At 39.1% G+C, this 288,358-nt stretch overlaps 5 protein-coding genes across 16 annotated transcripts; 3 read left to right on the top strand and 2 right to left on the bottom strand.

The window, feature by feature from the left end:
- Window positions 1-81,272: 81,272 nt before the first annotated feature.
- RNF17 (ring finger protein 17) lies at window positions 81,273-133,935 on the top strand (the record flags this gene model as incomplete). The annotated part of the gene is made up of 35 exons (XM_082043359.1): window positions 81,273-81,346; window positions 81,960-82,036; window positions 82,731-82,789; window positions 83,609-83,664; window positions 85,056-85,155; window positions 86,690-86,770; window positions 88,226-88,326; window positions 89,145-89,316; window positions 90,687-90,763; window positions 93,640-93,959; window positions 97,768-97,929; window positions 98,825-99,014; window positions 99,451-99,616; window positions 100,907-101,097; window positions 102,819-102,957; window positions 104,610-104,763; window positions 105,441-105,556; window positions 107,883-108,003; window positions 108,731-108,851; window positions 116,268-116,489; window positions 117,460-117,610; window positions 118,736-118,854; window positions 119,639-119,729; window positions 120,558-120,673; window positions 120,996-121,303; window positions 122,535-122,698; window positions 123,501-123,620; window positions 124,653-124,733; window positions 125,417-125,551; window positions 126,299-126,409; window positions 128,591-128,747; window positions 129,779-129,914; window positions 131,829-132,018; window positions 132,375-132,476; window positions 132,851-133,935. The coding sequence occupies 34 exons, from the start codon at window positions 81,273-81,275 to the stop codon at window positions 132,471-132,473; spliced, it is 4,677 nt and encodes a 1,558-aa protein (XP_081899485.1). The 3' UTR covers window positions 132,474-132,476; window positions 132,851-133,935.
- A 642-nt stretch (window positions 133,936-134,577) lies between these two features.
- CPAP (centrosome assembly and centriole elongation protein) lies at window positions 134,578-153,420 on the bottom strand. Of its 3 annotated transcripts, none has more exons than XM_082045790.1 (16): window positions 153,321-153,420; window positions 151,023-151,527; window positions 148,780-148,903; window positions 146,431-146,575; window positions 144,806-144,911; window positions 142,883-144,482; window positions 141,318-141,450; window positions 140,398-140,563; window positions 139,112-139,348; window positions 138,430-138,529; window positions 137,385-137,482; window positions 136,580-136,678; window positions 136,332-136,472; window positions 136,131-136,215; window positions 135,919-136,039; window positions 134,578-135,293 (listed from the first exon to the last, which is right to left on the bottom strand). In XM_082045790.1, the coding sequence occupies exons 2-16, from the start codon at window positions 151,440-151,442 to the stop codon at window positions 135,101-135,103; spliced, it is 3,768 nt and encodes a 1,255-aa protein (XP_081901916.1). In that variant the 5' UTR covers window positions 151,443-151,527; window positions 153,321-153,420; the 3' UTR covers window positions 134,578-135,100. The 3 variants fall into 3 exon arrangements, with proteins under 3 accessions (XP_081901916.1, XP_081901918.1, XP_081901917.1); XM_082045792.1 differs by having other exon boundaries at window positions 153,384-153,417; XM_082045791.1 differs by having other exon boundaries at window positions 153,296-153,408.
- Window positions 153,421-156,540: 3,120 nt separating this feature from the next.
- On the top strand, window positions 156,541-170,792 carry PARP4 (poly(ADP-ribose) polymerase family member 4; the record flags this gene model as incomplete). Its single annotated transcript, XM_082043346.1, is given in 20 exon segments — window positions 156,541-156,586; window positions 156,589-156,662; window positions 159,196-159,329; window positions 159,331-159,389; window positions 160,413-160,467; window positions 160,670-160,813; window positions 160,815-160,851; window positions 161,575-161,708; window positions 161,710-161,756; window positions 161,963-161,985; window positions 162,229-162,417; window positions 164,131-164,262; window positions 164,471-164,557; window positions 164,953-165,186; window positions 167,317-167,346; window positions 167,348-167,420; window positions 168,288-168,298; window positions 168,300-168,418; window positions 170,305-170,386; window positions 170,390-170,792. Coding segments are annotated over 20 exon segments (1,776 nt in total). The 3' UTR covers window positions 170,456-170,792.
- Window positions 170,793-172,837: 2,045 nt separating this feature from the next.
- Window positions 172,838-196,804, top strand: MPHOSPH8 (M-phase phosphoprotein 8). 4 transcript variants are annotated; one of them, XM_082076380.1, is made up of 14 exons: window positions 172,838-173,333; window positions 177,461-177,616; window positions 178,507-179,349; window positions 182,576-182,672; window positions 183,786-183,992; window positions 184,444-184,569; window positions 184,656-184,744; window positions 186,576-186,716; window positions 187,498-187,584; window positions 188,947-189,101; window positions 191,113-191,267; window positions 192,593-192,720; window positions 193,466-193,549; window positions 194,405-196,804. In XM_082076380.1, the coding sequence occupies exons 1-14, from the start codon at window positions 173,094-173,096 to the stop codon at window positions 194,444-194,446; spliced, it is 2,550 nt and encodes an 849-aa protein (XP_081932506.1). In that variant the 5' UTR covers window positions 172,838-173,093; the 3' UTR covers window positions 194,447-196,804. The 4 variants fall into 4 exon arrangements, 3 of the variants coding, with proteins under 3 accessions (XP_081932506.1, XP_081932507.1, XP_081932505.1); XM_082076379.1 differs by having other exon boundaries at window positions 173,079-173,333; window positions 183,744-183,992; XR_014186692.1 differs by lacking the exons at window positions 193,466-193,549; window positions 194,405-196,804 and adding an exon at window positions 192,321-192,407 and having other exon boundaries at window positions 183,744-183,992; window positions 192,593-192,665.
- A 780-nt stretch (window positions 196,805-197,584) lies between these two features.
- PSPC1 (paraspeckle component 1) lies at window positions 197,585-261,356 on the bottom strand. Of its 7 annotated transcripts, none has more exons than XR_014186693.1 (11): window positions 260,849-261,356; window positions 258,467-258,768; window positions 255,769-255,864; window positions 254,628-254,824; window positions 249,821-249,905; window positions 248,266-248,374; window positions 208,342-208,419; window positions 206,687-206,933; window positions 203,540-203,639; window positions 199,262-199,376; window positions 197,585-198,981 (listed from the first exon to the last, which is right to left on the bottom strand). XR_014186693.1 is itself a non-coding variant. In XM_082076383.1 (9 exons), exons 1-9 carry the CDS (start codon window positions 261,224-261,226, stop codon window positions 222,835-222,837), a joined length of 1,581 nt encoding a protein of 526 aa, XP_081932509.1. In that variant the 5' UTR covers window positions 261,227-261,349; the 3' UTR covers window positions 222,554-222,834. The 7 variants fall into 7 exon arrangements, 2 of the variants coding, with proteins under 2 accessions (XP_081932510.1, XP_081932509.1); XR_014186697.1 differs by lacking the exons at window positions 206,687-206,933; window positions 208,342-208,419 and adding exons at window positions 226,319-226,488; window positions 230,580-230,637 and having other exon boundaries at window positions 260,849-261,352; XR_014186696.1 differs by lacking the exons at window positions 206,687-206,933; window positions 208,342-208,419 and having other exon boundaries at window positions 260,849-261,354.
- Window positions 261,357-288,358: the final 27,002 nt, after the last annotated feature.

Below are 288,358 nucleotides of genomic sequence, written 5' to 3'. Positions count from 1 at the left end.
GGCTCAGGCATCTGCTGAGACTGTGCTTCAGGACCATCCTAAGCTAGAAGGCCCCAAGCATTATCTGCATCCATGTGCAAACAATATGCACATGCACAGAGTGGTTCTGCATCACAAACAGAATAAAATCAGATTTTACGTTGTATGAGCACTCATACCAAACTCCAGGATGTCAGTAAATATCCTCTCCAGTAAAACCAATGAATTAGACTTGTTACACTTTTTAACAAAGTTTGGCCCCCCCACTTAAAGAAGGTTATTGCAAAACTGCAGAGAGTCCATTTGGGTGCTACCAAAACAGTCAAAAGAGCTAGAACTCCTGGCCTACAAATGAAGGTTGAGGACTCTGGGCTTGCTTTTCCTGGTAGAAAGGAGGCTAAGAGAGGGATTTCATAGCAGCTTACAACTTCTTGAAGGGGCAGTTGCAAAGATGATGGACAAACTCTTCTTGGTAGTGGCAGATGTCTAACCAGGGATAAGGCCACAGTTTGTAGCTTGGCAAGTTCAGGCTGAGCATTAGGAAAAACTCATCTACCTGGAGGGCAGTGCAAAACTGGAGCCAGATACCAGAGGTCTGGGAATCCCTGTCTTTGCAAGTTTACCAGGCTTTGTTAGACAAAGCCGCAGCTGGCTTGGTCTAGAGTTGTTGATAGCAGCACTGTGAGTAGGAGGCTATAGAGAAGACCTCCTGAGGTCCCTTCTCACCAGTATGATCCTATGTTTCTCAATGTTTTCTAGACAGCTCTGCTAGTTAGTAAGCACACTGTCATCTGGAAGCTTGCAGGATTTATGAATGTACATTATGTCCATTAGCATCAGTGAGAAGAGTGACCATAAATCCCTTCACACTATTAATATACCACAGTGTGCTAGCTTCAGTTCAGCATGCCAAACAGAACAGTGAAGGAAGATGGAGATTAAAGTGTTGCTTTCCAGTCATCACTGGCAAATTACCATAAATAATTACCATTACAGCAACAACAAAAAAGCAAATGATTAAGCATTTGCCTGGAGGCATATATACAGTTTGACTACTTAGCTTAATTATCTCAGAAATGTGATAAGTCAAAAGTATTGTCTCAGCTACAGCTGTTAGGAGATTTTCCTTTCTTACAGTAAAGATTTTTACAAGTCTGAATTATTTTATACACGTTAATAGTTTTGAATAAAATATTAGAAGTAAAAAGTCTCTAAGCATTTTAAGTTGATTGTACATTTTCTTTTTATGGAGATGGCTAGAATCCTGGCTACATTCTAGTTAAATATCTAGTTTCTGCCTACTTAAAATTTACTGTAAAGATAAAGTCGATGAATGTGTCCGTCTTCCTTTCCTGATCTGAGATGTTGCAGTGCCCAGTGCAATGACCGTCACACAGGCAGCTGCATTTCCCTCTGACCGCAAAACTGGTCCATGAACACCTCACACGTAACTCGTCAGAAACACAGGAGGGATGAAACAGCTCTTGTTTTGACAGGCAGCACAGATAGCAACAGATGCAGCTAAAAATATGCTCAGATTTGCTCTTTCAAGGCCTTATTTTCAGTTGCCACTCAAACACGGGGAAGGTGGAAGAGACCATTTCTACCACAGCTGGAATGTGACCCGGCTGCCCAGGTCCCCACACTGTGGCCCTGGTGTAAAACCCAGGGTGAAACCTGGGGCTCCTCTTTCCAGAGCCAGGTCTTCTCCTGCGAGGAGGTCCTCAGCAGATTCCTACCTCCTCCCTCCAACACAGGCAGCTTCACTCGGCTGGTAAACTGTGGACACTGTGCCACAGGAGCAAATTTCTTCTCCTCCTGGTTATGTAAAAATATACAAAAATATGCAGGAGTTAGAAGCACAGAATCACAGATTCTATTTTATTTAGCTTCTTTTTATTTAATGTAAGTCAACACTGTAACACTGTACAGGCAGATAAGACGGGTGCAGATTGCTCAAATAATTCTTATGCTGATGTTTCCTAATCTCCCAGTGTTTAACCTTGCAATCTTAATTCATTTTTAACATCGATCTTGGTACATGATTCTTTAAGGAACATGATCATGATAACTAAATAAGTGTCCATAGTTATGGGAGTGTTTAAATCCTGGATTATTTTTTTTTGCATGCATTGGAGCATGTAAAAATTGAGAGCACGTCTACTGTAAGACTCTTCTTCTGGCGCTCCCCATCTGTCACACAGTCACTGATAAAGAGAAACATTTGAGGCCCATCCACAGTGTAGAATATTTGAGAGGCAACATCTGAGAGCCCAGGGGAAAACTGGACATGCAACCAGCTGAGGACAAGACAGCAATATCCTGTTTGTCTCTCAGTCCCTCTAGCCTGCATGGACCCTGCAGCAGAAACTTCAATGTGCATCACAAAGTTAAGCACGCAGCCCACTGCCAGCTTAGTCCTGCGGCGTTACCCAATAACAGTGAAAGCGGTGCACTGGCAAAACCTGGAGCAAAAATACGGCTGTGTGAGCAACTGATGGAGTGATTTAGTAAATGTTTGGTTTGAACGAGGTGTTTTGTCTGATCTGAAACAAGTTGCCTCTTTCTTCATTTTGGTTTGGGTCATTTTTAACAAATGTAGAGATGCAGACCCCATAGGGTAATGAGGAGCAGGAGGGGGCTGGGTGCAGCATTAGCCTCAAATTCAAACCTCATCCCTAGTGCTGTGTTCAGAGCTGGGTATGGTTTACTGCCTGCCACCTTCCCCAGGGAATTTAAGAAATTCTGCAAGGGGGTTTTCCTCTTTCTCCTCTTTGAAGTCTTCCACTTTGTGTATAAAATACTCAAATATTTGTTGGATTTGCCAGGTGAGTACTCTGAACACGAGGCTATCTCTCACGCAGTAGAAATTTAATAGTCTGATACAATATTCAGTGAAGTCTCAGAACAGCATAGATTTCTACAGTAGCTGAGGGACTAAAATACTTTTTTTTTTTAAATGTTGTAGTAATCAGTTGAGACCCTAGCTCTAGAGGGGGCAGAAAAAGGACATTTTGGTCACATCTAGCTAAAGGCTAACAAGCAGTCTTTCCTGTGTGATTTGTACATGGAGGCTGGGTGTCCTTTCAAGATCTGCATTAGCTGAACCTGCTACAGAGCAGGGTAAGGCAGTCTAAAGGCCTTAAATCCCTCTTACTGACAGCAAAGGGCTGAATGGGCTTACATGCCCTAAAACTGAAATAACACCATAGTGAATCAGATACAAAGGCTATCTGTAAAGTCGAAATAAACGGAGTGTGGGATAGCTATCCCAAGAGGCAGGCCCTTGAGGGCAGCTCTCAGGTCCTCAAAGAGTCTATATACTGCAGTGAAGCTTTTTGTCCCCTGGCCATGGGTCCCAGCTGGCTGGAGGTGCAACACACTCCGTGGTCAGTGGGACGTTAGTGCTCACAGTAAGGAGGTAGGACACCGCTTATGTTTGCACCTGGGACACTGTTGTCCTCAGCTGGTGTGCTGGCATGGCAGGGGTTAGGCTGATGTGTGAGCTGTCATGCCAGAGGGGTGGACACAAGGAGCGGATGCCACTTCCAAAACAGGGGCTGTAAACGTCAGCAAAAGGGTGGAAAGCATGAGGCACTTAACTTCAGATACAAAGCTAAGTCCAACGGGGACTTAAAAACTTAGAGATATGAGAGAGTGATACTGACAGTAACAGACATTTTGGTCAAAGTACTTTAGCATCACAAGGTACCTGTCAGGCACAGTCCTTCAGCGGGACTGAGTCTAATGTGGCCAGGGGATTGCTTGCTGCAACTCCCTACTGCTAGAGAGCTCCATCATAGAACAACATAGCCATGCTTGTGTTGCTGCCTTGCTTTCAATAACCAAGCCATCTCAATCATCATTAGTTGAGGTGGCTCTGCACAGTATTTTGCTGCTCCCTGGAGATGTGCCTCAAATTCCACTTAAGTCCAACTGTAGATACCTGACTGCTATAATATTAACATTATATCTTTAGGCAGCCTTTAGACACTGAGGCAGCCAGGCAGTAATTATTTAATAAGCTTTTCAATATATTAATAAAAATGCCTCCAAAGACAGCATATGCTTGTTATTTTGCTGAAATGAAACTAAATTTTCAGTTCCAGAATAAGGGATTTGTTTAAACTAAAGAGCTTTGGTCTTTCCGGTTTGTGATTGTTTCCTTCTAAGATACAAGCCAAGTGAGTATTAAATGAGCCCAGTGTGGGGAGAAGAGGAAAAAGTGAAAATATAATTTGTTTACATAGTGAATGCTCCACACAAGGTTCATAAAAACAAAGCCTATTATAAAAAGTGAATTAAAACCAAATTGCTTCCAGGTTCAGGGAGTCTGATGAGCTAATTAAGTGATGTTTTTCCAAATCAAATCCCTGAAGTCTCCAGAGAAGGTGGGATAGCTGAGGGACACACTTTCAGGCCACCTGCTCAATATTTCGTTTCTGTTCACAGCACAGATCCACAGCCTGTGTGGCACAGGAGCAATCACAGCAACCTTCATCCAATCTCTTTGAGATCCTTCCAGGAAAGGTAAGTCACCTTGCAATGATCTGGTGTGTCTTGCAGTGACCCAGTGTGTGTCGTTGCTGTCCACAGGGTGAGGCCAGAGTTGCTCAGCTTTGTGTTGTAAGTTTTCTCTGTCTGGCAGGCAATGGCAGGTCCTCTTCACCTCCTTGTTCAGAGGCTCGTAGCAGAAGGAGAATCTATTTGGACATTCTCAGTGACTGGCATGTGCATCAGTATGCCAAGAGTGAAGCCAGATAAGCAGAGACTGTTCACAGCATTATGGCAATGCAAGCAGTTATCTGCAGCAGATTAAATGCTGTGTACAATCCTACATACATTCTGTAAGTTTCTGCTGAATAATATTTGGTGTCTCCTTACTAAAAATATTGTTAAAAAATCCTGCTGACTTCCAACAACGCCTGCCGCAGGGACAAGGTCTTCTGGCAGCACAAGCTAGGACAATTCCCAACTTGATTCCAGGATTTCAGAAGTGCCAAGTTTTGGACACTATGTTACTTTATCTGAGCATGTTTTATCTCTACCCAGTGCTGTAAATTTCTCAGTAATGTATGTATATCTAGACTCACGTTTTTCCTAATCCACATGTCAGATCCTGAGCTACATAGATTTGTTTACTTAAGTCTTGTATTCCATCAGTTCCAAGCACATGGTAGGAAAAGCCCAAGGCTTAAAAACCAGTACCTTCAGCTTAGTCTTCTTCCATTGTTTTTCCAAGTATTATAAACTTTCCTTTTTTGGTGGTTCAAACAACTGAAATCCCAACTTCATCATTTCTTTGAAATACTGATCTGATTTCATCCATTAGCCCTGCACATGAAGGGATGCACTGTATTTCATTATTTCAGCAAAACTCACACCTAATTTACAAACCCTGCTGCAAAAAAAAAAAGCCTTAAATTAACAGAAGTAGGTCCTGCTATGGGATGACTTCAGAAGGCGGAAAGATTTCAGGATTTGGTCCATTTTAAGCGAACTTTGGCAATTGTTCAGGAAACAAATTTAGATAAATTGCAGTAAAACCTGTGTTTCACAGAAATGTAATTCTGAGACTTTCAATGTACAAACCAGAGTTGTGATCATTATACAACATTATGCAGATCTGGCTTTAGCCTGAAAACACTGGAAGGCCATGGGTTCTTTGTAATGTAATGTATCCAGCAATCAGAGGGGAGTTTGTGAACTGAGAACATCCTATAGTCTTCTGAATTGAAAACAACTTCACTGGCTCTGTCACAATCAGAAATGTTTATAAAGGTCAAGAGACTCTGACTTTTGTCTCTGTGCCTTCCTTAGGCTACTGTCAAGACTAGTACAATTGTTGTTTCAAAGCTCTGTAATTCTTATTTGTACTTTAAAACCAAGAAACATTCCTTAAATGGTAGGGGTAATATAACAGTAATTTTCAAACTTCACATAACACACAGTAACACATTGATATTTTTATGAATCATGGGCCAAGTATGCTTCCAGAGAATTTTATATTCCAATGGGTGCACTATTCATTCCATAGTGTGTCAAAAGTAATTGCTCTCTAAGCTCCAAAGCACTCTAACACACTCAAACCACATGCAAAATGGAATCTCAGAAATGATTGTGAAATTAACTGTTTTGAGAAAAATTAGTCTCCAGCTACCCAGGCTCTTCAGATTGCAAATCCAGCCTCGTTCTGATACAATTAAATTGATTTCTTTTCATACAGACTTCTAGGGAAGGAGCTGGTGTGTCTGTGCTTGGATATACTCAATTCAATAAATGTAAATATGAAAAGAATTTTTATGCAAAGCTTTTGTTGGCTTGTTGCACTGGTAGATTACAAATTGGCAGTTGCACCAGTTTCCTCTTTCAGAAACTGAGCTATTTTCTCAATTTAGATGTGATTCTACAGTCCTGTAAGACACTAGAAAATAAAAGGAATCATTACATCCTTTTTTATCACAACATGGAACTCTCAGTGGAAAATAATGTCTCCCGCCTATACTTTGGTATGAGAAAAAAACAGGAGCATAACTTAGGCTGAGTTCAAATATGAACAAAAATTTTCTAAGGCTGCAAGTGTTCTCCTAGACACCTCTGGTTTTATTCATTCTCAATGTGGTCCCAGAAACTGACCAAATGGGTTTTTTAATGAGCTTTCTTGTAATTTCTGTTCTTGGACTGAAAATACAGGAGAAACAATTCTGTTCTCCTAATTCTCTACTAAAACTCCTTATACAAAATTGAACTTTAGCTCTGCCTTTGTAATATGCCAAAGGGAAGGGAAGGGAAGGGAAGGGAAGGGAAGGGAAGGGAAGGGAAGGGAAGGGAAGGGAAGGGAAGGGAAGGGAAGGGAAGGGAAGGGAAGGGAAGGGAAGGGAAGGGAAGGGAAGGGAAGGGAAGGGAAGGGAAGGGAAGGGAAGGGAAGGGGGAAGGGGAGGGAAGGGGAGGGAAGGGGGAAGGGAAGGGGGAAGGGAAGGGGGAAGGGAAGGGGGAAAGGAAGGGGGAAGGGAAGGGGGAAGGGAAGGGGGAAGGGAAGGGGGAAGGGAAGGGAGGAAGGGAGGGAGGAAGGGAAGGGAGGAAGGAAGGGAGGAAGGGAGGGAGGAAGGGAAGGGGGAAGGGAAGGGGGAAGGGAAGGGGGAAGGGAAGGGGGAAGGGGGGAAGGGAGGGAGGGAGGAAGGGAGGAAGGGAGGGAGGAAGGGAGGGAGGAAGGGAGGAAGGGAGGAAGGGAGGGAGGAAGGGAGGAAGGGAGGAAGGGAGGGAGGAAGGGAGGAAGGGAGGAAGGGAGGAAGGGAGGAAGGAAGGGAGGAAGGAAGGGAGGAAGGAAGGGAGGAAGGAAGGGAGGGAGGGAGGGAGGAAGGAAGGAAGGAAGGAAGGAAGGAAGGAAGGAAGGAAGGAAGGAAGGAAGGAAGGAAGGAAGGAAGGAAGGAAGGAAGGAAGGAAGGAAGGTGACAGGTGACTACTGGCAGTAACCGTATAAGTTACTAAGTGTTAAATAGAACCATAGAAGCATGGAATAATTTTTGTTGGACTAAACCCTCAGGGTCATTGAGTCCAACCATAACCAACTCTAGCACTAAACCATGTCCCTAAGAACCTTGTCTGAACACCTTTTAAACACCTTCAGGAATGGTGACTCCACCACTTCCCTGAGCAGCCTGTTCCAATGCCTGACAACCCTTTCTGTGAAGAAATTTTTCCTAATATCCAATCTAAACCTCCCCTGGTGCAACTCGAGGCCATTTCCTCTCATCTTATCACTTGCTGCTTGGGAGAAGAGACCAACACCCTCTATGTCTCAGTAGACATAAATTCTCTTTTCAACTCTTAAATAAATGTGATTTTTTCAGATGGCAGAAGAGCATCTTGGGCGTATCTGAGAGCTAATAGAATACTGAAAGAGAGCACTTGTCCTTGTTGAACTTCATGAGGTTCACATGGGCAAACTCCTCAAGCCTGTCAAGGCCCCTCTGGATGGCATTCCTTCCCTCTAGCTTGTCAACTGCACCACACATCTTGGTGTCATCTGCAGATTTGCTGAGGGTGCACTTAATCTCACTATGTTCTTGAATAAGTTATTAAATAGTAGTTGTCCCAATATGGACCCTTGAGGGACACCACTCATTACTAGTTTTCACTTGGACATTGAGTCATTGACTGTAACTCTTTGGATGTGGCCACCCAGCCAATTCCTTCTCCATCTAACAGTTTGCCCATATCTCTTCAATTTAGCAGCAAGAATTTGGGGGGAGACCATATCAAAGGCTTTACAGAACACCAGGAAGATGACATAGATAGGTCTTCCCTCGTCCACTGATGCAGCCACTCCTTTGTAGAAGGCCACTAGATTAGTCAGGAAACTAATCATTTACTAAGAGTGATTTTCCTAGTAGCAGACAAGCAGTACTGCTTTCTTCCAGAATACAGCAGATCTGTAATCTGGTATCTACATCTTATTTCTGGTCTGCAGAACTTCCTCAAACCCTCTTTTCATATATAAGTCATGCAGTAACTGACATGTAAGAGAATCAAGTATGCCCTGAACCACTCAAGAGATGCTCATCTAGAAAGCCTCCTTCTTAGGAAGGGCCTCACTGTGTTTAGGAGATAGACAAATGTACTCTGGTCATAAGGGTGAAGATATGAAGCTAATTTTTGATCCACAAAAAGACAACTCTAGTGTCATAGTGTGCTGAAATCTCCTTCAATTGAAACAATAACTGAAGCATATGGACTCTCCAAGCTTGCAAGTGTTAGATCCTAGAGAGTTAAATCCAACAAGAATGATAACAAGACCGCACTAAGACTGTAAAGACAACAAAACCATCAAAATCTGAAAAAGGCTGATAAAAAGGCAAAACTTTCCCAACTGTCATGATCTTTAAAATATCTCCATTCTCTTGCTGGGCTTTGCATTTTTGAGGAGAGTCAGCATGAAATCACATTTCATACTGAGACTCACAAGTGACAGTCCCTCCCATATTCCTGTCAGCAAGGAATAAATTGGATTAGTCTCAGCCAACGTATGGTGTTCTGAAGGTGTAAACTTATGCCAATAAGAAGTAATATAACTCTCCAATTTAAACAACATACTGCACAGAGGAAGCCAGCAAGAGCCATACCAAACTTGAGTTAGTCATAATAGGCAGCTGCAGAATGTGGGATGCCAGTAGATTTATCCAACCCCTGGTGACCATTAAATAAGAAGGGCAAACTTGTTTTGCTGAACCTATAAATGACACATAACATCATGTGCTAGATCTTGGAAGGAAGATATTGGAGGAGAAAACATGATTTCGAGTCATCACTTTGAATCTGATCTGTAGTGACTGCAGCTTGCAATGATGCAATGACCAGGCAGTAACGCATGAGAAATTGTGTCATGGCTTCACTTTATTTATCTGCTGCTACAGGCACGAAGCAGAGAAAGGGCCATCCTGGTTACTGGTAGCTGTTATTATGAACTTGGAATAGAAGTAGAACTGGAAAACTGACCCATGCTCTCACCTTTCACAGAGGTCAAAACCGGGTTACACTGGACAAGCAGGGGAGGAACAAGGTAATCTACTCCTGCTGCTCGCAGTGGACTATGGACCCTGTTTTTCAAGTCACAAACTAAGCACAAAACACACAATTCTTCCTGACATGCTTGGTCAAGAATAAGGTTAAAATAGATGCTACTGAGGTCAACAGAGTTTCTCCAGATTCACACCAGCGAGGGTAACAACGAGCAACTACTACTTGTGTGTTACATTACAGAGAGTTTTTTTTTCTTTTAATCTTGCTGCCTGCTGCTGTGCCCATTACAAGCAGTCAGTTTTTTCACTCCCTTTTGGGTGAGCTTTATGGGAGATATGCTAGGATTCTGAAGAGACTGAATAATCTGTGGGAGCAGTCCTGAAGGACACAACAGCTGGGGGGGTGTTATCTGCTGCTGGACCATATGCTGAGCAGAGTCTGTGTACACAAACACAATTCCCTCTTCACATTAGCAGCTGAGAAGAAATTGAATTACACAGAAAGAGAACAAGCCTTCATAAATCTGCAGGAAATCTGCAATATTCATGTGCCTAGATGACATTCAAGGGGAATTATTTTGTATAAATAAATTTTAAAAAGACAGAGCACAATTGCACAGAATGTGGTATTTTGATCCCATTCTCACTTGTTGCAACCAACTTTTTGATGGCAGAATGTTCTGTAATGATAACGCAGGGAAGTCTAACACATTTGAGTTTGGTCTGTATTACCCGTTTAAGAGGCTTTCAAGACTATTACAGGGATAGTGCTGTGCTTGTGTGAGCCAGCACGACAGCTATTACCATCTCTGGAATAGCTTGTGCCCAGCCTTTTACATTAGAGCAATTTCCTGCAAGGCAGAGAAAATGCTGCCCAGGACATCCTTAGGTCTTTGGAACAAAAAGCTCCACCATATGAGCTGCTAAATAAAAGAGCCTCTGTTTTTGTTTAACAAACACTAATCTGAAAAATACATTTAGTGCGACAGCAATATCACCAGGTAGGAGGCTGTGTCTACAGCACTACAGTAAATACCCAGAGCTTTTCTAGCCTTTCTTCTCCATCTGTCCTAATGTTCCTCTGAAGAGCGCATATTTTGAAATAAGAAGCTTATAATAAAATGGATTAATGGTCTCTGCAGATCTCTGTCAGATGTTGCACTGTTCTCTAGCAAACCTGCTCTTTGTCAGGCAGCATCTTCCCCTGACAGCCCAACGGTATTTTAAAATGTTGGATGCCACTGTACTAGGGGCAGTAAGCAATAGCCCCAACCAATATAGGCACCTCATAATTATTAACATACAATTGCCAAATTAAAACACAACCATCCATTTATGTGTATATGAGGGATAAGTGGGGAATAAAAGAGCCAAAGAAGAGAAGGATGTTTGGAAAGAGGGGTATGATGCAGTGGGGTGGAGGTGTGAAAGAAGAAAAACAGTTATCTGTGGACTCCCACAATAAAGAGCCAAACAGCAGCAGCCATATCCCAGATGAAAAAATGAGGAATCAAGAGCAGTTTAGTAAGACCCATGGTACATTTTTCTCCTGTTGTTCTTGATAAAATCATACACCAAAAAAAGACATTCCAGTGCTGGCTGGTGAAACCTGACAATGGAAATTTTGGTAAGCCAGTTCTGGCATAGCTGTGTTTTGAACTTTTCGGGTAGGATTCAGTTCACTGACTACCATGGCTAAATTTAGATCCCCACATGTGCACTAGGTATCTCTGATCGCTTTGCTGTCAGTGGAGATACAACCAAGTCAGCCAGGAAGCCCAAAGAGAGATTCAGCTCCACATAAAATGGGTAGGAACCTACATAGTTATCTGGATTCAACTGACTATATTGACCAGGAGCTTGACTCTTACCTAGAGAAAAGCATCTTGAGCTGTTCCTACCTATTACACTTGCAGCAACTATCTATCCCAGAAGACAATGGTCTTTCACAGGTCCTCTGTGGTACCTGCCAGCCCCATGCAGTTCTTTTGGACACCCCAGGGCACCTAAATCAGCAATAGGCACCTAAGTTTAATCAACTGAATCCCATGCTAGAGCTCCACTGTTGAGATTTAAAGGTCAGATCTAGAATCCTGCAGACGGAAATGTAAATAATGGGGTTTTTTAAATGTGAAAAATAAGTATCTTCTTATCTTGACTCTGCTGTTAGACATGCTCCAGCCCATGTTTCTACATACCTGCCTTCATGTTTTTCAAGCATTCTATAGAGCTTTAATCGTAAGAGTCCCATTAAAAGCAACTCCATATATATATATTAAAGCCTCTCATATCACATATGGAAGAGGTTACTAACCAGCAAGGCATTTTTATTTCTGCTTTGTATATAGTTATATTTGTTCTATAAATAGGAAAATGCAAATGTACTTTAATGCAAATGTAACCTTTCTACTTGTAAGAGCTGAATGAAAAAGGTGTCAGCATCAGTTGGTCTTATAATAAATTTCATGGCATCTAGAAGTTGTGTAGATGGAAAGCTCAAGAGTTTTGTTCCAAAATTACCAAGAAAACAGAAAAATACAAGATTTATTCCTTCCTTTCATCACACAAGTTCTCAATAAATGCTGCTAGGCTTCATAGTGGTGGTGTAGAAACATTTTCAGGGAGCACACTTGTAAGTAGCAGATCTGACAAAGATAGTGACATGTTTCTTCCGTTCTGCTCAGACAAGAAAAAGATTGACAATTAGCACCTTCTTAATGTCATTTGGAAAGCCAACGCTTAAACCATAATCTATATTCCATTAAAAATCTTCAGTTTTTTTCAAAGATCTCTGGAACTGGTCCTATTGATATAAATGTGCCAAAACTAATAGGTGGGATAGACTGCTGAGTTTAAATTCAGTGTGGTTAAATAATTACAATTTTTATTGCAACTTTATTGAACTTTATTGCACTTGCTATATAACGGATTCTACTCTGAAGATCTTCCTGTCAGTTAGCCACTAAGCAGAGCCCATGCATTGCCCACAGGTAAGCAGGAGAGCAGCTGTGGATAGCCTGGTCATAGCCTGGCTGTGGGTGGAAGGAGTAGGAGGAAGAGGATGCTAGGCTTTTGGTATCTGGTAAACTTGTATAGTTAAGGGAGGAAAACTAGGGGAAAAAAAAAAAAAAAGGAAAAAAGAAAAATGTATAAGTGGTATAAGTGGAACAAAATGAAAGGAAACCTGCATATGGGGAGATTAGCCAGTCATTTGAGTCTGTAAGTCCTAGCGGGTTTTCATGCTGTGCTTACCTTACGGAAAATGTCTAAGCAAATTCGCGTCAAAGCTTTGGCTGACTTGATGCCCCATTACAGGGTATAAGAAGTGAAGAAGATAGAGAGAGAGCCATAATAATTCAATTTTAAGTCTACATTTGAGTTGCAGGGGAAATCCAGAATAATTCAGCAGAGTAGCAACTAGAGAACCTGAACAGTGGACAGAAGGTCAGCAACAACTGATGAAATGCCAGCTACGTATGAGGTACTTCATTTATTTTAAGGCCAGAAATAAAATTTACAGTCCAATCTGATATCGGAATTTCACTGAACAACTTCTACTGTGAACAATTATTTACAAAGGTACAGAATTCATTTTATGTGGCCATTGAAAAGCTATTGTGGGTCACCAAAACAGAGATAATAACTGAAGTTCTGCATGGAAATTAGGTCATCTAGGATTAGCTTAGACATAGAAAAGAATGGGCTGAAGATGCAGACCAGAGGGGATTAACAGAAAGCATAAACACCAAAATAATTAGTAACCTCTTAATCAGAGATCTGTTATAGTAGGGGTAGTCACAAAGAGGGTTGTTAGCTTTTGTACATTTGTACTTCTGGAGAAAAGTACCCTTTCAATGAAATACAGAAGTACATAATGAAGAGCAAATTGTTTTATTTACTAGGGAGCTGTAATGAGGTAACACAGTTTTCCAGATTACATGCTTACATGGAAATTACCAAAAAAGACCAGGGGTTCATCTAGCTCAGCTGCCTACTTCTGGCATCAGGAGTAAAAACATGCCATGCAATGCACCTGGACTGCTGTGCAAAGCTGTAGCACAGGGAGAAAATCTCAGACCCAGCCGGAGCTGGCAAATGCATTTTGCCTTCAAGCAGGAGTCCAATTTGATTTCTCCAGCACTCCTTATTCCACTTGATGTCTTACATTTTATTTAAGTCTAGACTGGAATCTTTTAAAGTATCTCTGCTCATTTAATTTCTGTGCTGGTCCAAGGTGGGTTTGAGTTTGCCCCTAGGACAGAGCAGGACAAAGAAGGTGGGTTTTTAAATCAGAAACTACTGATCAGGACTATGAACCCATCGTTTGTCACTGTGCACAGCACTTTGTCAGCATTTTACTGCGTAACTTGGAAGACCATCTCCCATCACGGGATTAGACAAACCCATATTGGTTAGGACAGATATGTGGTCTCCTATTGCAATTCCGCATAAGGTTGCACCTTTTCAATGATGAGTAGCACCTCTCTTTAACTCAGGTTGCTACTGTACATGTCAGCCATGTTCTTTAATATTTCATAAGGAGTTGCAGAAAACATTTTTGATTGTTTTTAGATTGTTTTCTGCTAAAAGCTGCAGCTGGAAGTGGGGCACTTCAATGGAATACGTAAATTCCCACAAAGTCTTTCAACAGAAAATGGCTGCAGATTTTGTAGATAAAGGCAAATGCTCCACTTTGTCCACTGTGACTTTTTTCTTCTAAGTGAATTTTTTGGATGCATTTCAATTTGATTGTTTACTGCAGTAAAACAGTGGGTTATAATAATGGCTTATACAATACATGGCATTTAATGTTAAATAAGCTGCACTGTGTTTAATATTGAATGGCAATAGTAAAGTCAAATCAAAATGAATCAAAGTAATACTGTTGAAATAAAATATCTTAGTAGTTCCTGAAAGGAAATTTTGGCAAATTTTCATTTCAAGGGGACTCCTGATGCTGTGTTCCTTGAAAAAGCTCAGAAACGGTAGATCTTGTTGTGCAGATCTGCACAGAACATGGGTACAGATATGAGATGAAATTCCAAGTTACAGTAGCAAAAATAGTAATCACCAGTTCATCCTAGGGCCTTGGAACCCTGGTTAGGAGCTGGGCTGAGCACTGTAAAAAACAAAACAAAATAAAAAGGCAAAGATTTTAGAATCTATTAGTAGGACAAAACAGGTCACCAAAATTGACCAGTTGGGTGTTCCTGCCATCCACATCATACACCGTATAAAATTGGGAGATCACGAGGGTCTTGCTCTCTTCATCCATGGCTGGCATCCGAAAAGGACCCTGCTTGTTCTCCTAACTGCAATCCTGGGCCTGGTTCCAGTCTGTGCATCCCTGAATCCAGTTCCTGTGTACTGCCGAATCCAGTTCAGGTCTTCCAGTGTTTGTCCTGCAGCCTCAAGCTGCTGCTGCACTAGTTTGGGAAATTCAGTTATTGGTTTTGTATATTTGGCATTATTTTTCTCTCATTATTAGTATTATTAGTAAAGCATTTTTAAATTTTCAATTTGTAAGTCTCTCTCCCTTTTCCTCCTATTCCCTTTCCTTGGTGGGGAGGGCAGGGGTTTAATAAGGAGCATCTGCCACACTTTGCTGTTGCCCTTCAATAAATGATGACATTCAGTTTTGCTTCAAATATTTAATCATTTAAGTGGATCAACCAATGTCACCTTCCAGTTGGGAACCTGTCCTTCACAGGAAGACACCTACAGTGCACATGAACATCAATCCCCTGATGCCCCACACAAATGTCCTGATTCTCAGTCAAACACATGTCCATCCCTGGCAGTCTGCTTGCAGTGTGCTGGTGTCGAATAGGGCTAGACCACTCAGGGCCAGCAAGTCTGACAAAGTATGATCATAGGGTCACTCAGGTTGGGAGCAACCTCAGAAGGCCTCAGGTCCAACCTCTTGCTCACAGCAGATCAGCTCTCAGGTCAGCCCAGGTTGCTCAGGGCTTCATCCAGTTGGGTCCTGAAATCATTCAAGGACAGAGACTGGAAGGACTCTCCAGGTGACCTGTGCCTCTGCCTGAGTGTCCTCATGGGGAAAAATTGTTCCAGGCTGAGCCTTCCTTCTTTCAACTTATGCCTGTTGTCTCACATCCCTCCGTCCCACGTCATCTCAGTGATCTCCCCATGGGCCCTGGGGACTTCTGTCCCATCCACCCCAAGCCATCTCTGCTCCAGATTAAATAAGCCCAGATCCCCCAGCCTCTCCTTACAGGGCCAGTGCTCCAGCCCCACCATCTCAAGGGCTTTCCCTGAACTCCATCTGGTTTATTGGTGTCTGTCCAGTATTCCATGGTCAGATGTGGTCTAATCAGTACTGAGCGGAGTATAACAGAATCACAGAATCACAGAATCACAGAATCAACTGGGTTGGAAAAGACCTCAGAGATCATCGAGTCCAACCCTTGGTCCAACTCTAGTCCATTTACTAGATCATGGCACTAAGTGCCATGTCCAGTCTCAGTTTAAAAACCTCCAGGGACGGCGAGTCCACCATCTCCCTGGGCAGGCCATTCCAATGCCTGACCACTCTCTCTGTAAAGAATTTCTTTCTAATATCCAGCCTAAATTTCCCCTGGCAGAGTTTAAGCCCATGCCCCCTTGTCCTATTGCTAACTGCCTGGGAGAAGAGACCAATCCCCACCTGGCTATAACTTCCTTTCACGTAGTTATAGAGAGTGATGAGGTCACCATAATGACTACCCTTGATCTCTGTCTCTGCTCCTGTTCATGCAGCCCGGGTTGCTGCTGGTCACTGTTGCTGCCAGGACTCACTGCTGGCCCATGTCCCACTCACTGCCTACCAGCACCCTCAGGACCTTTCCTGCAGAGTTGCTCCTCAGGTGGTTGGTCCCAGCCTGTGCCGTAGCAAAGGGCTCTTAAATCCATGGGGCAGGATTTGGCACTGGCTCTTGCTGAATTTCAAGTTTCTTTCAGTCCATTCCTCACAACTGACTACCTTCCTCTGAATTACACCCCTTCCCCTACCACTGAATCAATAGGTCCCCCAACTTGTTGTCATTTGCCAATTTGAGAAAAGAGCACACCATAAGCCCCTGAATCCAAATGGATGGGCCATACATCACATTGCCTGTTCACAACACAACAATAAGGTCCACCTGGCTCTGGTGAGAGCCTTCTCCAGGCTCAACTCCTGCAGAGGTGGCTACCTGTGTCCTCAGGCCATGCATCCCCTGTGTTTTTGATTTGGGTACCTGTTCTGTGTTGCATCCAAAATCCTCTTTCATGCTAGAGTATGGCTGTACTCCCACATGTTTCTTTCATATCTGTTTTGTCCCCGACGTGTTTATTCTGATGTTCTCACCGCATGATATTTTCTGCCATATGTTGCAGTGGAGCAAGAACTGCGCTTCCTCCAGACGGGTGCCAGTGGGTGCCAGAGGCACACTTCCACTACGTGCCTGTGCTCGAGAAGAAGCTCACACACTAGGTGTGTCAGAGGCAGCTGACACAGGAGCCTCCAGAGATCCATACTGCTGGAAGCGCAATACAAATTGAACCCCTCTTCAGGACCTCCTGCTCCGGTCAGGCTGAGCATGGTAACACCATGCAGAGCATGTGTGGAGCCACTGAACAGTCTCAGTTTTACAAGTGACATGTGCTGGGACGTGGGATCTACTGGTCATTCCCAACAGGATCTCTTCCAGCCTCTGATTTGGAGTAGTGGAGTCATTTCAAGCACACATGGCAGCAACTGGACTGAGCAAGAGGTGTCCTTGCAGGGTGAGGTTTCAGGGTAGGACGTGTTTCTGCCAACTCCAGCTGTATGAAGGTTAGTCCTCTAGTCTAAGCTGGCTGCTAGGATCCCACTATGCTAGAAGACTAGAAAAGGAGCCTGAACTTATCCTTCCTCCCCTGTTTCAGGATAGGATGGGTCATCCTCTGGAAGTGCCTGTTTCTTTCCAGTGATTAAAGGAGACCAAATGTCGTTAGATTCTCCTTCAAGTGGCTAAATTTGGATGAGGATACTCCTGGCATTTTTCAGGCTCTGTAGGTGCAGTATATATTCAATGAATGAGGTTTTCTACTATCCCTGCAAAAATCAGAGATCTGATGGGATCGAGGGAAACTCTTCATCTCAACAGCTCTGCTGTCTTTCATTCACCTTGACCCCCTTAGTCCTCTAGCATGTTATTTAGTTTGCAAACTTTTTGGAGCCAGGACCTGGCCCCTGTCTGCAGGTAAAGCAGCTGGCACATAGTTAGTTCTGTACAAACAAGCAATAATAATGCTTTCTAGAAGCAGGTGTTTGGAACCTGTTCTCAGATGAAAATGGCTCAGTCTAATTTAATGGAATACAAATAATGTGTTACATGCAATTATCTCCATATGAATGTTGGACTCCTCATTAATTAAAAGGGGACTTAGGGAATTTATTACACATTATGTCAATCTGGCCTCACAGGTAAATGTTTTCCATACAAATGACTTTGGGCGTCGATCCTGGTTTCACTGACATTCATTGTGAAAATGTCACCAAATGCAGTAGGAGGCAGGAATGACTGTGAATATTCACTTCTCCCTTTAATATAACTACAATAATATTATAGGCTGGTGAGGTAGTCTCTAGATACTGATAATTTTCTTTGCATTTTTAAAAATCTTTAAAGATCATGTATCAGTACTTGAACACTGATGCTGTTTCTCTCACTTCATAGACAGATTATACAGCTCTTGAGCTGCTACACTGATTATCAGTGGGTGTCTCAGACAGTGGAAAGCAAAGACATGAGATAGGTGTCCGTCCCATATTTCATCATGGATTTTAAAACACTGAGTAATAAATATGTTAGCTGTTGAACTGGAAATGATTCTCCCTTTGGTCACCCATCTGGACCAAACAGGTTTTTATTGTAATCAGACACTCTACAGACAATGTTAGCAGATTGTTTAACCTACTGGAATTTAGTAAAAATGGATTCATTATGTGCTTTCAACATAACAAAAGATATTTGAGAAGAGTACATATATTTATATACACACTCTATAATATATAAATTATAGAAATTGAATGTAACAGAATTTTCATTTCAGCTGAAATTTCCTCTTACATCTCCATCATCCCCGGCAGCCCTTCACAGAGGTAGATAGCAGACCTGTGTGTCTTTCATCACCCCAGCCATGGTGCACCTTCTTTGCTAATTCATGGCTCAGGATGTTATTGCAACCTTCTAAGTTAACTTAGCTTTTGGCTTCAAGGACCCAAACATCACTTCACCAATCACTTCTGTTTATAACTGCATTGATTTCAGTGAAGCTAGTACTAACAGCAGTGTAAGTCAGACAAGAATCAGGGCTTACTTCAATTTTCTGCTATGATTACCTACAGATTCTGAACTCCAGACAGAAAAACATGGGCAAAAACAGTGCTTCTGAAGTGTCTTCAGATTTGTAATTTCTGGTGAAAAAATGTGGATGCTGTTTCTCTGACCCGACAGGTTAAACTTGCTTTTGCTTAGTGGAGAGATCTGCATCTTAATTCTGACTGTGACCTTAATTCTGAGGTTCTGGTCAAAATATCATGGGACAGGCTTCTCCTAGAAAAAAATGTTTTGAAGAAATGAAATTTGTTCATGAAATCTCAGAGAAGAGTGGCTGAAAAGCTGTCTGGCAGAAAAGGATCTGGGGATATTGAACATGAGCCAGCAGTGTGCCCAGGTGGCCAAGAAGGCCAACAGCATCCTGGCTTGCATCAGGAATAGTGTGGCCAGCAGGATCAGGGCAGCGATCGTCCCCCTGTACTCAGCACTGGTGGGGCTGCACCTCAAATCCTGTGTTCAGTTTTGGGCCCCTCATCATAAGAAGGACATTGAGGTGCTGGAGAGAGTTCAGAGAAGGGCAACGAAGCTGGTGAGGGGTCTGGAGCACAAGTCTGATGAGGAGCAGCTGAGGGAACTGGGGCTGTTCAGCCTGGAGAAAAGGAGGCTGAGGGGAGACCTTATCACTGTCTATTATTATTATTATTATTATTGTTGTTGTTAATATTATTTATTATTATTATTATACTATTATACTGCTATTGTTATTTATTTCTCATTCAGAGTATGGCACTGTTTCACTAAAACATGAAGAGGAAACCATGTGATTTACATATAGAAAATAAGGTGTTTCGAAACAATAAAAAATGAATTTTCTATTGTATTTCATGTTATGTATAATAAGGTGTGTTCAGAATTTCTGCAGTTCAAAGCTCAGAACAAACACAAATACCACAGTGACAAAAAGCCCCACAGAAGGGAATTCTGCACTTTGACCAGCTCTATTAATAGCCCTGAAATTCTCAGTAGGTCATAAAGCTAGGATTATCACCATATGGATTTGAAAAGAAAAATGAAGCCTGAATATGAGCAAGTATTAACTAATTAGAAGGCTCATTACACTGAAATAGCATGTCAGAGTAACTTATGGAAGATCTTGCTCTTGTAGCACTGAATATACAGTTGGACAAAAGCACTTAGAAAACTATGCTACAGACAAGAAGACAATCTGACTAAATCATTCCTACTATCTGTCCCTCTCAGTGAGTATTAGATGCTGAGTTCTATCAAGAAGACTGAATTTGGACCAACTGCTGCAGAGCCTTTCGGAGTTTCATAATTTCAGCTTTCAAAACTGCTTAAGCTAATTCAAGAAATTTCCCAAACCTGAACATTGCCTTTTGTCTTTCAGAGGAAACGATTCTGAGCACTGCATGAGCAGCATTTTCACCTCCGAGGTTTGAACGCACTGCAGTAATTGGAAATGCAAAGCTTTTAAAGTGAGCTGAAGTGTGCTGCTTGACACTTTGCTCTCTGCATCATGCTTCCACATATGCTCTTCTAGATACACAAAGTCTGTGCCAAATTTTCTAGTCCTACCATGCACTGACAAAGTAGCGCTTGTGCTGAGAAGAATGGCACAGCTGCTGTTCTGGATTTGTGGCTTCTACTAACAGTTCTTTTAATCAGTTTTTTACCTACATCCAAGTATCAAAGTTATTTGATACACAGAAAGTATTTTCATTATGAAATGTAAGGATGATTGTTCATTTTTTTGTTCCATCCAGTTCAAAATTTTCCAGTTTCTATGGTGAAAACCATGTGATATCAACAGTAAATTCCTTGCTAAAGTTAAAATATATTCCACTCTCTATTTTCCAGAGACAAAATATTATCATATTGTGCTGCAGGAAATGAAAATTTGATTTCATGAAAAAAAAGAAAGCATTAGAGGCCCCAAATCACTTAATTGTCTGTGGTTGCTTAAAAGATTTAATTCCCTGCAAGCTATGGTCTGGCCACTGGCTTCCACAGCTTTTTTACCTTCTTGTTGGATTGTGATATAATAGTAACAATATTAGCAATATTTTTAATGGGGTATGATAAAATAAACAATACATTGGATATGACTCTGTCAGGACTTGGAGGATTCCTGTTAGCCTGCAAGCTTCACGTCTGAGATATCCTCAGCCATGCTAGCTCTAAGAAACAAATCAAACTACCCACACTCACCCACAACACCTCCCCTGGGCTTCCCCTGAGTAATAAATCTGGAATCAAGATCCCAGGCAGGTCTCTAAGGTACCTACTTCTGCACCTACTTCTAGATGAAGTCTGCAGCTGACATTTCATGTCTGCAACACAATAAAACCTACTAAGGTAAGAATAAAAACTTCTCTGTGCGGGGCAGGGTGGGGGTGAAAGTTCCTCAGGAGACAGCACTAAATGTTGAGGTGCACTTGCACTGAAACTAAAGAGTCCCCAGCCTCTCTGCCTGCTACTCCCAAGGACAGAGCACATTTCTTTGACCCTGTCTCCTCCAAAAAGAGCCACACCTGTCCATTTTGATAAATCTTCTTTAGACATTCAAAAATAAATCACTACCTGGATTTTTTTTTTTTTTTCCAACTGAAAGGAACAGAAAAAGGCATATTACTTATTAGTCATGTCAAAGAAACCACTCCTAGAAGGTGACGCACTGTTGAGAAGTTAGCACAGCACAGCACAGCATCACACAGCAAAGAAAACAAGGCAAGGCAATGTTTGGCTGATTTCAAGATCAAATCAGTGTAATTATCCAGCTCAGATCCTCCCTACATATACCTGCAGTCCCCTTATTTTCACTTCTTATCTTAAACCATGATAACGCCATCCCAAAAGTGAATTCATTAAGGAAACATTTCTTACTATGCCTTGCCTATGTCAGCGGCAATGGCACGAGTGTTAATGTTATATTTATTAAATACCATCTAATTTTTAAAAACCAAATATTGGTAAAATACAAATACACCTGTATTAAAAACAGGTTCCTTTTTCAGTGAAGAAAGGTTATTAAACTATCTGTCCAGCTGCATCAGCCTTAAATTCTAGGAAAATGAGGGCTTTCAGCTCAAATATTACCACAGTTATAGCTGCAGCTATTACCTTTGTTAAATGTCATTTTGCAGAGGCCAGGTTAGTTTTATACCAGCTGAGATATTTGCTTAAACAGCTATACTCTTACAGAAATCACAGGACTGAAAATTTCTCCTTGTGTGGGCTGGTGTAACAAGACTGTTACCATAGACAGCTTAGTGGTGTTCCTGGCAATTTTCAATAGCTGCTAAGAATAGAACATCTAAAGCCATTTCCTTCAGTTCCCTGTTTGGGAAGGTAGGGACATGATGACAATGATCTAGAAAGCCACAAGAAGTCACTTTCAACTGTGTTTTATTTGGACTCCAAAGCAGCACAGGCAACAGTAAAGGTACAAAAAGGCCCAGTATTTATGGTAATGTACAAGAAAATGTAAAAAAGTTCTGCTAAGAATGTCAGGTAAATAAAGATGGGATGCTGGGCTGAGAACCTGGAGATGTGAGTTTCCTCTGGGGCAGCCTAGGGGTTCAACAACAGTCATTTCAACTCCCTTGTGTCTTGAAACTCTTTGCTGTCAATGGGTTTAAGTGATCATTTCTGTAAAGCACTTTCAACACAAGAAGAATTAAAATTGTGTAAGGACTAGAGATTAGTTAGACATTAGTGAGTTATTACTCATCCACAGCAAATTTGTGATTCAATCTTCATGGGTTTCTTGAGACAACAGTAGCAGCTGCTGCCACACTGACCATGAAAGCAGATAAAAAATAACTTATCTTTATCAGAAAAATGGCTGCATCGGATATGTAACTCTGTTCTCAGGAACACCCCAGTTACTAATTTCTGTACATCAAGTTTGATCATTCCACATCGGTACAACTTAGTAGATATAAGGAAGCAGAGACATGGAGGCTTTGCCCTCCTCAGCTATTCCTGCACTGCACAGTGCCACACTTTTCTTCAGGATGTACTGCTGGGCCCAAATTTATAAGTTACATGATCAGAGTTTGGATGCGTCATTTCCTTCAGTCGCTTCTTGTGCCCCCCTGACCCCATCTCTGCATCATCGTCACACAATGTGGCTCTCCCAGCTCTGTCATGGGTCAGGCTCACTGCACAAGGAGAGGCAGGTGGTGTCTGACCATTGCAGCAAAGCCTTCAGCAGGAAAATTCGAACTATGGGGCAAGAAGGAGATGGAGAAAAAGAAAAAGAAATAAAGCAGCAATTACAGGCATGAGGAACATAGTGCAAGGATCCAGATCAGGATGCACCAGCTGGAAATGGAGACTAGGAGCGTGGCAGGGGATAGAGAGAGATTTAGTCCAGAAGAGGCAAGCCTTCATCAATTCAAAGCCATCCTGGTCTGCCAAAAGAAGGAAACTTTCCCCCTGTTAGCAGCTCCGCTGATTTTAATGGGCTGTGGAAAGCTGGTATAGCTGTATGCCCTGAGCTCTCCTTGAATTATTTATTATGTCAAATAGTCTGTAAGGAACAGACTGTACCACTTCATAGTGCTGCTCCACAAAGATCAAAGTCTTTAGAAATAATCCACCTACAGGGCTGTAGATTTTGGAAGGCAAGTCTAACCCATTTACTGCTCTGGGTGCTACATGAAAGCCCGCTTTGTCGGAGCAGGTGAAAAGAACGAGCAGAATTTTATTGTCTGATAACAGCCAATACAGGAAGCTGAAATATTAAGACTAACCCTAACTTTGTTTTTAACAATTAACAGCAGGGCTTTTTTGCCAGATTTGCATGCTTTGAAGCACAAACACTACAGATAACCATGCAGTACATTGGAAAGCACCACACACAAAAGGACTGGGGAAAGAAAATGACCTTTGAGCAAAGGGAATGCTGGAGTGACTCTGGAAGTAAAATCACAACTTTGTATCTTTGGATGGCCAGTTCAGCAAAAGGAAAGTAATGGGTATGAAAACAAGCACAGATTTTAACCACACCAAATGGAGTATTGTGTAAAACTTACCACGTATTTCTGGGTAAATTCAGTCTATTTACTCAGATTCAGAGAAGAGAAACTTACTCAAAACCTCTTAATAACAGGAAGTCAAGATACGGATTTTGGGGCCCTTTCAAACTGTACACTTTATCAGCCATTGGCTATAATCCCATGGAAATGAGAGATTACCTATTGTTAATCTGCAAGGGTTTTGTATCAGTAATACAAATTACTGACACCTTATATTCACAGCATTGTTTTTCTTGATGACAGTAACATCTGCTTGTCCCTTTTTTCAGTGGAGAAAGCAGACATCCCACCCAACCCTCTGCCCTGCAAACCAGCTGCACACAGGGACCTTCTCCTAATAAAACAATTATCTTTGCCATGGAAGATAATTAGAAGAGACTAACTCTGTCTCAGCCTGATTAACCAATAAAAAATGCAAACTGACTTCTCACAGAAATTTGAGATAGAGTTAATTGATCAATTCTGGTTAAAAAAGGTCCTTTTCCCAGAAAGAAGGGTAGGGGCTAAGGATTCACCTGTATGGTGGTAGACTGTCCTTGTTCATTAACATCTTCTAAAGCAAAAGCTCCTCTTATTTAACAGTGAATGCATAGCCTAAAACTCTAGTAACTAAAACTCCTGTAAAGACCAGACCATGCTGATATAGTTAGTTACAACTGTTGGGAGAAGTCTGGAACTCATCATTTGCCAAAGCGCAACCTGCCAAATCTTCAATGCATGTACATATATTAGTGCTTCAGCTATCTTGGTAAAGTTAAAGCAACAAAAATCCCTCCTGGAATGGCTCCATTATACCAGCATAATTTCCACGGTAGGTACCTGCATTATAAACAAAAACCTGCCCTGATTTGATGGGATGGACCAAGCTCTCCAAACAGGGAATGATGCTCTAGGTGAAGTTGCTTTCGGCCAAATTCAGCTACTTCAGTGGCCATGAGCAGAGCCACAGCTGCTTTTAAGGTATGATTCCTCTCTTCCACCTCAGATATAGGATGAAAGAGCATGGTCTCAATGTGCCTGTTTGCTACCTACTAAGGAGGCAGGATGGCAATCACTAGAGCAGATGCAAACATCTACAGGGTCTATATTATTTTTGGTCACATAAGTTACACCCTTTGTGTCAAAAAATGGCACTACTACTTGTAGCCGTGGTGGATCAGAAATTAGAAATTCATATTCTGCTGCACAAATCACATATAAGGGAACAATAGCTGCTAACTGCTACATTTCAGCTCCTTAAAAAATATAGTTCTTACAGAGGTAATAAAAGTGTTCTGATAGTCCCTTTGATTTGAGTGACATGCACTCAATTTTTAATGCTGCCAGTACTAAGTGATGCCTAAGATTTCTAAAAATATGTATCTCACTTTCCTAACTCCCGGAAAATGTGGGAAAAAAATCTATATTAGGCTTCATCTTGACACAGAAAATAAAGCTGATTTTAGAAAAGGTTGCTCCAATTGGATTGGCTGCTACAGAAAAAAGTGCTTGTGCATTGATTACAGTTCTTACAGCAAATGTCTTGACCACTAAACTTGGCAGCTTGAAAGGGCGGGTTTCACAAAGATTGTTATGCACTAAATTGGTTAAGAGAATGAATTGAAGTAGAAAGACATGAGTTCCCTAATGAAAAATAAGGGTTGCCTGATTAGCAAAACAGCCTGGGGTAAAGAGAAAGTAAAGCAGGGATAATAGTAGCAATGCAAATAACAATATATGTTTTTTAATAATTACATATTAAAGATCAGAAATTTAATAAAATATAAAACAAAGCTGTATTGAGTTTGCATGGCAGGATTTTTGTAGAGGGGGGACTACAGGGGTGGCTTCAGTGAGAAGTTCTTAAAAGATTCCCCAGCTTTAAGACAGACCTACTGCTGGCCAAGGCCAAGCTCATCAGCAATGGTGATAGTGCCTCTGGGATAACATGTTTAAAAAGGAGAAAACAAACTGCTGCACAATAGCAGCTGGGGTAGAGGAGTGAGAATATGAGAGAAACAGCCCTGCAGACACCGGGGTCAATGAAGAAGGGGGGCAGGAGGTGCTCCAGGCACCAGAGCAGAGATTCCCCTGCAGCCCATGGTGCAGACCATGGTGAGGCCGCCTGTCCCCTGCAGCCCATGGAGGTCCCATGGTGGAACAGATCTCCACCTGCAGCCCATGGAGGTCCCATGGTGGAACAGATCTCCACCTGCAGCCCATGGAGGACCCCACACCAGAGCGGGTGGATGCCCAAAGGAGGTTGTGGCCCTGTGGGAAGCCCACGCTTGAGTAGGACATGTGGGTCCATGGGGGACCCAGGCTGGAGCAGTCTGTTCCTGTTTCCCCCCACCATGGAAAGGGCCCACACTAGAGCACTTCATGAAGAACTGCAGCCTGTGGGAAGGACCCACGTTGGAGAAGTTCATGGAGGACTGTCTCCCACAGGAGGGACCCCATGCTGGACCATGGGAAGAGTGTGAGGAGTCCTCCCCGCCGGGGAGGGAGGAGCAGCAGAAACAACCATAACCGCCATTCCCCATCCCCCTGTGCCACTGCTGGGGAGTAGGTTGAGAAATTGGGACCAAAATTGTACCCAGGAAGAAGAGAGAGGTGGGGGGAAGGTGTTTTAAGATTTGGTTTAATTTCTCATTACCCTACTCTGATTTGGTTAGCAATAAATTAATTTCCCTGAGTTGAGTCTGTTTTGCCCGTGACAGGAATTGGTGAGTGGTCTCTCCCTGTCCTTATCTTGACCCATGAGCCTTTCATTATATTTTTTCTTCCCATCCAGCTGAGGAGGGGAGTGACAGAGCAGATTTGGTGGGCACCTGGTGTCCAGCCAGGTCAATGCACCACAAAAGCAAAGCCACAAAGACAATTACATGAGCTTCTGAATAATATGCTGTGTTTTAATTATCTCAGGTATAGCAGAAACCTGAAAAATAATTAAATTCCTGTACTAGATTTAAATGTTAGTCTTGGGCAATTACAAAAAGCTGGTAAAAACATTCAATAAATGTTTCTATTCTTCACTAGGGAAAAAATGCATTGATACCAAATGATGACAAAATACTTTTATTTCAAGAGCAACAAGTGACAATGTCAAACAGCAGTTATTAAAGTTATGCATTTATTTAAGCATATTTGCCTAAATTGCACATGAAAGCTTGAAGAAGCCGGGCCAGGAGTTTTCTAGATCATTCTTTCTGAGGTTTCTGATTCTGTCCTCAAGAAGGCCTATGGTCTTTTCAAAGGTATTGACATTCAGAGAAATAGTGTTATGTGAGTGTGACCTCTGTATTTACCAGCTTTTCAGCTTGACATTGATCCCTAGAAAAATAAGAATGCAAGTGACATACACTCAGTTAATATAGAATGACAGAAGTCAATGTATAATCTTTGAATATCAATGTGGAATTATAGAAAACAGATTTGGTGAAACAGCTGAATTACATTTTTTCACAGGATTACATGTTTGGATGATAAAAAGACTAGTATTGATGTAATAACAGCACTCTTATGTAAGCAAGTTGAGGCTGCATGACATTTTAAACAAAATAGAACCACCCAGTATCAACATGGCATCTATTATGTGTACTAAAAGCTGCCAAACTGATAAAAGCACAATCTCTCCATTTATGAAGAAGAACATTTTAGATAGATTTGATCATAATTTTTAATATCTCCAGAAATGTCATAATGGGGTTCTTTGATGGTTCCTTCTACTTATTTCATTATGCTGAAAAAACACATATAATGAGGAACCAATAGGTGGAAGTTGAAGTTAAATGCATGAACCATAGGAATAGCTCCCTGGGGGTTACAGTGGAGTCCTCTATATGTGTTAGAAAATTAGGATTGATAGCTTTTCCAAAAATGGTGCTCTGGATCCAACATACATGAAGTCAGCAAAATCCCATGATTTATGGTATGAAAAGGTCAAACTAGAAGATGGCCCCTTCTGGCATTAATTTATACATTGCTCATGTCAGAGCGTTTGCCTGGGTAAATCCAAATAGCCCATACAGGTCCACAGGCAGAAACACAGAGATAAGGGAAGAATCACTGATACTGAAATGAATTTTGGTTCTGGCTTCAGTGGAGGCAAGAGTAAGGAACTATCTACCCAAACCTCCAGATTTGCTGCACTGCCATTCATTACAGCAATGGTGTGGACACATCAGACAGCTTCATGCATCTGCATGATGTCCCTGCTGTCCACAGGGCTTTCTGAGAGGGCAGAGACATTTTCACAGAGAAATTGGTTGGATCAGACCACAGAAATTTTAAGCAATAGTAGTTTCTTCCTTTACCTTGCAACAGAGCATGGGTCTGTCTTGCAGTTTTGAAGTTAAAAATATATATGCAGATACATACATGCTTTTTTACACAAGCAGAGCATTAAAGGAGTGTGAACAAAGTCAGTATCAAAAAGGCACATCCTCACCTATGGGCAGGTAGTGACATTAACAGGGAGAATTCTCATTAAGCTATGAAGAGAAATCACTTCCGCTTGTGCATAGGAATGATCCATGGACAAAATTGAGTTGGCGGACAGTCAGACTGCGTGAAATTTACCCTTTTGTACAAAGCTATGCAAAACCTACTCATTCTTTAAGTTTATCTGAGAACCTAAATGGTATATAAGGAATGCATAAGCCCAGTGCTGAACAGAATTCAAAATATATCCTTGCTTCATTCAGAAAAAAGTCTCAGAAGTATTTCATCTTGCAACAAGCTGCATGTTACTGTGAAAATGAAAAGACACATCATCTCCTGGTGGCAGAATACACCTTGGGCTAAATTTTATGTAACTGAAAGCCCCCTCACTGTAGTGAGAACTGCACATATGGAACAAAGCACAGGTTTTTGACTCCTGAAGTGGAATTAAATATCTCTCAGAGTTTAAGGAACTAACAGACTCATGAGTATTGCTCGATGTTTAGGAAGGGGACCTATCTTTCCTTTTGTGTATGCAGTACAAACAGTGAATCCATATTAGTATAGGAATTATTCCAGTGTGGAGTAGAAGGAGAAAGCAGTGAGACCCATGAGTGACAAGAGAGAATCAGTCTATTTCAGTGAAGTGAACATGTACAGCCCAAGTGAAATATAAGAAAAAGAATTCATAGTAAATATTGTCTACAAGGCACTGGCATCAGTACTTGCAGTTAGAGGTTATATTTAATGGCTTCTCCTATAGTAGGGGAACTTCATCTCTCATTGGGCTTTTATTTGTTTCACAGGTTTAATGGGAGCAGGCATTATTAACTACAAATAAATAATTAAGCTTAATTTCTTCTGCCTATCAATTTTAGTTTGTTATTGAGCCTTAGCCTGGAGAAAAACCTCCAGACAAAAGTTTAATTCCATTTCTGAAAAGTGTTCTCTTATGGCTGTCGCCAAACTAAAACCAAGGTGGGCAGATATTTTAGGATTCTTATGTGTAGGTTTAGGTAAAACTCCCAAAGGTGATCATAATAACCACATCATAATGCTTATATACAATTTTTTTGCTGTATTTATAGTGGATGAGATCCTAATAATTACAGAACCACAGAATAGCTAAGGTTGGAAGAGACCTCTGTAGGTCATCTAGTCCAAGTCCCTGCCCAAAGCAGAGTCACATAGGGCAGGTTGCTCAGGTGTGTGTGGAGTTGGCTTCTCTGCCAAGCTGCTTCCCAGCCCACTGGCCACCATGTTAACCCTGTGACTGCTGCTCACAGATAGGTACAGTTCCACTTGTCTCACTGGCACCCACTGTGCATTAGGGTTTGACTATATTTTCAATCTGTAGAGGATGTGTTATGATCACTAGGTCTTGTAATGTTTCTCATGCAAATGGGCACGTTACTGTAGGAAAAGCAAGTTCAGTCTAAGCACTCAGACAGCAAAAATGATGACAACATAAAAAGGATGACTACTATTTAGTGAAAACATAATGTATTGATTATACTGAAGTTTATTTTAAATGAATACTTGATTGAGTGTGAAATGGAGAATTATATATCAGCCTGCATAACAAATGATACAATGTAGGAGCAGACTGGCTTAATAAATGTGGATTATTACTGGTTTTACTGTTACAGTACGTTATGCAAGCACAGTGGAGATCACCAATGAGCCGACAACACAGATAAAGAAGAGAAAGATCAATAAAACACAGAGGTGATGTTACCCATCCAGTCTCACAGCCACAAAGATGGAAACTGAATCCAAATCTCCCAAATTCCAATCCATTCATGTCTTTAAAGCTACATATTAAAAAACTGCTGATGGAACAATTTTGTTCAGATTTTGTCAGTCTGTTGAAAGGAAACCATCCCCAAAGATGCTTGGATTTCAGTTCTGTCACAGTGGAAACCAGATAGAAATCTGTTTACATTCCCAGCAGTTCATCTGCTGTGCTCCAAAGGCAGACACTGATTTAGGATTGCAGGAAACTGGGGTCCATAATCCCCGCGCAGCCTCCTGTGTTTTGAAATAGGAGTTCTCCTGACTCAGCCAACCTGATAGATATGCTGAAGTGCCATCACCTTTTGTGGAAAACTAAAGAAAAAATGAGACCAGGTAAAATCAAAGACCTGTCTGACAATTAGACGATCCACTCTTTGGAGGTGCCCACCTACCTTCAGAAGAGACTGAGAAAGCCTGGATGACTATTGTAAACCATATCATACCTTTCAGATAGCGAGATGATAGCGGAGATGAAGGCAACAGTATGTGTGCAATACAGAGGTGTATTCTCCTCATGATGATTGCCAGCAATTAATATAATTGTGAACTTGATTTGCAGACTCATATCAGCTGAAAAAGTGTAAAAAATTCTTTAAATGACAGATCAATAGAAGAAGGAAGAGGAGAAACAGACTTCATTGTTTTCTAATGTCCATTTAAAGCAATTAAAAGGAATGCTTTGATCACTTCTTTTTCATATTAGCTATCCTGCTGGTTTGGAGACATCTTTTCCAAGATCAAGGAGGCAATAGGAAAATTACCTTGAATGAATGCAGTATAAAGTTAAATAAAGCATAATTTTTCATTGAAGATTAATAAGTTACTGTAATTAGAGATTACTCTCTCTTTTTTTTTTAATAATAGCACTTTGCTCATATATGGCACGGAAGTCTGATCTTGAAGAAACAAATTAGATATCAGTTCCTAGAAGCCCCACCTCTGTCTGCTACTCTCCATCTCTTCTGAAAGGCTTGTCTTGTCCTGGTCTCTGGATAACACCAGAAGGACCAAAACATGCCACCACACCTTCATGATCAATTCCTGTCTGTCATACTTTGGGCTTGGGAATTATTGCTGAATTTAGTTCATTTTAATGTGTGCTCCGAACAACACAGTACTGATGTTATCTTTGCAATATCTACCAATTAAAACCCTTTAACATTTTATTTAACCGACCAACATTATCGCCTTACATGATTACTTGACTGTGAGACTTCAGTGATCTTCCTCATGTGTTTTCAGAGGACTTGTTCTTCCCCAGACACTGCCATCTATCAGTTCTTAAAAGAAATATATGGTTAACCACAAACCAAAAAATATTGCTAATAGCAAGAGACCTGTCAGATCATGTTCCCTTATAGTCAAGACACATGCAGTTTTCAGAAGTATCAGTCAAATGTCAAAGTCCTAGACCAGGGGTGTCAAACTCATTTTCACAGACGGCCACATCAGCCTCACGGTTACCTTCAAAGAGCCAAATGTAATTTTAGGACTGTATAAATGTAACTACTCCTACATTTATACAGTCCTAAAATTACATTTGGCCCTTTGAAGGCAACCACAAGGTTGACATGGCCCCTTGTGAAAATGAGTTTGACACCCCTGTCATAGACCTTTAAAGGTCCTAGACCTTTATAGACCTTTCAGGAAGATTTAGATTATGTTTGTAAACCACCTTTGAAAACCTCAGCTTTTGGTGGTTTGTTGGGGTTTTTTAAACTCCTCTGTAACTCTCCCTTTCATGGAAAAAACACTGGTATGATCCCATGGATTGCATATAGTGAGGTTTTGACAGCAGAAGCAGAAAGAGTGCAGAGAAGAAGCTGTCAGCTTGCAATACCATGTTGTGACCAGTCAGAGGGTACAGGATTTATTAAATAAATGGTTTGTCAAACCAGGAGCAATTCTGGTTCTCTAAAACTGAACTAATACGATCAGATAATTAAACTGATGTCAGGCCTCTTGGAGAAGGTGCATTACCAGCTGGAGCGTTCCCTCTGGCAGAAGAGGATACATGGGCATAGATCTGCATTTCTGCTTGATTTAACTCAGCTTTCATCCCAAGGAATGTCTAAAGTAAAGAAAGAAACTAATTGTGAATATCCTCAAAAAAAGCCAATGTAGTCAAAGGCAGATTTGTTCACTGTTGTAAACGGAACAAAAATAATCACATCCCTGCCAAAAGGCATGCAAAAATATGTCAGCTGGGATTTGGTAGGATGAAAGTTAGGACAATTGTAGCAGTGTGGTGGGTAGATAGGAAAAGTGCACTGAGAAATACACAGGGCCAGACAGCACCACCTGAGCCCTGCTGCTGTGTGCCCTACCCACGGCCCTCTGAACATCCAAAGGCACCAGGAGGAACCAGAAACAAGCAGTCGTTCTGCCTTGCTAAGTCATAGCACAGAGAAAGGTTGGGATGACCAGAGCAGGAGCCAGGTTCACTGGTTTCCCACAGTGCGAGGTCTCCAGCCGCGCTCCTGTGATACTGCGCATCCCGCACTGACCTCATCCGAGGCACCAAAACGTGTCTTGGAAGGCTGGGTCAGGGAGAAAAACCTGGGAAGTGCTTGACATTGTTTAAGATGATATTCAGAGAGTCACAAGAGGGTAGAAGAAACTCAATCACAGAATCACAGAATGTTAGGTATTGGAAGGTACCTCAAGAGATCATCCAGTCCAATCCCCCTGCCGGAGCAGGAACACCCAGATGAGGTTACACAGGAAGGTGTCCAGGCGGGTTTTGAATGTCTTCAGAGTAGGAGACTCCACAACCTCCCTGGGCAGCCTGTTCCAGTGTTCTGTTACCGTCACCATGAAGAAGTTTATTCTCAAATTTGAATGGAACCTCCTGTGTTCCAGTTTGTACCTATTGCCCCTTGTCTCATCGTTGGTTGTCACCAAGAAGAGCCTGGCTCCATCCTTGTAACACTCATCCTTTACATATTTATAAACATTAATGGAGTCACCCCTCAGTCTCCTCCAAGCTAAAGAGAGCCAGCTCCTTCAGCCGAAAAAGGTGAAAATAATTTATTTTAAATGGTCAAGATTTTAAAATGTATGATTTACTATGCACAGTCTTTATCTGTCAAGTGAACATAGAGATTGACACAGTGGAACAAATCAGTCCAATTTAATTAATTACCTGATGCTTCACAGGAAACAGAATGATGAAATACTCAGTCTCCCTATACCCCGTGACTAGCCGGTACATTGAAGCATAAAGATTACTAACTTTTTTTTTTAACTTTGCCAATTTAATTTGCTTGTGGATAGCCCCATTTTCCATATTATTAATGCTTTCTTATACCCTTTTGGTTCCAAAAAAATAAACAAAATTTACTATATTTAAAAATCTAATCTATGCTTTGCCCTTCACTTCTGCTGAAAGCCACTGCTGTCCACTGTGTTTGTCCTCCTTGGTGACAAAGAAAACTCAGCAAAGGTATTTTAAAATACCACTGAGGGCTACTTGGGTCTTCTTCTTCTGCAAATTACAGATAATTACTTTATATTTCTAATGATTGCAATCCAGTCTCAGGAAAAAAAAATCCCTTTTAATCTTCCAATTATGTATAAAATACCTTCAAATTTTGTGGCATCCCCTAAGCATGTTTTTCTAGTTATTTTAAGTGACCGTGGATTTGAAGGCCTCGTTTTGAAGATACAAATTTTTCAGGCGTCTTAAAGATTCCTCACTTTTGGAAAGCAATGAAGCCTCTGTAAACTAGATGCTGCATGTGTTTACTGAACACAAAAGAGAATTGCTGATAACTTAAAAAAAAAAAATACAGCTGCAATTCTAATGTGCTGAAGCAAAATAATTCTCTCCAGTGAACTGTTTCCTGGGGATTGCTTACTAACAGTTCTGCTTGTAGCAGAACTGAAGAATATTCCTTAAAACAAACAGTGTTATACACTTCAGCACAAAGTAGCACCCAGGATCCTCTGGAAATGAGTCTTCCTGGGAAAGGCGCTGCTGAGCTGAACTCTTCTGGAACAGTTTATCTGTTTGCTAAGACCACCTAGGAATATGGACCAGGAATTGAAAATTTTATTCATAGCCTATTCAAATAAATAGTAATTCAAATTTATTCCTACAGGTTCTGCCTTGGGACATTTAGCAAACAGCTTTTAGCTATTAGCTTGGCTTGTAGCTAAATCATTCACTCAACAGAATTCCAGCATGCTGAACCTTCTGCAGCCTGCATCCCATCTTGCAAGCACCGGCCTTGTTGGGCATCATTTGCACATAACAGGAACAGAAACAATTTTCAGAGTACTTTGAATAAATTAACCTGCCACTAGAAATCTGGCATCCCCTGTGCTCTTGTCAGACTTCTTGATCCCATATTAAAAGACCAGTTGTTGATGCCACTGACAGCTTTGTTATTACTAAGTGACAGCATGTGTCAGAAAATCGAAAGAAAGCACAGCAAGAATCTGAGAAGGTTGAAAGCAATAGGCACAGCACTGCTGCTGCCACGGCACAGATCGGCACCCAGCGAGGCTGGCAGGACAGTGACAGCCAGTGCTCAGGTGGTTTCCTTGTCCCAGATAATTCTACTAAAGCACCTGGAAAGAGGCAGAGCTCACCCTGCAGAGCGCTGCCACTGTAGCTGGAGCGAGGCCTCAGCAAGGACCACACCAGCAGCTGCGTCTGAAAAGCCAAAGTTGATGAGGAAGAAACGCTGGAGTCGTCCCCGAGCAGCGCGGACAGCCACTCAGTTACTTGTCTCAAGGGTTGCCTTGCATTAGCAGTCACACATTTTGGCAGTGGCTCTGATAAGCCACTGAATAACATTTTATTTCTTGCCAATTCTTGACCAGTTCATGGAGCACACTAAAAGAATGTGCCATTAATCACATCAAAACCAAACACTCTTGGTGTTTGTAACACTGAAGTCCATAGGGGGAGGTGGTTTCTGCTCTTCTAAAGGCAAATCTTACTTTTTGTGTTTCTGCTTTTCACAAACTGTCTCTCTGCCTGTCCAGCTGCTGCTGCTTTCTAGGCAGCCATGTGGACACAGGAAAGCAAGTAAAAAGCAGCTTGTTTTCCAGTTTTTGAGCTTTCTGAGCTTCTTAATTTCAACTACTTATGAAAGTTTTGCCTGCTTCAAAAAATAGATGTGGCAGAAAGCAAAAGAAATTGCTGATTTAATGTTGGTGGGAAATTAAACCTTGATAAAAATTTCTATCACATGTTATTCCCTGCAATTACTTATATTTTCTATTATTCTCACCTTTTGTCTATTTTTGGTTACCCTGTCTCAGAAGTATTTCTTTCTGTCGAGGGCCATAGCACAGTCATCCATCTGCAATGACCTCAACAGCTAAACAAGGAAGAAGCATTATAGAAACAGATAAATCATTTTATGCTTGTGACAGAGCCTCCCTGTACCCAAGACCATGGCAGAACACCAACCTTCCTGCAAACAAAGCTGTACTCAGGGTGACTCTCTTTGAAGAACTGAGTATAGCAGTTCAATCAAAGTACTTGGCTCTAACACAATAACATTGCCTTTAAATTCATTCCTTTGCAATTAACATGTAACAGTGTTTTATGTATTCTAATTATATTAAATAAAAATAAAAATAATAATTAAAAAAAGCTTTTACCAGAAAAAATACATCAGCTCACTGGCAGAAACAGCATAAGTATCTTCCCGCTATTTCATGAAGGCACAGAGGGAAAACCCAGCCAACGTAATGGCAGGTTCACAGCAGTATGTTAGTTCACATCTATTGCAAGGAACCAGACAGACTGGTATGGAAAAGGATGCTTGTATTTCTTGCTCCTCATCTCTGACCTCACCCCCCTTTTCCTGCTATTAATGTCACACTAGTGTGTCATGAGGAGTCACGACATTACCCTTTTCCACCAGCAACTCCACATTGCACAGACTGACCCTGTGCCAGAGCTGGGGCGGGAGGCAGAGGCGCAGGCGCAGAAAGCTGCACAGAAAGTGCTGGATGTGCATGTCTCTGTAGGGATGCCCAACCTTGCCCTAGCCCTCCATTTGCTGACACCGACCCTTAACCATGGCATGGGTTCTAGCATTTGGTTTCACATAACACTTGATGAGATCATTTTATAATACAAAAAAGTAGTCAGATAAGTTGTTCTAACTAGACAGAATCAATATCCTGCATTATTCCAGCAGCCAAGGTACCTGTGATAACAGAATACGTATTTAGTCTATTTTAAGCACAGATGAGTATTCATTTACCCAAACCATACTCATCTGCCATTTTCTCTTCTGTTATGATTCCTGTTTCCATAAGCTGAGCCATATTAGGCAACGTGACGGGCATTTTGCAGACCGTTTTGCTTATGCTACAAAGGTGCAAAGCAGATGTGTCTGACAAAACCAATGAACTGAGCAGGAGGTGGTCTCCAGTTTCAGAAGTGCAGGACCTACAACAGCCCAGTCCCCACAGTCCCCTTCTGAAAAAAAAACACTGCTGAACCCCTCCGTGTAAAGACAGGCTGAGGGGACGGACACACCTGTGCTGAAGAGGAAAGGCCTTGGATGCTGTATTTTGGAGGAAGACAGTCTGGCTTCCTCCATAGGAGGCAATAACCAGTTCTGCAGGCACCATCAGCTTGCCATGCCTGGTGTCCTTAGCCAAAACAACGGTTGTACTCAACTCTTAAACCATTCAAGGCCACAGAAAAATTAACTCAACCAATTGGTAATGCCACAGATTTGCTGCATATCATGTAGGATTTTAAGAAAGAATAATCAACAAATTGTCCATTTAAAGGAAGTTTATTATTTTTTTACAGTTGAGCAAAACAAAATAAAACATGTTACTACAGAAAACATAAAAATCCAACTAGCATGTCTAAGTAAGGGGTGTATCTTGCAAGTCGCAAGAACCGTAACTTGCAATATATCAGGAGTTTTGGTGACTCTGATTGGAGCACTATGTCCAGGTTTGGGCACTGTACGTGAAGAAACAGTCTGCACTGGGAATCCAGAAAAAAAAACAGGCTGGAAGAAACTTCATTTTATGGGCATAGTGAGGCACTGGAAAAGGACAGATAAAAATATTATGGCGTCTCTACAATGAGAGCTTTTAAGAATATGTTGGATAATTACAAATCATTAATTATATACACACAAATTAATCCTGGCTGAGAGAGGGAAGATGAGCTAAACAGACTCTCAAGATCAGGGGTTTTTTGTTTGTCTAAAGTGCTAGGTTTTTATGACAGCCCCCATGCAGTTTAAGAGAAAGTCCTTCAGCATTTTAGTTGGTCAGGCTGCAAAGCGTGGGAAAGAAAAGCTATCTAAGCAGGCTTAATTTTTCTAAGTAAATAAACCAAGAAAATGGCAAAGAATCTACCCAACATTACCAGGGTCTCAGCCCAAAGCAGCTTGTAACCTGCGCCTCTGAAGGGTGAGTAAGAGAATTGTCTGGACTTCACAGGCACAGACAGCCTCAGTTAGCTCCCCTGCTAACCCAGGTATTTCTGCTGAGAAGGGAGGCTGAGAAGGGGGGGCATTTTCATCTTCAACCTTAACAATGTCTCTTTAAAGCTTTATACTATTTCAGCTGAAGTCGGACTAATTCAGACTGCTCAGCAATGGGTCATTTCTCGCTTCCAGCTTCCTGTATGTGTATGGACACAAATGCCACACATCATTCACAGTTTAATTTCCTTCTCCCTCAGCAAATAAAAGCTATCTTTCTTTTTACCCTTAACTCTTTAATTAATAGATAACTAGATATTTATATCTATGCCCTCTGTATTAGACATGCCATTTCTACAGCATCTGATTGCTCTCTCAGGGGATTGTGGGACTGCTGCAAGCAGGAGACAACGGGAGGCAATTGCCTGGTCAAGGAGCACACAGATTTCAAGACACTAAAGGAAGAGGATTGTCAGAAATGGCAGACATTCATCTACACTGGGACAGATCAAGGACTAGATTTCCCAGAAGCAGTTCTCCCAGAAACTCTCTCAAAATCTGACCCAGCAATCCATTAAGAGCAAGCAAGCCAGCAACATGCAGATGAGCCAGCTCTCAGATGCCGTAATGACTCAATTCAAAATCATTAATGCCAAATACATATAACATCAGCACATCCTCGGAAAAATTGAATCCCCATAAATCTGAGGAAACAAATTCCAGGCAGTTCTTGTAATGACATGTATTCATTGATACCAGAGGGGAGAAAAATACAGAAACCTTACTCAGGGTATAGTTTCTAGTGTGTAATAGAGATACTCCAAACTGGTGGATTCTCTTTGCAGTCTTCAGCCATTGATCTCACAGATTACAGGACTTAAACACCTACAGGCAAATGCATTTTTGCTGGCCAGAAATCCTTCCTTAGTGATCCTACTAATTTCAGCCAGCATGCTTTGTTTTGTTTGGTGCAGTGTGAGCAACAACTTCATCCCTCCTGGGGAGCTACATGGCACTAGTCTTTGAGTCCTCAGAACCTTCACAACTCTGGAGGAAGAGTCCACTTAGCAGAAGAGTCAACAGCAGAAAATTGTATCCAGTCTCTTATAAGTCTCTTGTGTGGCAAAATAGTAGTCAAGCAAATCCTTCTCCCAGTGATAAAAAGGCTCTAGAAAAACAAAAGAAAACAAAAAAACAACAAACAAAAAATAAACAAACAAACAAAACCAAACACATAACAATTCAAGCTTAATTCCTTGGTGTGAATACAAAATTTCTCTATAGGATTTCACCGACTATTGCCAACAATTAATTTGATTCATATAGTTTCCAGCAAACTGCTGCCCCTTCTCCGGGTAGTACTGGTCTGGGTCAGTGTCTCATTATGGGTGCAATCATTAGCACAGTTAGGCCATTATTTACAGTTGCAATATTTTCCCAGCACTTAATGTGGATGTGCATGTGGACCTGCCTTGCAGCAGGATGCATCACATAGTAAATATACTTCCAGGTACTAGAGAAGACATGGCTGAGGGGCTACTGAGGAAGCTGGCAGGAGGCTACAGGCTTCTGGCAATGGGGGTAATTCCTCCTGCAGGCTGGATCCAGCCTACAGACCAACTGGCGCCTCTCCTTCCTCTTGAACCCTTCAATGGGCACCTCTTGGGCATCAGTCCTTTTTCTGCAATGGTTTTCAGCATGACTTCCCAGGCAAAGTGCCTTTTCCCATACAGTCCAGGACTTACCCCTGAATGATCACTGAGAAACTGTTCTCCACAGCATCTACACACTGCTGGCTCACAGCATATATAATGGCATCACCTGTTGTCACACCAACAAAAGACTTGAGCCTAACAGTTTAACTAAACTATGACTTTAAAAGTGTCTCCATGTCTTGATGTTTTGTGCCTTTCCCTTCAGTTGATGTTAAAACTGGAGGAATAGTAAATTCAGAAATTAGAATAAAACTGAAAAAAACTAGTTGCAAATCTCAGAACCAGATAAACTGCCTCAAAAAAACCCAGCATTTTAATACAAAATTATTAAAATGAAGAACACTCTTAGGATACCTTCAGCAGAAGACCCTCTCCATATTTCTGTTCCAGGCATTTCCAACAGAACTGAACTGAGGGAAATCTGTGATAGAGTTAAGGCATGTTTGGGTAATAGGAGATATAATAAATAGCAGGCATGGTAGCAGAAGCAATAATGTTTTTATACTGCCGTCTGGAAAAGCTTATTAGTATTTTTTCCATTTTGCAATTTTCCCCATAGCAGCATTAAAGAATGACATACACACTACCTGTTGGGTTTATGAGAAAGGCACCACATGCTTTCTGCATGAGAAGATATTCACAGTTTTTGCACTATCAAATCTGCAGTTTTCTAACTCCATATAGCTTGTTTACCCAGCAAATATGTGTTCTGGACAGGGTACTTGCCAAATGCTGGTCACTGGGCTGTTAGTACCCATTGTTTCCTGCCAAACAAAACTGGAGCATGTGCTTTTTAAATGAAATTGCACAGAAAGACATATTAGAGCTTTCTATTAAAAAAAAAAAAAAAGAGTCTGTATGAAATCACAGCTCTTTATTCAATCAGTATCTCAATCAACTTGATAATGTTTCAGTTTTTCTATTACTACCAGCTGTGGATGCAGAGTAAGTCCAAACTTGATGCAATATGGCCTTATTTTGTCTAACATTTTATATACAGATTGTGTCCAAAAGGATTTACAGAAGTAAATACACAGCTCCAGGGGAAAACAGCAGTATTTGAAAGAAGTAAAAAAGACCAGCAAAGAACTGGAGACTAAAGAGGCAAAGAGGTGCAGGTGTTCTGCAGAGGATGCAGCCACTACAGAGAACCAGAGTCAGAAGGACAATGGCTGGGAAGAGCCTCTGCACACAAGCGAGGGAAAAGGTTCATGGAAGCTTGGCAGGATCCCTAAACTGATGGTCTGACTTTCTATCACACCAAACACTTCTTGAAAGGTATTTCACTGAGAATAAGAGCTGACCTGAAGCTCTCAGGAGATCAAACTGGCTGGACACACTTCAGAACAAAGTTTCAGATGGAGTAGAGCAAAATTCAAGGGAAACAACTTTTCAAATAATCCATTTAACATAAAGTTATAAAGTCAGATGAACCATACATGCTTTTTTGCAGCAATAAGTGAAATTAATTATGTAGCAGTGAACCCAGAACTGTGTTTTGAGTTTACTACTAAGTGTGGGTTCTGCTCTTTGCCGTATGCTTAAACTAATTAGATGAGATAGTAACAGAACCACACAGTCTAAATTTACTATAAATATCATTAGAAATGCATGACAAACTGCTAGTAAATAGGTATTTCAAAAACAGCAGGGCAACACTAAATTAGATTTGTTCAGCTGTTGTGCAATGCTACATATTATTTAAGCATAAAAGGAAAAATCCTTACCTAATCTTTATGATTTACATAGAAAATGGTACATTAGGAAAAATATTGATTATTAACTGTTGCACATTTATATATTAGTTGTTCCTGTCTTCCTTTTAACACAGAAGAAATCTGAGAAATTTACCGTAGACATTTAAATACACCTGTCTTTAATCTCAAAAGAAGAAATGAATGTGCTTCATTTAGAAGAAGGGATTGATTTAAGTTATTTATACATGGTAAAGAGACCTACTTCCACTGCAAAGCAAATGTTCTAGAAAAAGTCTTCCCATATCTAGCCCAGACAATGACATATGCATTGCAGTAACAACACAGATGCTACAGGGCTTTGGCCTTGCATAAATTTACATTTCTGGATCTTAAAATGAATACCTTCTGAGTAATCATAATGTAATTACTTAAAGCAGATTACTTGATTAGAATGGCATGTTAATATAAGAATCTTGTAATTTAGATTTTGCTCTTAACTATCTTTCCTTTTCCCTGGGTAATCATCATTACAGTAATGACAACGATAAAGGCCCATATGTTTCTTTGTCTTACGTGCCGCTGATTGAGGGAGTGTGGTGCAAGTTAATGTAAAATGAGTTTCATAGCAGCACACAGTGCCAGATAAAGATGCCTATGCAGAATTATGTGAGAGCAGCCATGGTCCCAGAAAGCAGGGCACCCAGTGCCTGGAAGTCTGCCAGCTGAGATGGGGGTACGGTTCATTGGGGACCGCAGAATCAGCGGGGAGCAGGACACGACACAGACTTTGCCACGTGATTGCTTCATCATGACCACAGATATCTACATTTGCTAGGACAAAAGATGCTAATGCTGTCTGATGGGGCATTAACATGCACTGTGCAGGAGCCACACGCTGCAGATGTCCCAGACAGCACAAAACCCAATTTTTGAAAGCTGGCACCAGGACAGCTGTCCCAGTGTCTGAACTTCAGGTGCAGATGAGTTCCCGGAGTGTGGATAACCAGTCCACAGTACAGGCCTGCAGCTCTGGCTCCTGTGGTGCTCCACACTGTTTTCTTATGATCACAGTGAAGAGCACAGATTGAAAGCAAGGTTTCTGAGAAGACAGGATCTCACATAATGGGATGTTCTTTGCAATAGTCCTTGCTGTCCAAAAAGGTAAAGGATGTTGTAATGGTTGTATTTTAGCACTTCTGCAGCCACTCAAACAAACAGGTATCTTTTTGCTCTTGCTGTCTACCCACAGATAACAGTGGAGCCTGTCATACAGCAGCACCAGCTGCTCTCCCAGGCTTGTTTACTTGTTCCCACTTAATCTAAACACTTTGGCATGACAGAGCAGCACCCACCTCCATCCTCTTGCGGTGCTCCTCACAACAGGAGATAACAGAAGGTGGTTGCTTTCTCTTTCAAAGGCTAATCTTCATACATAACTCCTGGATGCTGGATGCTGCTTGTGTTGTACATTGTAATTTTTCATTTGGTGATATAAATTTAATCTCTACTGTTTAGCAGAAAAATCCTGTGCAGGGCTGGCAGTTTTCACAGGAGTGTGTATATGTGTTGTGTTGACATGTAAGCTTAAATAACTATAGACCCTATATTTCCCGCTTAGTATGTCCCACAGTAACACATACAAAGATACCTTGAAACCAAAAATAACTTCATGGCATTGCTTTTGTGCATATATTTTGCTTATGGGGAATGATTAAAAATTGTGCCCATAAGAGAGTGAGAGAAAATAAAGAAGACAAGAAGAAAGAACCAGTTCCAATGCTAGACTGACTAAATTGCTTCTGGCATTTCTAATCCTTTATTAGGTTCAATGTGTACATGGGAAAGTCACTGGCATACACATTTTCAAACTAACCATTGTTTTTCATGGACTTCATTCATGTAGAGAGATTGTCAGTTTAAAATGAGTTGGCCTTGGTTTCTTCAGAGCTCTTGAGTATTTCTGTTTTCCATTGACCTGAATCTGTGCTGTGGATGCTCTACCCTCTTGCAAATTGGCCACACAACATCTCTATTTGCATCTGAATATATGTTATTTGATGCATGGCACATAATCGGATTGTTTTTTCCGGTGTTCAAAGAAAGAAAGGTAGAGAATGTCACTGGAGTTTAAAGTACTAATTTTGTGATTTTTGATTCACATCTCAGTTGTTGATCTGGGAGAGACTTTCTCTTCCAAAGAGAAGCTTGGCCTCGTTAATGCTGACATTAATCCTTGACAGCAGAAAGGCAGAACTGGTTCCTTAATTTAAAGCAGATCTATTGATTGCATTCATAAACAAGAAGGAAGAGCTGGGATTTCTGCGTGACCTTTATTCTCCCTTTTCATTTTAAAAAAGCAAAATAGAACTATTCTGTTGACCTTAGCTATGCAGGGTTTGTGGCTTGGGGTACTACATTGTAACCACCCAGCCCATCTTCCTGCGACAGAATCCACTATTGATTGCTCATGGTCTTGACGGATTGACCTTGATTTTCTCTTTCCAAGTGAAACCTTATCTGCTGCCTGGAAAGGAGTCCAACGGCTTGTTTAACTGTGCAAGGAATAGTGTTGGGGTGGAGGCTGCACTTCTTGCCAACACCAATTGCCTTGTGGAAAGCTTTCTGGCTTAGGAAGCACTGAATGCTTCAACACTCATTGTAGCTTTTGCTCTTCTTTCAAAACAGATGTTTAATCTACACTTGGGAAGGTACTTTAAATGGGGTGGGAGATCTTACTGGGAAGTGAGAGAAGGCCTGTTTATGAAAACAACCTGAAAGCCTCCTTCTAAAAGTCTTTTCTGAAAGTTGCAGGTGATAAACCTCTATTTTTGACATGACAGAGGGAAGGCAAGTCCAGCATTAGTGAAGTATGCTTTTTCACATCACAGCTGACCTCCCTCCACAATATATACTCAAAGCACATTTGTTGTTTCTGGAAGAATTATGTCTTACAGGAGAAAAGAGCTGTCTCTTGAAAATCTAGGGTAGCTTTTCACCAGAATAGATGTCAAAAGCTTTAATCATGACCACTCATCCAAAGCCTTCTTTCTGACAAAAAATATTTTCTTTAGTGATGCAGATAAAGATGACAGACGTGACTGACAGTTGTTGTTCAGTTTCATACTATTAGTATTTACCTTCATGGACAAAACCATCCTGCATTCTCAGAACTTTGCAGATTTTTTCTTTGTAATGAAAATTACAGAGAATGGGATTTAAAGGATTTTTTTTCAATATTTCTTTGTCTGAAAGAGAATCAAATCATAGTGATATTTTGGAGTGATTTGGTGAAAAGCAAAAGTGATTTGGTGAAGGCTGGCCCTTCAATCCTTTCCTACAGTATGAACAGAAAACCTAGCTCAAGCTAAAGTCACTGTATTCAGTCTGGTTCCTCTACTCCTGCTTAAACTTATAGAGAAGAGGTCCAGTACGCTATAAGTCAGATCTGTGGTAAAGCAAGACAGAAGAGAGGGACACAGAATAGGTCAAATATTCTCATAGAAGTGCTTTAATTTCCAGGGCACCCCTTTGGCTGCTCATGCTTTGTGATTTTTCTGTAGAAGCCACTGATGTGTAGAGACAGTAGCAGCGCTTTCATTGTCTTGTTTCTTTGAGCATAAAACATTTATTTAAGGCAATGGCAGACAAAACTTAAGAGTATTTTTTTCATACAAGTACAGGACTAGAAAGGATGTGCAAGGTCACTGGGTCTTGCCTTGCTCTGCAGTAAATGTTCCATAAATATCTTCATGAAGTGAATAAGTTTCACCTTTAAATTTGTTCAGTATTTTGTCTCCACTGGTCTTGTTCCAGAGCCTCCTTTCCGTGATGGTAAAAAACATTCTTCTCATTTCCCACTAAAATGTATTCTTGCAGCAGGATAGGGAGTAGGTAGGCAGCTGAAGAAGTAGGGAAGGGTCTGTAGAACCTTGGTAGTGAGGTGGGCTAAGGTTTTCCTTTCTCCTGAAGAGCACAGGAGGAAAACAGCTAAAAACTCCCCAACTACACCCAAAGTCTTCCATAGCACACAGAAATTGAAGTCTCTCATCACCTTAGCCACATCTACCACATCCAAAGTTCCCCATCAAGCAATGACTAGACCCCCCAGTCACCCAGCCTAACCTGTGTCCCTTAGAGAGTCACTGGCCTGTCATCTGACCAAAAGCTTCCCCTACTACTTTCTTCAGCCCTCTCTCCCAGAGCCCCACGAGAAGCAGCCAGCCTTCCTTCACCTTCCTGGCCTCCCCATGACCCAACACAGGACCCCAGCACCTTCCCTGAGGTCTCCTCGTGCCCACCTTTTCCTGCTCTTCCGTGGCATCTACTCTGCCATTAGTGCAAAGCGGAATTACTGCCAAAAGGACCGTATTTCCAGCAAAATAATAATTTGTGTGACTGACAATTTTCAAGGCAAGACTAGGTCTTGTGCCAAAATTGCCAATACTGTTTAAATAAACCTGTTTCTTCTCCAGCATTTATATTGCTCTTCCATTTCTTCCTCTCCCCTTCTTTCTGCCACTTCCACTCAAATTATAGAGAGCAATAGTGTCCACTTGCTAAATTCAGTTCACTAGAAGAAACCAAGCTCTTTTTGTTTTTCTCAGAGAAGATCCTCTCTATTCCCCCCGTGATGCAAACAACACTTCCCTGTGTCTGCTCCTCTGCAATTAACTCTTCCTTGAGCATTCACAGCCAAAGCAGAGCACAACACTGCAGGGGAGCACTTGTTGATGACATTATAACCAATGGAAACATCTTGACTTGTTCATCATGGGAACATATTTGTGTATTTCTCGGCTGTAACACATTTCTTGTTCACACTGGTCCCATGATTGCTCCTAATTACATCCAGCTCTTAATAACTCAGCTCTTTTTTTCTGGTTAGGTCTTTCTTAGTGCTGAATTCCTACATTACTGCAGAAGACACTTTTCTGTTACTTCCTAACTACACATTCCCGTGCTTTGTATTGTTGCCCTTTGGGGTTTTGTTTTCATTTCTATTACTGCACTTTTTAAGACTAACCTCTTCTTCCTATTTGACATATAAAGGTCTCTTCGAAGTCACTGCCTCCCAGCTGGCCTTTCCATAGCCACCAGCCCCTTCGGCAGCCACCCCTTGTCATCCTGCAGACCACAGGCCTCCACATCTTGCCCACAGAGGCTACTGCAGACTTGGAGATGATAGAAATGAACAGATCTTTCTCTAACACTTTCTACTTAGCACTTTCACATTTCTTATTTAACTTCTATCATCTGTTCTCTTCTGTTAAGCAAGAAAGGTGATTGCATTGACATGAGCCATCTGTGTACTTTAATGTGTAAGAATAAAAGATGTTCTTCTCCCGTCATAGCAAACAGTCCAAGGGAGTTGTGCTTTAGGTGTCAGCATCAAATTAGTCTTTGGACAGGAATGCATTTGGAGTTTCTGTTACTTCACAGAAGTTCCCCATAATTTTATCTTAATACTGTGCAACTATATTTTTTAAAAGCTTTGGGAATGTCTATTTATCTTAATCATAAAAATGAGCATAATAAAAATGTTTTTTCAGATTACAAATATCTCCTCTCTGAAATTACTGAAAGTCTCTTACTGACATCAGCTCTGAGGAATTCCTGATGCTAGTTAGATTCACATCATTCACTATATAAAGTAGGGGAATTTAGCTAGAATTGCACCAGTGTAATGCTTTAAAAACTTGCAGGATAATTATTTGCAAGCTCAGTACCACACATTTAATGTCAAGAACTAGCATTTACACAATCACTATTTATTTGCTTTCTGATTTATCTCTTTATACTTAGTTGGAAACTTTAGTTTTGTGAAGATCAACAAATCTAAAACTACAATGGTTATTAGCAGTGTTTTACTTAAACGATCTTGAGACTTTATTTTGAGAGGTGAAGTTGGGCAAGAGGACTGTAGACCTAGAATTACATCTAAAGTGACGCAGAGATGTGAAGCATTCAAAAGATGGGATAAGCGTCACCACAAACTAAATGGAGAACAGGAACCAAATGGGCTACAAAGAATATGAGACAGATAGAAATGGAAGAAACTGGAGAGAACAGAGCAGCTTCTGTACATCTCCTTCAGACACCTCACTTCAGTGCTCTTTGTAGCCCAAGGACTCTCACCCTCTGCAGCAGACATCTAGGCCAGTAGTAATGAAACACCAGCATCACTGGCACTGAGAGAGATTGGGGTGGGCACCAGTAATCACGTCTACAGCACTTCTTAGTGTAAAAGTGCTTATTTCATAACACAGCCATACAAAGTTTGCTTGCATGCAAACTTTTTTAAGGGAATTAATGAAGACTCTGGCATAACCCTGAGGCTACATCTTTGTGCCAGTTAGGGCTGAGCCTTACTTGCATCTCACTTCAGAAGCAAGCTGATTGACTGCCTTGATATAATTGATATTATTCTTTACATTCTGGAAAAGTAAATTCATCAATGCAGTTAAAAGTCCCTAAAAAAATTGTTAAAAATTCTGGAGTGTTATATACATACACCATGACCCTTAAGGTCTTTGGCTTCATAATGGTACAGCCTAGAATTGAAAAAGTAAAACAGAGTGCTGGTAGATGTTTTCAAAAATTATAGAAACTCAAGCACGTAATGACTGAATGAAAGAGCAAAACATTATTAAAAATAAAATATTTGGTAGACTGTTTACTGTTAAATGTCATTTTGAAAGGCATCACAAAAAATGGTTTTCAAAGTGGGAAAAAAGAAGAATTCTTATTTGAGTAGCATGCTTAGGAATGGACGTTTTTAACTGAAGTAATGTGACATTACAGCATTTTGAGAAAAAGAATGAGTTTATTTCTTTAATGGGATGCACATCAACAAGGACTAAAGCCAACTGCGCTGTTTAATAAATTATTCGGTGGCATGTTTTATTGTTCATAATGGAAAGCTCCTGTCTGACAAGGACTGCATAGAATAAACTATATTGTCTTCTGCCATGTCTTCTTTAAAATTTAGGTTAAAAAGTATTGAATGCCTCAAAATACACAGTGGGATACAGCTAAAAAAAAAGAATGAGCCCACTCAGATATAATATTACAAATCTAGCAAATAATTTGTGTAAAAATAAATACTTTTCACTTTGTTTAGATGGAAGTGTTCTGAGACAATACTGACGATTACAGTAAAATATCCTATATATTGTATTAAAAGAGTAACTAAGCTCCATGAACAACAAAATAAAGATGTTTGTGAAATTAATGCCTGAAATTTATTTTGTTAGACCTAATCTGAGATACTTGTGGACACTTTTACCCTTGTGAAAAAGTAGCTGGGCATTCATGTGGCATTTCATTGCCACACATGAAGCAGCTCAGATATAACACTTAAGATCAAAAATTTATTAAAAATAAGTGAAAATTGTAAAGAAAATATAAAGGCGAATGTTTTGCAAGCACTGAAAATCACTAGTTCATAGAATCATGAAATCATTTGGGTTAAAAAAGACCTTTAGGATCATTGAGTCCAACTGTTAACCTAACACTGCCAAGTCCACCACTAAACCATGTCCCTTAGCACCTCATCTACACGTTTATCAAACACCTCCAGGGATGGTGACTCCACCACTTCCCTGGGCAGCCTGTTCCAATGCCTGACAACCCTTTCCATGAAGAAATTTTTCCTAATATCCAATCTAAACCTATTCTAGCGTGACTTGAGGCCATTTCCTCTTGTCCTATCACTTGCTACTTGGGAGAAAACACCAACACCCTCCATGCTACAACCTCCCTTCAGGTAGTTGTCGACAGCGATAAGGTCTCCCCTCAGCCTCCTTTTCTCCAGGCTGAACAGCCCCAGTTCCCTCAGCTGCTCCTCAACACACTTGTGCTCCAGGCCCCTCACCAGCTTCATTCTGGAACAGGGAGTTCATAGAATTCAGTAAGGTTGATGAATAAAAGTATGGGATAACTTCGTCATATGTAAATGTTTCAGCACTTTATTCAGACTTTGGAAGAGGTAACATGGCTAGTCTCCATTGGCCAGAATTATCCATAACTGTGTTATCAACAGCAGCCCACGGGCTTCATGTGTTTTGCTAATTTTAATCTTGGTCTCAAAACACTAAACTATCTATTTCAAGATCATGAAAAAAAGTTCAGTGTGCTGTAGCTTCAAGAGAAAGGATTTTCAAGGATTACATTTGAAAAATTAAAATGTTTTCCATTACTGAAACTTCTTTGATAAGAAGAGAGAATTACACAACATTGCTAACAATGATTATGGAACATGTAGGTATTAATTATTTTTTAATTTAATTATTTAATTAAAAGTTTAATCATATTTTTAATTTGAAAAAAATCCACTAGAAAAAAAATTAATATTATCCAGTTCATCATGAAGCCTGATAAAACTAAATTTAAAGTATTATAAAATCAGAATTTTGTCCATTTGGCTATAAACAATGTACAGATAGAGAAGATAATTTTTTAGCTGAATTCAATTTGTAAAAATTATAAAGGATTGATATAGAACAATTAGAAACTCTTCAATGTGAAACACCAAGTGTCAATATCAAAAACTAAGTTCTAAGAGCCTAGAAATTCTTGCATATGAAATTTTTACCTCTGACAATGTGAAATTTTTTGAATCAATATATTTCTCCGAAAAGCTGTTCTCATTTAAGAATTACATAAAATGCAATACAAGTAAATGTCTTACAGAGTAAATGAGCATGACACATGTAACTCTTAAAGCAGTCGCATTCAGGTACGGGATTAAGGAGGACCACAGATCTGCAACAGCAGACATCTCATTAAGTCCCTATAGTACCAGCTACTCACACTAGTGTCTCTACTCATAGGAAAGTTGATTTTTTTTTTAATAAGTTGGTCTTCAGAGCCCCAAAAAAGTTGCCATACAGTAAATGGAGACATATTCTAAGAGGGATTATAGGCAGTTAAGTGAGGTATTTTGGTTTACCATTGATTTTATAAGAGTCTCAAGCATCACTCTGCATAACTTGGCCTGTCCAAACACAAAGAGTGCGGAAGTCAGTCACACAGAAGGCCAGGCACACCAGCAGACGTCTGCACGGGTGCCTTGCTCAGGCCTTCTCCATGGCTGCTAGCTGCCACTCACAATTTAGACTCCAACACCCTCATCTGGGGACAGACGCTGATGGGGAGAGAGAGGAGAGCAACAAAGGGAAGGAAAGACTGCAAATCAAGAAGTTATGAGGGGTTTTTTGAACAAATAGACAAATTAGAGCACTACTGAAGAATGAGAAGACTGACATGTAAGCTCCCTCAACCTGGAACTCACAGATCTCACATTGCAGGCAAATGCCTTTAATATCAGACCAGAGAAAAATCCATGGTGGAGACAATCTCCACCCCTCCTGAGCAGTGAGGTCATCCTATAAGATGTGGAAGTCTTAACCAACATGAAGGCACTTCTCTGCAGGAGAAGACCCCTTTGGTTCCTGTCTCACCCCTCTCTCAAAGCAAGTGGGAACTCTACTCAGGAAAGGTGTAGGCAAGAACTGCACTCTGAGCCTCTACCACCCTGTTCTCTGACATGAAGGTGCCTAAAACTGTGATCTAAATTATGACTGAAAGACAGAACATTTCAGAATTCAGAGTGCACGGTCAATCTTAATTCAATTCATTTTGCATCTAGTCTGTAAATTAAATGGAAGAGTTTAAAAAAAAAATAATAGTCAAGTACCCCATTTTTTTACAAAAAACAAGTGCTTGCTTTTCCAGCTTACATGTTTCTCCATTTTTTGTACCTATCTTATTCTTAAGAAGATACAAACTAATTCTGATCTATGAAGCCTCTATGAAGCCTCAAGGAAAACTTTAACTTGAATCTTCAGTATAGGCCCAATCATTCCAGGCAGGGATTCAGCACACCACAGATAGTGCTGGAGAAAGAACTTCTTCATGAAAAGAACTTCCTATGAAATAGAATTGATGTAGCAGAGTGGATTAACTGACCTTGACAATTCAACATGAAACCAAAAAAATGTCCTTCTGAAGCAAATGAAGCTATGTCATTACTACTGAAGAAAAGAATAGCACTATGGGTTATCACACTGTTTTTCAGTTGGTTTAAAACACATCATTTCTTCAAACTACATATTATATCCTACAAAGCAAGACTTCATTATTTCAAAACAGCCCAGAGAAACCTTAAAAGCAATTTAATTTTTCAATAGCTTCACAGATATAATTTTAATTGTAACTCTTTGAGCTTAAAGTAAGCACAGTGTGGATATAATCAACCCTCCTCAGAGTCTCTTAAAGTCACTGCATGGAGGAGATTCAATCTCAGCAGCCATAGCTAAGCAATATAAAATCTCTCCTATTGAGTGGCAGAATGTACATAGTGATTCACAGTGGTTTATAATTACAGAGATTAGCATCTCATAGTCATTGATACCACAGAGAGTGTTTCTTTAAGAGACATCTTCCTACCCATGAAAGAGACCAGAAAAACTGAGTGAAGCCTACAGTTGGCAAGCACTCAGTGAGAAAGCCCTTACCACTAGAAGGGTCAATCACCACAGCAACAGCAAATGTTTCCAAGCAGATCTATCCATTGGCTTTCACTCCATGGAGCTCTCTGTAAGGCCCCAGGAAATGGTGGCAGAAGACAACTTTCCTTTTTTCATTTGCAGGTGATAAAATCCATGACATGGAACTGCTCAGTGTCACATTTTAATCTATGGTTCCTTGGTTTTTATGGTATGAATTTCTTCTGATGATCAGAGTTTGCAGGTTCCTGTACTTTCTGGAAAGGTAATCTCTAAATTTAAACAAAATCTCAAATTAGATAAGAATAAGCTATTTCTGTTATACCTGGTCATGGATCACTCTACAGTCCCAATTTGGATTTTCAAACAACTCTTTCATTCAGTTGCTAAACAAAGGGGGTGAAGCAGATGGTAGCCTACAAGGGAAATACAAAAATAGCAAGATGCAGAAGTGTTCATACTGGGAGTATGGAGGAAGCTTATGTCTCCAAATCCAAGAACCAAGCCAGAAGGCTCTAGTCTATCCCTGCCAAAACTCCTCAGTTGGATGTGTGAGACCCACAAGTTCTCCTGGCACCCTGTGTTTTGGTGCATGCTCAGAGTAGCACAGTCCAAGAGTTCAGCATCTTCCTAAAACCCATTTCAAGCCACACATTAGGCCTCTCATGCTGCCATTTCTACTTCAGCTTAAATCCCAGTAGACAGAGTTGTAAAATAACTCTGCAAAGTTGCAGGTGTGCAACTTTCTCTGGCATGTCAGAGTCTGAAAGTGAAATAAGTCTTGCCCCAGTTTGTAAAGAAGACCCACAAAATAGGCAAAGTTTTTCATGTAGAGGTGAAAACAGTAAAGAATCTGGTTTAATCCAAAGCAAGAGAGTATCTATCAGAAAACCCCATAAAGCCCATGAAAAGCCATTTGCCAGTTTCAGTGAGATTTGGATCAGACTTTTATTACATTACTTACAGCTCTGGAATCCACAGGTGTAAAGAAGCCTGCACACAAATCCTTAAAAAACGAAATAGAAAGGGAACACCCTGTGATTTCTCATTCAAATCACAAATTTTGAAGCTAAAGCAAATAGTCAAAATAAATGTGTTTTCACAGCTGCTCATAATAGCTTGAAATATATAAAGCTTGAATTATAAGTTATTTTTCTACTTTAGAACTGCATCATAACTTCCGCCCCCATATGCATTTGCTCAGAGAGCCTGCTAAAATAATTTGCCAAGAATGGGAGTGCATTGCCATCTGCTAACAGTCAAATGAGACTGGAGCAAGCTTTACCCACTTCTTAAAAAAAATGTTATCCTCATATTGCTGTCAATTTCTCCTCATCCTCTGTCTTGAAGTGACCTGTTTTCAGTTTCTGAATTAATTCTGAGATCATGAATAACAAAAAGAGTCATAACTTAGGCAAGAGTCACTGAAGTCAGAGAGGAAGAACTCTAAGTGGGCAACAAAGTCTGCGTCCTTATAACTACATCATTGTATTTTTATTTTCTTGTACAGTTTCAGTACATTTTGTAACCTGCCAGCTGTCAATGATGCACATCTCAGTGTTCCTTCTGCTTCCTTTCAGAAGTGATTCGGTGGCCTAACAGTACTCATTCGCACAAAGCATTTCCTCATATCATATGAGCATTTAGGATGACCCTTGTTATATGTATCTCAGTTGTTGTTTACTTCAGAGAAGTTTTAACTGTTCTGTATTATATAACTGACTCTCCGAGAAAGGAAAGCTGTAGCCCTTCCCTCTTTGCCAATGTTAATAAGACACTGTGGCTCTGCAGTTACTTCTCCAGCATTTCTAAACAGGGTTCCAGTGTGGAGCCGCACTAGTAATGGGACCTTTCTTTTTCATAGTGGGAACCTATTCACCCACCATGAAGAGAATCCCAGCTGTTTGAGCACTTACAATTTAATGGTTCTTTTGGTTAGAGAGAAAATGTAATGGGACTTCTGCTGCATAAAGACTCCAACAAGCCACACAGTCGAAGGTCACAATCAAATGCCTTCAGGGAAGGAGATATTTCTGTACTTGTCAGCTAAATAAAGGAAACAGAAAAGGTCTCCATTGTATTTTGGTGAAAAAGAGTCGGAGAAGAAAGTGGGAACAAAGCCAGACTCCTAGGGATACAGCTGAGATTATGTATCCCCAAAACACCATTGCAAAGCAGCGAAGATGCATCTCCTTGTGGCTGAGATTAAATACATCACCTTCTGCGTCTTTCATAGGCTTATAATTCTGAAAAAGTTAATCAAAGGCAATACGTCTTATAAACAGATACCACATTAGTACAATTATGTATGACAATTATTTTTCTTACAATTTATATTATGATACATTTTAATGAAGCCATATGACAGATATCCTCTACTTATCTCTTACTTACACCCACTTACTTTCTATAGTGTGGAGACAGAAAATTTTTCCAAATTAGTTTAAACAGTTGAAGGGGGGAGATAATTTATTTTTATTTCCTTCACTGCAGTTCAAACATCAGAGCTCACTGTCACTCATTTGAGATTATCTGAGAAACCAGACTGCTCAAAAGCAATGTGCTTTTACTTTTGCGAAAGAGGTACAATTTTGCTTGGTTTGCCTCACCAATTGTAAATTTTGCAAGTGACAGAGTCTGAGAAGATTCATAAATTTTATTTCTGAGTTCTGTTTAGATCCACACAGTGTATATTATATTATATTATCACATTTTCCTCATTTAAATGATTTTATCCGTGATCCAGAACAGATTGAATAATGCCAGAGGTCTGAAAGGTGAGATAGGGAACAAAAAGGTTCCTCAAATCTTTCCATTTTAATATTTTTAATTTAACATACTCTGTTCAACTGCTTGAATTGCAGTAAAAGCTTCTAAGGAAAGAACAGGTGCCTCAGCCTTTCAAACCAGAATAGCCAGTTCAGTATCATGTTCATGGATAGGCCATACAAAGAGAAAGCCTGAAATGCCGGTATTGCCTGAAGAACAGGAAGACATTTCACTATGTACATTACATGATCAGCATATGTTCATGCTGTTTTCAGTAAAATTATTCTTTCCAGTATTCCTCTAGCTGAAGGCAAAAATTACAAGCCTAAAATTTCAAATGCTCCTGATAATTTTGTAGCCCATATTCTGGAAGTCATCAGGATGACCTCAGTGAAAAAGAAGACACTCAAAAATCTGAAGAGCAGATTTTGTAAAATTGTGTGTCTGGGAAAACAGAATTGATTGGACTCTGCTTGGTAGGAGTATTTGGATAGTAGTTCCTCTGCTGATGGGTGCATGGTCCCCTCACTTGGCTTCAGGAGCTGGGTGGTTAAGTAAGCATTTCAGTACAAAGTCTTAGAGATGCAAGTCTCATACTGTAGCCTTTGAACATGTCAGACCTTGTGCTCTGAATGGGGATCAAAATGAGCATTAGGCTGAAATTTTATGTATCATGATGTCTTTATTAGAAACTGAGGTACGACCACAACCTTGGGTTGGTAGACCAACAGATGTGGGATTCCTGGATCTAGAGGTCACAGAAATGCTTTGGCAAATTCAAGGTTTGTAACTCTTCTGTCCTTTAAAAAGACCACTGTTTACTGATTTTAGTGTTGTTCTTAGTTTGACCTGTTGTAAATGAGAGAATAATCAAATCCAGACATTTCCACAAACAACAGTTCTTGTGATGACAGCTGCATTATTTTGTCAGAGTTCAGGTAAGCAGAGAGAAAAAGCCAAATAACAGGAATTGAAACATGGTAAGGAACAAAAACATCATAAATTTTCAAACACAGTAAGAGCAAGAAATGTATCAGAGACCCTGCAGAGACAATAGGTGCTGAAGCTACAACAGAAAGGCTCAGAAAAAAATGAAGCCATAGCAGAAAAAACTGTGTTTCATATACTTCATTTGCGGTGGTTAAAAAAAATATATTAAAAAAGAGGCCATGCTGGTACCCATCAGAACATGGTTTTTCAGTAAGCACATGGAAGATCTGTCTCAACTCAAGGTGCCAACAGAAGCAGTTACAGAGTGAAGAAAAGAAAGAGTGGTAACAACAGACAGGATGGTAGCAACTCATGATTTCTAAAGGTACTCTCCAGGATAAAAAAGCCAAACCACTAAACCCCTTATATCTGCCTCATAACCAGAGAAGTGGCAACAGGTTTTACAAAGGCTTTCAAATGAGATTTGATGAACTGTAATCAAATAACCCCAACATCTACACTAGGGAAATCGGTGGAAACTCTTCTAAGGAATAGAATTAGTAGGTACAAAGCGAGGAAGATCGACATAGCCTTGACAGAGACCAGGCATCACAAATCTGCCAAAATTCTCTGATTATGCTTTTAATAAATGTGTGGACAAAGAAGATGCATTTGGTATAACCTACTCTCATTTCCAAAATGCATCTGGCAGGATTTACTGTGAGGTGTTTAAAGAAGCAAACTAAAATGGATAAGAGGAAAGGTTTTCACATGGCTACATGTCTAGAACACAAAGAATAAGAATATTTGATCAGTTTTCATGTTGTGGGAGGTCACTATGAAGCTCCGCTTGGGGTCACACTGTTCTATAATGAGATAAATAATATGCATAAGGGTCGTCAACATTTGTTATCAATACCAAGCTGTGCAAGATAATAGAGATGCCAGCTGACTGCAGAAATGCAGAAGGGTCTTATCACTAGGTGACTGAGAGAGAAAATGACAGGTAAATCTAAAATGATACAGAGGAGAAAATCGTAATTGCATGTTTATGACGCTGGGCTCTGAGCTGGCAGTTGTCACTCAGGAATGAGGCCATGGCATAATTACATGAAATAATTCAATAACATTATAAGAAATACAAAATGTTATTTTGAAAGCACTAGAAGACAAGTAAGTTTCACTGTTCACTGTACAGGCAACTCCATCTTCAATACTGCGGGAAATTCTTACTCCTCCATACCAAAATGATAGAAAAAGCAGCACTAAGTGCTGCTCATTTCTCACATCCTTACCTAAGTATCTGCTGTTGACCCCTCTTAGGGTTAGCAGGGCTTCATGGGCCTACTACGTATATGAAAATTTGTTCTTCCACCTGCTGAAACATAATACTTCAAATCCAGTGAGCAGTGTAATAGGAACACTTTCAGTCCTAGTGAGTGGTGAGATAGTGATTTCAGTCTTATTATAAATCCTTGTAACTTAGCAAAGCTTTTTGTGTATATACAAGCTTGAACAAACAAAATAATATAATTCAGAAAGGAAGATGAATGACACTATTTGTTTTTACGCCAGTTCACATTTGCTCCTGACAGAACAGTTTCTCACTGGTTTTTTTTTTTCCTACTAATTCCTAAGAGAAGTTTTTCTGTGGTTAATATAGCTCATGTCATTTCCCAGAGGTTGTGTCACTGTAATTTCCAGTCCCTGTGTGTGGTAAAGACATCTGTGAGAATTATAAACACCCACCCTGAAACTGCAACCCTAAATTAGGTAAAATTCCCTTTTGAATAAATGGGAGTCACCGTCCCTGAAAAATCACCATAGGCCTGTAGATGTAAGTGAAGAAGAACTCAAATTGCTTTAGAAAATAGTGAAGTAAGAGCAAGTGTTTTGCAGTGCACTATGTACCTGAGTTGCAATCTGACCATAATATCCACTCAGTCCTGTGGAACACTGTATATTCTATTATTTCACAAATAATCAGGTGGTCTCATTCTGAACAGCGTGATTTCTCCTAAATACAGTTGGAACGTTTCATAATGAACCGTATCATTTTCTCTTGTTTGTCTCTAATGCAAAGCACTACCTTAATTTGACATTTTGGAATGCCACAAGTAAAACTTAAGCAAAAGATCCAAGAATAGAGGGTGACCAAATACATCTCCCCTCTACCACCAAACAATCACACAAAAATCTTTTTTTGTATAGATATGTTGTGCAGGCTGCCAGAACCCTAACTAGACAAGATGCTCCCAATACTGCATCTTGATGTTTCAGAGAAGCGTAAGGACAGAGAGGACCGCAAGAGCACCAGAGAGGTGCTGCAGAGGCCAGTGTTTTCAGGTGAAGTTAATAGCCATTGACTTTCTCCAGGGAGATGGGAGTCCATTGGTAGGTTTATGAGAGCCTTCCAGCTCATATTTCCGTGAACACTTCAGGAAAGGCTTCATGCAAGACCTGCCGAAGAACCAGTGGGTGCTACACACTTGTTAGAGGATATCTGTGACAAATGCTGTTGCCTGGAAGTTGCATTGGAGGAGGGACTGGTTTATGACCTGACAGTCATACTAGGGAGAATGTAAAGATGTTTAATGACAGATGGAAAGTATGGGTGCCAGCACTAAGTATATAAAAAATTTAAATGGCCAGCTGGCTTTTCTGATTTCATTATCTTCTCTTTCAAATTTTAGAATACCGCATCATGGAGGGAACGCTGCCACCCTCCATCTCAGACCATTCAGAATCCTCTTCATAAAGCACAGATATGACCAAAAAGCTGCTTGCCAAAATCTGGCCATGGAGTGTCCATCCTGGAAAATCAGCCGAGACAGAAAAAAAAGGCAAGCACCCTATAAACTCAAATTCCAACATGAAACAGCACCCCCAAATCTTCCCCGAGGAGTCTGGGCCTGTTCCCAGCTGCCACCACTGCCCAAGCACCACCTGCAAGATGCAAGTCCCAAAGCCCTCTCAGGAATGTACCTATGGGTAGCTGGCTTTGCAGGTACAAAGTCTTTGGTTTGGAGGAGCTTAGTATTTTTTTTCTCAAGTATACATCTGACTGTGCACCCCAAAAAACTTTATTTGTTCCCTTTACCTAAAGAACACCATGTCAGGAGCAATGTGAGTTCCCATCTCTTCAAGGTGTTGACTTGAAGAAGACCCAGGCTGGGCATCATCTCTCCCTGCAACACAGAAACCCAAGTATGAATGTAAAAAGACCCAGGACAGGGTATTTAGGGTTTAGTATTGCTACCAGTGACAAGAGGAGGTGGGCTGACTCTGGCAGTCCTGACTCAGATGTTGTCCATCCCCAAGGATGACTCATGGCAGTCTAGGGCATGTTATACCGGATTCCTGCTGAGCACTTACACACTGCAATAGCTTGTGCCAGGCCAAACACTGGGACTTCCCACTGGGCTGGATTGGTGACATGGGGCCATGCATTATCCTTTCCTTACGCAACATCTGGAAATGGAGCTCAGGTAGCAGAAGATGAGGCAGGGCTGCAGCAACGGGGAAGCATGAGAATGCTTTCTGTCCAGAGGCAGACAGCTCTTCTGGCTTCTCTTCCTGCCGCTTTTGCTGTCTGATGAGAAAGTGGCAAAAGACCTAAGCTCACACTGGTTGCAACTATGCACTCCCAGAGCTAGGCACTCTGGATGCTTGGGCCATGGTACCATGGGAGCACATCATCAACGTGGTTAGTAGAGGACAGGTCTCCTGTTGGTCATTTTATTCTTTTTACTTGACAGTTTTATTTCCAAAACATACAGATTTTCAGCAATCTTACTTGTCTCTCTCTTTTAGGTAATCGAAACACGAAGCTGAAGTAATAGGTGTTACCCAGAGAAATTTAGAGCAGAATCTGTACCATCTGAAATCTCTTGTGTGGTTCTTTTTTCTTTACTTTGGACCTTTTTCCTCATTACAGATTGCATTTCAGTCTTCAGAGGGTTGACAGGTAATACATATTTTTAATATGTGTCCATGGCAACATTTATTTCATTAAAACATACTGTATATGCCACATTGGCAACAAATTGACAGTATCTAAACTAATTCCAAAAATAATAATTACACCTTTCCACATTGTCAACAAAGAGATCACTATCAACATTCCCAGCCTCAGACAATTACTGAATCTACTCCTGAACTTAATTTTGGTTTAAAACTAACCTCTTCCAGGAAATATCTGAGTGACTGCAAAGCCTTGCACCACTAAAGAGTCACATAAATAAGTCTGTAGTGAAGTAAGAAATGAAGTGACTATGAGACCACAGAACTCTCTACCAAGGATCTCAGATCTACATTTCAAAAATGGCATTAAATGTCTTTTAACGAAAGCAGTGTGATTGAGTTCAGCCTTCTTGCACGTTTGCTTAGTTGGAATAAATGGCCTCTTCAGTGCTGTACAGATTAATATTTACTTTCTTTGGCTATTTTTATGATAGCAGTGGGATTTACAATGCCTCTAGCGATGGTCTCATTCTCATCTATTATAAATGAAGGATACTTGTGTATGATGATTACAGAATGTGTTTTCTTCATTAACTGCCTTATTTTTTGGATCCTTCTCAAACCTTGCATGGCCCAATGCTTCCCTCCAGGTTAACTCAGCTAGGGAAGGATTCTGTTGTAGACAGTATATACAGTACTAGTATACTGCTAAAGCTTCTAAGTCCCACCTAAACATATGCTGCCTCCCACATTCCTGTAGGAGCATGTTTTACCTTTTTCCTGGTAAACATGCCAGTGCTGTTCCAGCAGCAGAGTGACTTCCTTACCAGGTGAACACAGACAATATTCTGCTTCTTGTTGGGAAGAACTGAGTACAAATTAGCATATCATTGGCAGAACAGTTCAAGAAAAATGAATTAATTCACGTTCTGCTCTAAGTAGACTTTGCTGCCAGTGACTTCTAGAACTGGACAGAACTCTAGAAAAACACTCTGTGGGGCATAACCCTTCATCCCTACAAGGAACTGGGTAACCTAGTAAGTATATCCTATCTGTATTAGACTTCAGCACCTGTGGCCTCTCAGACATCAGGACAGGTAGAAGGGTATCTAGCATCATCTTGAAAAGTATATTAATCTTTACTTGGATGTATGTCTGATGTATAATTCCAGCCTGTGCCTCCAAGATAACTGTGTGTGAAACAGTTCAGTCATCAAGTAGAGATGATTAAAGACATGGACTAACTCTATCTGCCTTATGCTCATCGTACCAGCCCCTTCCCTACACTTTATTAATGAGCACACCATTGGAAAATCCACTTCCAATGTTCCTATTATGCAAAGGTCACAGACTGCATTAGCATTTGCAACACAGCAGTTTTTCTAGAGGTTGTGCAAGTCAGTCACTCACCAGACAAGCTACCATATAAAGAATGCATAATCTTTCCCATATTCACTCCTGCCTGGACTCGGAGTAGAATCTACTGGAAGTCAATGATGTTACGAGGAGCATCAAGAAGTCAGTATTATCCATATTGCTCACACCTTTCCATAACACATATTTTCTAGCAAACACCTGCCCATAGAGATCTGAAAAGCAGCTCAATTGAAAGTATCTAGCAGTCAGCATGTCTCGACAAGTTTCTATATCTTTGTTTTCAGGATATAATTTTGTACCTGCTACTGACTTCTCAAGTAAATGTCAGTGCTGCTCCCAAATCAGCAGAATCTCTGCTCAGAAGACAAATGGGGAAGGAAACCACAACAGCTTTTTTTATAGCTACCAATCTTTACAGAACTCTGAGGTCAAAGGATGATGACATTCAGATCTTGATAATGAACATGACATTTTCACAGTTACATTATCTTCTCTAAATGTCAGAACAGAGGACTCCAGTCACAATACATCAGTGCACTCAGAGAGGATATGGTCTTCCATTCCCTCATATCAGTTTTATACCAGTTTGACTTCACTCACATTAACAGAATTGTAAAAAAAATTATTTAAAATTAAAAAAAAAAAAAAAGAAATACAGCACAGGAATGGAGGCAACAATGATTTCTGTATTTGTGGGGAACATTTTCCTAAGATATCTTGGCCAATGTAACAGTTTACAAAACATTTACAAACTGGTAATCAGAAAAATGAAAAGCACAAACCAAAAAGAAAGAACCCACCCCCTAAATATTGATGCATACCCTTCAGCACAATCAATCCAGAAACTTCAGTCTTTTTGCTCAAAATACTTGCTTGAAAATATCAGACAGATATGTACACATGGACAGTTAGAAGAGCTATACTGTTAAGACCATCTGTCATGTCACTTTGCAAAACCTCTTAGTGGAGCTAGCACAATCTCTGGCTTCTTATCTCTGTTTGCTTGTCTTTGGCACATCATATTATTAGATTCAGAACCTGTAGTACAATAAGAAGGAATAATAAAAGAGCACATAAATTTTAGATCTCTGCTTGATTCCCCCATACCCTTATAATTATGTCCATACCCCTATACATGATGTTCATACTCTTATAATTATATTTTTCCTTTAAGTACCTTTCCAAAGGTACAATCCTTTAAATGCATACATAAATAAATATATACATACAGACAGGCATAGCTTTGACAAACTCATGCATCTGCAAAGCTAAGTGAAAAAAACAAATTTGTGTTATTTGGCAGATGAGAAACTTCAGAAAGCAGAGAAAATAACAAGAGTGTGACAGGGTAACCAACTGAATATGAACTGAGAGTAATTTAATTTTAGGTGAGAGCAATTTAATTTTTGCTGAGAGCAAAAACAAAACCGTACAGTGAATTAACAGATGCAGCAAAAGTGGCAAAGTGGTAATCATTCAGTACATAGCATTTTGTCTGGTCCTCATGTCACACGGACAAAAGTACAGAAGACTGTTCAAATGACAGTGGCACATCCAGATACAGCTTTGTTATCGAAGAATTAAAAGCATGATCTATGCAGTTTCTCTAATGGAAGGCAAACACAGAGCTTGATCAGTTTTTAGATTCCTACACAGCAGAGACATTTCTGAAAGTAGATGGATCTTTAAGCTAGCGGAGGAAAGAAATTATGAGATTCAATATGTAGATATGGAAACTGGAGACTTGGGCCTAAAAATAGGTGGAAACAGTTAACAAGGAATTTAACAACTTATAAATGTGATGAGTTTTCTTTAATTTACAGTCTGTAAAGACAAAAGCAGTTCTAAAGGCTTTTAACACTCATGGCAGTTAATCGCTAGCACAAAAGACAGTGAAGAATACTAAGAGTGATTTTTTTCATTAATAACTAGCTTATTTAATTCAGTACGTGTTTAAATCATAGCCACCACAACTGGTAACAAAAGTTACAACACATAAAAATTATTGCAAGAAATTTCAAAACCATAGTATTATGGTTAAATGTGTTGACCTAGAACATATTTGGGACAGGTTGACTACCAGATGACCCCTTTCCCAAAGCCAGTGACTTTTCACCATTTCAAGAAAATCACACGTTGCAATAATATTTCCCGAATGCAACTGTTCAAGTGTGTTTTCTCTGTTGATGTTAACTAATGGCAATAAAATATATGTGGTCACGTTATGTACAGAGAACAAGTAAGAAAAAAAGGTCTATATTTAGATGAGGCAATGGAATAAATAAGAGGAAGAAACTCCAACCGAGTTAATCTTAGTCTGATCCAAAACCTCACATATCCAACGGCTGGACACAGCTCAGCAGGATACACAGATATCAGACTTCAGGCACATGGAGATCTCACCACCAGAAAAGCAAGAACTGTAGGCAGCAACTTCCCCTGGCTTCATTAAATAAAGTGCATTTCTCTTGTGCAGTGACACTGGTTTGTTCCAATTAGTTCTGCTTGGAACAAAAGCTAGTTCTGACAGATGATGCCTTATATTAGTATGATTTCAAGATGTGAGCATTACATATTCTTTATTTGTATATCATAATCTTTGACTTTAAAATTATTTTCTTTAAAAAGATTAAGTTACTGATATCTGCAATCCAATACACAGTGGTGAACACAGAAATAAAAATATGAAGAACTGGAAAGTACAGTATTTATTAAAATACTTTAATAAATAATTTCCTAACATATTAATCATTTAGATCTTAATGGTATTATTTTGAAATGTTTGGATCACTGGCAGGTAGGTATCCTCATATAGTTCTAGCATCCTCTTCAGAAATACAGAGACAGGAACATGCAATGCTTTCCAAGCACAGTTTTTTAAACAATTCAAATTATGAGGAGATTTTTTTTTTCTCGTGCATGTTCTATTTCCACACTGTTCACCCCTTACATCATTTTTAAGATATCAGTTCCAGCACCCCGGGAGGAACTGTCTCTCACACCAAATGGCAAAACTGCAGATCCAGTTTAGCCTTTGACCACTGCACAGCTAACAGTGAACTCCTGCTAACATGATTGCATATTGTACCTTAGCTTTGCACCGTTGTGTATGCATTCAGTTAAATTCACTGTTAAGACTGTCTTCCTCATGGGTGTCAACACTCAACCAGATCATTAGCAAATGCATCATTTTGATAAAAGATTTTGTTCTAAATTCTCAAGTGTGTGGAGAATGCTTTCAAAATGTTACATATTAAGATTGCAAGACTAATGAGATCACAGACAGTAGCCCACTGAGAAGGCTACTATAAGATATCTAATGACGTACACGAATCCAATGCTCTGCACAAATCTGCTGGGGACGGCTGCAGTTAAACTGCTGGAGGCAAATCCCCTGCTGGGTTATGGAACAGCAACTTTACATCAGTAGGACAAGAATATGCTCCCAGTGTCTTCTTTATAGCCTTGATCTAACAATATTTTTATATCTGGCAGACCCAGAGTTTCGGGAACTTTTACACCTTCATGTAGTAAAAAGCAGGCTACTCCATTTGGAATTAATTTCTTTATGGTTTTACAGTTACTACTTAATGTTTCCTGCCTGACATCACAAGGATTTATACTGAATCTTCTGTTTATTTACTTTTCTTCCTGAACCTTCTCTCTCTCTCTCAGCCCTGTGTTCATTTTTTACCATGAATAAAACAGCTTCACATGAGTTATGTAAGATGACAAAAGATATCGTAGAGAATAAAATATAGGAAATCTCTTAGTAGAAGAAGAAAAATTAATCCAAAACTTTTTTGGCAATAACAGTGGTCTTCTCCTTACCCAGTCCATCCTTGCATGCTTGATATTGTCACAGTAGAGGTAATTTTCTTCTTCCTGTTTTTTAAGTGAAAAATCCATATTAAAATTTAGATTAGATTAGATATTTCTAAGTGAGAGAATGCATTTATGAAAGTCCATCTCCTTGTGCATTCATTCTCCCTCCTGCAATGAGCTGAGTGCTATAAGCCCTATGCCACACCGGACAGCAACATAACAGTGTTTAAACCAGTTCCCAGGAGAAAGGCTATCAAAGGGTCAATCATTCAAAAGCTTCTAGCTTTTGTTTCCCCACAGAGATGTAGTGGAATGCCTTCCTTACAAAATTTTAAAAATAATGCTGTTAAAGAAAAAAAAAAGAAAAAAAAGGCAGGTTAATTCTCAGTGCTGGTCCCTCCTAACCTATTCTACCCCCAAGTTAGCCTAAAAAGTTTCCTCTTCAAAAGGGTCTTCTCCAGAATTCTCAGGGTATGCAGTACACCTTCCTGAAGTACAAGATCACAGAATCACAGCATGTCAGGGATTGGAAGGGACCTCAAAAGATCATCCAGTCCAATCCCCCTGCTGGAGCAGGAACACCCAGATGAGGTTACACAGGAAGGTGTCCAGGCGGGTTTTGAATGTCTCCAGAGTAGGAGACTCCACAACCCCCCTGGGCAGCCTGTTCCAGTGTTCTGTCACCCTCACTGTGAAGAAGTTTCTTCCCAAATTTAAGTGGAACCTCTTGTGTTCCAATTTGAATCCATTACCCCTTGTCCTACCATTGGTTGTCACCAAGATGAACCTGGCTCCATCCTCGTGACACTCACCCTTTATATATTTGTAAACATTAATAAGGTCACCCCTCAGTCTCTCCTTCTCCAAGCTAAAGAGACCCAGCTCCCTCAGCCTTTCCTCATAAGGAAGATGCTCTACTCCCTTAATCATCTTGATTGCCCTGCGCTGGACTCTCTCCAGCAGTTCCCTGTCCTTCTGGAACTGAGGGGCCCAGAACTGGACACAATATTCCAGATGTGAGCCTTGTCAGCTCTGACAGCAGATGCTAACATGTTGTTGGACCTGTAAGTGCTCTCCCTTTCTCTCCATCACAGCAGGTCCAGCCTTCATGCTCAGCCCAAGCAGCAGAGCTCCCATGGGGACAGCTGTCGCAGTAGAGATGCTGAGAGATGCTTTCTGACCTTCTCCACAGACACAGCATGGTAGCGACTCCAGCCCTGTCGTGCCCCTTGTGCTGGAAATATTCATCTGCTTAAGCTCCACCACACATGGGAAAGCTGTGCTCTCTGCACACTCTTCATCTTTCTAATTTCCAGCCCAGCAGACTGAGGAAGGGGCAGGGGGAGCAGCAAGGGTGTGGAGGGGATGCTCCTAATGCTCTGATCCTCAGCAGGACTCTGGGTCACCACCTCTGCCTCTGGTCTTGGCTGTTGTGTTTGTAACTCACCCCCTTGCCAATGCAATGTGGGGGAGGATTTTCCACAGGAAATAATCCTACTTCCAGTGTCTCTGATTTTGTAGTTTGTGCTGGTTAAACCTCTTCCTCCAAAGCTGCCTCTATGGACATTTTAATTTCATCGTTGTATTCATCAGTGTTAATGTTAAGTGCAGTCTTTCAAAAGGATGCTCCATCTCATTCTAGAGTAACTTTCTCACACACAGGCCCTTCTGCCTTTCTCTCCATTGGCCTCAAAGTGAGCAGAACTGGCAGATCTGGCTGTAAGAAGAAGGGAGGTGAAGCAGGTTGGGTATCAGACCTGCAGCCCAGCCTGTGGCATCATGGACAGCCAGCTGAGACAACCGTGTGGGGACAGGCAGAGGAACATAAAATTTCACAGGGAGCAAAATGGCCTGAACCACACAGGACCAGCTGAAGAACCGTGACCAAGCTAAAGGCCAAATGAATAGATTTAACTTTCTCAGCCAGCCATGGACCTCCCACATAATGAATTAAACTTATTGCGAACCCATCCTTTGTAGCATTGTCTTTCTCTGTTTCACACCTTTGTTTCTTATATTTCATTTTTTTTTCTAAACTTCAGATAATTTCAAAATCACACAAAAAGAGCTGGAGTACTTTCCAATTCATTAACCTAAAAGAAAACAAAACAAAACAGAACAGTACCTAGGAAATATTTGCCCCAACACATTCTTTGAGAAATGAGATAAGATTTGTATATTTTAAGTAGACTAACATTATAATGTTCTGAACTAATAAAGAAAAAAGCAAGAAATTAAGTTCATAATGATAACTCATTTAAAAAAAAAATATGGATTGCATCCAAAATAGCTCAAGTTCCTAACCAGGTTCTTTCACACAAAAACAATAGTTACTTCAACTGGATCAGGACCAGTTACAAAGTTCTGTCATTTTTGGTGGTGATAGTAACAATCATAGCAATTAAAAAAAAAAAAAACAGCTTTTGTAATTTAAATGGCATTTCAAGCATTTTTAAAAGGACAATTTCTTCTTAACATTATTGAAAATTCATTAGTCATTCATTTTGTATTGTTTGAGGAAAGCTTTAAGACTGGCTCTTTAAGATCGCAACTCAATATATGAATTAGATGGTGTTGTCAAAGTATAAACATATTCTAATATTAGTGTTTGCACTGTATTATTTTAAATCTGCATGGCCATGCAGTCACCATCCCTGGAGGTGTTCAAAAGGTGTTTAGATGAGGTTCTTAGGGACACAGTTTAGTGCTAGAGTTAGGTTATGGTTGGACTCTATGATCTGGAAGGTCTCTTCCAACCAAAAATATTCTATGATTCTATGAAATGTAAATAAAAGGTACTGCGTATATCATAAGGACTTAGCTGTTCAGTTACCACAGAAAATCATAGTCTCCCTCTGATCCCCATACAAGCTTCTTACCATTATCAATGGCTAAGAGCTTTGTCCTCTGGGGAATTCACTGGCCTGATTTTACAGTCCTGACTGCATGAACTGTGTTATACCAAATCAAATTGTGGGATTCATTATCACAACATGCCAGAGAAATTATATGCATAAATAGGTTTAAAATAATTAAACAGACTTATGCAGAAAATATCTATCAATGACAATTAAACATTATTAATATTTAACCCACTGACTCCAGAAGCTGGAAGGACAAACTAGGAGAAGGAGCAATGTGTACCTTTACTATTTCTCTGTGCATCCACTATTTACATCTCGTTGATAGAATCCCAGATTCACTGAGTTTGGAAGGGACCTCTGGAGTCCCATCTACTTCAACACCCCTGCTGAAAGTAGAATAGATTGTTCAGAGCTGGGTTTTGAATACCTTTGAGGAAGGAGACTCTATAGTCTCTCTGGGCAATGTTTTCCAGGGTTTGACCACCTTTATAGTAGGAAAGCTCTTTCCTGTGTTCAAACAGAATTCCCCATTTTTCCATTTGTGCACATTGCCTCTTGTCCTGTCACTGGATACCAGTAAGAAGCCTCTAGGTCCATCTTCTTTACTCACAGGTATTTACAAATGCTGGTAAGGACCCCTGAGTCTTCTCCAGGAGAAGTTCTAGCTCTCTAAGCCTCTCCTCATATGGAAGATGATTCAAGCCCTTAATCATCTCCATGGCCCTCTGTGGACTTGTTCCAGTATGACCATCCCATTCCCGTACTCCCCCTCCTTGTCTTCCCAGCTTGTGGTTCCAATCCACTGCAGCTGTCCTACCACGTTGCTGTCATTACAGTGAGATTGTAACCCCACAGCTACATGCAGACAGGTTGCTCCTTCTGTTTGCTCACCATGCATCATGCACTACCACACAGGCACTCCACAGAGGCACTTGGTCATGCTGATTTAGTGGCTTAGTTCAGCCTTTGGTCTGATCCTGTAAGGCTACTGTTGTGGTTTAATCCCAGCTGGCAACTAAGCACCACACAGCCACTTGCTCACTCACTGCACCCTGCCAAGTGTGGTGGGGGGGAGAATGGTAAAAGCGATATAATTCATAGGTTGAGATAAAGACAGTTTAATAATTTAAAATAAATGATTAAAAATAACAGCAACATTATAAGGAAAAGAGGAAAAAAATAACAAAGAGAGAAAAATATAAATCCCAAAAAAGACAAGTGATGCAAATGAAGACAATTCCTCACCACCAACCGATGTCCAGCCAGTCCCTGACCAGCAGTCCCTTCGCCAGCCTCCCCCTTAGTTTTACTGCTGAGCATGACATCATATAGACTGGGACATCCCTTTGGCCAGTTGGGGTCAGCTGTCCCAGCTGTGTCCCCTCCCAACTTTTTGTGCACCGCCAGCCCACTCACTGGTGGGTGGTATGAGGAGCTGAGAAGGCCTTGACTCTCTGTAAGCACAGCTCAGCAGGAACTAAAACATCCCTGTGTTATCAACACTGTTTTCAACAAAAACCCAAAACATAGCCCCGTACTGGCTACTATAAAGAAATTTAACTCTGTCCCTGCCAAAACCAGTACACCTACTCTTATAAACTGGTGCTCTCAGTTTTTATCTTTTCAAGGTCAATATTGTAGGTAGTTACCATAAAATCACAGCCAATAGATAGAGAAAGGACATTACAAGGTCATGGTCCAACAACTTACTCCAAGCCTGGGTCAAATATTGCTCCTGAGACATGGGGTTTTTTTAATAATTTCATAAGGTATGCAGTAGTTTCAAATATCAGTTATCTCATTAAGTGTTTATCACTCCTTAGCATTTGAATGCTTTTCCATAGTATTTAGTGTTTCACAGTCTTTGCTTCATCTGAAGTCCAAACTTTGCTCAGCTACAGCTCCCAGACGGAACTTCTGTTCCTTCTTCAGTGAACACAGAGGACAGTCTATTGACTTTTTCCTTTCTGATACCTTTATTCTATTCCAAGGCAACCCACCCCACTGTTGTTCACATTCCTTTAATTTTCTTTTCATTGGCCCTGCTTTCCTGTCCCCTGACAAGTCTGGCTGCTTTCCCTGGGACTCTATCCAACCAGTCCACCTTTCCCTTGATGTGCTTCCCCAAAACTGGCATAACACAGCAGTGAGGCCTGCCAAACAGAAAAAGTACACCAAGTATCCTTCCAGTTACACTTGCCTTGTTCACAATAACATACCATTATGGACTCACATTTACTTTGTGACCTCTAAACTACATAATTTCAAAGTCCTTTCACAGAACACATACAGGCCCAGTTTATATCTTATTTGAGGACATCCACAACGCAATGTCTGATGGAAGGAAGTGGCACAAATGGGCTTGGGACATGACTTTCCCTCTTAACAACATCTGAAAAAGGTTGGCACTCAGAGAACTGGTGGGTTAGCAGTCACAGAGGAGATACGGCAAAGTCAGGAGAGGATGTAGTACTCCTATACCACAGAGCATTTGTCTGTCCCAGAAATGTATAGCACCATTAAGCATCCAGACCCAAAGACTTCCCATCCTTCTTTGAAATTACTCTAACTGTATCACCCTGATACCTTGAACATAGTGTATAATATCTATCATCATCTCTGCTATTGTTGAAGATGAAGCCTGCAAGAGCAACCCCTGTAAATAAATCCTGTATGTCCCCACGTATTTGTCACAAATTCACGCCAACAACTTCTCATTACGAATAGCCTGCTTTTTGCATGACTCCTTACTGATGAGGCGGTTCCTCTGTTTCTTTCAAAGATAAATGTGTTCATTCAGTCACTATACCTTTCTCTGGCCTAAACTCTCACTAATTAGTGCTAAGAGTGATGTAAATCACAGACTCTGTATCACTCACTCAATAGTATGCACTGATCACACAGTTTCCCAGACTGGAGGTGCCAAGAGGACTCCTTTGACACAGATGCAGGTTCACACTAGAAGAAGATGCATGGAAGTAGCACTGCTTACTTCAAGGGTTGCAAGCACAAGAGCTGACAAAAATCAAGGATGTAACAACCTCTCTTGAACTTTGTTTAAAAAGGTCTTCAAGTTGCTTTGTTTATTAAGTAGGTCCAGTTTATGAGATGAGAGGGCAAGATAAACATTTAAAAGTATAGATACATATATAGCTACAAAGGAGCTGTCAAAAGCTTCTATTACCACATGCATATAGGCACAGGAATTGTTTTATGAAAGTGCTAATGCCACTACCTACTACTAGCCTTCCGGAAGTGTAGCGCTCCTGAAAACCAGACATGTCTAAGCTATTTTTAACATGGCAGATTAATTACATTAAATTAGTTCACCTTGTCTTTTAATGATCATTTTCAATTTCTCCTTTAAAGCCACATCTAACTCAAACTTTACTTCTGAGCAGAAACTCAGTTGTGTATTAGCATTATAGTCAGAGAAAGGATAAAGGAAATAAACAAAGGGGAATATCAGCTACATTTGGAATCTGAAGGGAATTACGACTATTACAAAGATCCTGTACTATTCAGGCCTGGAACACAGAACTGAATAGTTCTGTTCCTCCTAATGCTTAGGTAGGTGACCAAGGTAGAGATGTTTACAAATTCAGGTGACCTTCAAGGGAGACCCTTCTATGAAATTAGGTCCTCCATTCTCTCTAGTTTACTCTTTCCAATAAGAGCTATTAAAGGCTGCAAAACCTTATTACTTATTGTCAGCCACCTGCAGATTTCTCTGTTGTGGACAAAAAATAAAAAACCACCAATATAATTTTAAAGTATTACAGTTGATACTTTATCCTAGGGAGAGAACAGACAGCAATATCCATCAGCCTTTAAATCCCCTTGTTTACTGTACCACTAGACTTTATGTAATGTTGTTTTTCTTCCTGAAACGCGTCTGCCAGTGATATGAAATGATCGCAATGTAATATTCTAAATGTTTTCATTGTGTGTAATTATTTATTTTCATGCCATTCTGAAATCCTAGGCAGATTGCCGACTTGATGATCATGTTTTCCCCCACAAAATACTTAGTAGACAAGAGACAAAAGCCTTAGAAGGATCAGAAATAGAAATGTTTACATAACCTGCCACTTGAATCATCAGAGAGCAAATGCTATATCTTATTAGAAAAACACAAACAAGCTTTTCTTGTAAATGGATTTTTATTAATTGTTTGCTATAAAACTTTATCAATTAACTACAGTAATACTTACAAACAGAAATTTCAATAAAGCAAAGAAACAAATAAGATAAGTAAAAGCCAAGTTGACTGAAATAATTTGTACAAAACCTGGCAAAAAGCTAACATGTAATTTCAGTTAATGTTATTAATTTAATTGGATGCCTCTAGAACTGCAGCTGTATTAATTCAATTTACAGCAATTTGCAAATAAATTTGAAGTGTAGGCCCTAGTATTTAAACTGGATGGAGAGAAATCAGTAATAGCATCACAATCCCTTTTATTTTTTAAAAAAGTAAGATATTCTGTGAATCTTTCCAAAAAAAAAAAAAAATTCAGTAAATTCTCATACCAGATCGGCAATTCTGAAGCTTGCCATCGCAGTGGACAAAAACACAGGAGCACGGGCATGGCCTCTTTTGTACAGCAGCATGAAAAATGCATTTTTAGCTATTTTGCTAGAACAAAGATATCCTATAGGTGTGTTCCCCGTGGTCAGATTATTTTACTGTTTGGGTTGAATTAATTTGATTTTGAAAAGTCAGTTGCTGGATGAGCCTAAAATAAAACCTGTGCTTTTTCACTGGGGCCTGAGATTTCAAGCACCCTTGGCACTTCTGCACACTTCTTCGAAGTTTCACATGTAGTAAACAACTGCACTTTGGTCTTCTCAGTTGTGCTTGAAAGCATTAATAAATCCCAAACCCAGTACATGGCTAATGTGCATGAAGAGAATGCAAGAGAACCTGTAGAGTTTGGAGAGAAAACTCTTCTAGACACATTATTAGAAAGCAGAATCATCTGGGTGGAATTTATCTCAGCGAAAGGTTGCCATGTAGATGTCTCAATCTCAGCTAGTCTCTCTAAATTCTCTTTATGGTCAATGGAGAAAAACAAGCACTTCTAAATGTGATTTTTCTGTTTAGCTTTAGATATCTCCTTAAGAATGCAAAGACGGGTATTCTAAAAGTGACTTCCTCTTCACTAGTTACAAGAGGGTGGTCAGATGAATCATGTCCAGGTTCCAAAGATCTAAGAATCCATATGCTTATAAACTGACCCTTGAGGTGACATAGCAAAGGCCTGTTATGGTTGCAGACACGACAGTTCTTCTTCACAAGTAGCAGAGAGCTGGTATTCTCCACTTCTCTGGAACCCATGACAGTCTTGTCAGCTTATTCACAAGCAATGGTTACACAAGTCATCTTCCTCACAACGAGGGCTAAACAAGGGCTGAAACTGCACTCATGGAGTGTTTGCAGGGAACAAGCCCCATCTGGAAAATGTTATTCTGCATAGTCATTTCTGCTCAGAATTCTCCTGGCCCTGGCTTTCTTTAGAGGGTGTCATCTGGGTGACAGGAGGGAGAATAAGTTAGCCAGACACAACATGTTTTCAAACATTTTCTAGTGATGTCTTTGAGATTCTTCCAGGGAGAGTCCAATGAAATCATTCTGCTGTTTTGCCACCTTCATTTTTTCCCAGCCCTACTGAGATAACAGTTATAATGGAGAGCAGCACAGCTTAACAGTGTTCTGTATAAGCTTTGGAACTCCTTTTGAAGTTTCACCTTTTAATAATGCTATAGGAAAGCTGGAAAATACAATGCTCTTATCAATCTCAAGAATTACTGAAACTTCAAGGCTCCTATCAGTCCTAAGAAGAGCTTCTACTGCTACATCAGCAGAAAACAAACAATAAGATAAATGAAAGCAGGTAGAATTTTCAGCAGAGTATTTTGAGCAAGGATGATAAGCTTTCTATCTTTAAGTCCTTTCTTCCCACCTACACTTTCACAAACACCATAGCTCTTTTCTTCTACATTCTCAGGTAATCTCCCTTCAAGTACACATCCGGAAGCTGCTCAACCAACCTGTCTTACTCAGTGACTGCAAAATTCATGAAGAACCCCATCTAAGACAGGTTTTTAAAAGTGCTTGACGAAAACAACCAAACCAAACCCACACCACACCCTTTCAAAACAATCTGTAGGCTCTTTCCTGGACTCATTAGAAACTCCAGGGTAAGAACAATTTGATTTGGGTTTCTAAACATGTCTCCAGGTCTCTTGGACCTATGACCTGCTTGGAAAGACTGAAAACAACTGGCCCCGCATGAACTGATCAACTTTGTCTGGTATGTGACTGAGTTCCCCTTAATAAATACATGGAAATATGCTCTAAGAATTTCTAGCATTTCTGACTCTATCCTAGTATTTTCCACTATTTTAACTGAAATTCGTTTGAAAAGTTTGATTTGGTTTTCTCCTTGTTCCAGCCACTGCTCTACTGCTCCAATCTGGCTATGTATGTTGTTCAGTTTAGAAGAACAGGTTTCACATTTTCCATTCGGTACTCCAGTGATTCCTGGAATACATGTGATTTACAGGGAAGAACTTCCACACATTATTTCAGCCTCACAAGTTTGACCAAAGAAACGGAGAATGCAACATGGAGAGAAAATCCAGCAAATCCCTTCCCTCACAGAAGACAGACACTGGAAAATACTTGAGTTTCTTGTCCCTTGATTAATATATGTCATAAATTCTCATTACATATTCTCTGAAATGCTACGATCTTGAGACACATTATAAGTATTCACAAACAAGCTCTTGTCCAAATTAAATAAGGTGCCAGAATGCCTGTCATAGGAAATGTAAACCTGTGCTTTAACTGCTCTTCATGATTCCCCATTGCATTCTATCAGAAAGCCACAAGCCTGTACCGGAAGGATTAAATCTTCATGTGAAAGAATGCTTTTCCCATTCTCTACCCAGACAGTGGCATCTTTGCTAAAGTTAATATATCACCTGAAATGTTAATTGGGATGTTTTCCCCACCAGGGAATACACTAAAACTCAAACCATATTTTAGTGATGCTATGAAGGAGATATATGTAAGTACTTAGTCACTGGTATAATAAATGTATATAAACCACGTATAAAAAACTAATCACACACTGAAATAAGTACATGTGTGTAAAGATTTTATTGTGTATATCCTTAATCATCTTCTGCCATGGTTGAACTCAGTTCTCCAGAAAGAGAGGCATTACATCACAGTATTACTCTACAATATTAACGTTGTATTGGACCTTTTTTCAGATTTTGGGGGTCAGAATCTATCAGCATGGAAATTAAAACAAAAATATACCAGTCCACACCAGGAAACAATTTGAGAAAAGTGTCTTTATCTCTTATTGTGGTCATAAGTGTATGTTTAGAATAAACACATAGAACAGGCCAGTGTGTAATGGTGCTTCCCTTAGTAGACTCTCTTGTTGTGAGCACCAGGAGACTAGAAAACTCTGTCCTACATTGCGTTCTTCAGCAACATCCAGCCTAAGAGCTATAGCCCATGTAAGCCTTTTCCTACTGAAATTTCTGCATATTTCTAATCATTCACAGTGATTTTTATCTGCACCTTAAAATGCAAAGAACAAAAGTGCATACTTCTCTAAGTGATTTAGAGTCATTTTTCCTTATGTGTGATTATCAATCTCAACTTCATGCTCAGTATTATAGGAATGTACTAAAAAATAGCTTTTTCCCCAATAAAAGTTATTAACCACATATTTTAGTTATTATTCCAGCAACAAACAAACAAACAACTGAAAAAAAAAACCAAACCAGAAAGATTGATAAGTACATGAAAGATGGAACAGCCAGCTATACCAGCCAAGGTAAACAAAAACACTTTCTGTTAATGATATTTTATTGTCTTTTGAAAGGAAGTGAAACTTAAAATACAAAACTTCTTTTTTTGATTCAACAAAAGCTCTGTGTGTTAATTCTCATATGCTATACATGTAGCAGCAACACTTTCCACTTTCTCAAACAGCACATGTGCACCCAAAAGTGAACAATACCAAGATCATTTTTGGGAACGGTAGGTACAAGAGGCATACAATCATAGCTTTCTCTGGGACCACAAACACTGTGTTTCTTGGATTTTTAATATTTGTCGAGGGTTTTGATTGTGGGGTGACAATAAAACCGTGGCAGATGTATTGTTAACCTCCTCTCCCCCGCTTTTCCCCTTTTGCCCCTCCCTCTCCCCCCTTCCCACTAAGGACAGGCAATCGGGAGGGAAAGAAGGACAGAGAGCAAAGAGTTGGAAAAATTAAAAATGTTTTACTAATGCTACTAATAAGAATAGAGAAAATAATACAAAATATACAAAACCAATCTTGAAAGTCCCAGCAACTGCAGAGCCAGCACCCGAAGTCCTGGACTGGACTCTGCAGCCAACCGGAGCTGGATTCAGTCTGTCACTAGGCCTCAGTTCGCAGGCACAACTAGCAAGGTCCTCCTCTAATGTCGGCCATAAGGAAAAGGGAAAAAGGGACAAGATCCTTGTGATCTCCCACTTCTACATGAAGTATTCACGTGAATGGGATGTTATACTCAGTTGGTCAGTTTCTTGGTCACCTGTTTCTCGCTGGCCCTCTCCTGCGATGTCCATCCATGCTTATCAATAACTTCACATTCCGTTGCTATGTTTACCAAAACATGTATCTGGTTCTCCAGGAAAATGCAGCTAATATGAAGGCTTTAGCTGACAGGCAAATTCACTAAAAGAGAAACTTGTTTTTTAACAAAACCAGGACAGTATTATATATTGTGTAGAGGATGACAGATTTAAAATTAAAACACTCACAGTCCTGAGAATGTGCCCCACTTGCTTAGCAGTCTATTTCAATTCAGATTCTCCATTTGTCATTGATCCCATTCCTTTTTCTTTATGCGTGAATAACACAAAAACCTTAAAACATAGAGTACCTTCTAGTAAAATGCTTAATTATCTTCCATAGAATAGGCAGTCGATTTGATGGTAATTACGATGCCAGAGATTGGAGTGGGTGTGTCACAAGGTGGTATTCCTGTTTGTTTTAAACAAGACTACTTTTATTGGTAAAGGAACAGAATTCGGAACCAATGGTATGTGGTATTTCTCATGGGTATTACAACCCCTAATAGCTGTCCAACTCCTTTGTCTACAGTTTCAGACAAAAATTCACAAAACAATCAAAACAGACAAGGGGAACTGATGACCAAGTAACTAACTAGCTCAGGGTCATACAAGGAGTTAGTGGAGGATTACAGTACTAACCTGTCATTTCATCAGTTGCACTATCCAAGCTCGTAGCCATGAGGCAAAGCCTTATTAACCATAGGAATAAACCATACTCTCCCTTCATCGATACCCATTTTCAATCCATTATGAAGAATTCTAAATGGTAAATCCTCTGAATGCCTTAAGAAATCAACTATTTTCTACATATTGGTTATAAAAGACAAAGAAGCTAGCGTTTTTGTCTCACAGAGAGGTCCAGTAAGGGACACTAAAGCTGAGCAGCCCAGTGGGATGCTGAGAGACTTGTACAGACACAGATGGTAAATCGTATTTTCTACAATCTGCTGTGAGGGGAATCTTATTGTATATTCGCATCTTGAACTGCTGAAACTTCATTTACAGGCACTGAAAGAGTACTGATCTTTTCATCTCACATAGCTGATTCTGACAAATCTTCTAATAAATTTGGTTCTTGGCAAATGCAGATCTTTTATTGGTAGTACAGGATCACAGGATCAGATCATGGCACTTATCTCAGCATCCATTGTGGCATACAGTGCACAGCTGCTGACCTAGACAGACCCCAGAGGTGAACTGAGAGAATGAACTCTGTCCATTTCAGATGAGGCATTCTGGCTACCTATAGCCTTTGCATATGAAGTTCAGCATAGGTCACGAGCCAAATCTCCCTTGTATTCCATATGTAATCTCAATGAACAGAAGAGAGACCATGCCTGCTTTAGGGAGTGGTTATGCTTTTCCTAAGACTTTGCCTCCAGCACCTCTGTGTGTGGCTGTCTCTGAACAATAAACATACTACAGCAAGGGATGTGTTTGTGATATGTGTATAACCGCCTTGCATCCAGTTAGTTTGGCCAGAAATACATGAAAAGAGCACACTGCAAGCCTTGCTGTGCATGGCAGAGCTTACCAGGGTCCGGTTGCCCAGGTTACCATGTCTTCACTCTCTTGCAAACAAGCTCCATAAAACATAGCTGGACTTGTTCTTTCCATGCATGAGCAGAAATATGGCAGTCAAAACTACACGCAGCCTTTGCAGCACAGTGTATTATACTACTTTCTGCAACATTATATTCCATAGACTATGGAATCACTATTAATATAGTCTATAATCTCATTTGGTTTCTGAAAGCAGTGGCACAGAAAGCCACTCTGGTTTTTTTCCTGGAGACTTTATAGTAATTTCAGATTACACAAGCATGGATGCAATTGTCATATTTGCGTCCAAAAAAGCATTGCTTGGGGTTCTGTATGGGGTTCACATGTTATTCAGGTACTGCTATTCCTTAGGCTCTAATAAAGTCTCCTGAAGGCTCCATTTATTTTTAGTATTTTTGAAGCTGTGTTTTTAAATCACCTAGGCAATAAAGGATGAGCTTAATGTTACATTATATGATAGGGTAAAAACAAATAACAAGCCCACTCACCAGCACGTTCCCCTCAGCTATGTGCTTAGCCTCTAAAAACCTGTTGTAATAACTAAACAATAATTTATGCTCCAAAGATTTGGACTAGAAAGGATATTTCATGGAGAACTTCAGATGGAATTTTTGCTGCGAAATCAAGTTTCTTAAAGATTTAGAAACAAAAGAGAAAGCTTGGTTTGCCTAGAGATAGAATTTCATTTTCAATGAGCCTAACAGTGGCTGATCTATTATACAAAATGAATTTCAGAAAGATGTCAACATCTTTTATGTATCTCCATACACACAAATATAATTGAAAGACACCACAAACAAACTCCAGTGCCTGCACAGATCCTCCAGTCAGACCCCGCAGCACATCACAGTCTCTCTCTTGATACTCATTTCTGCATTAGGGCCCAAATCTCTGCCTTGCTATAGACATACTGAGTTTCAGAGGTTGAAAGCCAAAGTCACAAAAAGATCTTTTGCTTGTTTAACAAGTCTTTATTTTCCAGATATCCCTATTAATACCATGTGGTCATGGTGCATCGTAGCCTTTTCAATAGTGAATTAAAATTGGGAATGTGTGCTCAGCCACACTGCTGGCCAGACCTGGAGAGATGAAGCTGCCATAGCCTCACTTCTGTGGGGCTTCCAGATTCAGCAACTGAGCACAGTGGACAAGGCTAACTCACAATCTAACCTCTGGCTGCTATTTTCCTACATGCTAATAAAAGACAGAATTTAGACAAAAAGTACTGCGTTATGCTCACAGTGAAAAGCTTGTAAGAGCAATTTTGAAGGATAAAAGCTTGATTGAAGCATTTGGGATGTCTTATAAAAATAACAATAACACTTTAAATTAAACATTTTTATACCTATGAATTTTCATGCCATATTTTACTATTAATATACATGAAGACAGACTCAGCAAATTTGTTACACTGTGCTTCAAACAGAAAAAAGATTCTTTAGAAAAAAGAAAACAATGTGAACATGGTACTAGTGCGACCAAAGAACCTAGGGCCAAACTAACCATTTACAGATAGTTTGTTGGTTTGAACCAACAGGGTGGATGAGACAAAGGTATCTGGCATACTTTGCCATTAATTTCATTACTAGAAAATTAGATAAATAGTAGCTACTGAATATAAGCACCCAATAACTGCTACAATGAGGACATAAATATTAGGAGGCAGAAACTGTGGGTGAGGTGCTGAGATTAAGCACAATATTTCCTTCAGGTATCAGTGCCTCTCTGTTAGACCACTAGAATGTTTTGAGATAACTTGTCTAACTCCTGTAAACCTTAGGAAAAGGATAGTTCAGCTGTTAATGCTACACGATCACTAATGAAATTATACTTCCAATACAACTGCACTTCCCATATCTACAAACTTTCCTCAGTTGTTGCATTTGGCCCTCTCTGCAGTAACACAATGGGGTTTCCTTCCTTCTCTAAATACATGTGCAGCCCCTCACATAACATTTAAGGGAAAACTATTTTTCTGCTTACCATGTAATCACCTGGAAATTCTACAGAAAAAATCCAATAGCGATTACACATCAAATAACCAAGATATACATTTGCAGAATCTATCACTTAAATGCAAAACAAACAAACAAACCCCACAAACACTGGCCAGTTCTAGTGCATTTAGTGATTACATTTTGAAAGCATAAATTCTTGCTGAGAAAGAGCAAAATACAGACGATGAGAAAGGAGGGTTAATCCATGCTGCCATCTCCTGGTTGCCACATCAGAAACACCGACTTCGATCACATTGCCTGCATTTTGAATGATATTGTGGAAAATGAAGAAACATCAGTAATGTTTGCTGAATAGCTACTGGCACGGACAGGTATTCCTTCTTTTCTGGAAAATTACTGCTGTCTTTTCTGAAATAATAAGCCAAGTTGCCTTTTTCGTCTTCCGATTTTCAGAGTGGTGTGAATGCAAAACTGAAGGGGGGCAGTGTATGTTTACTTATTCTTTCATGTGTAGTCTGACAGAGCTACAAACAAACATAATACACACACTTTCAAGTGCAGGCAAATGAAACCAATGGTGATTTGGGTGTTTTACCAAAAAGTAGGCGAAGAACTAGCTCCACAGAATTGGCTCATTTTTGAAGTTTACTGCTCCTTTCTTCATGCTTCTTTCCCAATTATTCCTGAAATTCTTCTTCTGCCCTTTTGGCAGACAGGACTGCAGTCTTCTCCTTCCTCTCTTTTCTCAACAAAGTTATTGTTTGCCTTGGCTCTGCCACTGAAGTACTCCCTATTGTTGAGAAAACCTAGCATTTGTGTGACCTTTCAAACTCTGTCTTGTTACTCAAGTCAAAACCCCAGCCTAACAAAATTTACTTAGTCCATTTGAAATGCAAGGTTTGGGGCAGAATCTGGTTTTACTCTGTGAACAGAGCAAAAATACCAGCAAACTAGAATTTGTTACAAAACTTGCCCCCTGGAGGAGTGGCCTAGTTCATGATTTGGCAAGTGTAAAAAGTTGCATGGGAAAATCAGTTTAATGTTTTAATTTAACTGTATTAGAAATCTGGAGAGTATCACGGTGCACGTGTGACAGCCAAAACAGGAGAAACACATTTTTTCTGCAAATAATGAGAACGCAGAATACAGTTAATTCCAAAGCATGGACCTAGCGGTTTCCGGCCCAAGAAACACGCTGTTTCCAAAGATGTGTGGAGGGATCAGGCCGCACACCCCCCGCCCGCCTCAAAGCGCCACCATGGCGGCGAGGGCTGCCCGCGCGGGCCGCAGCAACCACCGCCCTCCCCCTCCCGCCTCGCCGTGATTGGCTGCAGTGGGAAGAAGTGCTGACGAAGCGCTCGGTGATTGGTGGTTGGGATAGGCGTTTTGGCGCGCAGGCGACACCGCGAGACTTTGGGGCTTCGTGCTGAGGGAGCTTTCTGCTGCGTGTTCTCGGTGTGTCCCCGCTTCAGCCTTTCAGCGGCGGCTGGACGGGACCTGCGGCGGCAGTGGCGCTCTGGGTGCCGGCTGGGAAGAAAGAGCAACTCTCCTGTCAGGAGTCGTGGTGAGTACACATGGTGGATTTCAAACAGGGTGTGAACCTACAGTATCGAGGTACTGCAGAAAACTGAGCCATATTGAGGATGTATGGTCAGGAGGGAGGTTTGAAGACCTGTGGTGGTGTCTTCTACTGTGTCTGGTGGCGCATCTAGAGGAGGAACTGGATAGAGCAAAACAGGCCAGTCTTGTGCTGCCTTGAAAAGATTCACTTTTCAAGGAAAAAACAGGTGTATTTTTTCTATGGATTTTGTGTCTTTTTCATTTTACTCTTTGCCAAGTGATGTAAGCAACCTGTAGTGTTTGCTCAAATTTTGACATGTATATTGTAGAGAACGTTTTTTTGTTTGTTTCTTTTGGGTTTTTTTTAGTAAAGTCAGACACCATCATGAGTAGAAAGAAAGACTTCTTGCTGGCTGACAGTAATGAAGAGCTTAATAGAAGGAAAATGAGAGCTATAAGGTATGTGAATTTTGAGATTAGTGCCTTTATTACTTCGAAGTTCTGACAGTATAATTGTCAGGAAGCAGTGTTGAGGGAATGTAGAAAATAATGTTTGTATTCTGCAGTGTTGTTAATGAGTCCATTTTTATATAATATGTATGTGTATAAAACAAACAGTTTGTGGAAAGTTTTAGCATTTGGAGTAAGTTCAGGAAAAAAGACATTTTAAATGCATTTTAGGATGTTGTCAAATACTGAGTTATCAGACTACCAATCTCTAGTATTGATTTCTATGTATATAAATAAATCACTGTTGATCTATTCAGTATATTTTTAGTTAAATAATTATGTAATGAATGTGGTTAAAATTTATTTTGTGGCAATCTGTTCATACTGGTTCTAGTTACCTTAATGCTGGTTTTGCTTACCTAGAAGCTCAGGTATCACTTCTGTTGATAATTCATGCAGTAAATTGTTTCTCCTGTGTGCATGGTGTGCGTTTCATTATCTTAATCTTCTTTTACATAACGTCATTTTGTAAAAAGTGGCCAAGCTTTGTTCTAAGGAAGGTACAAGTCAGAATTCGTGTTTGGTTGATATATCTAATGATCTTAAATTTTTACTTCTAAAGGCAGTGTCTTCAGATACTGGAAGAGGACTTTACAGAACCAAATCAGAGAAACAGTGATTTGTGTCCTATGTCAAAAGGTATGAGTGTGAAAGGTAACCCTTTGGATCTTCTATTTCCAGCGATTTTGTGTTATGTAGTATTCACTGTAAATGTATATTTTATGTGGTCTGTTAAAGACAAGTGATGGGCTGCCAGATTTTGATTAACACATTATTTACTGCATTTCCAGTACTCAGCAAGAACAACCAATACCTTTGTCTTCCCTTCTGTTTTTCTTGACAAAGCTACAGAAAAGTTTGTTTTAAAAGAAACCTCGGTTTTCTGGGATTTTCTGCTTGAGTTCCAAGAGTTCTAAAATTGTGTTGAGTACCTGGTATTTATGCGCACTTCATGAAACTATTTTTTTTGCCTGTACTATAGGTACACATTTGTGTGTTTTCTTTTGCCTGTTTGCCTTCCCTTTCATGCATTTATCCTGTCCTGAATGTAGCAGCAACCTAATGCAGGTAATCATGAGCTAATATCCTAATCATTAAATGCAAGGAAGTTTTTGTAATTCCCAGATGACTTCTCTATCTATTTATCCAGACTCCTATTCCTAGTTTTCAAATACTGTCATTACAAGTGTCGATGTCCAAATTCCTGTTGACTTGATGAATAGTATGCAGAAGACTATTCCAGTGATCGTGTGTTCTTGCTTGTCATCTTGAGTAAGATGCCCTACCGTTAACAACATTTGTGGCCAAGAGTTTCCTATGCTTACTTTTACAGTGTTGCATGATGATGTGGAGGATGAAGACACTGATGTTATTGGCTTTTCTTCTACAGAAGTAAGTTGATCTAAAGCTTTCTATTCAGTAGTCACTGTGGTGGTATGAAACAGTGATATTCCAGGATCTTTTGCATTTTCAATCTGAGTGGTTAAAGCAAGCTAAGGTCCCCTCTGAGGTGAGGGCCTGCATTTAATAACTACGTGTTTCCTAGCAAGGCTTTCCTCACATTTCATGTTACGTGGTGTAGCTATGTAGTACACATCTGATGTCTAAAGTCTGGTTTTAGGAAGGCTTGTTTTTACAGTTCTCATTGGTGCCCCGTGTTTCCAGCATCATTCTACCCTCTTGTCTGCACATAATGTGCAAGAAAGGAACCAGTGCGTGTGTATATTAACAAAACAAAACCAAACCTCTTTCCCTGTCAGCTCCCAAATAAAAGGACTTAAAAGCTTTCTGTAAAAAAACAACTTCACTTTGCATCAAGATGGTTCTATGATTCTAATATATTTCTGTTTGTGCATTTAAAAAAAATGCTCTGCTTGTGAATATTTTCTGTGTTATGACATTTTAATGCCATTTGTTTCACAGAAATTTATGTTTTTGACAAACACTAAGTGCGTGTTGAATTTTTTTTTTAAATCTATGCAAAAGATAAGATGTGGAAATTCTGTTTGGTTGGTTGGTTGGTTTGTTTTTTCCCTGTTATGAAATTCAGATTTAGCCTTTCTTGCAAAATACAAGTAAGTCAGATCTTTGGATTGAAATGGGGTGGGGGAGGCAGTCGTGTAGGTGAAACAGGCTTATAGAATGTTTTTTACTGGGACTTGGATTTAGGCCTGTATATGAACTTGCTTTACCTTTTCCCTCTGAATTTAGACCGAAACTGATTTTAAACTTGGGCTGCGCAGTGGCAATTCACGAAGGCTAGCAAGGTAAAGCTTTATTAACTCAACTGGGTTTTTATGTGTTTAGATGCCAGACTATGGCAGGACCTGACTGAGCAAGCATTTCCAGCCATTTTTCTTCAGCTGTTGGGGATTTTTTGAGTTGTTCGTTGTGTGGGTTTTTTAAAATTATGATTTATATATTTATGTATATAATGTGTTCTTTAAACTTTACTAATGTGTTCTCAGTATGGGTTTGTAGTACTGTTCGACCCTCGAGTACAAATGGCAATTCATTGAAAGGCTACAAGAAACAGATGGGTTTGGCTTGAAAGTGTTTGGAACGGAAAGTTGTAAGCACTGCCTGGTAAGGATTTGGAGGGAGAACAGCAAGCTGCTGAAATGGCAGGCTGTGGTGGGAAGGACTGTATCATTGAAGTGCCTCCTTCTCCCCACTCCCCTGCTGCTCCCGTTGCACCTTCTGCCTAGATTAGATGGCAGCAGTGTTCTGTGGTGGTGTCATATGTAAATTACATTTATTTGCTTTATTTGTCTAGCCGTGTGAAATTGAAGGCAGTCTTAAAGTGAGTGTCTTTCCCTCCTCCTTCATTGCTGTGGAGATTCATGTTGATACAAATGAGAATAGGCCCAGATAATTCTTTCAGATCTATTATATAAGTGATCTGTTATACACACATCTACTCTGTAAGGGACGCATAGGAAATTTATCTTCTGAGATTGGTGCACGGCTAACCTTGCCCAAAGGAAAACAGAAACTCAAGGTTTCATGTATGGCTGTCAGTCACTGCAGCAGTCTTCTCCAGGTCTTCTCACAGTCCATCAGAAACGACAAACTGGACAGAGGAAGAACCACACTGTGTGTCCTTCCTGTCATTACACTGGTTTATGCACCTTGCTTTTGAGAGAGTCTTGACAGCTGTTTAGATCTATATGTACTTGGAAGAAGAGCAGGTATGGGTGACCGTGCAACAGAATTTTAAGAGTTTTCCTAACAGGGTGTCAGTAGATGGTTTTAATAGAATTGGTCATGCATTCTAAAGATTTTAACGACCTAATCAATATCTCATGGAATATCTAAAGGAAAATATTTAGGCAACAAATGAAAAACTAATCCTGGGATGTTACTCTCACTGAGGTTAAAAATCACTACCTTCTACTAAGGATTTTTTTAGCCTTGCCAAAATTGTCAGGTGAAAAATAGTTACAAAAGATGAATTTTAAGATTATGCCAGTATAAAGGAAACTTTTTGAAAAATGAGGTATCTGTAGTATATTGCAGTGTGAATTCAACTGTTTCAGAAATTGGTGTGTGTAATTAATGAGAGATTTTGTAATACTCGTGTCTAAAGTATTTACGGGTAGCTTGATATTTTGTTTAAAATGTGTAGGTTTTTTTCTTTACAAGTTTTGTTTTGCAGTCCCTTCAGACCCAGTACTGAAGAGAAAAAAGTTCAGCCCCGAATTTCTTCAAATGGTGGACTGAGGGATAAACCAGCTCTAGCTCCATCAGGAGACATGGTGTGTTAATATGAAATTTCCTTATATTTTCATTTGTTATTTTTGTATATGCATAGTTAATACTGCACATAGAACACAAAAGCCTGCAGCCTTAAAAGTAACATGCTGTTATTCCATCTTATCATAGACTTGATGTGCAGCTATAGTGTTTGTAAAATAACTTGATAAAATGAATGCAACTCAAACCCAACCAAATCACAGCCAAGGAGGGCTAGTGTGTTCAGCTGCCTGTGAAACTCTTCATTTTGAATTTAACTTTTCTAAAAAAGACATCTGAGGCTTCACAATATTTGAGTTTGGGGGTTTTATATTTCTTTTTAAATTCAAGATAGCTGCAAGATTCATGCAACACATTTGTTATATCACTGAATTAGTATATTTTGAGTTTTAGATGTATTTTTATGACTGCATCATGGATCATAATGAGAACTACAAAGGAGAGAAGGAGCAATGTAATTCCATTTTTATCTGTTACATCTCCTTGCATCTGCTCAAAATAGAGTGGTAATAATTGTCATAGGGAAGTATTTCTAACACAGTTAACATCCAAGTCGTAATAGGAGCAGGGTTTTCTGCCCTTTTTCTACTCCTAGGAAGGAGACATAGTTGGTCGAAGATGTTCAGGTACATTAATTGGAAAGTTGTTCTACAGATGAAGGTGACAACAAGAGCCTTTAATAAACTCTGTGGTGATGTGTGTGACTGACAGATCTCTCCCAGATTGTGGGCAGCGCTTCCTTTTACTGAAACCAATGTCTGGTTGGAGGCAGATCTGTTTCAGGTTTTTGAACTCTTAAGTTTTAATTTATCTCTAGTTTGAGTTTGTTCTCCTTAATGCTAGTGAAGAACTCTTCAGAAACTGGAGGTGTTTACATGTTAGTTAAGTTGCCTTTTAGTAAGGTGAACTGGTTGTCAAATAGTGACAGACTTACACAGCACCATCCCTGACTTTTTGGGGAATCCCCAGCTGATGATATTCTCATTTTGCTTTTTACAAAATACCAGCACTCTAACCAGTACTCTTAACACTAGCTGTAGTAGTGCCAGTGGCAAAATAAGACACCTCTGTATATACCTTTGCTCCTTTGCCAATTCATATGCAAATATTTTATCGCCTTTCATCAGTATGCCACTGGGAGCTTCTTGCAGTTTTTAATTTTTCTTTGTTTTCCCAAAATATTTTCCTTTTTTTTCTGAGATGCAGTATTCTCTGTATCAGTAACTTTATTTTGCTTTTCCTTCACGTACTATCTCTTCATTTGTTTTTTGTGCGTATCCAAATAAATTGCATGTATTTAACAAACAAAAAAATTGGAATCCGTGTTTCAGAAATACTACAGTGTAAATGTTCTCAGTGTAATTCAGGTGAGCTAAGTATTTTGGGCCTGTTTGCAGTTACAGAGCTGCTCAGAGCCTTACACAGATGGTGAGTAGCCCACATCAAGTGCCTCTGTCAAAATGGCAAATTAGTGTAGCCCATCTTGTCTTGCAGTCATACAACCAACTTTATATTCATTGGTGAATCTTTCCCTAGGACAGCAAAACTGTGGAAGAAATTGATGGAGCTTTGTATGTAGCTGTTTGTAATCTCAGCCACTTACATGATGCAGATGAGGTGGGTGAAAATAAGTTAAATAAATCATCTAATCTTAAATCCATTGATTGAAGCTTTTTGTTACGAGTAGTGACATACTAACATGCTATTTAAACATGTTTTTACTGCCTTTGTTTTGACATCTCTTTTGTCCTCCATCTGTTTGCGCTATTTCTGTGAATATACAGCTTTAAACTTCAGACTGTAATCTGCAGTTTAAAGGCTACAGGAGTGGTCTGTAAAGGAGTACATGTGCCTGTGCATAATTGAAAGTTACTGGGTCAATTAATATATTTTGCAGAACCATACATAAGCCAGTCTTTAAGTACTAAGCTTGTGGTTCCTTGGATCAGGGTAAAATTTAGTGTTTGTTTTTGCTCTAGCCAGCTACGCTAACTTCCTAGTTTCCATGTCGCTTTCTGGATTTAAAGTTGGAAAAGAAATTATATGGGCAACGGAAATTTTGACAGACACAATATGTAAAACATGTAAAGCAAGTAATGCATTTTTATGCACAGTATAAAATATAGGAAGAATCCTAAGATAGTGGATAAAGCTGTTAATAGTTTTTACTGAGTAACCTATGAACCTCATAAATTATAATTATTTTGTTTTAACTCTTACTGAATGTGCTGTGGAAAAGCCTGCAGTTCTGTCTTTGCTGTTTATTCACATTTTACCTGTATTCTAAGATACCGAGGCATAGAAGTGTTTAACGATTCAAAAGCTCAAAGTAAATTTATTCTAGTAAGTGTGGCATTAAGTGTCCTTCAAAGCGGTTTTCCATTTGTTGCAGTGGGCAATTTGTCAGTTAAGCAAAGTTATGGTAAATACCTAATTCGTATACTAATAGCATCTTGTAAAAACCTACCATTTCAGCAGCTCGATATAATAACTCACGCATACAACTGTGGTCTTCCAGCCACCTTTCAGCGAAGACTGAGAATTGACAAAGCAGTGTTGCATTACTCGAGATATTTTTCTCCATAGGCTCTTCATTAACTGTAATTTTAGTGACAAAACTGATGCTTAGCCAGAGGAAGAATGTTTATTTTTTTCCTTTATGCTCACAATGAGTTTTAAAAAAACAGTAGAAATTTTATTGTGCTAGTTGTCTGTGTACAGTGCTGTAATAGAGCGTCAAGAAAGGAAAGTGAGGCAGTGGGCCCAAGATCTGTGTGGTTCTTGCCTCATAGAGCTAAAGACTTCAGCTGACATGAGGATCCAAATAACACGAGCTGACTAGATGTTAGAGAAAATAAAGGAATTAATGAGTTACAGGTTTTCCTCAATTACATTATATAGTCATCCTCTGGTTTGCCTTTTTTTGTGTCATTCTTACTGATGGAGTATTGTTTGCTGTCTTACTGTTCATTGCTTCTGTTCTGAATTTTTTAAAAAAAGTGCAAATAATGAAATAATAACAATGAATAATGAAATAATAAATGCATGTTTATTCAACACTGAATGAAATAGATCCTGAAATACTTGGAACTGAAAGTGAAGCGGGAAGGAGCCGAAGTTGCAGAAGCTGCCAATAGAACGTTTGATGAACTTATTATTTCTCTCTGTTCCAGGTAGTAATCTGGTTTGTAGTGTGGCAGGAGTGAGTTGTTTTTATCAAGAAGTTTCTAATTCAGATAAAGAACTCTAAAGAAACATTTCAATCTTCCTCGTAGCAGTGTTTCCTAATAACTGTCTTTAATTTTTGTGCAATATTTTTGCTCTTTCTTAGTGGCATCTTAGTGTTTTCCAACCATGCAAACCTATTCTAGCACATGCAGCCTCTGCTCGTCAAAGAAAAAAATTGGAATACACTTAATGATGTTAGTTGTCTGAAATAGCTCAATTTTGAGAGCTTTTTGATATTGCCATTAGTGGAGGATGAGTTTAACAGTAAGAATAACTTTAAAATTGACTTTCTGCAAATTTTCCAAGCTGATAGAAGTCCAAGGACACTTTATTTCTTAATTTTCAAAAATATTTGTCATCAGCTTTGAGGGGGGAGGTGTCAAAGCTTAGGATTCCAGAAGAGCCTGTGGGAGGGGAGCCTGCTGTCTTAATAGACTGAATTGCAAAATTCAACTGGTTGATTTTTCAGTTGGATTTGTATGGAAATATCAGGAGACTTGAATGGAAGAGTGCTTTAAACATTTAATAAAAAAATGTTTCTCCAAACAAAACGACTTTTCAGTATGAACTCTTAACTTTTTTGTTTCATCTGATTATTAAGTGGGTTTTCCATGCTTTACACTGTTTGAGGAAAATTATATTCCTTTATGAGATGTATCTTGTTTGTATTGTGGTATAACTGGCAATTGTGTGTTCTAGTTGAGGCTTGAATCTGTACAGCTGAATTCTTATTAAATTCTGAAAAGTAATATTTTTGATACAGAAAAAGGAAGTTGTGTGCAGAATTAGTGAAGAGTGTCAACAACTACAGTGCTAGTATTGCAAAAGCTAAGGAGGTCATTGAAGAGAAGAAAAAATGCTTGATTGGTGCTGTCAGGATTGCGAAGGAATTAAAAATGACACCTTCTGTAAGAACCTATTGTGATCTCACTCAGGTAGTTACATTCTTGCACTGTGAAATTATTTTTAATGAATTCAGTCAAATATGGATTGAAAGTTTTTGTGATCTTTCAGTTTGCTCACTTAAATATTGAGACTTTTTTGCAGTAATGTATCCTTACTCCACCTCTGCGCACACCCCTCCAGTTTATATTTGGTCTTGTTCACTAATTTGGGTCTGGTGACTGACATGAAACACAAAAGATGGTACTTGCCTCGACGAACTTGCTATCTGAAACAGCAAATGGAGGGGGAGGACTGGAAAACTCTGACATGGTACTGATCCGTGGAAGGGCAGTGTTCTCAGCACTTTAGAAGTCTCTCAAGGCTTTTCCATTCCAGAGCTCTCCAGCCTTCTCACTGAACTACTCCAGAATGAGTAGCCACACTCTCCTGATCCTCTTGGTCCCAGGCCTTTACTTCCATTCCTCCTCCCCATCATATCTGCCATTCATAGACACCCACGCTGCCTGCCATGCTGTATCAGACCAAAGGTCCAGCCTGTAAAATCTTCTGTCTCTGACAACAGAGAGGAAAAGGTGCTTAGAGAAGAATCTTAAGAACCTGGGCATTCAGAGAGTAAAAGAGGCTGAAAGTTAAGGGTTTTATAATCACTAGGATACTTCAGGATCATTACACTGAGTAAACATTACCTCATTGAGTCATAAGCTTGTGTAACACTTCCCTGAATGTCTTCATGGTGCCTGTGGCAGCGTGTGTGTATACATATGTATGTTGTATATATGCATGCATATGCAGTGGTTGTGGGTTCTACATTTTAATATTTAAAACCGGGTGCTTATTAAATAGCTCCCTGTTTTCTTTCTAAAAGTGCTACGCAGTTATTTCATTTAGAGCCCTTGTAGTCCTTGTGAGAAAAATAATAACTGGTCTTGTCATATGTTGAAGTAGTGTGATTTTTAGATTGGCATGATCCCTGCACCCAGTTGTTATTTTCCATATGAAGAAACTTAAGTCTTCATCTGACCCACAAAAGAAGCCTGATACCTCCTTTTTTTTCTGTTCTTTGCCTCTGTCTTCCCCAGTGTGACTTCAGGGAGCTGGCAGCCACTGCTGTCCACCTGTGGGCCTGCCTTCTTACTTGGAAGTCACCTTCTCAGTAGCTGTTTATACAAAAGGAAAATCCGACTCCTGCTTCTGTTTACATACTAACATTACAAAATCCCCAACCATTAGGTCTGAGCAATGTAAGATGACATAGTTGAGAACTGGCTGTTGGCTGTTAACCAGTAAACTCTTGGGTTTTTTTTTCTGTAAAACTAAAGATGTCATACTCTGGCTTTATCATGTTGTAGATAATACATTTTTGTATATTAGAAGCTGAGACTCTGCTTCTTAATTTCAGGTTATTTGTAATTTAAAGTTGTCAGTTGACACTGAGGTCTCAAGAGTCAACAGTTTGAAGGAAGAAATATCTCCAAGGTAAATGACTGGAACTGGAGGTATATTGAGGGGTAAATGGATGAACTGGTTTTCTTAACTATATAAACTGTTCCTATAGCAGTTAAATAGCAGAAATTGAGCTGCCTCACTTGCCTTTTACTGAAAAACTACTAGTTCAGATGTGTATAAACTCATCACTAGCAATGCACAGTGGCCTTCATTTGAGCCATCAGGGAGAAAGCATGTGCAATTTTCTGTGATGTAAACAAACATATGCATTTAAAGAATCCTTGGCAGACATCTGCCACTTCTAAACTTCCTCTTCTTTCCTTATCAGTAGAAATAATTTGAGTAAATAAGGGCTTAATTGTTTTTTTAAAAATTGAATCAGTCTCTGATCTTCAGGAGAGACTTAGATGTCTAAGAAGATATTTGGGCAATATCCCAGTTATCGTGTTGCCCCCACTGGAAGTGACAAATATAATTTCTATACCATAAGTAATTAAGTAAGTGTGTCACTGCTGTGGTACAGCTGACCCTGTGCAGCTTGGTCATAAGGCTGGTGCTAAAATGTGTGTCTCTGTCTATTCTTGGAGACCCCTGTAAATATTGAAAGGCTGCAATAAGGTCTCCCCAGAGCCTTCTCCAGGCTGAACAACCCCAATTCTCTATGGAGTCAAATTCTTCAAGGAATGGCAACTCAAATCACTTCCCTGGGCAGCCTGTTGCAGTGCTTGACAAACATAGTGACAACTGCTGTCATATGTTAGTTGAATCATTACAATATGGATAAAGGAATCTTTAAAATAATCTTTTAGTAAACTTATCGACTTGGTACATAGGCCCTATTTTGAAGAGAATGTCATTGGTGAATGAGTATTTCAGAGAAGGCTATTTAAATGCACAGTGGCAAACTCACCCAAACTAGAAAAAACTAGAACATGACCAAATGAAATTTGTTTGCATTGGAAGACCTTACAAGAACTTGAACAAAACAGGGGAAAGGAGATCTGATAAAAGATGAGTATGAAGGTCTTGCATGCTGATGCCACTCTAAAATAACATCAAAGGTGAAAAAATCACAGCTAGGCAGTGCATGGGAATTGAGGTATGTTCTGTGAACGTAAGATACTGTAGATTGAAGGGTGGATACGTTCCTGGAGAGGCGGGGGGGAGAAGAAATTATAGGCTACACTTCAGTTTTCACAAATTGTTTATTATAATTGGACAGCAAAGCTAAGGATTTGATTAAGTTGTATTTACAATTCTGTTGGCTTAACTGTAAAGTACTTTAAATATTTTGCTAGATTTCATCAGTAAAGGAAACAGCTGTTTATTAGTGTAACAATAAAGGGAACAAAAAGAATGTACACTTTGGACTTCAGTTACCATTTTATTCTTCAAGACTGTTGGAGAATTAATTTTCTCCATGCAGAATAATTTGTTGAACTAAACTGGGTATAGGTGTGAAAACTCAGTGAATGTTGGAGTACTCCATGCATGAGAGAGAAAGCAAAAGGCAAGAGTTTTATGAATGTGAAGATAATTGAGCAACCCAATTTGTTTTTAATAGGAATGAAAGAATGAAACTGGAGTAGGTAATTAATCTCCTATTTTGCCCCTCCATGAATAATATTGTGCTGAAAAATATCGTATATCCCAAAGTGTCAAAGTGATTTATGTATTCATGTCACCCTCTGTAATGTCTCTTCTCTCGAGATTCTCCCTAAACACTGATGAGATTATACCTTTGTTAAAAAATTTGGGCAAGATTGAATGGGGAACAACAGGGCAGTAAGTATTTCTTATTTAATAAAGAGGGTAGGTACAGTAACTTAGCGGTTCTTATAGTGGTTAAATATGTATTGGAGATTAAATTAAAAAAAGAAAATCTGTATATGCTTGTGCGTTTCTATAAGAGTATAACGAAACACAGCAAAACTTCAGATGCTGTTATTTCAATCAGCATTCCAGTTAATCCAGTTAGTGTTGCAGTTCTCACATATCAGTTTTACTTGTGTTTCACCCAACTATATTTCACTGTATCACTTAAGTTACCAAGATTCTTCTTATGCTATGTGCTTTTTAGCTTTGGCTGGTATTTAATGATACAATCATTGAATCATTTAGGTTGGAGTAGACCTTTAGGATCATCAGGTCCAACCATAAACCTAATACTGCCAAGTTCACCACTAAACAATGTCCCTAAGCACCAGGTTTACATATCCATAGTAGATGTTTATCATTTCAGCATATGAAAATTACTTCATAGAAGAGTAAATAAATCTCTAAAATCAGCAGCAAATATTGAAATTTATAGTATTTTCACTTCACAGTCTAAATACCGATTGTGCCAAATGCCAAAAGAAATTGCTTAAGATGAACTTGCAGTAGAAAAAAGACCCCTTATTTTTAAAATTACAATTGTTTTTATTTTATTAGTCCCCTTCATTTTTCCCCACAGTCTTTGAAAAAAAAACTTGACAAAATGGAATGGAGTTGCATTTAGAGCCGTAGTTAGCACTGGTTATGTTAAAAAAGGCTTATTGCATGCTATGATGTTTGAAAATCCTGCACATTACGGTGAAGACTAACGGGTAGTATGAAAACATCTGATATGCCTTTTGTTCTTGACATGAACTGTCTATCACATTATTAACATTTCTTTCCAATAGTTTGTATTTGTACCTGTGGTCTCTGATCATTTAAGTGAGTAGTTCTTGTACTGAGCTGTGCCCAAGAATATGTGCCATTTACATGCCAATCCTTATGAGGTTTCGGAAATTATGTTACTGTTTTTGTTGTCTGGGTATTCAAAAACAGGTTGTTTCAACCACCCCTTACGAGTTGTTTTCTTAATGTAGTGGTATGTTCTTAATAAAACCTCTGCTGTGACTCGTGATTTTCTGAAACAGACTGGATTATGCTAATTTGTCTCCAAATAAATATTTTCCCAAATATAGTGAAGATAACGGACAACGCACTCTTACCCTTGATGACGAAGAAGTGCTAAGCTGCGATACTCAGTCATCTGTAGAGAATATGTCTCTAGCACTTAGCAGAGAAAGTAAAATAAAGGCTCTTGCAAATAAACTCGGTGTTCACAAAGAAGTGAAAAATACTCAAGATCAAGAAACACTTCCTGTGCTGTGTCAGCAGAGTATTCCTGCTTTACCCAAGTCTCCATCCAGCCCTGATGTCATAATAGAAGAAATATTTGAAGATGACCTAGAAAGTAAGTTTCTTAGTACCCGATGCTTTAAATGTTCCATTGTTGAGTATGTTATTATGTGTTTTGTATTATGTTGTGTATTTTTAGTTAGTCTCCGCTCATATGAATTTTTTAATGATGTCCATATTTCACTTTGTCTTCCTTTGAGCTATCCTTTCTTTTCTGTCCTAGTTCAACTAAGCTTAGTGAAAACTTTCTCTCAGGCTGTCTCAAAGAGGTGTCCTAAGTTCCTGTGTCTGCCTGGATGACTCTTTTTGGCTCTTAGTTATTGCAGTCCCCCTTGAGGTTTCTGATACTGGCTTCTGGATGATGCTTTTCTGGCAGTTCCCTCAGCTTCCTGCATCTTCTTCCAGGGCATTGTCCTATGTTAACTGGCAATAAGATTTAGGTTATTTACCTTGCGAGGTTTTCCCTGGACTGTATTTGTAAGCGTGTAGCTAACAGGTCCAGGAAACGATTCTTCTCCACTGTTAGGCTCTTGTGAGACTGAATGTGGAGAAGAGTCTCCAGGTTTGATGCTGCAGAACTGAAAATCACTGTTGGGGATAGGACTGAAGGAATTGGGAATAAGGTGGAATGTGGAAATTCCAATTAGATAATGGGGGGTAGATGCGTCCCACAGTATTATATAATTAATATGCTTAACTTCAGAGTGCTTTACCTCTGCAACATACCTAGAAAATCCCTATGATTAATAATGTTTGGGGAGGATAAGGGGGGTGGGGGGGTAGGGATGGTTTGAGAGAGTAATTGTGGTAGCGTGTAACTGTGATAGAGGTGAAGTAAATTTCAGAGCTTCAGTATGACCGTCTAAACATATTTCAGAATCTCAGTGGACCTCACAAATCTCTTGTCAGAACAAAATTCCTTCAAACTGAAGTGTTATATGAATTTTGCATGTCTTGAATCTAAGAATTTTAATTATAGTTTTGGTATCTTGGAATTAGCATGTGGGCTGGCCATGTGTACATAGCCACTTTGTGTGCATCTGTTTCAGTCACAGGAGAATTTTTGCCTTCGTGGTACTCTAACAATACATGTAATGTTTCTTTACTTTGTGTGCTGCTTTACTGCATGTGTATAAATACTTAACTAACCTAATTCATTAAACTTTTCTCCTAAAGAACAAACAGAGTTTCCCACAGAATGTCACGCTGATGAACAGAGGAAGAAACTCTTCAACAAGGAAACACCTTTTCAACACAAAGCTGGTTGGTGGTTTTCCTATCTGGTAAATGGCTTTGTTTCCTGGCAGAGACCCATCCTCTAAATAGTGAGAGCAGACACTGGAATTTGTTGGAGAGTTGGACACATTAGCATTCTAGTTGAGATCAGGAATGATCTAGGAGATCTCCTGACCGTCCCTAGTTAGTGTGTATTTGCTCACATGTAAAAGCAGGCTTGGGTACATAAATTGATTTCCTTCCAGTTAAAACTAGTCTGGGAGGTTCATACAGTGCAGATGTAAGTCTTAGCACCAACTATTTTGCTTTGCAAAACACTCCCTGGTCTGCTCTCCTTGCTAATGTAAAGACTATACTGTCTTTTTAAGATATGCTGTAAAGGCACTTAGAAGTCGCAATACAGCAGTCCCAGGCAGCTTTCAGAAACTAAACATTGGCAGTGTTTCTCAGTACCTGGCAGATATTTGACATAATGTTAACTGTGAACAATGTGACCTGTTTCTTAGGTCAGTACTGGATTTTGAACTGTTGTCTTTTTCTCCCCCTATGTTTATTTTTTCTGAATTATGAGTGAATGGATAAATGTACAAAACTGAGAGTAATTTGAGGAAATAGGTTACTTAGCTCAAAAATTCTATAGGTACAGTTTGTGCGGTGCTTTGAGCTTCATTTGTTGCTGAGTGTAAATGGTAATAAAAGTTGAAGAGTCAAGATAGTATTGGAGAAGAAACAAACTGAGCTGAGAAGTTGACAGGAAGAAGCAGGAAAATACTGCTGCAAAAAGATGTGCTTTAATCTAGGACACAATGTAATACTAGCAAAGAAAACAGATTAAGGAATTTTTTTGTTTTGTTTGGAGCAGTTTTGGTATTTTAGTTGGGGTTTTCTGTGTTGTTTGGTTTCTTGGTTTTGGTTTTGTTGGTTTGGTTTTAACTCTACAGCCATATAAACATGCTCTTCTCAATAACTTGTGCATTTACTGGCTGCTCTCAGTGGGACTTGACAGAGTATTAAGCAATTTGAGCATTTTAAGTCCATAACAAATTCTGTGGAAATAAGTAATTAGCAGAGAAAATCTCCTAATACCCATACTGAAGTTCGTGTACTGTGTGCTCACCCTTTAGTAGACATAAAAGAATTTGCATGGAGAGAGAAACCTGTCACAACTATAACAGGTATGTGATGTTTGAGCCTTTTCAGACTCCTGAGTTTGATTATACACTGAGAGAACAAGATTTTAAGAGATTAATTTATAATAGAATTAACTTGATGTGATTGTTTTTATCGGGAATATGCTAAAAGGTGTATTTTGTGCAACACTGTGTATTTTTGGATTATGGGAAGCATAATTTGAAATTTGATATAATGAGTTTTTCATTCTTTCCTGCTAGTAGGGTTAGTTATCAGACAAATAATATTTTTTTCAAATCCTTCTCAGGCAGCTGTGGTTTGTTGGGATTTTTGGTTTGCATTTAGTTTAAGGAACGTTTTCAAATAGCTTAAAGACATCTCCTCTGAATCCATGTGGCCCTAGTGATCCAGAACTGGCCCAGCTCCTGTTATTGTTTTTTTGGCTGGAGGTATCGGCTTCTGCTGATCCAGTGAAGTGCTGTTAATACCTGCTTTTCCTGCTCTACTTCAGAGGAGCTAGCAGACTTACCTCATCGTCGGAAGTGGTGACCAGGGTGATCCAGAAGAGTTAGTGTACCTATAGCTGAACTCTTTCAAGTCATTCAGACTTTTTTACTCTGATAGCATCTTGTCTACTGGAAATATCCAAGAGTGCTCTTGCATCTGCTCTGGACACTGCATTTCCTAAACTTCCAAGTACAGTTCTGTGTGCATGCTCAGTATGTTTCAAATGCCAGAAGCTTGGTACCACTTTTTGCCCATGATCAATTGTAGTTCAGAGATGTGTACAGACAGGGCAGGGCTCTAGAATGCTGCAGATCTTGTCTGTTTCCTGTGCCCTGATCAGCCATCCCAGTGACAATTGCATCTAGATGATGCTGTCCACTCTTTGCAGGAAGTTTTGTGGTGTAAAATACTCATGTAGGAATTGAGTTACTGGGCTTCTAAAACCTGGCCCATCCAGTGCCTTTGGTGAGTAGCTTCAGAAAGTGAACGGAGTCAAGGGAGGTACCTGCAGTGCAAAGGATTTGGATGCTTAGAAGGCCTGTCTTATATAGGGGTCATCTCTTGACTGGCTTTAGGCTTTTTCTTTATTTTCATGCATTACCACTGAATAACTATACAAAAGTACTTGGCATACCTGTTCTTAGAGGTAGGAGTCTTAATCTGTCTCATTTGCTCTATAGAAATTCCCTATTTCTCTGTTAAATAGAGGGAATACAAACTCTGAGTTACCTACTTAAATTTAGGTGACCACTTTTTAAGCAGACAGCCTTTTCTTTTGCAGGGTAGCTTGAGGAAGGTAGTTCAAAAGAGTGGTTTTAATCAGACAGCAAACAAGATAACTAGTTTGAAACAAACATGAGCAGACTTGTCTGATTAAAAACCATTCGAGATAATGTTATGATTAATGCAGCATAAACTAATCACATGTCTAGTAATATCTGTTGGAGTCACTTGGAGAGTGTTTGATACCTGTTTTCTGTCTTACTCAGGTTCAGCAGAACTAGTGTTTGTAAGCCATGTTATAAATCCATGCCACTTCTATATTCGGAGATACTCGCAGATGAAAGAAGCAGGGGTTTTGGAGAAGAAACTGAAAAAACTTTGTTGTAGTAAGAGTTCGTCTCTCTTATCTTCAGATGTTTTGGAACTAGGTAAATTATTAATTTCTGAAGGTCATATTAGCTTAAAATGCTATCTTGCAGTATGTCTTCCTTAGTATAATTTTTTTTTTTTCCCCTCCTTCTCCCCCCCCTTTACATAGTAAACAGTCCTTATATGTTCTGAAATCTACAGTTAATGCTTTTTGGCAAACATATGTGGACTTTTATTAAGTCACATAAATGAAAACTCCAGAAATAAAAAAACTCTGCAGTTCTTCTCAGCCTCAACAAATTGAGTGCTTAGACTAACCAGCAGTTGAAACACCTGGCTGTAAATGTAATGTTTTCAAGCATTAGGCAGTGATTGTTAACTGATAGTTCTTTTTCAGTATAGTGATTTTAATGACTAGCCTAATTCTTTCATTACTTCAGTAAATCAGCTTTCTCTCATGCAAGCAACATTACCTGTGAGTGGATATGTGTGTGTTGTTTTTTTTGTTGTTGTTGTTTTAAATTAACTTTCTGGATAGAAACCATTCTGGAAGTAAAAAGGAAAGACAATAATGCATTGCTAAATCACTAAAATTATTTTCTAGCCCGCCTATTGACAGTGTTACTCACTTGTAGAAGGTGTTTATAAAACTCGTAAAAAGTCTGTAACAACCCTCAATGTCAATGTTTTTTTTGGTACTTCACTAAGATGTATAGAAAGTTTGCCAGAAATTACTTCTTAATGCAAGCCAAACACTTCCTAGCCTTACAGATGCTGTGAAAGTGAATGTGAGGAGAAGAGTTCTGGTAACTGTCAACACAAGGTTTTTATGTCTTTTACTATCTGTGGAAGATAGACGACAGTAGAACATCATGCAGAACTGTCATAATACTTCCAGTATGAAATCCTTACAAATATTGAATTTAATCTTTCTTTTTATTTGCTTCTGTGTAGGGGCTAGAGCTTTTATTAAGAGTGAGGAAACTGGAATGTGGTGCCGTGGAACTATCACTAAACTAATTCCGCTGAAAAGTAAAAATAAGAGGAAGCCTTGTGGTCCTGTAAGATACAAAGTTTGTGATATTGCACTGCTGGAAGTATTCCTGATTGATTTTGGGAGCTCTGTAGTTCTGACTTCCTCGAGGTATGTTTACAAAGAGAGGTTTTTGTCTGCAGTTGTTGTCCTTGACTGTTGTTACGCTCATCACTACTAAGAAACAAGTCCTCCATCAGCTTCACGCAAGCAGATAACCAGGTATCTAAATGACACTCATGTTCTGTATATATGTATTTCCCACAGGAAGAGTGGCAGCCTATGTAAGTACACAAGTGTATAAGCCTTCACACATTGAAATGTTTAAGTTAGGCTTGCATTGCAAAAGAAAACACATTTCCTCTGTGTTCAACAAAAATGCATTTCATTGAGACTTTCTAGTTTTGTTTCAATGACATGGCATTGTGCCAATTATTGCAGTCGTCGCCTTTAGCTTAAGTCTGGGGTTCAGTTTGGTGTGTTTTTGGCATTGGGGGTTTTTGCTTTTCTTTTAAGCTAGTACTGGCTTTATTCCCATTGACAATAGATACATTCCTGCTGAAAGGCCTGAACCTGCTACTCTGCAAACTATTGAAACAGATGACTTCTCTTTGTATGTACGGAAGCCCAGTCAGCATATTGAGGCAGAACTTGCAGCTCTTCCTCCATTAGCAGTACGGTGTTCATTGAAGGATGTTGTTCCCAAAAATGCGGTAAGTAAAAGTTGTTTGTACTATTTCAGGAGATTATTTTTTTTCTTCCCATGATTTATGTTAACTAAAATACATGATTTACAGTAATATTATTCCAGTATAAACAGAATGAAACTCGAGAGTACAGGGTATGTTTTATTCTTTAAAAAAATTGAATCATCTCTTGGAAAAAGGTGGGTTGCATTGCTTTCTTTGAAAAGGAAACAAAAGCGTATAGCAGTCTGTCTTAAAAAGCCTCTGGGTTTACAAATACATATTTGAGGTTCAAATCTCACTACTCTCACTCTAGACATGTTCTTTGTCAAATTTAAAAACAAATTGCAGAACTGATATTCTTATTTCATGACTGTTTAATTTTATGCAAGTAATAACTTCAAAAAATCATCCAAACGGAACAAACAGAATCTTTTCAGGGATTGTCCTTTATTATAATACTTAAATTTTTTTTGCCACATATTGAAAAGTGTTGTTTGTTGTCTTTCAGTATAACAGTAAATTAAGTACCATTATTTTATTCCCTTATAAAAAGGACATGTATTGCAGCATTCTTTTATTTGATAGTTATTTATTAGGCTTGCTTTATTTTTGCAGCATTCACATAAGAATAAACTACGTCCAATGCCGCTGTGCATTTCCGACAGTATAACTACTGTTTAGTTTGTTGTTTTTTTTTTTTTTTACCAGTCTGATGTTGTCTGAAAGAGCTTTAAATAGGAAAGATCTGGAACGATTTTCACAGGTGTGGCTAAAATGCCTTCCTTGTATCTGCTTTAGTTTTTATCACACCTAAAAAGCACAGATTTGCAGTATCAAATGAGAACTGCATTAACTTGATCCAAGAGAAATAAATTCAGACTGGCTTTTTCAAGGTAGATAAATTGTCAAGAAGGATGTAGTGTAAATGGACCAAGATATCAATAAACTTTCAAATGAATTGGGAGAGCAGAAATGTAAGTCAGGACATGAAACTGTATGACAATTCTGGTTTACCTAACAAAAGAATGAGAGGATGAAATATTGAATCTTTAAAAGAAATGTGGTGGAAAGTGCAGCACTTTGATCTGGCTCGGTTTTGTACAGATAAAAACACAAATCCATCACAGAAAAATACTGTTTAGTGCTGTCATGTCTGTGGACTACACGGCCTAACAGTGTATTCAGTGTTTCATCTGTTAAAATGTAACTACACTCCTTTCCTTGCTTCTGCTTTTATTTTATTTTAATTACTAATTGTATTTTTTGTTTTAACATTCTCTGACATGTTTAACTTTTTCTTTCTTCCTAACACAGAGTGAAGGTTGGGGAGAGGAAGCAAAGACAAAATTTTTAGGAATGGTAAATAATAAAGTTGTTTTAATGACAATATTTAGAGAAGAGGATGATGTTCTCATTGTGGATTTGAAAAAGCCTCCATTTAACAAAACAAATAATAACATGCCAGTGTCTCTCAAGGATGCATTAGTTTTTTTAGACTTGGCAAGGTATGTATTTTCCTTTAGTTTGTGCTCTTATGCTGTAAATAACAGCATAAGACTTCCAAAGTGAAGTTTACCAAATAGGTTGTTTTTGCAGTGTTTGGTATATAAATGTGTGATCTTCAGCAATATATGTTGATTCCTTTTTTTCACCTTCACTAATTAACACTGTGCCATACTCATTTGCATTAGTCAGGGCTTTATTTGGATAATGAACTTTATTGTCGAAAATGACAGAATTTAAATTTCTGTACAAGTGAATAACAAGGGGTTGAAAGGAGAAGCCCTTAGTGTCTGTAACGGACAGAAAAACATACAGAAATCAGCCTTGTGGCAGTTTGATGTGACGGGGATGTGACAGCCACGTGATGTGATGCATTTAGCAGAATGAATTGGAGAAACGACGGTAGGTCATAAGGAGGGGGAGTTTGATGGCATTATAACAGCGGAGAGCTGCTTTGGTGGGACTGGTGGAAGAAGCAGGAAACAAAGCCATGAATGTTTTGTTGTTTGGGTACAAGGGTATCACAGAATGTCAGGGATTGGAAAGGACCTCGGAAGATCATCTAGTCCAATCCCCCTGCCGGAGCAGGAACACCTAGATGAGGTTACACAGGAAGGCGTCCAGGCAGGCGACATGCAGTCCAGGGGGTATGGCATGCAGATCTCTAGGAAATTATGGTTCGTTTTCTTGCACACAGAGAAAGGACTTTTTTATCATAGAGTCATAGAAACAGAGTAGTTTGGGTTGGAAAGGACCTTCAAAGGTCTGGTCCCAGTACAGACCCCTGAGGGACACCACTTGTTACTGGTGTCCGTCCAGACATTGTGCTATTGTTCACTACTCTCTGGATGTGACCATCCAGACAGTTCCTCATCCACTGAAGAGTCCACCCATCAAATGTGTATCTCTTCAATTTAGAGAGAAGGATTTTGTGGGGGACCATGTCAAAAGCTTTACGTGAGTCCAAACAGCTCTTTCTTTGTCCACTGATGTAGTTAGTCCATTGTAGAATGCCACTAGGTCGGTCAGGCAGGACTTGCACTTGGTGAAGCTGTGCTGCCTGTCTCAAGTCACCTCCCAGTCCTCCATATGCCTTAGCAGAGCTTCTAGGAGGATCTGTTCCATGATCTTCCCAGGCACAGAGGTGAGGCTGACAGGTCGGTAGTTCCTGGGGTCCTTGTTTCTACACTTATTAAAAATGAGTGCAATGTTTCCCTTTTCCCGGTCACTAGGGACTTCACCTGACTGGCATGAATTCTCAAATGCCATGGAGTTATATTTGAGGATAACTAGTTGTGGTGGTGCGAACAGTGATAGATACTGCATATGTGTTCTTCAGGTCGTTGCTTTTTCTCATAAGCGAGGAAAAGAAAATCTGAAAGAGAATGCTTTTGTCAATGTAGTGGATTCTAGACTTGTACTTTATTTTAAAAACAATTTAAGTGTATGCCACTGCATCCCAAATACCAAAGTCTTTTTAGGAGCCAGCTGCCATATATCATTCTTCATATGTTAACATTTGTGACAGAAGCAGCATTAGGGAGAATTGGCTGCACCAACTGCAAGAAAGTAAGTTCAAGCTATTCATACAACTATGAATCAAGTTATTTTTATAAGACCATTTTGCATTTTTTTATGGGAATCTTGACATTTTAATATAAAAAGGTTCCTTCTCACTTAATTGTAACAGAATTAATTCAAAATTTCGTTTTGTTTACCTTAGGTTTAGATCACAGCTTCCCAGTGAGTCAGAAAATAATACCGTCCTGCAGTATAGTCCACCTAAGATTCCACAAGAAAAAGAAGTCATTTCTGTTGTAGTTTGTCACATTAATAGCCCAAGTGATTTCTATCTCCAGCTGGTAAGTGTAGAAATAACTTCTATTTAAATAAAACTCTGAACAAACATTTTAATTTTGAGCTACTTTTAGTCCAAATTAAATAAGCTAAATTTCAGTTAACTTCTGTCACTTATTACCAGTTTTAGCATTCCTAGAATTAATGGATTAGATCAATTCCTACAATCCCAGATTAATCCTAGATAAATAACTTTCTGGAATTTTAACAATTCCTGTAAACATTTTTATCATAGAATCATGTAACAGTTTGGGTTGGAAGGGACCTTCAAAGCTCATCTAGTCCAACTGCCCTGCAATGAGCAGGGACATCTTCAACTAGATCAGGTTGCTCAGAGCCTCATCCAGCCTAGCCTGGAATGTCTCCAGGGATGGGGCATCTACCACATCTCTGGGCAACCTGGGACAGTTGTTTTACTACCCTCATTGTATAAACTTTTTTCCTCGTGTCTGGCCTGAATCTCCCCTACTTAAGTTTAAAACCATTGCCCCTTGTCCTGTTGCAACACGCCCTGCTAAAAAGTCCATCCCCATCTTTCTTATAGGTCCCTTTTAAGTACTGAAATGCCACAGTAAGGTCTCCCTGGAGCCTTCTCCAGGCTGAACAACCCAACTCTCTCAGCCTGTCCTCACAGCAGAGCTGTTCCATCCCTCTGATCATTTCTGTGGCTCTTCTGGCCCTTCCAACAGGTCCATGTCTTTCCTGTACTGAGGCTCCAGAGCTGGACACAGGACTCAAGGTGGGGTCTCACCAGAGCAGAGGGGCAGAATCGCCTCCCTTCACCTGCTGGCCATGCTGCTTTTGATGCAGCCCAAGATATGATTGGCCTTCTGGGCTGCAAGGGCACATTGCTGGCTCATGTTCAATCTTTCATCCACCACTACCTCTGAGTCCTTCTCCACAGGGCTGCTCTCAATCCCTTCTATCCCCCAGCCTGTATTGACATGTGGGTTGCCCTGACCCGTGTGCAGGACCTCGCACTTAGCCTTGTTGAAGGTCATGAGGTTCACATGGGCCCACTTCTTGACCTTGTTCAGGTCACTCTAGATGGCATCCTGTCCCTCAGGTGTGTCAGCTGCACCACTCAGCTTGGTGTCATCTATGAATTTGCAGAGGGTGCACTCAGTCCCACTGTCTGTGTCATTTATGAAAATCTGAAACAGCGCTGGTCTCAATATAGACCCTGTGGGACACCACTTATTACCAGTGTCCATCCAGACATTGTGCCATTGACCACTACTTTCTGGGTGTGACCAGCCAGCCAGTTCCTCATCCACTGAACAGCCCACCCATCAAATCCGTATCTCTCCGATTTAGAGAGAAGGATATTGTCAGGGACTGTGTCAAAGGTCTTACAGAAGTCCAGACAGACAACATCTGTAGCCCTTCCTTTGTCTTCTGATACTTTTTTTTTTGTTTTGTGATGTGGTTAATTGCTATGTGAATTTGTAGTGTTCTACTCTTTTGGGTGGTCATTGAACAGGGCAATATTCAACAATTGTTAGGCTCTTTAATTCACTTTACATGTTCACAACCATTGTTTAATTTGGAAGGGGAACACTAGGGAGTACAGTACTGGAAAAAATGTTCCTTGAAAGAGCAAAATTACCATTAGAAAAAACTGGTGTGTATGTATGTTTTGTTTTTCTTGTTTTAGAGAGAGAACCTGGATTCTTTGGATCTTCCAAAGAAAATTCAGGAGGAATATAAACATGAGGATGAGAAAAACCTGAAAATTGTCTGCCCTGTTGAAGGTCAGGCCTGTATTGCAAAACAGAGTGATGGGGATTGGTACAGAGCACAGATTATAGGTGAAGTATCGATTCTTTTACCCTAATGCTAGGTTGCAAAATCAGATGTGGCACTAGATCAGAGTCACACACTGAAAATGAATACTAACAAACAGACATGGTTTTTACTAGGCATTCTTACACTAACAGGTTCATAAAGTCAGTTGTACTAATACATATCATATTTTGATATTAATGGAGTAGTTTATACATGTATTTTTTTATAGAAGTGGTATACTTCGTTTTCTATATTTTACTGAAATTTCATTATATATTTATTTAATGTTTCACTTACTTTACTGTTACAGTTTGAAATATAGGTTTGTCTGTTATAGCCAGCCTCTGAGTGTAACTAGTGTGGGTTAATAATTCCGCATAGAAATTGTGAAGGGGATGGCGGTGTCCTTGTGCTGACCTTTGTGTTGCCTGTGGGGGCAGTGTAGGATGCCTGTGTGCTGACATGTCTACTTGGCATCTATTTAATGTGCCAGCATCTCAGAAAGTTATTAGGTGGAAGGGGACCAACATGCTAACTGTCATTTCAGGAACCTGAAAGAGCTGTTTTTTAACATTTGAAAATGTGGTATTTTAAAGATTATATGGTATAATGTGTATTTTGCTCTCAAATTCTGGTGCTTTAACCTGTATCAGATATTCATTTTTTTTTGTTTTAATAACTTGGGTTGTTTTTCTTGAAGGGCTGCCAAGTCGTGAAGAAGTTATGGTAAAATATGTTGACTTTGGCAACATTGGTAACATAACTCTTAAAGACATACGCAGAGTAAAGAAGGAGTTTTTGAGCTTTCCAGAAAAGGTAAATTAGTGCTTGCCTGGATTAAATACTCAAAAATAATAGAATGTCAGTGGATGGAGGAGGAAAGTGAAGGTTGTTACCTTTCTGAAATAAATGTTAAGAAAGTTCCTTTTCATGTGGGTTTATGATATGACTTATTTAATATGTTTGGGTACATATTGAAAAGGTTTTTTTATATAATTCACTTTTAAATGAAATCTAATGTTACCTTGCAGTGAGGAGGTATATATAAATTTTGTATGTGTTTAATTCAAGTACCTTCTTTTAGTCTATAGTAAGCCAGATTAATTTTTTCATTCCTTCATTTTCAAATGATGACCCCAATATCGTATCTTTTTTAAAATTATATTTTTGTTTGGTTGATGGCATTTAAAGTTTGATGCTTTGCTAACTTTAGAGATAGTAGGAGTTTTCCTGCTTCTGATGAGAAAAACTGAGTCAGAAAGGAAATGGCAAAGTATTTTTGTCAAATAAAAAGCACACATAAGTAGAAAATAATTCTTTTTCTTCACCTGTTCGTTCAGTAATTCCAGTTGCCAACTACAATTATGCTAAACCTTAAATCTTTGCGTGTTGATGGGGTTTTTTTAACTAGTTGTAGACACTGGAAGAAATTATTATTTTAACTAACGTTGGCCAGCATATTTTACTGAAAAAAGTATTTGTTTATATTTTGAGCAGAGGTTTCTGGGGAAAGTTTCAGCCAGAATAATTGAGCTTTTTTTTGACAGCAAGGGAGAGGAAACATTTTGAAAATGACAAAATGTTCTTGCAGTTGCAGTGCCTTAATTCGTCAGATCAGAGCAGCTCATAAATAAGGGTCTTGGGATTTTTGATGTGTGTTATCCCATCATTGCAACTGATTGCTTGTTATTGACCAAATATAAATCCTCAGAAAAATCCGTTAGGAATTAGTCACCTCTTGAGCACATAGTACTGGGCCTCCTTGCTTGGAACATGAAGGAGAAGGGGCTGAAGAGCTATGGATACGGATGGATATATGACCACCAGAGAATTGCCTAAAAAAACTTGAACCTATCAGTTATTCTCAAATCCCATCATTCTTATACCATATATAGGTTATTGTGAAACATGCTGGCAAGGTGTTCACACTTGATGTTTGTGTAAGAAATAACAGCTTCTTGTTGCTATTGGTTTTAATGAAAGTAATAGAAAGATCAGCAGGCTTTAGTCTGCTTATGTGTTGCTGTGGGTTCAAATCTTTTTATTTGAAAAAAAAAAAAAAGAGTTAAAATTCTTTGAAACATAAATGAACGCAAGATTGCAAAATGAAGCATTCAGAAGGGAGGTTGGTTGTGCATGTAAGTATTAGCAAGTCTGCACACGTGATCACATACTGCAGTGCCTCAAATGCAAGTTGGTTGTTTAAGAGATTTGAATTAGGCTGTTAGAAGTTGGGCTTTTTTTCAGCCTGTTAATACAGTTTGCAGACATTTTAATGGACTTGGGTGGTGCAGAAATTGTGACCTGGAATGAGCGGTGCTTAATGTACTGTTGGTTTTGTCATCCACAGCCCCGTCTTTTAATGTTTTTTTTAACCTGTCAGTCAGTCTGATTTTTCTTATTCCTGACTGCCTGTATCCTAAGAATATCTGCACAAAACATTGGTATTTCTGTTGTCTTTATTTCCTTTCCCTCAGTTTCCCCCAGCCATGTGTTATTCTTCTTTCTTTTGACCCAGTGAACAAGAAGGAGGAAACGATAACATTTGCAGTTAATTTAAAATTGAATCATAGTGTAGCCACTAAAGTTTGCAATAAAGATGCCAAACAAAAATTCTTTTAATCAGAGTACTTAATCTCATCTGATTTTCTGGGTCTCTCTTTTTTTATGTCTCCTAATTAATAACTTTCAAAATTCTGGCAGGAATTTTCTGACATAGGTACTGTTGTTGTCTCATATCTCTGTGTTTAGTCCTTCAGACTTTTATATTGGTATAGTCGTGTTAATCTTAGGTGCTTCAGGTTTGGGTTATTACATCATGATAAGCAAAATATGATGGAAGCTTTATCACCTCTCTGCAGTAATCTCTCCTCATCTCTGCAGCCAGGTCTATGCCTAATCATAAAGGGAGGCCAGGAAAAGTAAGCTCTGTTTCTAGCAAGAATGTATCTGAATTTGGAGTTCATGCTCAGCTGCTGATGGGGTGAGGGATCATCTTAAATCAAATAATGGTAATGTGGAACCAGAACCAAGGTCATGCTGTCTTGCGGCCCGCTTGAGTGCAAAACAAAAGCTATGATTTGGCTGTAATGGGATGGTCTTGGTATGTGGTGGTAGACACATAATTTGAATTATTCTTTAGGCATTCAGGTGCAGGCTGGCTTTCATTGAGCCTTATAAAGGGGAAAGTGAGTGGAACAGAAAAGCCAAGGAAAGATTTGAAGAAATTACTAAAGATAAACTTATGCTGTGTTTTGTTGTTGGTAAGTTATCAAAATGTATCAATTTACATTTAAATAATATTAAATTAACTCAAATGTAGAAATATGCATTTTCATATTTTAAATAGTATAATATTTGTTTGAAGTACTTAGGTTCATTGTCACATCAGGCTACCTGTCACAAGTATATCTAAACATGAACTAATTTGAGGAGACATAACAAATGCAGCTTCTGGAAAACACTGTTCATATCTTCTGTTACAGACCACACCAGCATTATGTGATATAAATATCCTGATCTATTAACAAATGCTTGCTTCCAAAATACTGGCTATCCTTGACTCTTCTTGAGTTTTTTGCTGGTTGGGACTATGATCGCTGCTGCTCTAAAGCATAGGGAAAAAAAAAGTTCAGATAACACACGTATGTCTTAGTAGGGTTTTTCTCAATACCATTTATTCTTAAAAATGCAGCTAGTTATTTTTCAACAACTATGGAATAGTCATTTGGAAGCTATCTAATAAATGAAATTACATATAGCAGTTGTTATTTTGTACAAAATATTTTGTAATTGCTGGTGTATTTAAGTTAATTTTATAGGTATGTGCAAAGCTAAGCCTCTCCATACTGTTGATGCTCAGAATCAATTATTTTATAAATTTAATTTTACAAAATTCTGTATATTAGTACCATTTGCTATGTCTTCAAAACCATAATCTTCTTACTGTCATTGATCAGCACTAATTATGTTTATATTATTTATTCTCAGAAATTTTAGATAATAACATCTTATCTGTTGAACTCTTTGACTCCTCTGCTGTTCATGCAAGAAGCTTTAGTATTAACTTGCAGCTGGTTAAAGAAGACCTGGCATCATCCTACATACCTGGGTAAATACACTCTGCATAACTTGGAAGTATTTAGAAATACTGAATTTGTGTAACAAAATTACTTACTTCAGTATGTCACCTCTAGTGGCTGGAATTTACCACATTTGTGAAAAATTCATTGCAAATCACATTCGTCAGTTGGCATAAGTTAGAGTGTAACTCCGCAGTTTGGCATAGTTGAATTCTCAAACTAAATCTTGATTAACATAATTTATTGCAATTGATTCAAAAGTTGGAAATTAAATGTTTCTGTCATACTTGTAATGTGCTTAACTGCCAGGTCTTCCCAAATATGTTATCGTTAAGGTTCCCATTCGCTTGTAGTAAGAAAAGAAATATCACTTTTGTGTGTTTAACCTGCACCTGAAGTAAGGTGTCTCTATGGAAGGTCTTTATTAGAAGACAAATACTCAGATAACCAGGTATGATAGCAACAGCCAGAAGGGCTGGGAAGCCTGCTGGGGAAGATGAGGCTTGGAAGGAGATAGCACTGCTGCGTATAATTTGTTGGCTTTTTAGAAAAATATTCAATGGGTTGTATTCATGAAAATCAATAATTGCTCCATTAGTAGTTTTTGAATACTGGAAAATAAAAAGATTGTTAAATAGAAAGTTTTGATTCCAAAAGGGAATTCTTGAATTTTTTTTTTTTTCAGGAGGAAGTAAATAAGTGGATTTTCATCTCCTAGCTCAGAAATACAACTAAACTCCAATTTTTAATAAGATTTTTGTAAAGTTAAGCGGCTTTATTTAAACCTGAACAGCTAAATTGTGGCTATCAGTGAAGTATTTTGTTGTGTTGCAGCTATACTTTGACATTTGCCTGCGGCCTGCAAACAAGTGGTTATGTTACTTTAATATATCTGGTAACTTTACTAATGTGGGGTTTTGATCGCTCACTCATTTCCCCTTTAATTGGACTGGGAAGAAAACAGAAGAAACAGGAGAAAGAAAACTCCTGGGTCAAAATAAAGATAGGGACATGGCTTACCCTTGGTACTTTTGAGAGCAAACTAGACTTAATTAATAACTAATTAGCATAAATATTACTGACTCAGGCATTGGGACACAAAACACATATATAGCACCTACCTGCCCCTTTCCTAGGCACAAATTCACTCCAAGCAGCTCTTCTCCCTCTCCTGCACTTAAGTGGTGCTTGGTCCCTTCAGTGAACAGTGCAGGGGTTGGGGTCAGGTCAGTGGGATTTCTCCCTGCTGCTCCTTCCTTTTTGCTCATTTCTTCCTCTGCTCCAGCGTGGGCCTTCCACGGGCCTCAGTCCTTTCAGGAGTATGCCTTTTCACTCACAAAATAGTTTCTACTTGTCTGACCTTGTGTTCCTTATGTTATTCATCTGCTGTTCCTACCACTCTCTCACTGGTGTTTTTTGCCCTTTGTTAAAGTAGAGGTGCCACCAGCTTCACAGAATCGTAGAGTAATTTGGGTCGGAAAGGACCTTCACAGGTCATCTAGTCCAGATAGACAACATCTATAGCCCTTCCTTTGTCCACTGATGTGGTTACTCCATTGTAGAAGGCCATAGGCAGGACTTGCCCTTGGTGAAGCTTTTCTGGCTGTCTCAAGTCACCTCCCTGCCCTCCATGTGCCTTAGCAGAGCTTCTAGGAGGATCTGTTCCATGATCTTCCCAGGCACAGAGGTGAGGCTGACAGGTTGATAGTTCTCAGGGTTGTTGTTTCCGCCCTTTCTAGAAATGGGTGTGGTGTTTCCCTTTTCCCAGTCACCAGAGTCCTCCAGAGCTCATTTGTGACACTTACTGAATTTCCCATTTGTGAAGGTGAATGTGTGCAAAAGGCAGGAAACTGGTGGATAATTGAAACTTACTTTAGGTCATTTAGGATCACATTTGGGTTCTGATTACTCTTCCATGTTTAATGCTATTGAGGGACACCCAGGCCAATTCTAAACCAGTATAAGACAATATAAGCAGAAGGGCGTAGCATTCCATTAATGCTGACTTACAAGCAAACACCATCAACCCTGGGAGATTTAAACAGTCCTAGGGAGCATGAGCAACCAGGAGCACTGCAACCAGGGCAAGCAAACGGGCACAGCACTTTGTGCAAGGCGGCACTGTGGGCTGCTCATAGGTCCCCAGCCCAGGATAGTGCTCCAGACCTTTCCCGTAATGGTGGCCACTTGGCTCAGAGTTCAAAACTGTGCTCCTGCAGGGAATGCCCGAATTGTTTCACGCTTCCAACCAAGATGGAGCCGCTAAGGAAGGAGACTTCAGTACAAGCAGTAGGTTGCAACAAGTGCCCAGGTCCTTCTCCTGGAGAAAAGCCAAGTGCCTGCACAAGGTGTGCACAGGTTGATGATCTGATGCGTCAGATGGCTGAGTTGCAGGAAACAGTTAAAAGGCCACGCAGTATTAAAGGAGCTGAAATGGAGATAGGTGGTTCCAGAACCGTGCTCCTGTAGTGGACACCACTGAGAATGTAGCAGACACCACTGAGAATGAGGTGTCTTGGGCCCTAGTGACCTCCAAAAGCAGGGCTCCCCCTCAGTCTCCACCCTCCAACATCTCAACCAAAAACAGATATGAAGCTTTACCAGCTATAGATGCCAACAAGCAAGGTCTGCAAGGAGAAACTGTACCAGCCACACGCAGTGGATACCATAAAAGAAACAAAAGATGCTCATAGTGGCTGGCTCCCTCGAGCGCCTGTCTGCCCTCCCGACAGGGAGTCACACGAGGTATGATGTTACTGAGAGGGCTCCACAACTTGCCAGGAGCACAGACTACTACCCACTGCTACTCTTTCATGTTGTCACAAATGACACTGCAAGCCAGAAGCTGGGCAGAATTGCCCTGTGGATGCAAGTGAAAAATATTGGTGCCCAAGTCATCCTTTCCCCCATTCTGCCAGGTGGAGGAAAGGGGGCAGCCAGAAATAGACATATAATGCACATCAGCTCCTGGCTTCAAGGCAGTTGCTGTCATGAGGGTTTTAGCTTTTATGACAATGGGACATTCTTTTATGACTATAACCTGATAGGGAGGGATGGAATCCATCTGTCTAGAAGAGGCAAGAGAACTTTTGGCAGTAGTTCAGCCAGCTTTGTGAGGTGGGCTTTACACTGATGAGCTTAGGGGGATGAAGTCCAAAGTGGTGATGCTCACACCATCGCATCCAGCTGGCAATGAGACAGGCCAACCAGAGCAGCAACAAGTATTCCTTAGCTGCTTCCCAAGATGAGAACCAGAAGACCAGCCACCTCAAGGGTATGTATGACTATGGTGGATCTTTCCGCACCACTCATGAGAAACCCACATGCTTGATTGCTTTTCTGAAGTGCCTGTACACCAATGCACATAGCGTGGGGAATAAATAGGAAGAATGAGAGATCTGTGTGTGTGTTCGCAGCACTATGATCTCATTGCAATTACTGAGATGTGGTGGGACAGCTCACAGGACTAAACTGTCTTAGAAGGCTATGTACTTTTTGGAAAGACAGTCCAGCAAGGCGAGGTGGAGGAGTTGCACTTTATTTGAGGGAGCAACTTGAATCTATCAAACACTGCCTAGAGAGGGATGAAGAACAAATTGAGAGCTTATGGGTAAAAATTAAGGGACAGGCTAACAAGGGGGACATTGTGGGTGTTTACTACAGCACACTTGATCAGAAGGAGGAAGTTGATGGGGATTTCTACAGACAGCTGGAAGGAGCCTCACAATCACATGCCGTGGTTCTCATGGGGGACTTCAATTGCCCTGACATCTGCTGGGAAGACAACAGAGCTAAGCACGCACAGCCCAGGAGGTTCCTACAGGTCATTGATGACAACTCCTTGACGCAGGTAATGGAGGACCCAATGAGGAGAGGTGTGCTGCTGGACGTTGTCCTAACAAACCAAGGACTGGTTGGAGATGTGAAGGTTGGGGGCAGCCTTGGCTGCAGTGACCATGGAATGCTGGAGTTCAGGATCCTGCGTGGAGGAAGCAGGACAATAGGATGACAGCCATGGACTTCAACAAGGTGAACTCTGGTGTCTTCAGGGTCCTACTTGGAAGAATCCCATGGGTCATGGCTTTAGAAGGTAGGAGGGTCCAAGAGAGCTGGTTAATATTCAAGCGTCACTTCCTCCAAACTCAAGACTGATGCATCCCTATGGACAAGAAATCAAGTAAAGGGAGTAAGAGGCCAGCATGGATGAGTAAGGAGCTCCTGTCAAAACTCAGGTGGAAGAAAAATGTTTATGTAATGTGGAAAAAGGGACAGACCATCTGAGAGGAATATAAGGTGGCTGTTCAAGTATGCAGGGATGCCATAAGGAAGGCCAAGCTCTACTTGGGAGCAAATCTGGCCATGGATGTCAAGGACAAGAAGGGCTTCTTCAAGTACATCAACAGCAAAAGGAAGGTCAGGGAAAATGTAGGTCTGCTGCTGGACCTAGTGGAGGGTGCCCTAGTGACAGACGATACAGAGGAGGCAGTTACTGAATGCCTTCTTCACTTCCATCTTCATTGCTAAAACTGGCCCTCGGGTATCCCAGACCCTAAGAAATAGAAGAGAAAGTCTGGAGAAAGGAAGACTTTCCCTTGGTTGAGGAGGGTCAGGTTAGAGATCATTTATGCAAACTAGACATGCACAAATCCATAGGCCTTGGTGAGATGCTCCCACGAGTGCTGAGAGAGCTGGCAGACGATATTGCTAAGACACTCTCCATCAAGTTAGAAACATCTTGGAGAACAGGAGAGGTGCCTGAGGACAGGAGGAAAGCCAATGTCACTCCAGTCTTCAAAAATGGCAGGAGGATGACCCAGGAAACTACAGGCCAGTCAGCCGCACCTGCGTCCCTGGAAAGGTGATGTAACAGCTCATTCTGGATGTCATCTCCAAGCATGTGAAGGTAAAGAAGGTTATCAGGAGTAGTCAGCATGGATTCGCCAAATGGAAATGTTTCACCAACCTGATAGCTTTCTATGATGGCATGACTGACTGACTGAGTAGATAATGAGAGAGCAGTGGATGTGGTCTATCTTGACTTCAGCAAGGCTTTTGGTACCGTCTCTCAGAACATGCTCATAGTTAGGAGCTCAGGAAGTGTGGGTTTGGTGAGTGGACAGTGAGATGTGTTGAGAACTGTCTGGATGGCAGAGCTCAGAGGGTTGTGATCAACGGTGCAGAGTCTGGTTGGAGGCCTGTAGTTAGTGGCATTCCCCAGGGGTCAGTACTGGGTCCAGTCTTGTTTAACCTGTTCATCAGTGACCTGGATGAAGAGAACAAGTGCACCATCAGCGGATTTGCTGATACAAAAGTGGGAGGAGTGGTTGATAACACCAGAAGGCTGTGCTGCCATTCAGCAAGATGTGAACAGTCTGGAGGACAGGGCAGAGAACAACCTGATTAAATTAAACAAGGGCGAGTATAGGGTCCTGCACCTGGGGAGGAATAATCCCAGGCACCAGTACAGGTTAGGGGCTTACCTGCTGGAAAGCAGCACTGCAGAGAGGGACCTGGGAGTTCTGCTTGACAGCAGGTTGACCATGAACCAACCATGTGCCTTTGTGGCTAAGAAAGCCAGTGATACCTGGAGTGCATTAGGAAGAATGTGACCAGCATGTTGAGGCAGGTTTTCCTCCCACTCTACTCTGCCCTGGTGAGGCCACATCTGGAGTACTGCATCCAGTCTGGGCTCCCCACTTTAAGAAGGACAAGGAACTACTGGAGAAAGTCCAGTAGAGAGCTATGGAGATGATCAGGGATCTGGAGCATCTTATGAGGAGAGACAGAGAGCTGGGTCTATTCAACCTGGAGAAGAGAAGGCCGAGAGGGGATCTCATCAATGCTTATAAATATCTCAAGAGTGGATGTCAAGAGAATGGGACCAGACTCTCTTCAGTGGTGCCAAATGATAGGATGAGGGGCAACGGGCACAGACTGAAGCACAGGAGGTTCCATCTGAATATGAGGAAAAACTTATTTACTTTGAGGGTGCCAGAGCCCTGGAACAGGCTGCCCAGAGAGGCTGTGGAGTCTCCTTCTCTGGAGACATTCAGAACCTGCCAGGACACATTCCTGTGTGATCTGCTCTGGTGAATCTGCTTTAGCAGGTGGGTTAGACTAGATGATCTCCAGAGGTCCCTTCCAACCCCAGCTGTTCTGTGATCAGTATTCCTGCATTGGGATAGGAAGTAGTCCATGCAGAATTCTAGGAAGAAACCTTGGAGTCTGAAGTTCATTACAAATTGACTGTTTTTTCCAGTGTATCTGCAACGATAACACTATACTGGAGTTATGAGAGAGGGGGTTGTGAGACATTAACGCGTATCACTTGGGAGAACCCTCTGTGGCAGGTTGCCTCTGTCTTTTTTGTGGCTTAGACTTAGTTGTAAGCCAGATAAGCAAGTTTGAGCTACAGTGTTAATTTCTTTCCTGGTTCTACAAGTGAGCTGTTTTACCCATTGGTTTCTGAATACGTGCATCAGAAAGGTTTGCATAAAAAATCGTGTAGCAGTATGTAGTGGATGATTCAATACTCACAGAATTTTCTCTCATAGAGCAGTTTGTTTCCTTTCCATGAAGGAAAAGACAGGTGGTAAATCTCTGAAAACAGAAAGTATTTTCTTCCTGGAGGCCTAGAAGTGGCCAGCAGTTAAACTCAAGCTTGCTGTCTCCTGTCGTCAGGGATGTTTACAAGAGGCCAGTTCTTTTGCATTAACAGTTTTTGGTTGTTTTGTTGTTTTTTTTTTTCCAAGCTACAATCTCTTAACATCTCTCGTTGGCACAATTCACAGAGGCTTGTACTAAGCCAAGCTGTAGCTCAAAATACATAGCAGCCAACTCTTGATTGTTATTTGGCTTTATTCTATCCAGTTCACACAATTTGAACAAGTTTTCATCGAGGTATTATCATGGCCGTACTTCATTCAGTACTCTGCTTTGGAAAGTGCTAGCACCTCTTGTGTTGTGTTTCTGTCCTCAGGCAATGCTAGACAGGGAAATGTTTCACTAATGTTGATATTCTTCTGAAAGGAATATTTACACATCTTAGTCAAATATTGCAGCTTTTTCTCAGAAGAATGATATTAGTAATTTGATGTCTTTTAAGCAAGACACAAACATTAATGTTCAGCAGTCCATTTATGTCAGGGTTTTCTGCTGGCAGCCTATGTTGCGTAGTGCTTTCATCTGTCAGTAGAATGTGCAAGGATACCTTCTGAAGGAGGATAAAAATAAGCTACTATCATGATTGTTTCAGAAGTGGCATTTAGAAATGTTTTTGTCTTTCATTGGGATTTTTTTTTTCTGCTTTTTTAAGTTATTCGGCTTTTTTTCACTCTTCATATTGAATTATTCCTGTCACGTTGAAGTGTGATTATTGAGCTCTTTTCCACTTTGTTTAAACTGCATTTAAACTTTCTATTCTGATTACTTTATGCTCTTCGCAGGTCCACTGAAAATACTGCTGGAAGACCCAATGAAATATGGGATGTTCCTCTAGTAGGAATTCCTGAAACCTCAGAAGATTTAAATCCTTCAGACATGGAATCTGTAGATGAAGGAGATTTCAAATCCCTTTGTAAGAAAGAGCTACAAGTGAGAATTAGTCATGTTGTGTCTCCTAGTAAAATTTTTATACAGTGGCTGTCATCAGAAGGTGTACTGAAAAGGTACTAAAATTTAAAGAACTTTTCTTGAGTTCAGGCATTTTTTATGATGATTGGTGAAATACAGTTAGAACAAACTCACTAGGATTGCAGTTGGCACTGGGTTCTCTTTTGAATGCTGTTGACTTTTCTTGCTTTGTTGAGGCAAGTGTAGGAACAGAAGACAGATTTATACTATGTTGTGGTTTATTAAATACTTACGATTCCAAATTAAGTACCTGCTCTAGCTCCTGTTTCAAATCAGGTTTAATGTAGTGAGTGTTGGGGCCTGATGAATGCAACACTGTCCAGAAAGATTAAATCTTTCTGTTCTTTCTTTTCTTCTCCTCATTCCTTTATTAGAAACCTTCTTAAATAATGCTGATATCCTAGGTCATAGAACTTCAAGTTATTTATTTCAACATTATTCTAATATGCTGTTATGAAAGTTTGAAGGCAATTTCTAGATAGTGTATCAATTTTCCTTTGATAGATACTTAGGTAATGGTTAGGTAATAGTGCATACTGTTTGGAGACAGTTGAATGGAAATATCATTGCTTAGTGCAAGTTGCTTATTTTCTGCCTCTTCTCCTTTCTTTTGTCCTCTTCTTGCATGTAGCTGCCTAGAGTCCCATTGAATTAGTTATGACACTAAATGAGTAAGTACCACACTAGCAAGCTGTCGACAAAAGGAAGTGCATCTTTCAAATAGTGCTATACAGAAGGGTCAGAATCACTTACATTGATAGTTTGATAGTTTTACAGAATTTACAGATAGCATGATAGTTTTACAGAATTTTAGTCAGATTGCATGTGTTTTGAAGCTCCATTTTGTTTATTTCTAACATGTCGTGAAGAAAAAATACAATGCTACGTGTCTGTTAAACAGTTATTAAACTTCACTGTATGCTACTTAAGCAGCAATGGACTTAATAAACCCTTTATTCACTGGATAAAATTTTACCGCTGGAAAAGTGTGTTTTTTAATGTCAGTTTACAGGAGACGATGGCTTCAATCTACAAAGACTCCCAGCCACAGTCCATGAAGTGGGAAAGTAATATGCATTGTGCTGTTTACGTACATGATTTGAAACAGTGGCAAAGAGGTCAAATAATCAGGATTGTCTCTGAAACAAGTGTAGAGGTAAACTTGTTATCATAAGAGGGTTCATACTTGTATTTCTAAAGTCTTTAAGCATTCCATGATTGAAATAATATGGAATCTTTGCTTCTTTTATGTTAGTGTTTTCTCATGCAGTGTTTTGCTTTTGTTGAGAGTTTAAGTTCTATTGTATATTGCTGCAACTAAGATCATGGTCTCATCAAAGCTCAGACACCGTTAGCAGGGAACCTGGTAGTTGAGGAAGGCTCATGAGGTTTGACTTCATGTAGGTTTACACTGTGCTTTGCAACGTAGCACAGGTTCCCAAGCTATAGCCTAACAGCTTAGATTCTAGAAGCTGAATCTGAGGGTCCCATTAATTCACACTTAATGATCCTTGCTGAGAGATGGAGCCATTTGAACTGAGTGCCCCACCACAGGAACATGTGCGGTCATGCTGTTGCTGGAACCCTAAACTGACGATGATGGTGCCATGCAAGGGTAACATTTTCCATAGTACTTTCTCATGCAGCAATGCTTTAAGCATGCATTTTGTTGCACTCATTTGAAAAGGGTAGGGAGCATCAGAAGAGGCATTTTGTGAATAGATAACTACTCAGTTCAAAAGTAAGAGTGTCTTTTTAATGAGACAGATAATCCAGCACTGGATTAGCATTGGTTCTCTCCACCTTCATCAGATTATCCCCATGGGTCTTGTTAGCAGGAGGCAGAAGTGGGACTTTCTGTACTTCTGGCTTGCATAATCTGCTTTCTAAGGCTAAGAGCCCTCAAACAACTGTTTTACCATGTCAGAATAAAAAGCAAGGGCTGGAGGGTCACTATTTCAGCATTTCTAGGTTTGCAAATATAAATGCATCAACATAACTGAAACAGAGGAAGAGAAAATTTCTTATTTAAGTAACAGCTTCTGTAAAGTTGTTTAACCCCCTTTGAGCACACTTGTGTGTTTTGTCCTCTTGGTACGCTGTGGCAGTCATTTCAGTTGTGCGATGGGGTACGTCAGTGCAAAGGCCGTTTATTGAATCCTGGTAATGCTTGTTTGAATTTTGTTTACTTATTTAGGTGTGCGTTGAATTAATATTCATTACAGATAACACTAAGAGGTGGGGTTTTTTGTTGTTTCATTGTGTTTCTTGTCTGTAAAAGGTAATTCTTTATGATTTTGGAGCTGAAAAAACAGTGGATATCAGCTGCCTGAGAAAACTTGAGGAAAACATGAAGATAATTAGGAAATTAGCAGTAGAATGTTCCTTGGCAGATATAAGGTAGCCTTTCCCTTATACTGAGTAGCAGTCTTAGAAACCTAATAATGACATAACAATATTTTTCTGTATTGGCACTGATTATCTAAGATTTGGATGTGGTTTGCTTTTTGAATAAAAAAGAAATAGGATGACAGCTGGGATTTGTTTTATAAAGATTTGTTCGGGTTTTTTTCAAGGGTTATGCTACATATCAGTAAAGCAGAAACTGTGCTATAGAAAGAAAGAATATTTATGGGATGAATTATGAAATACTGTACAGTTGATAGAGGTTTTTCTTACTTTATTGAATGCTTTGGCCTTGGCTTGGAATTTGAGATGAATTAGATCTGTGAAGATGTGAAGGAGGTCTCTCTTTTCTGGACTGTAGAAAAGAGAGAGAACCAGGGTATTCTCCTGTGCATTTGTTTATGTGCTGTCTATATTGCAAAGAAATACAGCCATGTTTGTAATACCCATTCCCTGAATAAATACAAAAAGCTGAATTTACAGATGAAGTATGGATTTTCCTTTGTTCTGTTAAGACAGATGTCATGCTTCTGGGATTCATGATCTTCAGTTTTGAAGTTTTGTGGTTACTTTTTTTAATTCTTCCTGTCAAACAGATCTAGAGATAAATAACAATTTCTTTTTCCTGTTGACTGTAAGGCAGATTGTACTGTCAGTGGGAAAAAAGACAGGCAGTTTCAAACAAATCAGAACTCAGTAGAGGGAAGGGTTTGTGGTTAAGCTCAGGAGACGCAAACTTCTCTTGTACTAAAGGAGATAACAATTTGTTCTGTGTTAGACCAACAGGTGGAAGCACACAGTGGACAGCAACAGTGTGTGAATGTTTGTCCTATTACCTAACTGGAGCAGAAGTCAAAATGATCATACAGGTTTGTATTCAAAAGCAGTGGTCTTTGTAAAACTTCTGTCAGGTTGTCTGTTAATTTTTTTCTGAATATTTTCACTGTTCAAAAAAAGTCCTGAGTGGAACTTCCTTGGACTCCTGTTTGCTGCAGGGTAAAAAATGCTTTTTATTTTTTCTGCTTTATTTTCATTATTCACTGAAGCACTAGAGCAGCTTGGCTACCCAGTGTAGAAAGAATACAGTCTTAGATATATTTAGTTACTGAAAAAGAATAATACTTACATCTTTGGGATCATTCATGCTGGCAGCTTTTATGGAGAGTTGAGCAAGATGCTCATGTTCTTAATGAGGAAAAAATTCAGTAACTACTATATTAGTTTTCAAGCCTTAGAAACTGAAAGAACAAGTCCAATGCTGTATGAACATCGTTAGTAATTGATTTCTTCTGAATTGTTGTGATGGCTTAATTTGCTTAGTGTCTGTTGGCAGCTGCCAGTGAGGTTTTACAGTGTGTCTAGAAACAAAAGCACTGATGAGAAAAGTTACTTATGAGTGGGTTTAAAGCTCCTACTAGAGGAAAACGAGTATTTGGCAGTTCATTCTAACAGAACAGCTATGGGAAGAAGAAAGGTTATGTTCTGGTACCTTTTTTATTTTAATGTCATGTTTAGAACAGTTGATAAAATGATGGGAACTGTGACATGGCTTAAATAAATTTTGTCTTCTGATATAGGCATCAGTTGTTCAATGACATCTGATTTGCAGTCAGTACCAATAAAATGAAAAATATATGCTGGTAGTTGAGAAGAAATGCAGATTGTGATGTGTTGTCCAGCTCTCTCATTTTTTCCAGGAAAGTGATGTGGCTTGGACATTGCCTGTGAAAATTATTTGCAGAGATGAAACAGGACGATTGATTGATATTTCAGAACACCTTATTAAAATGGGTTTGGCTTTTAGAAACAGAAGGTTTGGATACTTTTATGTTCTTTCAGACTGTTGTATTCACATCGTCATAAGTTAATAAGTAAAACAAAAATTTGCAGTGTCCTCTACAACATATGTAGCAGCAGAATTCCATTTTTAGTGAACTTATGTGAGTATAACATCATTAGTTGTATCCATTGCGCGTTTCAGTTCTCTGAATTAGTAGATGAGATATTTGATGGTATTTTAACAAGCATTTGCCATCTTTGTATGTTTGTTTTTTACCTTCTGTCATTTTATTCTTTTGCACTTTGCAAATCCTGTGTCAGTTAATATGTTCATATGATTTGGTTGAATCTGCTAGAACTGATAAAGCTGCTGTGGCTTGCTCAGACTCCAAGGAACATCTTAAAGCATGTTTAGAGCAAGAGAACACACAACTGGACGGTTGCAATTCCAAAACTGCGTGTGCAAGAAACAGCGTTGCTCCAGAGGAAGATGTCACTGTTTCAGGAATTGAACAAAAATCACGTGAAACAAATAAGGCACTGCTTCATTCAGGAATGGATGAAATATATAAATCCCCCATTATACCCGAAGCAAAAATTTTTCAAGCTGTAGTAAGCTATGTTGGACATGATGGAACTATTTACATAGTACCAAAATCATTTGGTAAGATTACATAGAAGAAAATAAATTTTTGTCAATTAATCTGGTAGCTTTGGTATATTAGAATATACCAGATTTGTGTTCTGTTATTGTATATGTGTTCTGTATCAGAACACGGTTCTGGAAGGTTCTTTTTGGGGAGGATTACTGTTGGGAGGTGATGAGGCCTTTGGTGGGGGGGCGAGGGGTGCCCATACACCCTGTTCTCTGCAGCGGTGGGGAGGTGTCCCGCAGCCCCCCAGCAGAGCAAGCCCAAATCCCGAGGAGGTGGCCCCCTGTCCTTATACACCCGTCAGCATTGGCTCTCCTGCCACCCAGCCAAGAAATCAAACCCTAAGCGCTTGGACAGGCAGGGTACTTGCCTCTCTTGTTTAGGCAGTATTGGGTAAAGCAGTAAGTGCTTTAGTTTATAATGTTGAGATTGTGATACACTTTACCAATAATAATGAGGATACAGTCCTAAAGATTCTTAGAAGTTATCCTGGTTCTTAAATACTACTGGAATTTTTTCTTCAGTATGAGCTCAGTACTCGGTTTCCTTGGGCTCTTTATTTGTGTTGTGATAGATTCTGCAGCTGTTAGTATTCTCTGTGTGTACTGTTTGAAAGAGGTTCATTTTCATCTGACAGATGCAGTGTCAGTCTTCGGTACCATCATAGTATGTTGTGCTTTAGATAAATGTTTCCGTGTGAGAACATTAATTTTTTAAAGGTTTTTTGACAGCTTTGACTATTAGATCATATAATAAAACGCTGAAATTCAAAGCACAGTAACCCCATTTGCCCGAGACTGTTGTGTTCTTGCAACTGTTTCTGTAGACTCTACCCATAGCAGAAGAGGGTCTCCTGGACACTGTGTTTTTGTTGTTTCGTGGTGTCCTACAACGGCCTCTGGGAATTTCTTGTTTTGTTCACAGAGAGGCTCTTGTATTACTGCTGCCAAGGGGTCAGTTGCAAAATTTATAGACCCTTCTTTGAGGTAAAAATCCAGAATTACTAATGGCTTTGCAATTGGGAATGCAGTTTACTTTCTTCATTAAGTAATAGCCTGTTTGCATATACCAGACATTGAACATATATATTGTGTGAGTGTTGGTAAGTATTGTTTGGAGCAGCATATGTATTTTATGTTTATACATGTCTTCATCTGAATCTACTGGGTTCTAGTGATTGAAATAATTTACACTAATATGCTATAGACTATTTTGAATTTATTTTTATTTCCTTGCCCCCAGAAACTGAACTAAACAAATTGATGACTGAAATACAAAGTAACTTCAAATGCCTTGGTCTTCTGGAACCCTACTGCTGGAAAAAGGGAGAAGCTTGTGTTGTAAGAGGATCAGATACCATGTGGTATCGAGGTAAAGTTGTAGAGGTCTGCGGTAGTACTCTCCAGGTAGGTTTGGTTATGGGGTGGGGGGGGTGTGCATGAGCATGTGCGCATGTATGGGGTTTTTTTTTTTAAAAGAGGCAAATAATATAATCCTCTAAAATAAATTTATGATCACACCTGTTTTTGTTCAGCTGGCCTGACTATCCAGATGTTTGTTCTGCTTTAAAGTGTGATAACTGTCCTGATTTTTACATTTATTTTAAAGATTAATTCCATCTGACTATTTTCAGTTGTCACAATTTTTCCCATAGCTTTCCTGGTGATTATAAATGTTCTTAAGTAAAAAGCTACTCTTGATCATCTGTAAGTTTTTTCTTCTTCTTTTGTTGTTGTTATTGTATGCAGAATGCTTTGAAAACATGTAGGTTTAGCTTCCCCCTACCCTATCCCCACCCAAAAAGTAGTGGCAGCTTTGAATTTTTTCTGCTGCGCAGGTATACAGATACTTTTTCTAATTAGCAGTTAATCTAACCTAAACTCTTGAGTCTGCTCATGCTTTTTGAATGCAGATTTGCAAGTTTCATGTTATACTATCTAATTTTATATTTCTTTCAGTTTTAAACTGCTGTAGGTTATTACACAAAAGGTAGGATCTCCTGCAAGACAAGTTTAGAAACCGAACTTTTAATCTGCCATACCAGATTTTTAATCCTTTTCTCCATTTCCATGTTGTCACATCACATAGTTATCAGCAAACCATTATTTTTTTCTCCAGAAAAGCAAATGCTGCAAATGGACACTTTGTCTTACTAAACTTGCCTAAATAAATAGGGATTATTTCAGGAAAGCTTTTCTTTTCATATAGGTACAGTACATAGACCATGGCTGCATAGAGGAGATTCCTCAGTGTCATCTGTATCCAACCACATTATATACTGGTATTCCTCCATTTTGCATCCCATGTCAGCTCTACAAGACAGTGCCAGTGAGTAGTGGTAAATTTGAAGACATTTTAGTAGGTAGTTACTCAAATTGCTACACTGCTTAGTCATACAAAGGCTGAGACTGATTGGTGTTTTTTCTTGCCTATGAGAATTCCGACAATAGCTGATGAGGATCATTTCAGCACTGCAGCCTTTATGAGGAAATGCTGGATTGCTTTATGAAGTGACTGTGCTTCAAAAGCAGCTGTCATTGGAATTAAATATTTGTGAGACAGGACACTGCAATAGTTGGCAGGATGGTATTCTGAATGACAGTCCATTTTGCAATAGCAGCAAGGAGAAATAAGGCCTGGGTTTCTTATTGCAGAATGGCCAGAAAATTGTAATTCATCAAACCCTGCAAAGTGTTTCTGTCATTCTGAACTGAGCTGTGTAGGAAACAATCTGTTATGCTAAGCTAATACAAGTGAATTGTTTTAGGGGATTTTGTTAGTAAGTAATTGATATGTAAATAACATCTTCACATATTCAAATTTGATTGGTGTATTTAGTACATGTGAATTGCTGAAACAACTACCTTAATTTTAAACTTATTTTTAAAGAAAGCTTTTTTATTGCTGGAAGCAGTTCAACTGATAGATTAAGAAAGACTTCAAAGCCTACAGGTTGGGAGGCAAACAGATACTGCAGGGAATAAAATAAGTATTAAAGTATTCTGTGTTTTCAGTTGTGTGTTGTGTTCGAGTGTCATTCTCTATCTTTGGATTATGCTTCAGGTAGTTGTGCACACAGACATTATTATGTGTGTAGTAAAGGTCAGACTGGGCAAACAGAATCTCTTTCTAAGCCACTTCAACATCTGAAAATTGCTACTTGGCTTTGTCACACACTGAGTTTTAGTGTCCCAAATAGCAGATAATGTTTATACTGTTGTAGATAAACTAATGATGTGTGTTTTCAAATAAGTTTTTTAAATTATAGACACATATTTTCCTCTTACTGTGTTAAGAATAGCAAGAGTATTACTTCTCAGCATCCTAATGTCTGGAGGTCTCTTGCTTTTTACCAAACAGATGGGAAATTTTTGGCAGCAGGATGCAGTAAATTGCCTTCAAGAACTACTTACAAATGAAGAGGTTGAAATACATGTTCAGGTAGCTTAATTTATTCATAGATGTGGAATGAGGCTTATTTTTTATTTCTTTTATTTTAATTTTAACTTTCATTAAGAATAATAGGTGAAGGAATATAGCAGTAAATGTATTTATTAGACAGAACAAAATCCAAAGTTAAAGTTATTTCTCTTCTGACTTTACCAATAGTTTTTAGGCTTAATGTGTCCTTTAGAGGTATTAATATTATTTGGTCCTTTTTGTATCCTGTGTTGTCATTCTGAAAAGCAACTTACCTACCTTACCTGCATAAATTCTTCTAAATTCAGTTCCAAGTGATTAAAATTTGGCATAATTAAGTCTGGTCATGTTTAAATTAATGTATTAACATTATAATCAAACACATAATCTGTGTTATCAGAAAACCTGTCATTTCAGGTAGTTCAATTCCGAATGATAAATTGTTGAAGACAAGGGTGTATTGTTGAGTGAGTAAACATGGGATGTTTCAATGTTAGACTGAGTAGTTGGTGCCACCATTCCAGAGATAGATATATTCCCGTTTCTGCCATAGCTGATGCTAATCGCCATCCTTACTGGTTTTGTATCTTTGATGAATGAGTATGGTGCATATAGGAATGACAAGTTTGAATTTCCTGGTCACTATTTCTAAAAGCTCAGTCATGCTATTACTATTATAATCTAATTTTCTCTTGTGTAAATAGGAATTACCAGATAACCCATGGGGCAAATTGTCCATCAGCCTGTATTGTGGAGGAATGTCACTTTCTTCCTTCATGGCATACCAGAAGTACTGTGTTGCTGAAGATGGTCAGGACATATCAGAGCTGGTGAGATTTTTTTTTTCTCAGTGTGTGTCTTTTGCTGTTGTTATTCTAACATTAAAAAGATTACTCAGATCCATTCCAGGAATAAGTGGTTCAGAACAATTCATAAGAAAGCAAATGTTGGAGGTGTTCAGTTGCTCCAGAAAAGGAGCAAGGCATCCAGAGCTGAAGCTCATCCCAGGAGCAGAACCTCTGGACGGGCAGAAGTGGGAAGCTGCAGCTCTGAGAGCACTGAAACAGAATCTGCTCTGGGTTTAGCTGTAGGGACCAAGCAGCCATCCTCACAAGCTAATGAATAAGCTGCATTCATTAAAGGATACTGTTATTATATAAAGTATAGCCAGAGTGTATAATTTATCATTTTATAGTTTTGTAACTTTATTTTATTGCTTCAACTCTGTTTTCAGGTAAGTAATCAAGGGGAGGAGGAGGTGCAGGTGCTGATCTCTTTAAAGGGAATTCCATATTTAATGCATTTTTGAACTAATGGTAATCAAGCTAGCAAGTCAGTATGTTAGGATCATTTCAAAGATACATTATTTATATTTTTAAAGTGTTCATTAACTAGTTCTGTTGTCTTATAGCTAAAACTTTTTTTAAAACCTAGTTAGTATTGAAAGAAATGTTGATTAATAGTTTTTTAATCAAGGACACACTGTTTACATTTTTAGATAAATCCTTTGAACCAGAAATCATGCCAAAGCTAGTTTGTATTTTGTTACTAAACATGATGCTTGACTAAAGTCTGTCTTGGTCCAGGAACTAATTGAAGGAGATGTTTCTGATTCGCCTTCCTACATGTTGCCACCGCTGCCTGATCCAGGAGATATCTTTCCTGTCAGAGTTACCCATTTGGTGTCCCCTAAGGAGGTACGTTTTGTAAACATCTCATGTATATTGCAGGCAAGAATTGTTGCAGTCCCATCATGCTGGTGAAAAGGAAAACATGACTAACAATTTTAGATAACATAAAAAAGTATTAGTAAGGTTGCAAAATGCTACTGAGTTATTGATACAGATGGTTGTACAATGCAACTATCTGAATCAACTCTTATTTGAAATACCCTTGGAGTGAATGGAGTCAAATCCAGTTGGTGGCTGGTCACGAGTGGTGTTCCCCTGGGCTCAGTATTGGGGCCAGTTCTGTTTAATATGTTTATCAATGATCTGGACAAGGGGATTGAGTGCACCTTCAGTAAGTTTGCAGATTACACCAAGTTGGGTGGGAGAGTTGATCTGCTGGAGGGTGGGAAGGTCATACAGAGAGATCTGGACCGGCTGGATTGTTGGGCTGAGGTTCAACAAGGCCAAGTGCTGGGTCCTGCACTTGGGTGACAACAACCCCAGGCAGCGCTACAGGATCGGGGAAGAGTGGCTGGAAAGTGCCTGATGGAAAAGGATCTGGGGGTGTTGATTGACAGCTGGATGAACATGGGCCGGCAGTGTGCCCAGGTGGCCAAGAAGGCCAAGAGCATCCTGGCTTGTATCAGGAATAGTGTGGCCAGCAGGACCAGAGCAGTGATCATCCCCTCATGTTCAGCAGTGGTGAGGCCGCACCTCGAATCCTGTGTTCAGTTTTGGGCCCCTCATCATAAGAAAGACATTGAGGTGCTGGAGAGAGTTCAGAGAAGGGCAACAAAGCTGGTGAGGGGTCTGGAGCACAAGTCTGATAAGGAGCGGCTGAGGGAACTGGGGCTGTTCAGCCTGAAGAAAAGGAGGCTGAGGGGAGACCTTTTTGCTGTCTACAACTAAATGAAAGGAGGGTGTAGCATGGAGGATGTTGGTTTCTTCTAAGTAGCAAGTGATAGGACAAGAGGAAATGGCCTCAAGTCACACCAGGGGAGGTTTAGATTGGATATTAGGAAAACATTCTTCATGGAAAGGCTTGTCAGGCATTGGAACAGGCTGCGGAGGGAAGTGGTGGAGTCACCATCTCTGGAGGGGTTTAAAAGATGTATGGATGAGGTGCTTAGGGACGTGGTTTAGTGGTGGACTTGGCAGTGTTAGATTAATGGTGGACTCTATGATCCTGAGGGTCTTTTCCAACCAAAATGATTCTGTGATTCTATAATTCAGAACTGTTTTAACTAAATAAAGATGGAAGTATTTCGGTGTCTTAGAAAACAGCTTTTCTTAAATTGTGTATTCTGTTACTTCTTTTACAGGAGAAACATCATAATGAATATTTTTTTGGTTCCTTTTGTACAAATGATTAGACCTCTTGCTCATGGTAGATAATTGTAAACACTAGATCCTGCTCTGGACTCTTACAGATTTAAGTAGCAGTTGCATGATGGAGTTACAGCTTGATTACATTCTGTACAAATTGGGGAATGGAAACCATCACCCTGGCTAGTGAATTATAATACTGAGTTTAGAAAAAATAAAAACCTACTCATTAATTTGTTTGGACTGCTAGTAGAATATCATAATGTTCTGAAATGGCTCTGGGTTTTTTGGTTTTGTTTTTATTCTGTTTTTTGGGGGCAGGGGGGCTGGGGAGGGGAAGGTTTGGTTGGTTGGGTTTTTTTAAAGGCATTTCAGTTAGAAGCTGTTCTATAGATTTTAATTTGCTTGTGTTGGTTGTTTAAACTTTCATTTCCTTGTCCTACAGCATTATAAATGAGTTGAATTGAATGTCATCGTATAGCAAACCAAACACCATTTCGAAAGTTTTTCTTTCATCAACTTTAAAATTAATCTTTGGTTTGATATTATGAAAGTGATATTATTTACCAAGTAGCAGAAAGGAGGAATCCTACTAAGAAACAGCTGTGAAATCTTACATAGGTATATTGTCTAATATGTGCATTCCCTTCATTCATGTGGTGTTGATAAGTCATGAGACTCTTCTGCTTTTGGAAAAAAAATTGGTGTAAGTATGAAATTATTCTTAAATTGAGGACAGAAGAAAGGGGAGCAAGGATGTGTTGAAAGCTTCAGAGCTGGGAATGAATAATCTTCTAATAATCCTTGATCACTGATGAAACTTGTAGGTTTTAAGTCATCTGCAAAACTTGTAATATGAGAGAGAGGCTTTTCTTTGAATAGGTCTATATTTGCTTTGAGCCTTCTGAGAGCCCCCTGCCGCCGTCTGCCCCGGAGGGAGATGCCAGCTGTGACTCGGAGTTGGAGAGCCTTGAAGAAGCCCTGAAATGGTGCAATAAGTGTGTGGAGTCTTTTCCTCTTGTAACACACTTCCAAACAGGTATATTAGTGTGTTTATTTTCCCTGTTGTTTCATGTGGATTTAAAAAAAGCCTGAAATTATTTTTGAGGAATAGGAATAGTTGTTTCTGTATATCTTTAAATAAAACTTTTGGACAGTAAGGAGGAACACTACACTACAATTGTATGTTACACTATAATCATATGTTTTTACTTTTTGTGAAATTGAAGCTTCTCTCATTCTGTTAAAAAAATGATGGAAACAACTCAGAATGATGTTTATGAAAGTTGATGAACTCATTGCATACAGCAAAAATAAAACTTTTCACTTAAGGTGACTGAAGCTGTTAACTGTGAAAATCTTGCTAATAAATTCTGTGCAAGTTATGTACACCAAATCATGTTACCAAGAGTTAGAAATTTTATGAACCCTAAAGAGCATCACAGAAATTAGATGAACCCTAAATAGTCTCACTTCACTTTAATTCTGGATTTCTACATTAAGGCAAAACATGGGCTTTAATTCTCTTGTCCACAGTTCTTGGGCCTAAAATAATGTAAATTATGTGGGTCTAAAACTTTGTGATGAAACCAGTACTTGATTCTACCAACTAGAAACATTCTGCTTGAGGTTTTAGGCAGCATCTGCTTTCTGTCCTCCAGACTATTGTCTACTCTCTTACAGATCGTTCTGTTTACTAAATTAAATGTGCAGATGAGTCAAAGTCAAAAAGTTTAAATGTTAAACAGTTCGGATGTGTATCTTCCATAGAATCGTAGAATACCAGGTTGGAAGGGTACCAAGCAATTTTCTGTTAACTCTCGTGATTGCCGTGTGAGACAGATAAACTACTTGCATACCAATGATTGTGAATGGGCGTTCAGAGAGAATTGCAGGGTGCATAGAACAAAATAGCACGAATAAGAGAAGGAAAAAAAAAATCTCAGTCATGGAGTAAAATGTATTTTCAAGTTCAGTTAGTTTGTACTGCACTGTGAGTATATTTTGGGGTGTTTTGTCATATTTTTGTTTGGTTTTGTTTTATTTTTTGTATGTTTTTTCTATTTACAGATATGCCTTGTCTTGTAGAATACCAGGATGGTTTCTGGTATAGAGCAAAGCTCCTGTCTGTTGAAGAATTTGACCCTTTTAAGATCCTGGTTCAGTTTGTTGACTATGGTAATTTTTCGGTTGTCCCTGCAAGCAGGTAAATACATAAGAAAAAAAAAGCATGTAAAATGTCTGTGTGTCTATAAGTATACACTCATGAAATCTGTACTTACTTATAAGTGTATGTATTTTACAATTATTGATATTTATTTTTATATAATTCTAGATATATTATTTTTAATAATTTAGCATTAGATTTCAGTTGTAGAGAAGGTTGGTTGGCTGGTTAAATAGTTTGTCTGCAGGGTATGGGGTTGTGCACCTGCTTCTCTTTCTTGGGTTGTTCTGAGAAGGCCATTATTATAATATCATATTTCTGTGAAGTAGGCTCAGGCTTCTAATCTGCTTTCGTACCCAAGGAGCTTACACAAAATAGGGATGGAGCCTTCCAGGTGTACAAACAAATCCTCTGATCCTATGTGACTGCAGTCTGCATAGAACACAGCTGGGGAATAAGATAAGGGCATATATGAGTGAGACACAGGATCCCCTAGGTTTGTCTGAATTTTCTCTCTTGAAGCACTTTATGTATATACTGCTTAATCACGCTGACTTGCTCGTGAGTTCCTTTGATCTACAAGTCCTTGGTGAAGATAAGGCAAAATGGGCATTTGAACAGATTTCCTGCTTCATGAACTGTCAGGATCATGAGAGAGAGTGTGTATTTTATTTCAGTGTTGCACTTCCTCCTCTGCTTCCCCACTCATAGAATCATTTTGGTTGGAAAAGACCCTCAGGATCATAGAGTCCAACCATAACCTAACCTAACTCTAGCACTAAACCATGTCCCTAGGAACCTTATCCCCTTTAAACCCCTCCAGGGATGGTGACTCCACCACTTCCCTCCGCAGCCTGTTCCAATGCCTGACAAGCCTTTCCATGAAGAATGTTAGTTCCTAATATCCAATCTAAACCTCCCCTGGTGTGACTTGAGGCCATTTCCTCTTGTCCTATCACTTGCTACTTAGAAGAAACCAACACCCTCCATGCTCCAACCTCCTTTCAGGTAGTTGTAGACTAAGTGAGAAGGTCTCCCCTCAGCCTCCTTTTCTTCAGGCTGAACAGCCCCAGTTCCCTCAGCCGCTCCTCATCAGACTTGTCTCCAGGCCCCTCACCAGCTTTGGTACCCTTCTCTGAACACTCTTCAAAACCTCTATGTCTTTCCTGTGGTGAGGGGCCCAAAACTGAAAACAGGATTCAAGGTGCGGCCTCACCACTGCTGAGTACAGGGGGATGATCGCTGTCCTGGCCCTGGTGGCCACACCATTCCTGATACAAGCCAGGATGCTGCTGGCCTTCTTGGCCACCTGGGCACACTGCTGGCTCATGTTCATCCAGCTGTCAGTCAACACCCCCAGATCCTTTTCCAGCAGGCAGCTTTCCAGCCACTCTTCCCCAAGCCTGTAGTGCTTCCTGGGGTTGTGACCCAAGTCCAGGACCCAGCACTTGGCTTTGTTGAGCCTCATAAACTCCCTTGCTTCTGGGGTAGAAAGATAGAAGAACTGGGATATGATAATAATAACAAAACTAAGGTACCTATTTCCAGTAGCATGCCTAGAGCCCATCCAATCGTGAAGCACTTGGGAACACAAGGCCTGTGTCATTTTCCAGACACACCAAATTTGGAGCTTTAACTGTGATGACTTGGCTTGCATTCCTGTGCTCAAATCTGTGCATTGTAGTGGGGAGCCGGTGTGCCTGGTGGGCTGAGGGGTCTACGTGATACTGGCCTTGCTTCTTCATGGTTCCTGTGCTGAAGTCCTTCAGAGGGCCAGCCATACCTGATTAATTGTTTGGTCTGACACCAGCATGGTACTGTAAAGCAGGGACTCTGATCCTAGTTTCCTGTAAATCTATCACATGAACCATTAAGCTATACTCATGGCCATACTGAGAGTTTAGCTTGACAGGTGGATTGTTGGCAGGCAAACATTTTTCATTTTTGTTGTAGATTGCGTCACGTACCTTATCATCTGCTGAAGTACCCTGTTCAGGCAGTACGAGCTCTGTTGGCTGGATTTAAACCTGCTTTATATGACGAAGATGAGAAAAGAATTCCTTATTCCCCAGAATGGAGTGTCGAAGCATTGTGGGCTATGATGGAGTGCGTTGAAGGAAAACAGCTTTCTGCTTCCATCCTTGTGAGAAACACTTTTTTCTTCTCCTAGTTCTTGCTCAGCCCATAATTCTTATTAGCACTCTCGAGTATAATTCGAGTATTTGTTTTACCGTGAACCCTCATAATTTAAAATTGTGAAGTATTTACCATGAAAGAATGCTGCTAAAGAGAGAATATCATGTGCTGCTCTTTTTAATCCTGCAATCAAAATGGTTTTTGAGCATTTTGAGCATTCCTGTTTACTTAAAAACAGAAGTGTTCTTTCTATATGCAGAGTTCCATTTAGGCAGTGAGTGTAGCCAGTAAAACCACTTTGACTATTGGTTAGTGTGAGATTTAAATCTGTTGCTGTCAAGTCTGTCAACTTCTGTTTCTCAGGCTGTTTCACCAGAGGTCACCATTTCCTTGTATGGAGATGACCAAAACTTAGTTCATATGAAACTGATAGAAATGGGACTTGCAGATTTGGATGAGTGACATGTAAGTATAGTGCATGTGAACTACAAATTCATACTAGTTACAAAGGTACAACTTCAGAAGTTTTAAGCAAAGTGTCAACTGTCAGTAATGTTAATACCTAGAGGGGTTTGGGAGTTTGTGGGGTGGTTTTGTTTGTTTGTTTGTTTTTTAAATCACTTCTGTCCATGCTTCCCCTCTTTTAATAAAACAAAATGCTGTTTAAAAAAAAATCTTTCCATATGCATTACTTAAATCTACAGTATAAGTATGAACAAAGAGCCCTAAGGCAATATCACAGAGCTTTTGCTGCTAGTAACTGAAAAAGGTAACTTGCAGATGTGGGGCAGTGTATTCTGCCCAAACAATCAAAGTTAATTGTTTTTCTTCATTTTCAGCATTTGATCTCCGTGTCCAGTGTCAGTGGTTCTCAGACAGATCCATTATAGCAATTGGATGTCTATACATCTAGTCAAACATGGAATATTTTAAATCAAAAGCTTTACAATATGTGTTGTCTACAGAGAATACTGGAAACAAGGATTTTCAGATTTATTGGCCAACTCTGTTAAGTAGTCATTTTCCCTCCCATTTAATAAGAACTCTTCTAATCTATGTGTACAGTTAATGTTCCCAAAACTTTTGAATCTTGAAATAGTGAAATGATATACTCATGTCTCAATCTCTTTTGACCTTAGAGCCTTAAGTATTGTTCTATGGTATCTTTCACATAATTTCATGGAATTAATGTCAGTAGTAAAGAAATAGATAAAAAGCTGGTGTATTTGTTCTAGTACCTTGTTAGAAGACTTGCAGGGAAGATAACTTTATTACTGTGATATAATCTGTGTTTGTTTCAGGCATATTTGGTACTGGAGAAGTCTGTTACCAGAGTCTGGAATGGGGAGTGAACATTTGGGGCAGGGGGTGTTACTGTCTTTGTTCTGTAACATGTTTGCATTGGCTGCTGTGGTTTCTGTTTTCAGTTGTGATGAGATGGATGTGTTTTGATTGGCTTTGCACTTTCTTCCTACTGGAGCTGCACTGTTCATTTGAAAGTGTTGGAATAAACAGGAGCTTGCATATAAAAGCCTGTTTGCCTTTGCTGCTATAATATGTGAGGTTTCTTTATATGTCTTTCTATTGTACTAGCATAGTGTATCTTTTACATTTAAAGCTTAGCCCCTTTCAGTCTTGCCCTGGAGAATATTGTCTAGATTATCAAGAAAAATGTAACGATGAAGACTCCACAACTCTCTGGGCAACTAGCTCCAGTGCTCAATCACCCTCACAGTAAAAAAGTGTTTCTTAATGTTCAGAGAGAACCTCTTCTGTTTCAGTTTGTTCCCATATTTGTGCACATACCTTATGCTTGTCTCTTCCCTCAGGATCCCATGAAATCAAGAGTACAAAGCTTCTCTCAGCAGTGTTGCTCAGGTGTGCTGCAAGGGTAGTTTACGTGTTTACACTAGCAGTGGAAGAATCCTTTCACAGTTATAGTACATATTCTGGTATTAATCAGACGTGCTACATACTGTTGCAGATATCCTCTCAAGCTGTCATACGGTCATCTTGACAATACATTTTTCCTTGTTTTCATTTTAAAAAGAAGTTGCTTATCAACCATCTTGAAAGAGACTTTGCCCTGAATTACAAAAGAAGTGCTGTTTAAGATTGCCAGGACCTGCCTGTCCACCCAACAAGCAACTTGTAGCTTTGAGTGAGAATAGTTGGCACTACTGCTAGTTGTTCCTCCCCTGGCCCCCAGGTGAAAAAAAACAGCACAGACAGTAACAACAGTGCTTGCTTTCACTGAGGAGAAAGGGATGGGCTAAGGGGAAAAAAGCATCTTCTACTGTGTAAGAGAATTAAACTTTTCAGCATCCACTACACTGCAGAGTTCAGGCAGACACTAGCAGTATCACTTTGCTTGTATACTGTAGAATTTTAATAGGCAAGTCATCTTAAAAATGCCTGTTAGGTGGAAGAATGGGATGAGATGGCCTTTGTTGGTTTCTGGTGTTTCCTGTCCCATTTCTGAGTAGCTTGGAGCATTAAACTGTCCCATAGTCTCACCTGTCCTGGCCTTATGAATATAGAAGAGCAGGTTACAGAACAGAGCTTGGGGTCTGTTAATGCTATTGCCTCTTAACTGTGAGATTAAAAAAAAAAAAATACGATGATGAGGGAAGAAGAACAGCCTTAGATTAACTGAAAAGGAGTGCTACTATTTGTTTACTCTTTCAAGTCAAGCAATAAGTAGACTGAGAACCAGACTCTTACATGGGGCCCTCTGCTGTATTTCACCAAAGCAGGGGTTCCAACAGCACAACTTTCTTACCTTGGATTGAGGAATCTTCTAAAAAGGTAATATACTGCTATTTGATGAATTTTCATTGACAGTTGATTTTAAAATACACTCTTTAAACCACACATGACAGAATACTGAATCAATTGCTTCTTAAAAGTAGAAGTGGGAAAAAAATACAAAAAGCTCTGATGTAGTAACACCCACTGAAAAATGAATTTATGTCAGGAATACTATAAACAATATATACACACAAGCTTCAAGGGGTTTCTCTTCTTGTTTACAGGAATGTACATTATTTTTGCTGATATGCGAACACTTCCATCAGTTTTGACATTACCTACAACTTGGTGTCCATGATAATATTACCATCCTTGTCCTTTATTCTTACTCTCCCTGAGACATACTTTGTTTCCTGCTGTCCATTCACATACACAGTCTTGACAGTACCATCTGGATACTCCCGTCTCTTGAACTGTGGGGTGTGCAGTTCTCTCTGGCCATTATTGAACTCTATAGTTTTGCTTCCATCTCTGCAGTAAATAAATGTATGTAAGTACTTATAAAAAACACAACATTGTAATAACTATTTATAGGCTTAAGCTTAATCTCAGAATGAACATTAAATGTGCAAGCCTAAATGAAGGAAGAACTTAAAAAAAAAAAACCCCACTATTTGTGAAAAGCCTGTTTTGTTAAATATCATCCCAGCTGGCTGGTACTGAAAAACTTGTTTCTGCAAAACTGATATAACTTCTTTATACTCGAGAGCCTCTATTGCACTTTCTCTGCACAAAATCTATTGCTGCAACAGTCCAAGAAAAGTTTAAAACTTCATGTTTCAGCACTATCAATTTGGATGTCAGACCTGCTTGCCACACCAGCTATGTTCTCGTATGTTCTCTAGAATTATAGACAAATCAAAAATCTCTCAGGTTAGCCTAGGAGAAAATACACAGGTAATCAGTCTTTGTCTCCTCCCAGCTACCAAAAAAAAAAAAAAAAGACATTTCAAGCAGTAAATACAGGTTCATAGTACAATATATTCAAATGTAAACTTACAGAAATAGATCTGTCACCATATACTGCCTTTGGCAGTAAGCCCTAACTGCTACCTTCCCATCAACAGGCCAGGGTACCTGAAAAGGTAAAGCTTACCGCTGGATACGAACAATAGTACCGTCTGGAAAGATACTTTCTTCTTGCCCATCCGTAAATAAGTTTTTAATAGTTTGATCAGGGAATGTAATTTCTTTCTTCCCGTCAGGATAATGCTTTTCTGAAATTGAGACAATATGCTTATTACATACATGCAGGTATTTATATGGGCAGCAATTTTAAGGGTTGGTTGGGTTGGATTATTTCTTTACCTATTTGCCCATTTGAAAATTGCAAGACCTCTAAGCCATCAGAGTAGGTAGTATGTGTAGTCTTAGCATCGGCATAATAATAAATCTGCAGAAAACAGTTCAGATTTAACCTAACTAGTGAGAAATTGTGTGTCTGTGTGTGTATACATGTGTATGGAAATAAGTATTTGTAGAAAAGTGCAGACAATGTAGGATACATACCACTGTTTGATCGGGCATAACCTGCTTCACATCCCCATTGAAGAAGGTTATAGTTATGGTCTTCCCATCAGAACCCACTTTTTTCCACGTCCCATTGGGGAAAAATATGAGGTGACAGCCATTTTTCAAAACCTTTTCAACCTAATGAATACATTACAGAGTGGTCAGTATTGAGCCATCACACGTTCTCATTCGACTTCCAGAACAGCTGTCTTGTGGAATTTCAGAGTGCCAAGCTCTCATGTTACCTTTCCATCAGGATAAGCAGTTTCTCTCTCTACCTCTTCACTGTCTATAAATGCAGGTCCGGATGGTAGTGACATGTTAGCTTCATTAGGAGAGGTGTCCTGAAATGACAGCAATAACTAAGCATAAACTCAAATCAAGCTTTGTCTTTTCACTTCTTTTTTTTTTTTTTTCCTTTTTTCCTAGACTGATAGGTATTTTAGGAAACAAGGAGCATCAGGGGAGGAAGACAAGTGGAGGAAGACATGAACACAGTCTGGGGTTTATGCAGCTCCTAGTATAACTTGGGTGGTAAGGCAGACTGAGACTTGGCAATAACTGTCTGTGGTCAGCTGCAGTCTGGACTGAAGCGGAATTCAGTGTTGTGCTGTAGCATAGTGCGCAGGTGCCTTCAGGCATCCATTTCAAGGTATGAAACAACTGATGAAGTTTCATGAAACCTGAATGCTACCTACAGCAATTAATGTAAGAATTAATTCAGCTGTTCACATGGAACATAATAAACATCCATCTTTTTCCCCTCCCTCAAAAGGTAATATTTTGCAAAATTCAAGGGAGCATGAGATTATGATTTTATTTTCTCTCCTCAGCCAAAGAATGTTGCAACTACTAGACACAGGTAAAACATTCTGCACTGACTACCTACGTAGCCATTTTCTGGTATGACAAGAAAATTGCGGTTGAAGAGCATAGCAGTTGAGTCCACAGCTTCACCAGTGACCCTCCAGATGTTCATTTACATACAAGTAACTATTGTTTTATTTTGGGTTTCCCCTCTTAAAAATTAAAGCAAGATACAGAACTTACTCCTGTAAAAGTGCTAGAAGAATCTTCTAGTGCTGTCATTGTCTCAGAGTTGCTTCTGTCACTAGCAGGTGCTGATGCAGATGTCCTAGAAAGCTTTCCTACTCAGATACATGCAACAAAGTTAATTTGGACAGTAAAATTAAAGTACAGTTTAAGTGTTAACATAGGAGGTCAAGTTGTACAGGACACCTACATTTACATGCAGTAGAAACGGAAAGTATATTTATGAAAAGAATCAGCATAAGCCAGCTAGGGTGTGTCATTGTTTCATGTGTCGGCAAGAAGCTGCAGCTGAAGAATCACTGCAACAGGACTAATATTTGCACTTTCCTATTTCATTTCTGTAGAGATTTACAAAGGAGTTTCCTGCCCACCCCCAGGATCTAGACAACATTATTGCTTCTGCCTTACAATGAATAAAGGAAGACTGATGTAGCCTTTTAACAGGAACTGACTGGCAGACTTTTCCCGCGTCTCTCCTTGCACACCAGAAAGATAACCAAAATAAACCAGCAAGAGCTTCTGTTCTGGAAGATATTCCTCCAACAGGTAACCTAATGGTTAGTTCAGCTACCAGAGGTGTCAAAAAAGTACCTTCCCATAACTTTCTGTACGTGATTATTCCACAGGAAAGGGTATGGCTGCCAACAGCATTTGCTCTTAGCTGTGAACAAGGACAGCACTACAGCACTGCCCATACGATAACAGATCCTGATCACAGAGGGTTCTGAAGAGAGACAGCAGTTCCAATGCTATCAATATGGCCATCTACTCAACATCCACAGCTTGGAGAACATCAACGATTCATGCCATTTTGGATTACAGAATGCAGTTTCTGGTAAGCCCCAAAGCACCAAACGTGACCAAAAGACCTGAATGGGCTCATCACAGCGCTCTCCAGAATCTTGCCCATATGCTCAAGTCCATACAGCTATTCTCTTCCTACTTTTGACTGTCACACTTGGTGATGCATTCTTTTTAATAAAAGGAAAAATCCACATTAAATTGCTTTTAAAGCATTCTCTGATTAGACAAACATTTATACCTTTTGCCTGTGAGTAACTTTTGCCATTTATCTTGCTGTACTTCTGTACTGGAAGAAGCAGAGATGCAGTTTGACTTTTCAGGCCTCTATTTGGTAGACACTAGAAGAAAGGAATTATTCATGGTTTACCTGATGTTTATTCATAACTGTTCATTCAGCAACAACAAAAGTTATATACCATGTGCCATGAAATTTGCTGGAAGCTTTCTTCACAAACTACATTTTTGATATTTAACCAACAGAAGGCCTTGTGTGATGCAGCCCAAGCTGTACTTTGGAATTCTTTCCCTATCTGCTGCCTTGCTACCAACAACTGCAGAATGTTAATTTGGTACAAGCAATCCAGAATAACAGTTACCGTTTCAAAACTAAATATAACTGCTTTAGACAATGGTGAACTGCCTGATTTGTCTGGTTGATCCTTAAGGTGTAGAGGTTCACAGGTTAGATCCAATCTATGATCTTATAATTGCTTCTTTTTGAATTTCTAAGATGAGCTCCTCAACAGAATGGATGCTGCACATTTGGAGAGAAAGTGTCATGAACAAAATTCTGTGTCTGCCACAGGTCCCAAGGTCAGTCCAGTGAAACTAAACATCTAGGTTGTAGCTGTTTGATTCCAAATTTGTGATCCAAAATTCAGGCTATTCACACAGATGAATTTAAACCACCAATAACTTACAGATTCTGCTCTTTTTAGAGTGCCAGAATTTTCTATTTTCCTCTTGCTTCCAGCAGCTTCTACTTTCTTCCAGGCTTCTAGACGAAACCTCTCCATAATCTTGACTTCTTCTTTTAGCTCCATATTCTCATTCACTAAAACTTCTATTTGATCTTTCAGGCGTCGATGGGTGGTTGACCATTTTGCCTCTTTTCGTTTTAAATCTTCCTGTAACTCTGCAATCTGCTGTTTTAAAGCCTTAGAAAAATGCATGTTTATCAGTTAAGCAGCTTTCATATTTTAATATATTAAAATATTTTGATGTTCTACTAGAAATACAAGCACAAAAAAACCCCACAAGAATGGCAAAAAAATAAGATCAGCTTAATCAGGCAAAAAGTGAAAGGAAAGAAGTTTTCTTCCCTGAAAGAGATATTATTTACTTTACCAACATTATGAGCTTAGCTTAGATCACGGGAAGTGTCTCTGTTGCCCTTTTGGCATCCTTTATACTTCACAGATCGGCCAGTACAAATACACTTGAGACAGTGTAGGAGACAGAAAGTGGGGGTTGGACTAGGTGACCTTTGAAGGTCCTTTCCAACCCAAACCATTCTATGATTCCATGAAACATGGCCACCCTTGAGACAACCCTTCAAAATCTCAGCACAGGCAAACAGGGAGGACTCAACCACGTAGAACACATGTGAACGTGCCAAGCCACGTAAGCAAATGTTATTTCACTCTGTTGACCTTCCATAAGGAAAATTTGTAGGAAAGGAAGAGGGAAATTCATGTGTGATGTTTAATATGACTTGTCTATACGTCTCATGAACCATGCATCCCGACAATGAAGGAACAAACAGATCTCATTTCTTACATCTGACCTACAAGTAATAAGAAAATGTAACTTTGAAAATTATAGATTACTACACTTACTATACAACAGTTATAGACAGAATAAAACTCAAGTACAGTTCTAGTCTGCACTTTGATCCACTACCTTGAATAAAGACTTACAACTTAACTACAGTAATTTTGTATCAAAGTTGAAGATCATTCTACCAGAGTCAGGAGTAGTTTTTAAGTATGGAAACATGACAAAAACATTTTCTCAGAGGTTTTTGCCTTAAAACCATCAAACAACATTGTGAAGACTGTAGTTCCTTCCTCAGGCCATTTCTGCTAACAGTTTGCATATTGAAATGACTTGCAAGCTTTCAATTAAGTTAGAATTTTGTTCTCAACTGCCTTTAAATGAATTTAAGTGTTTCTGTATGGACTAGAAGAGTAACACATTTTTATACCTGAATTTCATCACGTTCCTTTTTATCTGGAATTGCTTTAGCTTCTGTGGTATATTTTTCAAAAACTTTACGCTCCTTTTGCAGTTTTTTCATTTCCTTTTTTTTATATTCTTCTATTGCAGCCAGTTCTTGGGCTTTCTGCTGTTGAAACTCTGCCTTTTCTTTCCTATAATTAGAAAACAAAGTTGTTGTTTTAGCCCAAAACTACTTCAAATATGGATTTTAAGGAAGCAAATGAAGACTCTGAATTTTGTGGTCATTGATTCCAACCCAGCACCTGTTACCCTCAGGAAGACTTGGCTATAAAATGGTATTACTTATTTAAGGAGTAAGAACTGTCACATGGCTAGCTTGAAGTCCAACAATTAACGGTTTGATGTAGAACACTGTTCCCCCAAAAGCACTGGGGAAAAGAATCAGCTAACAGCAGGGGGTCACAAATTAAACATTAGCCAACAACATGATGCCGTTTCCAAACAAAACAAAAGTGACTTTGGTAGGGTATGCCATATTGAAGTCACCAGATATGATTATTCTGCTCTGTATGTCACTTGTAAATCCCCCAGTTCAAATGAAAATATTCTCCAATCCAAAGGAAAAGCATCAATCAGCATCAATCATGTTAGCATGAATATCAGTTTTCCAAGACCAGTTTAAGACTGAGTTATCACTCAGAACAAAATTCGCCTAAATAAAGCCTTCAAAGATATTAATCTAGCAGGGGTTCTTAATATTACAATTTGTGTGTGAGTCATAATTACAGTTTAATATACATAGAGAAACAACCAGTTTCTTGACCTATGTCTCCACTGTAACTGAACACATCAATTATTTACTTGCGCTGTTGGTAACTGGACATTATGATAGTCTGAACATACTGTGTAAGTGAATGCAACCAAAATGTTTCAATTAAAGATTACCTGAGATTTGCCAAGGCATGCTCTGTTTCTTCTCGGAGTTTAGTAAGAGTTGCGTTTTCAGTTCTGAATCTCTGTATTTCATTTTCCAATTCAGTGAGTCTCTCCCTCAGTACCTGGGATGGAACTGTGTTTCCTGTCAAAGAACAGCCAGATGCAAGTTATCTAATCGGCATCCATAAGACTGAAGAAAGAAATTACCACACGTCAGTTAAAAAAACCAAAAAGTATTTTAGAGATAGTAGTAGTATTGCAAAAAAAAACCCCACAACCCTACTATTCAAATAACACGGAAGTGACATTTTAAAGCACTCTGCACTATTTACTCAAATACTGAGTATATCTATCATCTCTGTAGAACTAAATATATATTAGGAATTGGAATGTGAAGGGCTTCATGTCAAGCTAGAGAAATTAAACGAAGGTATAAAGGCCAAGCATAAAACAGGAAAGTTTATGGTTGAAGTTTTTTCAAGTTTTATTCACAACAAAGTCTGTTCACACCCATCACGGATGTGAAATATATTGCAGAGGCCAATAATAGGATTTGTGGACTTTTTTGCCATCCCAGTTTCCTGTTCAGTCACTACTTAACTCTCCCAGGGTTTTAAGAATCCACTTCTGAGTAAGCAAGAGAAGAGCCTAAATATTGATGTTGCAGTGTAGGTGGTTGCCTCATTCACTCTTAAATGCTCTGAGATTCATTAAAAAAAAAAACAAAAAACCCTACCCCTCTTCCTGCAAACAATATCTAGCAGGCATCTTTAGATAACCCTACAAAATCAATTCTCCATGAAACAATAAGCAGAACTAGCAGCTTTCATATGCACTTCTCATAAAAACCTAAACAAAATCCTAAACATTCATTGGAGCAGAGTTTGAAACCAACATCTCACCACCTTACAGAGAAGAGATTTAAATGCTAGGCTGGGCCACCACACTTTCACTGAACAAGTGCATTTTTAATGATCTCACATAAATGCAACAGCTTCAAGAGGAGCTTTTAGGCGCACTCCTTCCCCAGACTATAACCATATAGTCAAAATCAACTTGGACAAAGTAGAAAAATGAAACCATGTTTCCCATAATCCACATGAACTCTCTAGATACCGTACTACTGTCAGAAAACCTGGACAGGGCTGTCGCCTCCTTGTATTTTATAAAAGGAACGAGTGCAGAGCATTACCGTGCTGGGGTGTAAATGCACACTGTCACGGGAATGGGAGGCACCACTTTGCTTTCAGCCCGCCTTTGACACTTCCCTTGATTTGGAAACAGTGGTCAAGAAGCTTCAGACCAAGTTGATTCAATAGCTGGTCTGACAGAAAACTAGCCTCCGGGTGGGGGGGGGGGTAAGTTTTCACTGATTGTACTCATTCTGCAAGTTGCATAATGGTTACATTTGACATCAGACATGCAACCAGGAGAGGAGATGAAAGGTGAGAACAGGGCCATTGCCTGCAGCACAAGTCTGTACTTAACACTCTTCGGTGTAGTGTCAGCACTAGAAGGGAAGACTTGTAACATACGTCTTCTTCAACATTTCCTACCACTTGCTGTTCTCTTACCTCCTGGCTCCTGTTCCACATTTGATTTGATTTCACTCTCTGAATGACAGCCTGCCTTCTGTTTCGGTTTCAGTGAAGGAAACAGTTTCATCATCAGGTTTGATACAGGAGGTCTATTTGAATCACTGTCCACTGCAGATTCTTTGGACATTTCATCTCCCCTCTTTGCAGCAACTTTTCTCTTTATTGCTTTATCTGGGATCGTTGTATCATTCTCACTGGAAAAATCCATCTGTAAAGGTATTTTAGTATATTTCTCAGGTAAATCGCTGTTACCGTAATTTTCATCAAGATCACTCCACGTTCTTTCATCATCGAACTCGAACTTATTCCTACTTATACAAGACGTGCTTCTCTGATGGTCTGAAGCTTTTCTAGTCTTCTGCTTTGACAGTGCACTGCAATCTTTGTCTGACAAGCCAAGGTCAGCATCGCCATTTTTGTTTTCTTTGCTGATGTCTGTAACAGAATGTCCATATTCAAAACATTCTGGATCACTTTCTGTACACCTCACAAAGGGTGTCTTAGCATCTTCATCCTTTAATGTGGTCTCAAATTCACTCTCAGAATCTGTAGTAGTATCACCATTGCCCTCACTCTCATCTTCATTTACAATCCATTGATTACTTTTTAAAACAGGAGCTGCTGTCATGGAAGAAGCTGAAAGTATGACACCGTCCTTTGTTCTGAAAGCTGTTCCTGAATTTGAGACTGTATGCATAATTGCTCTATCATTTATATTTCCCTGTGTCATACAGTCTGCCTTTTTGTTTCTCTTGTTTATGAGTTCAACAGCCAGCACCTTTACTTGCTGCTGTTTTGCCTTGATAGGGGTAGAAGACATTCTACGGCCTTTCATAGTTTGCTGATCTTGATCTAAGATCCTTTGCACAAATGAGGAATTACTTGAGAAAGATATTTCATCTGCAGCTTGTTCTAGAAACAAAAATTCATCCAACTCTAGATTCTCTTTTTCTTTTTCCTTTTCCCAGTTTTCCAGCTTATTCTGAAATGAAACTTCAAAAGACAGTTCTGAGTCTTTTACAGGTTGACCTATAGGACATTTAGAATTAGAAAAGGCACTTGCCAGCTCATGAGACAACTGAGGCTTTTCTGTGCCAGGTACGTTGTTTCCAATTTTGCCAGAGTTAGGCTTAGCAAATTCTACTACGCTGTCTTTATTTTCTGTTTTGTTGTTAATATCTGGTGGGAAAGAATCTCTCATCTGTCCATCATGATTTTTCCCTGGTTGCATTCTCGTTTCTAATGGCAAGATATTTTTTCCGTTGTGATTCCTGAGTACCAGGGTCTTCTGAATAGGACAAAGTTTTGCTTTATGGGGATTGTTATATTTTTTACATGGTGCAGAAGGGTTCTCAGAAACCTGTTCTTTGCCAGGAGGCATAGTTTTTTTCTGTATTTGTGATCTGTCCGCTTTAATAACATTTCTGTCATCTGAAGCCCTTGGTTGAAGTTTTGGGGTGTTTTCTCCAAGTTTTGTAATTTTAGATTTGGCATTAGTGAATCTTGTTAAGCCTTCTCCTCTTTTCAGGAAAGGTCGTTTAATCACTGGTTTTTGATTGGTTGATCCATTTGTCTCCTGAAAAGGGGTAAGGAAAAGTAAATTGCAAAACATTAGAAAGCCCCTTACACAGTTTAAAGATTTCTTCAAATAAACCCCATATATGAGTACAAATTTATATACAACATTTCTACTGAATTTCTAAAGACATTGTAAAAAAGTGAAATATTAGGGGCTTATTGTATTACTTTTAAGAACGTGAATATTGTTTTCAGTATTAGCTTTTGATGCTAGAATCTTCCTTGTACATTTTTAAAGCACCTATTGCATCTTGGCACAATATATAAAGAACAATTAATTTAAACAAACAAACAAACACAACAGCAAAAAACCCCACAAACCTGTAACTTATGGTTTTGCTCCAGTCGCTGCTCTTCTAGTTTTATCTGTTCTTCCAGGAATTCTTCAAATGTCTGTTTCTTCTCCTGAATCACAGCTTTAATAGGTCTAGAGTAATTAAAAAAAAAAAAAAAAGTCTAACATTTCTATATAAAATAACTATGTTAAGAGTCACTGCTATTCAAATACCTAAGGTGTAGTCCCATAAAAGATAACAAATTATGAGCTACTTTGGTCATTAAGTGTCAAAGTTAATCTGAGAAATGCATTGTAATGCTAGCTGTTGATCTTCTGAGAAATAGTTTATCAAACCCCTGCTTTAGTTAGTATACATCTCTAAAAGTTACCGTATGCAGGTTTTGCTGTTTCTTCTTTCACTGCCTTTCTTCTGCCCAGACCACCAAACTTACACTCATATTTTGCTTATACTGCCAATCTCCACAGAACCACCTTCCTACTCAGTAATGCCACTAAGATTGTGTTCCTTATCTCTCCCTTTGACGCTCCAGCTCCTTCACATCCTGGTACCGGGTCTGGCTGGCATGGAGTGAGCTTTCTTCACAGCAGCCCATACAGTGCCGTGTTTTGGATTTGTGACTACAGTCGTCTCGACAGGACACCAATGTTTGAGCTGTTACTGAACACTGTTTTGATGCTCAAAGCTTTTTTTGCATTTTCATGCTGCTCCCCTGCCCTCAACAAGTAGGCTGAGCGTGGGCAAGTGGCTGAGAGGGGTGACACAGCCATAACAGCTCACTCAACTGACCAAAGGGATGTTCCATGCCATGTAACATCATGTTCAGCAGTAAAAACTCTTCCAAAAGTAGCTGTTGCTCAGAGACCAAAGCGGGCATCGATCTGCTTGTGAGAAGTGGAGAGGGACAGTCTTCAAATCTTTGGTTTTTTTTCCCCCCTCTCTCCTGTAGTTAAAGTGTTTTTATCTCAACCCACAAGTTTTCTTGAGTGGGCCCCTCTAATACCCTCTCCCATTCTGCTCTGGGGGACAGGGTGAGCAAGCAACTCAGTGGGTGCTTAGGTGCTGGCTGGGCTCAACACACCACAGCCTGCAACAAGCGTGTCTTTGCTTTTGTGATGAGCTGGCAAATAAGGCAGAACTTCAAAACAATGTCAGCCACTACTTCTGTTCTATCAGCTCCATTAACAAAGCTTTTACATGAGAAAGCTTCTGGCACAAGCACCATTGTTGCTTCGTAGCCATATACAGATATTTAAAGAAACATAACTCCTGGAAATAAAGAGTCACAGCCTTCAGATTACCACTTTTGCCACATAACAGTGGATAGGGGATTGTACTAAATCAAATTTGGAACAGTAATTATAACTACTCATATACTAAGCCTATACTAAAAGGTGCTTCTAAATTATCATTACCCCAGGCTGCACACACCTCTTCAGCCAATACACAACTTCACATCTTTCACAGCATAAGCAATTTCAAGTTAGAGCCTCTCTTACTACAGGTCTCCACAGTACCGAGCAAAATGGCATCTTTGGTTGAGAAAGCTACACAAATTGAGAATATCAGACTCTTTAAATCGTGACTCAGAATTCAAACAAACATGCATTATCTACTTGATAAAAACAGCACAATAATGGTCTGAATTACCTTTCCTCTGTATTAGTCCACAAATGTTTTCCTCTGCTGGTATTTTCAGAGAGATCTGCACTTTCCACACGTAAAGGATCAATATGATGATCTTCACTCTCCATTAGTATTTCCATCTTTTGTTCTGGACACCATATGTTTTTTCCTGCAAAATTAATAGAATTTTTTTCCTGCCTAACAACAAATCAGTTTTCAGCTCATACTTTAAGCAGCATTCAGGTCAGATTAAAACCAGAAGGGAGCTTCATCATAATGTAGTCTGAATTTCTACAAAAATAGTCCTCAGATTTCCCCAAGTTAATTCTTATTTGAATTCAAGCATTTATTTTTTTAAGGAACGTCCAATTATGTATTAAACATTTTCCAGAGACCTTAAATATCTCTGATTGTTCATCTTCTTTGCTATTGTGAATTTATAGCTTAAAAATAAAAGAATTGAACAAATGTGGATGTCTGCTGTACTGAAGGGCTCTCTTATCAAGCTTCTGTTTCCCATGTACATATATATGAACTAAGATCAATTTATCCTTTCACATCTGCTTAGACCAAGCCCTCTGATTAAAAGCTTTAAAGCTGGTATGAAGTATGATGAAATGCTATCTCATAACTTTTCACCAAAACCAGATTTTCAGCAACCTTATTAATTTGCTAGATCAGAACTAAATCCACTAATGCAATCATGGCAGCACAGTAGTCATGCTGGTGCCAATGGTAAAACTGAGAAGAGGAGGAAAGATAAAGAACTCCAGCACATTGCTTCTGAGGTACAAATATTTTTTAGTCATACAACAGGATCTCTTTCTCAACCCATCTGGACTCCTAATTCCAGTTCAGTTACTAATCCTCCGAATAGAGCTGGGCTGAAGACATTCAATATCCCCCGAGAGATTGTTATTTTCTATTTGCCACATGAAAATGTGGGTACAGTTCAGCCCAAACAATTCAGCCATCCAATATCTGTCATTATTTGCTGTTTTCCCAGTCTTTATCATACATAAACTCTAGCAGTAAAGATTATATTTCCTTTTCCTAAAACAGACAAGCATTTCATACAGACAGAAGAACTTGATTTTTTTCCTCATGCTGCTTCTAACAAAACTCACATGGACATCAACAGGAACACTCTGAGGTCTGGAAGCTGTCACTACACCAACCAACAAATCAAGTAAACCAGCGTTTGTATAAAATCCTCACAATGCTCAACATCTACAAGGGGAAAAAAACCCACCACACACCAAGTTATCTTTCTATAAATGACTAACCAGTAATATATTTGCCTCCCTCATTTTTTAACCTTGTTTCTCACAGACTGACAGACTCCTGAAAGACTGTTCTTCAAAGATGAGGTGCATTCCTTGCTGTTTAACTTTTGTAAAGTCACTGTCTTGTGTATGTTGAGAAACAATCAGAGCATAAGCTCTGTCTCCAAAGTGATTCTGACACCCAGATGATGGCAACTGGTGTTAAGTTGTTAAGCCCACTGAATGCCTAAGTCTTAGCTTTTGACTTTTAGCCATTAGAGTACAGCCTTGAAATTAAAAAAAAAAAAAACAACATGGCTGTGTCATTGTATTTGTATTACAACACTACTTTTCCACAGGAGAAAAGAAATGGCACTGAAAGGCAAGACCAATCGCCCAGCCTCCATTCTTACGTTACTGATCAAGAATAAGTGATTAGGCAATCTGGATTTTGTTCTCCTAATGCTAAGCCCTAAATTCATTTTCTCAGGTAGACAGAGTGAAAGAAATATCTTCACTTAAGTCAGGTTGGACTGATACTGCCAACAAAAGAGAATACCAAAAGAGAATACCTCTGCTCAACTCCAAAAGCTTCTTCCAGCCCAGCACTGCCCCCTCCATTTGTACACAGCAAACAAGACTGGAAAACTGACACAGGTTACGAATGTTTGTTTTTTCAGTACAGATGAGCTCCTCAGTCCAGTCCAGTTCATCACATGATGCACAAGCACAAACCAATAGGCACCACTTAATTCGGATACAGTGACTGCTTAAAGCAATCAAAAGTATTGACAAACAGCTAATCAGAAAGGAAAGCAATTGTTTGTTTTACACTGTCTTTTATAATTAAAGCATGTTCTTCAAAACAAGGGCTCCCATCATAGCACAAATTGATCAAGTTACCATTACAGTTGGCATTTTATAAAAACAAGACAGTGTTCCTTCTACAGCAACACTCAATCATCAGCCACTGAAGCAATACAGCATTCATCTTTGATTAATCAAGTAGTCTTAAGATGAAGAACACTGAAGACTCTTACAGATTTTAACTAGAAAATGAGATTAAATTCTTCCGTTTACTCAAAGTATGGTTTCTTTCTCAACTTACCAAGAGCTGCTGTCTGACCAGTCACCGTGCTAAGTATCTTCTGCCGCTCGTCCATCAGCCTTTGAAGCTGCTCTATGTGTTGTTTCCTTAGCTGTTCCCGTTTCTGTTGTTGCAATTCCTTCAGCTTTTCAAACAAAAAAATGTGTTAGAGGACAGGTTTACTTAGAATGTACCACACAATTAGTATCATCAAGACAATGGGTATTTCTTGTTTTAAAGGTATTCTATTAGGTAAGTGTAATATGAAAGAATTAAGACTATGAAATGCTATACTAAACAAAATTTTGTTTGGTGTGTTTTTGGTTTTTGGGGGTTTTTTTGGTGGTTTTTGGTTGTTTTTTGGGGGGAGGTTGTTGTGTTGGGTTTTGTTGGTTTTTTTTTAATCTGTGAATGCACATGTTATTTCCAGTTTGCCCAATTAGCAGTTCCACTAGTCTTCAACTGACCAATCTGGAAGCAATAGGAATCAGAACACTCATTTCTACTGCATGAGAAAACATTCAAATTCTGCTCTTTTAACATTAACTTCTACTATGCAGTGGTTTTATTAAAATATTAAATACTTCATAATAATTAAACCTTTAGAAAAAGGTGTGTTGCATTTTTTTCTCTCAAAGATCTCACAGAGGACCAAGACGGGGGGGGGAAAAAGAGCATTGGAGAACATTAAGACTCATTAAGTTGTCTGAAATAAAAAAGAATTAAAAGACTGACTACATTCAGCAATCCAGTCTTCATTTTCTTGTGTAGCAGGAGTCCTTGGCCCTGCCTCAAGGCCAGCCTCGAGGGCCATATGAATGGCATTCTGTACCAAATCAAACCCTGGCAACGAGTGGTGGGACTCCATGCCTATCCCTGTATCTCCAGCACATGCATATGTGCTAGTTCCAACTCCTTCGAAGGAGAGACAGGAGGCCTGATGAAATCCTTCCACAGATCACACTTGTCATCCAACAGGTAAGAAAATTTCCCTTGAATTCTTCTTGTAGTCCCTTCAATTTTCAGTGAAAAGAGAAGTAAGGAACTATGCAAGTAGAAGCTGTGAGCCAGGTGATCTTTGGATCTTGATCACTAACTCTCATCTCCAACTTGATTTATTAAAAACATTATACTTGTACCTGTTCTGATAATATCCTCAGAAAACCAAACTGAAAAAGATCTCATACATCCAAAACTACATTTGCCACTACAAGCATCAGATGTTTTTTTATAATATATTAAATTGTCAATAACTTTCTAAGACAGAAAACTTAACAATTCTTCTTATGATACCATTAAACCAGCTAACATCTGTCATTTAGCCACTGTCTGACACTGCTGACAATACCAAAAAAGTGAATAAATGTATTCCTATAATGTAAAATAGAAGAAAAAACTTATATGGCATCAGATAAGTTGTAGAATTGTACTCTAGAGCCTCACACACACACACACCCCCCACATTTGAGTGAACGGACATAGGGATTTGTACCGAGGTAGCTGCTAGCAGAGTGGACAAGGAGGTGAGTCCTTAATCCTTAACAGCAAGATCTATTAAAGCACCCCTGAACACTTTCAGCGAACACGATATATACATCTAGTAATCAGGAAGTGCTGTGACCAAACGTGTAGCCCTTTACAGCAGATCAGCTGACATGCTTGTATTGGAAAAAAACAGTAACATCACAGCATTGTAATTCCAAGCCTTTTTGTCCCAACTTCTTGGATACTTCATCATATTAAACATTAACATCTCCCTTCATCTAAACAGAAGCAGGTATATGGGTGTACATACCTACTTTGAAAACTAGCAGAGAATGTTGCTATAGATACAACAACATACTACTTCACCATGTTGAGAATATCTGTGGTGAAGTACTACCACTGTAACAACCAGCATCCCATTTCCACAGCTTCAGGTGAAGAAACAATTGAACATTGGAAAACTGTGTGCACCTTTCCAGAAAAAGAGATCTTGAGAACAAGTGCACTGCCACTGAATGCAATTTCATTTTAAACTGAAACCTGTGCCAGCTGGAAACAAATTAAGTTAGACTCTTAATAAGTGCACACCAACTTTAATGCACACATAACTGTGACTTAGGACTTGCTCTTTAAGCTTGCTGTGTTCTATACGTTGCACAGAGTTTGCTTACTTCCAGGTATGACAAATCATATGTGGGAAACAAACAAACAAACCAAAAAACCCAACAAACAAACGTACGTCTTACTTCTTGTACAACAAGGACTTCTAGGGTTTTTACCTGTTCAACCTTTTGTAGGAGTGGATCGCTGCAATCGGATTTATTCTGACCATCCACTTCACCATGGGCAAAGTCTGGTTTAGAGGCTTCTACATTATATGCTGCTGGAAAAGACGTTTCAGTGGTATATTTCTGAAGTGTACAAGAGCTGCCAGACTTTTCTTCACACAAGGAATCATCACTTGCAGAGCAGCTGTCTGAATGCTGCAACACTTCAGCAGGGAAAGCTGTGATGTTTTCAAGTCCAGATAAATTTTCTGTGTTGATTTTCAAACCAGTAAAACTAGGATCTAGTAAGACTCCAGCACGGGAACTATCAGACATCCAGTGTGCAATGAAGTTTTGTTCAATATTCGGATCTTCAACAGTTGGCATCTTGCAAATTGTATTCCAATTTATTTGTTGATGTAGCATTAACATAACAATGTTATGTTATGTAGTGTTAGGACAGTAAATCTTTCAAAGTTCCAGGTATTTGGTGTGGATGGCTACCTACTTTTAACACCTAGAAATATAAGCAGATAAACAAAATAAGAAACCTACAATAACAGACTCCCAGTAAAAGAAAGTTGCTCTCTTATAACCAACCTGGTGTATTTATAAAAATAAGTCACAATCTGCTTTTCCCTAGGCAATAGAAACAGTTTTGACAACTAGTAACACACACTTCCTGTGCAAGAAGTCAACATAATCCAACTTTTAATCTTATTATTTATTTGAGTGCAGCTAATATTACCAAGCTGTGTATAATATCCTCTTCAGGAGTACAGAGAGGGATTAACCATTTTTTTAAAGTGTCTGCAAAAAAGAGAGGTGATTTGAGGAGTTGAAGGAGAGAATTCCCTCATAGGATCTTCATATTAATAAAAAGTTTCAAATATGTCCATCTAAATACAAATATTTTACTGCACATATTTCAATGCAGCACTTATAATTTTTGTGTCTTCCTTAGTTTCTCATGGAAACTCTACAATCATGCTGGCTGTTAGCTTCTTCCTCCCAAGCAGCTGCTTCTTTTTGAAACCATCCAAAAAAAGAGATCAAAGACTGCAAAGTTTCAGTGGTAACAAAATTCCTACAAGTGTCATAAATCATGAGCCTGGAGAAGAGAAGACTAAGAAGAGACTTCATTGCAGTCTACAGCTTCCTCACAAGGGGAGGGGGAGGGGCAGGTGCTGAGCTCTTCTCTTTAGTGATCAATGACAGAACCCAAGGGAATGGCAGGAAGATGTGCCAGGGGAGGTTTAGGTTGGACATTAGGAAAAGCTTCTTCCCCCAGAGGGTGCTGGAGCACTGGAACAGGCTCCCCAGGGAGGTGTCACAGCCCCAAGCCTGACAGTGTTCAAGAAGAGACTGGACAACACCCTCAGACACATGGTGTGAACTGTGGGGTTGTCATATGCAGGGACAGGAGTTGGACTCCATGATCCTTGTGGGTCCCTTCCAACTCAGGACATTCTATGAATGAATTCAGGTAGACTGGAGACTCAACATGATTTCCTCACTTAGGAAGAAAAGTAGACAGAACTGCTGCCGATGCTGATGTGGCAGCAAGAGCCTGACCGCTCAGCCCTGCCACCTCCAGATGCTCCCAGGGCCATTCCCTCTGCCTGGGCACACAGGGTGTCCTCAGGAACACCGGAGAACAAAGGACAGACAGACACAGCAGCCCAGGCCCAACAGTCCTGATGATCAGAAAGTAACTTCTCAAAGCTTCCTTGTTCCCCAGAGATCAGTTTATGCTGGCTCCCGCTTCATTTTCCCACTGTAAAGGGGCTTATGCTTTTCGACCGAAGCTTGTGGCTACGAGAAACAGCAAAATTCCCTTACGAAAATTCTTTTCAGCTGCCTTCTGTTTTAAGACGCTGCTGAAAGTTTCCCAGCGGGGTGCAGATTCCTGCACCGGCAAACTCAAGCCTGTGGGGCTCGCACGCTATTTTCCCTGTCACCTTTTGGAGACCCTTCGAGGCAGTCTGCCGGTTTAAAGCTCCCCCTGAAGCCTACGGGCAGCAGCACCTCGGCGCCACTCCAGCGAGCCAGCAGGGCTGAAGCTGACCCACCCCGGGACGGCGAGCAGGGACGAAGGGAACCCCGAAAGGTCTCCGGTGGGGAGACAAGCACAGCCGAGGGGCCAGGCCCGGTGCCTCCCCCTCGCCCCGCGGACAGGGACACCGCCCCAGCCCGCGGCACCGCACACAGGACACCCCCAGCGCCCGCCGCTCCCCGAGGCACCCGCACCGCGACAGCTCCAACCCGGAGCTGCTCACAGGTACCGGGGCGGCAGCACCAGCGTCGCACCTCAGGCCGCTTCCACAGCAACACTCCACTCCAGCCGCCATCCCCGTCTCTTGTATTACAAACCTGCCGCCATCGCACAGCCACCCGGCGCCACAGGTTGGGCACGCCCCGGCGCGGGGCATGCCGGGAGTTGTAGTCCCGAGCCGCCGCGTCCCCCGCCCCGCCGCGAGGCTGTCCTTGGCGCTCGAACTACAGCTCCCAGGAGCCTCCGCGGCGAAAAGGCCGTTGACGGGCAGCAACACTGAAGTAGTGCGGCGGCAATCGCCACTGGCCCTGCTCCTGCCCGGGCTGTCAGGGCGGGAAGAGGCGGTGAGGACTGAGGTGGAGGGATTGCTTTCAGGCGGCCGGGTTTGCCCCTCGCTCCTGAGGACGGCCCGCAGGTGGAGGCGGCTCCCGGGTCCCTCCCGCGTTGCTGCTGGTGGCTCTGTGGGCAGATAGGGTTTCTCTGGGCCTGTCCGCGCTGGGTCCCTCCTGGTGTGAGGAGGTTCCCGTCGGTGAGCTGTCCGCAGGTCCTTCGGCGTGCAGGGGTGAGGCTCTGGGTATGTGGTGTGCTTTTATTGCGGCTGCTTATACCCTTTTAATCTTTAAATAGCTGCAGTGAGGGAGGAATGGGAAGATAAATGGGCAGAGAGCATCCACTGACTTTCTGGCATATTGTGCTTTATGCATGCTCTGTCTTACTGAGTGAAATTAGCGTTTTCCCCTGAACTCCAGTAAATGGCAGAGCACCATGCTCCAAAAACTTGTGGCACATTGCAGGCTGTGACCTGTTTGGCAGCTGCTGTGGGTAGGTACAAAACAGAGTTCTAGGTTGTACAAACCTGGGGCAACCCTTTTGTTTGTGTACTAATTGTTTTAATTTCTGCTGTTACTTTTTATAGCTCCACAGGCCTCTTTCTACAAAACTTTCCATCATCTTTCCTGCACTTTGGTTTTGCCAGTTATGCATATATTGTCTACATGATTATCCTAGTCTAGATTCTGCACTAACAGTGGGAAGCTACTGTGCTTGTAAATACAAGGATTCGTACTCATGCTTTTTTTAAAGCCAGCATCACGTTTAGTCCCTTTGGCATCTTTAGTAGGAAAATACAGTAGAGGTTTGTTTTCAGTTTACCTGCACACTGAATGCCTCACAGGACTACAGGTTATTCATGGTCTCTTGTTGGATGATAAGAATTTATTTTTGGCTTCTTTTCTGCGCTAAAAATGTAATCCATTGTTAACAATGGTGTTGAATTGGTGGTTTGATCACGAAGTACAAGCTCATGTGCTTGTGTGAATTCCTTTTGAGGCTATTGGGGTCTTACGGATCTCCACCAACGTCAGTTAAAATTATAAGAACTGAACCAGTGGAAATTGTCAGCAGTTCCACTCTGCATAACTTCTTTGATGCTGTAACCACACGGTATTCCAGTTATAAAAGTGTTTATCAGCAGTTAATTAATTCTCAACACACAGATTAATACAATATTTTTCCGATACTGAATTTTGGAAATGTTGCCATTCAAGAGAAAAGCCAAACACTGCTAAAATTCCTTGAGAAGTTTGTCTTTCTAGGAAAATAGGAGAAGAGAGGCTAGTATTCAGTGGTAGCATTCATTAACAAATATTCACTGAAGGGAGAGAAAAAACTGCTGGGAAGAGACTTAAGACAGGTTCTAAATCACTTTCCTGCTCTCTGTCAGGTATTCCAAAGTTCACTTGTGCTTTAAGAGTGACAATTTCCTCCTCCTGCCAAGTGCAGCAAGGGTTGCTGCTCCTTAGTGTGCAGTGGACTGCACTTTGCTTGGTTTATTTTACTGAGTTGCGGTCCTTTCAGGCATTTTACAGCAAGGTATAAGTGTGTCCCAGCCCTTCCTACCTACAACACCCCGGCTCTCCAGTTGTACCTCATGTTGTTGGGGAAGCAGGGGGATCTTAGAGGGAGGGCAGCTGCCTGAGCAGGTGAGTGTAAATGATTTGGCTCCTTCAACATTTAAAGAGAGGAGTGGGATCAGGGTCATTTAAGTTATTATGCTTACAACAGAGAAGGGGGGATGCATTTGCAGAGAAACTTGGAGAAAACAAATCTCCCAAGTTTACACATTCCTTTCTGCTTACCGGCTCACCTATGGTTTACTTATATATCAATTCTGGCAATATTTTTTTTTCTCACTTCGTAGCAGCTTGACTTTCATAGGCCCTCTAGCTTGCATTTAACACTTATCTACCACTGAAGGGCTCTGAAGCGCTGGAAAGCCCGTGGCATGCTGAGGAGATCATGTGCTATATGAAGAGCTCCATGTGCTATATAATGTTCTCATTAATACTGTAATTATCATTCTTATAAGTTTTTAAAATAACTTGACACTTAATATGCATCCAGAAAAATAAGTACGCATTGATGATACATTTTAGTCACTTAAACCAGATGTTGCCTTTATATTTTGTTGTCATAAATTCTACTATTGTTTAAATAAAACTCTCCTAGCCTCTCATATCTTAGCATAGTTTGTCACAAATGACACACAGCTGATTTTCATTCAGGTTGTTTTACAGACAATTTAAGTTGACACTGCTGAGAAAACCAGTCCCCTTACTTTCATCTCTTCCCCTGCCCCTCCATCACTTCCACTGCTACACTACTCATTTTTGTAAATCTTGGCCATAGGCCATATTGTGAATTCAGTCAAGAAATAGATCTGGTTTAAAGCTAGCTTCTTGGGTGTAGGGGTTTTGTTGTTGATGAGGTTTTATTTGTTGTGTTTGGTTTAATTTAGATCAGTTTTCCAAAGGTCTTTTTAAATGTTGTGGCATGGGTTTTTTTAATATATCTACAGATTATAAATCAGTGAGTGGAAACATGAAAAGCAGTTTGCATTCTTGAAAAAGACAGTACTGTGTGAAAGGGGAACTGAGAGGTTGATCCAGTCTAAATTAAGATAATTCCACATTACTTACAGTGAGTATTAGCAGCAAGAGATCAAGACAAGACTTAGTTCAAGTCATGACTTTACTGAAAAGGTAGTTCACACTACATTTTCCATGTAATTAAAAAAATTGATTAGGAGATGTTCTGGGTGGATTTGTTTACCAGATGAATAAAATGGGATTTGTTTTGGAACTTCCTAGACTCACACAGAATATATTTGGGGACAGACTACTCAGGTGGATTGTGGGAATGAAAATTTTCTCAGCCAAAAAAAAAAATATTCTTTTCTCTTTTAACAGAAGGACAATGACAATCTTTGCAAACTGTGTGTTCTTTATTAAAGTGAAATACCCACTCAGGAGAAGAGCAGACTGAAAGTGTGCATAAAAGAAAATGGTGGAGTGGTTTATTTTGTGCTGAATCTCAACGTAGGTTCCAGATTTGTTTCTGAGATCTCAGTAGGAAAATATCAAGTGGTGCAAGTTGTAGAGTGTTAATCTTGCCTCATGTGGAGAAATAAGAACTGTAGAGATTATGTTTCTGTTCAATATTTAAATGGAGATACTCAGTTTACGTTTTTAATGCATCTGGCTCTGTATTACTGAAATGTCACACAAAAAATTAAGAGCAATATTCTCCCTCCACAAAAGAACCAGGCAGGTATTTCTCCTGGATAAAATTGCCATGCTGTTTTTCTTCTCTCATTGTTAGTGAAGGGAAACCAAATAAGGAGATGCATCACAGAACTGAGTTTTGGTGATGTTATTGTAAATGCAAGCGTTTGATTACAGAGTGAGGAATAGAGGGTTGTAGAGTTAGAAATCTGTGATATTCCAGTTTTTTATTTAAATACACCTTTCATTTTGAGTATATATTGAACACACAGCCTGTATAAATCAAGGAGCCTGTTTGTGTGACATACTCAGCAGTGAAATCAGTGGGCTGCACCGATACGGGTACATCACCTGCCTGGGGATGCTCGCAGGGACTGTGGCCAGCTGGTATGGCTGCTCCCACACTCATACTTCTGAACTCCCTTGGACCTCAGGACTGAGTGTTCATATCCAAACTGCCTAATGGGAATGTCATGGTAATGTTCTGTCTCCCAAACCAGGAGAAACCAGGAGGATGTCAATTGGCAGAAACTAGAAGTGTGCGTGTGCCGAGGAACATGCTAGTGACAGGGAATTATCTAACATTATCCAACTTAATAGTGAAGGCATAATACCTTGTTAGTTTTGCCACTTGAAATTGACATTTATTTCCTCCTTCCCATAGGTACTAATTCCAGCAAGCTCATAAATACTGCCATATTAATGAGTGCTTGCTTCTAATCCACCTTGGGGATAGTATTGTATTACTATTGTATTACTATTACATTGTATTACTATTTCAATTTTTTGTTTTTTCTGTATACAGTTTTTTAATTTTGAGAAGAGTAAGACTGACTTAATTTCTCCCTATCACTCTTATTTAATGTTTACTAACATAACACTGGGTGAATTACTTGAAATCCTACTCCTATGTATAGCTCCTACAGGTGATTGTAATTTTACAAACAGCAAAAATTGTATACGTTGTCCTCAGAGTCTGCAGTTTAAATTGTATATAACATAAGACGTTAACATTGAAGGAAAAAGAAAGGAATGTGTGAAGAAAATGAATATTATAGGTATGTTATCATCTTGTTCAGAGCCCAGCAGTTTCCTGGTGACTCTGACAATGCACATTGTCAGGAGAGGAAGTGAAGAATTAAAGAATAACATATCAAGGTCTAGCAAGGGTATTCCTAAAATGTGATAGATTTCTTTGCGCTTTAAATTCAAGATTTCCAAGATGTTTTGACACATCTCTGTGGTGACTGTGAAGCAACAGGTGGACAATAATTAAGGCTCACATTTATCCAAACAAACTGCTGATCTCCAAATACAATTTGGAGGGAAAAAAGTCAAGAGCATGCCTCATAAAGCCAATAAGCTTTAAAAAAAAAAATTGCTAATAAAAAAAAAAAAGTTGAAAATGGCAAATATAATAAGAGTTAATGCAGTACAAAAACGTATTAATTGAAATCTGTATTTTGAATCATCTTTATATTTCAAAACCTGGAATTTTTGAGCTCTAGGATGCTGAGAATAGCTAACAAGTGGGCAACCTGTTCAGGATAAATCTCACCCAAGCTTCAGAAGTTACGTTATGCTTAAAGATTAAAAAGAACCTCAGAACAAATCTGGGTTCAGTGCTGCTGCATCAGGAAACAGCTCATATTTTTAAAGCCGCACTTATGTCATATGTAACAAATAAAAGTAGATGCGTTTATCGTAATGGTTCCAAGCAGAGTAGATCTAATTTCATTCTGATGTTATAACTTCTCATTTATCTGTGTCCATCAGTTCTTGAATGCTTAACGTTAACTGTTTGAGGTGCAAAATCCACTGCCTCTTACTTCTGACCATTTCACTTTATTTGACTTCTTGAAATGTTTTTATTTTGTCCTAACTATGCAGAAAGTTTTAACTTTCAGCATATATATGATTCCAGTAAAACAATGTGTGATTTTTTTATAAGGCTACCAAAGATGATGATGATGATTATTATTATTCAGTGTTCTAGCCAGCTTTTTTTTTGGGGGGGGACACTCTTGCACCAGATAGCTTTGAGTTTGTACCATGTTGGCCACAACAGAACTTGGTGCATTATTGGACCTCTTATGTGCTGCTAAAGGCGCTACAGAACGTTGGGCACTTGGTCACCTTCATATCTTCGTAGTTACTGTAGAAAAGTAGACACACTCTGAAGAAATCCATATTTTAGTTGAGCTGAACTGTTCATGAAAGAGTTCTGCTCTCTCTGCTGGCCGTGGATGAAGTGCAGATGTACCATGTTTCTAAATGAAATGTTTCAATTAAAAAGGTCTGGTTTAGAATGTTTCCATTGCAACTGTATTTGTAACCTGTGCTTCAGAGTACACATGTTCTTGTGTATACTGCTGATGTCCTCAGCTGTCCTGGTCTAAAAAATATTCAGAAGTATCAGCTCGCTGTTTTATGTGCAGATTTCATTTGGACATCAGTTGAAAAGGGGAAGTTTTTTCAGATTGGTATATGGGGTAAATAAATCACAAGATGACATGTCTAACCAAAGGCCAGACAAACAGGGTAGGTATATTTGGCATAGTTTATTCATCTATCAGTTACTTAGGGAAAGAAGGTTTTAGAAGATTAATATTTATAATCAGCTTTTAAGAAATCAGCAACCACGGAAACTGGCAATAAAGTTGATAGAAAAATTAGAATTTTTCAGGAAAAAAATATTAGTTCCATTCTATGAAGTCTTTCCATTTTTTTTTTCTTTTAATGAAACTTTAAATAAGACTTCAAGTTGGAAATGTGGATAAAATATTAAAAATAACAAAAAAGCTACTCCAATTACTGTCTTTATTTGACTCCACTGGAAAAAAAAATTAAAGTAACCTGAAAGTTTTAGTTAATTTCAACAGAATGCATTTCACATTTTTCCATTTCAGTTTGCACCTACAGTCCAGCTCCCTGATACCTGCAAAGCTTCTACCAGCTCAACAGGTATTATAACAGTATGGTTCAAGCTTTATGATTTTCTGATTGAAGCTCTGTTTATCATCACAACTTTTTGTCTTTTCTTGTCTCACATGGGATTTTGCAATTAGTCTGACTTGTTGTTTTTAGAAGTGCTAAGCATCTTTTTCTCTCATGAAAATTCGTGGGAGAGCTGAAAATCAAGATAACTGAGGCTGCTCTGAGTTGATAGGGAACCAATATTGTTATAACTATTTCTAATTACTGAGTTAAAGGAACAAAACCAGCTCAAATACTCTTAAAGCTATTAACAAAATGCAGCCTTCGCTTTTAGACACTGCTCTTCAGTCATAGGGTGGTATTTAATTACTATGTGGGAATATACTAGAAGTTACACTTGCTCTAAAATTCCTGATGCTGAGTGCCAAAAACAGATCACAGTATCACAGTATGTTTGGGATTGGAAGGGACCTCAAAAGATCATCTAGTCCAATCCCCCTGCTGGAGCAGGAACGCCTAGGTGAGGTCGCACAGGAACATGTCCAGGCGGGTTTTGAATGTCTCCAGAGAAGGAGACTCCACAACCCCCCTGGGCAGCCTGTTCCAGTGTCTGTCACCCTTACTGAGATCATGGCCTGGAGAGGAAATTGGGCAGTGGCATTTACTTCAGTGATTCTCTTAGGTCTGAATAACAACAATGCTTTGCATATTCTTTTTATTTTTCAAATTAAGTAGATATAATGCTTAATACTTTTAAGGTAATTTATTTTATAAAGTTTATTCCTGTCCGTCTGTTCAGAAGTATTTGTGTATCTTTAAACTCCTATGATGTTTACATTAATATAAATTTTAATAAAATATGTATGATCTTTCTTTACATATAGGGCTAGTACTAAGTATATTTCACCCAGTGAAATGGAGAGAACACAGCTCCTGGCAGTTTATGATGTGGCACTTGGATCCTGCTTAGATTTGTATGAACAAGATTACTTGCTAAATAATGTACCATCAGCTTATGACAGTGTGCACAGTCTGTAAAACAGCAGCCATCTCTTCGGAGTTTGAGGTACTGCTCCTGCAGTTCTGGGCACTTGAAAAGGCACCAAATTTTGGATTTATTGTATCAGTGATAGAAAACAAAATTAATGTAACCTGCATTTCCATCTGGACACTAAATCACTCGACAGTAATGTGTAAAATCACTTTTGTCTGTCTTGCAGCCTGTAAAATGTGTATAAAATTTCTAAGTCTCTAAATTCCTATTTGTAAAGAATTTGCGCAAGAAAACAATACTTAAAAGAAAGATGTAAATCTCATACTTTATGATAACTGAACTATTATGACAATTTAAATTGATATTTGGAAGTGATATTTTACTTTGTGTGGAATAAGAAATCATTACCGTGGAAAGTTCATTGCTCTGTAAAGGAATCCAGCTGATAAAGATCCTTGGATTGGTTCTGTACGGCAGAGGTGACAACTGTAGTGGCACAATAGCAGATACAGTTGCATCCAGGCATCCACCACTTTTGTACTTTTTTTTTGTTGTTTTTAGTTCATTTGAGGAATGATTGTGCTTTGTGGAGAAGAGGAAATAGGAGGACTGTGAAGAATACAAATTAAGAAGGTAAGAGATGATACAGAGAGATTAGGGGAGTGAAAATAAAAGCTGTGAGGTTTTTATTCTTTTTCAAAAATGATGTGTCATTTAGGTTCACCTCTTAATCAATTTGCATTGTTTTAGATATTATCTGCAGCTTTGTTGTTATTGTTTCTTTGTTTCTATCAGGGTGATGAATTTGTTGTGTATAAAACCTGTCAGGTTAAAATTAGATATCTTGTTAAGTTTTGCCTTGCTGAAGATCAAATAAAACCATTTCAGCCTGCAGTTGAGATGGAACTGGAGCAAGATAACAATGAGCCATTCACAATGTTATTTACAGCAAGAGTTTAAGAAATTACAGCAAGAGAGTAAGAAATGTTTTCTGTTTGTGTATTGACTTGCTTCCAGAGTTTCCTAAATATTTATTAGAACACTTTTGAGCATACTTGTATAAAGAGAGCATAATGAAAAATAATTGGTAGTTTATTTGTGGATGTTACCAAATTAGTGATTACCATGTGGCATCTGTGTAGCATCTGTTTAACGGATTTTCTATAGGCATAATTACCAACAGCAGTTGCAACTCCTCCTGTGACAGTGTGTTTCAAGAAAAGCATGGGATGCACTTTTGCATAAATCATCAGATGGTCTATAAATAATTCAAATGCGAAGTTCTAAACAAAGACCTTCTAAGACCTTAAAGTACTATCCTGAACTCAGGATCTCTTAGACAACCAGCTTACAGCTCAACAATACAACTGGAGTACTCATAACAGAATCTGGGTGCTACTTTTGTGTTGTGAATTGCATACATAAACATGGGTGTTGGTATAGGATTAGTTTCAATCATCTTTCCTGAATGTGTATTTCAAAAATTATCGTTTAAATCTTTTGCAAACTCTTTGTTTACGCTATGAAAATACAAATCTTTCAAATCCTATAAGAACTGGTCTTCAGGACAGATTGGGAAATCCTGTCCCTCTGAAAGGTGTTGATATCAAGGCAAGGACAACAGACTTTGTAGCACAGGTAGAGTATGCTATTTATTGTCCTTTTCCATAACTCAGCCCAGAAAAATTAATGTTTGTTAAATAGTGTTTTAGTCAAAATGCTACTTAGTGTTTAGTTAATTGCAAAAAAATAAAGGGGGAGGGGGGTGCAATTCCTTCATTTCCTAAATGAAGGAAAGTTCTGAAACTGGGTGGAAAGAGTTCTTAGAGGTGTATACTAAAACAAATACCAAAAGCTCTTTGGACAGTGAAAGTCTTGGTGTTATTTTGAAGTCTATTTTCTGCCTATGTTTAATCAAGTCACCATTGTAGAGAAACCTTCTGCCATAGTGTACACATTCTGTTCCCTTCAGAAGACCTTCTTGGCAACCTCTTTGCCAGTTGAATTATAAAACAGTGAGAAATACCTAGTCTGATTCAAGGTTTATGGAAATGTATCTGTATTTTGGTTTTGACTTTGGTTAGACAACCTAAATTACCTTTCACAAGTATCAATACGAAATAACTTACTATTCTAACCTGAGAATTAACTAATAAAAATTAGCCAAGCAGGCTAAAGTAAGAGTCCACCTTGGTTTTAGTACATATGCCCTAAGAACACATTCTGTCAAGTCACAGGTCTTTTTCCAGTCCTGTGGCATAATTCCACAATCTCCTCCCCCTCCAGCTGCATCCTCCCTGAAGCAGTTTCCATCACGCCAAAGCTGTGGCTTTCCTGAGTTCTGTCACATGTCTCCCCCCACAAGGATGTGTATTCAGGGATTTCCAGTGCCAAAGTAGCTTCATAAAAGTAAATAATGGGGTTTTTTTATGCTTTTGCCAAAGCTTTAAGAAAGAAAGCAGAGGAAAGCAGGAGAAAAGGGTTTGAAAGAACGGACTGCAAATGCATCTGTGCTTGAACTATTTTGACACAACTGTTGTTGGATCTGTCTGATTCCTTTGAACAACTGTTCTCATGAGGGATTTGGGGGGTGCGGGGGTTTGGTTGGTTGGTTTGGGCTTTTTTGTCTGGTTTCTTATGGAATGAATTACTATCCAGTGGCATCTGTTCTATGACCCAGTCCATCAAAGCAAAAAAGAGTCTGAACATACAGGGCATAAACCAGAAATTATCAGATGACAAGGAACAATACGAAGGGCAATAAGGAATTGCTAGAGTTTTGTGATGACACATGGGAAGTAAATAAAAGAGTGGATGTGACAAGAAAGTCAGATGCAATCTGCCACCTCAGAGACAGAAATTCTGTCATTAGAAGACTGATACTATGCACATAGAAGTAACATAGGCTTTTCAAAACACCCTTTTAGTTTATTGTAAAAACAGACCAAGTTTTTGTGGAGGTTTACTCTTCCTTCTTGTTTAGTCCTTACTGCTTGAAACTATTATAGACATATTGCAGTGGTGACTTCTTGGGTAGGCAATAGCTTGACAGCTCCAGCTCTGCCAGTATATCAGATAACCTTTGGAAGGTCATGGCTTACTCTTCTGGAAGACATGAGACTGAGGAGTTAGAGATTAAAAGTTCTACAGCTCCTTGCATGTTTCTGGAGATATGTATTTGTCAAACACTGACAAACGTTACACCTTTGTTGCTAAGGTACAAATAGTAGTTCCAGTTGCAGCATACCTGTTGACATTTTGTGATGCAAAGCAGTTATGCTGTTACACTTAATGTATTCATGCTTTAATCACATATTAACATTACGGTTACACAAAAAATATTCATTTCAGGTAGTAATGTTTCAGACCTACACTAATCAAAACAGTAAACCAATTGAACCTAAATATGTCTTTCCTTTGGATGACAGATCTGCTGCTTGTGGATTTGAAGCTTTTATCAATGGAAACCATGTCTCTGGAGAGGTGAAATGTTTTTTGTACTTTGATGTAGCTCCTTCAATCTCAAGATCTGAAAGCACTCAATTAATAATGAAGATGTGCAACACTCGGTTTCTCTTGTATCCTTTGTTGCCACCACTTGACTGGATTTCAGGTAGTCATGCCATTCAAGAGAATATTGTTTTTCTGTCTATAGAGATGAAATGGCTTATTTTCGGACAATCTTTCATAGGTTGAAGAAAAGAAACAAGCACGTAGGTCATATCAGAAATCTATCAGTCAGGGTGCTGGGGCTTATCTAATGGACCAGGATGTACCGGTATGTTGAATATTGTGGTTTAGTACCTATTTGAAAGTTTTGCAGTTGTCCGGTTCTTTGCTGAATCATGTCTTTGTTAGGAAGCTCCTTTTTACTATAACTTGCTTGGACCATACATATGATACTTCTAAAATCAACTATTGATCTTTAAATATGTGCTATGGCTTACATCAAACAGCTATTTCTCTTTCAGGTGGTTCCTTTTTTTTTGGTAAAATATTGATTTATTCAGTTACTGTTCATCAGTTTTTGCCAGAAATTAATAAATTATTGAAAGTTTGACATTTCATATCATAGTCCTATTTTTTTCCTTACACTTCACCAAAACCAAATGGTAGTTTCTGGGTTAGCAGTGTGCCTAAACACCAATTAGCTTATTGTTTTGGAAAACATAGGCCTTAAGGATGTCATTGAAGGTAGTTTGTGCATTTTGGTTTGGGGTTTTTGGGGGAATATTTTTTGTAATAAGTGTCGGAAACATATCTCCAAATTCGACAACTGTGATCAAAATCACCTACATCACCGAACTGAGTTTTTGGCATGGTTGTATCACCTTTCATGTGCCTGTTTCTGTGTCACCAGAAACAGGGCAACAGGGCAAAGCATTAAATGAAAACACACAGGTTTGTTAAAATACAATCTTAAAATAGCATCTTCTCATTTTGAAACAAGAGTTCTGTTCTTAGGGCATAGTAGTCACACAAGAACGATTGTTCTCCTTTTCATGCCTTGTCTTTTATTATAAGGTAACTGTAAACATCCTTGTCATAAAGCACCGTGAACCCAAACTTAGGAATGCTGTGATTGGTAGAAAGCCTCTATCTCTGAGGATGTATTTGTTCCTGCAAGACTTAGAAAGTTGACTCGAGTTGGCACAGGTTAGATTTCATATTTTGAGTTTGCTGGTTTTGTGCTGCTGTCTCCCCTCAGCCTCCTTTTCTCCAGGCTGAACAGCTCCAGTTCCCTCACCTGCTCCTCATCAGACTTGTGCTCCAGACCCCTCACCAGCTTTGTTGCCCTTCTCTGAAGACTCTCTCCAGCACCTCAATGTCTTTCCTGTGGTGAGGGGCCCAAAACTGAACATGGTATTCAAGGTATGTCCAGTTGGAATCTCACCAGGAGTAACTTGTACCCATTACCCCTCGTCTTTTCCATGTGACTCCTTGCAAAAAGGGAGTCTGCATCTTCTCTGTAGCCACCCTTCAAATACTGGAACATGGTGACAAGGTCTCCCCTAAGCCTTCTCAAGTGAACAAACCCACTTCTCTCAGCCTTTCCTCACACAACAGCTTCTCAATCCTTTGATCATCTTTGTGGCCTTTCTCTGGACCTTCTCCAGCCTGTCCACATCTTGTGGGTCACACATTGAATATCTGTAAGTAATAAACAGAAGGAGGTTCTCAAGAGTATTACATGAGCCAAGTGAAGAAGCCACCATGGGACGTCCTCAATAGAGACTCCTGTTGTTTATCAGCAGGCTGGCTAATCAACACGGTGGTTTGTTGAATTCCCTTTTGCTGGGAGTACACCCTGTACTACCAGATGCAGTGAGTTCCAAGTGCCCAGCTTCATGTTCCTTTGTGCAGCACAGTCCACCCTGTAATCTGCATCTTTGTGACTTAGTCTTGCTATTTTTTTTAAGCATTGCTTAATTCTCCATGTAATTAACTTTATACATAAAGTTTGTACATGAAAGCAGGAAAGTATAGCCAACCTCAGCATCAAGAAGATACATGTATTTTCCTGTATTTTTGACAGGACACTTTAGACAAATAATTTCTAAACACTGAACCAAAACTATGTGCCACAGGGATATAATGGGGAGTAGAGTAGTAGACTTGTGATTGACTCTTGTGGGAATTAACTCCCAAAATGCAGTTCAAGATTTCTTCTTTTTCAGCAGAATTGCCAGTTGTTGAATTTTTTAAAAGTTGCTCACAGTTTTTTACACTAATTAAACTTAATATTCTCCACTTTTTACATAATTTGGATAATTACTATCTAAGCATCCATTTAAAATCATATATTATCTTCTAAATTACCTTAAACGAGTCTGTAAATGGTTATAAATTTGTGTCTACAGTTAGACTTTTCTGGAACATAAAGCTGCAAGAACAGGTAGAGTTTCAAAAGCATTTAATATTGAAGAATAAGTACTTGAACATCCTGTTGAAAGCCTGCCTTCCATCTGACCTGAGGGTAGCAATTTGACAGATAATTTTATTCATGGGAGTTGTCTATTTTTTGGCAGGAAAGTCAGATAAAATAGGATTAGTTTTGTTAATACTGCCTTTAACAACATACATGGTAAAATGAATAATTTTATAGACACTTTGCATTCTCAGCAGAGGAGAAGGATCCTTGATTGTTCCTGCTGGGTAACAGGAATGCTTATTCCTTAGCACCTTTAAAAATAATTTTCAGAAGGAATTTGAAATGCATTTGGAAAGGATAGTGTTGTCACTGTGCATACTTTATACGGGAGTGATTTAAAAGTGACTGTTCTTACTGCTTGAGAGGTTTTTACAAGGTAGGCTAACTACAACATTCCAGATCAATTACAGACATTTGATGGTATATGAAAGGTTTTTGAAGTTTATTATTTGGATCACCTAAATTGATTATGTGGATTTGAGTCTTTGTGTTTCTGTAAGCTTTTTAGAAAATGTTTTAAATAATTCTCCTCTGTCCATTTTCTTCTTGCCAAATACATTTTCAGTGTCCTGAATCTTTGGCTTATCCATATCTTTGTTCCATAGGATGGCTCTTGGAATCTCAGTCCACGGTTGAGAAAAAATCTTGAAATTTGATGTTGATCGTTTAATTAACAATTTTCTTATTAGAAAAGACATCCAATCACTCGGTAAATACTTTAATGTCATTTAAAAACAGCACTGTATTATATTTCTTATCTGTATGCTTTATTACTTTATATGTCTAGTGGAATTCTCAGTAAGAAATGCTCAGAATTTAAATGGATCTCTTCACTTAAAGTTTTCAGAAGTGCCTGATTTTAATAATACAGTTTCTTCTCAGCTTCTCTCACAATATAGTGTCCTGGTTGCTAAGCACATCTTCCAGAGAAATATGTGGGGGATGTGAGATACTTAAAGTAGGAATAAAGGTTCTTCTATCTCAGTTATTGTATCTGTTGTATTAATATCTACTAAAGAAAAAAAAAAAAAGAGAGGAAAAGTCTCTCCTAAGAGTGAGGCAGAAACCCCTTCTGCTTTTCAGATTTCAAATAATATGAATAATATTTATATAATTCTTTCCACACACACACACTGTCTGGTAGCATTTAGTGTACACTCTACCTATACACACTTTGCTTTGGATTTTGTCAATTGATGCTCTTTGCTGGCAGCAGACCAGAAAACCTGGGGGAAAAAAAAGGCAGTCCCTTCTTTCTGAAATATTAGAGGGCACAGTGCTTCACCAGAGGACAAAAATCTTACAAGTTGCCCATTATTGTGTATATTAAAATCAAAGTAGACAAGAACCCAAGCAAACACAAACTGCAGAAATCCCAAAGAAACATTACCAGGTTTAAGTTTGGAAGCCAGGTGGATACTCTTGATAGTAGTGACTGTATGGTGAAACAATTAAATCGGATTAGGACAACTGATGTTTTAAAGTGATATAGAGTACTTTGCTGAAAGTTGTGAAGAAATCTGTTGTCAATAAATAATTTAAATAGTTATACTGCTTCCCTTTTGTTCTTCCTTAGGCCCGAATGGAAAAAAAAAAGCTACTGCAGTTGGTGGCTGCTCTTATGCTGCAGTTCATACACTGCACAAAGAAATTGAAAGGGGTGGTTTTCAAAAGACTGATAAAACGGGATGATTCATCTAATTCAAGGTGTGCTTTTAAATAAAATCTTGTAATTTAAGGTAGTAATGTAAACCTTCTCAACACACAGAAGATTAATTTCATTATGGAGAGTCAATGACTAAACTGCATGATATGGCTGTAGAAAAGGGAACGGAAGGTATTAATCATATTGGTGGCACGTGGTTTCTTTTAAGAAGGTGGATGGAGGAAGGAATGCTGTGCGAAATATGATACAAAAATAGAGAAGCATAGAAAGCAGTAAAAGATACTTTATACTTATTAGAATAATTTAATAGTTCAGGTTGGATGTGACCTCTGGAGGTCATCTCTTCCTTAAAGCAGGGCCAACTCAGGTATTGGATAAGTTCTTCAGGATCTGGCCCAGCTGAGTATTAAATATCTTCAAGGATGGAGATTCATCTACCTCAACCTTTTTAAGGGCAACCTTTTCCACTTTTAATATAACTTATTTTAGAAACTAGGAAAAAAATTCTATTGGACCTTTTGTTCATGAAATTTGTGCTGTTTGGCCTGCATCCTTGTTTAGAATTATAATTATGGTTTGGTGTTCTTCATAAGCATACACCATAAAATATTCTGGACAAAGACTTTTGAAATTATTAGAGCAGACAATTTTTCACAGCACAGTTTCCACCCTTTCCTTTAGCTGCAGTGATGGACTGCTGGTGCTGGATCCCCAGCCCTCACTTCTGTGTGTCACAGTGCGCTATTATCTTTTGAATATACTGTCCATATGGGGATATAGCGGAAGATTTGGCGAGGAGGTTAGTTAAATGTAAATACGCTCAAGTGACTTGCACCTGTCTGTAGAAAAAGCACATACATTACACTAGTTGTTTTACTGACCTTGTGTGCTTGATGAGTAGAACCTCTGTGTTAGATAACATAGTGATAAGGTGCCTAGAGTTTCTCACAGGCCTATATCTGAGATTCCTGCTTTGTTGTGAGAAAGAGCGGGAGGCTGCGCCTGCCTGAAGCCTTGAAATGCAGGCGAGCTCAGCAGGCCCGGTGATCTTCCAGCAGGGCTGAACTGACCAGCGCCTGCGTCCCCGCCTCTGTCACCTCTGCCTGGGAGCGTAGGTGCGACTTCGGAGATCCCCCAGTAGAGAGGTAACTACAATAAAACTTGCTCTTTGCAATGCATTCGTGGCCTCTGGCTCTTCTTGCGACGTGCCTGCATATGTGTACACACTGTCCCTGTTCCTGAAAATTCCCTTTTGTTGCAGGCAAAGTGAACAATTATCAGGTGGCAAGTTTTTTGGTATAAAGGAAAGGCAAAGGTATTAAAAGAAGCATGAAGAAGTCAGCCTCCGGTTAATCTGGATTGCCCCAGCCACCAACAGATTCGTTGTGCCAAAATGGGAAGGTTTACACACTTTGTACTTTACAGGGCATGTAGGAACAGGATAAAGAAACAGCCAGGAGAGTGCTGCGAAGTCTTCCTCCCTCTTTTGAAACTCCCTGACAGTAAGAAAAAGTAGGTTTTACAGTTTTGGCTACTCGATCTGGAATACAAATAAAACTGCATTGATTGCTGGCTGAAAGCAGGCTGGGTAGACCAAAAAAAGATAATTCTAACATCTGAACGCACAAAGGGGGAGTCAGGTTTGCCTTTATGAAATGCAGTGTACTTCACTGTGGTGATTGAAATAGTGCAGATAAATGCAAGTAATGATTATAAGCCTACATATTTCCCATGTGGAAGATTCTAAAAAGACAGAGTGGCTCAAGTTACGGTGTTTTCTGCATCAGATTACATTTTATACAGGCTGGACCATCGTACTATAGAAAATACCCTATTTCAAATAATTATAGTTAAAATAAATTTTCTTCATGCTCCGTTGGTGGATTTACAAGATCTCATTGTAATAAAACTTCATTTCTATGCACAGTGGTGTTCACTGGGCTTTTGAGTTGGTCAAGAAAGTGATAAAGTGGGTAAGAATTGTTGAGAGGCGTTTTCCATCAGTTTGCTAGCAACTTGAACTTGGGAAAGACTGGGATTCTGCCACCAAGAAGATATTTGGCATCAAGTTTATCTAACATCAGTTCTCTTTCTACTGTAGGAAACTACAGCAGGTCTGTGGAATCCTTGACAGAGTATGGGAATAGAGATCAGCCTTGAAGATGTTCAGGTTTACCCTTGAGAAGAATGGGAGTAAAGGAGTGTCTGGTGATATTAAGTTGTACTCGTGAGAGAGAAGGGAGTAGAAGAGTAACATGGATGATAGCAAAATTAGCCAATGAGATGTTGCTGCTGTAACTTGTAACCAATAGTGAAGAGACACATGAATTGGTAGAACTGTATAAAAATGCACTTGTAGCAATAAATGGCATCTACTACTTTCATCCTGGAAGAACTTGGTCCATGTCATTTGTCTGTCTCAACCGCAACATTCTACTTAAAATATTGAATCGCATAGTTCTTTAAGATAAGAGTCTACAGAGTTAGCAGAGTTAGCTTTCCTTGCAGTTTTATGTAAATTGTTTAAACTGAGGACATTTGATCTTATATTTTTACTGAATTCTCATAGTCACAGACTTCAAGATATGGAAATAAAGGGTCTTAAAGTCTTGATTTTACATAGATGCAGTATTTTACTTACTTGCAGCTCTGTTTAAAATACCTTAATTTTTTTTACATTCATCTCTGGTTCATTGCATATTATACAAGTACTTTTATAATACCTCTAATGCTTTGATTTCTCCTAAAATCTTATATGCCATTTTAATGGCACAGTAAAAAAAGCATAATGTAGTGATTCAGTTAAATATGGCAGATGTTTTGACAGAGGAATGTGATAAACAAAGAACTAATAAATATCTTTATATCATGTCAGTGTTTTCAACTGGATGGCTTTGTAATTCCTGTAGTGTGCCTTGAAATGCAAACAGCAGAACAGTTATTTTTCTCCTGCTCTGCTTTTCTTGTCAGTCATCAGTCAATTTGTGAATACATAGGTCGGTTTTGTTAGGAGGAATGACTTATCTCTTTTTCTTTTTTTCTTGCAGTTACTCTGTATTCTGATTTTCTTTGGACAAAAAACTCATTAGTTTTATACTGCACCAAACACTGAAGCCTAATAACAAAACCAGACTAAAGGCGATTTCTTTTAATGTAATGGGCTTTTCATGGGTGTTTGAATGAACACGTTATATCTTCCAAATTAAGGAGCTGCACAGAATCACACTTTGGTACATTGTGACCTGAGGAAATGTAGTTAGAGTGAGCAATGAGGCAGCATCCAGTGTGTACAGAATGAACTCTGCGTGTGCTTACCCAACCATTGAAAGTGTTGAGAAGCAGGAGATTCCACAGCCACCACAGGTAATGTGTTACACTGCCCCAGCAGACAGAGAAGTGTTGTAAGAGGTTACTAACGCAAACTGCGGAATCTCTTCCATAGGTGTTTTCATGAGAATTTAAGCAACCATCTGCCAGGGATGGAGTAGATACACTTCCTCTTGCAAGAGGAGATTGCTAAGAGGAATATCCTAAGGTCCTTCTGTTTCTAAGGTGCTCTGAATCCTTTTTTTCAGCTGGGTAAGATACTGACTCGTTTTAGTAAACCATACAAAGGGAAGATTCGTATTACAATTTATTTGTGAAGAGCTAGGGTACAGGCTTCTTAAGAACTAGAAAGACACTTTCATGTAGACAATGATAATTTAGCTTCTAAATCTGCTGTTAAGACTTTGTAGGGTCAATTGCTGCATTATCTTAGGAAGTGCTGACAAAAATACAAATAAAACAATTTTTTTTTTCCCTTCACTGTAGTTTATTCAAATAGTTTGGTGTTTTCACTGTTGCGAAAATGCATCCCCTATGGGTACGTACAAAATGTATACAGTCATGCTAGGGCCTGAGATTCACTTGAGTGATGTGTGTTTCTTAAGGAACTGTTTCCAAGATATATTAGCACTCTGGCTCTAGCAAAGGCAGTTAAATAAGCACATAGGGTATGGTTTATTTGCTTTTTCTTACAAGATTTTTTTTTTCCCTGCATGTTACATTAAAAAGCTGTGCTTGCCTACAGGCAGGTCTTTTAACGTGCCAAATACTCTTAAGAAATTTTAAGGGGTTGTATTTTCTACCGGGAAACCCTTGTCATGCGTTTCCCCACAACCCCATCACCCGAGGGCAAAGAACACCTTTGTACCGGGATACTGAGCGCGCTCGTTCTGCTCGGACAAGCCGGGAGCACCCGGGCGCTGTGTGTGTCCTGACACAAAGGTCAGCGGCGCCAGCGCGCCTCCGAGCGCCGCCGCTCGCTGCTGACCGGCTCCCTTCTCCGGAGAAGCGCCCGGCGCGGCCCCGCTCTCGCGGAAGGGCTCCCCGGGCCAGCGCGGACGGGCAGCTCCGGCCGTCACCCGGCGCGACCCGCCACGGCCGGCATCGGCGAGCGGAGCGGGACGGCACGGTTCTGCGGACAGCCCGCCCCGGAGCAAGCGGAGCCGCTGCCTTCCCAAGGCGGAGCCGGCGAAAGGCCGCGCCTTGCCAGCCCTGCGCACCCCGCCGGGGCCTCCGGCTGCCGCGCGGAGGGCACGGAGCCTCCGGGCTCGCGGCCCCGCCCCTGTGCGTCACGGGCTGGCGGGGCGCCGATTGGCTGTGGCCGCCGCCTCGCCCGGCGGTGGATGTCGCAGCCGCTTTTCACAGTTGTCGTTTGAAATTCGGCCCAAAATGGCGGCGGCGGGCAGCAGCGGGGCTGAGGCGGCGGCGGCCAGGCTGGAGGGGGCGGAGGAAGAGGAGGAGACGGCGGCCGCGGCGGAGGACGGGGAGGAAGATGGCAGCGGGGCTGGCAGGGCGGCGGGCGCGGCGGCAGCGGGCGGGGAGGCCGGCGGCGAGGCTGGCGGCGGCGAGAGCGAGGAGGAGGACGACGTGTTCGAGGTGGAGAAGATCCTTGACGTGAAGACCGAGGGGGTGAGTACGCGGCGCCGCCGCCTGTCAGCGCGGCGCCCCCGGCCGCTCCCGGGGCTGCGGCGGGGCCCTCAGGGCGGCCGCGCTGCCGTGCGGCGGAGCTGGCGGGCAGCCCGGCTGTCCCCGCACCGAGGGGCGGCTGCCCGGGCGGGTGTTCGCCCTGCTCCCCGGGGAGCTGCAACGGGGCCGGGAGCGGGTTTGAACCATGCGCTTGCAGCTGGGCGGGCCCGAGCGACCGCGTCCTCCCGGGACGTTCCCCCGCTCCGTGCGCGCCGGGTGTGCGGGCAGACAGCGCTGCCCTGGCAGGGCTCCCTGCGCGGCTCATGTAGAAATAGGCGGTCCGTTATAACCCCGGTTTAAAATACGTTGTGCATAGTTCTGCAAGCGAGCTTTTTGTATCTTACAGCTTTGACGAAAGAGGTTAAGTCTGGAGTATATTTACTAATTTTTTTTATTTTGTCAGCGTTGTTAAACTATTCCTTGCTCTTATGCCTGAACTGCAGCAGTGTTTTGATGTAGAGAGCTGAGTGCAGAAATGGGCAGGATTGAATATAATGGAGAACTTGGAGCTCGTTTCAAAGTACATTTAGTGAGGCTATTGTTTACTGGCATATACAGTGTGCGAAGGCCCCTTAAAATAAGGATTTTTTCCAATTAAAATAAGTAGCTGTAGTGATTTTTACTTTTCTTAGAAATATCACACCTTGTCTTCTTTCTTTGAAAGCACCCTAGACTGTTTGAAATGTTTCTAAAATTTCCTGAACCTCAAATACAAAAAATAATTAACACAGCATTTTTTGAGTCTGAAAATTGCTTATTTTAACTAATTTATGCTTTTTATTTAGGTTTCAGTCAGGTACATAGTAGTATAGAATTCTGCCTGTTTAGTCTAAAATAACAGGGTTATGAAACCCATAGGTTGGAGAACCTTCAGATCAAGAATTTCCTGTATTTTTTGGTACTATTATGATTAGGTTCTATCTTGGCCGAAATATCTTGATGGCTTAAGGATGTTATGCTTTAAATGTAATACAGTATTTACAGCTTTGCCTATACAAAGTGTTGGTCAAAATAATAAATCAAGCTTGAAAACAAGAGCACCCTTTTTTTTTTAGTTTTTTCCTCCTTACCCCTCCCCTTCATGATGGAACCTGAAATCTGTACTGGAGGCCGGGGGGGAGCAAGTCATACCATTCCACACACTTCTAAAGATTACTGAAACACATCAAGTGCCATCTCTTAAAAAGGTTACTGGCATGTCCTAGTAAAAAGGTGTCTTACACCCCCTCTTTCTATCCTCCCCCTCCTGGCAGCCCATTCTGCAGCAGGTCCTGAGCGATGTGCACTTGAGGTTTCCAGGCTGGGCCAGCGCAGCTTCGCTGTGCTTGTGTGCCTTGCCCAGAACGTGTTGGTTGTAGCTTTGTAGCATGGGCTCCAGCTGCATCAGGTCAGCTTTCCAGTGCTCTTAAACGTGGGCCATGCTCCTGTGCTTCAGAAATACAGGGCAGGACAGATACACCCAGTCCTAACTTCCAAAATGGCTGGAAAAAAGCTGTGTTATGTTCAGTGCGGTGTATTTTACGTAGTGTGCTTTAGGCTGGTGATTCCCAGCTTGCAGATTCCCAGGTCTGATATAAGCAAATACAATGAGCGTGCCTCTGTGCAGCACAGCCTGAGGCCAGTCAGGGTGTTCCTGTGTCAGTGCTGCAGAAGCTGGAGAGCACTGCACAGAGGAGCTCTGGCCAGTCGCAGTCCCAGTGTTGCGGGAGCTGGCAGTAGAGGCAGCGTGAGAGAGACAGACAGACAGTCCTTCTGGGATGGGACTGGGCTGGGGAGTTAGACCTGCTGATAAATGAAACGTTAGCATTAGCAATATAAGTTTGGAAATGTTTCCTCTCAGTACATCTAGAAACCCTTTCACGCTGCACTAAAATTCTACTAAAACAACAGACTCCAGTGCACATTGTGATATTCCCCAGCCGAGCTGGATGACCTTAACTCTGCTCTTTAATGACATAGTGGTACCCCTATCTGTAGAGGTTGTTTCTAGCCCTATCACTAGTTCTCCAAGAAGCCACAGCAGTATAAAAATGTGTGGGAAGCGTTCTGTTATTTGTAAGAAGAAAGAAATAACAACGTGCAGTAAAATAATGTTGACAGGCGAGTATAGGGCTGTGTATGTATCTTTAGTATGATTATCCTGTCTTCACTTAAACTGCATTTTTGTATCACTCTCTGTGTACTGAATGTAAAGTCATCCACCAGCCAAATAGTCTTACATTTGTATTAAACTTTTATCCATCTTTCTCAATTAATTAAAAAAAATACTTCTAACTTATTTTGTGCCTGAGTTATAAGGGTGTCACAGTAACTCTGCAGCTGAGTCCTGGATCACCAGGCAGGTGAGAGGCCAGGGAAGCAGATTTGTGGGGAAGGAGCTGGGAGTCCCCACACAGGAATGTGCTGGACATGAGTCAGCAGTTCTTGCAGCGGTGCATTTTATTATTAGTTCTGGAGATCCCTTATAACATAAATTATTCTGGGACTGTAATAAGAAAGTTATTAATCACTTATTTTGTGAGTAATCCTATTACAGGAAAGAAAGAGAGAGGTGAACATGATTTTGAAAACTAATTCCTGAATCAAGAGCGTATGGTTAAGCTAAATTATAAGAGGAGATGTATTACACTAATACATCTGAATATAGGCTATTTATTTGTATCTGTGAAGCAAAATATAGAAGACTAGAAGTAGAGGTGATTGCTAAAGTTTAAAGGCATATATACATATACTTGGTAAAAGGCTAATGGTGCTCAGGCAAAAATGTAAATTTATGGGTATAGATACATTTAATAGTAAGTGTCAAATGGTGGTTCTTTTGAAGCTTTCCTTCTCCAGGCTTAGTTAGCAGTGCAGGTTCTTTTAGAGCATTATCAATCTATTTCTTAAAGAAACAGATATTATTATTTTGTCTCTCCAAGGGTGCTTTCTGTAGTACCTGTGTACTTTTTATATTTAGAAAATAAGTTTAGGAGTGGCTGTGTTGCCTGGTACTCATTATCAGCTTTTTATAGGGAAAATGGATTTCCTTAAGTTTGGTGCTAGCTTTTGTCAGACATCTGTTTGAAAAGACTCAGGTTTAATCAGTGCAGGTGACCACGTTGATTTCCTAGGACATGTCTCAGCTCTTCAGTGAGGCTCAGTGCAGGGGGCTCTGAGTTTGCCACTTGTCTGGCTATAGCAGCAACATGACCGCAAGCTAGTAAGTTGCCTCTCAGCAGGAAAATGAGTCCATCTTGAGAAACATAAGGATTCAGGCTACTTTATTTAGGAGAAAGGCAAGAGATAATTTGATGGAAAGCTGTGTGTTTTAATGGTAAAAGACTTTCTAGTCTACTGAAAAAAACAAGGTAGAGACTAAAAGGTGCAATTTCATCCCATGGTTAAGTTAAATACTGTTGAAACAATTGGTCTAGGGCTTTCATATGTCATCTTTTACCAAAATCTTTATAACTACATTGAGATGCATACACAGATTTTCTCTAGGTTTAATTTGATCCCATTGGTGTTGGTTGTTGTTGTTCTTGGTGGTGTGCTGGTTTGTTTTTCTGATCGTTAGTATTTCAGTTTATCAAAGGTAGCATTGATAACTAAACTAACGTAAGTTACAAGTTCCAATATAAAACTAGGTGAATGGCGTTGATGCATTATAAATCTAAAGGGTTTACATCAACTTCTTCAGCAAAGAGAAACAATTCAAGCTTGGCTTTTTAATAGAAGAAATAATAAAACTTAAATAAAATAGTTTTATAACTTGTCAGAAAATCCATTTCAGTAAAATGACTGGGAATTTATGATCTGTACATTGTAGCTGTGGTTCTGAACAAATTATAGATATTACAATTTTTTAAATAAAACCACTCCAACTACTGAAGTGTTTTACCAGGCTACTTAGTATCGTATGTGATACAGATGGAAATAATTCTGGGAATTCTTATGTCAGCGTTGAGTTGAACTCACAATATATTCATTTCTTTATACACAAAGTGATTTATCCACTGAGATCCCCAAGAACTGAGTAAATGCAATACTGTGCTGTATCGTATTAACTGTTGGGGTTTTTCTTACAGGGTAAAATTCTCTACAAGGTACGGTGGAAAGGATACACCTCTGATGATGATACCTGGGAACCAGAGGCTCATTTGGAAGACTGCAAAGAAGTGCTGCTTGAATTCAGAAAAAAGATTGTAGACAATAAGCCTAAACCTGTTAAAAAAGACATACAGGTGCGTTTCACCTTCCAGTGTCGTACACTGAAGACCTATTCCCTGTTGAGGCTCTGCTAATTGGGGGAGGGAGAAAGGAAAACGTTTTGGATGTGGAATTAAGAAGAGTTAAAGAATCTCTTCAGTCTGAAGGTGTTTTGTTTCAGGTGGAAATGGATATTGTTACGGCTCTCTGGTTAGGGATTTTTTGGTTAATTTACAAGTTTGCTTGTGGACTCTAAATCCATCTAAACTTTATTTCAGTTTTTAGTGGGACTGTATGAATGATGTATGGTCATTTTAGCTTGTTTTTGACAACATAAACAACCCCATTTCCCTATGCACATGCGTTTTGCCTTGTCACCACAGTTGAGCGCAGCTCAGTTCACCATCCTGCTTCGTGTAGCAGATTGTTGAATTATTGCGTGTTAACCATTAAATTAGGTAAGATAAGAATACAGAAAAATTAATTGTAAGAAGGCAGCATATGGCTCTTTCTTTTCCAACTGCTCAATCAGTTTCAAAATCAAGCATAAGAATCTGTTTTGAAAACTGGTACCCTGCTTCTGGGAAACCTATAGCTAAATTTTACAAAATCAGGTTAATTGTTTTTGAAAGAAAATAGTTCAGATTCAGTTCTGTTCTGGAATCTTGTTGTTGGATGTATGATTGGTTTTCTTGACTTGTTTATGTATTGATTCTCATCCAAGCATTTCGTAATATAATTTAGGTAAGTGAGATAGAATTGCATTTACAAATTTTACGATTTGGCAATGTGGAATGATGTTTGTAGTGTTAAAAAAGAGATTTACTTTTTCCAAGCACCACTGCTACTATCTTTGTATAGTTTTCACCAGAATGATACCGTTTAATGGGGAAAGAAATATTTTATTTTTTTTTTTACCTTTTAGAAACTATCTCTAAATGATGATGTGTTTGAAGCAGAATCTGACAGTGACCGGCAAAGTGAAACAAAAGAGGATGTTTCACCAAAGAAGAAAAAGAAGAAGTCAAAAGATGGAGAGGATAGAAGTCCAGATGATCCGAAGAAGAAAAAGTCTAAGTCTGCAAAACTCAAAGAAAAACCCAGAACAGAATGTGAAAATTCCTCAGATACTTTGGTTTCAGATTCAAAGCCAAAAAAAAGGACTTCGGAAACTAAGGAGGATTCAAAGGACCCGAAGAAGCAAAGGAAAGAAGATACTAACGAAATCAAGAAAAAGAAGGGAGAAGTTAAAGATTTAAAAATAAAATCTAAAGAAGATTCTAAAGAAGATAAAAAATCACAGAAGGAGAAGCATGGGGATGTTCAGTTTGACTCAGAATTAGGTGCTCTAGAAGATGCGTTTTCTCAAGAAACTGATAACGAAAATTCAGACTTGGTTTCTGAAAATAAAGACAAGCAGCAAATAGTAATAAGTGGAGAGGAGAGAATGGAACAAGAAATTGCTGAAAATGATTCCTTTGCTGATAGGCATCTTGATGGATCAGCAGGTAATGAAGATGATAGTGTTGATGTTAAGGTTAAAAGAAAGAAGAAAAAAAATCAGAAAGTTGAAGATTATAAAGAAGAAGGTAGAAAAGTGGAAACTCAAGATTTAGAGAAGAAAAGCATGCACAAAAGGCAAAAAGCTCAAGAAAAAGTAAGAGTACCGGGAGAGGTGGAGAAAGTGTCACCTCCTTCACCAGTGCAGAAGGGTTTGAAATTGAGTGCTGATGAAAGAGGGCGCAAGTCCATGGATTCGCCTGGGGAGGTGAGCGATGTTAAGGCTTTGAGGTGGGGACTGGGGATCAAATCAAACACCTGCAGGTTACAGGTGTCTCAAAAGGCCACTGCTCAGGATGGCAAAGAGAAAAATACAAATTGGAAAGTTAATGAGCTGGATGAAGCTAAAGAAAGGTCCACTGATCACTGTGTAGGAGAGACCGAAAAATTTCTGGATTCTGAACACTATAAGGGAGGGAACACTTTAGGGCAGGGGTGTCGAACTGATTTTCACCGGAGGCCAATGTAGCCTCCGGTGAAAATCAGTTCGACACCCCTGCTTTAGGAGATAAGGGTGTCTTTAAATGTGAAAATATTAACTTCTCCTGTTTGTTATGTGTATTTAGAATGAGATTTCCTGTTCCTTCAAAGCATGCTGTCATTTTTAGCTTTGTTCCCCTCACCCTCAACAGTTGCCTCGATTTCACTTTTTTCTACTTGTTCAGTAAGACATTCAATCTTGAACAACTACCCATCCAACACTGCACAATGAAGTGCTGTTTCGAGTTAAAACACACCCTTGATCTCTTTCAAAAGCCAGCCACTCCATTATACCTTACATGCATTACCTGAGAATTGGAAATTGTTTCTAGACCCAGGTGTCCCAGATAGTTGTGCTGTTGGCTTGTTAGAATTCCTGGGGTGCTTAAAGAAGATGCTTTGTTTCGTGGCATTGTTCCAAATTAATTACAAATGCTGTACCTGTTCGAAGAAGTGAGCTAAGCAAGTACTGGAATGTTCATTTTACTTTATTTGAGACAGTAGAGTTTTAAGAGAAGCAGGATGGTAAAGGTAAGAGAAAAAATGGAAAAAATAAAATAATATTTCTGGGAATGTTTCTGAGAATATAATTTTTTTCAGCTGCTTTAGAGTGTTCTAATGAAGTTTGCAGTTCATAAAACTTTAACTGCTTAGAGAATCCCATGTCTGACTTATAGCAGGTTTGCAGCCAAAATACTTGGATACTTAATGGATTATATCCCACTTCTTCTGAGGCTGTAATTCTGTGGCAGCAATTTTCTTCTGTAGGTTCAGCTGTGGTCCTCTGCTGAGGGTTGTTTTATGTATGGAGCAGGCCACCTTAAACATAAGGTAGCTGATTTTGGGGTAGACAATTAAGTGGCATAATCTCAGAGCAGAGGTACACAGAACAGTGTTTTTGCAGGAGCTTAGTGGTGAAAGCTCTTGTAAACAGGGTTAAGCAGTTACTATGAGGCATAACCCAGTCTCAAGAAGTTTAGTTAACTGAAATGCAATGGCCCGATATTACTCAAGTATTTTCTCATAGTTTGAGGCTATAGCATTCATAGAGAGAGATCAGTGATGACAGTCAGATAAAAGATAAAGTTTTGGGGTTCTGTTTTATTTACCAGCAGTATAAAAATCTTGTCACTCCAAACATGAAGAGATCAATAGCAGGTGAAAGTTGGTTTGCTTATGGCTCTTCAGCCAGCACTCTTGTAAGTTGTCCGTGTGGCTTGCTCATGGTCATGCTCCGAGGAAACAAGGAAGGCATTCTGCTGCTTGCTCTTTTTAGTTTTGGAGACTTAAACAATGTTTTCTGTAGCTGGTTTGTTGTTTTCCAGAGCAACTGTGGATTTATTACATGGGTGGGTTTGGTGGCAACTTCTAGAGGCTTTTTTGGCTTCACTGAATTGTTTGCCCAAGTAGATTATTCTTTTCAAATAGAATCATTGTGTATGTTTTGGCTACCTGTCTTTCCTCCTGTAGCTCTGATTACAGAGAACTGTCATGTTAATTTATAACACAGCATTCTCTGTTTGGACTCAGTTTGCATGCCCAACCATTCTTTCCATTCAGTTTGTCTCCAAGAATAAATACGCAGTGTATGGTGTGCATCTGATCAGTATTGGAAATCTGGAATGGAATTCAGGATTACTGATTTTAACAGCCCCTCTGTGCAGCAAAAATCCGGTAATCCCTTTAGTAAGTTACAGGTCTCCTGCTAAATCAAGGGTGTCAAACTCATTTTCACCAGGGGCCACATCAGCCTCGTGGTTGCCTTGAAAGGGCCAAATGTAATTTTAGGACTGCATAAATATACATTCATACAGCCCTAAAATTACATTCGGCCCTTTCAAGGCAACCACGAGGCTGATGTGGCCCCTGGTGAAAATGAGTTTGACACCCATGTTCCAAACAGTGGGCATCTGCCAGGACTGACAGCTGTCTGTACTGCTACTTAATCACGTCAGTGATGAAAAGCTGAGTTTTGGGGGCGAGAAAGACGATTAAATATCTCAGCTCCGCTAACGCATTATGATACACCAGATTCATCTATTCTAATTGAAGATTTTCTTGTGTCAAAGAAATGGTAGCATTTATTGATAAATCAGTTTGTAGTTCTCATGGGGACTTCTTTTGGGGTAGTTTTTCAGGAAAGCAGTGCTATCCCTGTACCAGGTTAGTGTCAGAGGCTGATAAAAAGCCATGCGAAGGAGCCTTGTCCCACCTACTCCGCAGTTTGGAATTCTCTGGCTGAATGGAGAGAGGGAGGATTGCAGGAGAAGGGAAGCTTTGCTGGAGGCAGCTGAATTCTATTTTAGTGAATTTGACTGTATATCTACATCTACCATAAATTTCCTCTGTGATATTGGATATTGCTAAGTTTAGTCTTCTGTGTAGATATGGTGGGTTTTGGTGGATTTTTCCAAGTATCTGTTTTTCACAAATTACTGTTACCATAACGTTTGGTGTGTGTAAACTGGAAAAACTTGGAACCGTCTGTATACAGATGTCAAGTTTTGTCAGTTAAGGTTCAAGTCAGTGCTGTTATAACTGCTTTGAATATGGTGCTACAAAGGTGTTAAATACTTTGAAGTAATTCCGTTCTTGTCAGGTTCAGTATTTGGAACAAATGAAAAGTTCATAATTTTAAATTTCCTTCAAAACGCTGGTTTTGACAAATCTGCATCTCAAGCCATAAAACACCATTCATGGCTGAGATGCAGTAGAAATCTGAATTGAAGTTGTTCTATTTTGGAAATAACAGTTCTTCTCTTAAGGAAGAAGCCTTCACAGACTTAACCCTGACTCACCTGTTCAATTATTTTCTTAGGAATGTCCACAAGTCTGTTACATACAGGTTTCAGTAGTATTAATTTTGAGTGTATTTTATCGTTGGAGTAGTGAAAGGACTTTATTTTCCATTTTTTTCTCTACCATTTTAATTTCATCTTTGTTCTCAATATCAGGAGAAAGAAGGAAAGAAGACTGAAACAAAAGAAAAACCTCAAAAAAAAGAATCTGAAAAAGAAGAAAAGAACAGAAAAGAACAAAGGGGCATAAAAAGTAAGTGCTAACTGCTTATAGGAGAGAAGAGAATGACCCTTCAGGACATTCTCTTCTTATTTCTACAAGAGCAGATATTGTGTAGTTTTGTTATACATACCAGAAACAACAATTTCTGCTTTTATTTTAGGAAGCAAAAGTCTGCTGTTTAATGGCTTTGTTAATATATGCTGCATGAGAATGATGTCTGTACTTTCACGTATGAAGCATAGAAGTGTATGGATGCTTCCATGGCATCCAACAGTATTTTTTCTAGAGGAATTCATCCAATTATTGGCTATTTCCAGAAGTGTTCTGTTGATACTATGAGTACACACTTCCTGTGTTTAGAAAACTAGTGGTTGCCCATCAGACAAACTTCCTGCGTCTTGCTTTAGGCACAATGATGAGTTTATTTTTACATTGCACAACCCTTAAAATATCACCAGAACTGGATTATTTGATACATGACGAAAAATATCTAGGGTGTATTTCTGTTCTTAGTAGTATAATGGAGTATTAATGTTATGACTCTTGATCTCAGTAAAATTTTGGATGATTTTATTGAGGATAAATTCCCTCACTACTCTGAGACTGAACTGAGGAGAACTAGGTAACTGCACCTCTGATAACCGTGAATGCACATTGGAGGAGCTGTGATGGTTCACGTAGCTGTTGCTAGAGAAACGTTTTTCCCTGCAAGTAGCGCAGATGCATACAATGCTTAGAAAAGTAGTAACAGACAGAATTATTAGTTATTGTTCCTTATACAGCATGTCTGTCATCTGTTCATCACAGATACTGAACCATATTTTCAAAGTAATATTTTACACATACTTCTAAACTACATTTCTTAAGCAGAAGATGGTGCCGTGTTGAAAGCAGAGCTCAGACTTGCCAGGGGTAGCTGAGGTGAACTAGCTCTCCCTGATTTTTAGCTTATGTTGTTAAGCTTGCTCCTGTGCTTCAGCAATGATTAACTTATGGAAGAAGGACAGACCTTTTCTAAACGGACTCTGGTCACTCACTTAAACTTTGTTATGCAATAGTCTTTGGTGGCTCAAGTAGTCACTCTTGGTAACTGTCTTCTAGGCTTTAAGGATGTCAAAAGTGCATTTGACTTGTTTAATGTAGCTTCAGAAGAAAAAAATGAATATTCTGAGAATAACTGCAAAAGAGAAGAATCTTCGCTAGAATATAAATTCATAGAAGAATTAAAATCAAAAGACAGCAAGGTGTACAAGGAAAGGAGGAACATAAAAGATGAAACAGACACATGGACTTACACTGCTGCAGAAGGTGATCAAGAAATGGCGGATGTGTGTCAAATGAAGAACTCTGGTGAGCAGTAGAACCATATGTAGGGGCAAGCTGAGCACTGGCAGTTAATGTTTTCTTCATTCCTGCTTGCATCTTTTAGCACTGCAATTCTTGTCTCCCCAGGAGGCTGACATGGTGTTTTCTTTTGAAACTCACTGATAACTTTCCAGAGTGTTTCCAGTGTGTTTCTGCTATCACAGTAATGGAGTGTTCACCTTCTCCTATCGCTTCAGCCTAATTTATTGGAACAAACAATAGTTTGTTTCAAGTAAAAGCATTTTATGTCTGTTTGTAACATAGCCTTCGTTGTTTGGAACCATTCCATGCTGACTTCTAGAGTTTGAGTGAAAAGTAGTAGTATGTTAAGATGCTGATCATTGAAGCAATGGCAAGCAGTGAATTGTTTGGAAATTCAGAAGATACTTAATACCTATTTTGCATTTTTTTTTCCATAAAATCAAATACATGATAGATGGCAAGCAGCAAGTCTTGAGTTTGGGTATGGACATGCAGTTAGAATGGCTGACGCTAGAAGACTTTCAGAAGCATCTTGATGGAGAAGATGAGAATCATGTGTCAACAGGACCGATATCAAGTAGTGAGTAATTGCTGGGAGGAAGGGACATTTCTTAGCTGGTGTTTCAAAGTGAAATATCCTGTAACTGCATTGAATTTGTTTTCTAGCTCTCCTGAGGGATGCTGTTAAAAGTGGAGATTACATGACAGTAAAGATGGCACTTTCTTCAAGCGAGGAATATAATCTGGATCAAGAGGTAATTTTTCTGCAAGTATTTTTGGGGTGGGTCAGGAGTGAAGAGTACAAATTTGGGTTGTTTGAGAAGTTTTCCCATCTTGGCTAGTAACGGATTTCTGTTTCACCTTGGGGAAAAAAGCACAGCGTGAGAAAAGGAAATACAGATGTTGAGGCTTCAGTAGCTGTTTTCTGTTTCTTCCAAAGAAAAAATGAAGTTTGATAGAAGCATCCTAGTAGCTGGATTTGCAGGTTTGCCCACCGGATTTAACTGAATATTAAATTCAGAACTGAATATGGTATAAGGAATTATGATACCCATCAGGTCAAGTGGCTAAACTATGTAAAATATCTATACATTAAAAAAAAAAAAATGTTCTGTTTGACAGAGTGGGACCTCTTCACTCCATGAATAATGAGTTCTCTGCCAGTTCTTCATCAGCTGTGTTCTTACTGGTTTTCTTTCAAGGATTTGTTTTCCTGTTAAATAGTACTATAGTTCTATTTCTGAGGATTAAAATCTCTGATACCAGTATTTTCACTGGTGATCTTGTGTAGTCGTATTATGTAGCATTTGAGAACTATAGATTTTGCTAAAACTTTGTAGCATAGTAGAAAAGATGCCAGATGAACTATTGAGGCAAGCATGTGTTCCTTGGATTGTAGCATCTGGTAGGAAGTGCAAGAATGAGTGTGGGCCTAACCACTCTCAGAGGTCTCTTCGTACATACGCTCCAATAAAATCCAAAAGCAACATTGTGGTAGCAGCTGCCTTGGCCATTGCAGTTTAGCTCCAGTGGCTACTGGTTTATTCTTCCATTGTCTTGCTGTCTTCCTCACCCTCAAATATCATAGAATCATAGAATGTCAGGGATTGGAAGGGACCTCGAAAGATCATCTGGTCCAGTCCCCCTGCCGGAGCAGGAACACCCAGATGAGGTTACACAGGAAGGTGTCCAGGCGGGTTTTGAATGTCTCCAGAGAAGGAGACTCCACAACCCCCCTGGGCAGCCTGTTCCAGAGCTCTGTCACCCTCACTGAGAAGAAGTTTCTTCTCAAGTTTAAGTGGAACCTCTTGTGTTCCAGCTTAAACCCATTACCCCTTGTCCTACCATTGGTTGTCACCGAGAAGAGCCTGGCTCCATCCTCGTGACACTCACCCTTTGTATATTTGTAAACATTAATAAGGTCACCCCTCAGTCTCCTCTTCTCCAAACTAAAGAGACCCAGCTCCCTCAGCCTTTCCTCATAAGGGAGGTGCTCCACTCCCTTAATCATCTTTGTTGCTCTGCGCTGGACTCTCTCCAGCAGTTCCCTGTCCTTCTGGAACTGAGGGGCCCAGAACTGGACACAATATTCCAGATGTGGTCTCACCAGGACAGAGCAGAGAGGAAGGAGAACCTCTCTGGACCTACTAACCACCCCCCTTCTAATATACCCCAGGATGCCATTGGCCCTCTTGGCCACAAGGGCACAGTGCTGGCTCATGGTCATCCTGCTGTCCACCCGGACGCCAGGTCCCTCTCCCCTACACTGCTCTCTAATGGATCATTCCCCAACTTATATCTCACTGCCTTTCTTCCTGGCTCATTCTGGTTTTCCTCCTTCCTGTGCTGGTCCTTGGCACATTACGGGTTTTGCAGATTATGGAGCTCAGAGTGTGAGGCCTGTGGACAAGAGAGGTGGGACGTGATGGTTATCGGTATCTGACAGCCGTATATATGTGCATTCTTCTGCCAGGGAGGCAGATCTTGGTGAGACCTGTTCACACACTTGCAATTTTTGTATTGTGGCTTTGATTTATCTTAAAGTATTAAATTTTTTTTTTTTAATGGCAATGATTCTTCTTGCAGGACTCAAGTGGAATGACCCTAGTAATGCTGGCTGCTGCTGGTGGGCATGATGACCTTCTCCGGGTCCTAATCAGGAAAGGAGCTAAAGTTAATGGTAGACAGAAAAATGGAACAACTGCATTGATACTCGCAGCTGAGAAGGTTCGCTTGGCTATTGTTGTATTTATGGTTCTCGGCTCTTTTACTTATATTTCAAAGTGGTACACATTTTTTTTCCCTTGGATGATGCTTAAGAAGTAGTTAACAGGATATAGCAGGGTAACCTTAATTGCATAATTTCAGCAGCTGTGGTTACTGTAGTGTAAATAAATTCTGATCACAAACCCTACCCTGAGCAGAGAATATCATAGAGCTACCTTGAGTGAAAGTGGAGGCAGAGGATATCTCTGAATTTGTCAGTCGTGGGGGCTGAAGTTCTTGTGTTAGTATTGTTTGTTATGATCTCTGGATACACAGGATCCAAACTTGGGACACTTTGAGAGCAAGTCTCTGATTGAGCAGGGTTTACTGTTTGAGAGCTGGGACATGGAGACTCTGGCAAGCTCCTCTCAAACTAAGACCAACTAGACCAGTAAGTTACAGGATGTTTCATGGGTGTGCTCTTTAGTTCAAGTTGGTTTATGTATTTTCCCATGTACAGTAGATAAAAGTATGAAGGGGAGCTCGATTCCAGTTGGGTGATTAGCGCAAACATCCTGCTTTCTTCCTGTGGTGTAGATTTAGAAAACATTTAAGAGTTGTAAATACTCAGGGCTATCTGTGTGCCTGAGTCAGAATTGCTCTAGAGAACAGCGTTAATTGTGTCATGTCTCATGCTTTGGATTTTCCTGATAGATTTTAAATAAATGTCACTTTATATTCTGAAAAAAACATAATATTTTCTGCTTACTTGCCTTGTGGTTTGGTTTGGGTTTTCTTTCAGAATTTTCTAACAACAGTAGCTATTCTTCTGGAAGCTGGGGCATACGTCAACAGGCAGCAGAGCAGCGGTGAAACTGCTTTAATGAAGGTAAATTCAGTGTTTGCCCTGACACTGTTTTGTAGTAAATACTTTTTGCAAACTAATAGAACATAAAAGCATGTTTGTAGAGCTGATTTAGGGAACATGTACTGTATTTGAGATACAAATATTTCTCTTGGTTATTTTAGGCAGTGTTTTAATCCATTTTTTAATGTACTGTTGTATCTCAACAATAAATGCAGATGCTATGAGCATACAGTGCTAAATGTGCCTCATCTTCTTCCATTGTTTGACTCTAAAAAATGTGGATGTGATCTTAAAACTGAGATGATCAGGTTGTCAGCAGGAAGACAAAAATTCCAAAAAGAGAATCTCTTACGTGGGTGTTGCTGTGATTGACTTTTGTAGTTTCATTGCAGGCCAGAAATAAAATAACCAGTTTGGAGTCTCCTTCCTACTGCCTATTCCACACCCCTATCACAAAGGAAATTTTTATTTTTTAAAATTTTTATTTTATTGTAATGGGAAAATTCCAGGACCCTTTAAATGGTTTGTGCTCCTCTTGTTTGTTTGTTTGGGGGGGGGGGTTGTTTTGTTTTGTTTTTTTGTTTTTATCGAATCATAGAATGTCCTGAGTTGGAAGGGACCCACAAGGATCATCGAGTCCAACTCCTGTCCCTGCACGTGACAACCCCACAGTTCACACCATGTGTCTGAGGGTGTTGTCCAGTCTCTTCTTGAACACTGTCAGGCTTGGGGCTGTGACACCTCCCTGGGAGCCTGTTCCAGTGCTCCACCATCCTCTGGGGGAAGAACCTTTTCCTAATGTCCAACCTAAACCTCCCCGGGCACATCTTCCTGCCATTCCCTTGGGTTCTGTCATTGGTCACTAAAGAGAAGAGTTTGGCGCCTGCCCCTTCCCTTGTGAGGAAGCTGTAGACTGCAATGAGGTCTCCTCTCAGTCTCCTCTTCTCCAGGCTGAACAAACCAAGTGATATAAATGTGTTTATCAAGTCACTCTTATTTAACCTTAGGAGTTGGATCATACTTTTTAAAAGGGGGGATGGAATTCTTGGCACTTAATTTCTTTGAGGTGGTGTGTGATTTTTATTCTGGAATAATGTGGATTGAAAGCACAGGTGAAAGTTCAGAGCTGAGACAAATTTCAGAAGTTAGCTTCTGAAAGGTCTCATGAAGATAGAAATTTCTGTCTTTTGTGCCTTTCCCTAATTTGTCAGAGTTTAGAGTTGTGTTAGCATTTGCAGAGCAAATACCTAAACTTGTTTTCTGAATTGTAAATAATTTTGGATTTTAATTCATTTCTGTACTTCTGCTTACTTCAGTGTTATGCTCTGTTCTCACGGGGGATTTGTCATTGTCCATCCTCCTGTTTTCTCACTTTCTGCACAGGCTTGTAAAAGAGGGAATTCGGATATAGTGCGGCTTATGATTGAAAGTGGGGCAGACTGTAACATTTTGTCAAAGCATCAGAACAGCGCACTGCATTTTGCTAAACAATGTAATAACATACTGGTGTATGAGCAGCTCAAGAGTCATTTGGACATGTGAGTAAACTGTACTTTGAAGTTTGTTCTGGTGAGGTTTGCAGTACCAGGCATGTCAGAGTTTTGATTTAAGTCAAGGAGAAGAGGCGGAGATTTCAGGAAAGAAAACAGATCTCATTTGGGCAGGAAGCTAGCGTAAATCATGGGAAATGAAAATGGTGTGAGCTAACAGATTTAGCAGACACTTCCTTAAACACTGAGTAAAGAGATGGAAAGGAGGACAAGGGGATTACCAGAAATGAAAGATTCCTAAACCTAAAAATACAGCCATTAGGAAAACTGAAAAGTGTATAAGCACTGGACAGCTGAATGTAAACTCTTATTACGACATGCCAAATAAATACTGTGCTAAAAAGCATAAAAAAAATAAAAGGGCATCAAACAAAAAGACCATGAAAAGTCAATGCAGATAGTTATGGTGTTGTTGGACCCTTAAACATGAGCTGAGAGTGCCACGAGGAACAACTGGGGAAGCTTTTAGACTCACTACCTGAATATACCAGTGCAGTGTTTTTCGTCAGTCAAAAAGGAAGAGAATATCATAGTGGAGCCAAAAATAAAATGTAAGTCTGTGGTGTCCAAATGCCTTAAATAGCACAGGCCATTCCAGTTATGTTACTTCAAAAGCAGATGAAGCCAAAAGGAAAAATAAAGATGCTCAGATATGGAGTAGCTTCTGTGAGGGTAGACTGGGGGATGTGATACACGTCACCTTGGGACAGATTAAAAGGTCAAAGTGTAAAATGAGAAAAGAACAACAAAAAAATAACGCCAAGCCATGAGGCAGGTTCTGCAGGCCATCCTGTTAAATGTTTAGTGATAGGTTTGAAATGGGGGGATATTTTTGCACAGGAAAATGGGATTATGGATCTCGTTGCAGAATGCTGTGGTCACAGGTGCCTGGGATTTTGGGAGCAGATCCAAGGAGAGGTGCGATTTGGCTGCAGTCCCTGGTTTTAGAGCCCTCTAAATCAGATTGCTGGAACCTAGGACAGTGTCCCAAAAAAAGACAAGTGTTGAGTAATTTCCCATATTTAATACGGCTTTGTCTAGCATCTGGAAACTAGGCTAGCTGGGCTTCTGGGCTTGCTTTGATGGAGCAATTCTTGTGGTTTCTTTATGATCAAACACTTGAGTTTTAGGTTCTGCAGATGGTAACCTCAGCTAGCACGGAGGGGAAGTGTGCGCTGAATAACAGCTCCAACAGCCGGGAAGCTGAGAGGGTCAGAACCTTGGCCGTGCAAAAGTGTTTAAAACCCATTAGTGTCAAAACAGCTTTTTGACGAGGATTACTTGGTGACCTGCTTGTGAAAGTGCCAGATACTATTGGCTAATGTGGCCTCTCTTCTGGAGGCTACGCGGCTCACTTCAATTAACACCCAGTCAAAAAAACACCCAAACCACCAAAACAAACCAACCAACCAAAAACCAAACCAAATTAGAAAAACCACACGAAACACCAAACAAAAAAACCCCACCATGGCAGAAACAGTTTGGCTGTTTAATGGTAGCATTGCTGCTTTTTCACTGCATTTTAGTAAATTGTGAACTGCATTTTTGCAGTAGTATTGCCAGTGAAATCATACAGTGACTTATTTATTTTTACATTGTACTCTCAGTCAGGCTGGTAAATCAGCCACCCTGGGGCAGTGACTGCCTGCTGCTGTTTACCCACCAGGTTCATACTGATGTTTCAGGGACATCTTTTTACATACAGAGCCTTCAAAATATGTGGCTGGCTGGATTTTTTTTTAATATGCTGCAGTGCATTTGACTCACCTTTTTATTTTTAGCGACCTAATAGCTGAAATTTCACAAACAGATCACTGATAAAAGGTTTTATTAACAAAATATTGGGACTTGGGGTTCATTTGTGCATAAATGATGAAGTGAAAATTGGGAATCCAGACAGTTAATCTGGAATCCTTTCTTGTGTCAAGCTCTCGTTACGTTTGTCTGATGAAGTAATTTTACTATGTGCAGTACAGGTCTCACTTGTTTGGCCTTTCAGGCTCTCGAGAGTAGCAGAAGACACCATCAGGAATTATTTTGAAACTCGTCTGGCTTTGCTGGAGCCAGTCTTTCCCATCGCGTGTCATCGTCTCTGTGAAGGGCCAGACTTTTCTACAGATTTTAACTACAGACCCCCACAAAACGTGCCAGAAGGTAGGAGGGCGCTTGTTGTGGTGGGCGTGTTGTTTGGTTTGGGGAAAAAAGGTGGAACTGTGTGTTATTAAACTGCCTTCTTAAGTATGTCTTAACGTGCTTGTTGTATGACTTACTATATTGCAGTATGTTATACCAGAGATGCTCTGATTATGGATTATAGGGAGGGCAGCGATGTTTTGATGCACTGTGGGTGTGGTTTGTCTTGGTTTTTTAATTGCCACAGACACAGTGGCTTTCTTCTGTCTTTCTGTTAATGGGTTCCATTAGCTTTCTGAGGTTACGTTAGCTAAGTGACAGGTATTATAGGAAAGGAGCGGTTTACCTCAAAATGATAAATTTTGAAAAATCTGAATCTAAGAGCATACCTGGCAAACCTCATGGTGGAATGTCGTGTTTTGTAGCCAGCACGGAACACGCTGCAGCGCGGGAGCACAGTCACAGCACTGCCGTGACACGAGGGCAGTCTAGAAATGCCATCAAAAAGAAGCCAGCGTCCATCAGCTCTGGGTGGCCCATAGAGCCCTTCAGAAAGCTGGGAATCGAATTCCCAAGATACTTGGGAATGTTTCTTCATTCCTTTAGGAATCCAGATTCTAATCTCTGATGCTTGGCTTAGCTAAGTCATTTTCATTCACCTTTTGAGTGTATCAGGGCAATATCTACTGATTTTTCTTGAAATAACACATGAATGTGGCTGAAATCCTACTTAAACTAAGATGGAAAGTGGTTGTGTCTGTCCAGTTTCCTGGTTGTTAAGAACTGTTATACAAGTCTTCCAGTGGTTGATCGTAGGTATAATTTACAGAATTAAGAAACCTTATATAATTGGATGTATTAAAATGCGGCATTTGTGGGTATTGAAGAATGTTGCTTATTGAATTTCAGTGCAGTTCATAAAGATCCAGAATTGTCTGGTCTCGGTTGTCCCTACCAAGAGAAAAGACAACCCAAACCACGTTAAATTCTATAACTCTCATTAGGTAAAGCTAAAACCACAGAGGTGAGCCATGCTGAGGATTGCCGTGTTCATTTTGTTCTTCTTTCTAATAGCCACATAAAATTATTTCTGCTGCCAAAAGACCTGAACGTAGTGACCAGATCAGTTGTGTTCTGTGCTGGGATCCGCTGGCTCAGGAGGTTGGATTTCTGTGTGTTGCTTTGATACTCCATTGATGTTTAGTATATACTGAAGTAGTTTATGTATATACATAAATACACGCACACATATATATTTGTACCTAACTGTCTTCAAACATTCAGTGTGTGCAGTTGTTCTGAATAATGGATCTCGTTTCACATGCCTGAATTGCCTTCCCTTTCAGGATCGGGAATTCTTCTCTTTATTTTCCATGCAAATTTCCTTGGTAAAAATGTCATTGCTCGGCTCTGTGGACCATGCAGTGTACAAGCTGTGGTTTTAAATGACAAATTCCAGCTCCCTGTATTTCTGGTAAATCTTTTCTTATAACTGATCAACTATAAAACTGCTTTATAGTCTTCATGGAGCAGCCTGGGAAATCTTAGTGCCTTAATTTGGATTTTGAGTATTGTGTTGAAGCTTTTTTAATCATGATAGGGTTGTTGGGTTTTTTTAGTGAAACTTAATTCTTTTTTTTATCTGGAGAGAACTCCAAACCTTGCATATACTAGAACTCCATAAAAAATTATGCCTTAAAAGGCAGGGATGCATTTAATAGTACTGGACAACCTGCTTCTAGGTGGCCCTGCATGAGCAGCAGACGGTGCCTGGTTGGAGCAGATGGGACCTCAGAGGTCCCTTCCAACCTCAACTCTTCTGTGATTCTGGGACTTCAGAACGGAGGGTTTGAGCAGGCAGCTGAGAACTCTGTACTTAAAGCTGTTTAACTTCTCATTCACCCAGCATCTCAAATTTTTGACCCAAGTAAGTTCTGAAATACAACTACTTTGCCTTGATTTAACAACCTACCTTACCTCATATTTTTACTGATTAATTTATATTTTTTGATTAGTTTTTTAAAGCTATTAAATGCATCACTATGCATGTTTTTTCAAGTTCTCTTGTTTTCTCTGTGGTCCCACAAAAGGTTCTCTGCAGCATACACAACTTTTCCTTTCAAAAAATGCGTAGTTAAAATGTTGTGTTCTGTTGGTCCATCGTGTAGCACTTTGTCATATCCTGCCACTAACTTGGTCCATTTTCTTTTTTCCTTTAGGATAGTCACTTTATTTATTCCTTCAGCCCTACTGCAGGCCTTAACAAGCTTTTTATACGGTTGACCGAAGCTCCTACTGCCAAGGTACAAAATGCTCTCAAAATTAAATGCCTATATTAATTTTTTGTACAGTAACTCTTCCATAGTTTAAATGCTTCCTAGTTATATGTTGCAAATGTAAAAATTTCGAGTTTCCCACCCTCTCCTCATGCCAGTTCCCGTCAGTCTCAGTTCCATTCTGTGACACTGCTGGAACTCAGGAGCTCTGCCAGGGGTGTTAGTTTTGTCAGAAGTAAATGTTTTTGTGCTGCAGTCAGAATAATTCATGCACCAGGATAAACTGCTGTTACAGCTCAACGTTTTCCCCATCTATACTGAGAATTTAATGACAGATACATGGAGTGTCAATTATGTTTTGCATACAGATGGTTTGGCTTGTGTGTTTTGGAGAACTTGGAAGTGTTTCCTAGGACATCAGTCTGCTTTGGAATAGTCTGTGTAATCTGTTGTGTTTTCCAGGTGGTTTGGGCAACAGTCCCACTACATGCTATAAGAGGAATAGCAGATCCTGTTCTGGTAGCATCTCTTTTTGTCCTTGGAAGATGCACCAGTAAATTTTCTAGATCTTCATATTTAAAACTTATACTCAACTCTTATTTATTCAGTTGAAAGTACCTGTGTATGTCTGGTTCAGATTTGGGGGTCACTTGTTCAACCATCACCTAATGCAGTGGTGTTGTAATTGAGTCTTACAAGCTGTTCATTTTTCAGTAGGGCTGTTACAAATTGATTTTTATTAATCAGAGATTATAAATACTTTTTTTTTTTTCTTAGTCACTTGCAATTTTATGCCTTTACTCATGCTTTTCTTATATTAGAATTAGTGTTGAACACAGTAGTTACACATGAACAACCTGAAACCTTTGTTTGCTTTTGCAGGTGAAGCTGCTCATAGGCGCGTACCGAGTGCAGCTGCAGTGACCTCAGGGCTAAGAGCACGTTGAGTGGGCTGACAGGTTTTTGGACGTACTTCTGACTCCTGTTCAGAGACTGACAAAGCAGTTTGGAACTTTTGGGCACCGCACTCTTAAGACGAAGTTCCCATCTGGCTGTCACTCGTTGGCAGGCCCATAGGAGTGTGTGTTGGGGAGCAGCTCAGGTGCTGCGCTGGTGGGACAGGGCTCTCAGCTTTTTTTACTTTGTACAGATGTAGATGTAAGTATTTGTGCCAATACATATAATTCTGTTTTTCTTTAACTTGTGGAGTCCAGACTGCCTATTTCAGCTTTTCCACAATGTGGAGTGGTGCATATAAGAACTATTTAAGGTAACTACGTGAAATGTCTTTTTTAATAGAAAGATCTTTTCCATTTGTAAACTAAAATTTTCTACCTGCTCTAACTGTAATGTTTCTCTGTAAAATGCAGAACTGTCGTATTCTTGGAGCTGTGGGCAGAAATTACACTTGGAAGTCACTGCATTAGATCTAACTTTGAATTGCTTAGGGCTGTGTTCTGGTTTGAAGCTTTTCCTGCTCTTGTCTCCCAATGAGGAAGCAGTTGTGCTTTGAGCCATTCACTTTGAACAAACACCGGTAGGGCTGCAGGTATGAACAGGACATCTGAATAGGTTCCATTCATAGAGGATCGCAGTCAGATTCCTAATTATATAATGGTTTTAAAACTACTTTTGTGTTAGAGAAGCAACTGATAGTTTTACAGACATCTTAACATCTGAGTTGTTAGTCAAGTGACATGTGGGAAAACAAATACAAGCTGAAAACAGCAAACCAGAAAACTTGTAACTACCTGAAATGTGCAGGCAATGCGGTTGGTAGACAAGAAGATCCACAGAGGATTTCAGATGTTCTCAGCCTGACAGATGAGAATGTATATTGCCCTGAAATTCAGAAGTTCAGTTCCTCAGTGCAAAGAGCTGCTATTTTTTTTTAATTTATTTAAATGACCCATTTTATCAGATGACAGCAGTTCTGTAATGGTCCTGTGCTATAAAATACAAATGTAATACTTCTCCATGAGGTATAAAATATTTTTCTTTGTAAATTAACCAACATCTTGAAAAGCTAAAAAAAAAAAAAAAAAAAAGAAAAAAAAATGCAGATTGTGCCTTTGCTGTTCTGGTTGCCACAGGTAGCTTACATGCCACTATGTGCCTATCTTGTTAGCAAAACTACAGGGGATAAATCCTTAATGTATCTGAGTGCTCACCATCAAAATGGTGCGGATGTATTAAGTATTCTGTTAAGAACTGTGACTTTTTATTATAAAGTTCAATTAGTTTTTAATTTTTGGTTAGTTTTTAATTTTTGGTTCTTGAAAGTTCAAAACTTTCACATTTAAGTGATGCCAGATATAACAAAGCACACTATTTCAATTTTGTGGAATGTCCCATTAAGCTGTAAGACTAGAACAGCAACATGACATACAAATACTCATTTCTGGTTTGATTTAGGATTGCTGTGTGTCTTTTTGGGCACAGTGGTGATGAGACGTGAGCACATCTAGGTGTTGAACAGACTTGGTACCTCCACCTCTCTGAAATCCTTTAGATACCTCATTTTGTTAAGTGTGGGCACCTGAAATGCGTGAAAAGCGCTGGCTGAGAATCAGGTACGGCGCTGCCAGCACTTAGGACAGTGTGTGGCTGTTCTTAGTCACTGTGCATAACCATGGAAGGTGAAGTAAGGACGGGCACTGCGTTGAGTGTTCCCTGTTGTAGTGACAGTTCTCATGGATGTAGCTCACCCCTCCTCAGTTACTCGGGTGTGTAGGTGTAACAGTGCTGTCTGTATGTGACAAGTGCTGCACAGCACTTACTCCTCGTAAATGTTTGAGCTGTTTGGGGTGGCAACAAAAGGTTTTGGAACAAATGTCCATATAATATAGATTCTATTTAGAAACTGTTGTACAGTCTAACCTAAAACTGTCTAGCAATGCTCCAAGAGTTGACATAGCAAGTAGATTGTCGAAGACTGATTGGGGACAGGGAGGAAGGGGATGTTTCCTTTGGGGTTTTGTTGTTTTCTTTTCTTCCCTTGAGGCATTTGAGAGAGAGAGAGGAGTCCTAGGGGACATGGGAATAAAATTTGGGTTCATGCTGCTTTTGTTAAGGGATGGATTTTGCAGCCATCTTTCTCTTTTAGTTGGTGATACAAATTCAAAATCCCTACTGAAGGTGCATATGGTAAAGTTGTTTGAAACTGGTTTTTGTCCTATTCCTATTATACGGTTTTTATCCAATTGCTAAGAAGAAAAAGGTTTTGGTGGACAAAGTAGCTATAATAAAAAAAAACAATTCTTTAGGCCTGGTGGAGAAATACCCTTGAAGTATTTGCTCAGTTTCTTCTTGCTGCTGTCAGTGAGGCTCAACAGCTGCAGATGCCATCACTGCACTGGCACCATTGTTCTAGAGGCTGGCGGGTGATGCAGCTGTGTTTAGCACAGGTCCTCTGTGCTTTCCGCGCCCATTCTTTAAAAATGTGATGGTTTCTGATCAGTGTGGATGGCAGAGAGCTGTTTCAGTGTACAAAGAGACAGCACAGAGTGCAACTACCACCTCAGCCAGCCAGGATTGCTCAGTGTCCCGGGGCCTGTCTGCACCCTCACTTTCTGAGAAGAAGTCCTGTTCCCTGGAGCTGTGACGTGTACAGACCAAGTGGGGAGAACTTGTAGAAGAAAACCTCAGGATTGTTCACAGCAGTTGCACATCTCTGTTATGTGGGAAAAGCTGCTGTCCTTGCCACAAACAGTAACTGCCAGAGCCTCAGCCTGCAAAGCCTGTGCTTACATGCATATTGTTTTTAAAAAAGGCTTTACCAAGCTGATTGTGACATCCTGTCTGGAAAAGCTTGTGTGGGACATGTACAAGCATCTGGCATTCCCATTGATTTCCTGGACCTCTCAGCTCTACTGTATTAACATTCCACAGTACATATTTGTCTAAGCAGGAGGATGAAGATCCGTGACCACAAGTGAATGTTGCCCCACACAAGCCCCCAGCCTGGCTCCCCTGCATTCACCCTCTGAAACAGAAAGGCTACCAGGAACCCCCAGTGGTTCCACACTGTGGAGACCCCAGTAAAGTACAGCAAGACCATACTGACTTGCACTGGTTTTATTAGTGGTATGATGCAACACAAAATTACACAAAATGTCCTCATTACTGTGCACCTCTAAGATGAGCCCAGCTCCACCTTCTCTGCCCCTTCCATTACACAGCTGAAGTCAGATTTCCTACCCCTTGAGCTCCTGTTCTCCAGAGCAAGCAAACCCACTGCCTGTCCCCACAGCTCCTATGCTTGAACCTCCTGATTATCTTGGTGGCCACCACTGGACTGTTCCCATAGATCTCTTGTCTTTGGGAGCCCAGAGCTGGGCCCAGCCCTCCAGCTGCAGTCTCAGCAGCACTGAGGAGCAGTGTCTTTCCTTGCCCCTGCTCATCTTGGCTGGTCCCTCAGGACTGCCCGACCAGCTGCTGCAGAGCTGCATCAGGGTCTTCTGTACCCACTACAGAACTTCACATTTGCCTTTTTCAAACTTCATGAGGTTTCTCTCAGGCCCTTGATTCATGTTCACTGCCTTGCTGATTGCAGGAAATAGAAAGAAACAGGCATAGAAACCCTGAAAAAAAAAATACTAACAGTGGTGGTATATTACAGTGCAATGTAAGGCTGGAGAAACCACATCAAAATTTGGATTTCATTATTAATTTCATTCATTCCTGGGTTTTGTTTTTCATCTGTTTATTTGGCTGCAGTAAGACAGCAGGCATTTTTATCACACATCCAACTCAAACGTGACTGCATGGACAGGGAAATCTTAGTGCAGCTTTCATCTCCCCACGGGGTGACATTTTCCTTCCAGTCCTTTTTGGCTGTTGCTGGCTCACACGATACTTCCGTGCTCCTTCAAATTACTGCAACTTAAACACAATCCACGCCACTGTTTTTTCTTTAAATATAAACCCCAGAATTTCCCCATCTTTTGTTACATATTTTATTGCTTGAAATTATTTTTTAGTCACTTAACTCTAAAGTTGTTTTAAGTCCAAAACCAATCATGTAACCAAGGAGCAGCCTTTCAATATCAATTACTTTGATTCCTGTTGTAACAGGTACAAATTTCAGTCCTGTTATCAGAAGCATTTGAGTATTGGAAGTATTGGAGATCTGAAAGAAAATCTGCTTTTGGTACAGCCCAGATAAAAAGGGAGCCAAAGCCTCAGTTCCGCAGAGTTGGCCAAGAGCAGCTTTACTACTGGATACTGAACGCTGGGACCACCTGCTCTGCCGGCGGCTGAAGAGTGTCATGTCACAGCAGCTGTAACTCGCCTCATACGGCAAAAGGCATTTTGAACCTCGCAAGCAGATGTCTTCAGATTCTTCTGATGTGGCTTTTCCAGTCTGGGGTGCTGGTGGGGGACACACCAATCCAGGCTGGTCCCACTGCCACCATTTCCGGCGGCCCGTTCCCTCAGGTCTTGCAGGGCAGAGCTGTCTACAGGCAGAGAGAACAGCTCAACTGCGAGCAGCAATTCAACCCTCTCCCCTGCTCACCTAGGTGTCACAGATTTGATTAAGGATTTAATAGTATAACAACATTGTTCTTGTGCCCAGAAGCAGAGAGAACAATGAAGAAAAAGAGAACACAACACTTGTTAGGCACAAAAATAATACAAAGAGACTGATAAACCAAACACAAAAGAAACGGATTACATCACAAGAATCACAACCACTGTTAAGTGCTCTAATGAGTGACAACACTATTATCTTCTCACCCCTGATGGTCCTTGTAATTCCAGCGTGAGGAGCAGCATCTTGCACACAATCACAGTACAGCAGAAGCCCTCTTCAGTTCCGAGGGTGTGCACCACCAGCAGTTTGCACTGAAACCTAACGCAGAGAAGAACATTTTCAGGAAGTAAGTAATCCAGGCTGGGGAGTTCCTAGAGATACTGGAGTGATAACGTCCTTGAAAACACACTTTTGTACTCAAAGTACTGCAAACAACAAGACTCAAAGCAGTGCATTAGCAAATGTGGTTGGATAAAGAGCTGGGAAATGCTAACACTTTCCTTCATGGCCCTTCCAAGAGGCACCTGGAACTTGCTGCCGCTGTTCAGGAACGGCAGCAGCAGGCAGACACACACACAGTGTTTTGACCTCACTACAAATTAAATCGGAACCTGGTGCATTTTTTGGTCCAACAGAACTATATGCAAACATTTCAGCACTGAAGAAGGGAACGCAATGACACACCAAGGCCTGCTCTGATGTCTACAAAATACTGCTCAGCCACCGGTTAAGGAAGACCAAACAGAGCAGGTGTAACTTTTTGTGCCTGACCTGACTCACTCTCCCAGGCTTCTGCAACTTTGTCACCATTTGCTGTTGCACACTCTGCCCCAAGGACAATGCAGTCCACTCACGTTTTTATCTACCCTCAATTTTTAACACCCTTTAATTAGGCCATTATGCTGTGTCAGCCAGGTTCACGCTGCGATCTGAAATGCGCACACACAAACTAATACTAGGGACTGAGAAAAAAAGGGTTTTATCACTCCCCTCAGACAAGGAGTCATTATTTAGCCAGTCAAAGAAACACTTGTATCTCCAAGGAACCTTGGCCAGGGCTCTTCCCTTCACAGGAAGGAAACTCTAAGTTGAGGACATAAAAATTCTGAGATGCCAGGGAAACCTGCCAAGCGCTCAAATGGCTCCTTTGCACAGGGCCAGCCTGATACATAAAGACAAGAAGGCTGAAACGTCAGCTGGACAGAAAAACCTCTTCTGAGTCAAACTTTGAAAAAATTGTGGTTTTTTCTGCTAAAGAGTTTTAACTGCATTGTCTTTTATAGATTTTGTGAGTAAATGCTTGTAGCTTACTTATTTCCATAGCTTGATGTATCTTATGCATTATTGTGTGATTATGTTTACATTAGAATTTTACTGTGATGTTACTAAGAAAGTAACAGGGAACTCCTTAGCAACGGGCGAGGCAAAACCACACAGCAGGGTGCAGATCAGTGTTCCCACCTCCTCAGACACCGCTCCCCAATGTGGAGTAGGTAACAGGCCCAGGTCAGGGAACACTTAATCTGGACATGAGTTCAGTGCGTTGGGCCTGATGGGAGGAAGTGGCTGTTGGCACTGAGAGGCCACTGTCGCTGATAGGACACAGCAGCTGGAAGAGGCGTGCGAGGACAAGGGAAAGGAAATGTCACTCCTGTCTTCAAGGGCAGGAAGGAGGACTGGGGGGACTACAGGCCCTGGGAAGGTGATGGACCAACCACACCTGAAAACCATTTCCAGACCAATAAGAAGGTAACTGGGAGTAGTCAGCATGGATTTACAAAGGGGTCATTTGCAAATCCTTCAGGATCCTAAGCTGGCAGCCTCTGTGATGAGGTGACCAGTTCAGTGGATATGGAGAGAGCAGAGGATATTGTCTACCTTGACTTTAGGAAGGTTTCTGACACTGTCTGCCATAGTATCTTCATTGACGAGCAGATAAAGCACAGACTAGGATAAGTGGACAATGAGGTGGACTGAAGTCTGGCTAAACAGCCAGGCTCAGAAGGTTCTCATCAACGGCACAACGTACAGTTAGAGGGCAGCAAGTAGCAAAGTACTCCAGGAATCACTACTGGGGCCAGGCCTTTTCAGCGCCTTCATTTATGACCTGGTTGATGGGACAGAGCACACCCTCAGCAAGTCTGCTGGGGACACCAAGCTGGGAGGAGTGGCTGATACACTAGAGTGTCATGCTTCCATCCAGATTGACCTCAAGAGGCTGGAAAAATGGGCTCAATACGATCTGATGAAGTTCAGAGGGAAATGCCAAATCCTGCACCTGGGGAGGAATAATCCCAGGCACCAACACAGCTGGAGGCCAACTGGCTGGAAAGCAGCTTTGCCAATAAGGACCTGGGGATCTTGGTGAACAACAAGTCCAAGAACCACCATGAGCAAAGAATATAACCTGACCACAAAGAGGGTTGATGGCATCCTGCACTCACTACAAAGAAAGCTGCCAGCAGATGAAGAGGGATGATCCTTCCTCTCTACTCAGCAATGGTAAGACATCTGGAGTGTTGTGTCCTGTGTTGCACTTCCCAGTACAAGAGACGTGGACATACTGGTTTGAGTTCAGTGAATGGAAGACAGCTGAGGGACTGGAGCATCTTTCATGTTCTAGAAGGCTGAAAGAGCTGAGACTGTTCAGCCTGGAAAAGGTGGGGCAAAATCGTCTAAATATTTACAAACATCTAATTAGAGATATAAAGATGGCAGAGACAGAGTCTCCCCAGTGGTGCCCAGCAACAGGACCAGAGCAATGGGAACAAACTGAAAAATGGGAGCTTCCCTCTGAACATCAGGAAAGTTTTACTGTGAGGGTGACCAAGCACCAGCACAGGTTGCCCACAGGCTGTGGAGTCTCCGTTCCCTGGAGACCAAACCCAAATGGACATAGTCCTGGGCAACCTGCTCTACCTGGCATCCTGCTTTGAGCAGCGTGTTGGATTATACAGTCTCCACAACACCTTCCAACTTCAGGTATTCTGGGGTTCTATGAAAAGCCTGTCCCAACTTCCACTGCAGAGGTGAGATGTGAGTTAGCACTGCAGGGCTCAGGAGAGAAGTCATTGCCAGCAGCAAAGGCAACTACCAGGCTGTCCGACATACAGCACCCTGCCTGAGGTGACCTCAGCACCAAGAGGGGAACAGGGCCCCAACTTTTCCTCTGAAGCATGCACACAGAAAATTTTTAATTTGGAAAAATCCTGTACAAAGCAGTGCTACGTAAGTGAAAGATGCAACAAGGCACAGCAGGTAGAGAGTAAAAGGTACAAAAAAACTAAGCAGAGCTTCTGCGGAGTGTGTAAGAGGATTCTGCTTCTCCTGGGTAGAAATTTTGAACTATTTCAGTCTTGGGCATCAAAGACCACATGAGCAATTTTCCAGTATTAGTCATAACTCAAGAGTACAGTTTGAAACGTATTACTGCGGAAATATTTCTTCTCTCATGTAGCCCTTTCCATGCTTTTTACAGAATTACAAAGGACCCCATCATGTTTATATTTCCCATGCAACTCTCTGAAGTTTTACTGCTTAACTTCCAACACTTAATTTACCAGATGACTTGGAAATCAGTAAAAGGACCTCTGTAATTAGCAATAAACCACACAGACTACTACTATAGAATCACAGAATGGTTTGGGTTGGAAGGGACCTTTGAACATCATTTAGTCCAACCCCCGCCTTTTACCTCCAGTGTGAAAGACTGATTACATCTTTCAGATGTCGATAAATAGCTCAGTATATCTAGCTCTCTGTTTATTGTTAACATCACTATAGAGACAGTTCTGAGTATGTTCACTCAGCCAAACAAACACAGAAGAGAACTAACCTGAAATTCCTCACGCTGTATCAGCAGAACTTGCACATCTTGGTTAAATCCCAGTGTTTAACATCATTTTTACTTTATAAAACTGATACTTTGGAATTTCAGAACTACTGAACCAAGCTGCATCCATCTCCCTTTAAAACCTCCCTATCTGTCAGTCCACAGAGACGCTCCCAACGCCCAGGACAGACGACACCACACACCTGCACGAACACAAACCCAACTCTACACCAGGTCTTACAGGGTACATGGCCATGGCCTTCTGGACCAAAGGCCAATCCCAAGGACTGTTCCGAATCAGAAACTACAGTGTTGATGATACAAACTGGATTCTGAGTGCAACATATTGACAGCATCTTCGAGCCCAGACAGGACATCATATTAATGTGGCACTATGGTTTGGGATGTAAGACACCTTACGGCCAGCCAGATTTTGAGCTGTCTGCAAAAGGCTGCATACATATATTTCAAGTCCTTTAAAAACATGTCAACATACAACAGGAATTATGCAAGGAATTACATTATCTAAAAGTGAGTATTAGCTGAAGCGTACAAGCAGAATTACTCTACATCAAATTGCAAATGTGAACAAAAAGAGGGCTCCTAATTTCAGAAACTGCTGAATAAAGCCAAATATCCTAATACATACCTTGTACTAACACTTGGTTTAGGAATCCCTTTTGTTTAAGATAGCAGAAGGATTCTGCACAAGCCAGTCTTCATCTGCATTTTATGATTTTAATAGTAACCTAAAAAAATAAAGAAACAGTAAATAACTGTGACACACTAGAAAATACAGTCGTTTGTCTTTTCAAATTCTCACAATATGGAGAAATAAAACTTCACATTACCGAAAAAAAAATCCATTTATTCTCTACCCATTGTAACCACTTAGTTGTTACTACACAGATTTCTTGAAAGATTTTAAATCTGATTTTATTATGTCAGCAGTTAAAAAACAGCTGTTCCAAGAACATTACAAAGTTCCTATATTTTCATACTTCTGCTTGGAGTAGATTGAGTGCAGTTCTGCTCCAAAGAATCCCAAGTCACTTCTCTTCGGAGGGTTTTTAAAACACATCTATCAAACACAACACTGTCTTCTTCCAGGCCTGTCAACGAGCGTGGCCAAAGCAACATTTCATCCTTCTCATATTATTGTCACTACAATAATTAGGACACCTGCACACACAGTTATTAACGAAACTTGAGAACTAACTGCTCTCACTGTAGTTGTACTGAGGGTGTGGAAGCAGAAAGAGTCTCATTCCCATTGCACAGCCTGCTGTGGTACAGACATTTAGCAGATACTTAAGAGGCAATGCTATCTCTGAAAATACAACTGAATTAAATTGGAGTAAAACGTTGTCCTACTTCAGAATAACATTTCAGAGCAGAACTGCATAAAAGTCTCACTAAAATATATATTAATAATAAAAGCATTAGAAACTGATGCAAAAGTTAAGACTTTTGTAATGTCAAAAATCTGCAGTAGATCTGCTTGGATTAGCAGTATGTGCAACTGGACTAACGGCAAGTCAGAGTATAATTTTAGTCCTATTACATTAATTCATAATTAAAATTATTGTTAGTATATTCAAAAAGGCCTAAATAATAACTGAAAGCATTAATAACGGCATCCATCCTGAACTCTGTGCATCTTCTTCCAGAGTCCATAGGCAAAATAGTTTGGATAACTAAAGTGTTTAAAATTCAACAGCTCCCTGCCCCAGACATTCAGGCTTCAAAACAGTTCTCACCCAACCCATACCCACACATTCCCTCCTCCCTCACCCACAACTAAAATCGCCTCTTCTCCACAAATACCCCCAGTTTAATGGAACATGTGAGCACTGCAATGTTTGATAGGTTTAACATAATCCATTGCTCCAGCTGGGGATGCAGACACAGAAACATGTTGCAGAACCGAGGAGCCCAAAAGAAACCTCTGTAAAGAGGCCGAGTGTGTGGAAAGCCCCTTGTGACACGGGCACAAGGGGATCAAGAGCTCTCTATGCTCTCAGATAAAGACTTCTTAAAACAATTTACCTACATCTCAGGGTCCTGTTTGATGATCAGAGAACTCAGCACATCCTGCCAACCATTTGTTACAGAAAGAATGACTTTGGAAAGCCACACACAGGTTGCACCTTTCAGGCTAGTTTTGCTCCAGGAACAGCCCCAAAAAGCAACTCAGAAGTGACATATGTGCAAATTACAACACACAACCACAAACATTAACAATAAAGGTAATGTTTGCCTTACTGGGTACAGCTGAGGCTAGCAGCTCAGCAGAAATATGGTTTCTAAGTCGGCAGAATTTCATGTCTGAGTCCTATTAAAAGTGCTGTTAATCCTTCAATCCTCCCATTTGCTTCCTTGTCATCTTTCCCCTCACCATGGTGCAGCTTGCTATAACATATATCAAAGTTCAAATGTTCTGTTATCTGTTCCATAACGCAGACATTCTGTGAGATGGTACCTTCTTCCTAAAGCAGATACGACAAAGCACAGCACACTAACACTTTATAACTAGGGCTTTAATTTTACAAGTGCTAGTATTAAAATCATTGAGCAGGTCCAACACAATAATGGCCAGGGGACCAGGCTGGAACTGTCATGTGGACCAATATTAGTGTCCTGGAACACCACCTCCATATGGTGAAACCAATCCAGCTATTGATGAGTACTACCCGTCCTAAAGGGAAGCTACAATTACAAACTGCACATCTTTCAGTCTCTATTTTAATATTAATCAGGCTTTTCTTCCTTTTTCACTCTATCTACAAACAGTAAGGCTAATATCTCCAAAGGCCTAACACAGTCCCTCCAGTTTCGGTAACAGCCAGTGGGTAAGATCTTCACTCTCCTGGCCACCCAGGTTCACTGAAGAGGAAGCAGTGAGACAGATTCTTGGCAACTGATACTAGTGACAAAACTGTAGCCAATAAATCTGATGTTTCTGAAGACAAGCCCTAAAACCAGCCAGTAAGACCACATAGTCATGTTATAAATTAACCATTTACCATAACTTGAATACTTGCAAAGTGATTCTAGTGTGTCTGTGTTTTCTTTTAAACAGTGTGTCTCTCCCTTTGCACTATTTCTTTGGGATTCTCTCTCTCTACCAAGAAATTAAGAGCATTCCAACCTCCTTACCCTATAGAAACCTAAACAAACCCCATTGTTCATGCTTAAAAGCACTTTGTTACATTTGAATGTATCCTAGCAGCTAGTTCTGAAAAAAAGGATCTGTAAGAGTAAGCAGGAATACACCAAAGTCACTCTGAATCATCTTCATTCATATGATAAAGCTTTTCTTTAAATTAAAGCTCAAAGTGGGTATGGTGCCAAGGAAAAGGAATCTCAAATATTGTAAGAGGGTAACAGCATGATAAACATGTCTAGTCTGAAGGGAACAGATGGCATCACAGACAAAGTGAGTGATACTGTGCATCCACTGTGCCATTATTGAGGAAAACTGAAAACTGGCTCCTCAGTACAACCTATCTCAAGTAATAGATTCAGCTTAACAGATACTCCCCACAATTGCCTTTCCAATAGAGAATTGTGATGCGAGACAAGCTCCAAGCTGCCACAGCAGCATCCTAAGCAGGAACAGCGAGGACAATCCACACCACCAAAGGACGTTTTACATTTACCTCACACCCCCCGATGCTGTGCAGCTTCATTGGCTTGACTGACAGGTTGCCTTTTTATAAAAAAAAAAAAAAAAAAGTAGGATTTTTGAGATCTACTGTAACAAAGTTTATTTTATGTTTACTTGAAAAATTACCTAGCAACAGCAGCACAGGTAAATTTTGACTTCCACTGAAGTGGACCATACAACATTTTGCACCAGCAGGAATAGGGATCATTGAGAGTAGCAGAGCCACTATCCATCACACAGAAAGGAAGAACTCCAGTGCCGAGCTGTTCTCAGGAGAACACACAATCCCTTGTGGCCATTTATTTGGGGTTTCCAAAGGGAACCCGAGATGATCCGCAGAGCTGTGTTCATGTTTGCACTTGTTCAGGTTTACCTATCAAAAGGTAACAGATAACAATGTTGGCTGCTGATGTACTAACAAAACACACAGTGCTAGACATTTTTAAGTGATCAAGCAATCTTTTCCTCCCCATTCTTAATTTTTATTCAAGTCTGGCCGAACCTGCTCACCTTAATCATGAGTAGCCCCTGCTAAGGACAAAAGCACACACTTGCAACAATAAAACCATCAGGGAGCAAATCAGTTGTCTCCTGGGCATCTTGCATGGCTGCCACTGATTACAGGAGACAAACTGCAAGATAACCTTCCCCAAATTAAGAGCAAATACCTGCCAACAGCTAGAAGTATTTAAGGGAAAAAGTGAACACTACCAAATTAAGGCTCAAAAGGAAAATTAAGTTCCTAGCAGCAGACGGGCAAATATTTGAACTGAGCCAGCAAGGCATTCAATTCCCTTGACACAGCTATTAAAAACATTTAAGATCTATTTCACGACTTTCTATTTATAAGGTATATGGTATCTGAAGTTAGCATCTTACACAGCATGAGGAATGTGAATGTAGTCATATTCCTCTTCTGGAATCAGACACCAAAAAAGAAAAGACGGTGGCAGTTACCAGTGACAATACTTCAATCAAGGGACAATTATTTTTCTGTTTTGCCTGGATTGCAAAACTTCACTCATGCAGAAGTTAAACTTTTTCTTCAATATTTGGGGAACGATGAGCATGTCTGAAAATCTTTAAACAGAAAGGACGAAGATTTCATCTGCGCAGCTTAAACAAGGTCTAAATAAAGACACTGAAATTTCTAAGTAATTTGTAAATTTAATAAAAATTGTTCATTTGCGAGTCATTATGTTCCTAGATGTAAGACCACACATTTAATACAAAAGCAGGATGTTGTTGTTTTGTTTTTTTTTTGCTAAAAATGTTTCCCTACAATTTCAAAGAAGTTTGGATTTAACCAGCAGAAGGGAATAAAATCTTTAACTTCCTAACATCCCTCAGGCTTCTATCACACAGCAAAATTGAAGGGTAACATTTTAATGTATATTTTATATATACATTATATTTTTGTAAAGTTTTCTGCTGTAAGGCTGTAGTCATACAAAGTCATTATAATAATCCCATATGAAATGGCAACTCAATCCCGTATTTTGAAAACAGCCCTCTCCCCTATATCGCTAACATTCTCAGTTGAGGAATGTGCAGCACCAGAAGAGCTGGCTAACCAAACAGTGATCTTCATAATGATCCATTCTACGTATGTATTAATACAGCAGGAACACCTTCAGACATTCAGATTTTTACTTTCAACGACTGTGCTCCTGCTGAGCAGCTTGGAAAACCATCCAAGTAACAGCATCACTTTCTCCATTCAGAGTTCACGTGCCCCATTACATGGATGTAAAGTTCCTGAGCATTTTATGATACTTTACCTTATCATGAACAGCTAAGAAGCACAAAACTGTTGAAGGAGGAAGGGAATAACCTTTAACCCTCATCATCTCTTTCACCTAGAAATAATGATGTATAGATGTGACTTCACCAATTAACATAAAACTTAAGAAACCTGACAGAAGAAAAGCATCTGAAACCGTCGCCTCACTCAGCATTGGAAGTTACAGTTAAAATTTCATGAACTTGTTTTATGTCAGGTTCTAGAAATTCTGAGGGAGTTCAACCTATGACAGAAACTTATGGCTTGTTTACACACAGAGTTTGAAACAAATTTAGAAAAGTCTGCTGTAAACTATTAATAGATATAGTTAAACCAGTACAGCTACCAGAGAGTTAAGTAGTACCAGTACCGCTCTAGTGCTTTAAGCAGTCAGGATATCATTGCACTACACACTGTGTAAGCAAGTTTACAATTATGCAATCTGAGAGAACCACCAAGATCATTTTACACGCTTCAATACGCATAGTTTTATTAGCATCAATTTAGTTTGATTTCAAAGTAATTTTTAAAATTGTTTTAAAGTAGCAAAAATGTGCATAGGCAAAGCCTAAGAGACAGTTTTCTAAAATTTTACAGAAAATCAGCAAAACTTTTTATTACAGAAAACTACTTATATTAGTATCTATAGCTGAGATGTGATGACCTCAATAGTTTGAGAATATTCTGAATCTTCAAAAAACTACAGGGTATCTAGTTTCAAGGTAAGCTTCCTAGATTAAGCATATCCATCTTTCTCTAATTCAAAAAATCAGCATTCCTAAGAAATTGTGAAACTCGCTGATACACAGCATGTTTACTTCCAAAGTGATGGCAATACCGCCTTACACAACTTCACACAACGCTCCCCATTCCCTCCTGTAAAGATTCCTTACCTGTCACTTGTGCAGCAGGTGCCAAGTTAGGCCAGGTCCTAACCTCCTCTTCAAAATAATGACAGCAGAATCGATTATCTTTGTGGGGCTAAAAGCTCTGAAGCCATAAGACTGTGCTGGGGGAAAGGGCAGGGCAAGCTGTGGTCGCACGATCCTTATAAAGAGCAACAACTCAAGATTCACTCAAAGAGCTTTCATCTTTGAAGTGCTTAATGTGAAAATGTAAAATTTAACAATACTAAGCAATACGTACATCTACCTTGAAATGAAACCTAGTATGGAAGCATTCAAATACCTAAGCATGTAATAGGTTTTTAGTGTTAATTCAAATAAATTTCAATAAGGTCAAAGCTTTATCTAGGTGGCAGAATCACCTGGAGCCAGTTGCCCAGTTGCTTTCCGTATCTCCAAGGATGGGGACTTCACAACCTCTCAGTGCTTGGTCACCCTCACAGGAAAAAAGTGTTCCCTGATATTCAAACAGAGACTCCTGTGTGTGTTTGTGCCCACTGCCTCTGGCTCTGTCCAAAAATTTGGTAATTCATTGTGCAATTAAGTAATTTCCTCAATACGCTAACTTTGCTAGGTGGCAATTTTTATCTCTGATTACAAATAAAGAACATCAGCTTCTAGCTTCCATGATAATAAAGCCATATGTGGTAGAAAAAAGAACATCCTACATTAGATTTGAAATACACAGGAAACAGAATCTGTATTTCAAGATAAAGACAACAGAACAGCATTAATAAACTGAGAGTATCCTGCAAATGCTTTATTAACTATTGGTCCCACTGACATACAGACTTACCTGTTTACAAAAAAAAAAAAAAAAAAAAAAAAAGGCAGCAGTGTTGAATACAGGTGCTATTTCTCACGAAAACCTGTGTTTTGAGGAGATGAAGGCATTTGCAGATCTGTTTCAATATGACACAACTAGTCCTTGCAACAAACCAAGCCTTCACTTGCCCAGCCTAAGCAGATCACTATTCAGACCTGGGCTAAAAGTTGTGCATAACACTATCAAGGAACCTGAGAAAAAATATAAGGAAGAATATGCGGATAACTCAACTGCATAAAACTGAAGAGCAAAGATTCTCTACTTGCTACTGTTGTCCTGTTGTACTGTCTGGCAAGCTGGGACTCAAACTTGGCTTTTATCTTTTACTTGCCCAGCTGGGCATATTGCTGACGCTGCACTAAGTAAGATTTCTCTCAACTTTCTATTACCGTTTTACTTTCCTTATTTTAATAGAAGTGGCTACTCCTGTAAGATAAAGTTATTGCTCCTACCCAAAGCAAAACAGCTTTCCAAGTGAACAAATACTAAAAAAGCATTAAGCTTCAGTTCTCATGTATGTTAAATAAACACCTGTAATAAGGGAATAATTTCAACTTTGAATAACAGAATTAACTATCAGGCATCTCAGTGTGCGTTGAACACTATTTAAAATTAAACCCTTCCAACAATTATCCCCTTAAAAGACACTCCAGTTTGCCACAACTTTCTTCACTTGAAAACAAAGTACAAAGACCTTAATGATGGAACCATGTTTGCACAGGACTAAGCCAAGACCACATGGTAGAAAATACGCAACTTCATTTTGTACCATCTTACACAAAAAGGTAGTCAGCTGGCATCATATTCAAGACCAAAATATTCTGAATCGAAGAGATGACTGTTGGCACTATTTTCTATCACGTTTTTTTGTTCAAAGTTTCAAGATGCAAGCTCATACTATAATTTTCACATTAAAAATATGCATTTAAGTTATCAAAATTGTCAGGTGACAAATTTGGAAATATCAACACATTAATGAGAAAAAACATAGAAGTTCTTACTTCAGGTACCAGTTCATGACTTTTGACATACACAAGGAAAACATGACCGTTCTAGCACACTACAATCATCATTTGTTTTATCTTGAAAAGAAATTCCACATAAGCAAGCAGCAGCTCTCAAAAGTCCACATTTCAAACCAAAGTGGTACGTACTGATGCATCGATTTCTTCGAAAGGTTAAAAGAACATTTACCTGTTATCAGATTCTTCCACTACTTCTTACAGACCATCTTCAAAGAACTCGCAGTGTGCTCTCCTATTCTGTTCAACTTTGTTCTTTGTTCTCGTTACATCTTATTTAAAAATCTATTTCATTCTGAGCTCTGCAAAATCTCACATTTGATAGCTGAGTATGCTCTGCATATATTTATGCATAAATTTTGAGTGATTCTAGTTTACACCACACTCTGTAAACTAAAATAAATGCATATATACAAACAGTTTAAAGATGAACCTCAGCACCTAGAGGCAGAACCAAGTCTTTGCATCTTCATTCTAAAATTTGGGAATCTGACTGAAACAGTAATCTAACAGATTGATTTTCTGTAACACATCTTGAATTATCAAAGGAATTGGTGTCTCTGACAGTACATGTGTTAACAAGTTGGGTTGGTGGGTTTTTTTATTTGTATACAGTATTTTTTAAGTCTCTACACAAGCTTGCTCAGATGAGAATACCACATTTATAATTCAGGAAAAGCAACATCTGGAAATGCACTGCAATGACTGAAAAGGTGTGAACTAAGACAACTATAGCTGGGAAAAGCACACGCTGATTTAAGGGGTCCATGTCTATACCACCCTCAACCCCCAACTGCAGCAGCTGCCAAAGTGCAACTGAAATCTGCTATACAGAAGTGATGAATATTGTGAAAAGCATCCTCGTAGCCATAAAGGAACTCCATTAACTGAGGCAGATGGAGCGACTGCTGAACCAGCCAAAGGCACTACACTACCACAGTCAAAGTCCCAGCAAGCTATGAGTGTTGTGTAGCTGTACACCTACCCCATCAGCAGATAAGCTGCCTCAGGTGTTGGTTGTTCAACTACTCAGGTTTATCACTGTGGAAAGATAATTACTTTCTTCATCAACTTAAATCCTTGTTTTGCCACAAACAAGCCAAGAGATTACATTTTCCTGCAATAAGAACAGGATCGGATTTGAGCAGCATTTTATTTTTAAGCAGGAGCTCTCTAAACTTGTGCAAGAAGTCCTCTACTGGAAGCACTGGTAAATTAAAAGTATTTGAACTTCTGTCCTTTCCCAGCACAATTTTTGTCTTGTCTATTAATGACATGCAGGGAAAGGCTAAATAAAGTTCCACCTCTGTTCCTTTACGTTTTTATGTAAACAAAAACTAAAAAGATGAGACAATATCTAGCCAACTCCCCATTGACATTACTCTTCTCCGTATCTTAATGAAAGACAGGCTTTCAAGACTTATTTTGTCCCATAAAGCACGTATTTTACTTACATGTCTACACTGGACTAATTTCACTTATAGCAGAACTCTGACACAACATTGAAGAATTTTAGATGAAGTTTATCACGAGTCATATTTGGAGTTAATTCTATGGCAGCTTCCAAAATTTAGAAGAAAGAGACTGAAAGATGAGGTCAAACCACATCTTCATGCTTTTCCACATAACTATCTCCCCCATCTGTAAATGCATGAAGAGCACTTATCTACTTTTACTTTTCCATATTAGTATTTCCACACACCTATGAGTCACGAGAGGGTACATACCTATTTTTTTTTAAGTTCACATGTATTCTGACAATTATTGTGTATTGATTTACGCAAAGAGAAACTTTAACATTAAATTAATCCAGAAGACTTTTCCCCCCACTCAGGAAGAACCATAAATCCTTTTTAGTAACACAAGAGGTTAAGAATACATACATTATATTCATACACCAACAAAACACATATGGAGAGGTATGTAATGACTTGCCAAATCATATAAAGATCAGTTTTTACTGTGCATCTGACTCTTTCCTTTAGCCCATTTCCATCAAGGTTAGTATTACAACCCTCAAAGTTTTATACAGCTTGTATCTTCCACATCATCAAGAAATTTAAAGCCTTTAACATTAAAGAAAACCTGGAATACAAAGTAAGAAACAAGGTCCTAAATGGAACAGATAAGGGTACCCAGAGCAGGCCAGCAACCATGTTCAAAAATGAATTATTTGGCCCAGTCCTACAGTCAGTATATCACATTATGTCCTTACATCACTACTGAAGATTTTGCAAAAGCTTGCAGAATTTTCACCATAAGACTAATGGAAGGTTAGGGTTGGGTCACAATGTCCTCCATGTCAAATCAGTGAAAGATTTAGAGCTCAAACACTTCACAAATATGTAGGATCTCTAGTAAAATAAAGATTTCCTACGTTCTTTAAAGATACATCATTCAGCTTCCTTGACACTGGGAAGTTTTTAAGATACCCATTTTAAAAACAATTTTTATTTTAAAAATTTTTTTACAATAATATGAGGAAGTTTCTACAAGTTTTCCCACCTGAGGCACAAATTTCCCATCTTTCCCACAAATTAAGCAACATGTAAGAATCAAGCCCTCAGTCTCTCCCAAAAATCTAGATGAACATTTTCAAATCCACGAGTACTTCTGTGACCACTACAACAATAAAGCAAAAATGCAAATGTAGTATCAAGGTTCTAGGCACAGTTTTAAAATCAGCATTTATTTCCCCAAAATATCAGACACTTAGAAAATTCAGGTTTATGGTTACTGGAAGAAGGAGAAGACACATGAAAGAATTAATTTCAAAGGCAGTAAGAATAATGCTCAAGATGAGCTTTTATCCTACTAGGCTTAAAGGCACAACAGTCTTTGGTAACAACCATCACTTGAATTATTGAATTACTGATATTCATAGCACATGGCACCATCTCCAGTAAAGTACATGTGCCTAATCTAACCAATTCTATGTTGCTAACAACAAATTTAATACCTGTAACTGGGTAAAATAAGACAAAATTCTATTTCTTGTTAAGTCTCTGTAACAAACAGTTTCACACAATAATCCAAATTTAAAGAGTAAAAAACACATGCCCAGTAACATAATGGAACTCAAGACAAGAGCAGGATTTCTTCAAAGATTTGTACTCTCTCTCACCCTCCAGTGGACAGGTTTCATTTCAGTCAACACAATTTTTAAAGTTTCACTTTTAAAATAATGAAACTCAAACTATTTTTTTAAATGTTTAATACAGTATTATTCAGAGCAAACATCAGGTTATTTGTGATTAATTCGCTCATTTGTACACACACTTGTAATTAAAACCAGATTATCTATGGAAACTAAACTCAGTCGTGTTTGGTTGCGTTTTTTTGATCTTTAATACTGAAGTAGCTGGCAAACAGAAAAAATATCTAGATTTAATCATAGAGGAGGAAGTATACCAAGTGATTTTATCCTGAGCCAGCTGTCACTTTAGAAACAGCAAGAGGCATCCTAGACTTCAGTTTACTTTCCTAATGTAACACGTTTTCATGACTTGCCACTTTTTTCCCATATGCAATAGAAAAAGTGTATTTTGCACAAAACATGCAGAGTAAACAGAAAACAAGCTTAGCAATGCAAACCCCTCCTAAACAAGTTCCATAATATTAAACAAATGCTCTAGTACCCCTTCTACAAACATTTGCATTCAGCAGCGTGAATAAATTATGAAACTGTACACAACTGCGATGCAAGAATGATGCTGAACATGCATTAAGTGATAATACAAAAGCTACACAAAGCAAAACAAGGCAACGATAAACTGGTACATATACCAAAAGGGTCCTAAAAGCATAGCCATCTCAACTGCCAAGTTGACGTTATTTTCACTTTTAAACCAGTAATTCAATATATTACATTTATTTTATACATTCTGAACATTCAGTTTTGAAATGTAATAACTGCATTCTTCACACGCTAAGGCAGAAACTTATATATTATTTGGTACAGCTCTGGTTCTGAAAATGTCAAATGTAGAACTGCTACTGATACAATGCTAGAAGTTCTAGAAGCACAATGTTCCACACTGGAACTAAACTGAAGGTGAACTGCTGTTGTGTTATTAAAGTTTTCCTTCTGTGCCTTCTGGAAAAGGCTCTTGATTTGAAGTTGATTAAAGCTGTAGCTGTAGCTTACCTTTCACATGCTCCATCCCTTAAGGAGGACCATAAGACATGGAACAATGAAGTGCTATTGTATTAAAGAATGAAGAATGTTAGCATTTTAAAAGACAGTATTTCTCATACTTGTAACTGCAGTTTCCATATTTTCTTCCAAGAAGAAGTACATGTGAATAGTCTTGCTTCTCTAAAGCAATTGTGTTTACCATCTTTTCTGGAGAAACCACGAAGAAGACTTTTTTCCATGTTTTACTGGCTTCCATGTAACCTTCTTGGCAAATGCAGAAAGCAGACAGATCAAGCTCACATAATTTGGCTCAATATTTTAGTGTATTTTTTTTTCATCACTTCAAACACCTGCCCTCTTGGGCAAGCTATCACTAAAAACGTAAAACAACTCTGCTATCCAGATACCTAAAGCACTAAACGTATTTCTTACCTATTTGTTCTAACCCATATATTTCTTAGAAGTGCTGAAAAGTCATTCAAACTCACTTAATGAAAAACATATACATGCAAAAACTACATTCTCTATGCAGCATATAGACACAGCACAAACTAACCTATGTCCACATAGTTACGAAGAGTCTTGCTCTACTGCCCACTCTATGCTGTTCTTCCCCGCTGAAATGAGCAGAATCGACAGTTTTCCCTGGGTTTCTTTAACCATGCTCACTGCATGGGCACAGAGGTGCAAGAGCAGCGCAAAGCAGGCGAGAGGCAGGACCAAGCAGCAAGGAGGGCAATGGGCTGTTCCCATCTGCAGCAATGCATGTACTGAATTATTTTAAATACGAACACAAAGATTTCAAATATCTCATTAGCATACAAATACTTAAAACATTTGTAAGCAGTCTGAAAGACCACTTCCAGCTGGCAATTCAAATACTGCATTCTACAGTACTGCGAGAGCTGGTTTGTGCAGGGTTTTTCCTGCAACTTCATGCTAGATAAAAATATTTAAAGCTTAGTAACAGCACTGCAGAATAAATTCTTTTAACAGCAAATAATGGACAGTAAAGAAGCTTTTTAAAAAAGAAATCCATTAAAATACCTAAAACACCAAGAACAAACAGCTGCAAAAAGAATTACAATAAATCCTCGTGGTTTTTACATCTTTCTAGATTCATTACATTTCCTCTTCCAACTTGCTTATGTGGTTTTCCGCCTTAGGTATATGTGGTTATTTAAAGAGGAAAAACCTATTTTGCTTGGGGGTCTGGGGCACGGTTAGGCATTGGAGTTGGTTGTTTGCTTGGGGGGGGGCAGGTGGTTTGGTGTGTTTGGTTGGTGGTTTTTCTTTTGAATGTTCACTGAGAATAAAAGAACATTCCCTTTCACACAAATTAAAAATTGATTACAGTGAAATTAAGGCAAAAAACTAATGAAAATACATTAATCCTATACCAGAATTGCTATAAAATATTCACCATTTTATTTTCCTTCACACCATCTTCTGTTCGGTGCTTCTCTGGCTATGACACACAGGTGTAAGACTGAATTCTCACTGGTTTGATGAGAAGCTAGCAATTTTAACATCAGCTGTTCCATACTTACAACAACATAAAGTGTGTACGTTGTACATAGTTGCTGTATTCAGCCACAAAGACCAGGTCCTACAGAACAACTTCATAAAAACAAAATACAAGAAACATTCCCAACTGCAGTGACACCATCCTGCATCCTGTGAATATTAACATTTTTTTTACAGAAAATGAATTCACTTTTGTTTGTCTGATATTCCCTGGCCATCTGCACAACACTAATCCCAAAGTTTAAAAAGTCCAGGATGTTAATGTAACTAGTATTTCCACCTCTCTGTTAAAAATTAGTTCGTGGTTTTCATGTATAACAAGTTTTAAAGTTATTTTTGTGAATCTGTTGCAGATATAAAAGTAAACCGCATTTCTCCCATTTTATTATGTTACTTTATTTCACCACCAGCACCCCTCCCCAGACTTTTTTCAATTTACAGTTTACATACAGGACTCTTCACACTTACTCCTGTTCAAGGTTCTATCCAATTTCTTTTACTGAGAAATTAAAGGCAAGCACAATAACTTTATTCTCGCTGCGCTTCTTTCAAGTCAAGCTCTTAACATCCCACATACAGTTAGCATGTAAATTAAATCAAATTATACAGTTATGCTTCACTCTACAGAAATTAAGATATAAAAGCACACTAGTAAAACTAGAAACAACAGAAGCTGTAGACAAACCATTTACCAAAACAAATGGGAAAACCTTATGAGCACGTGTATGCAGTAAGCACAGTTAAGCTCCTTCTGAATCTCATACCTCCTATTTTGAACATTTTGTCCCCTATTCGAGGGACTACACACAAATCACTATGTTTTTACCCACATTTACAAATTTTTTAATGTGATTTTGGTACAAATAAATCATTATATGAAATCAGTTTTAAAAATGGTTTTTACCTGTAAGTATGATATATTCATCTGTGAAATTACACTTTTCTGAATGGTTCCTTCAACTAGGAGAAAACGTTTGCTGTTCTAAACTGCTTTTCTAAAGAAATCCATCTCTTACTGCTTGTAGAAGTCAGGCCAAAGTCATTATTATGAAAACCTCAAAATATCAATTATATTAATTCTCATAGTAGCTTAAGGAAGTTCAAGATGGAAAAGACCTATTAAATCTATCCCATTGAAAATGAACACATTGAGGGCTTGCATTTAAAATAATAAAAAGTGTTGTTTTCATGAAAATTTAATGTTCAGCTTATTCTACAACTTATATTTTAGATATAGATAATTTTGATAAACTTCAGTATTTCATGGATTACTGTCAAAACAAACCTGAAATGCCTACAGCTGTGATTTTTTAAAGTATCTTATGGGGAAAACCCCAGAACTCTTAACAAAACGGAGTTCTTCATAACAGCAAAACACCAAATCTTTGAGACCACCTACTAAGACTAAATATGTTTTACGGTATATCCCAAAAGGCAACAAAAAGCCAATCCAAGGGGAAAAGTTATACCTGACATTAAGTATTGCAAGTTTTTAGTCAATCCTTCTATTGTTAATTAACAAGTTCTCACATTTCATTTAATGTACTTTTAAGAAAACAAATGACTTTGGGATAATACAATCCAACGTTTGCCACTAAACTAGCACTGAAGAGTCAACCACCTTCCTCTGTATTTTCCACTGGCCACACTCACACCCCTCCTCACCGTTCAAGAATCAGGGAGGTTTGGACTGATATTCCCTCATGCTAGAAGTGGGCTAACATCCCACAGAAAGCACCAAATCCCAAGGTGGTTTCGCATCTTGATGATAGCACAGTGCCTAAATGAATAAATTCAGGGCTCCTGAGAAGAAAATTACATTGCATTTGAAATATGTGCTCTCTCAAGTCCCCAGTCTCGTCCCCAAGCACAAGGCAGCAAGAGATGCTGGATGCAGACTCTGTAAAACCACCCACGAGTATGCACCACTTCAAGTCTCAGGCTGAGAATCCATTCACATTTGTGGTCCAATGTAAACTGACCCCATCAGTTGCTACCCAGCCTTCCCTGTCATTTTAATAGTTCAATTACAATGCATTCTGACTTATCTTCACTGAGAAAGGAAGAATTATGATCCAAGTTGTTATAGAAAAAATTACATATTAAGAAGTATGGCAAAAATCTGTTTCCACAACATGCTTAAGTAAAATGAGCTTCACGCCATTAGAGCATACCACTCATATGCTGAACGTCTCACCTCAAAGCATATTCCCCCTTCAAAAGCCCTATGGGGTTTTCCTTTTCACTTGAGAATCTTCCTTTAGATCAGTTATTTCAGCATTTTTGAGCCAAGCTATCTCAAGCCAGACTGTGACTGTTCAACAATCAGTACTTTGTAAGTCAATGCATTTGTATGTAGTACCTTGTAAAAGAATTTGTAATTATAGATTATTCTACTTTTCGAGTTAAAAAGATCTGAAATCAGAAACTGAAAAGGGGAAAAATTAGTTTGGTGTAACATTTTAAAATCTGAATGTGTACTTTAGATCAGAATGTTCTTCAAAGAATGCATACTTTAAAATCCTATTGGATTATGGTTAAAATTAAATTAATGTAACCTTTAGTTCATATTGTTCTCTTCTCATCTATTTTAACCTTTTTTTTCCTAATAAGTCTCCAGTTTTATCATATGTTTATGTCCAATATGATAAAATAGATGTGAACACTAAGTAAATCAACTTCAGATCAGGAATTTTCTTTCTAGATAATCCGTAATCATTTTTAAGTATCTTTCTTAGGAAATAAATACAGCTAAGTATATCTGAATCACCACCAAGCTTCCCAAGATATCAATGTGCTTTATCTAATGAGCACACTGTACAGAAGTACAAAGAAATTAACTCAGAACCAAAATGAATTTTAAGTGCCAAACAGCTCCACTTGAAATGACCACGGTCATAAACACATAAGCAGTTTGACAATCTGGAGTCCGGTGGTGGTGTTTTCTTTTACTTAAAGAATAAAGCTTTACTATCTTTAAGTATTAAAATTGTGTCTCGTGTGAAAATTAAGCAGTTTAGATTGAAATTTCAGGAATAATATAAAAACTCAAAAGGTACAACCAAAACCAAAAGCACTGTATCTGTCAATTCTACACAGTTCCCAAGCTTAGTTCTACCATAGCATGTAGCAGGAAGAGTCAGGACTTCACTGTGCTTTCTGGTCAGACCAAAGGCAGTTAAAAAATTTAAGTACATTTGTACACAGGAAGAAAAAAAAAAAAAAAAAAAACAAAAACTCATCAGCCAGATAAGAAACAAGAAAAATTAGTCACTTGCAGCATATAGGCAATACTTTCAAGCAAAAACACCCTTTGACCAACTCTACATACCATTTTTAGGAACCAAACTGGGACCATTCCTTTTTTAACAAATATTGTGTTTATCCTACCACTATAGAGTCAGTTACTACCACAAATGGCAAAATGAAAAACACTGTCTTTACCCTTGAGCTGTATACAATCAACATGGTCAGGCAGCCCTAAGAAAGCTTTCAAAAGCAGAATCTGGCAGGTTGTCATCAGCTACAAAAGGAATTCTTATGAAATCTTTAGAGTGCGCTCAAATCCAACATTTCAGTATTTATTTTTTAGGGCTTAAGGCTTGGATATTTAAAAAGATATTACATTATTTTCTGGAATAAGGACAGCAGATAAATCCACTGCTACCGCACAGCAGAGCCATCCCAGTCTGAGTTTTAGAGGAATCATAGCTCACAACTGTGGAATGAAAATTACTAATATTAAAATCTACAATAACTTTTAAATACAGATATACCTCTGCTTGCTAGCAAAAATGCAGTGCAACAAATGCACTTAAAATAGCATGAGGTTGGCAAAGAAAGAATTAATCACTTTTTGCAGTTTTGGCATGTTTAATGTACTTCTGAAACATGCAGATACTATAAGGATGATGGTGTAAGTATTTGAACAAAGGAACATGTGTTAGCCAGAAGGCCTGAATGACATGGACTTTTACTTTGAAAAACTGAATGGACCTCTTCAACTTAGTTCAAGTTATATTTAAAATGTGTTCCCCTTACAGCGCTGCAGTTTAGAATTACCAACTCACGCCAGTACTTCCTCAATCCCCATTAAAATGTCATGTACAAGGGCAGAAAAGATGAGACAAAAGTAATGTAATGTTTAGACACCTTCCTAGACACCGATGTAAACTGAATTTTCAACTGCGCACAGCACACCAAAGCAGAGAGCTTAAGCAATTGCTATAAGCAAACACTAGTTTATAGTGTTAGTGTTAGGAGCAGTGTGCTATGTAAAACCAGTTGCAAGGTTTTTTTGGAAGAGTGCTGTAACAAGATATACATATCAAGTAAGGAAAAGAGTATTTCAGACTTTAAACCTAACTCACTATTGCATTACAAACTATGATGTGTGGCATGTATCTCAAATCGAGAAAAAAAGGGCAACATCAAAAATAGTGTAGAGGAAAATGCTCAATAGTTACTTACAGATGTCACAAGTGAAGACCTACTGAAGTGATAACTCCTGAACTGGACGAAAAAAATCTCCATGTTAAGCTATATAACACTGGCAATTTTAATAAGAGTGTACAAAATGCCAGCAATGCCTCTATTTTCACGTTAACTATTTGCTCCCAATTCAGTTCACCAAGACCATCCCTGCTATATTAAGAAGAAGCACATACATGCTCTCTCTGCTGCTTGCATCCCATGCTTTGAGCTACTTACATACCATTTAATATAATTAGGGCATGTTATCTCAAAAGAGTTTTTAATCAATTTAGCATCACTGCTCATGCTAAGTTTTAGTAATTTCTATTTCTGAAAATGTGAGTGAACTGATAAAAACAGAACACTAGTATTTTACAACTATTTTGCACAGAAAAAAAAGCCATAGTAACCCAAAATATTCCTACTTTCTTGCCATTACAGGAATAGAACCAATAGGCCTTTTCCATCATCTTCCATGACTGCTAAAATCTGAACCATAATGAGCTTCCTAATAGCTTTATCATCAGTTTTATCTTAAGATTCAATCAGTGAATCTAGACTGAGTTGTGATGGAAATGAGTATTTTTCAAATTCATAATTCTGTAAAATATTTATCAAGAATACTTGTGTGCAATCCTTCTAAATGCGTATTACTTACTATAAGTGAACAATTATTTTAACCAGAAAACATATCTTTGCCTCCTAATAAACAGTTAATCATTGACAACAGACTTATGTCTATTCCAAACAACCATCGAAATGTATACTTATAATGATGCATTACACAGTGGAAGGCTTTAAACCAGCTTGCACAAATGTTTCCCTCCTTGCAACAGCAAGATACTTTAACGATCAGTAAGACATGGAGATGTCACTTCTTTTTCTGTAGAAATATGGTCCAGGTAAACTTATTCATACCGTTATGAATAAAGCATACATACAGATTCTTTGTCCAAAATATCCCCCGCTCCTAAGTTAAATTTTCCATTTATTTGAGTAATGGATATACTCTGTTCATAGGCTTATTGTGACCAAGTTTGCAAAGGGAGACTGAGATTCAAGGACACAGTATCCTTGAGAACACCTTGTATAAAATCTGATGCTCTTCAAAAGTCAAAACAAACAAAAGCAGTTGTGTTATAAACCATTCATAGTATGTACTGCAACATGCGGTTTAGCTAAACAAATTCACTCTAAGAACGGAACTTTCTTGACACACAGCAGAAACTACCTAAGAATGGAACATGTTGCTGCTTATAATTAAGCATAAAATTATTCTCACCCAGTATTAGTAATAACATTCCCCAAATCCTTTCAAGTTATTTTTATACTTTATTGTAATCAGATAACTGCACGTTTTACAGCATAGTCACACATTGTATTTTGCTAGTCACAAACACATTGCCTTACATAATGATCCGCATCATTTCTGCTCTATACTGCAAAGCCTATTACTGAATACAAAAAAAGTTTTACAAAAGAAACTGTTTTAAAGACTACAATAACAATAAAACCGTTTCCAGATAACAGCTAAAATTATAAAGGCATATCACTGTATAGTTTTACTGGAAGTTCTAAACAGTAAGGAATGAAATAAGTTTTAGTATCTGCGACGCTTGTTAGGTCCTTCAAAGTTGCCCCCTGGGTTTCCTCTACCAAAGCCACCAGGTCCACCACTCACGGCACCTACACCACTCATTGGCGGCTGAGGAGTTTCAGAGCCCGTTCTACTAACCAGAGGTGAACCCATCTGTGATGGACCTCCTTGAGGGAATCTCTCGTTATGCTAACACAAGTCCATTTGGAACATGCCAAATGTGAGTTACAACAAAAACCACAAGCGATGTTGTCATGAAGTGCAGCAGATAGTCCAGCAGAATCAGGATCACACATAGAGGGAAGAAAGGAGCGATTCAATTAGTTATTATGGAAAAAGAGCTGGAAATTAAAGAGTGCTAATGTTATGCTCCAACTTGTTAAGTAAACTAAAAATTTAAAACAAGTATTAAGACCAACTCTGGTGCTGAATGTAATGTCATCCTTTCAAGCTCATCTGAAGCAATACATATTCTCTATGTAACAGAGGAGAGAACAATAATTTTAAACCTGAGCCCTATTCTGCCTTACAAACCCACTACAATGTTTCCGCCCTTAAATAAATTAGACACAGAAACATTGTCAAACTATGGAAAAAATCACAGCTTTTGTATTTCTAGAGACTGCAGGGTTATTCTTTTAACATCAATATAACCTGAAGATGTATACCAATGTAACTGTGGATATTTCAGTCCATACTACCTGGAGTCAGTCTTCAGTAAGGCACTTCAGGAATATTTAGTTAAGACTTTTAAAATTCAGTCGAAAGTAACTGACAGAAGTAGTGACAAAATGCATAACTGGACTATGCTTAGTTTAAAAAAAAAGATTTGATATGTATATCTAAGGCTAACATGAAATATCAATATAAGATGAAAATCCAGTTACTGTTCCATATTTGTTTTCCTTAGTTCTATGCCTAATATTAATAAAGGTATATGTGCTTACACAGATTTATTTGGCTATAGCAGTTAAAACCTAAACCAGAAAGCATGCATCTGAGCACTTATAGTTCAGTATTTATGCAAGTGTTTAAACACAGAACCCCACATGATAAAATTTAAAACATTAAGTCAGCATAACATAAGCCATTAAAAGCACAGATATATGGTAAAATCATATCTTGAAATAACTCATCATTCACCTGTTGAGGACAGTTACACTTTCAGAAGAAATTGTTTCTGTACAGAGATCAACAATATTCAGAGTTCAACAAGAACTTTATTTATACACCCAAATCTGAAAACGATTCTTCTGAAAGTCTAATTCCAATAATAGTGGCAGAGCTCAAGGTCTCAAGTCTGCTAACTCATATATATATTAAAAACAGCATTACATCCATACAAAAATATATGCAACTTAGATCATGGATGAATATTTGTTTAGAGTTTGTTTAGAATTTGACATGGAATAAGAAAAAAGTTACTGCAGCAGCTGCAGAAAGATCTACTCCTTCCCCAAAGTACCTTAAAATCTGCAGCACTGGTTAAGAATTGTTTAAAAATTCTCTTTAACTCGTGCCAGCTTGTTAGCAATGGATAAATACTTTATCAGAAACTCCTGATAATTTTTACCATTTGACTCCTGCACAAAAAGCCCTCTTTTCAACAAGGACCCCTCACTCCAGATAATGAGAAAACTGCAGTAATTAACTACCTACAATAAAGTGGAGGGTGGGGGGGAAGATATTTTTTAAATGTTACGTTCAAAGATAATCTATGTTTCAGATTACTGCAGTGGAGCAAAAAGAAGATTGCTCCAACTTTCCCCTAAAAAAAAAAAAAATCAGAAAAGCATCCAATTTAAAGAATGAAAACTCTATTCCTGGTTTATAAAGCATATCCTCCATTTCCCTTAGTAAAAAGTGAAATAAACTCTCCCAGTGTTTTAGTAGACAGCCCTCAAAGGATCTTTAAAGTGTATTTCCAACAGCAGCACAAATACAATAAGGCTATTCCTTTCTGAAGTGGCCTGCCCCACAAATCAAAAACTTTGAAAGTCCAAAATGAAGGAAAAAAAAAATACAAAAGGCATTGAATTTGTCCTTAAGTAGCATGCAGAAGAAAATGGAAATTAAAAAAAAAAAAAAAAAAAAAACCATGCATTTTGAACTGTCAGTATATTCCCCACATTTCCATTCCTGGAATGACTTTTTGTAGAAAAACAACCATTTGAGACAGGTACCATGATTTACACCAGCATGTTCTTTTCCCTACCCCTCTTCTCCAGTGTCTATATAATCATAAGAGAATTTTCTAGAGGTGACCAGTAACAAAGTGGTCTCCAGCAAAAGCATCTCTAAAAACACTACTTTGTGAAAAGCATCCCCTGCTTTGTAAGAAATGATACAACTGATTAAATGAGCTGGCTCCTATGATGTGAAGTGAGATTCTCTTCTTTAACCAGTAAAGACCAGACTTATAATGTATTTTGTGTTCAATCAAAATCTCATTTTCCTCTAGGGAACAAAGGATTTTGTCCAAACTTCGTATACAAATCGCTCAATCACAGATGGATACTGTTGAGAAGGCACATAAAAAAACATACAGCTACAAAATGCTTCTGTGTTCCAATAAAGCTACAATGGAATCACTTTTTACATTATGTATACAACCCCTAGAACACCCCAAATATCTATTTACAGAATAATATTGAAAAAATACATAAAAATCAGATTAAAAATTATATAGTTGTTTCTCTACATAAGACATTACAGCTAGGAAAAGTGACTGGCTATGAGAACAGAACAAAAATGGCTAGTTTTTTAACTGTCCCAATGGTAAATGTGCTCTTGATTAAAAAAACTGCAGATGTATACAAGACATTCCCTACCACCTTGGCAGCTGGGCAATTTTATTTTTCCTGGTTTGATATGACAGTTCTCCCTAACAGCTGCTGGCACGCTTATTTAACTGGTGTAATTACTGTCATAATCTCATGCTTTCAACATGGTTAGAAAATAAATACAAAAAACACTACAGTAGTTTAAAAAAATTAAGTAGTTTACACAAAGATATCTTCACACTACATAGCTTCCAACACTTCACTGTTCATCAAAAGCCCCAACAAGCCAATATGTAGAATTCAGTTTCACAAAAGAAAAACCAGCAAACGCCTACATTTACAGATTACTCTGGTATGTTGTTCCTTCTTCACTTCACAGAAGTGATTTCATTCTACCAGCGAGTTTTTCATGACAGGTCATACACGCAAAGTTTTGCTCAAAGTGCTGCACATTCTAATCTCAATTTTAAAGCCTGGTTACTGATCAAAAAACCCCATTCCTAAGGGAAGTATGATTTTCACAGTAATATCAAACAAAGATTTCCCTTCTGTGTTGTAAATTATTTGCTTGAACAAGTTTTATCAACTCCTTCTAACAGATTCAAGGCATGTAATATGTTCTTAGTGTGAAAATATCTTTGGTAACAAAAATGAGCCATGAGACATGACAGCTATTCAAAATAATTAAATTTGTGATACGTTACCACTGTTCCATTATCTGGCATCATTGGTGTTCCCATATTTGCAGCTCCTTCTGGTCCCATGGAAGGACCAGGACCCATTGCAGGGCCAGGTAAAGTTCCTCTGTTGTTCATATTCATACCCATCATTGGAGGAGGGCCTTGGTTACCAGCAGGTGCTGGGCTAAACGCATCTATGCAAAACAATCTATACTTAGAGCTGTCCTATCCAAATTTTACAAAAATAAACAAACAATTTACAATATTTAAAAAGCCAAATGTACAAGACTTCCAATACTTGAAATAAAAAAAAAAATATTCTTTGAGACTGTACATTTATCTCAATCATCTGCTTTTAAACAGATTTTCAGTAATCCCTATTAATTTGCATTACATCATCTGCCTCATGTATTTGAAATCCTGAACTTTACAGCTAAATATAGGTGTACTGTTTCTGTGCAGGAACTGTTCATATAGCATATGCAGTATACACACCACAAATTAGCAGTGTTACAATATATTAGTCTAATGTCTAAAAGCAATACCAAATATGGTACCCAACTCTACAATAAATTATCTGTAATACGGTATAAATAAATCTTGCATTTAAATGTAATTTATAACAGTAAAAGTAACAAAAAACTAAGGGAAGTTTTGTTAGAATTGAAAGCGACAGAAAAGTCTCCTCCAAAATTCTGATTCACGGTAAAGGGTAGAGGAAAAGCTTAAAAAAAAAATCTTTTGAGGAGATCGTTTAGCTGTAGCACTGTGCAAGGAAACACTACTCTGCCATCTGACATATTCAACAGTTCATAAAATGGCCTTTGTAACATTTTCTCATGTTATAAGAAAGAAGTCTGATTATATACATTAAGATTTGCTATTATGAAACTTCATCAATGTTAAGACTGGTGGTGATGCATTTCCCCCTCTCCCCCAAACAATAATCCACCCTTTTCAGCCAAAAGTGTGGATGGTAATGAAAGAAGACATGCCTTCGGAATCTAGCCTACGTTTTAAGTCATGATAACATGAAAGAATATCAAGAAATCTGACATGTTGCTAGAATAACAAACTTGTTGTTTTTATTTCATAAATCAGCCTTTCACCTCTCATCAGGACTGTAACTTCTTTAGTAATGAATACATAAATGTACATCCTTGTCAGCAGGTCATTTAGCACAGATACAGTACCATGGCTATCTGCAGGTATGCAAAACTGCATCTTTATTACCTGCTCTAAATATGCATATGGCAGCAGTCAGTGAAACCACTGCATCAAAGATATTGCTGCTAAAATGGCAGACCCGGGCTTGATCATATACATTATGCCAACTGCAAGGTGCTTAGCAAAAACAATCCATGCAACACAGTAGCACATGTGAAATGCTAAATATTAGAATCTATAGAAAAAAGTCGTGTAATTTTGAAAAGCAGAACTTGTTTGAGCTTAGTAATGACTCTAAGACCTCTATCTGACATTAAGCCAAAACAAAGGTATGTGCAAGTCGAACACTTCTTACCTACCCACAAGCATCATCAGTTCATATAGCAAGTAGAAGATTATGCTACAATGCAAGACACAGTTCAGTATGCGTTAGAACTGTCTTTAGTGTCATCCATTCAGTGACTACACATGAAAGGAAACTGAGAAGACTAAACTGCCAATATAAGGAGAAACCATTGTTTACAGAGACTAGAGTACTCTGCAAGTCTATCACAATGGCAGTGCTTAGCACTGGTAGCAGTGACACTAACTAACAGCAGTCAATGCTCAATTGCTGTTCCTGGCTTGCTTGCCAGCCTAATTAACCTTAGCAGCCAGCCACATGCAGGTAGTGTTTGCTTATCCTTCAATTGCAACCAAAGTTCTTATCCTCTGTAACATACAAATGCACCCATGTTGCTTCCAGGGTCAAGTATAGTAACTTATACTATCAAACCTCTACATTACTAAGCCAGTTCGAGGCAGAGTAGGTTCTGAGAGGAGGACAACCACAGAATAATGCAAGGAGAAAGTGGGGCCACTGCACAGCTTCAGCAAGAGGCCACTATGACATTTTAGCTCTACCTCTGAGGTCCTTCTAGCTCCAAAGAAGACCCTAAGAACTAACCACTTGCTTGCCCATTCTTTTTGGTAGGACACTGATGTGAGCAGTTTATTCACTTGGCCAGGTTCAGTAACAGACACAAATCAGTCAGTGTTCATGCCACAAGGCACAGACTTTAAAGGTCTTTTTCTCCAATCTGGAGGTGTCCAAACTGCACATGCCAAGGTCTGGCAGAGTTGGCAACAAGCCACTGTCAATAATCCTTATCAATGCAGAGAAAATTGCCAAAAAAATATTTTTTTTTCATATTGAGAAGTTTTCAGCTGAACTTTCATGTTACAGATCCAGTTAAGATGAGGCATATGGATTCTCTCAGAACATGTTCGCTGCAGAAAACAATGTAAAAGAGTGGCCCTGTGCAAGTCAGCCCACCACTAATTAAACCTGTCACAGAGGCACCTTGCTTTTTAATAACACTACTACATGGGTATTTCCATTACTGAGCATACTCCAGCTCCCCAAGGGCCCACGTCATGAGAAGTCACAAACAGCACAGGTAAAGGCCAGCTAAAAATAAAGTTACAGTTCCAACAGAAATGTTAAGAAAGGATTCCAAGACAAATAATTTAAGCTCTACTATTTAAACACCTACTGGGTGTTTGGGGTTTTTTTGGTGGTGGTAGCAGTGGGGTTGTTAATGGGCCAAAGAAAAACAAACAAAAACAACAAAATATCTGCAGTGAGCTAACCTAAAATCCAGATACTGTGGAAACAAAAACTATCTTTAACTATTCATTATGGATAATTTTCCCTTTTTAAAATAGTAGTTTACTGTTACTATAACTTTTTTTGGAACTACAAGTTTATTTCTATAAGCATTGTATCAAGTTTAAAATCAAGTCATAGCACAAACCTTACAAAACAAGACTACAATGAACATCACTGTTAAGCATTACAACCTGACAAGAAAAGGCCTGTGAACTGACAGCTATAAATACACTTCTTACATATAGATTTTAAACATGTATCTTGTGGATCTGGAAAACTGGCACAGTACCAAGATTTACCAAGTCTCCTAATTAAATCTGCAAAGTCTCCTAAATTTTTAAGTAGACTGCAATAACATGCAGATGTACAACTACAAAACAAAACAACAAAAAAAAACCACAACACATTGGTCACAACTTATGTTTCAGCTTATTATTTGTAGACAACTTCACAACAATGCCTTCCTGTAGAATTATTCTTAAAGCTCTTAATCTTCACTGAAAGAAAAAGCCTATTTGTATTTTACAGCTATAAATGTGTCTCAGTTAATAGATGCAAAGAATTGGTGAATAATGTATTTTAAAATCTGGACTGAGCAGATTCAGTACTCTATAAATTCACATTACTCAAAAGGTCAAGTGAAAATGTTTTCTAAGTTTGGTATGTACTTTCACGTTTAAAATATCTAAAATAGTATTAACTTTTCTTTACATTATCATCTTAATTTAAAATAAATTATCAGGAAGCTTCCCAGAAATATATATTGGCAGTTAATACAGTTTAGTAAGATTTATTTTTTAAATAAATATTCTAAGTTTCAGTCTTGTTTAAAAGCAGATATTCTGGGTAAGTAAGATTCCACACTCTTTCAGTCTGCATAATACGGAGCAAGCACTAATTATTAAGAATGTACTTGTCTACACTTCCGAGTAACAGTTTTAGCAGTGACAACATTTTAATTCACAGAAGTGAAGAGAGAATATTTGCAAATACAGACTTGCAATAAATTAGTAGAACAGCAACCACATTATTAATAATTTTTTTGTCATGTATGTCAACAAGAACTTATCAATTTCAAGCTCTATATCATTTCACTGCATGCAATTACAGACCCAACTTCTCTGAATTGGTAGTCCCTCCAAAAGAACACCAAATACTTTATGAACAGAAAATTCCTCTTTTGTATCAGATGATTTCCAGAGCATCACCTTTCCCTGCCTTTTGTTTCTCTTAACTTGCACATCATATTTTTCTCCCACAGGCAGTCAAAACAATAAAATAAAGATACACCTTGGGAAAAAAAACCAGCTGTTTGGAAGCAAAATATGTGAGCTTTTTTAAACTTCCTAATACTGTTTGCTCCTTTTTACCAGTAGTTGTTACTAATTAATAGTGCTTGAGTAACATGTACAGTCCCAAAGAAAAAGAAATTTTACATTACAGAAGCCTTTTCCTTCAGATCCCTACCTCCCATGTTTATTGCTCCACGAGGACCCATATCACCCATCCTCATTTCCTGTTCTCTCTGAAAGCAAACATAGTTTTCATGGTCAACCTATCATTCTTAGAACTTAAAACATTCCCATTTACTCCATGAAAATAAAAATGTTTAAGTTTCAAAAGTTTCAATTGATTACAAAAATGTACAAGGCATGAAGTTAACTATAGTCCCCTGTTCTTATAAAATAAAATGGAATAAGTTCAATATAGCAATGCTGTATTATCTTGCATAATGCTAAAGGTTAAATATCACAAATTTCATTCATCAGATGCAGCAGTCTAAAACTCCCAGTCATGTGATCAACTACAAATTATTCCATCTTCTCACAGTGTTTTTCATTAATAAGAAGTATATTTACATTTTAACTGTAAATAAAGAGGTCTTATTACAGTATTGCCTAAAGGCCGTGGTTCAATAATACAGTCAATCTGGCTTCACAACTCAAAAACGTTTACGTTGACTGGAAACCAAGTTGTGATATGTTACATTACGGTACATAAACTCAATCTGCCAGTTCACCTTTGTTCAAATGGTTTTGACTTAAGTTAGTGGTGGTTCACTTTTTTATAGATTATATCACACTACTACTACATCAGTTCAGTTACCATCATTTTGAAAACAGCATAGAAATATTGTATCAAATTATATATGCATTTACAGTAAATAGACAAACACACCAAACTGATCTAGATTCAACTGATGCTCAGTCATCCAACAGCAAGAGTTCTGACATTACTGATCATGAACCACGGCCTGCTGTGAAATAACACTCAAATGACAGTACCAAGAGCGGCAAAAATCATCATTTACGTGAAAAAAAAAGTACACCTATCACAGATAATTCCAAGGGATTTTAGTTATTACTGTTTACATCAAATGGATAAAATAGAAACAAATTTATAGTTCAAAATGAAAACTAATAAAACATAAAGCAAAAAATTTGTCTAATTAATTTTCTGCAAGAACGTTCATGTATATTCCATTCTTGAGCTAACACTAAGTATATGCAAAAAAATCTACTAGATTCTGAAAATCATTCCACTTGTGATATAAGAGTATAATTTCAGATGCACTCTGAAAGCAATTCCATATACTAGGCAACCGAAACAGTCTTGCTAAGAGCAGCCTTTAAACTGAAATATTAATCAAATCAAATTACATTCATACTGTTTTCATCGTTTCGCAAACCTCCTGTTTGTTCAATCATGTTTGGGATGCCAAATGCAAGTCTTCTATCTTCATACACTTAAAGCAGCAGACACCAACATTTGACAGAACAGAGTCAATAGTTTTGCAAAAATATCCTGGTATGGGAAGTTGTCGTAAGATACATGACAAAAGGCTCTCAGGTCAATAACTCTGTTTCTCGTAACTCATATCAACCTAGAAAATATACTTAAGAAGATTATACACTATTTTCAAGTGAATATGGCTTAGTGCAGAGGAAAAGGCTGGCCTTGTAACTAAAAGACACAGGCAGGTTTTAAGTTCCAGCTCTGAAAGGCCACTGATGAGCATCAGGAAGGATCTCTTCTTCTGATCCTCGAACTCACGTAAAACCTTTATAACAGAAGTACTTTGTCAGACCTTTCACAGTTCTGTCAACCAAAGTTTTAAGTAAAATCAGCAGCCCTATTAGGATCAATCATACCCACAAACTGATACCAATGAGTAAGTCACAAAATCAGCATACAACCTTGTTGATATTAGTCTGCTTTTACAGCTCAGCCCTGACACGAAGAAGCAGAAGGACAAGTGGTACGTCATCCTTAATGTCAAACCCTAGCCCCACATGGCAGAACACCACCATGGCTGTCAGTTTACATCACTCAGACTGTGCATGCATGCATACGTGCATATGTGCGTGTGTGAAAACAGCACATGCTACAAACAGCTATGAGATATTCTTTACCTGCAGCAGCAAGTACCAGATTTTGAATTACTGCACATAACTTACTCAATGCATCTCAGGTTGGTGGTATTATTTTTAATGTGAAACATGCCATATAAGGCAGGGCCAAGTACAACACCAGCTGGATAAGGTTGTTAAGTACAGAGCTATAAAGCTGTACTAGTTACTAGAACTTGACTCATTTTCTCTGCAAATGAAAGAAGCATTGGCAAGCTATAACATATACTTTGTTTAAAAAAAGCACACTACACTTCCTCCTAGCAATAAACCACTGTTTTTTCTCAGCTTGAAATGCTAGCAGTCTTCAGTTAACAATAAATACACAAAAGAGAGGGGTAGAACCTGTGATTTTTAAGTCTAGTCTACCCTTTGTAACAAAAACCATTAAGTAATTGTTTGCCATTTTGTAGCTTTAACTTTGGTGTTTAGTTCTTACAATATAAAAACATTTCAGCTATAGACTGAAGACCTATAAATATGCCTTATGATCTCTGTTGCCTGTTAATCTGTGAACGTGCCTACAAAAATATTATTATTCTCACTGTTGCACATTGACAACTTACGTTCTTTTGAACGTTCAACATGGGGAAATGCTTCTGTACAGTTAACATGGAATCACCAAATTTAAGATGAGGCCTCTATCAGAGAAAATACTCAATTTAAAATGTTAACTGACAACGTGTGTCATTAGTGTAACACATGACATATTAACTATAAAGACACGTACTTAGATAATTTGCCAAAACCTCTATTTGCAGGAGTCTGGATGATAACAAAAATTCAGTGCTATCCCACACAAATCATGTCCTAGTACTATGGGAGCATAAAAAAGTTACTGCACGTGAAGTTAGGTCAACTATTCCACAGGTTTTGCCTAAATTACGACACAGAAAGGAATACCAACAGGCAGCTGAGTAGCCAAACCAGTGTCGGCTGATATTCCAGCCCACCTGAGAGCTTCATTCTTGGACACTCAAGCTCTTTGCAGAACATAACAATGACAGCATTATCTTCTCAGAGCTGCTTTTCCTCGCTATGCGACTGCCTATTCTTCTGTTGAGTAGCAGCCTGCTTCAGCCCCTCCCCTGCAGCCACCCAGAACAGGGAGTTAAAATTGAGTAGCAAGAGAGAAGGCTGAACTTTTACTAGAGAAATATGTAGGGAGGTGATTAAGAATCTCTGAAGTCATCCAGTACCTGGCAAAACAACTTAAACTGGAAGAGAACAATTAAAATGAATGATACGTAACTATAGGGGGGGAAAGAAAGCCATAAGTAAGAATGTGTAGTAAAGCGCAATTTAACTTTGGGAAGATCGATTTTAAAAGAAGAAAAAGAAAAAACAGATGGAAGCAAACAATAACATACTATTGCAAAATGATAATTATTTACACAAAGCTTTCCAAATAATTCCTGTTGCAGGGCTCTTGTAAAATACTTCAAAATTAATGCTAACAAACCTCTAGAAGATCCGATTCATCTGAGTAATTTGCTTTTACAAAAACTGCTAAAATGGCAACTATAGCTTTATACTTGCCAATCATGTCAGATACAAGTATTGAAAATGAAATTTCCTCACAATCCCAACTCATTTTAATGTCAACTGCAAAAAGCAGATCTACACAAAAATACCGAATGCACCCAGTTTTCAAATTGCATATATACTGTACATTTCACGTAGTAGGGATTTTCCCCTTTTTACAAGTACTAGAAACAAGATTTCTTGAGCATTTGAGGTGTATCATGTGCAACGTTCTTACACCACCATCACCATCAGCAGTCTAAGTAAACAGAGTACTGCCAAGATGATTCTTCCCTTTTTAAAAAATATATTAGTATATTTTTAAATTCACTCTATAAAACCATAGAACTGTCTTGAAAAGATACTCAAGAATCAATACTGAAGAATGTACCAGAAGCAATTATCTTCTCACATTGAAAATAAAAACACAAGTAGTTAAAAAACTGGGGTTTTTTTAAATGACAAACTAATCCTACTTTTCCCCCCAGAAACGGGTCTTGCAATTGCAGCAGCCCAAAGAAAATTAAAAACCTTGTATCCAAATTAGCAATATTACAGTAACAAAACTGTAAAAAAAAAAAAAAAAAAAGGTATGGAATCAATATGGCATGGCATATTTTAGAAAAGCAAAAAGATAGATATCAACAGAAATATTAACACGAGAGATCATCCACTTTTCTTCAAGTGTTTGTGGCCAGGAGATGCACTTCCCAACTAACCCAGGACTATTAACTCACCTTTCAGCTAAGGAATGGTGAACAAAATAATGCTGAGATACAGCATAAAAGAACACTTACCCGGTAAACCTAAACTGGAACATTAATATCAGTAATTTATTTTAAAACTAATTAACAGAAAAAATATAGGAATGTATCTGGGAAAAACTTCCATGCACTACATCTTTTTCCTGTGCTTCTTGTTTTGGGAACAAAGAAAGAAATTCAGCTTCTGTGTGGTCTTCCCTCATTTCCCTTCTACATCTTTGGGAGAGCAGCCAGCTGCTGAGGGCAGTCCTCAGCACCTTAACCCCACAGAAAAAACACAAATGCAGTTAAAACGAGCCAAAAATACTTACTACCCTAAGATGAAGTTATTCTCTAAAAATACCAAAAAAGTATTTTACCTCAAATAATTTTTTTTTAAATCACAGATGCATTGTAATAAAAAATAATACTAAATTTATATTACAACAAAGCATATTAAAAACATAAGCCTTAATGTATTGGTATATTTTACATAGGATTAATAAAGAATTGGGTAGGATAGTACTACATTGTACAATTTCATTAACTAAGTATTGAAAAGCCTTTCAGTGCATCACCTAACACACATTAACACTGGGATAGAAATGGATTGCAGTTTTGTGTGTGAGAGAACACACATATACTTAATACTTCTGTCTTACAGATTTAGAAGAAACTGTCTTCAAAAAGAAAGTTACATATTCTCTCCAATTCATCTTTAATACCAGTCATTCATTTATAAGATTGAAGACAGTTTAAGATCTTCCTTTGTTTAGGTAAAACTAGCTTCTACTTTCCAAAACACACAAGTTGTTGGGGTTTATTGGGGAGAGTACGGTGTGAAACAATGGTGATCCTCCCAGTATGCTTTTAAGTCATTCTCCTACAGCTGTAATCAAAACCCAATGTGAAGAAAAGCTGACTCCCTTGCAACACATCAATCCTCGGGTGATGCTTTTAAATCAGGTCTACACTGACAATTTTGTCAAAGAAAGTAGTTTAATTGCACTAATATTACTCACATTACAAAGACATTTAGGGGACACCTCACTAATCAGCAACATTTAATAATCCTCTGAAAGAAAATATTATTTAATGCAGAAGGGACAGTCCCTATGCTACTCTAAAAGAAGCCAGCCCACTAGGAGGCCCCTCAAATTTAAGAGCATCAAGGAGACTGCAACACATTTTTACTAAACACTGTAGAGTAAATGTCATTGTACGCACTAGCACTCAAAAGATTTTCACTAATTAAGACTGCACAGTCTTATTAATGCAATCTGATTACAACTATTGAAAACATTCAAGAATGAGCAATCGTTACATTACTATTATCTCAGAACATATTGCTGCAAGTCATCTTTCTTCAGACTTGTTTCAACATGACTTGTGAGATTTTAAATTTTCCTCAAAATCTTTGTCAAAAGACAGAAAAGTACATTAGTATACCTGCAGTTCTTGCACCCTGGCCAAGAAAAATTGTATTTCATACCTTCTAGATATGACTGCTGCTTATAAAAGGCAGCATGTTGGTCCACATGTTGGTCTTTGCTTTGAAATGCAGAAGAACCATTATCCTATCTACCAGTTTTTACTTACATTTCAGGTGTTCCTTTTTGTCTTGGGTTTTTTGTTTCGTTTTTAATTGAAAATTTTCTAGTTATTTCTCTTAGACAGAAAACATGCAACATACTGAAAAATGTGAGTATATACTTACACAATCAAAAACTAAAACCGGATTAAAAATAATTTCTTTCTATAAAATGTGGACTAAAACACCAATGAAAGAGGAAAGTAAAGTTATTTTTCTAAACACAAAAGATTCCGAAACACTCCTGCTATTCATCAACGTCCATATGGCATACCAGGAAATTATTCCAGCCTGGAAATGTGTTTCAGGTACTACTTCAAAATTTACAAAGGGAAAACTAAAATATCTTGTAAAAAAATACTAATGCAAGAAGACAGGTTAAGAGCTGGTTGAAGTTGTTTCAAAAAAAAGTCAACTGAAAATGGCTAAGAGTGTAATCGGTCTGCAATAATGCGTCACTCTCAGTAAAATGGTAAGATACTGACAAAAATTGTGGGGTTTGGGGGTTTTTTTGTTTTTCAAAATTTAAGTTTGAGGTAGAATGTAACTACATAGGAGAACAGTCCAAAATACTTGCAACTGTTATAAAACTGAGACATTTTCTCACTCCTATGTCATGAGCTGCAGAAAATAACCACTGCTGTAAACAGTAAGTCAAATGAACTAGAAAAGATAAACAAAATTCAAAACTATGTGAAAAGATTATTAAAAAATCATTACTGGTTTTCATCTCATAACAAGTGAACAAAAAGAATACTTACTGTCTGAGCCAGAAAAGGTAATGTTTTTTTTTTTTTTTGAAAGACATTCATTAATAGACACCTTATCATGGAGACAACTGAGAATTCAGCAATGTAGAGATATTTAGCCATCTTCAATACTAAAAACTGACCATTAGTACTACAGATGTTGTGTACAGGCATATAGATTTTTCTGAATGTCTTTATCTAGTGATCTTAGATGCTAGGCTTGAGAATTGCAATCTTTTACAGAAAATATCCAGAAGTCACAACAACTTGAATAAAAGGAAGAATAAATATATTTTCATTTAAAAGCATATGTGCCTTTTAAGACCTTTTATCACATAAGCTACTGCGGGTTTGACACAAAACTCATTCTTTCATAATGCTATATTACAGGTCGAAAATTCAAATGACAATCTAAACTTGTTGACAAAAAAAAGAGTCTAAATTGAAACAAGATCTACAGTAGAACCTGCTCTGTTGATTATAGTGCTCCCACCTCTCCCACTTCCATTTGTTATAATACAGTAAATACTGTATATTTAACATCAACAGCATAAAACTGACTAAAAAGGCAAGTTAACTATAGTTCCTCATTTTCTCACAACCTGTGGAAAATCTTCACCAGCCAAAATGTCACTGTTTACAGATGGCAAATTCTGGCTCAAAACAATTTACATATAAACAGCAGCCAGGAATAAAATCCAAATGTTTTAATTCCATGCCTCTATTCAATCTTTACCTCATCTGTTCAGGCAAAGGAAAACCCTATCATGTTCCTTCAGTGTCTATGGCTATGACAAATTAAACTCTCTGAGAGTATAACTGCAGAGACAGAACTTTTTTTTTTCCCCAAACATTGTTGACCATTTGAGAGCAAACAGAAACAGAAGTATTCTGTCAAAATTTCTCCTTGATCTAACAACTAACAATCAGAAAGAAAATAAAATTCTGCTTATCAAATATTTTAAGGTAAAATTCAGAAACCATTTTTTACAAGACAAGGGTGCTTAGAGAAGTGAATCACTTCAACAGATCTGGAAATTCTTTTAAAAAAAGAGGATACCTGTATATAAACTCTTTTAATAGCAACTTCATCATCACAACATTCTGTCAACTAATTCAGTTCTGCCAGGGTCAAGAGCCACGTTAAATCCATGGAACCAATATATAAATCACTTATCAGATTTCTATTAGCTTCATTTTTGAATGGCAATAATGAAGTTAAAAACACCAATTTAAAATACTAATCAAGAGCTGAAAAGCACCCAAATATTTTTTCATTTGTAATCAATTCAAGGCACTCAACTGTTTACTTACCTGCAAAACCACTTTCTGAAAGTATTATCTCTGTATCTCCCAGTTCACAATTGGTACATGTAAGATAATCACAGTACATTCACAACATATTCACATCTTCAGAGGCATATTAGAGAATTTCATGCTGCAACTTAGAATTGTTCTGGGTTTATTTTAGCTGTAGAAACAGCATGAGAGCAGGTAAATATCTAAACAGACATCCACGGAAGCATGGAGGATACCCTACATTCACAGAACAAGTTGCAAATAATTTAAGATGCACTCCACAATTCATCCTGATGGGTGTGGAGCTGAAGGGCTGTTTAACTGGCAAGGAAGTCTGGGCTAACTGTACCATCATGCAGAAACACATTAAAATATTTAACTGAAAACTGGGTACTATAAAACAGTGCTGCATTTTATATTTCACAAATGTTAAAAGTTTTCCTTGCACAGGAAACAAACCTACACAAATATTCAAACAGAGTGAACACTTCACTGATTCAAAACAACCGTCTTCCCCAGCTGCAATACCAACGATGATATGCAGTGAAAATCATCCATGTTTACTTAGGAAAAAAACCTAACTAGCCAAGAATAACATCATTTCGTGTTTATGTAAAAATTTAACTGCCTCTGACTTGGAATGTCAAATATAACATAGCAAAATCAACTTAAAACACTTAAAAAGCAGCACTAGTTATAGCCACAGTACACTAAATATGGCTCTTTTCCAGACATTTGCATTAGCAATCTTTCCTCACCAAGTAGATAATATGCTGATTAAACTGTAAAAAAAGACCCCACCAACTGTAGTTGCTATCCCATAACTGATCTGAGCTACCAAGCGACTAGAATACACAAGTCAAATATGAAAACCAAAGTTTCAAACCAAGATCGAGGCAAATTTTCATTGCTAAAACGAGGTCCTGTAGGAGAAACTTCTAACAAATATATTCTTTTATACATTATGAATGTTGCTTACAGTCAGAATAGTTCAATATTTAAGATTTCTTCAACAAAATTCTGGCGTGTCCACACATGCAGTGCTTAAACATATAAAACATGAACTAAGAAGCATCAGTGAAACTTCCTGCCATGAAACCAGGCTCCACAGTTTTCCTGCTCTTCACAGTTTTCCAGTTAGTATTTTATACAACCTGGATGTCACATACCATGAAAGAGGAGCAAGATAAGGTAGACTTAATGAAGAAAGATGCTTACCATTTGAATACACAGAGTTCTCAGGAAAACAATATACATTGTACCAGACATTTCTACTATTTTAATAAAAAGTTTGAGAAACTGGTCATCCAAACAAATCAGAACAGATTAATAAAAACTGTTTTCTAGTTATATCCCCTGGCCCAAGTCCCCACACATTAACTCTTAAGATAGTGTCTGCTTTCATCAAATGATATCTAACAAAAACTACTATTTATGTACTAGGGATCCAAAGGTCAGAATCACGGCAGGGACACAATGGGAATCACAATGAATAAGGATAAATAGGGATAAACAAAAATAGGTAGCTCTTACCTAAAGAGCATACAAGTTCCCCTATAGACAAAGAAATGTTTAATAGTTCAGAGAGGGCAGGGGGGAACAAACACAAGGACTCTATCAAATTTTAAAAGAATTATAAAAAACAGCACCATATATAAAAGAGAAACAAAGCCTGAAAAAACTGATTTGGCATCATGTTGTCTTTTTCATATCATAGAATCATTTAGGTTGGAAAAGACCTTTAAGATCAAGCCCAACCATTAACCTAGCACTATCAAGTTCACCATTAAACCATGCCTTTAAGTGCCATATCTATAGCTCTTCTAAACACCTCCAGGGATGGTGACTCCACCGGTTCCCTGGGCAGCCTGTTCCAGTGCTTCATAACTTTTGTGGTGAAGATACTTTTCCTAATATCCAATCCAAACCTCCCCTGGTGTGATGTGAGGCCATTTCCCCTTGTCCTATCACTTGTTACTTGGGAGAAGAGACCAACAACCTCCATGCTACAACCTCCTTCCAGGTAGCTGTAGACAGCAATAAGATCTCCCCTCAGCCTCCTTTTCTCCAGGCTGAACAGCCCCAGTTACCTCAGCCGCTCCTCATCACACTTGTGCTCCAGACCCCTCACCAGCTTCTTTGCCCTTCTCTGAACTCTGTCCAGCACCTCAATGTCTTTCCTGTGCTGAGGGGCCCAAAACTGAACACAGGATTCGAGGTGCAGCCTCACCAGTGCTGAGTACAGGGCGCAATCACTGCCCTGGTCCTGCTGGCCACACTATTCCTCATACAAGCCAGGATGCTGTTGCCCTTCTTGGCCACATGGGCACACTGCTGGCTCACATTCAGCTGGCTGCTGACCAATACCCACAGGTTGTTTTCCAGCAGGCAGCTTATTAAAAATGCTAATTCATCTAACAAAACCACCTAATTTCTGGAAAATTGAAGTGGAATCTAAAGAAAGCCTTAATGGAAGACAGAAGTATCAGGCTCAAATTCCATATTACTCATGGAAGAGCTAATAACTCAAAACAAGAACTAGCTCCGGTAATGAGATAAACGTACTTGATGCCTATACTACAGAAAGGAGGCTTATGAAATACTAATGAGAAAAAACATTATATATTTTTATTAAAAATCAGCATTTAGCTTGGTATCAAAAGACAGGTAACCTCACAAAGACAAATTAATTTCTATGCCTCAGTTAACTGCATTACCACTATTAAAATCTTCACTCTGTGAGAGCTACTGAAGCAGAGTGTTAGAGGCAAAGCAAAAGGTCAGAGGCTTACTGTTCTTGCTAAAAAAAAAAAAAAAAAAACAACTACTCAGGAGGCACTGCCTCTTGACAGAGAAACCAGATCTTATGTAAGCTTTCCTCAGACTAAGTAAGAGATCCACTAACAGGTTCCCTCACATCAAAAATAGTATTTCTATAGACTCATCTATTGCTTTTTGGATATTTTGGATATTTTCTTCTTTCTTTAAACACAGATCCTTTGAATAAAGACAACTTTTCAGAGGAACTTATTTTGGCTGGAAGTCTCAATGCCACCAAGTTAAGATCTCAGAATTTGGACAGGAGGATCAGTCCAAAATAAATACCAAGTAGATAACTGAAATGGAAAGTTAATTTCTTCTTAGTCTGCGTAAATATGTGTACAAACTCCAAGTCAAATTTTACTCCAGTAGCTGAGGAAGAAAAAACGAAAATTAAGGCAAACATTAACTTTAGCTTCTTCAAAATATGTAGGGCATTTATCAAACAATTACTTAACATAGGATTTTTCTAAATTCTTTATAAAAGCCTCATTTTTACTTGTTTTTACTTTTACATTACAAGATGGAAAATTGAAGAACTCAGTATTTGAGGAACTTAAACAGATCTTGTTTAATTTGTGAGCAGTAACTATTTTCAGAAATTATATTAAAAATATGAAATATAGAGTTTATAAATCTGCTCTTTAATAATTTTTTTCATTTTATCTGTAAAATGCATAAAATGAGAGAAGCTAAGTATGCAAATGGAGCATTCTATAAGTAAGTACAGGAGATGCACTTGAAGTCTTTCCATTAATGGAACAAAAAAGGCATCTGCTAAATCTGAGGCCTCATAAAACATGAAGACTGACAAAGACTGATGTCATTTTGCTATTGCGTATGAAGTATCTTTTGAAAAGTGCTCTTTTAGTTTCTTGATCCGTTAGTCTTACTGAAAGAAAATTAAGTTATAAAGGAAAACAGGCAATCTAAAAAGCACAGACAATAAAATTCCTTATAGATTAGTATAGAAGAGAACAAACCTGGAAATGCTTACAAGTAGTACTGCAACACCTAAATTTGTACTGGAGATTTATGCACTTCTGACAGCACTTAAGGGACAAAAATTACTTATGAATGGTCACTTGTTCTCTTTGCAAGTTCACATGAAGTAATTATTAGTACATTCTACAGCATTTTGTACAAACTTTGGAAGATAATGGCAAAAGGGTAAAATATTTTAGTCTCCTAAATATCTAACACAAAAATTTATCACATTACCCTAAATATTCATAGTTCACAAACACTGACATATAAAGTTATACATTAAATGTAACATCATAACGATTATTTGCTTCATGACTGAAAAACTACCTTAGTAGCATCCTTGATACACATAAAAACATGATCTAAAAAGTCAATTATAAAGCATCCTAAAACGGCTGTGAAATAAATACTTAAAATCAAAAAGTATCTTATTCTATAAATAGGTTTGTTTTATATATACAAACACATAATATGCCACAAAAAGATAGCTGAAGTTCTGCTGTGATTTTTATGCAGTGTCTTTTCACACTAAACACAGATATGACAGTTAAAATAGTTTTTGATATCTGGAAGTATAATTATAGGCTGAAAATAATTTATTTACTTTCTGAAAATAATACCATGTTAATATTTTAAGCCCTGTTATAGAACTATTATCCTTGCCTGAAGCACCAGATTTAGTATCTAAAACGCTTTTTGATAAATAGAAGAAACTCAAGATTGAAGCATCTGTTTACTAATGCATATCATTGCAATCCTGCAAAAAAAAAAATTTAGTGCTATTGCCAAAACTAAGACCACCCACAAAACCACAAACTGCATATTTATAAACTGCTCTCTGCAGCCTATGCTGCTTTATGCATAGGAAGAAGCTTCATCACTGAAGCAAAAACCCTGCCAAGAAAGCAGGAATGTTTTGTCAGGTTGTGTTTGGTTGGGTGGTTTTATTGTTTGTTTGGCTTTGTTTTTTTGTGTTGTTTTGTTTTTTTTAGTTCTACATTTAACCATCCAAGCTAATTTTAACTCAAAAGGCTTTTAAGGTGTCAAACACAAACTATTTACTTCTTCCATGAGTATGTATGCTGGACTGCAATATAGAGGTAATAAATCTCTACCAATCAAGCTCTAGGAGAGCTTTTATAAAGCAGCCTAGCTTTATAGTATTTTGCTAAGAAAGAAACTATATTCATACAACCTCACAAAACTGTACCCCCATCAGCTTCATTAAGTACACTACACTGTCAAGATAAAATAACCAAAATGTATTGTTAGTGGAAAACAGATCAAATTTGAAAAGATCCTTGGAAATTTTTATTATTAGAAATCTGCTTTAACTTAGTTTAGTTTTGAATAAGTTAGGAAACGATCCTGCATTCAATGAAAATTCAACCTTCTTACATAACTGAAGCTTCTGAGCATAATGGAATCAGGAGATAGAAAAAAAATGCACTTCTATTCACTTAAGAGTCAATAAGTAGAAAAAACTATTCCTTAATTACAGAAGTCCAAGGAAATCTGATAGTCTTGTTTCAAAAATGTCCACTAAATTTGCAAGCAAATGTAGAAGTGAGGGAATAAGATATATCTCAGTAGGCTCAAAATACCAAAGAAATGGGAAGCTACATTTATAAACCACTCCAAAGAAGGATAAAGCTCTTAGAACAAAGACTTAATATGCAGGGTTTTTTTTTCCAATCAAGTTTCTGGTATTCCTGAAGCTATGATCTTTGTTGTTGTTTTGGGACATGCTTTTTTACTCCTCATTCTCATCTGTCTTAGAGCTTTGATCCGAGTCCACTACAATCTCTGCTGTTGAGGCAATCTCCACTGCTTTAGCAGCTGCCACTTTATGCTGATACTTACACAACATACTTCAGCAGCAGTGCTTCTGTGTAAGAAAAACTAAAGGAAAGCTAAACAAAACCTAGAAAAAAAAATCTTAAAAAGACTGAGAGATTTAAAAAAAGTAATTAATAAACAAAGTTTTACATGAAAGAACAGTAAGCATTCAGAAGTCGAAACCAATAAATTCACAAGAAACAGTTCCTTACACATGCAAGTTACCATTAAAAAAAGGTGAGTTTCCGTGGAGGGAAGAAGATGAGTATTCCCAAAAATTTCAACTCCCTCTTTAAACCATCAGTAGGAAGAGCTGTAAGCCATAGGCCAGTGTCACAGCTATTGTTAAGTACAATACCAACCAGACACTATTTTGCAGTGTTACTATAAATTTGTGAACCATAAAACTAAGACTACAACTCCTACATATTTTGGTCTCTTTTGTATACGTACGAAAACTATTTTAATACACTAAATATACATGACTCTTTTCAAAGTTGGTGACATGAATAAAAGTAGTTCCTGTAACTGGAATTATTTGGTTAAAAGGCTCTGATTAAGATTTAACAATGTAAATCTATATAAGTCATTCACAATAGGATAGTAACCTTTGCACAGTTTGAATAATTAATGTACTACTGGCACTTAGAAGTACTATATTTTTTTTAGAAAATATTTGTGTTGCTGAAAAATAAAGTATTGCTTCCAATCACCACCAGCAAGCTCCGCTTTTAGCAAGATATATGTATGCAAAATACAAATCAGCAAAATATTAGAGGAAAACAAGGTTTATGATTAAGTTATCATGAAATTAGAATGCATACATATCAAGGTCTAACAGCAGATTTTAACTAATCAGTTTTTAGAAAGCAAAGGAAAAACGCTAACCAATACAAAAGTGTTTATGGATAACTTATCTACTAGTGATCACACAACTAGATTAATAAAACTGGTTAGGCATCACTAGGCTGCCCATTAGACTAACAATCAAGGCAAACATATTTTTAATGTACAACATCACCATGAACAACACCGCTTCAGGAACAGAGATCCTCACACGGAAAATATTTATATAATCTGTAACTGAACCGAGTAACTGGTAACTGCTTTAAACTTGATTACCAGATGTTTTCCAACTTTGAAAAAACAAAAAAACAAAGTTTAAGAAGGTAAAGAAAAGCTACAGAAAGAAACTTTAAAGAGGAAAGCCTAATACTGCAGCGCTGTACGACAGAATCCAATTCTGATTGTCGTTGCACTTACCATTTATGTCCTTTTATACTGAACAGTAAAAGGGATAGGATATAAGTGAAGGAAGCTTATTTTTCAAAGCTTTTGAGAAACAAAAACAAGGATTAGAAACAATTATTATTTTCCTTCTTAATACATGGTTGGCAGAAAACTTAAATATGTTAAAGGGACTATGCCAAAAGAGTTGATCAAGACCTGATACACCAGTATCACAAAATGCAATTTTCACCAAGAGGCAAGTTTTAAACTCTTAAAACAGAGAATAACTTCTTCAGTGTTTATACAATGGTAATCTCAGACTAGAAGCAATTACCAGATGGAGCCTGTTCACAGTAAAGAAGTACTACCAAAATGAATTTTAAAAAAACTAGCTGTATAAGAAATTCTACTAAATTGAAAAAAGATTTGATGTATCATATTGTAATCTCCAGAAATGGTTTACAATTCTTCTCTGTTGCAAAATGCAAAGGCTTTTTCAAATTCCCATTTATATAAGTACAGTTATCAAAAGACATATTATAATAAACACCTATAAAATGATAGGCCATGCTTAGAGTTATATAGCTCTCCTTATTGGAAACAGTTGCTAAAGAAAGTAAACACATCACTTCCAATTTTGTTTCAATTCTTCCTCTTTTAAAGTTCAAAGGACAGTAGAAGCAAAACCTAAGTCAACAAATGACCAGAATACTGAAGACTATCTGAAGACTAAAGTAAACACTTTTTTTAAATTACTGTATATGCCACTTCGACTTGACATGACATTAAAAAACACCGCCTGTACAATATATTCCTTTATGTAACTTTTAACACATTTGGTAGGGTTGTCACTGCACAGCTACATCTATATATTCTTGCAGTCTATTGATTAGTTCCAGATGAACACACAATCCCACTAATGCAATCCAGTGGGAAAGTTACACTCTTTCAAAGCATTCTTCCATCTTTACCTTTCCCACAAAAAATTTCATCTTATAAAATCACAAAAATTATGCATAGTGATTGAAGTGCTTTACATTTGAACCATTCCTCTTCTCACACTACACTTTTTGTCACATCCAGCACACCAACATGAACAGTTTCTATCCACACAGAGCTCAGAGTTTAAAGATGCAGATAAGCATGAGGATGGCTAAACTGTGGCAAGCATTTCAAGCACAGAGGCTCCATAAATTCATCTCAAGACAGCTGCAAGAAGAAAACTTGTAGAGGCTGCTGTGACCAACATTATCTAGTTTTTCCCAGCACCCAAAGCTGCAACATATAGGCCACAATCTCCTAACAGCAATAGAATGTGAGGGAGCTACTGCCATCCCCAGGCTGTGGGGTGGCTCCCCAGCTTCCCTTCCTGCAGCGAGTAGCAGGGGTCTCACACATCAGCCACAGGAGGATTTTCACAGGTAGCTTATAAGGTTAAAAAGTCAGGCCACCCCAAAAGATGCTATGTGAAGACATTAAGGTGAAATTTCTTATTTGGTGCTACAGAAGTCACAATCAGTAAGTGCTATTTCTAAACTACATCAGACAATTGTTATATGCTATTTCACAAAGTACATTTAATAATATGTGGGAACAAACTAAAGGTCATTATGAGTTTTGAATCCTTGATCTTCATCACCCCAAAGAAAACACAGGCCGAAAGTAATTTTCTTTTAGGGTGTGAGCACATATGGAAATAAATTATTGTGTTCTGCTGCAAGTTTCTCAAAACACTATCAACAAAATCAACTGATAGCTGTTAACAACATCAAAGGAGCAATTGTGCTTCCTCCCCATCTTTACTAAAAACACTAACGGGCAGAGGATATGAAAAGATGTGCTGCTGAGAACAGGAAATGTTTTATTTTCTAACTTTTGTTAGGATGTCTCAGAACATACATAATATATCCTTCTCAACCCTACAGAAATGTTTTGATATCAAATGTAAAATGGCTATTTCTTCTTCAAAACACAAAATCAGAAAGTAGCTGAGAAAGCAGCAGTTTTATGTTTCATTTATGTACTAAGTTGTACCTGTAATGGGGAGCAAAATTTCCCCCTGAAGACTACAGTTGTTATAACAACATAAAAGAGCATTGTGTGAATTGCTTATTCATTGCTTCCTCACTAAGAATAGTCGTAACAGTAAAAGCCATCCTTCTCACATGAAACTAAAGCACTCACAATATGGGTTGCATTCATTTAACTGCTTTGGTTGGTAGAAAGAAAAAAATAATCATACCATAATAGATCATAAATAAAAATTTAGAAGTTGACTTCTCTGATACCACCATTTTGCTAGTCCTGCAGGATGAGTCTTCACAGGCAGAACACACCTGAATTACTAATATAAACAATGTAGACATTATAGCAGAGGACAATTTTTTCCCCCAACTTTATCATCTTTTGGTCTCCTTTAGTAAAGATTTTGAGGTTTTTACCGTACTACTTTTAAACTAGGGTCAAAAAGGAGAGTGGTTTTAGGCTCCATAGGAAGTTAACACTGCCCATTTTGTTTCTGAAGTATATAATTCTTAATAAGTTAAGCATAAGCCAAAACAAGCAATTCAAAAAGGTTTAACAGCCTGAACTGGTTTAAAATTTAAACCTTCAGTCAAAGTAGGGCACTTCCTCATGGAAACATCATTTATTCTCATGATACTCTAGTTAGGAAATTTGGAAAAATTCATTTCCTGAATAAAAAAGGCAAATTATTATCTGAACACCTTCACTTAACTGAAATGTCCCTCCACCAGCTTGTAGGAAAAACAAGCGATACCACTGAACAAGAGAACAACTACACTATTAAATTTGTACCACTCCATTCATGAAAACAATAGAATACTGAAGGAAGAACAGTAAACAAGAAGAAGGCAGCTCAATAGCTAGTATGTAAAAATATTACAATTTTTTTAAAAAGTATTTTACACTTTCAACTTGTAGTCACAGAATTTTACTTACATTGTCCATGAAATTTGGCTTAAATCCTCCCTCCTGCTGTCGCCGTAATTCCTCCTGTTCCCTCTGGCGTAGCATCTCTTCCTCACGACGTCGATGCTCTTCTTCATGTCTAGAATATTTTTCAAAAACTATGTTAACTTAGACTCTTGACCTGTTCAGGCTTATACTCAGTCTCAGGAGATAAGAATGAGCATGTAAACAAAATTAGTTATTATTTCATTTTTTCTATAAAGTAATGTGCTAATCTGCTCCAACTGATGGGTCTGAATATTATTGATTTATTTTTTTAACTGGAATACAGGTAATTACAATACCAGTGGCATTCTATACCTGTTCTTCTGGATACATTTGGTGAGCAGGTTAAAAAGTCATTATGGATTAAAACATTTCAATACTGCTGAAAGACACATTTTTAACTCTGTGAAATGTTTGTGGTTTGTTCTTTTCTCCTCATGTACATTCCTTGTGGTATTTAAAAGTATAAACCAAATCATGATGATCACAGCATCACAGAATGTTAGGGATTGGAAGGGACCTCGAAAGATCATCTAGTCCAATCCCCCTGCCGGAGAAGGAACACCTACATGAGGTTACACAGGAAGGCATCCAGCAGGGTTTTGAATGTCTCCAGAGAAGGAGACTCCACAACCTCCCTGGGCAGCCTGTTCCAGTGTTCTGTCACCCTCACTGAGAAGAAGTTTCTTCTCAAATTTAAGTGGAACCTTTTGTGTTCCAGCTTGGTCCCATTACCCCTTTTCCTACCATTGGTTGTCACCGAAAAGAGCCTGGCTCCATCCTCGTGACACTCACCCTTTATATATCTGTAAACATTAATGAGGTCACCCCTCAATCCCCTCCAAGCTAAAGAGACCCAGCTCCCTCAGCCTTTCCTCATGAGGCAGATGTTCCACTCCCTTAATCATCTTTGTTGCCCTGCGCTGGACTCTCTCCAGCAGTTCTCTGTCCTTCTTGAACTGAGGGGCCCAGAACTGGACACAATATGATGATACGATGTCTATTTTCTTAAATTGCAGTAGAGGCATGAAAACAAGTATTTGTATGAATCAGACCTTAAAGGAAAAATTCTTTGCAACATACCAGAACACCAACTGAAAATGCCCTCAAAAATCTCCTGTCAGACTATAAATTTGCAATGCTTCTATTCCACATGCAAATCACCTGCCCACAAATCTTAGAAGGATGTTCATATCTATTCAGCTCTATTAGAGCTATACTTCAGTCACAAGGTTAAAATAAATCATATGACACAAAAAAATTATCTTAAGACATTTCTACACTATTTAGAAAGCTCAGAAATTTACAATAGAAGCAGCAGAGCTGAAATAAATGAAAAAAGCAGTCTTTTATATTAGCATAAGTGATCACTTTTCTGTTCATTAACAGAAATATCACACATTATGCTTTTGAAAAGGAACTTTTCAGCAGCAGAAACGTTTTTTATATCAAAAGCAAGCTCTGCAAGCTAGAGTATCCAAATTGATGCAGGCCTATATCAACTCCATGCCACACCTTTGCACAGTAGAAGACAAAATACCTCAATTGTATCTGCTTGCGTTTTTGAAGTTCTTGATTTCGAAGTTCTTCCAAACGCCTCAGTTCTTCTTGACGTCGCATGAGATCTAACAGGATTAAAAATGTATTAAAGATAAAAGTTGCCAATCATCAATGTGGCAGTACAAAAATAAAATCACTATCGCTGTCAGATTACAGTTCTAATATTCAGTTTTTAAATAATTTTCTCAAAGCATTTAACTCGTTTCTTCCATATATGAAAAAACATGCTGTATCCACAGTTCACAAACACGGAAATCTATAGGGTTGGCAAAGCCCCTCAAGCAGGTTATGGAACCAGAAATCTGAAGTCTTCAAACAAATAAAAGGAGAAAGAAAAAAAATTCTCAATCACTTAAATCACATCCTAGTTTTACATCTACGGCCAGCATCAATTTTCTAACGATGCTGTGTATACTAAAGCCACACTAGCAAGAAAACTAGTACAACATATAGAGGCTTATACTCTCCACTACCTATAGCAGACCACTGCATGGCACACATCAGAAAAAAAGTCATATGAACTTCAGGTACCTGTAACCTGAGCCTCTGTAGAGATTTGTCATGACTCTGCTTATAGTGACTTTCAAATGACTAATCTTCAACACTACCAAAAAGGAACAGTCACATCCTCTTAAAAAGCACTTATAAAGCTCTTAAAAAGCAGGGTCCAAACAACAGTAATTACTTTTCCTGTACTAGTTTCTGATATTATTGATTTCTACCTGGAAATGTATAGTTTCTTAAATGAATATTAATTCTACCTTTTGTTAGAAAGCAGTTATTTGCCCTTTCTGTCTTCATAGGATATTGGCCACATGACATTATTTACAGACACAATGAGAAACATTCCACTGTATCACCTAACACATGCCTTTTATGCTTTAGTTCAGCTACTCCACACATTTTTCTATGCATTTCTTCACCATGGTAATCAAAGCATCTTTTTAGCTATATAAATCGCTTTCCTCAAATTTGCATCAGCATATATTGTTTACAACTTAAACTTTTACTTTAATATCCAAAAACTACAATGACCAGTACATTTCACCAAAATATCATGTATTTATTTTCTTCTCTAATGAAGATATCAGATTTTTTACTCTCACAGCATCCTTATTGATACTAGAAGTCCTTTCTCAAGCACATTTTGCAGGCACATTTTTCCAATCTCTTCTACAAAACTAACACATTTCACCCTTCAATAGAATATTATTACATTGAAGATTCATTTGAATCACGAAGTGTGAGGGCTTCTTTCCAACTGTACTTGCCACTGAAGGCCTGGTCACTGTTATCCTGCTACTCAGGGGAGCACCACAAGTACACTTTTTTTTTTTTTAAATAAGCTTTATATTATTTCAGAGTACAAGTGCACTTTTTTGTTTCAAAAATAACATTCGGGTTGTTTCAGGGTATTACTGATATCAAGAACTGACCCATTCTATCCTCAATATTGTCCACTGTGGGAAAAGGTATTTCCTTGCCAGTTCTTCATTCTTTCAAATTTATGCAGCATTCCCTTTTTCTTGTGTTAATATATTTGCACAAGATTTCCTACTTTTTTTGCTACAAATTTATCATTTACTCCCTTTTATTCTTAAGGTGTAGAGTTTTACTTTTCTCAGTGCCCTCTTATCTTTTTCCAGAGCATAGCTCTGATTATTGGCTTTCCTGAAATTTATGTTCCAGTACCATTTGTCGATGGCAGAATCTTCGCACAAAGCCTTACAAGCCAGATGAAAACACAGATCTACAGGCTGCAGCTGTGCACAGAGTCATTCATATAAAAGACCTGCAATGATGTAATTCTGGACTGACATATGCTGGACACAGGCCCTCTCTCTGAATAGAAAAAACCTGCACTAAAGCAGCTGTGTAAAAACAGAAAAAAGGACAGAAACACTTTCTAGTGCTTACAGAAGGGCAAGGTCTTAATTTTATCCTCACCCTCCTGCAGAGCAGAGGGCAGATGATCTAAGTGTACTCTCACATCAGAAGTTAATTCTACAAGCAGGAATACCAAGTCCAAAAAATATTTTTGTTTTAGCTACTGATTTTTAATGTTCTAGAGATGAAAAACAGATGTTCAGCTGCCATATAACTTATGAAGAATGAAATTTCTAGTTAAATTTAGTCACATTTCCCAGTATTTTCATAAACTATTTCATCGCCATTATGAGAAAATATTTACAAAAGTCTGAAGCATACCACCAATATGTAGATCAGAAATACCACGCCAATTTACTCACATGTGAGAACATGTATCCTGCTTTACAAATTACTTCTGACTCAATTTGTCAAAACATGACACTCAAAAGTGAAAAATTACATGTACCAAAAGAATGAAGTCTACCTTCAGTATTAATATCACAAAAAACTGACTACTTAAGTCAACATGTTCAAATCCCACCAGCTTTCATAAAGCAATTTTTATAAAACCTTCACCTCCAGGAGTATATGGACTCTAGTAAGCTCATCCTTCCCATCTTTTTATCTCCTGACAACTAATGTATTGCATTTCATATTTCAGAGTAACTACTTTAATATAGCCTTAAACCTGTTGTTTGTGCATCAGGTATACAAAAACATCAATTCTAGGTTCTGATGCCTCAGAAGTTTCATTACCGAACAGGGACTCCCACACTAACAGAATGTTAGTTTCCTCACTGGGATATCAGCACCAAAAGCATTCATATTCTAGTGGCTCTTCAACAGGATTGTCTTCCTTTTCCATACAAAAGTGGAGCTTAATAGATATCTTAAACTCTAATATCTTCAAAACATATGTAAGCTACTCTCCCATGTTTTACCATCAAGACCTTTTCCACCTTAATAAAAGGCCACTGTCATCAGTTTAAAACATTATTAAAGTATGATAATTTAAGAAAAAGTAATCCCTAACCTTGCCATCAAGTGCAGGCATAAGTTTTAGAACTGGATCATTAGCACTACCAAATATTAACAATTAGTAAAGCCAATGGTAAATTTATGCAACCTATATTTTCAGCACTGAACCACCTTTACCAATGTCAGTCACACATACACACAAAATTTAAAAGTGAGTCTAATTGAAAAGGGGGGGCTGTACTATATATTACATGCATTGTTGTTGTATCACATTAACATTCACACTCCTCACCTACAAGACATACCTATGCTTAGATGCAAACCAAACACTTTAACATTTTTTGCTTGGAAAATAAACTAAGAAACAACTTGACAGTTGTCATTTCAGGTGCTGCAGTAACACTTCAGCATTTCTAAACAGCTTTTTATTTTATTATGCTCTGTATTTCAGCATAAATAATACCAATATGCTTTCACACTAAAAGCAAGCATCCCTACTTAGAAAAAACAGGCAAAGTAAACTTTTCCCTAATGACAACTTTCAGTCGCAGTACATTTAAGAATACTATACAAAAAAATGAAATATGGTAATTTTAATATCTTTTCCAGTTTTGAAAAAGTTTTAAAACAGATTTTTTAAAAGACTGTGTGTTCACATTCAATATATCCAAGCATTTAGGTGCTTTAATTCCACCAACCCAGCGAATACTCTAATAGAGCTCATATAGATGTTTTCAACATGTCATTCAAGCCAGCAGAAAACATTAAGATAAACCAGTCTCCAACAGGAAAGTTGTACTACCAACAAAAATGTCCTTTCTTAAGAATAGGTAAAGACAAATAATTGCAGCAGACAACGTGTATGAGTTACCTGGGTTTAAGTTTTGAAATGCTTCCACTACTTAGAATCTCAAGTTCAAATCCCTTTAAAGTGACGATGTATCCTTATTCAGTCTATCAAGCTAGTTATTGTACTGTCTTATGATCTCTTAGGGCTAAGAATTTTTTTAGGTAGCCATGATCTCCCTTAAGTTAAGATTTAAAAAAAAAAAAAAAAGTTCAGTGTTTCATTCATGCAACAAACCTTGAGATCCTTTCTGACAGATATGCAATATATTTAAACTTTATCCATTAAAGTCTTGCAACTCAGCAGTCATACAGAGGAAGCTAAAATCAAGTAGTAGTTCGACATCTCTGAACTGGAAAGCAGTGACTGCATGTCCACAGCATTTTGGGAAAAGCATGTTCTGAAGACTAACAAGCAGAAAGTACCAGATACTCGCCCTGCTACTGTCCTCTCTGCCCAAGAGACATTAGAGGACTTTTTTTCACCCAACAGTAGCAAAAGACAAGATGTCCAAACAATTATTAAAGAGGGATACATGATCTTAAGATGTCAAGAACGACTGAAATTCATAGCAACTGTGAGTTATTTTGAGTTGTTACATACATATAATACTACGCACTCAGACTTCTTAGCTGGGTTTCAGATGAAAAAAAAAAAAGTAACACCAGCTACTATAACATTCAAATCATACCAGAGGTGCACAGAACAGCCAAAACAAGCTATCATTTTTCTATTTTCTCCCACACACAACACACAAACAATACCTAACTAGTACCATCAGCAACACCAAAAATACGAAATAATTTTACTGATGAGTATGAATCTATCATTCAATTTCCTTACATAAACTACTTCCACCAGACAAATTTTAAAAGTGAAGGAAAGAGACCTAAACAATCACCCTTTTCTGAGTTTCTTACTCCATTTCTGCAAATCATCAAGAAATGTGTAAGAAGAAATATTGCTCTTCTCAGTTCAATGCATTTCATTAAATAGTGTCTGGCAAAATCTCCCAAGTTGAACATACAGCTCAATATGCTACACAAATAAAATCTAAGACAAAACAAATTTAATACCAGTTATCCGATTTTACCTTGCCTCATCAGCATAAGCTGATGCTCATGTCTAGCTGCTTCCATTTCTGCCTCTAGCTTCTCTTTGGCTTCTCTAATGTTCCTGTCAACCTGCTCACGCTGTTGCTTTTCCATCTCATCAAGAGCCTTCCACCGTGAAGCATACTCAAACTCAAACGTCCCAGGCTGAGCAAAACGTGGAGGCTGTTCTCTTTCCCTAATAAAAATTTTGCAGTTAAAATGTACAGAAGGACACATCAATAGCTGCAACAGCCAAAGAATTTATAAACAATCACTTCAAGTGTAGATCTGACTTTAAATCAACCTGTTAGATGACTACATTCTAAACTAGTCAAAGCTTAATTCAGCTGTTAAGACAAGCAACACGATCAGTGAAATTATCCAAATAAAGACCTGTTCCATTTATATAATTTGAAGATAAAAATTCATATTTACATCACTACAAAATACTAAACTGCAAGATTAGATTAAGTGTGTTCACCATTCTAAAGGAAGCAGTCAATTAATAAAACCAGTTATTTAAATAAATGTAAAAGCTTACTAGACAGCTCAGAACATTAGCCAGAAACTCTAAGCATTAGAAAGTACCAACATTTTATTTCGCATTCTAACACTAATAGTGCCATATTTTTAAAACGTTGTATTCTACAGCCTTACCAGAATAAGCATTTTAGCTTCAGGCAACATGATCTCTAAATAGCAATCAAATTTCAATATTAAAAATTAAGTGACTTCTACTTCATTATCAAGACTCACTTTCTCATGTCACGCTCAAAGTTTCATCTGAACCATGGAAGCTGAACAGATTTACAGCCCACTGACTCTCCAGTCAGGGGGCTATTAAGAAAACAAAAAAATCTGTGGGTATACAAATCTCTGCCGGATTAGACCACACCCCTAATGCATAAAAGACCATAGCCTGGCCGGCAACAAGCTCCAACTGATTCCAGTGTAGGCCAGGAATTTTGCTATAATTAGGAAATCTTGGCATGGTCCCATTTAATCCTTTGACACAAAATAGTGCAATGTACAAAACACTACTTCCTGTTACACAATCTCAAAAATAAAAATCAGCACATATTTATCAAGCTAAGTAAGTAACTTAAACCATGTTTTCTAAAAAATCTGAGCACAACTTACTTGTGATACTGTTGTGTTTTTTGCATTAGCTTCTCTGGAAGCCCATCTTCATCATCAAATTGCTCCATTGGTTCTACAACAACAGGTCGAGGTGTTCTGGAAGACAGTTTCAATTGAATAACTGAATCAAAAATGAAGCAGTCAATTTAGTGTTTTGAAGAAACCCTCCTGAAAGCTAAGATATGTGTTATCTATAATTCCTGTGTCTTGCAATTTCTTCTTAAATCATAGAATTCCAATTAATCCTCATTTTAAGAATTATCTTTAAAAACGATTGTTTCTACACCCAAAACCAGCTATTCCACCTAGAAACCACAACTCGCTTGATGTAGTTCTGTTTGCTATGAAGTATTCAAAGGTTAAAAGAATCTTGAAACCATCTACAAATAATTACAAAATATTTAGGAAAGAAATACCTTTTTATCAGTGAGGCAACAGTGGCCATGATTATATTGACAAAGGACCAAACAAACTCAAAACAGAGCAACACAACCAGTTCATGTTTCCACAGAATATTAAAAGATACTTTTAAGAGTTACTCTGCAATTGAAAACAGCTTGTTAATTCAGCATTAATATTCCAGTGATAATTAGAAAAACACTTCTACTGAAGTTATTTAAAACCCATTCTTTGGACAACCACACTCTCACAAATCAGAATCCTAATTTATCTTTGAAAATACCTTCCTTGAATTCTCATTATCTGTAGTAATCAGGGGCAAGTTATTAGCCAGTACTGCCAGGGAGAGTAGTATAAGGATCCTGAATTGTGTAAAAAGCTCTCTGCATCAGTCTTGGGAGCACAGCCTGTAATACACACCTCAAAGCAATAAGAGCTAGGGACACTATTTTCAAAATGCCAGTGTTTAATTATTGTGTTCCATGCCTTTTTTTCTGTTAAAATATCTGAAAAGTGAAAGCTGAAAAATAAAGCTTAGGGCACTGAGTGCAAATTAAAAAGATCAAGTCTGGAATCACAGAGCACAACTCAGGAACTATTTCTCCTGATGTTATCTGCATGGCCGTTTGCTGGCAGTTGTGAAGACCATAGTTTCATTTAAAGAACAAGTTACAATTTAAAACAATAATTTTAAATCTCTGTATTAACATTTCAAATGCCTGATTTTGATACATGTAGCCCAGGAAATGAGAGATTTTCTTTTGATTGGGCAAAGAGTTTTCAGCTAAAAATTTAAAATTTTAAATTCTGAAGCAAAACTTTGGCAGCACGTTCATCCTAATTGTCTTCACAACTGCACATTAGGGAACATGGCAGCCAGCTAAGCAAGATAAAAGATCAAGCGCTTTTTATTCACTCAGGCCATAGTTAGATGGTCATCTCAATCCAACCAATCTACTCAGCTGGTAGAACAAGAAAACCCTCCCTCATACCCTTGCTTCTTTTCCCTGCCACATGTCTCCTGCCAAGAAGAGCATTCATGTAACACTGAACTAGATTGGTTCCCTTGTTTGGCTCACCATGCTACCAGTCAAACACTAAGGCCAAGAAAACCTAGGGGATAAGAAAAAATTGCTGGCACCTACTGATAACAGTAAAGCCATATTCAGATTGAATTTACTACATAGCCACCAAATCAGTTCAGTGGCACACAAGATTTTGAGATTATCATGAGAAAGAGGAGTTCCAGACTCTTCCCCACCTGCAATCTTATCCAGGCAACATTTTCTCCTGCCTTACCATCTGCTGGGTGTGATGTTCATGGCACTCATGTTAGCAAGCACCTTCATGTGCTTAAACAGGAAAAAAAAAAAAAAAAAAAAAAAACCCAACAAATAAAACCAGCCAAATAACTTTCTGTTGTTTTAGCAAGCATAAGTGGCTTATGGAAGTATCAGAAATTTCTCAAGCAGATAGACCAAGAGCGCAGCCGAGGCAGGAAGAGAAAAAGAAGTACAGGTTCCTCAATTTGATGGCAGCAAGCTTCCATTCTGTGGAGCCACAGCCTTATTTTTCCAAACGAGAATCAGATAAATTTTTAAAATTCTGAATATATAACATTTCACACAATCTTTAGCAAAGCACTTGAAAATGTCACTAGTGAATGTGGTGAAGCACAGCAGTTAACACTCCCTTCAGCAAGTACAGAAATAAGAGGTGCAAGAGAGAAGTGCTGTAATTTGTAAGCTTGCTTGCCTTTAAAATAGCAAGTTTTCAAGGGATCGTTGCCATAAACTTCTGCAGAATCTAAGTCTTCATTAAAAAAAGTACTTCTGGCCTTTCAAGAAACAAAAACTTCTGCAATAGAAATAAATGCAGGAAGACTTACCCAAGTTTACAGAAATTTGAGCCACTTAGCACACAGTTTTGCCAAGAAACAGAGGCATGTTGTTTTGTCACATTGTTACCGGGATCAAGCAGAGTGCAATCAATGAAAATAAAGCGTCACTAGAAAAAAGTAATCATGCACGTAGACAAGCAAAAGCAAAATGTTGCTATCAGACTCTAACATAGTAACTACAAGTCTTATATACAGTAAGCAGAAAAAGATGGGTTTTCCCTCACACAAAAAGAAAATTAGGAGTATTTTGGATATTGATGTAAAACACCTTAATTTCTCACCTGATGGCTTTCACAACTTGAAAATAAAATAAGAACTAGGGAATACTCATTAATGCAGTTTCTGTTCACATCATAGATATATACTCACACGAATTCAAACAAAAGCCTGTGAACTTACGTTGTTAGCAAGAATGCCCCATCGCTGCATCTTTCTAGAGCTTTCCGTGCTGGAGGTTTTGCTGCAAACTCTACAAAACCTTTTCCTGTAGCTCTGCCACGATCATCTACTACAACAACAGCTCTTTCCACTGGTCCAAATTGAGAGAATGCTTGTTCCAGCAGCTCATTAGAAACAACAGGTGAAAGATTCTTCACTGTTAGGGCAGCTCCATGTGTAGCAAATCGAATTCGAAGTGGTCTGCTCTTCAAAATAGTACCATCAAGTTCTGCTTTTGCTATTTCAGCCAGTGTCCTAGATTCCTTTTTCAAGATAAAAAATATTTTACATATTTTATTTTCAAAGGCAACAGATATCACTTTTGTGGTTTCTCCCCTCACCCCTCCCAAAAGTAAGAATTTATTTTTTCCTTGAGCACAATAGCATCAGGGTCATTCAACTCTTTCTCCCTAAAAAACTCCCCCTAAAAAAAAAAAAAAAAAAAACACCAAAGTTCCCGTTCCCTGATTGAGGAAAAAAAAAGGAAAAAAAAATCGTGATCCCCTATGATTTATGCTAAAAAAATGACACATGCAAAAAAATTTTGTTGCACATTAGAGGACTTAAGAAAATATTCTTATGACGGATACATTTGTGCTGCTCTTTAAAGGCTTTCAGTAGAGTTGAAAACTTGATGTTTTTTCACATTTAACTACTCAGCTGCTTATATTCTGCACCCCTAGCTCCATATAATAGGAAACATTTTCAAAGATTACACTACAGATCTAAGGTGTTTTGGTTTGGCTTTTGTTTTGTTTTAAATAAATGAAAATACCACACTTGCTCATTACCACTGTCGGATGAACTCTCAAAGGACATTCATTTCGAATTTCATCAACAAATGACAAAATTACCTTATTTGCTCATACATTCATTCTCCTCACATTTATGGGCTTTCTGCACCCACACCCATGAGACAGTCAATAACTGACTTTTTCCCATTACAGAAATTTTCATCGAGTTTGATAGCTGCAATCCCTTGCATTTAAATAAATTATTCTTTAGATGATAGCCATTTTCTCCACATTTCAAGTCACTAGGTAAATTGTTTTAAAAAAAAAAAAACCACACACCATATTCCCTAAACATAACGGAAAAGGGAAGCTCAGATAAAAGCTGTATCTAATCATACAAAATTGAGTAATGACATGTAAATGTATCGCACTTTCTCCAAAAAATTGCTAATTCAGGCTGGGGGATTCTCAGGTGTATGATGTATGATAGAATGCCACAAGCGGTTATCTTTAAGATGACAACAACAACAAAAAATTCCTAACCAGTAAAATATATGTAAAAATTGTAACTAGAGATGCCCAAAGCACTCTAAAGCTATTTCCAGAATGATATAAATCAGTGCATTCTAGACACAGGAGTCATGAAAACTAGTCCTGCTCGTTAAACTGACATTTAAATACAACATCTTAAGTTTTTCAGTTTATGCCTTTTTTGCATGCTCACTTGAGTATTTTCGATCGTATAATGTATTATCCCTAAAAATCTAGCCTTATCTAGACACAAGTAATTTAAACAACCCAAAGTCTCATTTCTTTGCAATTCTAAGATTATGCGTTCCGTTTTCACGGCGTGTGAGCAGTGGTATTTTGAAACCGTGGTCAGTCTTTCAAATTAACTGTTTAGTATATATACATACACAGAAACAAATTTCAGCCTGTATTTTATTGTGAATATAGGTATGAGCCTATATATGCTTCATATATAGTCTCCTTTGCTTTGTTTTCTCTTAATTAAAACATACTCTGCTAGGTTCTTTTGCTGTTCTTATTGAAAGCAAAGAATCCATCCTCTCGTCAGTGCACAGATCATCAAATCAAAGCAAATGTTTAGTGCCTAAAAGGATGCATATATATTTTATGTATATGTATTTTTTACCTAGTTCTAAAGTACGACAAATTCTCCGAGTTAAATAAAGGAAGCCTTTATACAGGTGTTACAGGAACAAAGCAAATGGCGCAGCGCAATCTCCCATTCAGGGAAGACCAAGCTGCAGGAGTACCCGTGGTAACAGCACGTAAACTGGTGGAGCTGCCCTGAAACCAGCGGAGTATCGCGCAGTGAGGTGGGAATCTAAACGCGACGGGCTGGGAAAGCTGTTCACAACGCAGGCCTCTGACTTGGGTGCAGGGAGGCAAATAGGGGAGGGGGGAGACAGCAGAGGAAGCTGAGGGAACAGCGCAAGCAGCAGGCAGAAAGAATGAGGGCCAGCTGTCCTTCTATACAGCCGCCCGACAAAGAAAGGCGGGGGGAGCCTGGAGCAGGAGTCTCCCGCTTCCAAAGGCAGCCCCGGGTTACAGGGCAGCCACACGGACTGGCGCGAACGCTCACCAGGCGGATGAAGCCAAAGCCACGGTCCCGGTTGATGAAGACCTCGCTCGGCTCCCCGTAGCGCTCGAAGAGGCGCTTGAAATCTTCCTCGGTGATATCAGTGGGCAAATTCCCCACGAACAGTCGGCAGCGCTGCGTGTAGCTCTTCTCGCCAGGTTTGAGAAAGCTTTTGATGTCAATGGTGAATCCAACCTCCTGTTCTTCATCTCCACCTTCTTTGCTCGGCGGTAGCGCCATGGCCGCCGCCACCGCCTCACTCTCCGTTTCTAGGCCCCGCAATCCCTTCAGATTGCCGCCGCCACCCCCCACCATGCCCATCGGCGCCGCTGGGGAGCTGTTCTCGATCCGCACTTGCTTCAAGTTCCTATTCGCTGCCATATTCAAAACCTCGCTCCTTTCTCGCTGGTTTCCTCGGGGGCCGCGGAGCCCGGTTCAGCAACCGCTGCCTCCGACCCTCCGCCAATTCAAAATGGCGCCGCCGCCACCCTCGGCGAGTTGTAACGTCCCTGCGGAAAGGCCCGCCCACCCCCGCGCGCGCGGCCTTCCTCGCTACCGCCCCGGCTGCTGCTGGGCGCGGCTCGCGCATGCGCCGTCCCGCGCGGCAGTGCGGGGCGGGGGGGTGTCTGTGCTGGCAGCGCTGTGGCTGCGCTCGCACCTGTGCGGGCGGGTCCGCCTCAGGCCGCGGGACATCGCTCTGTGCGTCTGCAGAGACGGGTGCGCGCCGGCGGGGTGCGCTGCCTGAGAGGATAACCCGCCTAGAGGCCTCCCTGCTGCTCCTGGTTCGCGGGGCTCCCTCGGTGCCTGACCCGCGCGCAGCTGCAGCGCAGCCATATTGGGTTAGAGGAGCGACCTCCGGAGCCTTCGGATCCTGCGAGCTCTGCCACAGTCCTCCCTCAGGCTAAAGAGCACTTTGCTGGGCTCTGCCCTGAGGGAGTGGGACCGGGGTGCGCTGGTGGGGTGGCTGGCCGGTGGGAGGGAGCGTGGGGGGGCTGCAGGATAGCTCTGCGCAGTGGCGGGGGGACGAGCGGGAGGAGCCCCGCAGGAAAAGCGTTCCCCGAGGTAGATGTGGGAGACAAATCCGGGTGGAGAGAGGCCTTGTTACATCCGCTGCTCACGGAAGATTTTCTTACAGGGCAACAGCTTTCATCATAGAGGTGATGACTTCCTTTGGAGAGGTGTGAAATCAAACCTTTCCTTCCTTGGGCCCCCCGTGTAGTTAGGACTGTGTGCCTCACCTGCAGCACAAGACTACGTTTTTTTCACCTGCCAGATGCCCAGTTGCTTGGTTTGATCTGTGTGCCTCAACCAGTAATTCAACTGGCACATGGCTGCTCAGGCAAAGAGCTCATCAGTCTGCCTGGAGCATCATCGAAAGCCAGATAATAATCAGTTCTTGGCTCATTGCTGTAGGAGCCACAGTGCTTCAGGTGCCCGTGTAGCTTTGCATCGGGTGGGGGAACTCCCAGACAATGCAGCGACACTTCAGGAGAAAGTAACTGTATTATTTGTTTTATTAATACAACTATAGTACTGAAAAAGTCCTGACAATCGCATGGATAATAGTTCAGCTAGTGAGTGGTATGTACTGTTCTTTTGAAGAAGCAACATCAAGTAGGATGTTCAAGAAAAACTTCATTGCACAACAGGCATCAATCCATTGCTCAGGGATTTCCCTGTCCACTGGGGAATATTTTAAGTTCCTCTGTCTTGTTTTTCCATTTGAGGCACAAGAAGGATATCAGTCACTTTCATCTCTGAGCTTGTACCAGGATTTGGAGAAAACATGAGCTCCCAGACAGCATGTATTACTGTATCAGCCCACCTGTTCCTGAAGCAGATTCATGGGTATAGGGCATTGAACTGAACCCAGATTTAAACCTCAGAAAATAAACACAGTAGAGGATGGGAAGTCAGGCGGTGTAGGAACATGAGGGGATATTAGAGTAACGGTACAGGATATAATCACCTTGACTGTCCACAGAACTGTGGTTTGTAGTATATTTTGGATTCTATAACAAGTGTCAAGGCAAAAAAATACTGAGAGCAAACCAATAGCTTTTTAAAACTGGTAAGCATGCAAAGGGAGTGAAATATATGTTATAAATTATGTGATTATACATTGTAGAGAGTGAAAGCTCAGTAGATGGGAAAAGGGAGATGTGTAGTAGTCTGTTATTGCCAGTGCTGTGTAATAATTCTTCTCTTTAGTGACCAGTGACAGAACCCAAGGAAATGTCAGGAAGATGTGCCAGGGGAGGTTTAGGTTGGACATTAGGAAAAGGTTCTTCACCCAGAGGGTGCTGGAGCACTGGAACAGGCTCCCCAGGGAGGTGTCACAGCCCCAAGCCTGACAGTGTTCAAGAAGAGCCTGGACAACACCCTCAGACACATGGTGTGAACTGTGGGGTTGTCATATGCAGGGACTGGAGTTGGACTTCATGATCCTTGTGGGTCCCTTCCAACTCAGGACATTCTATGATTCTAATAAAATTGCCATGGTTTTCAGACACATCTTTCCAAATCAGGTTAGTAATACAAGCTACAACCATTTAAATATACAACCGTGATTTCTTGTGTACTGTAAAAAGTTAATAGGAGGAGCAAGGAGTGTTTACAAATACCATGCTATTCTTTCCTTAGCTGTAGTAATGCCTGAATAGTAAGGGATAGTCCAGTAAAATAAATCAATAAAAATCTAACTGCCAGAAACAAGAAAATTATCTATATATCTGAAAAAAAAAAAAAGAGAGCAAAATATATTTAATATGCTCATGCATCCATAGCTTACTTCTGTTAGTGAGACTTATGGTATAACTATAACGCACATACTTGCACTGTTTTTAAACTTTGTTGAGCAGGAGCAATTTGCACATGCCCTACAGTCAAACATTTTAGTGTGATATACAAAAAGAACTGATGCCTGCTATGCTCAAACACTTTCTCACCTTAATTTACAATATGTTATGTCACATTTTACTCATTCATTATGACAACCCCAGACAGTTCATGTCCTACCTGACTGCCCAGAGTCTTTGGGGCTCGATGATTGCTGCACCTTGCCACTGACAGCAGTTAACAAAAAAAAAAAAAAAAAAAAACATTTTGAAAGGAGACAAAATGGATGCCTTGAAGTTCTTGTTCCAGTGCTTTCCTTCAGTTATAAACTTCCACTTAAATTTTTATGATTCACTAGTTGCAACTCATATCACAGGAAGTGGTCTGCTAGACTATTCCAGCCACTGTCTGTAAGTTTGGTATTGAGTACTTTAAATGCATCTGAACTACATGAAAGTAATTTCAGAAGAGTGAGGGAGTAACAGTTATGATCACATAGTAATTTGCTTTCACTCTGTAATTCCTGAGGGGTTTTTTTGGAAGCCTGATTTTATTCAAGTTGGCATTCAAAAGGCCACAACAGACAGTCCTGACTTTGTACCAAGAAAGTTTGCTTTGGTCTGGAATTTATTTTAAGGTCTTGGGAAGGTCACAACTTCTTGTGTTAGTAATATACTGCCTTTACATGTACTACCAGACTCCCTTTTCTGACTCATGTACAGCCTTGAATTATGATTTTGCAAATGGCTGAGTATTTCAATTTATTAGCCTAACTACAATATTCTGCATATGCATGGCTGTCTGTGCTACAATCACTGTTCCCTTAAGGACAATAACATTTTAGTGTAAGAACACAGGAGCAGAATTGTGAAAATCACCTGTATTTTTCATTTTGTCTGCTACAGAGAAAGGTTGGTGTATGCTGAAGTGTTAATGCTATCAAGAGATTTGGGTGTATTTCCAAAACACACACCATCCAGCCATGTGCCATATGAGACACAGTCAGAAGGAACTGTTCTAGCTTTTAATTTTCTGTATCACAGCATTACTTCCCTATCAAATATCAGGATCCTGCAGAAAATCAGGGAGGCATCAGACCTCTAAAAGAAAGTCATCAGAGCTTTTTACGCTGCAAACTTGCTACATATCTTGATCTGCAAAAAAAAATCCCAAACTATTTGTATTCACCCTTGAACACCTTCAGAGTGATTGCTCAGATAACACTGCTCCAGTGGAGACGGCTGTATTAGTGCTAAAGTCAACTTTGCACAGAGGCAGTTGTGATTTACTGCTCAACACATCTCTGGACTCCCAGATTTATTTCTTTCTACTTCTGGAATCTGCAACAAGTCATGGTTGGGATCAGTACTTGGAACTCAAGCTGCAATGGTAGACCATGACAGAATATATCAGGCTGAAACGTAAATTAGGGCAGGGAGGGGGATGCTCCACTTGGGAGGAGGAGAGAAAGAAGGGAAAGCATGGAATTCTGCACTGAAGAAGTAAGGGATGCAGCAGGTGGTGGCTGATGGCCTGAGGTTGGGATCCTGTTGAGGAGAGCAGGGCCAGGGGACTGACTGCAGTATTATTCATGGCAATATCCAAACAAATTAAGTTTAGGGTAGGTTTTGCTCTCCACTGTTGAGCTTTTCATACAAAGTTGGCTAAGAATATTAAAAGCACTAGCTATCATAGCCATGCCAGCAAGCCTGGTGGTATAAAGGTGTGGAGAAAAAAGTGCTTAATGAAATCTGATGAAGTGATGCATACTTTGTAATTATCTGAGGATGACCTCATGCTACTACTCGGGCATTAAAAGTGGTTAGAAGACAATGTCATTGCAGTGCCATCTGGTGACAAATGCTGGAATTATCACTAGAACTTTAATAGAATAAATCAAGTAAAAATCAAGATGGAAAATGCTCAATAAAATTATCTCTCTGGTCCCAGATGAACAGGATGACTTGTATTTTCTATATTTAAACCTGGTGGGCAGGCCTCTTTTCTCTGTTCTCCTCAATATTAGCATAATTCAACAAGATGCATTCATCATTTTTACATGGAGAGAAATGTATATGAATCACATTTATAAAATAATCTGTAAAACCTAACCTAATATGGTTAGTACCTATATGCACACCATATTAACAGATTTTTTTATGTGAATGAAGACCAGTATTTCAGAATTATCTAAATATAAGAAGTTAGTATTATTCTTTAAAACAACACTGTGCAGACAAACTTTAACTGCTCTCCGATGCTTTAACCCTGATATGAGCTAATAAAAACTGCACTACCAAATCACAAAACTGCCTGGTATTCTTCATGCCATACTTTGTGCACCATGAAAAGGATTCATCACTAGTTTATGTGATGTTATCGCCTCTACACAGCAGCTGCCATCCAAATAACTACACACTAAGGTCAAGACAAGGGAACAATCTTTGCAGTGCAGTCAGTCAAAATAGAGCCATGCCATTGATGCAGTAGTAAGTTCTTAAAAATACTAAACCCCACACCCATCAAGGATTTTCTTCCTCAGTACTTGTGACACCATTTGTGATGCAGGAAAAATTTGTTGTTGGGATCACATGAGTGAGGGAAGAGCACTGGGATGAATCTGAGTAGACTACCAACTGTTGAGGAAGAACCCTGTTAAGCAGCACAGATCCTGATGCAGAGCTAACACGTCTTCTCCACTCCATGGTGAATTTGGGAAGCGTGGCTTCAAAGAGTAGGAGAGGGCGGTGGCATCGCACTGAGATGATGTGATAAACAGCTGTTGGTATGAGAGTATCACAGTAAATGTGTGAAACTTAGCATAGCTGAAAACATGGGACAGGCTGAAGACGCTGTTAACATCTAATTCTCAAGTGCTGGATAAGCAGGAGACCTGCCTTGCAGTTAGATCACTGGTATGGAGGTAAGGGCGTTCCAAGCACTAGTTATCTCAATTTCTTTTTGTGGAAACTTTTTGGGAGATAGTCGGCGTTTTTTTCCAGTGCTTTTCTGTTGTCCTAATGATTTTGAACAAGAGATTTCACTGCATTAGCAGGCAAGAAAGAAGCTGGAGTTTGAATGAGCTCTCTATGAACTGTTTCCCTTACTGTAAAGTGATGGATTCACAATCTGCACGTATGGCGATCTAGTAACAATTCTCGCAGTATGCTTAAGATACATTTTCACAAGCAACCGAGCTGATCTAATAGTTAATTGTCACCAAAATGGGGGAGTAATCACTCCCTTCCTTCCTCTACTGCTTTGCTTTCCCTTATTTTCTTCTCGCCCTTGGCCACAGAGCATGCCCCTCCTTGTGCTGGCTGGTATGTTCAGCAGACCCTTCCATGATCCAGTTAGCTCACTAAACAAAAGAAAACTTGACACTTTTCTACTGAATTAGTTTTCTGCTGTGTTAGGGAATTGAATCAGCTTAAAGAGGGGTCTGACAAGCACACGACACACCACAAAGGTGAACAGCATGTAAGTGGCCAACAGCAGGGAGAAGGCAAAATGACAAAAGAGTTGATATGTTTCAGTTTCAACCATTACAGAATGTACCGTTTGTCATTTTTGGTTTAGAGCAAGCAGTGGAGGCTGAAGCCTGGATGGCTTGGGTACCGAATAGGTACCAAAGCAGCAGATAAGCATGCCTGGCTATCACCTGGAAACCAGGACTGTGTCATCAGGTGAAAAAACAAGCCTGGAAAATCACAGAATCACAGAATGTTAGGGATTGGTTCCCTTTCAAGCATAGCTCAGAGTTTGTTTGTTTATGACTTCTTCATAGTGACACTTTTTGAATTTGAGGATAATTAAGAAAATAATTATTTTTGTATGAAAATGATTTGGCAACAATACTGTATTTTATAATAATTATTAATGTTATCTAAAATAGTTGCTGAGTTCCAAACCTGTGTACACGGTAAAGAATTCTAATTCAGATGTAACCCCAGACCAAAGTTTGGTCAAAGTTTCAGTTTACCTCTCCCGGATTGAGCCTTGACTTCTGAAAGTCCCTTGATAGGAGGTACTGTTCACACAGTCCCCCCAAGCTCCAATATCTAGAATGTGCTAGATTAGGGTACTTAAATCTTGAATCTTATAAGAGAATCTAGACAGAGAATCCTTGAAAAATAGTTCTGCATAAATAATTGCACATGGCTTTGTATCTTTAGTACATATATCATTGTCTCCGACAGGGTTGCATAACTAAGCACTTGTTAAGAGTTCGGTTGCCTAAACATGCAACCATTAGAAGTGACCTATAAAGTTTTGGCAGCCTTATGTTTTTCATGCAAACCTATTAGTATGACAAAATTCAGAAGAGTATATATTTAACCCTCTCTCTAAAGCATGTATTTTCAGTATGAAATACATAGATGGAAGAGTTAGTGTCATACAAATCAGATATTCTCCGCTAAACATCTTACTAAAACAAGTGCTGCGAAATACTGGTTTTAACTCGTAAAACCTGTAATGAAATGTACAGATACTTATAAAATAACTTCTCGATATTCAGCCATAGCGGTGGAGATTAAATAATATACTTAGTCCATGAAAGGCTGTTGAGAGGATAATTTAAAGTCTGAAGAGCCAATAACACCCTAGAGAGAACTATGTGGCTTTTAAAGGCTTCCTTTCATTTGAGGAACCATTCACTTGGTGTCCAGTAGGATGTGGTAGATGGTCAATGGTTGGTTGCCTTTTACTCCAAATCATCTCTCTTACAATCTGTAGGAAAACATATTTATTGCACTTGATTATTTGTATCTTCTCTGATTAAGCTTATATCTTCTGTAAGTTTTCTTACATGATTCATCTTTGTACAGTTATTTCTTCTTATGATTTTCCTTTCGAATTGAGGCATAAGACTGTTTCCATGTGAATTGATTTACACTGCGACAGTGCCACTGGGGCTGTAATCTGAACAATTAAAGAGCTCTTGCAATAGACACTGACTATGATCTGGAAAAGTATGAGACATTTCTTTGTGGTCTTTATTTTTGCTTTTGAGGTCTACGATTGGGTTTTGTGTTGGGCAAGGGAAGGAGTTTAAACTGAATTGGGAATGTGTGAACTCAATTTTCAGTAGTTTATGTAATACTTTTACCTAAACCTTTTCTAATTCTTCACGGAAAGGGTTGTCAGGCATTGGAACAGGCTGCCCCGGGGAAGTGGTTGAGTCACCATCCCTGGAGGTGTTTAAAAGGCATGTAGATGTGGGTGCTTAGGGACATGGTTCAGTGGTGGACTTGGCAGTGTTAGGTTAATGGTTGGACTTGATGATCTTAAAGGTCTTCTTCCAACCTAAATGATTCTATGATTTCACTCATATCTGTCAGTCACTCTTACAGCTAGAGAAGAAATAGTCTTTATAATCTTCGAAGATTTCCTACAGGTCTAAATATTTTACCATCCTGAAAATTCAGTAACTTGAAAATTTTACCTAATCAAAATTATGAAGTAATGAACAAATCAAGTGAATTGAAACATTATTTCGATACATTTATAAATATTTAATTTCAATTTTATTTTATTATTTTTAAGGGAGGATATGGTTTGTCTGTAGTGTAGAACATGGGAATTCAGGTACTGCTGTAACAGAGAAACCCCAAAGCCCATCTAGTTCATTGTACTATCTTTGACAGACAGTTGATGCCAAATGTTTAAGAGGAATGTGCTGACCTGTCTAGGAAGTAGATGCAGATAGCAGATGTACAGTTTTACTGGAAAAAAAAAAATCAGCAAAAATAATGCAAGATGTGTAATCCCAAAGTTGCTAAATTAAAATTGATGCCAGAAAGTTAAGTTTCACTTCATGCTGTGTAAAGCTGTTTTCAATTTGCTATAGTTACTATCCAGTATTTGTTAATTCAGGTGTATGTCTAAAACTATACTGCACACAGATGAGATTTTAAACATTTTATATATTTGTATTACATTTGCAAAACTCTGAGGACCTAAGTCTTGTGAGTGTGGCTGTGCCTGGCAGCACCATTTACTGGTCTGCAGAGCCTCTGCTTCATTCTTTGTCCTGACATTTCTTACTGTCCCTGCCTTACTTCTTACTGCAGTTTGTTTTTTTAACATATTACTCATCTGGTTATACAGCTGAATGTGAATGGCTTGGGGGAACTAATCCAGCTAAAAGAACAAAGGGAAAGGGAAAAGAAAAGCAAGTTAAGGGTTGTTTAAGCCAGTGTTGATAGCAAATAAACGCAGAACCATATTTCATCCTGCTCTCAAGCAGCATCTGTTAGAGGCATCATCTTCTCTGAGGGGAGGGAAGAAACACTCCCTAGAGCAGATCTTAGATATCTGGAATTAGGAGGTATCCACCTGTGTGGGAATGACAAGGAGTCTGTCCCTGTAACAAACGCACTTCAGGAATTTAAGGAGGAAGCCTAGCAGATCCTGCTGCAGTTTAAAACTTTTCTATCCTTGTGTCAGCCATTTCTCTTCCAAGTCTTGCCAGCTTTCCGGTACACTGCTCATCAAAGTGGACTTGAGCTAAAATAGCAGGCTGAACTAGGGCAAATGAGACATGAGCACATTATTTCTTGCTCCCAGCTCTTCCTGGTAAAGTTATCCTGGCAATGAGGTAGCTCAGGTACCTGGCAGACAGCTAAGAAATGTAACACACTAAATTCTGCTAGGAAAATTAACCATAAACTTTTAGCCTAGTGGTAACTTTAAATGTATATCCACATTTTTTTCCCCAGAGGTATAGTCCATGTAATAGTCCAGTTACAGTCCATTTTATCTCTTCCCAGACCAAAATAAAGAAGGCCATAGGCTCCCCAGTTATTCTCTCGAGGAAATCCTACAATAAATGAAAGGGCAGTTTAGCTCATTCAGCGAACAAATACAGTAAACCACTACGTGCCTGCAGGTCAGGGAACCTTGCAGTGATAGCCTAGTCTCAAAGAAAACCTCTTGCACTTAAAGACAAGGCAGCCAGCTTCTGTTAAGTCTACTAGCAGACAACTATTGCCCAGAGCACTTCTCCACACCAGTGGACTGATGAGTTCTGGGCAGAATCAGCTGCTCCCACAGGTCCTTATGGTGCTGCTTACACTGTGTGAGTTTCTGCAAGTCACTGGTTAAATCTGTAGCATAGCAAGATTGCTTCATTGCCCAGCAATTAAGAAATCTGTTAGGAATTGTACTGTCTCATATAGAAATTTAAGACCTAACATTGCATTTTGCCAGATTCTGGATAAGACTACGTATGTGAGCTCTTTTTTTTTTTTTTTTTTTTTTTCTGGTATGTTTTTTCCTAGTATTAAAGACTATAAAGGGAGATAAATTAGGGTTACTGTTTGAATATGAGACCAAGCAAAGGCAGATACTTCCTGTGAACACATTTAACACATTGTCCTGTGGCCTAGATAAATTTGTTTAAGTCAGTATCTTCAAAAGCAGGTGACAAAAGGTAGAGGCTAAAATCAGCAGAAGCCATAAGTACTTATTATCTCCAAAAATAAGGCCATTTTCATATAGGTGTCTATGGGACATACAGTCTACTGAGTCTTGATCTTCATAAGATCTCAATTTCTGCACTGGGGGAAATGTTTACTTGCTTCACAAAGTTAATGTAATGTAATATGAATTAACTTTTAAGCACTCTGAATCCTTAAATGAAAGGAACTCTTCAGGTATAGATTCCCAAGATTAATAATGTATTATCACACACTGAATCCCAGTTATCCTATGGCAGAAATGTGAGCAGGACAAATCCCCAAAGCAAGCAATGTTCACTGGGTGTTCCAATTCTGATAAAAATTGGGACACTGTGGTCATTTTTTATCAGGCAAAGGACTGAATGTACTTCTTGTAGGAACAGGACTAGAAAGAATAAAAAAAAAAAAATAAGCCAGATCCCCCTACTCTGCAAATCAGTTCATGTGATCACCTGATGCCTCACAAAGAGGCATCCTTGGTGCAACCTACATGGCCATGTACGATGTACAAAGGAGCCCATGTGCAAAACCAACACCCCACAGCATTTGCACAGTGGGATGCACATGTGCCTGAGCCCAGCTAGGGGTGAATGCCGCATTTAGTGTGTATAGAAAATAGGGTGAAGTTTGAAAAAAATTTCATGATCCAGAAGCACCTGTGGAGCCCAGTGACATTTCAGGATCCTGCAGTGTCCAGTATCCCAGGTCCAATTCCTTTGGACACAGTCAAACCAAACTGGAACTACATGGTCACAAAATTCAGCTTGGTCACCAATGGTCACCAATTCAGCTTTTTTGCAGATTAACTTATTTGGTGGATACTCAAGGGAGAACTGTGACCAGAACACTGGAGATACTTTTTCTCAAACTATCCCAATCCTGACTCACCACGCTGAGTGTGATGGGTTGCAGAACGCAGTGAGGAGAACCTCCTCTGACATCTGCACGTGCTTTCTAAGACATGTCAGACTTCAGTGAAGCCCTAAAATGGAGAAGTCAACTCCACTCATGCAGAGGGAGAACAGACTGGCTGGGGTCCAGGTGTGAAAGGATACTGCTGACTCTGAGCCTGTGTATGGAAAATAGGTCTGGTGACAGAAGGTTGCTTTATTTGGCTACCAATAACTTGCTCTCTGTGGCAAAAATGTTTTCTTTCTTGGTATTTGTAATGGTTCAAAAGAAATAAAGAAATAATCATCTCCTCGTGTTTATTTTTACTTTTGCTTCCCCCTATGACCAAGTGGAATATTTATGTGATCTGGCCCTGGACTAGGTCATCTAAACCTGGCTAGTGGCCGAACTCAGACAAGATACTACCATGCATTGCAGGAGAATTTAAATGGTTTTGCACTGAAAAGAATTTGAGCACAGGCAAAATTGGCCATAAAGACAGCTGCAAGACCGAATATCAAAAGCTAAGTAGAGAACTGGAGTGCTGGTAGGTAATTTTGAACCATCTATATGCATCCCTTCAGGGACTAAACATTAGCTTTGATTTGGTAATCTGTGCACTGACTAGAGGATGGATTCTCTACTTTCAATAAGAACAGCAAAAGAACCCTGAAGAGTATGTTTTAATTAAGAGAAAATAAGGCAAAGGAGACTCTTGACTATAATCAGAGACACAGACACAATTAAGCATTTGGTAAGTCCAGCCATTACTTTGCTACACTGAAGAGTGGCAAAAGGCATCTTTCCAAGCTGTGTTGCCATATGAATCATAGGAAGAAGCTATAGGTACAGGTCAATAATAATGACAAAACAGAAAATAACTGGAGAACAGTGGCATCCAGCCCACATATCAAGACAGATAAGGCCTAGTCTAGAACATGGATGCTACAAATCCAAATGAAACATAATCTGCCCTGACATGGAAGGAAAAAAGAAAGAAGGTGTATGACCAGTGTGGGGAACCAACATGTGCCAACCTGTAAAGCAAATGAATTTAAAGGCTGAAAGCCTTCATCTAAAGCATGGCAACATCACCCTCGCTTTTTCATGTTCCTGCTCTTAATGGGAGATGCCCAAGGCAGAGCGCTTGGAGGATGAGGAGACAGTCAAAATACCAAAATACAGTGAGAGCTGAAGCTATTATCGCTGGCATAGGCTATACACTAGTACTCTCCACCCCAGAAAGCGGTGAATATTCCCATAAAATACAGAAGTATTAAGTGTGTTAGAAGCAAAATATGCTGCAATCAGCACAAAAATTGGAGGAGTCAGAGTGGGCAGCAGGAAGACCTTGGAGAAGGAGCTGGGCAATAAAACAGGAATGGATCCAACTGCACTTGCAGTAAGTGGCCAGTTTGGTTTACAAAGTGTGAATTACTTTCATGCAATTATTCCGTGTATGCTACAAAACACACACATTTTTTTGTTATTTATATGGTAATTCTCTCATTTATTCTACATCCATATAGCCTTGCATAGCATCGCACATTTCTTAGCATGTCTTACTGTTTTTTTTAGTAAATGTGCTACCATAGGTTGTCTTTTAAAATACTTATTTAGCACTGATGGTCTAATTACTTTTTTAATTATTACTTTTTTTTTCTTCCCTGTAACTGGAGACTTATCTGCCAGCAGAGGCTGGTGCATAAAGTCTCTTGTGAGGAACCTCATGAATAACTGATCCCTTCTACAACGCCAGCGCCTCCCATCCTTCCCAAGGGGGGCAAGATCACAGGCTGATGTGCCTTTTTCTGCCATTTTTCACCCCATGCTATTGTTCCCGGTGAGCTGAGCTCACCAGGAGGCCCAAAGCCGCCGCCGCTCTCAAAATGGAGGCCTGAGGGCGATGGCAGCTTCACTCCCAATTGAGATCTACTTCCTTTGTCTGCCATTTTTAAAGAGGGCGCTCTTTGCAGTGTGCTCTGCGGCTTCAGGCCCTGCCGAGGGCGAACCTTGGCTTTTGGGAATCCATGGAAGTGCTCAGCTCCGAATGTAAGACTGCGGGGGTGTGGTGCTTGAGATCCCAGTGGTTTCCAGCACTGTGAGAATCTGAAATACCCACCTTGTTTCTAAATTAGGACAGATTTTGGGAGAGTAAGCCTATACACAGTACAGAAAACTTCAGGCACAATTTTAACTTCTAGGCTAAGTAACTGGTGTACACAATCCTATAACTGACTTTGTAGTCAAGAAGAGAGCACTGAAATCTTCAGGAGCCTATTCTTTATTTCTTGTATACAGAGGCTGGCCCTGCTTCAACATGTCTGTTCGTGCCACGGGACCCCCTCGGCCAGCGGGACCGAGCATCACTAACCGTGATGGTTGCTTGGCTCCGATTCCCCAATGTGTATTTACTCTTAAAAGGTACTTCTCCAATGGGCAATAAATTTGTAAGATAATAATGTAATTTTACTGTTTGTTTTTCCATTTACCCTTTCTTACGGGGAACGTTCATCGTATCCTCAACAGAGGTGTTGCAGTCACCCCTGCCCGCCTGTAACTGCCTTGGCACACCTGGTATCTTAATGCCTATGGGTACATTTCTCCAAAAACAGGTGGTGGAAGTGGCTGTAAGGCCAGGTGCCAGGTGAGCTGGTGCCCTGCCCAGGACAGCCACCTCGGGTACAGCTGGTGGGCCTGGGGCAGACGGCAAAAATCCTTCAGGCACCGCTTCAAACGGAGCATCGTCCCCACAACAGAATGGGATGGTGACAGTAGTTTTGGGTTGGCTTTCATGATGCAGCTATATATATATTTGATGCATCTTCCAAGTCAGATGTAGAAGGAAGAAAAAAGTAATTTGTTTTTTATTGAGTTAAGGATACCTCTTGGAAGTACACTGTTTTTTTAAAGTGTGAGTGATCAGAACAACTTCTAAAGGAAAATGTATTATCAAGCTTTAATAAACAAAGACACTTGCAATGTGGGCTTCCAACTGCTACAGTTTTTAGGTTCCACTGACTGATCTGACCCGACAGAAGGGCTTGTATTCATAGTCTTGTCAAAATACTTGCATAAATTGTACAGTGATTTTAAAAGTAGAAGAAAATACAAGCTATTCAAATTTCTTATGTTTCAAATACAATATAAATTCTAATGTTCTAGATGTTTACTATTTAATTAATTTTTAGCTTATGAGACTATTTGTTTTTGAAATGGTGATAGGTAAAAAAAAATATTAGCTATGTCTGAAAAATTATTATAGCACAAACTGTTTTTTAAGAAGTCTGAAAAAAAAATTAAATATTCCTTAGAAATGTTTATCCAAAGAGCTAATGAGAACTTGAGCTATTCTTTTTTTTTGAGATTGCCTCAAGCTAATTCTGAGAGTGGAGGAGAAAAGCAATATGTATGTTGGGGAAGCTAAGTGGAACATTTTGGGTAGATATATACATATATCCTTAACTAATTGCTTCTTTCTGAAGTCTAAGTCAGATGTCATGTGAATATACACACTTTTTTACCATTTTTATACAATTTTATACCATTTCTATAATTTAGTTCCATTTAAAACTACAATTGCAATATATTTTACAACAGATATTGATTGATCTCATGGAACTCATTTCAAGCCCAATATTAATTAAAACCATATAAAGTTAAATTGAATATACTTAAAATGTAAATACTTTGGAACAGGTATTAAGATGTTTATAAAGTCGTTAACACAGTGGGACTAAGTCATACTCTTAAGTGATACTGCAATGTAAAACATTACATTAAGTAAATCATTGTACCATTTTGATTTCTGTTACAAATACAAGTACTGAAGATTGTATTGTAAGATCTTATAACTCACTAAACAAAAATTGATATTAATAAATGCAGATGGATGAGCATTCAGTTATAGCCTCTTGCACCACTACACATAATACTGGCTAGAAATTGCTACTTTTTAGTAAGACAGCAGTTGCCAGGATGTAGGCTGAAAAATGCTTGATTTAATTTGAAATTTTATTGCCAGATTTCACACTTTATACTTAGCAAGAACTGTTTCTTGCCAAGTGAACTTTCAGAAGACCATACTGTGCAAAATGGGTGATACCGTATTTGAAAAATACACATAAATCTGTGAACACAGACTGCAGTCCATTCAGACAGTGCGAATGTTTAACCTAGAGAAGAGCTGCCTGTGAGAAGCACTGTATTTACTGTTATAAAACATTCGTTGTGTATTTCAAAATCACTTCAGGGAAGCCTAGCACAGCATCCTCAGATGGAAGTCATTTTGAGAGTGTGATAAACTTTGTGGTTAATCAAGAATTAAAAAATATATATTCAATATTCTGGTATGAATCTCTTACTTCTCCCAGTGGAAATGCTTGAGGATCAGAGGAGCAAGCAGTACAAAAAGTAAAACCAAGCACATTGTAGAAGTGTGGAAAAGGCTCACATAATAAAGAGGACTGCAGGAAGGCCATCAAAGGCAACTAATATTCTTTTTCTAAACTTGTGTAAAGAGGCAGAACTGCAAAACTTGCTCTCCAGATAGCTTAAATGAATGGATGAATGGCACAGAGGGATCAAGCTTGAATGAAGTCTCAGTGAAGAAGTACCTTCACAGATTACATATGTCTTCTTGATATGCAAAGGTATTTGATGTAGAATGACAAGAATTACAGTGAAAAGTAGTTCAGGGATCATCACTACACAGTCAGATAGTTGTGCTACACAGTGAAATAATGATGAAGGAAGAACATCCATCAGCCTGCTCAGCTGCCGCTCGTGCAGACTAGAGAGCCGCCAGCTGACGTTTTTATAGGGGTGTGTGTTCTGCCTTCACATTCGTCTCCACTCAGCACATTGAAAGACCTATCTGGATCTGTTTGGGAACTGGTCACAAAACTATCTACCTACAAAGACACTCTGATATAGGTACCAAATATGCCAAATACCAGGTGTCCCAGACAATGTGATTTTTAAAGTTATGCTTTTTTATTTAGTTACAACTACAAATTCATTTCTACTCACCTCTCAGAGACTGACTGGGAGTAACCGTAAATTAAAAAGTAACTGTTGTTACTTAATTGACTGTTAAGTGGCAGAATATTCAATCTCCGTTTACTCAGCTGAAGCTGGGACATGTCTCCGAGTTTCCTGATTATTTCACTAGAATACATTGGGTGTTACTGTAGCTAGATATGCAACTCAGTTAGTTCAATCTCATCTATAGAAACTGTACTGCTACGGTTGTATAACTGTTGTCAGCACAGTTAAGCTTCCATCTAATTTCTGTCTTTAGTCCTATAGTGTTTTATTTTAGAAAATTTGTTTGACTTGAAAAGCTGGATAGACTAGTTCTGAATTCCAGATGATGGAGAAAAATGTCATGCTGCTGTGTAACATTGACATGTGCTTTAAAATCGCTTCAATCTAAAATATTCAAGTTATAAAGCACTACAGACACTATAGTCTGATAGCCAAATACTTCGTACGATCTGGATCTTAGGACACACTAGTTCAAAAGGATCTATTTCTATCTTACCTTGCCTTCCACTCTTAAAACTCGTGCAAAAATAACGAATGGGCTGTTTTACTTGAGCAGAGGTTGTAATTAATAAACCTGTACATAACTATGATGAGTGCAATAAGCATCCTGGTCATCTACTAGAATACTTCTCCTGATCAGGTAAGCCTTAGGACCTGGTTCCAAATTTGTACCTGCTGGATCACCTTTCAGTACAGATTTATTATAATCCAGATCAAGCGTGAATACAGCATTGCATTTCCATTACACTACCAGAGCACTTGATACAGTGTTTATGCCTCTTTTTTTGGTGGATATCCATTTTCATTCTGTGTATAGAAGGACAAAAGATGCTTGATTTAGCAAGAAACCAAAAGCAGCTTGGTGAGATAATACCCGATCCAATATCCAATCCTCTAGGACAGAGTTAATGCTAACCTTGACATTTTTTTACAAACGCTAGAAGTTGCATGGTGAGTTTGTATAAGCTGAGGACTTTGCATCCCATGGCTGCAATGGTTTTGATCCAATACTAGTACATTTCCTAGAAGAGATTTACAGCTTTGTAGAACTATGGCCGTATGGTCTGTTCCTATCAATCATGCAGAGGAAGAGTGTCTTCAGAAACCAACTACAGGTTTTGGGGGTTTGGTTTGGTTTGTATTAATTAAAACACCCGAGTAACAATTTTAGCTGCACTATATAAAGATTATTAACAAGAATGATTCTGAGCTAGGGTACTGTGAAAATTACTTAAATAGGGACATTCTCAAGTAAACTTTCATTCTCACAATAGAATGTGTCACATGGAAAGTTATTTAATATCAGGGTGCAAGAGAAGATTTTGGTGTGTTGTAAACTGGTTGTACGGTTACTATTACATCTAAAATTAATATTTTCTGTCCATATTTCATTTTCTAAAGTCATAGTTTGGTTTGGGGCAGTAGTAATCAACAGCTACAAGTTCTTTAGGAACTATCAGGTGTCCACCAGATCAGGCTGAGGAAGTTGATGAGGCCTTCTATGGGCAGCTGAGAGTGGCCTCACAGTCACAGGCCATGGTTGTTGTGGGTGATTTTAACTTCCCTGATGTTTGCTGGAAGGACCATTCAGCCAGCCAGCCACAGTCCAGGAGGTTCCTCCAGTGCATTGATGATAACTTCCTCATGCAGATGGTGGAGGAGCCGACTAGGAGAGGTGCACTGCTGGATCTCATCCTCACTAACAAGGAGGGTCTGGTCGAAGCAGTAAAGGTTGAGGGCTGCCTGGGTTGCAGTGACCACGAGATGGTGGAGTTCAGCATCTCGTGTGGCAGGAACAGAATAGCAAGTAGAATTGCAACCCTGGACTTCAGCAGGGCTAACTTTGGTCTTTTCAAGCAATTGCTGTGGGAAATCCCATGGGCAAGACTGTTTGAAGGAAAAGGGGCCCAAGATAGCTGGGTGGCATTCAGAGATTGCTTCTTCCATGCTCAGGATCAGAGCATCCCCACATGTAGGAAGTCAAGGAAGGGAGCCAGGAGGCCTGCGTGGTTGAATAGGGATCTGTTGGGTATGCTCAAGCAGAAGAGGAGAGTTTACAGGTCATGGAAGCAGGGGCTGGCCACTTGGGAGGAATATAAAGCTGCTGTTAGAGGATGTAGGAAGGCAGCTAGGATAGCCAAGGCCTCCTTAGAATTACAGCTGGCGAGAGGGGTCAAGGACAGCAAAAAGAACTTTTTCAAATACATAGCAGATAAAACTGGTACCAGAGGGAATGTAGGCCCACTGATGAATGGGGTGGGTGCCCTGGTGGCAGAAGATACAGAGAAGGCAGAATTACTGAATGCCTTCTTTGTCTCTGTCTACTCTGCCGGAGGCTGTCCTGGGGAGCCCTGTACCCCTGAGACCTGGATGAAGCCAGGTCAATGGAGGAGTTTGCTTTAGTCGATGAGGACTGGGTTAGGGAGCAATTAAATAGCCTGGACATCCATAAATCCATGGGTCCAGATGGGATGCACCCGCGGGTGCTGAGGGAGCTGGCTGAAGTCATTGCTGGACCGCTCTCCATCATCTTTGCCAAGTCTTGGGAAACGGGAGAGGTGCCCGAGGATTGGAGGAAAGCAAATGTCGCTCCAGTCTTCAAAAAGGGCAAGAAGGAGGACCCGGGTAATTATAGACCGGTCAGCCTCACCTCTGTCCCTGGGAAAGTAATGGAACAGCTTATCCTTGATGCCATCTCAAGGCATATCAAGGATAAGAGGGTTATTGGGGGCAGTCAGCATGGCTTTACCAAGGGTAGGTCATGCTTGACCAACCTCATAGCCTTTTATGAGAATGTAACAAGGTGGATGGATGATGGCAGAGCGGTGGATGTGGTCTACCTTGACTTCAGTAAAGCCTTTGACACATTCTCCCACAGCATCCTCATAGCTAAGTTGAGGAGGTGTGGTCTAGACAATAGAGTAGTGAGGTGGATCGCAAACTGGCTTAAGGAGAGAAGCCAGAGAGTGGTAGTCAATGGTGCGGAGTCTAGTTGGAGGCCAGTATCTAGTGGAGTGCCTCAGGGGTCAGTGCTGGGGCCAATATTATTCAATATATTCATTAACAATTTGGACGAGGGAATTGAGTGTACTATCAGCAAGTTTGCTGATGACACTAAGCTGGGAGGAATGGCTGACACGCCAGAAGGCTGTGCTGCCATCCAGCGAGACCTGGACAGGCTGGAGAGTTGGGCGGGGAATAACCTAATGAAATTTAACAAGGGCAAGTGTAGAGTCCTGCATCTGGGCAGGAACAACCCCAGGTTCCAGTATAGGTTGGGAGATTACATATTAGAGAGCAGTGTAGGGGAAAGGGACCTGGGGGTCCTGGTGGACAACAGGATGACCATGAGCCAGCACTGTGCCCTTGTGGCCAGGAAGGCCAATGGCATCCTGGGGTGTATTACAAGGGGGGTGGTTAGTAGATCGAGAGAGGTCCTCCTTCCCCTCTACTCCGCCCTGGTGAGACCACACCTGGAATATTGTGTCCAGTTCTGGGCCCCTCAGTTCAAGAAGGACAGGGAACTGCTGGAGAGGGTCCAGCGTAGGGCAACGAAGATGATTAAGGGAGTGGAGCACCTCCCTTATGAAGAAAGGCTGAGGGAGCTGGGTCTCTTTAGTTTGGAGAAGAGGAGACTAAGGGGGGACCTTATTAATGTTTATAAATATATAAAGGGTGAGTGCCATGAGGATGGAGCCAGGCTCTTCCCGGTGGCAAACAATGGTAGGACAAGGGGTCATGGGATCAAGCTGGAACACAAGAGGTTCCACTTAAATTTGAGAAGAAACTTCTTCTCAGTGAGGGTGACAGACACTGGAACAGGCTGCCCACAGAAGTTGTGGAGTCTCCTTCTCTGGAGACATTCAAAACCCGCCTGGACATGTTCCTGTGCGACCTCACCTAGCTGTTCCTGCTCCAGCAGGGGGATTGGACTAGATGATCTTTTGAGGTCCCTTCCAATCCCAAACATACTGTGATACTGTGATACTGTGATACTGTGATACTGTGTGTCAATTTTGAAAAGACAGTTGCTTATTCAATATCTTAATATCTTAGCATACTGAATAACATGATAGAAAATCTACCTGATCTGAATACCCATTCTTGAGTTTTTCTAGGACATTGAGAGCTAACTTTATCTGGGGTAGGATTAAAACTTAGATATTATATCCCAGTGCCTGCTGTCTACGTCCTGCAACAATGTACTTGAATAAAAATCTCTGACTTGTATTTAAAACTTAAAAAGCAAATTTCTGGTCTTGTGGTTGTGAAGGAAATACTGGAGTCATGAATGAGGTATGACTGATCAGCGATGTTTAGCCTAAATAAGAAGTGTGAGTGGCAACTACCAGTTAGTGAAAGAACTCTGTGAACAGACAAAAGAAGTCCCAGATGGCTTTTGTCACACACAGGCACATGCATAGCTTGGCTACAGAGAAGTGTTATCTATGCATGCTTCTCCCTGCTCCTATTTCTTCTCTGAAAGGAGATGGGATTTCTGTGGTCACTTCGTTTTTCCTGAGAGGAGTCATCCCCTGAGGCCCGTCTGGGAGCAGATAACAGCGTCTGTGCTACTATTCTTGCCAGGATGGTGGAGAGGGCAACTCCGGTCACCACCACTCCAGTAGAGTAGCCACAGCAAAGCCAATGGGAACCCCACGCCATGATATGCCTCAATCCATAGACTACTTCAAGGGCTAGGAGAAGATGCCCCAAAAATGTATGGGTAGTACACTGGGATTTGTCAGAGGTCTTTTAGGCTGAGAACTTGCTGATCCCCATTGTAGAATAAAAAGGAGCAGGAAAGTCTCCGGGTCTTTGCGATACAGAAACTTTCAGGATGATGAAAAGACCTTAAAATAACCCGAAGCCCTGAACATTCATGGTTAGTATAGGCAGTCATGAATCTTCAGTCTTCATCTGATGCTTAGAATATGAACATACCCCTTCCCTCACTCTTCTGCTTAAATACAATTGTTCTAAATGACTGTGTTTAAAGACCTTGAAGTCTTAATGCATGATTCAAATTATGATCAAATTCATGTAACGGATTGTATTATTTTTCAGGGAACTAGAATACTAATGGGCTAAAACCTGTTGTGGATGGATTGGTAAGAGAATAAGCAAAGACTTACCTGTGCTGTGAGCTGCAGATGGTAGAGGGACATCTTCTGCTGAAGATCTTTGGACAAAGAATAGAAGAAATGTGTATGGGTGGTACCGCTGTGGGAGCCTATAGAAGATCAGCAAACCAGATGTTGCTACTACTTGTGGGCAAGTAGATAAGCAATCCACAGCAACTCTTTGATAGTAATGTAGATTATTAATTAGGCTTATTATTTGTTGGGAGAACACAGTGGGACACAGACTGTCCAGCAAGGTCCTACAATACTCTGATGAAAATTTTTTGATGCAACAAGGGAAAGCACCTTGAAGGAAGCTTCTACAAAATACATTTTTAACCAACCGAGGAACTGTTTGAAAATGGGAATTTAGGAGAACACCTAGGAAGGAAAGACTAGGGAATAGGAATTCAAGATCATTAGGAAAGTGAGAGCAACCAGAAATTGGAGACAAGGTGCCAGTTCCTGAAATAAATAATTTACATACACAAATGTGAAGTGTTTCATTGTGTAGGGAAGACAGTCAATGTACAAAGAGACCAACCTGGTTAAACCATTAGTTCTTCCTTCTTCTTAAACAACAAGAAAATGCAGAGAAAGTGTAAAATAGATCAAATGACCAAGCAAGAAATAAAATATACAGCATAAGTATAAAGGTACAAAAATTGAAGAGACCAAGACACACAGAAAATAAAAACAAAGAAGGAGCCAGTGAGCTAAGACCATCAAGGAATAGTACCTATATATTTAATTACATTGGCAGTGACATGAATATCAAGAAAAGAATGAGCCCACTGATCAATACATAAGAAAGTTATCATCAGATCTAACAGTTTAATGCCTTTTTTGCATCAGCTTCCACCACCATGGTCAGTTGCGGTCAGATGGTAGCACAATGCCATAGTTAAACAAGTAAGTACTCAGCTAAGAGTAAGAAAGAACAGATTAGAAAATACTTTGAATTGTGTACTCTCAAATTGTCTGAACTTGCAGGAACATAAGTCTACGATGCTTAAAGCACTGGGTCAAGTAGTTAACAGCTATATTTGACAAATTGTGAAAAATAATGAGAGATTAGAAAAGGAAAAACGTCATACTTATACTTAAAAAGGGGGAAAAGAGAAATTAGGGAATTCTAAACCAATCAGCCTAGTGTCTTTTCCTGTAAAAATGTTGGAACAAACTACTTATAAGAATCAGAAAGAACAAAAGCTACAGCCAACATAAAGCAAATCATAGCAAGCTAGCTTAATTGTTTTCTGTGTCAGGTTAATGGGTCTTATAGATAAAGAACCAGTTGATGTTTTGTATGTGAAAGGCTAACAAGTAAGCTGGAGAAACATAACTTAGATGAAATTACTGTAATGTGAAACTGTACTATTAGAGTCACCATTGATTGTTCTCCATCCAAGCGGGAGAGCAGAGAGTGTATTGACTGGCATCTTGCAGGGCAGGGTCCAGTATTGTTCACTATTTCAAAAGGTACCCGAGTAGTTAAGTAGAAAATCCAGCTTTGGAGATGACACGAAAATTGGAGAGTTTTAACTATGTTTAGTCAGGATTAGAATTCAAAAGAGTAAATCAGAGAAGTCACCTGGATTAAAAAAAAAATAATTTAAAAAAAATTATATAACTCAACAGGGCAAAGAGCAAGATGCTACCTTTGGGCAAAAATAATCAAATGTAGGATGGAGAAGAAGGAAGTGCTCAGCTGAGTGTTCTACAAACAAAGATGTGGGACTCCTGGTGTATTACCAACATACAATGGTGTTACAACAAACCACAGATAGTGGGGTGGTAAAAAAGGAATAGTCTAGAAGACACAGGAAATATTTCCACATTATATGGCACTGGAGATTCTTCGACTGTAATACTGTGTTCAATTCAGGGCACTCAACAAAGTCATGCATCAACTAGCAAGTGTCCAGGGAAAATTAAAAGAATGACTAGAGCTGTAGAGAATATGGCCTGAAAGAAATCAGGAATATAATCTGGGTATATGTGTTCTCAAAAAACAAGGAAGATTCAAAGTGGATGTTAGACAAACCTTCCAAATGTTTAAAGTGTTGAAGTGTTGGAATAAAATTCATGAGGTTGTAGAGGTTGATTTAAAAAAAGCTAACTGAAGTTTTAAAGAGCAGGTTAGGAATGATAAGGATATAACTCACTTTGCATTGGGCTAAAATTCCCTGACCCTAAGAGATCCATTTCATCCTTAGCATTCCACATCTTCTCCACAACCTAATCAGTTCTATGAGATTTCAGCCTAGTGACGCAGAGGAGCAGTCCAAATCACACCACCTTTCCAAATTGCTTCAGAAATATATATATATATATATATATATAATATATGTGGGGTTTTAATATGAAAAATGCTTGCTCAGATATTTTTAGCTGTGAATATTCAGTCATAATATTTATTTTCAATATCCTTCTCTAGACTTAGGATTAGGACACCCTGGTGAGGTCTTAAATTAAAGTCTTATAAACAATAGTGGTAGAGTGTGTTTCTACAGACAGAAGATTATTGTGTTGGAGCTAGCTAGCTTAATACTGTACAGGAATGGAGCACAGATTGCTTTCTCAAATGGCTGAATGAATCATTCCACTAATCCATTCATGGCAGGAGGGTAAGAGGCTGATGTGACACTTTGATACCATTTCCTCAAAAAAACAGCTGGAACTCTTCATATGTAAACTGAGCCATTGTCACTCTGGTCTGTTCAGGGAATTCTTGGTTTGGGGCCTTATTACTTTCAATATTTCAATTTCTTTGCATAGAATACTTAAGACTATTTTAGACACCTTTTGCACCTAAAGATACAGCACAGTACTTGAAATGAAATTAATTATTCATTCTCCAATCAGTATCTGAAAAGTGCCAGAGTATTTGTTTCATGTTCTAAAGAGCTGGTGCGGCACACTGTCACACGCTGACCCCTTCTGATCACTGCATGTGCACAGGCCGCTGCAGAGTAATGAGCCGTTCCCAAAGGTGCAAGACAGTCTCCCTTCCGTGTGTTGTGGTTGTGATTCTCCTTGACTGTCATTTCTTTTTATTTGCAGAAGATACTACACTATGTCTGTAATGATGACTGTCATTTTTACCACTCCTAGTGGTAAGTTTCCCAGAAATAACTGTTCTGGTGCTTCACACTGGTTTTGGTATATTCTAAACTAATTTTAAGCAAATAAAGAGGGAATAAGTTGTTCACTTAAGCAAGTCCTTTTTCTCTTTATAATACCATATATGTTAGCCAGTACCAGCATGCTTTTGGTTTCACGTTGCATCTCTTTGTTTCCACAGGATTCAGTTCGTTCCATACACAACAGATGAGCTGCTTCTCGTTGTGTATCGTGACAGTCTCACCTGCCATCTCTGATGGCAAATGTGAGAAGTCCATTACTCTGCTGGTCGTTACTTTTTATCTCTGTATCTTTATCGGCAAGTGTCCGAAACCATTTGTTTCTCTAGTTTGACATCTGCCTTTCCAGGTATTCCTTTTTTTCAGTTACAAACCAGTGTAGAAGATCTACATCCCCTCCCTCCTAGCTTCCCTCCCAGTCTCACAGGAGCACCCCTGCTGTGGTGGATAAAAGAGGACACCTGGATCCAGCTACCACTCAACATAGGATCTGTCTCCAATCTTGAAAACAAAAAATTGTAGATGTTACCTACAGGTGAAGTTGCTTTCCATATCGATAATGGATATATTTTTCCAGTTTTCAGGACTTCTTATCAATATAAACATGGCTGTGTTCTACAGGGGTAAGCAGCTTACAGTTAAAAATATAAAAACCTTCAGTATCGTCTTAAGATGTTTAAAAATACTGCTTATCTTGTCTCCACAGGGGGATGACAAGTTACGTGCAAATATGTACTATATTAAAGGATCATTTCAGATTAAAAAAAAAACTATGACAACTGAAAACTTCAGTCTGCAGAGACCAACTCCATTTTTTCTCAGTTGTATAATGTTTCATTAGAGTTTAGCTGTCTGTCCCAGTGTTAGGTAATGGAGCTGCTGCAATGACTAACTTTCCCAGAAACAAACCCAAACAAATCATACTATGTAGTCAAAATGGCTAAAGACAGCTTTTCATTGCTGGAATTAATCACTGGTATTGCCACAGTCCACAGTGGAACTTCTACGTTTTTTTTGGTTTTAAACCCTTTGCTCTGTTTGCTCTAAGACCATACTCAGCTGCAAAATATATTTTGCATCTGAGAAGTGCTGTTTCTCAGCTGTGCCACGGAGGAATCCAAGCAGCATCAACTTGTTAGGGATTATATGTCTTCTGTCCTGCAGTGGGATTGCTCTGGGAGTCACTTTCTGGGCTAATAGCTCTGTAGCTGATCACAGCAAGTCTTGACAAGCAGACAAGAAGCTGATCCTGGAGCTTTGCCCCATGATTTAAAGGAGATCTACCCCACACATTTCACATGCACTGGAATTCTTTTGTGTTCTTTGCATTTCCATTGTAATCATGCTCTTGAGTTTTAATCTTGAGTCCTCACTGATACTCTTGAGACCTGCTTTCTGGTCCTGCATTGATTCTCCCACTCCAGTAATGACACTTGGTTTTGAGCAGATCACCCCAGCCCTCTGCATACACTAGAACTCGTATTTGGTTCTTTTTAGCTTTGTTGGTGGATGTACTCTTGACTTACTACTGAATTGGGTAAAATGTTTGGCAATTCTGGCTTCCTGAGTTCAGCATCTTCTTCATTTACAATGAAAACCTGTGGGTTTTGCTGTGGCCTATTTTGCATGGTTTATTGCTTGCTGAGGAGTAGTAGGTGCAAATATTCTCAGCTATTAATACGTATATGGTTTTAAGTGTTTTTATTTCATTGGGCTGGGCTAGACTCATCTTGGATTAATGCTTGTCAACAGCAAATAAGGAAAATACATGAAGTATTTTAGGCAAAGAGGGTTGGTCTCAAGACAGTATTATTAACCTTGCATATAAAACGAAAAATCTCCAAGCTCTTAACTTTTATGTTTCTTTCTCTATAATGCAAAATATACTGAATTAGCTTTGCTGCATATTCAAGCAATATTGCATTCCTGTGCTTAAAAAAGTCCTGTGCTATGGAGAAAATTTCATAGTGACTTTTTCTAAAAAGTCGGATAATTCTCTTTTTCTCTGGAGTCTTTTTTAAAATGATGAACATACTTGAATATTCCTCAATCACTTACTATCAAATAGTACACAATTGCTTTATTTCATTGCAAAGAAGTGTAATCATGGTTCCCTGGGCCAATGCCAAATGTACAAGGCAACCACTACCTCAGCTGGTATATACCGGGGAATATTCAGGGCATCAGCTTCTGAGTGACAACTAGAAAGTGGCAAGACTAAAACAGGAAAATCCTTCAGCTTCTCTATATTTTTTAATTTATATGATTCACATTTAGTCTGAAATTTAAAAGTGATCAATGCCCAAGAAACGCTTGTGTTAGATTTTCTAGAACTGAGGGAACTGGGAGAGGTAGGAATCCTGTGAAGGTTCTGAACCCTCTTCTGAGTCAGTAAGAGAAAGAAAATCAAAACACTTCTGACTTTTACTCCATATATTGACAAATTTTTACTACAAAAGTGCACATCTTAAATATACAAATGAAGGTTTTACGTTTAATTTCATTTGAACCATCCAAATTCCTGTTTATCTCACTGCTTCTAGTGAAATAGTTTCATTTTAATTCTGAAAGCATCATATTGGATTTATACATTTATCGTGATGATGACATTCCCACCAGTGACAGACTTCATATAGAACTGCAACAAATTCTGAACACACCCATTAATCCACACAAAAATGTCTGAATCAGATTATTTTCTCTATCAAATATAGATTAAAATTATGTAATTATTAATTTAAAATATCTATCCGAGTTTGCATCTAGGCAAAGGTGAAGAAAATGAAGCCCCTTGCTGTTTGTTGCTGGAGGAAAATCAGAATTAAAAAATGAAACGCAATTCAGGAAAAATAACTGGTCAGCTGTTATTAACTGTTCCTTGTAAATAAACCACAAGTTTCTCCTGATATGCTTATCTTAGAATTTAATCACCCTTTAAAAGATCTCTTACTAAAATGAGTGATTGCTACAAACAACAAAACCAACAATAAAAAACAAAAAGCT

Source organism: Streptopelia decaocto, assembly GCF_964273445.1.
Source record: "Streptopelia decaocto genome assembly, chromosome: 1".
NCBI lineage: Eukaryota > Metazoa > Chordata > Aves > Columbiformes > Columbidae > Streptopelia > Streptopelia decaocto.
This window is presented reverse-complemented; position numbering and strand designations above follow the sequence as displayed.

Bases quoted from the DNA above. Each gene is read 5' to 3' on its own strand.
- CPAP (XM_082045790.1), bottom strand. From the start codon at position 151,442: ATGTTAATGCTACATCAACAAATAAATTGGAATACAATTTGCAAGATG. The intron at 144,912-146,430 runs GTAATTCAGACC...TAATTACTCTAG, and splicing joins TGGACTAATACAGAGGAAAG to ACCTATTAAAGCTGTGATTC. The intron at 136,679-137,384 runs GTAAGTTCTGTA...CTGTCATTTCAG, and splicing joins CTTCTAGCACTTTTACAGGA to GACACCTCTCCTAATGAAGC.
- PSPC1 (XM_082076383.1), bottom strand. From the start codon at position 261,226: ATGGCAGCGAATAGGAACTTGAAGCAAGTGCGGATCGAGAACAGCTCC. The intron at 249,906-254,627 runs GTAAAATCGGAT...TAATCCTGTTAG, and splicing joins GCTTATGCTGATGAGGCAAG to ATCTCATGCGACGTCAAGAA. The intron at 248,375-249,820 runs GTATTTTGTCTT...AAAATATTCTAG, and splicing joins CGCAAGCAGATACAATTGAG to ACATGAAGAAGAGCATCGAC.
- MPHOSPH8 (XM_082076379.1), top strand. From the start codon at position 173,094: ATGGCGGCGGCGGGCAGCAGCGGGGCTGAGGCGGCGGCGGCCAGGCTG. The intron at 179,350-182,575 runs GTGAGCGATGTT...TCTCAATATCAG, and splicing joins CCATGGATTCGCCTGGGGAG to GAGAAAGAAGGAAAGAAGAC. The intron at 189,102-191,112 runs GTGAGTAAACTG...TTGGCCTTTCAG, and splicing joins CTCAAGAGTCATTTGGACAT to GCTCTCGAGAGTAGCAGAAG.